The sequence below is a fragment of the Euprymna scolopes genome, chromosome 22, assembly GCF_053919585.1.
Source record: "Euprymna scolopes isolate OS-2025 chromosome 22, ASM5391958v1, whole genome shotgun sequence".
Classification (NCBI taxonomy): Eukaryota; Metazoa; Mollusca; class Cephalopoda; order Sepiida; family Sepiolidae; genus Euprymna; species Euprymna scolopes.
Window position 1 is genome coordinate 6420683 of NC_136503.1, and position 252473 is coordinate 6673155.

A 252473-nucleotide genomic window follows, 5' to 3' on the forward strand; every position below is an offset into this window, starting at 1 on the left:
CTTTTATTTTAGACAATGTTTTACACCGATTTAACCCGATTTTTTTTTTTTTTACTTTTTCCAATGATAAAAGAAAGAAAGAAATGAATTGGATATTTATTAAAGATTTAAAAAAGAAATTGAATTGTACATATTTTTGCGATATTTATTTATGTAATAATTTAGTTGTATACTGTTAATGCTTATCGAGAGAGAGAGAGAGAGAGAGAGAGAGAGAGAGAGAGAGAGAGAGAGAGAGAGAGAGAGCAAATTATTTTGTAAAATAAAATCCTCAAATTCAATTATTTAATTTAACAGTCATTGATTATTCGTGTTATCGAGTCAATTTTTAGACCTAAACACGACTTTTCAAAGAAATATTTTTATATATTTTTAAATCCCAATTTGTTTATTGTTTTAAACAGATAAAAAAATATATATAAAAAATAAAATTATCATGATAGAATCGTTTACACGGTACCTTTCCACATTAACATTACTTATTTCAAATTTTATATTTTTAAAAATTTTACTGTTTTTACTTTTTAAATCCATATTTTTTAAAAAGTAAATAACTAAATTAATTAAACTTAGTTTTGTTTCACGTTTCTTCCTTTCAGTGTTTCTAAAAAAAAAAGGCAGTATCACAAAATTTTATTTTAAAAATATTAACGAGAATACTTTTTCCAAAAGGTAAATTTAATTAGTTGTATTTGTTTGCCTGAGGTTTTTAATTAATGTGTGAAAGTGTGGCAAGTGGCCAGGGCTAAAAGAGAAGAATAGGAGAAGTTAAAGAGGGTGATTACTAAGAGTGAGAGAGGTAACCCGATAGTAAGAGAAGACGAAGCGCAAAGACAGAGGAGTGAGCGTGATAAAAAGAGAAGATAAAGCACAAAGACAGAGTGAGAGCGATAGAAAGAACAGATGAAGTACAAAGAGAGAGGGGGAAAATGGTGACGGTGAAAGTAAAGCACTGTATCGACTTCCGGTAGTTGACGCATGCGCACACTGTGCTGCCTTGCCAGACAACTCATCCACGACAGCGTCTACTACGGCTGCCAAGGCAAGAAAGAAAGAAAGAGTAAAAACAAAAAAAGGCGACAAACACACACGTACGGCGATTAATAAGTAAGAAAAATTCAGGCGATCATAGGTCCACTTTTCTGTTTTGTTTACAAAGACACGACAATCCACAGCTTCAGCCATCGGATGCATTTCTCCTTATCAAGAGACGAGAGCGGCTGTCGGGCCCTAGGAGTATCGTCAGCATCGGGCCAGGAGTAAACATTTTGGTCCCCCGATGCTGACGTTGGAGGCGAGCAAAGGAGGACTACCACTGCCACCATTATGAACGACAACACCAACTCCACTACCGTCATCATCATCGCCCCGAGTAAATAGTGCCCCCCCCTCGAGCTGCTACCATCTCATTACTCTCTCCTGTGACTGTCACCTCCCATTCGCTTCTCTATACTAATACCGACACCCTGAGTTGCCATTTGCATATACAATGACACAATAAGGGCAATACACGCATAACACCTAAAAAAAAAAAAAAAAAATTAAACAAACAAAATTAAATCCTGGCTTTTAACACCTAAAATAATTGAAACAAAATAAATAAATAAATAAATCTATCTGAATGCGAAAAAAATCTCGTTTTTGCTGTAGGTAAACTAGTTTATTATGTTTAAAACACGGAATGTGTTTTCTAAAAAAAAAAAAAAAATTACAAATAAAACATACACATGGTCATAATTAACCATCTAGGTAATAATAGATGTCTATAAATTTATATAAAACTAATAAAATTAGTCTACAGCGAAAAACAAACTAAGGCATATATCTTTGACATAACTATAGACATACATTCGAGTAATTAGGTGAAAGAAAAATCTGAAAAACAAAAGAATCATCCTAGTATATATTAAATCAACGATCTGTTGCTTTGTCTTTTATTATATCACCATTTTTTTTATATACATTTTTTCAACTTTAATTGCATCGTTTGTATTATTATAGAAAGAATAAAACTGTTCTAATCGGTTAAAAAGTCTGACTAGTCTATATGTCCACTGTAAGTTTTGACTCTGCTATTATTTATAATTGAATCTACCTCGACCACAGATGTGTCGTGTTTGATAAATAGAATTTCCTTATTTAAATTATTTATAAGAAAATATCTTTTCGTATGTGTAGTGAGTGAGTTGTTAATACTAAGTAGACATGTAAAAATTAACGAATTTAGTGATAGTCACATTGTAGTTATGGTGGGCAAAATGTTTGGAGATAATACATGTTTTAGATTAAGTACTTGGCCGGACAGATAGTGAATATATACTTTTTATAAAACATAGTTGGAATTTAAACAAAAGTGATTTTTTTTTTTTTTTTTTTTTTTTTTCTTTGTTGTAAAAGTAGGTTTTATCTAGTTTTAAGTTTGGTAGCTTTTAGGGAATCGACATATGACTAATAGTAAAACAGTTAAACACTCTTAAGTTGAGAGTACTGTCTATATAATAGTGTGTTTCGTACAGACTCTTAACTTAGCCTTATTTAGACTTTTAGAGTGAATAAAGGGTCACCATCTCTTAACTTTAACAACAACAAAAAAAGGGGACAATATTTGTGTACCATTCTGCATGTATGTTAATGTTTGTCTCTCAGTTTGTCGTGTTGTTGTTGATGACGACCATGATGATGATGATGGCCTTTGTTGACGCACGCAATAATTCAGATCTTAAACCAAAACATCCAGAAGAGAATTATCATTGGGAAGAAATAGATTTAGCCAGAGCTGTATTACTGTCCACCACCTCAACAACAACAATACCATCATCGTACCTCCAACTTTCATCATCATCATCATCATCGTTGTCACTAACATCCCAACACCAACCTGAGTTACAACCACTTGTAAACTGTTTCTCAATAAGCTTAAATCATCATCACCATCAGCAACAAGTTGGTTTTAGCACTTCCTGGACAGATGGAGGTGGAACACAAATTCGAGTGTCGTGAACAATAACACTGAATATACCGACATGCATATGATAAATACATAAAATAATGATTCCATTGCAATATCATATGAAAAAAAAACTTAACATACAATTGGTCTCTTTTGCATAGAATATTCAAATAAAAACTATTATTATAATTATTAAATCATAATTATTTTAAATAATAAAGGTTATTGTTTAAAATAGATAACCTTAAAAAGATTGCTGGAAAGAAATAGATTGACGAGGTCCAGTTCATTTGTGGAATAATACTACTTACGAAAAAAACAATAATCAGGCAGTCACTCATTAACTGCTAAACTACAATATTAGCAGATTCGTTTGTTGTTATAGGCATCTAATACAAAATATTACTAACAATTTATTTACACACACGCACACACATACACAAAACAACGTAAAATCCTTAGTAATATTATTTAAACATATAAACACTGATTAAACAAAAAGGTGTTAAAAGAGAGGCGGAGGGAAATAAGAGGAGGATGAGAAGGAAATGATTAATTTTATTTATTTTATTTTATTTTTAAATAAATTGATTTTTTTTAAATGCTAGATTGAGTCCACCCCAATCTTATCCTTCCACCCCGAATAATTTGGACACGAAAATAAACAGTGATGTTCTCGACGGCCAGTGCAGCCAACGAAAAACTCACCTACGATTTCACCTGTGATGCCAACATAGCCAAGTGGAAAAATCTTTTCACGGCTTCCTTACAAAAGGTAAGCCCCTTTTTTTTTTCTTTATTATTGACAAATGTTTTAAAAACAATTCTTTTTTTCTCTAAAAAAAAGTTATGCCTTTGCGACAGATTAACAAATATACAAAAATAGCTCAAAATGTAAATCAGCTTTAGAATAAACTGAATAAATTCAGAAATAATAATTAAGAAAAAAGTAAAAAATACATTAAGGAATTATCTAATTTAATATTTAAAAGAACGTTATTCTTATATATTTGTATTTATATTGAGATTCTTTGAGTTGACATAAGTTCATTTATTGAACCGAACTTTTTTCCCTAACCTAAAATTTTTTGGCAAAAATTTGATTCGGTTCAAATTCTGTAGAAGCAAAGCACTAGAACCAGAGATAGCCAAAGAGTTGCTATTAAATTTAACTCCCACAGAAATTGTTTCAATTACTTTCCACCTCTGTATTAAAAATATTTAGTTACTATTTTGATCGAATATTTAATGAAATAAATCGAATTAAGAAAAATCCTATTAAAAAAGGTACTCCGTGCTGAAATAATGACGTTATTATTTAAAAAGCCATTCTTAACATGGGGAGGATGTTTTGTACCTATTCTATACTTTAACCTTACAATTGAATGAAAAAACACAAAACTTTAAACTTGGAAATACGATTTAAAAAAATAGCGCGGATCAGTAAGTGCACAATTTTTAATTATTAATATTTAAGTTAAAATTGAAAAAGTCCACTCTTGGCACTTGTGCATTTTAACACCCCTGTGCAAATTTAGAAAGCCATCTTAACGAGGGAGACGCAGGAGGACGCTTTGTTAACCCTTCACTTACCACTGACGGAACTCTCTTAAAATGAAAACAACACACACCTCACCTGTCCAATTAAATAACTGGTTCAATTTACAGCTTTACAATTGATCTTGGTGTTAAAGTAGGAAGTTTTTTTTGTTTTTTTTTTTCCATTTAAATGGAGTAGTTTAATTATTGGAATTGTATGGGCATAATTTTATTGCAGTTATTGTAAGATCTTTCTGCAGAAATTTGAAAATAGTAATTTGAATTTAGTCATGCTTGGATAATTTAGGTTAATCTTTTTGTATTTTGCCAAGAAAAAAAACTATTTTTAAAAGGACAGCTTTATATACAAATTTTATTAGTTAATTTGAATAATAAATGACATACTCGAGATAAAAGTATGACAAGATGTTTTGTGAAGCAACTATTTAGAAACTCGTTTTGAAAAGAACAAAACTAGAAATGTATGAAATTTTCCGCCATCAATTTTGTGTGTATTAATATATATATATATATATATATATATATATATATATATATAATACACACAAAAATGTTTTGTAAAATACTATAATCTAGTCAGACTAATTAACTTATTTTTAGTAATAAAACTATTTTAATAAGGAAATTGATCACCCATTTACCATTTTTATAAACAACTTATTCGCTGACACGTGCTGACATTACATCTTCCTTGCTTTCAAATAATATTACTCTTTGTTACGACAGAAACACTTTCAAAATTGCATGTTCTTTCCTTCGTGAACGAATGTACCTTAGTACTTGACTTTAATTATAAATCGTGTTAATGAAAAAGTATCGGAAACCTGTTTTTTTTTTTTTTTTTTTTTTTTTTTCCCAAAAAAGTGATTTTGAAAATTTAAACTGGTGATCGAAAAGTAGTTTTTTAAAAGCACAAAAATGTTGAGTATTATTCGTGTTCTTAAAGAAAACATTAATATTCAAATGTGCACCTGCACCTCAAAGTCTTATTTTTGTACTCTTCTATTTTAACATTTCAACTTGTAAAACTATTGTCTAGATTTTACTGCTCAAGCATTTATTGCGTTGTAAAACATTGTTTTGTTTAGCTTAGGACAAATAAACCGTGATACTTTACCTATAAACTTCAATTCGAACTAGAAACTACTTTTATCTGCTAATTTAAAGGCTTCAAAATCACTAACGAATGTCGTAGATTGCTAAGTCTCCGGACATTTTCCCTCACTTATAAAATAAAAAAATAAGGTATTTTGAATCCTTTAAACTGTCAATTAAAAAAAAAGAAACGAGCAAAAATTCAAGTTTCTAGACGAAAGTCAAATATGGTTTCTCTTTTTTTCTCGTGGATTACAGAAAAATGTTATTTATTTTGGGGGCAACCAACACCACTGTATTGTATGAAAACACACACACACATAACTTTGTCAGCTTGACAGTGAATGTAATCAAGGAAGTGAAGAGCACTATTAAAGAAAGAAAAAAAGGTTCTCGATAGATGTCCGATGGAATTTTGTCCTTTTAGTCTTATACAGTTATTCTTGCATTACTTGGTACTTTATATATAAATATATATATATATATATATATATATATATATATATATATATATATATATATATAAATTTCTTTTCCATTGTTTTTATTTTTAAACTTTATCTAGAAGGAAATGGATTTTTTAATGTCGTCGTTTCTTGTTCTCTTTGCTCTTCTCATGCGTGAATGCCGAAAAATAATCACAAGATAATAAGGTTAATAGAAATGGAAAATGTCAGTTTGAAAAATATAAACAATAGCCGCACACGCTTTCACTTCAATTCTGTGGCAAACAAGAGAGAAAAAGAAACATTTTAATAACGTTTCGTTATTTACAAGACTTTCATGGAACATAAATATATTTTAATTTTTATATATATTTTTTTTTTGGTAAATTTTAATGGTAAATTTTCAGATTAGGTCCACCACCTCCACAATTTTCTCTTAAATGACGACTACGATAGGTTTTCGACTATACTGAATACGAAAATCGCATTGAAATTTTGCAGAAATAAGTAGTTATCGAGATATAAAGTTATATTATGCATTGTATTCTTTGGCGGCCATCTTCTGTACGCGCGTGCGCGCGCCATAAATAAATCTACTCATCTATGACTGACACTGCACGCGCGTAAAAAAGATGGCCGCCTAAGAATACAATGCATAATACAACTTCTTATATCCCTATAACTAATTATTTCTGCAAATTTTCAATGCGATTTTCGTATTCAGCATAACCGAAAACAATTAAAGGTGTCATTTAAAAGAAAATTGTGGAGGTGGACCTAATCTAAAAAAAAATACCAGTTTTACAGACTTTATTTTTCGCTGTCAACATTCATTTCTTGACAAAGATATGGGGTGTGCCGTTCTGCCGTAGGTTATTTCTTCGTCTACACCTGCGTTTTGATTAAAAAAAATTAATATTTTCTTGTATATTAGTCTTTCGCTATTTTTCATTTAAAGTCCGTCACGCACGCACTAGACTAAATTTGCCCTGCCCCCCAAAAAAAGAAACAACAAAAACCAGCAACTAAACATTCATACTATGATGGCGAGGTTCAAAAATTGAAAATTTAATTTTATTGCTTCCATTAACCAAATTGTTTTTAACCTAAATTAAGTTTTACATTCTATAGAAGTACCTTAATTTTTAAACACCTCCAACATTGAGTAAAAGAAATTATGTATTCTTTATATTATTTGGATTACCATTCTCATCTTTATTATTATATTCACAACGTTTCGACCGATGTAACTTCCGATCTTCAGATAATCTTTTCTTGCTAGGGAACCTGGAGTGAATTCCATCTATTTTGACATGCAAATCCCATTTGTTCTGATACTGCATCCTTTCTATAATGTGGCCAGTAAAGGAGAAATATTTTTTGACTGAGGCAATTTTAACTTTGGTTCCCATACAGAATTCCCTCTTTTGAAGGAGATGGATATTCTCCCGAAATTAAAAACCGACCTCATGTCTAACTTTACTCTCGTGGGGAGAAGTAAATATCGGGTCATAAAGATTCCCAAGTTCAACTAGAATGTTCTGTTTCCCTTGTTCGAAAAGATGCACCTGGCGAAAGTCGGTTACATCGGCTGAAACGTTCTTAATATAAAAATTAAGGAGAAAATAGTTGTTCTAATAATACAAATTCTTAATGCTTATCACCCGACAAATTGGTTCTCAGCGTCAATAATGTCGGAAGCTACGACGTAAACAGTGTTCACGGCCATTTTACTTCCCTATTATTAATAGATACAAAATGGTCGTCATTTTGTGGCTGTGCGAAATTTGAATGTGATTTGTAAACCTTTAAACTGTCAGTTCGAAACTAATTTTCTTTATAAATAAAATTTATCTACGAAAATATTATGGTTCTTGCCATCAAAGTCAAAGAAATCGTATTTTTCAACCGCGCCACAATTTTAAGCATTGCCCCCTCCCGCCTTCATTATATTGTCTAATGCCGATATTTTGTTCATTTTTAAACACAAGCGACACTTTGTCATTTGCTCTACTTTTAGTGGCTGTTATTTATTTATTGGAGTGTGTATGTGTGTGCCCCCTTTGAAATGTCATCAATCGTGAGAGGCTGACTAAGAAGGCGAAGGAGAAAGAAGAATGTGTCGTTGTTGTGTGAGAGAATGTGATGTCAGTCGTACTGACATATCTTGGATGGCTCGCGTCTCGACTGACACCAAAATGCCAAGGGACATAACTGCAACCAAATCTCGATTATCTCCCCCTGCTTTTAGTTGCACTTCTAAAAATAGATTTTATTTGAAAAAAGCTAAAAAGAAGACTTTAGCTTTTATACAGAAACTAAAAGAAAAATACTTCCTGTTTGAAATTTTTTTTTTTTTTTTTTACATTTTCATTTTTCATTTCAAAGTCTTCTGAGAATAAGAACAGTCAGAATAAGCTGCTTTATGTTAGACATGTATTGAAATGTTATCTCGTATGATGACAGGTATAATTGTTTTTGTACCACAAATATTAATGTTATTCGCAAAGCAAATTGAAACTTATTTTAAAAACGGAAAAACACTTGAAATTATGTTTACGTGATTTTTTTTTTTCAATTGGTGTTCACTTCTGGTTCGTTTATTTGGGAAGGGGTTAAATTTATGATTTAATGGCTCTGTAATCTAGACTGGAATCAAGTGGACGCCAAAGTCAAACCCTATTTTATTTTGCACCAATATTGATACCATTTGTAAAAATATGAACAGCCCTTCGCCCCTTCACGGCTTTGAATCGTGTATAATTAATCTGTTCCATTATATCTTATTTGAGTATTAAACGAGTTGAAAAGGGGTTTTGATATGTCAAACATTTTTTCTCGAAGACAATTTATGAAAATAATTAGTTATTAGATATAAAGTTTATTAACAATATTGAAAATCTATTACTAATGGAGACTCTGTATTTGTCTGAAGCTGAAACTACATCATTACTTTTTTTTTTTTAAGGCAATGTTCTTGTATTTCTGTCTGAAGTCGAAAATCTTTTCAGGAGACTAGTAGTATCTGTTCTGTCATGTGATCCTCTTCCCAAGCATAACTTCCTTGCTATTTTTTTTTTTTTTGGTGGGAGGGGGTAGTATGTCAACAAGAAATTGTCACAATCAGTTGTCCATATATATATATATATATCTACGTTTTATTTTTTATTACCATATTTTTCTGTTTACATTATTGTTTCAGCTACGCGACCGTTTTTTGACGGTCATGTAGCCTCCTCAGACTTTTACAGAAGTGTTCGTTTATGGTATAGAAGTCTGAGGAGGCTACATGACGGTCAAAAAACGGCCGCGTAGCTGAAACAATAATGTAACTAAACAGAAAAATATGGTAATAAAAAAAAAATGCATATTTGCTCTACAACAGTATTGAGCACTTTCTTCAGGTTTTTATTAATTACCATTTCTACTAAATATATATATATGCTCGGTTTTGCCCGGTCATAAAATATGCATAAATATTATATTTTAATTCTTACAGAAACTTTCACAAGAAACAATCGTCTAGCTGTAAACACTATCAATAATTCCCCCCACTCTTTATCTGTGCCTAAACCTAAATGTAGATTCCATGAACAAAGCTTCTTTCTTAGAACTGCATGCCTGTGGAATTGTCTTCCGTTTTCCTGCTTTCCGGCTGACTACAATATGGTTGTGTTCAAGTCTAAAGTAAATAAGTTCTTGATGAGCCGTTCCATATAAGTTATCAAATTTACCAAATTTTCATTACTAATGATTACTATATTGTCCAATTTCTACTGTACACCCTTTAACCCTTATCTTGAGTGGCCTCTGGGCCTTGATAATGTGGTGATGCCTATGTAAAAAAAAAAAAAAAAGATGTGTGTGAGTGAGTATTATGGTTTTTCTAAACAGTTCACTTCTTGTAAGTAAAAGAAAAAAATACTCCAGCTGAGATCAAAACCCAAACGTAAAGACAATGAGTCAAATACGATAATCATTAGACCAGCTTGACCCGATGTTTAAAAAGTGTTTTCAAACCTACTTATTCTAAACATAATGTAAACAATTCGCATTCATGAAACAGTTGACAAACATAAAAATCTGATGACTCAAAGTACCAATTTTTCAATTTTGACCCTTTAGCAGCCCTTTTTCCTGGATAAAAACCGATTAAGTTTTTCACATGTCTGAATACACTATATACCAAATTTCAAGTCTGTAGATCAGAAATTTGTTGAGTATATAGGTTGAGAAGTGTCCTCACGTACACACGCATTCTCACTTATATATATATACATACATACATACTAACAAAAATATTTAGCAGGGTGATAAGGAGTATATTTTTCTTAGTAAATATAATGTACTTACCTAGATAAAAATATTAGTATGACTTGGTTTAGCCATCAGACTGAACAACTAGTGCCTTTTTAAGGAACTGGTCCTTTGTGATTGTTCTGAGAGATTATCCAATATCATTTCTCAAATAACTTCGCCATGTAGAAGCAGAATAAAAAAAAAAATCACATCCCAAAATGTTTAATAATTTAGTTCTGAATGTATAGTTTCTGTCTATTTATGGAAATACACCCGTATAATCATATCTATTTTGAAACTGTTATCCAACATAGTTGGAGAATCTATAATGATGTTGTTAACAATGGCAAGTATGTTATTCATCTTCAGATTTTTACATCGTCTAAGGATAAGACTGATCTCTTTGCTCATCTTTTTTCTGACAATCCTTCTTTCGATCATTCTGATGATGTTCTTGATTTTATTTTGAAAACTGAAGTCTTTTGAATCTATAACCATCATTCCAAAGATGGTTGCTAGGGTTCTTTTTGATTTTGACAGTCTAACACTTCTGGTCCTGATTCAATTCCTGTTGTTCTCGGACCTTGTGCTCCTGAACAAGCGGTTCTCTGTTGTCCATCTTTAAAAATACTGGTGATCAGTTTGACCAAATTAAGTATCATCCGGTTAATCTCATCTCTCTTATATTAGCAAAGTTTTTTTTAAAGGTTAATTGATGACCAGCTTGTTGATTTATTTATTTTTTTGTTGGAAAATTTGGGACTCTTTAGTGATGTTCAGTGTGGTTTTCATTCAACTGCCGAGCTTTTAACTGTTCTGAGTGGATCTGTCGGTTTATGGATAATTCAGGTGAGGATAGAGTACTCAACATTTTGAAGTATTCAACAATGTTGCTTTCTGGTCTTCTACATAAACTTCAGGCTTATGGTATTGATAGTTAGGTTCTTGACATCATTAGGTCTTCTCTTTTCCTATCAATGTTGGTGTTCCTCAGGACTCGATTCTAGACCCAATACTGTTTCTCCTCTGTATCAATGATCTTCCAAAGAATATTATAAAAAAAAATATCTATGCTGATGATGCCACTCTTTATTCTCGTGTTGCTTCTTGTCTATCTCCCTCAGATCAGTTAAAATATGCAGCTAATTTAGAAGTTCAGTTGGTTCAGTTGTAGATTGGGGTACGAAATGGCTTGTTTCGTTTAATCCTGTTAAGACTCAACTTGTATTTCTTTTTAATTGTAGGCATGTCCTTTTTCTTCCTGAGATTCTCATGGATGCCTCTGCTCTTGAGATAAAATCGACTCTTAAACTGTTTGCTCTTTCTTTCTCATCAAATTTTTCTTGTCCATATATTAAATCCATTGCTCTTTCTGCTTCTTGTAGAATTGGTTCTTTTTATCGTTCTAAACATTTTCTCACACCTGAAGTTATTCTCTATCTCTGCAAATCTACTATCAGACAATGCATGGAGGACTGCTGTCATATTTCGGTTTGTGAATGTGTCCAATTTGAGGGTTCTTGATAAATTACAGAAACATATCTGTAATTTGATTGCCCTCCCCTCACTCTGTCTTTTTCACTGTAACCTTTCTCTTACAGATGTGATGTTGCTTACAGATGTGATGTTGCTTACAGATGTGATGTTGCTAGTTTCAGTCTTTTCTATGAATACTATCATGGCATGTGTTCTTCAAAATTGTCTGATCTATTCTCGGCTTCCTTTGTTCCAGCTCGTTTGACTTGTTGATCTAGTGGTTTTCATCAATTCACTGTTTTGATATCTCATTGTAATACACCTTCCTATTTCAGTAGCTTTTTTCCAAGAACTACAAGATTGTGAAACTCTTTTCCTGCTGACTGTTTTCTCCCTATTTTTAATCTTGGTCTTTTGAATGTCAATAGGCATCTCTTGTTTTTGCAATAATCACTTTTAAATTTTGTTCAGCCTTGTCTGTAGTAATTTCGATTAAAAACAAAAGTATATTTTGTTTTAATCAAAGATTCTTTGTTTGCCATTTATAAAAAAGACATGTTTTGATTTCAAGTTTTATTTATGACTTGAAAATTATGGAAATTAAAAAGAATGAATAGAAATGTTGATAATAGGTTTAGGGCTTGGAGCAGGAGTGCTCAGGAATCTGCATTGATTCTGGGGAAATACCAGGTGTACCTTGAGGGAGTTAACGATTATCAATTTACCAAAATTTATTTCAGCTAATGTCTTTATTTCTATCGATTTGATCAATACTGGGCCGTACAGTGTGAGGGAGGTTGCACCCCTGCGCTTGTTTTGCAAGTACTTTAATGAAATGTGCTCTCATGAATTCATAGGACTAATGACCTCTTAATGTAAATACTCCCGTCTAATCTGACAAGCAGCAAAATCTCACACCTTCACAGTTCCTACCGATGCCAGAGAGCCTTCTACTCTAAAACTTTCTTTCCTTGAACTGCTAGATTGTAGAATTCCCTCCCTGTCTCCTGCTTCCTTGACTATATTAACATGCAGAAATTTAAATGTAATGTAAACAGACATCTCTTTATCAACTTTCTACTTAGGATGACCTTGTATGCACAGCCCCTAATTCATAGTAGCTCTTTAACAAGGCAGAGGATATTACAATCACATGAATGTAGGTTAGAATAGAAAGTTGGAGAGATCAGCATAGTTTATATTCTTGTTGGTAGTAAGTTCGTCTGTTGAAATATTGTATCTTGTAAGTTAAGTCCACATGCTGATTCCAATAGCCAAAAGTTAAATGCAAGTTTTGTTTGCATACCACGAAAGAAGTTTGTACTTAAAAGTGATGATGTTTTGTTAGGCAACTTTGCCTTCTTTGTAGCTCACTGCCTGAAGTGGGTGGATAAGATTCCTTAAATTAGATTTCTGGACAGGGGCTTCACTACAAAAATGTTTCTGATTGGTTAAATTCCAATATAGAGAACCAATCGAAATCAAGTATTTGATCCAATCAGTACCAAACAATTTGCCTTGTTTGGGGTCAATGTGAGCAAACAAAAAAAAACATTGGCATTATTATATGGCATCCAACGGAATCCGAACAATTTCATTATATTCAGTTTTGCATACATGGTTTTGGATTGATTCATGACAGTTTTTAATCCTAATCCTATGTTATTTACTTGAATTTGATATCAAATTGTTTTTCCATTCAGATTGAACTTGTGAGTGACAAATGCAGAGAGCGGTGGGGAATCTGGCTGTGTGTTGTCGGTCTTGTGTGTGAGTGAAAGCAAGGAGTGCATTTTTCTTAAATAAAATCAAATATTTGGTTACTGGTAATAAATCAAAATGTGTAATTATCAAAATTAGATTGCCATAAGAAATACACGCACATACATATAATTATAAATTTATTCATATGGAAAGAAAATAAAAGGATCATCTTTGTGTTACGGGCAAATCGTGTTGTCATGCTGCAATGACTGTTCAATTGAATCATAAATATTTCTGCAAATGTAAACAAGATTGTAGTCGCTTCTACATCAACATCAGTGACTCTTTTCTAAGCTAATATTGTATAAAAGAAGTACTTATCATGACTTCATATAAAATGAAGTGATTGCTTTACCATGTATAAACAAAAAAGCAGTCAGTTGATAAGGATCTCAATATGTATGAAACTTTAAAATAACCTGATAATTGAAATATCTATAAATGCTTGAAAACCCCTCGTATGACATTCATAGTTTAAACATGTTTGTTTATTAAAACACAAAAGCCAGCTCAAATTGAGCTGTGTTTATAAATATTCTATCAAATATGACATATATTTGTCAAGATTTCTCAAATTTTTTTTTTTTGTTTTTTTTTTGTTCATCAACTCTACTTGAAGAGAAGTTTTGTTTTAACTTTTAATAAAATATTTCTACTTTTTTTATAAAGTAAAATGAGAATAAAACCTATTTAAAATTATCTCTAAATAAATAATATGTCATTATCACAAACATGAACATTTTTATCGCAAACCAGTTTAATGGGTAAATAGTGAAATTCCTTTCATGTTCAACTTGTAATATTTCATTTTGTTTTTAAATTTATAAACAAAATCAAATTTTCTTTTTTTTTAAATGTACAAATTTTTCTCGTTATTAATATTTTAAATTTTTATTTTGACTAATTGAAATTAGATCTCTCTGCCTGTTTTACAAGTATTTTAATAGGGGATGCTCCGAACTACAAGCCCTTGTAACCCCTCATAAATACCCCCGACAAACCTGACAAACAGCAAAGTCCCACTCCTACATAGTAGAGATCCCTAGATGTAAGAAAGCCTTCTACTCTAATAGTTTCTTCCCTAGAACTGCTAAACTTTGGAATTCGTTTCCGGATTCCTGCTTCCCCAACTGTATTGACATGCAGAAGTTCAAGTGTAATGTGAATTGACATCTAGTTGCTCAACTCCCTACATAGTATCTCTGCAACTTATGTCCCTGCGCCCTACACCAAAGTGGCACTGTGCCTTGTTTGAGGTGAAAATATAATTAAAAAAAGATTACTCTTTTTGGTAACAGGCAATTTATTTTTATGTAAAAAATAGTTTTCAAATTTGGTGTGCATGATATTGAGTGTCTCTGTATATAAAAAAAATCTTAAAAATCCAAATATGTCAATGTGGTGGACTTAATAACACAGCACTCGATAAGTCTCGAGCCTAACCAAAAAAAACAAACTTTTTGGACAAAATTTGACTTTATTCATCAACATAAAGTGATAGTGATTCTAACACTTCAACAATTTTGTCTTTGGCCTCAGAATACACCTCAGTTTCTAATAATACTTCTTCATTGGAGCCAAATCTTTTTCCTTGTTTTGAGGTTTTCAAATAGCCAGTAGTCAGTGGGAGTCAGATCAGGAGAATAGGGTGAGTGCGAAAGCAGTTTGAAGTGCAATTTATATAGTTTTGCAATCAAATTATGACATGGTGCATTGTCTTCGTGAAAGAGCACTTTTTTTCTTTATTTGTGGCCATTTTTGAATGATTTCTTCCTTCAAATGCACTAATAATGCTATATAATAATTGCTAATGATAGTTTGTTCTGTCTCAAGGTAATCAATGAAAATACTTTGCACATCCCAAAATATTGAAGGCAAAACCTTGCCTACTGATGTTTGCACCTTTGTTTCGAACAAATTTCTCCTGCTGCTGTCTGCTTAGCTGCCTGTTAATTTGATTACAAAGTAAATTTGTAAACTTATGTTTCATCCATTTTTATGTGTTAACGCTTAGATGAGTAGACACACCTTCCTATGAGCAGACAGGGGAAAGGAACTAGTAGGCGAGTGAAGGTGCAGGCCTCTACTGAGCAGTAGGTCTAATAGTCTTGAGAGGAGGGACTCGACGATCTTTGGGTTACCAATTCCTTCTGGCTCCTAAGAATGCGCTGCTTTCTTTTCCACAACATGAGTAGCGACGACCAAATTTCTGATGTTAACTGATGACTAGATTCCACTTAAGCTTTAACAAAATGGTATGTCCCATTCCAATATATGTATTATTATGTAGAATATTTACAAGATGACCACAGTTTCATTTGGTCCAACAGATATCCCGCTCCCCCCAAGTTGATATGAAATTTGGGAACATGACGTGGAAAAGAATGCGCTGCTGGTTACACTCTGGAACAATAGAAAAGGGTGTGAGTAATTAATATGAGGGGTACAAGTACAATACTATCTATCTCTCTCACCCACGGCAAGTTTTTTGCGGGCATGACAAAAAATTCTGAAGAAAATCTGTTTCAACTATTTACACTGTACAGGTATCAGTGAATTTTACTAGTGCTGGGAGCGCCGGCTGCGCGACCTGTTGCCTGGTTGAGTCTCAGCGATACCGGGGGCATTGTGCGATGCCAGTCGGCGTAAAGCCATGGGAGGCTTCTTGGGGGTTGTGTGTATGGCAGGTATATGAAGCTGTGGAGAGGTCGTTTGCATGGCGTCTACATTCTGCATAGGAAGACCAATATGTGTTGACTCTGCTGTATGTGCAGAGTCTCCAGCTGTCGGTGTGGCTGTGTCTACGGCTCTCTCAGGCGATGGGCCAGGGCTTGCGGGCGCGCCAAGGCACTTATCTTCCTCACCTGATGCTGATTCAGGGTTCCTTGCTGGAACGTTAATGGTAGGTTTTCCTAATCTGTTTGAGTGGATGACCGCATCCCTGATGATGGGGCTGAGGGACTCAATGATATCTTCATGTGAGGCTGCTTTAAAGGGGGTGAACTTACGAAGATGCTGGCGGTTTCGCAGAGTTAGTCTCCCAGAGCCATCTATCTTCACCACATATTGGTGGAACTGCCTGACCTCTACGATGATGCCTGTCCTTTCCTAGCGCTTTGGATGATTGCCTATCAGGTTCTGTAAGTAGACATGATCCCCGATACGAAGAGGAAGCAAGGATCGAGTGTGTTCCCTCCATTTCTCATGCTCTCGGGAGTGTCGCTTTGCAAGAGCGTTTTCTCTGTTGATAAGGGTCTCTGTCCATGTCGGATGAGGGCAGTACCGACCCATGGGGATGGGGATAGGGTCACGGATAGGTCTTCCGAAGACTATGAGAGCCGGAGATGCCTTAGTCTCCGGGTCGATTGAGTTCCGATAGATGAGCATGGCGTGCTGGAACTTGTCTACATCAATAGACCCACTTGCAGATGTATTGTCCATCAGCATGTGCTTGACAGTCTTTACACCTATCTCAGCTCTGCAGTTGGCGTGAGGGTTGGCGACTGAGGTAAGACGGTGGTGTACACCCCATGAGCGAAGGAATTCCTGCGTCTTTCCAGCTGTGAACTGGGGCCCTCCATCTGAGGTTAACTCTTCAGGTACTCCAAAAGTCACAAACACTTCCCTGAGGCGCCTGACAAGACCATCTGCACCATTTTCTGCTCTAAACGCCATTGGCCAATTGGAGTACCTGTCAACGACTACTATGTAATCGTGATTGTTGTGTGGAAAATAGTCGCAGGCGATCTTCTGGAAAGGATACTCGGGGGGCACCAAATCAGATGGTGGCTGCATGGCATTCGACTTTGCAATCCTATGGCAGCTAGCGCACTGGTCCCTGATGCGCTGGATGTCAGTGCTGATGTTTGGCCAACAGACAGTCTGTTGCCCGGGCGCACATGACACTGACTCCTTGGTGGGCTGCATGCAAAGCCTCCAGAATCTGTGAGCGCAGTGCTGTAGGAACGATGACACGGTTGCCTGTCAATACCACACCGTCTATGTTGTACAAGCTACTAGAGATGCGATGGTAAGGGCGCAATGCGGCTTTCATCTGTCTGCAGTCTGATGGAAAGCCTTCACGGATGAACTGCTGTAGCTCCTGGAGGTCCGGGTCAGAGGATGTAGCTTCCTGCAGCATGGTCCATGTGACAACATTAGTTACGCCGTACAGTGTGCTGGACATTAATGCTAAAGTGGAGGCATCTTCTCCGATATTCACTGGCTCTTCTGGTTTGTAGTTAGTGATTGGGGTGCTACGGGGTGGGTAGTGTGATGCCGCGTCAGCACCAAGGTTACGTTTTCCAGAAATGTGGATGATCTTGAACCTATAGGCAAGAGTCTTCTCTTTTAGGTTGAGCAGGCGGCGATTGTTAATCTCAGTGAGGGAACGGTCATTCAGGAGCCCAACCAGTGGCTTGTGGTCGGTAGCCACCGTCAGATCCTGACATTCCTGCGTGTAATAACGAGTTTGATGCAGGGCATGGACAACTGCAAGGGCCTCTCCCTCGATGGGTGCATAACGTGACTCAGCAGCATGTGTGAATCTGCTTCCTACCAAGCAGAGCTTCCACCCTTCCTTACAGCTTAGTGGAATTCTACCGGTGCAGTCGCAGTATTTTTGCATCATCAAGTACCCGATGCCAGTGACAGACCAATCAGTGATAAGACAGGTAGGACGGGATGGTTGAAAGAGGCGGACTCCTTCCTTAATCTCTTCAACAATCTTGGTTTTGGATTCTTCGAAGATATCATCGAGTTCTGTTGTCCACTGGAACTTATTTGATGGCTTCAGCAGATGACGGAAGGGTTGCATCCGCTTGGCCATGGAAAATGCATACGCTGTGCAATCTTCAAAAAAAGAGTCCGGTTTTAAGATCTCAGAAGGCATGTGACCTTGTCTTAGTTCTCGCGAGATTCGAGAAATTTCACTGATTTTCTTTCTCTATCTGCTGGCTCTTCCATGAGTCATGGCGTCCTTTTTCACGGATTTGCTTTTACAAGGAAACCGCAATGTGTTAACTGTCTGGAGTGAACGTTAGTCCTAGATGCTTGTCAAAGGATGGAGACTTTAAACAGTGTTGCTTGTCAAGTGTAACCAGCAGCGCATAGATGAGTAGACACACCTTCCTATGAGCAGACAGGGGAAAGGAACTAGTAGGCGAGTGAAAGTGCAGGCCTCTACTGAGCAGTAGGTCTAATAGTCTTGATAGGCGGGACTCGACGATCTTCAGGTTACTAATTCCTTCTGGCTCCTAAGAATGCGCTGCTGGTTACACTCTGGAACAATAGAAAGGGGTGTGAGTAATTAATATGAGGGGTACAAGTACAATACTATCTAACGCTAAAATTTTTTATTGCACTTGCAAACACAACATTCTGAACAAATGTGAACAAATGCGACATACACTTTGAAAACAGTTTTTTCACTGATAAATCTTCAGACAAAATGGTAAATATGCTGCCTTCTAATATGTTCAAATCCTCTATTATCTCAGAAAATTTCTATTTTACAATCAGCCAAAACGGGTTTTTCTGGATAACTGCCGAACTTGGGCAATCTGAGCATTCAGCACTATTTGTGTCTGCATGACTACATTTCAAATTAGTGTATCACCTCTTGACAGATCCGATTAATATTTATTAATAAGCCATTGCTTTGCTTGAACATTTTTTCTTATTAGAAAGCAATATTTTATCAACATATGAAATTTAGATTTTCCATTTGTTTTAAAAATTTGAAGCTGGCTTTCTTAAATAACTCTAATTTGTCAACTCAAATTTTGTTATCTTCATTAGAAGTACTTTATAAAATTAATATGGATTTTTTATTAGTAGCATCATATGTATGCTAAGTCTGGGATTTATTGAATGATGTGTTATAAGTTGTCTTTTACAAGTTGCAGACTATAGTGAATGAAATGCTAAAGAAATTTTTGACTTTTTTATCAAATTGTTCTTCCTTCCATGCATAGTCCAAATCTGATATTATTTTTTTTTTAATTAAATTATTAAAAGGATAAAAATGATCTGCTTTTAACCACGATCGGCATACCTTGTTACTTGCTATGATACAAGAGCACACAAAATCAACTAGTGTGATGAACTCTTTCCTACTTGGTGTTATTCTTATAGTTGGCAGCACCGAGTTCATATTTTGTCTTTGGAAGAAGCTGGTGTATACCTATCTATCATCTCCTGACCCTTTCCCCAGAAAATCCAAGGAAGTGTGGCCTGGTCCTTCACATCAGTAGCAACATCTACTAGTTCTCAGTGCGACAGTCTCTAGCTAAGTGGTTAATTCTATCGCATTCAAAACTCCTTATCCTGGTGTTCTTCATCTAACTTTATTTGGTTTGCACTGGCCTTACTGTTGCCATAATTAATGTGGGTCCAGGTGGATTATCTTTCAATATGGCTCTCGCTTAAGCCAGAATTTGAGAAATACTCGTTTGTTCTATTTGAGAAGAAACTCAAAGGTATAATTAGTATATTTTATATTGGAACATAATAAAAATAGATGCTTTTAAGGTAAACATTTATTTCCTTGAGATACAAGGTTTGAAAATAAATCAAAACAAACTATAAAAAACTTGTGATATCGGATAATGACTCCTTTAACCAATTAATCTTTGCATTTATGTGAGTTCATAATTTCAAGTAGGGAGTAACAGGTAATAACGATTCTATTAACATAGGAACAAGGGCATTATTATAGAGATGAGAAATTATTCGTTGTTAGAAAATGAATGCTAGAAATGAAAAAAAGTATTACATGATAAAAATGTATCATGTATATTTAAGTTTTGTGAATTCAATTATTTTATGTTTGGAAAATTAGCAACCTCTGTGAAAAGCCGAGGTGATTATTGCAAAGATCGTCGGCATTGAAAGATGGCAAATGAAATAATCTATGAAAAGCAACTTAGAGCTACAAATACTTTTGATACATTGTAGCTATATAAAAATATGCACGTTTTGAAATTCACCGAAGTTGGATGAAAATAGAAATTGGGAGCACTGTACGGGTGTAAGCTCTTAGAAAAATTGGTGTGATGCCAGAGACTCCTTTATAATGCATATTTTCTTCAATTTTGACCATAGTCCACAAATTTCATTTAGTAAAATGTCATTTTTTAGATGTGGATAAGGTATCGTTTCTGATCGAAGCAAGACTAGGTTAAACAAATCCCGTAAACAAGCAATAAAGTTGTCATCAAATCACTAAGGACTGACTGCCTTCAAAGCAGTTTTAAGATGATTTAATATCTAGATTATATTTCTCATTATTTGTTCCAATTTTTCCCTGAAACTACTGGGTCACTCTGGTTGAAATTTTGTATGGACCTTTGTTATAAGGTACATTGAACTAAATATTATGGTATCTGTTCAATACACAGTTAATATAGATTAATAGGGATTAGTATTGAATGTTAAAATAAGCAAAAAATTTAAAAATTTTCCACCATCAATTTGACATGAAGCATTTATTCTAAATCAATGGGCTATAACTTTTGCCATTAAAACCAAGCAAAAAGTCTAGCAATGTATATTTTTTAGAAAAATATTAAGTTTTATTTAAACTAAACAGCAGATCATGTACGTTATCTGTGCCATCATATGATATTTTTAATGGTAATTATTCAGTTTGTGGCAATGTTATCTGAAGGCCGTGTGCAATCTGCATTATCAAATCTCATTAAACATGTCATCTACAATTTCAAGTCGTAAAGTCTTGTCATAAACATGTTTTCTCATTTTATGTTGTTGACTGGCTTAGTTTTTGACTGATATTATTCAAAATCACCATAAATCCATTTATTTTAACTGAAAAAAAAAAAAAAAATTATTTATAAGTATTAGTGATGGGACGATTCTAATACTTTTCTCAATACAATTACTGATTCCGTACTAAATTCCTGATTCCGATTCTTTATAAATCTCTAAATATTTAAGTATGAAAGTGTTATTTTGTCCCGATTACTGTAAAAACATTCTTAAATGTGCATATATTTTCTCAGACTTAAGAACACTTGTGAGGTGATCTAAAGATTTTACTTTTACTGGAATTTTAAATCAAATATTTATTCTATTATTATCAGTAGTGGAAAATTTTTTTTCTTAAATCAAATATAAAATTTTAATGGTAAATGCTCTGATGAACTACAAGCACTTGTACCTCCTCGATGTAGATATCTCCGACATACCCGACAAGCAGCTAAGTCCCACCCCTACACAGCAGAGATCCGTAGGTGTAAGAAAGCCTTCTACTCTAATAGTTTCTTCCCCACAACTGCTAGACTGTGGAACTCCCTTCTGGGATTCTGCTTTCCCAACTGTACTGACATGCAGAAGTTCAAATGTAATGTGAACAGCTATCTTGCTACTCATCTCCCTTCATAATATCCCTTCAACTTAGGTCCCTTATAGTAGCCCCTACTTCAAAGTGGCATTGTGCCTTGTTTGAGGTGAAAATGGAATAAAAAAAAATTAAAGGAATTGTTTTTGGCATTGGAAAATAGGCACAAATATTTTCCGATATCCCCCAAAAGTCCTGATTTTTCTGATTCCTGATTCCGATTAATCATTTCAACACTAATATCTATATCCAACTTAGATTCCAAGCATTTTTTTCTTTTTTAATAAAAAGGTTTTTTGTCGGTTGATAGGTCACTCATCAAATTGAAACAATTTCATTGTGACATGCATAAATTGAATGAAATTAGTGAGGAGGAGGTTTCCCCATCAAGAATGCGGAGTCGGAAAATTCATGCATAGTAGAATTGGTAATATTTGATCAACTCTAACTGTAAAAAAAAAAAGAAAAAAAATTTTTATTAGACGACTTCTGATGCCACAAGGATTTAAAAAAAATTATTTTTGGTCAACAAAGAAGGTATTCGACCTAGTAATTCACTCCCATTCGTCTGTTTATTTGTTCACACTTTTCTCAATAACCACACAATGGATTTTTTTTTAAATTTGCACAAACATTGGTTATGGTAGAATGGATTTTCTGGGATAACTCTGGTTGCCTCTCCCAGGGAACATTATAGGGGTAAAAAAAATGTCCCAAATTGTTTGTCCATTCGTTTATTTGCACTTTTCTCAATAACCACACCTTGAATTTAAAAAAAAAAAAAAATTTGCACAAACATTAGTCGTAGTGAAAGTGAATTTTTTTTACTTGTGGTAGATAACCCCGCATGCTCATCTTGTTTAGTATAAAATCAATCATATATAAATTTTATATAAATTCTTACTACAAGATTTCTTGGATCAAAGTTGAACCTTTAAATATTTCATAACTCTGAATGGAATGTTTGAGCTTGTGACTTCACAGCCTTGATGTTTGCATGCCACAAAATCATTCCTGCATTGTTGACTACACTTGAGTTAGAAATAACATCTTAATTTCTAAATGTGCCAATATCCTATATCTTTATAAAGTCCCCATTTTTCTATGCATAGAATATTCTTATCACGTCTACGTTGGTGCACCATCCCCTCCCTCTTGGGCAGGATACAAAACAGAATTTCTAACTTAATAGGTCCCACACAGTCTGCTAAATCTGAGTTCCTGTTGTGTCCCTGTGTTTGTTCTGCAAGTACTTCTACGAAATGTGTTCCAATGAACTTGCTGTACTTTTATGCCCTCCTTCACTGTAAAGGTCTCTAGATGCAGAAAAATTCCCGACTCTAATAGCTTCCTTCTTTAGAATTTCCTATGTTTCCCCAGCCGTATTAACATGCAGAATTTAAATGTAATCTGAACAAATATTTTGCGCTCCAATCCAATTCCTCTCCTAAAAAAAAAAAACAAAAAAAAAACTGACATGTATCACAGTAGCCTATTACATTTCAACAAGATTATACTTTTGTTTGGGATTGAACAAAAGTAAAAAGAAAAAAAAAAACCCCAAAAAACCTGCACCTAAAGACTATCCATTCTTCTTAATTTGTCGTTTGATAATTTGTGAAATTATTTGAAGTTGTTTTTTAAATCATTTCAGATTATTTTTCCATCAAACGTTATTTTGTTAAAGAAAGGATAGAAATTTCCAGTTGTAAGAAATTTTAATTTTTCATTTATTTCATGAAATCGTCTAAGGCATCTGTAGAGCATCCAAGCAAATATACCATTCCCCTTGTTTATGTTGATGTAGTTAACACGGTTACCTTTTTATAAATTATTTCCTTTGTTACAAAAGAGGATTTTTTTTTTTTTTTTTAATAATTACATAAGTTTGTCAGTTGCATTAATATCCTTAAAAAATATGAATCCTCTCTTTCTTTCCTAAGTTATCAAACCATAGTATGACAATCTAGAAAGAAACCTCTTAAGATAACATTAATCTTTGAATGAAGTGCTAGTGTCTTTATTTTTATAAAGGACTTCATATTTGGATTCTTACTCTATCTACTGAGCCACGGATGCTGGTCAGTTGTAAGTTACGCTTTTCTGATGTTTGAAGGTTTAAATAACACTCCAGATGGGAACAGTAATTCAAAGAATCTAAATAATACAAATAATCAATCATTATCTTAAAACTTTAGAACCAAAGATAAGACTTATTAGAAAACTTTGCAAACTTTAAACTTTTAATGAATTCTAAACACAATTAAAACAAAAAACAAACTAAATAAAAATGAGTTTTATGTGGATTTTTTCCTTTTTTTTGAACAATGAATTTTCTACAAATTCAGTTCTGACTTTAAAACCTTGAATATATGAATGATGATTGGTTATTTTAATGGAATGTCTAAGAATATAGTTTTCCTCTTATATTTTACCAAACTTGACCATCAATAAAGTCTAACATGGCACCATCCAAGTTGACAAATAGGATTTCTCACAAATGCCTGTCTTCAAGTATCTTGGCTCTCAGAAATATCTAAGATCTACCAGATTTTTGTGGAATCTGTCATTTTCTACGGCTTGGAGTAATTTTTGACAAGTGAAGATTCACCATTATAGAAACTGAAACCTTTTGCTGAAGTTACACTGCTTGATTGCATCTGTAATGGCTATATTTGAAAGCACTACAGCATCACGCCAATCAAGCCAGAATGAGAGAATGGGTGTCAGATGGTTTGGATGTCTGCTAAGTACCATTGTGAATCTCTTTGAAATGTGGTAGTTGCTGGGAAGTGATCAAGAGGTAGATCAATAAGATGGATGGACACTCTGCACAATGATCGCCATAAAAATGCTCTTCAGTCAAACCAAACCGGTACTCGAGCCAAATGGTAATAAAAATCCATTCTTGCTGATTTCAACTAACGCAAAGAAAAAGAAGCTATTTTACCAAACTTGAAAGGTGTGTGAAATTTTATTTCCTAGTTTATAAAATGAAAGGAAAGGGCGCAAGTGATTGGTGTAATTGATACTGTTTCAGACTATGTAATCCGCTATGCAGAGTTTAAATCCTTTGTATTTATCATTTATGCACTGTAGCTTCTAAAATTTTCTCAGTTATCCTACTGTGTTGTGTCCAGAACTGCAGAACTCGATCGAACAAGTTGGCTTCCATAGGAGTAGAAGATGCATAGATCAAATTTTCTCCTTCAGGTGAATACTTGAACAGCGATAGGTCTATCAGCAATCTACTGTCACATGTGTTGTTTTCATCGTCGCTTTTGACTTGGATTGCAAAAGCTTTTGGAGCATCATGTGTCACGATAGCTTCATGGCCAAACTTTCTAAGCTCATCAAGTTTGTACTAAGCATACAGCTGAACAAGTGAGATGTTACAAGGAAGAATCTGACTTCTTCATTGTTCAAATCGGTATTCACTAAGAATGTGTACTCCCCTATCCTGTTCAACTACATCATCTAGATCCTAAAAAAACTTGGTTAGTTTTACTGGTGTTAGAGCTAGCCACTGCTTCATCACTGATTTTTGTTTTGCCGATAATGTTGCAATCCGTAGCAAGTTATATGCAGAGATCTAGCATGCATTTGACGAGATCAGTTACACGGCCAAAATGGTAGGGATAAAAATAAATGCTTCATACAAATATTCTCTCTTCAAGCTGTCCCCTCAGGGCTTTACGGACAAATTTATCTTTAGTTGACCTTTGGCAACTAAATATTTTTGTTTATTAGCCAATTAGAAAAGTCACTGGCCAAACCCATATGATTTTTGGAATATGACATCTTTGTTCTGTGACGAGTACATACATCAGAAAGATCTTTCTCTTTACTGTTTTAAATAAGTGTAATTCTAAATATGCACCAAAATTATGTTGAAATTTGAAATTATAAACATTCAAAATTCTTCAGATGTTTTTTTTTTTTTAAACAGTCTTCATTCCATAAAAAGAATATATTCTATTAAACTTTTATTGTTAAAATAATTTTCTTTGCTTGCTTTATTAAAAAAGTAAAAGTTGAAAAAACGTTTTTCACTCAGTAATGACTTTTTTTTACAAAGAAGTCACCACTTTTCAAAGTCCAGAGTGCACTCAAAGATAAGAGTTTAAGGGTTAATTAGTGTACAGTAGTCAATAGGAAAATATTGTAGCAATCGTTAGTAGTAGAAATTTGGTAAATTGAATTACTTAAAGGGATGACTCAAGAATTTGTTCCCATTTGACTTGAAGACGATCATATTGTTTGTTATCAGTTGAAAAGCAGGAAAACAGAACAGTTCTTCTAAAAAAGAAGCTTTGTTCATGAAATCTATGTTTAGGTTTAGGCACAGATAAAAAAAGAGTGGGGTAAATTATTGATAGTGGTTTCAGCTAGATGAGAGTTTTTTGTGAGTCTGACCAGAGGAGGTCAGACGAGCACTTGCCATGTAAGTAACGATAAAGCAGAGACATGCTTGCAACATTTCTTCTGAGAGAAAGAGGTTGCATGGAAGAGAAAAGGGCATGCCCCCACTAGGTTACAAAGTCTATTCTGAACTCTATCAAGGCAGGATAAGTCCTTTGTAGCAGCTTCTGTCCAGATGTGACAGCAATACTCCATCCTTGGATGTACCTGGCTCTTATATAGGTAGAGAATTGCATCAACCGGTAGATATCTACAAGATCGATAGAAGGATCCCATCATTTTTCCAGCGACCTTGGCAACATATTTAATACACGTATTCAATTTTAAATCAGGAGTAAAGATTAAGCTCAGAAGCTTGTCAAAACATAGAGCCTCCCCAAGGCGAGAGCCATTCATTTCAGTTGATGGGGATCAGAACATTAGAAAGATAAAAGCTTTGTTTTAGATGCATTAAAAGTAAGCAGCCACTTTTTTCCACCATTGTACCATATGCTCAAGATCAGAGGAGAGAGAATCAGAGAGAACTTGGTTGTTTACGGCTTTTGATGTGCTACCATAGATGGTGAGGTCCTGGATATGACCTTAAACTACATTCGATGGTAAGGCCCCAGCTTGCGGGCTTTGGGGAGTATGGAGCCACCCCTTAATTCCCATTGCTCCTAGGACCACTCTGACACAGAGTGGTAGTACCTGTTAAGATCCCAATTATGGGTTAAATAGAAACCGACTTGAAAAAAAACTAATATATTCTATTAAAAAATTTTTCTTCAAAATCATTGGATTCAACATTAAATAACCTGAAAAAGGTTGACATGCCATGAAACAAAAACAACCAACCAACCGACCAACCATAGATGGTAATGTCGTCGGCAAAAATGTCTACGAATGATCTAAGAATGTGATTTGGGAGATGATTAGTGTAGATCAGGAAAAGAGTTGGACCCAGGATGGACTCCTAAGGGACTCCAGCATTAATACTATGAGCTTTTGATTTCTGCCCATCAACCACTACTCTTATGAACCTATCAGAGAGAAATGATTTAATAATTGAAAAGACATTTCCAGCTATACAATAGCTGGAGATCTTGTGAAGTAGACCTTTATGCCATACCTTATCAAAGGCCTTTATATGTCGAGCAATTGCCCTAGAAAGGAAGTCTCTGTCAAGAGTTTCACTAATCCTATGAGAAATAACCATAAGCACATCTGCTGTTGATCTAGCGGAACAGAAACCATATTACATGTCACTAAGAAGGTTATTTTTGCTGAAATGGTTGACTACTTCTTTATATAACTCAGATTCAAATAACTTAGTCATGATGCATAGAAGACTTATTGGTCTGTACTGAAAGGGAGATGACCGATCACCTGAATTCTTAAATACAGGGCATACTGATAAGGTTTTCCAGGATGTTAGGAAGCAATTCTCCTTAAGATAACGTTTAAACAGCTTTGTAAGTATGGGCGCTAGTTCTGGTTGAAGTTTTTTGAGTACTATAATTGCAATACCGTCAGGGCCAGTTGCTTTACTGGAATCAAGGTTTTTGATTAGCTTGGCAACATCATGCACAGATATTTGTATGTCGTATATTATGTTTTCTGATACAGGAGGAAATATAGGGGGGGGGGCAGCCTTGGTCGCATAGGGTAGAATTACCTGCAAAGTTCTTGGCAAAGAGTTTGGCTTTGTCTGATACTGACGAGATTACCTCCGATCCATTGATGATAGTTAGAATAGAGCACACGCTTCTGTTCAGAATCCTGTTTGCTATTTGCCAAAACTGGTGGGAACCAAGTGTTGTTCAGCCACTTTGGACTTAACAGACTGAGCATACAACTCTCTCACATTCTTCATTACTTTTTTACAGTGGTTGCTGGCAGTCCTGAAAGCGATTTTAGTCTCAGTACATCAGTTTGATGTTATAAACAAGTGTGAGGCTCACCAAATATTTGGAAGATGTAATGTCTAGAAATGTATTTCTAAGAAAAAAGTTCATGTGGCATTTTTAAAAATCCAATTTAAATAACAAAGTTGTTTTAAATAAATAGCAAAAAACTAAAATCCGATTTAATTAGGCTTTTAAGATTATTTAATTAATTTAATGTACATTTTTATATACTTATGAGTAATATAAGAAAGGCAACCAAAAATGTTATTTCAAATGAAAGCATGAAAGACCAACAAACTGACCAACTGACCTTAAACATTTTTGGACTTCCAGGCAACCATTGAAAATATGAAAAAAATGCGTTGGTGATTTCCGACCTGTTTTAAAAGGTGACTGAGTGTGACGAGGAAAAATGCAGTGAAAGAATGTCTTTTGAAAGTTGTGTTAATATTATTCTGGTGTTGTCATAAGAGTTCAGCAAATTTAAGACCATCATGAAGATGTGCATTAGCAAGGAGTTTCTTTGTTCCTTCATTGGTTTGCTGTTTATATTTGGTGCATTTTTATTCAACTAGAATTGTTCATGTTTGGAGAATAAAAACCGATTTCAGAAAAATTTACTTTTTAACAGATTCATTACGCTTTTTCTGTTCACCAATTTTTCATCAGATTGTCAGACACTTTTTTACAAAGGTGTCACCTCTTAGCAAGGCTCAAAAGCCACTTGAGAAGAAATAATGAGGATATGGTGGTCACCAAAACAGATTGAAGCTTGGATGAGCACTTGCCATAAAAATGATAGAGCAAAAATAGGCTCGCAATGTCTCTTCTGTGGGAAAGAGGTTTCAGAGAGGAGAAACGGACGTCCCCTACTAGATTTTGAAGCTGATTTTGAACTCTGTTAAGACAGAATAGGCTGCTCAGAGCATCGCCTCCAAGATGTAGCAACAGTATTCCATTTTAGAATGTATTTAGCTCTTATACAGGTAGAGGGTTGTGTCAGAAATGAGATACCTTCTGGACTGATAGAATGATGCAACAATTTTTCCATAGACTTTGGCAATAAATTTGCAAGTTCTTTATTTCAGGTCAGGAGTGAATGTTACTCAGAAGCTTGTTGAAGTAAGATGCTTCCTCAGGACAACAGCCATTCGTGTCATTTGGGGCCAAATGGGGATCAGAGCATCGGTAGTGAAAAGATAGAAGCTTGGTTTTGGATACATTAAAATTAACTCGCTCCCCTTTTTCCTATTGCACCACATACTCAAGGTCAAACGAGAAAGACTCGGAGAGATTTTAGTTGTTACTGGCCTTAGAAGTGTTGTTATAGATGGTAGTGTTGTCTGTGTATATGTTGCTGAATAAACTCTGAATGTGATTTGGGATATCATTAATGAAGATAAGAGTTGGGCCCAGGATAGATCTTTGATGCATGCCAGTGTTGATACTTTGAGCTCCAAACTTTTACCATCGATAACTACTATCAAAGAGAAAAGATTTGATGGTAGAGAAGACATTTTCAGATATTCTATAGCTGGAAATCTTGTGAAGTAGACCTTGATGCCAAACCTTATCAAACACTTTTGATATATCAAGCTATTGCTCTAGCGAAGAATCCCCTTTTGATAAATTCACTAATTCTATATAAAATTAGTATATTAGTTGTAGATCTCACAGGGTGGAAACCATATTGCTTGTCACTAAATAGGTTGTATTTGCTGAGGTTGTTAACAATTTTTCTATTTAACATGGATTCAAGAGACTTACTATCGGAATAATTGGTCTGTACTGAGATACAGAAGACCATCAGTATTTTAAAATATTGGGCAGACTAATGAGATTTTCCAAGATGTTGGGAAGCATTTTAATTGAACAACTTTGCAAGAATGGGTGCTAATTCCAGCTGCAGCTTTTTGAATACTATAACTGGAATATTGTCAGAACTAGTTGTTTTGCTGGTATTGAGGTTCTTGATGAGTGTGACATCATGAACAGATATGTGCATGTGGCTCATATTATTTTTGATCTTGGGAAGAAGTTTGTTAGATAGATGACTTTGATCGCATAGGCTTGAGTTTGCTGTTAAAGTTCTTGGCAAAAATGGAGGTTTGTCAGATGCTGACGAAATCACCTCAGGTCCGTCACTTTTGAAATACTGACATAAAGTGCCTTAAACATTTCTAACACTCTGATGTATATGTTTGTTAAACACTTGTTGTTAACCATTCCTTGTTAAGAGTGCAAAGCTGTCCTATACCTTCATCTGAATACAGAAACCTCGTTTGTGTTCTCCGATCACTTGTGAACATTGTTAAAAGTTCAAGGGCCTCATCTAATTTTTTTTTTTTTTTTTTTTGCAAGATAAAAAGAACCATGTCTTGATCATATTGTCACAAAAAATTAGTAACAATCAAATCTGGTTGAATCATGAAGAAGTGTAACCAATATGAAAACCCTCTTTGTGTTCTGCAATTTCTTCCCATGCTTATCTGTTGATATTGGCAATTGTTCAACAAGTATTTTGATCATGTGTAAACTCTTACATGAAAAGTATACATATTTCTTTTTTCATCTTTATAAAGAACTTATCTGCTTCAAAATTTTATTAGAGAAAAATATAGAGCATTTATTAAAGAGTACACATGTTATTAAGATTTAAGATTGTGTAAACCATTGATTCGTCTTATTTGTATTATTTCGACTACTGCTCTCTTCGTGAGTGTTATTTGCATAATATTTTGCTCAGTGTAACCTTCTTCCAGTGTATCTTGTCGAACTCGAGAATCTACAGAATTTCAAACAGAACCCTTTATTTAAATTCATGGAGGTAGCATGCTCTCGTTATGTTGGCCATGACTGGGTAGAAATTCTAAGTAATTTGCAATTGTATTTTGAGTGTCATACGCACTGAAGATTCAACCTCCGACCTCCAGAAGAGTATACTGTAACTTATAACTAAATTTTACTAAGTACTTTATCCACTATGTTATGAGTCCATCCACAGCAAACAAAACCTTTGATGTCTGTTTTGTATAATAATTGCTTTCAAACATTCATTGTCAAGAGTACCAAGCCGTTCTCTACCTTCATCTTTAATGTTCTTATTACCAGGACTTTTGAAACCATCTTCATTTCATGATGTCCCCCCCCCACACACACACACTTTGTTGATATTGGCAGCTGTTCAGAAAGAATTTTGACAGTTTGAGCTCCAAAAAGAAAAATATATGCGTTCCTTGTTTTTTTTCCTCTTAGTTATTAAGGGCTGCTTATGTTTTAAAATTGAAAATGTTGGAAATTTATTGAATTGAGCTCCTCGATTATTAAGCATGCATAATTTTGCACATAATACTAGAAAAAATAACAACTTATATATAAAATTACGTTAGCATTTCTTAAGAGTGACTTGCACATTTATTTATTTATTGCTTTTATCGACATAAAAAGTACAACAATGTTGCAAAATATGAAAACTAACTTTAAAAAAAAATCCTCTTCAAAAAATAAAATTATTTAAGATTAAATACATTAGAATTCATTTCCATTAACAAGTCATTTTGATGTCTATATATATCAAAGCGCTGTCATCTTGAAGTAAAACGACCACTTATCAATATGCGCCATCTGTTTGGGGAGCTCAATAGATTTGTCACAAACTTGCTTATAAATTTTCGTTTTTTGTGAATTCTTTCCCTAGTATTCTATTGGGTCTTGCCGGGTGGGTGGGTGGGGGGTCAGTCCATAATATTTCACATATTTATTCATATTTTTTTTTATTTTTTATTTTTTTTTATTACATTTTCACCCCAAACAAGGCAAATTGCCACTTTGGTGTAGGGGGCTACTATCAGGGGCAACAACTACTGGGGTACTATGTAGGGATTTGGGCAGCAAGATGTCAGTTCACGTTACACTTGAACTTCTGCACGTCAGTACTGTTGGGGAAGCAGTGACCTGGAATGGAGTTCCAGAGTCTAGCAGTTCTGGGGAAGAAACTATTGGAGTAAAAAGATCTTTTACATCTAGGGATCACTACAGTGTGGGGGTGGGATTTAGCAGCCTGTCGGGTTTGTCGAGGCTGCTCACGTCGTAGGAGCACAAGTGATTGCAGTTCGTCAGAGCATTCACCACTAAAATACTTGTAGAAAAGGCAGAGGGATGCAACATTTCGTCGATGGGACAGAGGCTGAAGCTTAGGATGCCAGTTCAGGGCCTATCAGGTTTGCGACTCTCTTTTGAACCTTGTCAAGGAGCAAGAGACTAGTAGCAGATGCACCAGCCCAAATGTGACAGCAATACTCCATACATGGGCGAATGGTGGCCTTATAGAGGTACAGGATACTTTCGGGTGTTAGTATTCTTTTTTTTAATTTTTTTTTTATTTTTTTTTTTTATTACATTTTCACCCCAAACAAGGCACATTGCCACTTTGGTGTAGGGGGCTACTATCAGGGGATCTCTACAGTGTGGGGGTGGGATTTTGCAGCTTGTCGGGTCTCTCGAGGGTGTTTATGTCGTGGGGGCACAAGTGATTGCAGTTCATCAGAGCATTCACCATTATAATACTTGTAGAACAGGCAGAGGGATGCAACGTTTCGACGATGGGACAGAGGCTGAAGCTTAGATGCCAGTTCAGGGCCTATCAGATTTGCGACTCTCTTTTGAACCCTGTCAAGGAGCGAGAGACTAGTAGCCGATGCACCAGCCCAAATATTATGGCAATATTCCATACATGGGCGAATAGTGGCCTTGTAGAGGCACAGGATACTTTCGGGTGTTAGAAGTTTTCTAGCACGGTAGAGAGAGCCCACCTTCCTCGCAGCGGCCCTGGCAATGCTCTCGATGTAATTGTTCCAGCTCATGTTTCCTGTGAACGTTGAGCCAAGGAGCTTGAGAGACGTACTCTCAGATAAAGAGTCGTTGGCCATTGCTATAGGTGGTAGAGAAGGTTTCTTGTAATTATTGAATGGAACCAGTTTTGTCTTGGCGGCATTGAACGTGACCATCCATTTTTGTCCCCATTCCACTACTGATTGGAGGTCATCCTCTAGTGTTTCTGCCATTACTTTAGATATATGTTCATTTGTTTTTCTGTCGTGCCTGCTATAGTGTGGTGTCATCAGCATATATACCCATCTCAGAGTCAATTTTGTCAGGGAGGTCATTTATGAATATCAGGAACAGCAGAGGTCCAAGGATAGATCCCTGGGGCACTCCCGCATTTATATCATATTGTTTAGATGTACGACCGTCGAGGACAACCTGGATTTTTCTCTTATCTAAGAAGGATTTAATTATGTTAAGTATTCTACCAGTGATACCGTATGATCTAATCTTCCTGAGGAGACCCTCATGCCATACCCTGTCAAAAACCTTAGATATATCTAGAGCTACCGCTCTGCCCTCTCCCGCTTTGTCCAGTGAATGATATATGCGTTCAGAGATTACAGTGAGGATGTCTGCCGTGGAACGGGCTTGTCTAAATCCATATTGTTGGTCGGTCAGAAGTTTAGAATCTGTAAGGTGCTGGACTAGAGCATGGCTAATTAAGGTCTCAAATATTTTGGCAAAAAGTGGGAGGAGGCTAATAGGGCGATAATTTAATGGGTCAGTTCTTTCGCCAGAATTCTTGAATACTGGTACCACAGAAGCAGTTTTCCAGCAGCCCGAAAAGCAAGATTCATTAAGGCATTTGTTGTAGAGTTTGGAGAGAACTGGAGCTACTTCGGCTGAGCACTTTTTTAATAGCACAGCTGGGATGAGGTCGGGTCCACATGCTTTTTAAGTGTCAAGGTTTTTTATGATAGCATGCACCTGAGCAGGGGTGATTATTAGATCATCAAGCGTGGCGTCTGTCCGCATAGGAAATTGAGGTAGGGGGTGGTTTAGAGGGTCCAGTGTGGAGTTTGAGGCAAACCGACTGGCAAGCATGTTAGCCTTCTCGGTTGCTGAGCAAAGAATCTCGTGATTGTTGGTTAGTGGAGGAATTGTTGATTGCCCATTATTTACTACACTGTTGTAGATTTTCCAGAAGTCACGAGTTCCTAGTTTTTGTGCTTCGATGCGTTTTTTAGTGGTTTCCGTAAATTCCCTCTTAGCTGTCGCTATTTCTTTCTTAACGTTACTTCTAGCTTCTATGTACTTCTGTCTGTTTGAACTGGACTTATGTCTGTTAAACCTGCGGAATGCATGCTGCCTTTGGGCAATGGCAGTTGCGCAGGTCGAAGTAAACCATTGGGGAGAGTGAAGCTTGCTATAGAATTTCCGCATGGGAACATGCGCTTCGATTGCAGTTTTGAACCATTCAGTGGTCTCGGTTGCACACTGTTCAGCAGGAAGAGAAAAAATATTTCCCCATGGGGCGTCTCTAAGATCTCTGATTGCTTCCCAGTCAGCCTTTTTATAATATCTCGTTGTTTTGAGCACTGGCTCTTCAGTTTTGGGTCTAGAGTTTAGGGCGATTTCAACCATTATCACCGCATGATCAGCGTTCCCAAGTGGGCTGTCGGCTTTCGTTACACAGTCATCAGGAACTGTGGTCAAAAACAGATCTAATAGTGATGCGTGTTGTTCTTCCTGATCAGGGAAGCGGGTTGGAAAAGTAACAATTTGCGATAGGGAGTGAGATACAGAGAAGCTATGAGTTGCGCTGCCTGCTGCATCTGTGTAAGTAGAGAATCCAAGCCAGTTTTTATGATGAACATTAAAGTCACCAAATACATGTACTTGGGCGCTAGTGTCGAAGGAGAGTGCTGTGTCTATGCTGTCAGATACTTTGTTTATTATGGTGCAGTCTTGGGTCGAGGGAGAGCGGTAGAGAAAGTAAAAGTAGCTAATGTTGTGTTGCATGATTAGTCTAAAGCACATAAAGGCTTGATCATCTGTTTCTAGGTTTGTTTCTCTAGTCAAGGGAAGGGTGTTACAAATGTAAACTCCAAGTCCATGCATATGTCTGTCAGAGTCCTTACGGCAGAGTGGGAGATATCCAGGCATGTTAAAGTAGTTAGAGGGGATGGAGGAGTGTAGGTTAGTCTCACTTAGTGCTAAGATATCCGGGGTATTTGTTAGGAGAAATGCTTCAACATCAGCTAAATTAGTTCTAAGCCCACGGATATTTGTGAATGCAAGCCTCAAGGGAGGAGGCAAGTTGGATTTGTTTGACCCTAAGCCTGGTTTAAGCTTATTTTTAGATTGTACTGTCATCATTTTTAACAAGTTTCAGTTAGGTTAGGAGAAGCCGAGCAGGAGGTTATGCAGAATATCACATGCATCACAAGTAGACCATCAGCTGACCCTCCATCAACTAGGACTGTGGCCTCAGGAAAGCCCACCGGGGATGAGTGCAGGGTCCCTTGTCCATGCGCGCCATGGCACTGCAAACATCCCGATATTATACAACTGTTGATGGAGCAGCCGCTCTAAGCGCTACCAAAGAGTTAGGGCACCTGTACTACCAGTCGGAAACAGCAGCCAGTAACTGTCAATCCGGTACCCTCAACCCATCAGAGGAAGGTCAACCCAATCTAATTGCTCAGGCATATATGGTACTCAAGCATTCTCAAGTGCCCAGCTTTAGGGGTGGGGTGTGTCGGGAGTGGGGGAAACGGCGTTCATTGCCCTAGACAAGAAACAAGATCTACCAATGGGTGTTTCTGTCGAATCACTGTGATAGTATCTTTGCGCCTGACTAATAGACAAAGAAGGAGTATGGAAGCCGGGCGATAGGCAGGACCTATCTACTCCTTAAGCAATTTAGGTTTGCAAACCGGTAATTTGTTTGAGTCACCAGCTCTAGGAAGGTTGTCATTCAAGACTGAAGAGGCCTCCCTCCTCTTTGGTTTAGTTTCAGAGTTTTCCTTCTCCTAGATGGATGATCTGGAAAGATCTCCTGGGTCCGTCACCACTGAGAGGGTTTGCTCCGCGCCTGGGTTCTAATCCAGGTATTTCTGCGACCCTGCGTGGTTAGTTAATGTTATTGGGTTAGTTTGTAAAGGTTATATATCTGCTAAATAGTTACACTCCTCAAAGTGAATAAGGGACATTGTTATTTCATTGTTACTGGATAAAGGGGTTGAGTAGAGCTCATGCAGTGTAAGCAACTATGATTGTAAGGAGGCTTGTTAGGAGATAATGTGGTTTGAGGCTTTCTCATATATATACATTTTTTATTATTTTTCTTTATTTTTTTTATTCATGTGAGCTTGGCCTAGTATAACATTAAAGTGTGAGTAGGTGTTAAGAATTGAACTACGAGTTGTGCCCAAACTGTATTTTAGATGACAGCAGGGCATGAGATGCGAGTGCAATATAGTATGGATAAAACAGTAAGTTTTGAGTCATGTGTAATTTGGTAAATAGATATATGGGCTGGTTTTAGTAGGTGTTGAAAGGTACAAAATGAGTTTCTATTATTGAGAGATGTTTTCAGCTTTCAAGTAAGAGTTATGGACATTTAGCATAGCAAGGAGCATTGGTTCTGTTTCGTATTTGCGTTGCAAAGCTATCTAAGAGGAGACATAGTTGTGTAATGCAGTGCGGTGTGCTTTGCTTCCGAGTACATACTTTGGCTGTTAAATACCAACTGGGATAGGACTGAACTCCAATGCATGTCTAAAGGGTAGAGTTGTATAGATGTGTAGTGATGACTAGGCAGTTAGCATGTGAGGGTTAGGGGCTGGAAGTTAAAGATTCCAGTACAAAAGGTGTGAAATGTAGGAGTTAAGTGGCGGTTTGGTGGGAAGGAGCAGATTGTTAGCCTTCAAGAGACAGGGGTTATTAATTTACAAGAAACGTATCTACATTAGGATTTAGAGTGGCAGGTAAGTTTTTTTTTTTTTTTTTTTTTTTTTCCGCATGCAGGTTAGACAGGTCTTGGAGGTAAAATGTATATTGGGATTTCATAGCTAGCAGTTAGGGGTTTGTTCCAGTTACAAGAACTAGTTCATGGCGGATCGGAAAATTCGTATTTTGTATTTATAGGCAGACATTAAGGTCACGCATAGAGCATAGCATCCACTCAGGAAGAATAGCTCTAGTATCACAGCTAAGATACCGCATATTTAGGTGACGAATAGTGAGAGTTAAAATTGGGCGGCACTTTTTTTTTTTTTTTTTGCACCTTACCATGGCTGTTAATATTAAGTATTGTACTTAAATAAAGTTCTTCTGTCATCTAATTAATCTAAATAGGGATTCCCCCACCCCATTACTACGGCGATGTGACATGGTAAAAAAGATTTGTCAGGAAATTGTTGTAGTTGTCTAGCACAGTAGAAAAGAGCCCAACTTTCTTGCAGCGGCCCTGGCAATGCCTTCAATGTAATTGTTCCAACTCGTGTTTCCTGTGAACGTTAGGCCAAGGAGTTTGAAAAATGTACTCTCAGATAAAGAGTCGTTGGCCATTGCTATAGGTGGTAGAGAGGGTTTCTTGTAATTATTGAATGAAACTAGTTTAGTCTTGGCAGCATTGAACGCGACCAACCACTTTTGTCTTTGCACTTCCTATGGTCTCTTTTGTCATAGTTGGTTAAAAAATTACTGAGTACACCAAGAGAACTGGACAAGAGTGGGGTACGGTAGCTGAATTCTACTGAAAATATAAACGACTATGGTGGGATAAGTCTAAATAATGAAAGATTGCCAGAATGCACGAAAGGTATCTGAAGACAGATGGAGTACAAAAACAACTGAAACATTCTAAATATATAAACAATTGCAATAAAGATAAGATTGAATAGTGTAGGTAACACCTTGTCGTAGAAATCTTACCCTTGTTGGATCTATTAGACTCTTCTTCCCTCCTGCTATGGACAAAATAATAAATTGTCTTAATGAGTTGTTTCATCATAGATACCGTATTTCAACATCAAATGCAACATTGTTACTATATAAAACCTACAGACCAAACTGGAATCTTCTGTTACAGTTTGGTTGGTTACAAAAGAAAAAAAAAAAAAAAAAAGAGCAATTAGCAAAGATAGAATACAACAAAAACGTGACGTAATCGGTTGCCATAGCAATTCAGAAATATTGTCACCTGCTCCTCTCAATTAAAGACAATCCATAGCTAGCAAAATTGTACAATCACTAGCTTAAACATTCTGTTCTGACTCTGATTTGAGAGATCTTATTCTCCTGCCTAGTAATATATATATATATATACACACACACACACACAAACACATATCTTGTTTGAGTATTTTTTCTTTTTTTATATAAAATGAATTCTTTCTATTTTGTTGATTAAAAAAAAAAAAAAAAAATGAAAACGTGAATTGAACGTTTATATATATATATATATATATATATATATATATATATATATATATATATATATATATATATATATAACTACTTCATTTACTCACATAAAATTAATATACGAAAGTATAGATTTATGCGTAAACTTTAAGTATTTACTTCAGAAGTGCTCAATACGTAGGTAGAGCTAGTTAGTAATTTATAAAATATATATGGCGATTAAGCTACACTGAATATTCAGCGTTTCATCCACTCTAGGATTCCTCAGGCTTATGCGCCTGAGGAATCCTAAAGTGGATGAAACACCGAATATTCAGTGTAGCTTAATCGCCATATATATTTTATAAATTACTATTATATAAAAGTGAACGTCTTTTTGTGTCTGTCTGTGTACATTTTCCTACGCAATAATTCTGTCAATTTTTAGTCTACAGATTCGAAATTTGATATACAGGGTACTGAGATTTGGGAAAATCTATGTGATCGGTTTTCGGCCTAAAATTTGGCTGTTAAGGGGTCAAAGTTCAACGATTTGACCTTTGAGAACTCTACCAAATTCCTCCGACAATTTTGGGTCTAAACACTTGAAATTTTAGATATAGATTCTTTGGACATGGATCTAACTTAATAACTTGGTTTGAGCCCAAAACAATAAATTTTAATGGGTTATAATAGGTCAAAGTTAAAAAAAAGTGACTGTTTTTTTTTTCTCCGCATACACCTCCAAACACTTGGGCAACTAGTATATATATATATATATAAGTGAACGTGTCTGTATGTCTGTCCATGTACATTTTCCTACACAATAACTCTGTCAATTTTAAGTTTACAGACTCGAAATTTGATATACTGAGATTTGGGAAAATCTTTGATCGGTTTTCGGCCAGAAATTTGGCTGTTAAGGGATCAAAGTCCAACGATTTGACCTTTGAGAACTCTACCAAACTCCTCTGCCAATTTTGGGTCTAAACACTTGAAATTTTAGATATAGGTTCCTTGGACATGGATCTAACTTAATAACTTGATTTGACCCCCCAAAGCAAATGTAAAGGAGTCATAATAGGGGTCAAAGTTAAAAAAAATTGACCTCTGCTGCAGTCACTACCAAATTACTCAAACAATTTCTGGTCTAAACATTTGAAATTTTACAGAAAGGGTATTCAGAGATAGGGCAAGCTTTTTAATTGGTTTGGGTCGAATATTTTTAGTTACCAATATATGAATGTATGTATGTTTGCATCGGCCTAAAACTTTCGACAGGGGCGACAGATTTAATAAGACCAGTATCGTTTTAAAGTTTGACCTATCAGATGACAAATATCAAAAAATTGGCTAAAAACATTAATATCTTCAGCTTCAACTGGGCACTTTTCTAGGGGGGGGGGTCTTTTTTTCCCCCCCTCGATATTTTTTAAAGTCATCCTCTCCTTTCGATTGTCTAGCCTTAATTTAAACATGCTGTAACAGCAAAGATGTCAGGTTTTTCCCCGTTCTTTTCCTCCTTCGCGGTACGGGATTGAGCCTGCCTTCCTACTACCACATTTTTTTTTTTTTTTTTTTTTTTTTTTTACATACACATCCAAACACTCGGGCAACGCCGGACTGAAATGCTAGTATATAATAAAGTGTCCCAAACCAAAAAATATCAAAATTCTTTGTTATGTAACTGCACAGGCACTATATGATGGAACAAATACTTTGATATTACTTATTGGGGTAATTTTTAATCACTTATCCTTTTTATTTATTAACTTATTTTTTTTATTGACTTTGCAAATTTTCGGAGACAAGGGTTCATGTTTTTGTTATTTATTTTATTTTTTATGACTTTTGAAGGGACCAGTTCTTAGTTCCCTTTTTTTTTTTTTTTTTTTTTTTTTTTTTTTTTTTTTTCTAGACTGGATGTCAGCTGAGGTTAGAAGCCAAGTTTCCTTGTTATCTTAAACAGGTTTAGGAGGAAGTAAAAATAGTTGTGTATTCATGTCTTTTTATAAATTGCTTAACTAGGGTTTTAACTCTATTCACTAATTCATTTTTCTATGCTGTCATCAATTCAACCCATTCTTAGCAGTATTTTTCTTATATCTTGACAGAGTAGCATAGCCACTGAAATAGTGTTCATACTGCAGTAAGATTGCATAATCACACTGTATATTTCTTAATTCCAAATGACACAGCAAGCACTGTTGGGATAAGCAGAGAAGTATGGATCTATTTTGAAACTTTTTTTCTGCTAGATGACTTTTAGCCTGTTCCAGGCCATTGAGTTCAATAATGAGAAATCCATCCAGACTGAGGCTTTCCTTTTTCTTTTTGTTCCAATGTAGTGCACCCATTTTGGGAACTAGATTTTTCATTGCATTAAAAACTAATCATGTCTAACTTTGCTCTTGTAGGAATGGCAGGTAAATCGGGATAAGTTGTTCTTGAAAATCTAGTCTGCCCTATTATTTCACTTATAGTTAGGGAGGTACTTGGAATTTACAGTACATGTTATTCCTAAATGGTTATCCAGACTCCATGTTGTTTGACTTTGAGCATATGAGAACTAGTGTTTCAATGTGAAAAGCAGCTATAAAATAATTTCTCAATTTTTGGATATGATTGTTTTGAAAACATGTTTATCTGTGCAACTATGTCTACCTTTTTTTTTTATTTTTTATTTATTTTTTTTTTTTGCATAATTTTGCCTAAATTTTCAGTGTTATCGTCCTACTTTTTTTTTTTTTTTTTTTTTTTTTTTTGAAACAAGAATTGACTCAAATTTTCATCTGTTTCAAATGAATTGTTCTCAAATCAATTTTTTGTAGATTTTTTTGTTTATAATTTTACTCCTTTTACTTGTTATTTTAATGACATTTCAACTAGTGTTGGGACGATTCCTAATTTTTATACGATTCCGATTCCAGGAAAATATTGATTAAGGATTCCAGTACCAAGTACGATTCCGATTCCTAGGGAATTATTGTTTTGAAATATACCAGGTAGTTTTATACTTATGGTCGGGTAGTTCCCAAATATGTTCCCTAACTTTGGAAGAGATATTTTATGTCTACACCGTCGTGTTTTGGTTTAAATAAAATTATTATATAGTAAACTAAACGGAAAAATTAGCAAAATTTATTTTAGAGAAAATTTATTTTACTTAATTGGAATACAGAAAAAAAAACAAAGAAAATAGAATTTATCCTTCAGAGAAAAAACAAATAAAATAGAATTTATATAACAGAACAAAAACAAGAAAATTAGAGAATAAATTAACACGATTCATTATTTTGGTCCTCATAATTAACAGATTTAATGAATTAAATAAAAAAATATAGCGGAAGAGAAAGAAAATATATACTAATTAAATATAAAAAAAGATAAATATTTAATTTAATAATTTATAAATGAACGCGTGTAATGAAAAAAACAATATACCACGTGACATGGCGCTGTAGATACAAAATAACCCTTCCAAAGTTAATGACCATATTTGAGAAATACCATTAATCGAAAGTTTTTGTGTTTTATAGCAAAAGGTAGGTATAGCGAAAAGTTACAATTAAAGGAATTTCAAAAAAGATTTTTTGTTTGGCTATTGATAGTTGTATTTGTGACGGCAGTTCTTCAGACCTCCATAATTCACAAAGAGTAGTTAACACCTATTGTTTTTTCTTACTTTTTCATTGCTTTTACACGTTGTTTCTAACGTGAAGAATAAGTTTAGCCAAACTAATTTTGAAATAGGGTATATCAAAGGAACACATATAAAAATGAGGGTTTGTATTACTGTACACATAGATTCGAAAAAGTTGTCAAAAAACAAATATATAACAAATAAATGTTATCAAAGGCAAGATGAGTTACTTTTCTACCTAACTGGATATGTTTTCAGTGTTTTTATTTAATGTAACATGTTTATTCCGCTCAAAAAACATACTGTGTTTACCGATGTATTGGAAAATTCAAAATGGCGCCCGACTCTCTCTTTAAGATGGTAAGTTTGGGAAAAGGTGCTATAAATATAAAACTAGACAAAATACTGTTAGAAACTCGCTCAATATATGTTACCGTGACATAGGTTGACATATATTCGGTGGTTTTTTAATAGTATCTTGTCTAATTTATTATTTATAACACCTTTTCCCGAACTTACCGTGTTAAAGAGAGAGTTGGGCGCCATTTTGAATTTTCCAATACATCGGTAAACAATGTATGTTTTTCGATCTGAATAAACATGTTACATTGAATAAAAACACGAAAAATATATCCAGTTTGGTAGAAAAGTAACTTATCTTGCCTTACATTTATTTGTTATATATTTGTTTTTTTTTGACAACTTTTTCGAATCTATGTGTACAGTAATGCAAACCCAAAAATGATACCACTATAAAAACAAATGAAATACTAGATAAAATTGAGCAAAAATAATTACCAAAATTACAGAAAAAGATAAAAAAAACAAAACAAAAAATGGTGAAGTTTGTTGAGTGAAATGAATTATTGAAAGAAAATTAATTGAACTAATAGAAATGTTAAATAAAAAAAATGTCACATTTCAATATTTTTTTAATAATTAAATTCTCAGGGTTGTCAAAATTTTTACCTACTTATTCACTTGTGTCATTTTATCTACTTATTCACTTGTGCCATTTTTACCGAGCACCAGCACCACATTTTTGATATTGCGAGAAATACGAACCATGCTGAAATAATGTTATTATTGAAAAAGCTATTCTTTAACTGTTCTGCACTTTCACCTAACAATTTAACGAAAAAAAATACCATAAAAATTTAATTCAACTTGGAAATCCCATCTAAAATATAACACGGTACGTACACTGCACAAGCACCAAAGTAAAATCCCAATTCTCGTCGAGTGGTTCCAATATGGGATCGGTTTGCTAAACTAGCACCCCTTTCAAATGTCAAAATACTTTTGTTTGTTTTTTGTGAGATAATCTGGTAAGTGTCCAATCAATAATAATCCACTGTTCTGTTCGGTTTCTTACAGTTTTTCAAAATTGCAAAAAAACAAACAGAAAAAAATATAGACTGGGTGATGCTCGTTCGGGTATACTCCAAAAATGTATCTAATTCGGTAAAAAAAGTAACTTAGTTTGTCTTTAATAACATTTGCTTTTTTGTTTATTTATTGTTTCACCCATTTTTTTTGGCATTATTATTCTCAAAGATTATTCAAGAGAAACGTGAAGGTAGTGTGCAATTATTATAAGAAACTATCTTATTTATTCAATATATTTTTATATTTGAAAATTAAAAAGTTATTAGAACTAGAATATAATTGAAACCAAAAAAACAATTTCTTAGTTATTTCATTTGATAATTAGCATATTCATTACAAGCACAGACTAGTTAAAATTAAATTAATTTTCAATTCATGAAACACATTTTGACGGTCTTTAAAATAGTTTAAAAGTATACACTTACATTTTTATTTTGGAAAATTTACACTGTCTTTTGTGTGTCTGGTCAGTAGCTGAGAAACGTGAAAACTAAATTGTCAAAGGATATGAAAGATACCAATTAGCAGAAATAATTTCTATCTGTAGTTTGGGATTTATGGCTTTATATTTATTGCTCCGTACAGACACATGACGCCACTACGTGTTTTTGCATAAAGGTGTGAAAACTTTTAAATTCATTAATCCCTTTAATGTCCACTTTACTTTGAAATTGTTAGATTTTTTTCACTTTGTTACCATTGGCTGGCCAATACTGGCTAGGTGACCCCGGATATATATATATATATATATATATATATATATATATATATATATATATATATATATATATATATATATATATATCGTTTCTTTCTCATTTTTCCACAGTTAAAAAAATGAAATGTCATCAAATGATTTCAAAAGTACAAAAGTTTTCAATAAAAATTGGCAAAAGATTTTGCAATGATTAATTTTTTTAAGAGTTTATAATATTCTAAAAAAAGATTTTAACTTAAAAATTTCATGATAAAATTCTATTTCCGACTATTTTCGCACCTAAGCTTGGCTGAAAAATTTTTTTTGGGGGGGAGGGGTTGTCACCCCTCTGTGGCTGTCACCCGGGGCTAACCGCCCCCCCCCCCTAGCTACGCTAGTGGGTATAAGCCCCTGAACCCTCAGACTATTTTCGGCCATTTTACAGCTTTCGTTAAGGTACGCTCGAGTGCACACTAAGGCTATTCGTGTGCCATATGTGCACCCACACTCGTATTAAAGTGACAATTTTTAAAAATTGCGGATAATTTTGGAAAGGCAATTGTTTTTTTTTGTTTTTTTGTAAATGTTGATAATACACTACCACAGAACTTGCCTTTAAAATCTTAATTTTCATATAATTTCGGGTGTGTTTGGGGCCGGCAAATAGTTTTTAAAATATGGAAGGACGCATCTAACACGTGTTTTTGTTTGTTTATAAAGTTCATGGTGTTTTTTTTTGGGGGGGGGGGTACAAAAACATAGGCCCCCCATGTCTTTTTTAGAATAAGTTTTTTTTATTTTTTTGGGATAAAAAGAAAATTCGAAATAGGTATTTTATAAAGAGTTACTCGAGAATGGGGTTGCGTTTTCAGCACACCTAAATCTACTTTAAAAAATATATTTTTCTATACGAACGTGAGACGAGCCCTGAAGTAAAATAATACCAAAAATGTTATCTAATCTAAATTAAAACCAATATTTTTTTTGGGGGGGGGGGGATCTGCAAAGAAGTTCCAAAAAATATATCTAATTGCTTCATGAGCTGAATATTTTAATAGAATGTAAATTTAAAAAAAAAAAATTTGAAAATTAATTTACCCAGTAGTAGCTTAAATTAAATATAAAGCTGTATTTAAGAGATAGCAAAATAATTGTTTTTGTTTTTTCATTTTCTGAAGACCTTAACTGCAAACCACCACTTAGCATGTGTAGTTCTAATGTAATTCCAATGCTATTCTTTTTGAAACTTCAAAAGAAGCCGACTACTGTCAAAATTTTGCGAAATAATACAACGTGATCAATTTCATTTTAGAGATATTTCTTTCAAAAGTCTTCTTTTAAAAAAAGAAAAAAAGTATATTGTTCTATTAAACCTTTTACTGTTTAAATAATTTGACTTTGCTCGTTTTATTTTAAGAAAATATAAGTTGAAAAAGCATTTTCATTCACTATTAGAAGATTTGTCAGTAAAAAAAACAGTCACCAAAAAGATAAGAGTTTTTTTAAAAAAATTTTTTTACTCGCAATGTCTTGTAGTTTTGATTACAATAGATCTGAATGAATGAACCTTGTAAGGGAGGGGGCACTAAGCATTGCCCTGTTAATGAATTTCTTAGGTTTCTTTTTATAACATGCTACATTTCTCTCTTGCGGTTAGAAATATCAGGAAATTTTTTTCTTTTTTTCAACATCAGACTAAAAGAATCGGAATGAAGGAATCAGAAAATTAAGGTATTTTTTAACGATGCGATTCTGATACTTCCCAAAATACACGATTCTTACGATTAACGATTCCGATTCCGATTAATCGTCCCACCACTAATTTCAACTATAGAAAAATGTCTGGTGTTCATACTCTACTTTGAAAGTGCAAGAGGTCAGATCCCCAAATACTTTAAAGCAATCTTATTGCTGGAACAGTGTATTGAAAGACATGACTTACACAAGTGACAGCACCTCTGTCAAGTGATAGGAACAAGTAAAGAAAAACAATTTGTAGATGGCTCATTTTTATACATATGGCATTAATTTGCATATGAGGGGAGTGGTAGCTATAAAAAGAACAAAGCCGAGAGGACAGGCGAAAATTGTTACTGCCTTTATTGAGCTATTTTGCATAATCATATACATCAGACTGTCACAAAGTCTAACAATTCCAGGTTTGTTCCACATACAGCCACTGTTTCTTTGCAGCTGACATATGCGAGTTGTGAACACTCATTTCTCTTTCTCTCCACCTTGACCACATGTGACTAAAATTATGAATTTAAAGTATTCATTTTGTAGAATTAAGCTCCAATTCTTTTATTTAAAAAAAGGTCTTATCTTTTAGTCATTGCTGGTCAGCACGGATCATAATGAATGGTCTAGGACTGTGGCTTAAACCAGCCTTATCCAGTTCCACTCCAAATCTTGTCACAGCAAATCATGCCATCTTGCTGATGGTCAGCCAAGTGGGCATTTGATATTGATTGGCAGCCATTCATTCACTCTGTGTCCATTTGTCCTTCAGATAAGATGGCCAGTCCATCTCATCAACTTGTCAAATGAAACAACTCTGATCGCCACTTTGGCCACTGTCAGCAACTGCTTGTTATTTACCTAATGGGTCACGGACAACTTCTGCTTATCTTTGACTTGTAGAGTAGGGCTAGCAGCATGATGCTTTTGAATGGATTGGCCCTGATGTCTAATGTCATTTTATTTTTGTTTTGTAATAGCAGATTGATAGGTAACCCTATATCTGTGCACCAACTCACAGTTGTTGCTGTATTCTACAGTTTCAAGCTGTACTAAATACAGCTCTTGCCAATGATTCGGCACTGCATATTCTGTTAATCTTGAGCCCAATAACACTGCTCACCTGGTTGCATTTGACTAGGCACCACTGCACATTTGTTACCAAGTGGCCGATCAGCACAATGGTGACGCCCTGATTAGATGGTCTTAAAATGATCAATATTGCTGAAATTTTTAGTGTCTATTTCATTTTGTACTTTAAAAAATCTAAAGGAATGCACTTTTCAGTGAAGGGTTTTATGACCTCCCTTCCCTTTTCTCTGGGTATGATCCTCTTATATACAATCTTTATAGGTAGGTAATTACTCTTATTAAATGTCAAGTTTTTATGTCAAATAGCCTGAAAGTACTTAGTTGACACACATGCACACTTCATATTGGTATATAACTAATTACTATTTATATTATTCGTATTGTTATTCCCATTGCCATTGTTCATTTCCTCTCTCAAATTTTTTGTCTTTATTTTAAACCAACCCTGAAAAATACTTGCAAAAAATACAATATATTTCCTAACTCAGTGGCTTTCATAAAAGTTTATAACATTATGAGAAGTTGCAAGTGTACAGTCAAAATAAGTAAATTTAATACATATAGTCTCTCGATGATGACTTATGGAACTGAGACATAAATGTTCAGCCCTCCTAACTGCTTTATGCTTGACATCCTCTGATGTGAGTTTGACATCAGATTCGAATGGATTGCATACTGACACCATCAAACATAGATGGAGTGACCATGTCTCTTAGCTCAGCACAAAATAGTAAATTAGTAGATATCTCAAACCGAAATTTAATTTCCATTATATCTGAAAACTTAACCACATAAAACTTTGTAAAACATAAACAATGATACCAAATTTATTTTTGTAGCACAATTGGAAAATTTGCCATCTAGCGTGCTAGTGATCCAGAAGCCAATTTTCAGTGTGTAACAAAGAATGTAAGCTTCAAATAAATGTTATCATGTGGTAAATGATATTGAAGCACAATTTTAACTGGTTGTATAACATTCATTTCAACAGCTAACATATTGAATATGATTCATAACACAGATTAAGCTAAATTTTTTTATTCATGAATCAATATAAAGAGAAAAATCAGATTCTAGTCATATCTATGATCCCAGCATACAAGAAATCTGGTAAAAGGACTGACCCTCTCAACTATTGCTCTATAAGTCTCCTCTTCTTCTTCACTAAAATCTTCGAGACCTTAATCAATCCAGCACTAATGCACCACCTCACAAAAGCTAATCTTCTCCTTGACAAACATGATGGATTTAGGTAATGTCGTTCTACTGCAGATATTTTAACAGTCATCTCTGAATGCATATATCATGCACTGGATAAGGCTGGTGAAGCTTTGATATATCCAAGGCCTTTAACAAAGTGTGGCATGAAGGGCTGCTAATGAAAAATAAATCATACAGTACAAGTGGATGAATACTAAATATAATTAGATCGTTCTTAGACAATAGGACCATCCAGGTTGTCATTGATGTTCATCCAAACAGCATAACATTAATGCGGGAGTGCATCAGGACAACTATTATTCCTGATATTCATAAATAACCTCCCTGATAATATTGTGTCCATATGGGTATATTTGCTGGTGATGCAATGCTTTATAACATGCACGAAGGAAGAACGGATGTACATAAATCTAAGACAATGGCAGAATCGTTAGAAAAACAACCTTGAGACCAAAGTGGAATGGGCTCGTAAATGGATGGTAACATTTAATGCTAGTAAAACTAAGCTGCTCTTCTTTGACAATTACAAGAAGGCTTTCCAGCCACTAATATCCATAACAAATAGCTTCCTACCTGAGAATTCTTCCTTCAAACTCTTCGGCTTAACATTCACAAGAAATATTAACTGGAACAAATGCATTGAGGATCTTGCGAAGGCTGCTGCAAGGAAAGTGGGTTCCCACTATCAAACTACTCACACCTGAGAGTATCCTGTACCTCTACGGAGTCACCATTCGTCCATGCATGGAGTATTGTTGCCACATCTGGGCTGGTGCATCTACCACTAGTCTCTCTCTCTTGGATAGAGTACAAGAAAGAGTCTTCAATCTAATAGGTCCCACTTTGTCAACTAAGTTCCAGCCCCTGTCTCATCGCTGCAATGTTGCATCCATCCCTGTGCCTGTTTTACAAGTATTTTAATGGAATGTGGTCTGATGAACTCATTACACTTGTGCCCCCTCAACATACATATCCTGACAAAACTGCTTAGCAACAAAATCACATCCATTTACTGCTGAGGTCCTTAAATGCCAGAAAGCTTTATACTCTAATGGTTTCTTCCCTCAAACAGCTAGACTTTGGAATTCCATTCTTGCTGTCTGCTTCCCTGACTGTACTAATATGCAGAAGTTTAAATGTAATGTAAACCAACATCTTGTTAATTTTTCTTAGACATGATTCCAATTAGTAGCCCTTACATCCAATTGGCTTGTTTGGGGTGAAGGTGAATACAAAAAATCAAAACTGATGAGAACAAGTTGATAATAGGGCAGAAAGACAATTTTTATAAAACACTAAGATTAAAAGGAAATTGCCTATAACTATCTTGAAGTAACCTGGAAAAAAAATTCAGGGGTCACAACAAAGAGAGAAACTGTCAATCCTTAAGCAAACTAAGGAGCTCTGTGCTTAAGCAACCTGTTAAGGAACCAGCAGACAAACTGCCTCAACTCTATCTCGAAATGAACTCTTAACAATTCAGAAAATTCGAAATTGATTGGAAAGTGTTAATCAAGATGAAAGGTACGCCAACATTTTAAGCTGACATCCAGCTGTACAATTGTGCTCATTAGTTCATTCAAAATGCCAAAACTAAGCCCATTCTAAATTCTTCACTAAGATAAGCCACTAGGGGTGATGGAAGCAGTGGTCACTCAGAGGTCAAATCCTACCATTCATCACTTTACTTTTGCCTCTGTTACAGGGTGAGACTGAAATAATCTAGAAATATATTGCCCACTTCTAGGCTACATCCTTAAATTACAATTTTTTATGCCCCCTTTTGGAGCATGATTCATCTGAAATGTATATCAAGGACCAATTCATCAGAAGAATAACAAATGGCAAACTTCAAATAGACCTGTTGGCCAAAGCCGAAATATTTAAGTCTCTCAAACAGAATGTTTGTTATTCAGGAGCATTTAAATGAGCATTGTGAGACCAAACTTTAATGTCAAACACTTTAACCTCCAACATATCTATTGCATGGATGTCTACATACTGCAATCAGCACAAAAACATGAACCCCCCCCCCAAAAAAAAAAAAAACTATGCTCTACAAACTAAAAGAGGTAATGTTTGTACCAATAACTCCTCTAACTAAAATAATAACTTGACTGAATTGAACTTCTTTCAAGTTTGCATCAAATACTGGTAGCCACTAACATGGCACTCTGAGAACAAGCTCACACCAGTAATAGTTTCCAGCATGGTAAGACTTGCAGCACTAGTGGGAAGCTTAACCACTTTTCTGAGAATGTTGAGCAAAAAAAAAGTATTGTTTGGATTAACAAGGCTCTCATAGACCCTCTTCTTCAACCAAACAAGGGCCACATCTACGACCACAATCAAGTGATGGAAATCGATGCATATGTTATCTCGTTCTTATCAAATCTGGATTTCCAGATAAACCAAGAACATTTCTGGTGACAACAGAACCAAAGATCTTCCTCTCTCTATAAGGATGAAGGCTTCTGTTGAACATGAGGGTCACTATGAATAACCTAGTCTCATCAAGAAATGTTGTTTGGGCTTTGGATTTCATATTTTTGACATAAATATGACCTACATTTGCCATTGGAGACACTGAATTATCAGAAGTGAACTTATGACTGTATGTAAATAGTCTATCATGAGGGGTCATATTTGTAGTAGTACAGGGTAGAACATGTTCCCAACAAGAAAGCCGCATGTTATGTGATATTACTAGAATCACCTTCTATAGTTGGATGCAATTCAACTTTTCAATTTGTCCGTTACTTTAAAATATTTGTTTTTAAAATCATAATTAATACCTTTTTTGTGTAAATAAGCTTTGTCTGAATGTCAGGTGTTCTGTGTATCATATCAGACTTGCCAAATATTGCAAATAGTTGGTTCAGGCACCATGACAGTTTTGCTTGTCGTATTGGCACAGAAATGCAAAGGGAAAACGGAAATATTTGTTAATAATGGTAACTAGATAACCAGAACTCTACCAAACGCTCTACATTCAGTGTGTTACTCTATGCACCTATGAATGTGAAGCTCATGATAAACTATATAAATACAACCACAAGAATCCACTTTTGGTACTTTAATTCCTCTATGGCAAAACCAGGCCAAGAAATTATCCAGTTGAGTACAATTTCTAACATACACTTGGCCTAGTTTTGCCTACCAGAAGTGAACTCTTGGCTATATTTAAATACTCTAAAGAGTCACATAGCCAATATAATGTCATACAAGGTGATGACAGCTGGTTGAGTGTTAGTTGGGTTAGCTTCAGATAAGAAATTTTGTCATACATCTGTCTCTGTTGACATTCGTACTCTCTTTGAATCCAGTTGTTGCTAATCTCAAACTAAACTGCCTTCTTCTCTAACCTCCAACCACACATGGCTTGTTCTTGAATTCCATCAAATAGCACTCAATGTATCGCAAAAAAGAAAATAAAAATTGTCTGAAATCAGTTAACATATTTCATTCAATATATTACAAAATGACCTAACAAAGGTTATATTATTTTAATTGCTGTTCTCATCTTGAATGTTATCTCCACAACATTTTGGTTGATGTAACCTTTGACCTTCATATGAATCTTGTTAAATTCTGGAATCTGCTCAGAATTTTAAATGGAATCTTTTATCTACAGAAGTAGCATGCTTTTGTGTCATTAGCCATCATCGTCATGACGGGCTCCTTGCCTGGACCAATGTGACTCTTCCTCTCCAGAGTTTCCTGTCTTCCATCAGCTACCTCAGATCTTCAGGTTCACAGTTGGCTTAGTGTGCTATTTGCTGAATGTATGTGAATCTAGGTCGTCCTTTGCTTGTGCGTCCATAACAATACATTACTCACCAATTCATGCTTGCTCCTCAGACAATGACCAACAAATCGTAGGCATCTTTCTCTGATGGTATTAGATATGGCAGGTAGGTTGCCATAGAGTTGCTGCTTCGTGGGATGATTTTGCCAAGATATGTTTAATACTGTTCATAGCATATGGGTGTATGTGCTGTCTAGTTTTCTTTCCAATCTTTTGGTGAGTGTCCAGGTTGTAGCACCGTAAACAAGGACAGACTGGGTAGAAATCCTAAGTAATTCGTAATTGTATTTTGAGTGAGTGACACTTAGAGGATTTTTCAAAAATAGTGAAAGTTTTATGGAATTTTAGCTTGGTCCAAATTAATACATGCAGAGTAAACTTCTTTTTTTTTTAAGTTAAAAATGGCTATAGAATTTTTTGGTAATATTTTAAGTGGATAACAACTAGTGAAACGAAAGAAGCCTACAAAGTGTTGCTGAAATTTTATTTCTCAAAAGCCCTCAGACTGCTTCAGTTCACCCTGGCTGAGGAGTTTTAATTTAAGTAGCATTAGCTCTGGAAAAAAAAAAAAAGAAAAAAAAAGACATACCAAATCACTGCTGGATTAGATTCTTGGCAATTTTGTCACCTCTTTTCTCTGCTGGAGGTCAACCCAATTTTAGACAAATATGTTCAGATTGAATTGATAACAAGCATTGATAATATTTTTTTAAATGTATTAACACATTTGTATAAGAGGTTCTGTCCATAGGTCCTTATGTGAGAAAGATGAATAAAGCAGCAGAGAGTATTATTGCTATATTTTTTGGCCTAATGCAACAACAATCACTAACTTCTCCCTTTTGGACAGGGTACAAAAAAAAGAGTTGCAGCCTCTGTTGCATCGCTGTGCTTGTTTCACAACAACTTTCATGGTATTTGATAACGATGAATTTACTGCACTCGTATTCTCTCAATAAAACTACCTCTACCCAAAAATTTAAATGTAATGTAGACAAACATCTTGCTGTCCAGCTCCCCATTCAGGTTGCCCCTATAAATCTGGATTCTATCACATTCATTAGTCCTTATGCATCAGTAGCAATATGCAATGTTTAGAGCGAATAAAAGTAAAAAAACAAAACAAAAAAAAAAAAACTTAAGGATAGGTTGGTTTGAGAGTGAAGTTCTGAAAACTGTTCAACACATGTCAGCATGTAAAACACATTAAACTAAAGAATTCCCTGCTTAAATTAGAAATAGCGTTTCCTTTGGTCTGTCATGCTTAAATTTAAAAATCTTCTGGAGATGCTTGAATGCTGTCGGTTGGTTTGCCACACTTAAGTTTGGAGTATTTTTTCATTAATAAATTCTTTTTATTATTAATTTTTTCATTGATAAATTCTTTTTATTAATTTTTTTCATTAATAAATTCTTTTTATTAATTTTTTCATTAATAAATTCTTTTTATTAATTTTTTCATTGATAAATTCTTTTTAATTTTTTTCATTGATAAATTCTTTTTATTAATTTTTTCATTGATAAATTCTTTTTATTAATTTTTTTCATTAATAAATTCTTTTTATTATTAATTTTTTCATTAATAAATTCTTTTTATTATTAATTTTTTCATTAATAAATTCTTTTTATTAATTTTTTTTCATTAATAAATTCTTTTTATTATTAATTTTTTCATTAATAAATTCTTTTTATTAATTTTTTTCATTAATAAATTCTTTTTATTATTAATTTTTCCATTAATAAATTCTTTTTATTAATTTTTTCATTAATAAATTCTTTTTATTAATTTTTTCATTAATAAATTCTTTTTATTAATTTTTTCATTGATAAATTCTTTTTATTATTAATTTTTTCATTAATAAATTCTTTTTATTATTAATTTTTTCATTAATAAATTCTTTTTATTATTAATTTTTTCATTAATAAATTCTTTTTATTAATTTTTTTCATTAATAAATTCTTTTTATTAATTTTTTTCATTAATAAATTCTTTTTAATTTCTTTCATTAATAAATTCTTTTTAATTTTTTTCATTAATAAATTCTTTTTAATTTTTTTCATTAATAAATTCTTTTTAATTTTTTTCATTAATAAATTCTTTTTATTAATTTTTTTCATTAATAAATTCTTTTTATTAATTTTTTTCATTAATAAATTCTTTTTATTAATTTCTTTCATTAATAAATTCTTTTTAATTTTTTTCATTAATAAATTCTTTTTAATTTTTTTCATTAATAAATTCTTTTTAATTTTTTTCATTAATAAATTCTTTTTATTAATTTTTTTCATTAATAAATTCTTTTTATTAATTTTTTTCATTAATAAATAGGTTGAATCTTAAAAATACCTCTTCCTATTTCCTTTTTTGTGTAAACGTATTGTCTTTGAACAGAATATTTATGTATTCTTATTGCAAGTTTTTTAAATTATGTACTTTCAAATGCTATTGATTCTTTCATATGCTAAAAAAGTGCTTCATTTTGTATAAATAGTGGTCAATACCTCAACTCCTAATGTCTCCTTTTTCATCTTTAAGACTTTATGTAAAAGTTGAAATCCATTTACAGGAGATAAACCTGATTTGTTGTATCTGGCATTTGTACATAAAGGATGGATTTCCGTGTGGTATAGATGTCTCAAATGAATGAATACTCTGAGTTGCCATTTGCTCTTGTTCACAAAATATTTTTTTCATCTTTGCCCTTTGTAGTTCGATGTCATTGAGTGAATCTCTAGAAAAATTGACAAGATCCTGTCTGTTCATTCTTCTGCGAACACTCATATGTGCATAGACTATGTTCATAATGTAGAATGACTAGTTTATTCGAGTTTTGTCATTTTTCTGCCTACGATGAGCTGATTGCAAACTCATTTGAATACTTGATGCTGACTACATTTTGCAACCGTTGTTGATCTTTCCCTGACAGCTTACCCGAGATCTGTGATCATTCAGTCATTTTCATTACAATCAAATCTTAGTTCAAGAAGATCTCAAATGTCTTTTTCTATTGCAGCATGTATCAATAATAATAGGCGGATTGAAATAGTTTTAGAAAATCTCTGAAATTCTTCTACATTATATTTTAAGAAATAATGCATTCTCTGTCACCTCCAATATATTTGATTGGTTAATTACTGGTATTGAGTTTTATATCCCCCCCCTCCTCAAATTCCAATAGACTCCAAACAATCAACCATAGTACACTCCTGAGTGTGCTGCTGCATTGCTCATAGAAACCACTATTTCAATTGATTTCAATGAAATAGAAACCAAAGTTGTCTTTAAAACTGAAACTATTACCAGTGATTAGAAGAAACACAGCCCTATGTTCAATCTGTTAAATCCAGAGTTACTAACCAGAGAATTGATTCTCAAGAGTTTTTGAAGGTAGCAATATTAAAGAAATATATGAGGTGCCTTCAATAAGTTTCCAGACTTTTTTTCATATGAGTACTTTCATTGATAGTACACACATGAAACTCTAGTCTTCTTCGAAGTAATCTCCTCAGACTGTAATGCACTTGTTGTACCATTCCAATAACTTCTTGAAGGCTCCATGAAAGTCCTCTTGTGTGAGCATGTCAATGATTTTCGTCACAACCACTTTCATCTCCTCAATTGTCGACAGCCTCTAAGGTTTTCATTGAGCTAAGGTCATAAGCAAAAGTCACAAGGAGCAAGGTCTGGGAAGGTGAGGAACTGTCTTGATGTCCATCTTAGTCAAATAATCTGAAACAAGGATTGAGTTGTGGGCTGCTGCATTTGTGCAAATCTTCCATATCTTCAGTTCCTCATGAATAATTGAGTGTACAGTTCTCACATTGATATCAAACTGTGCACATTGTCTATAGACACACAACATTCTTTATCCATGAAATTCTTTATTTGGCCAATCAACTAATCAACTTTGGTATTCTGACTTCCTTAATCCTCCCACACCCCATCCCTCACAGACTCCCTGCCTTCCTTGAATCTCTTTTGCTGCTCAAAAATTGATGCTCGATTCACACAAGATGGTTACAAAATATCTTAAACATTCTATACATTTCTGTGGAATTTTTTCCAAGTTTAAAACAGAATTTTGTAGCATCTTTTTTTTTCTAAAGTGTCCTTGTATCCAGATTGTATTTTTGAAATTCACCAGCTGTGATAATCAGACTTTAGTAGGATGTATTCCAATTCCTGTTGTAACTGTTCATTTGAACCTGAAATCATAAAAATTGGTCCGTCATCTTATTAGATGGACAGCAATAACATGCTGAATTTTCAAGAGTCTACGACAATTTAAAATTCCTATACAAAAAAAAAAGTCTGGAAACTTATTGAAGGCATTTTGCAAGTGTTCTATTCCAACAATCAATTATAAACCTGAAGTGATTTCTTCAACATTTCAAAAAGCCAAACTTTTTACCAAGACCGTTACTTCAAATTCTTCTCCTTGTGATCAGGCCACTTACTCTGGGAAATTTTTCCTATGACTCAGAATATCCTAAGTGATATCCATATCTCTGTCATGTTACTAAACTTAACTTTGATGGCAGCAACATTCAAATCATTGTCCTTAATAATCAAGTTGTTTTTTCCCCCCATCATGTTGCAAAACTGTTCGTTTCCCAACGATCTAAAAATACTAGTACCTGTCTTCTGCATCTCAATACAAACCGATCGTGCATCATTGTTTAATATGTGATAAGTCGAAAAATTGTGAATTACTTTCGTAAAAGCAATCTATTTAGTCCAACAAAGCAATACGGATTTCATCCTGCAAGATTGACTGTAATATCGGTAAGGATCAGTGAATCTCTCGATGGAAGCTTTGTTTTTAAGGCAATAGCTCTTCACATCAAAGACCTTTGAAAGGCTCTGACAATGATGTCTTTGCAACTATCAAATCTTTTCTCCCTGATATACCTATCCGTATAAGGAATAGAATTTTGAAGCACTTCGTATCAATCCTGGCAATTTATTCTGGGCCCAACGCTTTTTGATCTTCCAAATCATATTGAGATTATTTATTGACATCTTGTTTTGTCTCAATAAAAATGGCTTTTTTTGTTGTTGAGAAAGCCACCCTTGTTTTGATAAACTCCTGCAGCTGACTTTTTTTTTTTTTACATTTTCACCCCAAACAAGGCACATTGCCACTTTGGTGTAGGGGGAAACAACTACTGGGGTATTATGTAGGGATTTGGGCAGCAAGATGTTGGTTCACGTTGCACTTGAACATCTGCATGTCAGTACAGTTGGGGAAGCAGTGACCTGGAATGGAATTCTAAAGTCTAGCGGTTCTGGGGAAGAAACTACCGGCATAGAAAGATCTTTTACATCTAGGGATCTCAACAGTGTGGGGGTGGGATTTTGCAGCTTGTCGGGTCTGTCGAGGGTGTTCACGTCGTGAGGGCACAAGTGCTTGCAGTTCATCAGAGCATTCACCATTAAAATACTTGTAGAACAGGCAGAGGGATGCAACGTTTCGTCGATGGGACAGAGGCTGAAGCTTAGATGCCAGTTTAGGACTTATCAGATTTGCGACTCTCTTTTGAACCCTGTCAAGGAGCGAGAGACTAGTAGCCGATGCACCAGCCCAAATATGACAGCAATACTCCATACATGGGCGAATGGTTGCCTTATAGAGGTACAGGATACTTTCGGGTGTTAGTAGTTTTCTAGCACGGTAGAGAGAGCCCACCTTCCTTGCAGCGGCCCTGGCAATGCCCTCGATGTAATTGTTCCAACTCATGTTTCCTCTGAACGTTAGACCAAGGAGCTTGAAAGACGTACTCTCAGATAAAGAGTCATTAGCTATTGCTATAGGTGGTAGAGAAGGTTTCTTGTAATTATTGAATGAAAGCAGTTTAGTCTTGGTGGCATTGAACGTGACCATCCATTTTTTTTTCCCCATTCCACTACTGATTGGAGATCATCCTCTAGTGTTTCTGCCATTACTTTAGATATGTTCATATATTTTCCTGTCGTGCCTGCTATAGAGTGTGGTGTCATCACCATATATACCCATCTCTGAGGCAATTTTGTCGGGGAGGCCATTTATGAATATTAGGAACAGTAGAGGTCCAAGGATAGATCCTTGGGGCACTCCCGCATTTATATCATATTGTTTAGATGTACGACCGTCGAGGACAACCTGGATTTTTCTCTTCTCTAAGAAGGATTTAATTATGTTAAGTATTCTACCAGTGATACCGTATGATCTAATCTTCCTGAGGAGACCCTCATGCTATACCCTGTCAAAAGCCTTAGATATATCTAGAGCTACCGCTCTGCCCTCTCCCGCTTTGTCCAGTGAATGGTATATACATTCAGAGATTACAGTGAGGATGTCAGCTGTGGAACGGGCTTGTCTAAATCCATATTGTTGGTCGGTCAGAAGTTTAGCATCTGTTTCACTCCAGATCTAAAAGGAAATTTAATTTGTGCTAAGGTTGCTGGAAAAATGGTTAATTCTACTGCTCCAAAAAGTAACCGACCCCTGCTGCAATCATCTGTATAAGAATCAAATACAGCCAAAAATAGAATACTGCTACAATATCTAGTGAAGTGTCACAGCACATTTTTTTGTTTACTTGATAAAGTACTAAATTGATTTCACAATCTAGTGGAAAATGATCTCTCTTTTTTATAACCCTTTTCTTACAGAAGAAACATTGTTAGTCTTTCTCTACTCTATTATTATTTCCATGGAAGACACTTGACGTGGCTCCAATCCATTTTCTCCTTGTAAGACATAACCAGAACTCGTCTGTTTTTACCACAACTGCAAAGAACTTTCCTTTTATCCTATAAAATCCAAGTATAATTTTTATGAACATATTTTTTTTTTTTTCAAGAACTTCTCATCTGTGAAGCATATTACCACGGTATTGTTTCCCTATGACATACAACTTAGTTGTCTTCAAATCTTATGTAAATAAATACATTTCATACATTACAATTCAAATTTTGTTTATTCTATTAATCATTTTCATTCCTCTTATAATAGTATTCATCATTCAACTGACAATCCAGTCATCTCAGCAATTATATTCAAATGGTTTTTGGCCTTGATAAATTTTAAATCATTAATAAAATAAAACAAAATAAAACTATTTCTTTATTTTATAACTTAGTTTAATTTCTTACAAATAACCTTATGTCAATTACAAATAATTTGCCAAAGCATTATAAGAATGTTAAATTGATTCCAATGACACCTATGTCTTTATTGTTGTCATAAATAATACTAATATTAAATTATGTTGTAAAAAGAAAAAAAGACAAGTTAACTTCCTTTTTTTTTCTTTTTTTTTTTTAATTTTTTTATTGAAGAGATATGCATTGTATACACTATATTATCAAATAACAGACATAGTGCACAGTTAATATGTAGACTTTTACAACTGCATTGAATTTGAAGCAAATAGATGTAAGCATATGAAAAAATTCCCTCCTTTCTCTTAACAAATTAATATTATTTTGTACTTTTAAATCACTGTTAAAGAAAATTATTACTTCATCTTTCAGTTTTCATGTTGAGGAATTGTACAGTAAATTGCGATGATGTGCGAACTGAAAATAAAGCATTCTTCATCATTCATACTCTTGTTCCTCAGTTTTGGACTCTTGCTACCATTACATATTTTTATTTTTCTGGTTTAGATAATGTGTATTTTATTGAAATAAATTACTAATTAAATATTAGACATAAGTAATTTAAATACATAAAAAATTAACTAAATATTGACAACTAGTTCCTGCTTGAAATATTTTGGTGTCAACCCCAAGATTAAGAATACAGCTGCCTGCAAGTTATGTGAAACCATCACATGAAAAGATGGCAAATCAGCAAAATCTTTTACAACTAATATTTTAAACCATCTTAAAAAGGTTCCTCCAAAAGAAGTAAAGTTTAAGATAAGAAAAAGAAATACAATGAATATTCAGGGACAGACATTCCAGGAACAAGTGGCAGCAATTAGGAGTCACCAGCAAAACACCAAACTACTATATTGGCAAAAAAGAAAGTTTGGAATACGAATAATCACAGGTCACAAGAGATCCATTATCTGATAAGAGAAATGATTGCTGTTGATATTTAACCATATTCTGTAACATCTGACATTGGATTTAATAGGCTTATTGCCAAACTTTGTTCAAATTACAGCATTCCATCAAAAAAGTACTTCACTGCAAAATAATTTTCAATATATTTACAAAACTAAAACAAAAATTCAATTACCTCTTGCTGAAATAGACAGCATTTCATGGACTACAGACATTTGGACACCTGCTACAAATAATGTCCTTTTCTAAGTTTGACAGCTCATTGGCTTTTGAATGACTTTGAACCGTACAGAGCTGTGCTTAGAGTTGTTTCATTTCCTGGTACACACACACACACACACACACACACACACACACACAAACACAATAATAAGCAAAGAATGTTCTGGATGAGTATAAAATCTTCAAAGTTTTTCAGGATTCAGGAGCAAGTATGGTTGGTTGTTTCAGGGAATGTGATTTAGAATCACTATAATGCTTCACACATATATATTGCAACTTTAAATAAATGACTCATTATTTTCCCAACAGGCTGTTAAGACAATTGTTACAAGCAATGGAAATATAGTCTCTCACTTTAATCACTCTCCATTAGCAAATTAACTGCAATACAGAATCAGCTTATTTTGGAAAAACATAAATTCATTCAAGATGTGAGCACACAGTGGAATTTAACATATGATATGCTAAAAAGAAATTTAGAACAATGAAAAGCTCTTGTAATGTGTGCTGTTGATAAGATTCCTACCTTAACAACTTACCAGTGGGGACTTGTTCAGAAATTGTCCAGTTACTGAGTCCATTTGAAGAAATCATCAAAGAAGCAAGTCACAGAACTTCAACCATATTGATGATAATACCTACAATTTTAGCTTGGAGGTTATTTCTTCCAATCTAATTCTGATATTTCTGACTTTAGTGGAATCCTTCTTACCATTGTTGAACAATTCAATGAATCAATGGAAACAAGATTTTCAACCTCTCATTGATAAAAACTTGTCTACTTTTCTAGATCCAAGATTTAAAATTAAATTTCAAAAGAATGACATGGAAAAATTGGATTCTACATCTTCTATTGATGATAATGAAGCAGAATCAGCAGGATACACTTTAAGCTCGGTTGAAAGTCAAGATCAAAGTAAAACTGTATCTCTTTCAAGCCTGTTTGGTGAATTAGCTTCAAATAAACCTACAGTACCAAATGAAAACTTAGAGCAGGTAGAAACTGAATTAAACCTGAAGACTACAACAGAAATAAAAATTTCACAACCTAAACTCAAAAGGAGTAAATCCCTTATGCTCAAAAGAACTTGATCATTATGTAGCTTTACCATGACTTGCAACAGGTGCTGATCCATTGCAGTGGTGGAAGAAGACACAGACCACTGGCTTCAAAACATTTAAGCGTATCACCTTCATCTGTGAAGAATGAGAGGTTCTTTAGTACAGGTGGTAATGTGTATGAACTTATGAGGAATAAGCTGTGACCTGAGAATGGAGAAACTAATGTTTCTACATTACATTAACACCGAAAAGTATTCAACTTTAAATACTGAGAAGACTATAAGAGCAGAAGAGACAGGAAGCAAGAATAGAAGAGGAAATAGAGCAGCAGCAGGTGCAGAACTTCAGCTAAAAGTTATTCACTTGAAGAATTAAAATTTATACTTTTTAGTTGGTATGTAATTTCTTTTCTTATCTAATTGTTTTGTAATTTTATTCAATAAAGGCAAAAAAACATAATAGTGGCCAGATACTTAACAAATGTTAAGTTAAATTAGCAGTTGCTATATTAATGTGTTAAGACTATCTGATGGGTCACATGGCCGTGATGAAATGGTTTAACTTTAATAGGAAAGAGAAAGTAATTAATCAGCAAATCAGCTGATTACCAATTACCTGGTGATTAATCACTACACCCTTAGATTTCAGTGATAAAAAAATGAATTTATTTATTCATTAATAGAGCATTGTAAATTGTATCAAATAAAAAAAAAAAATTATGTTTTCAGGAACGTTAAAAAAAAAAAAAATCCCTAAAGTCTGTATTAATGAATTCGGTATAACTCAAAAAAAATTAATTTTATTTTATTTTTTACATTTTCACCCCAAACAAGGCACATTGCCACTTTGGTGTAGGGGGCTACTATCAGGGGCAACAACTACTAGGGTACTATGTTGGGATTTGAGCAGCAAGATGTCGGTTTATGTTACACTTGAACTTCTTCATGTCAGTACAGTTGGGGAAGGAGGGACTTGGAATGGAATTCAGAGTCTAGCGGTTCTGGGGAAGAAACTACTGGAGTAAAAAGATCTTTTACATCTAAGGATCTCTACTGTGTGGGGGTGGGATTTAGCTGCCTGTTGGGTTTGTCAAGGGTGTCTACGTCATGGGGGCACAAGTGTTTGCAGTTCATCAGAGCATTCACCATTAAAATACTTGTAGAAAAGGCAGAGGGATGCAACATTTCGTCGATGGGACAGAGGCTGAAGCTTAGGTGCCAGTTCAGGACCTATCAGATTGGCGACTCTCTTTTGAACCTTGTCTAGGAGCGAGAGACTAGTAGCAGATGCACCAGCCCAAATGTGACAGCAATACCCCATACATGGGCGAATGGTGGCCTTATAGAGGTACAGGATACTTTCGGGTGTTAGTAGTTTTCTAGCACGGTAGAGAGAGCCTACCTTCTTCGCAGCGGCCCTGGCAATGCTTTCAATGTAATTGTTCCAACTCGTGTTTCCTGTGAACACTAGACCAAGCAGTTTGAAAGATGTACTCTCATATAAAGAGTCACTGGCCATTGCTATTGGTGGCAGAGAAGGTTTCTTGTAATTATTGAAGGAAACCAGTTTAGTCTTGGCAGCATTGAATGTGACCATCCATTTTTGTCCCCATTCCACTACTGATTGGAGGTCATCCTCTAGTGTTTTTGCCATTTCCTTAGATATGTGTTCATTTGTTTTCCTGTCATGGCTGTTAGAGTGTGGTGTCATCAGCCTATATACCCATCTCAGAGGCAATTTTGTCAGGGAGGTCATTAATGAATATTAGGAACAATAGAGGTCCAAGGATAGACCTTTGAGGCACTCTCACATTTATATCATTGTTTAGATGTTGAACCATCGAGGACAACCTGGATTTTTCTCTTATCTAAGAAGGATTTAATTATATTAAGTATTCTACCAGTGATACCATATGATCTAATTTTCCTGAGGAGATCTCCTGCCATACCCTGTCAAAAGCCTTAGATATATCTAGAGCTACCGCTCTGCCCTCTCCCGCTTTGTCCAGTGAATGGTATATACATTCAGAGATTACAGTGAGGATGTTTGCTGTGGAACGGGCTTGTCTAAATTCATATTGTTGGTCAGTCAGTAAGGTGATGGACTAGAGCATGATTAATCATGGTCTCAAATATTTTGGCGAAAAGTGGGAGGAGGCTAATGGGGCGATAATTTGATGGGTCAGTTCTTTCGCCAGAATTCTTGAATACTGGTACCACAGAGGCAGTTTTCCAACAACCGGGAAAGCAAGATTCATTAAGACATTTGTTGTAGAGTTTGGAGAGAACTGGAGCTACTTCAGCTGAGCACTTTTTTAATAGCACAGCTGGGATGAGATCAGGTCCACATGCTTTTGAAGTGTCAAGGTTTTTTATGATAGCATGTACCTGAGCAGGGTTGATTTTTAGATCGTCTGGCGTGGCGTCTGTCCGTAGGTAGGGGGTGATTGGAGGGTCCAGTGTGGAGTTTGAGGCTAACCGACTGGCAAGCATGTTAGCCTTGTCGGTTGCTGAGCAAACAACCTCGTGATTGTTGGTTAGTGGAGGAATTGTTGATTGCCCATTATTTACTACACTGTTGTAGATTTTCCAGAAGTCACGAGTTCCTAATTTTTGTGCTTCGATGCGGTTTTTTAGTGGTTTCAGTAAATTCTCTCTTAGCTGTCGCTATTTCTTTCTTAACGTTAATTCTAGCTTCTGTATACTTCTGTCTGTTTGAACTGGACTTGAGTCTGTTAAATCTGCGGTATGCATGCCGCCTTTGGGCAATGGCAGTTGCGCAAATTGAAGTAAATCATTGGGGAGAGTAGGGCTTGCTATAAAATTTCCGCATGGGAACATGTGCTCCAATTGCCGTTTTGAACCATTCAGTAGTCTCACTTGCGCACTGTTCAGCAGGAAGAGAAAAAATATTTCCCCATGGGGCATCTCTGACAAAATCTCTGATGGCTTCCCAGTCAGCCTTCTTACAATATCTCGTTGTTTTGAGCACTGCCTTTTCAGTTTTGGGTCTAGAGTTTAGGGTGATTTCGACCATTATCACTGCATGATCAGCGTTCTCGAGTGGGTTGTCAGCATTTTTTATACAATCATCGGGAACTGTGGTCAGAAACAGATCTAGAAGTGATGTGTGTTGTTCTTGCTGGTCAGGGAAACGGGTTGGAAACGTAACCATTTGTGATAGGGAGTGAAATATAACGAAACTGTGTTGTGCTGCCCGTTGCATCTGTGTGAGTAGAGAATCCAAGCCAGTTTTTGTGGTGGACATGAAAGTCACCAAATACATGTACTTGTGTGCTAGTGTCGAGGGAGAGTGCTGTGTCTATGCTGTCAGAGACTTTGCTTATTATGGTGCAGTCCTGGGTCGAGGGAGAGCGGTAGAGAAAATAAAAGTAGCTAATGTTGTGTTGCATGTTTAGTCTAAAGCACATAAAGGCTTGATCGTCCGATTCGAGGTTTGTTTCTCTAGTAAAGGGGAGGGTATTACGAATGTAGACTCCAAGTCCGTGCATATGTCTGTCAGAGTCCTTACAGCAGAGTGGGAGATAGCCAGGCATGTTAAAGTAGTTAGAGGGGATGGAGGAGTGTAGGTTAATCTCACTTAGTGCTAAGATATCCAGGGTATTTGTAAGGAGAAATGCTTCAACATCAGCTAAATTAGTTCTAAGCCCACGGATGTTCGTGAATGCAAGCCTGAAGGCAAGTTGGATTTGTTTGTCCCTAAGCCTGGTTTTAGCTTATTTTTGATTGTACTGTCATCATGTTTTTAAAGAGTTTCAGTTAGGTAAGGAGGAGCTGAACATTTTATTGCTCGAATGAAAGTGTAACTTTCGGCATGACAGTTTTTATATAATCTTAAAAAAAAAAATTAACTTGAAAGCAGGAACACAGAAAAATAATTAAATTAAAAAATTGTAAAAATTATACAAACGTTCACGATTGGAATGTATGGATGCACGGCTGGAGAGAAAAAGAAAACGAGTACTCTCTATCTCCTGTCATTTTCAGACAGCCTTTTGACTTTGACATTTTGATCTTCCGTAGAATTCACGCTTAGACTTTGTTTTGCTGTGCGAAGTCAGAATCTCTCGCTTTTGGGGGCTAATTAAATTTTGTTTGTACAAACAAGGTGTTTATTTTTATTTTTTTTTTTAATTCAATATCGTAATACTTTACTAATTATCTTTGAAATAGATCTAGCAAACTAATATTTATCTTGCAAAGGATTTTTACAATGAATTCATTTGACTTCAAAATTTAGCTGAACTTGTCAGTTTTCGAATGTTGCCGTGAAAATATTTTTCATTATAACTTTTTTTCACGTGTTCAAATATTTCTTTCCTTTTGGAAATTAACTGTAGTCTTTAATCTTTCAGATACAATCAAAAAGTAGTCGGAAACGTAAAAAAAAAAAAAAAAAATGCTAAACCGGCCTTCAAAACTAAGTCCCCCTATCTTTTTTCCGCCATTATTGCCCGTACCCTATAAATTATTTTTAACAAGATTTTAAAATGTTTTACGGCGTAAAGTAAAACCATTTTAAAAATCCTGTTATAAATAATTTTATATTAAGAATAAAGTTTATAGAAAATTTTACATTATTTTGATTTTAATATATTCAATCAATGTGTAATTATCGAAGTTTACGATCAAAAATAAACTTGCACACGAGAGGTGGTGGTCACACAATTGTATTTTAATGTCGAGATATGTGCGCGAATACAAGCAAAATAGGTGAACTTTTTTTTTTTTTCTTAACGTTCCGTGGAAAAGTTCTTTTACCTCTACACACACAGACTTTTAAATAAAAATGGGTTTTTGTTCACCGAATGTCGTGTTTTAGATATTAGCCAACTTTTCTAGACTTTGTTAATCGTCGACATTTTGAGGCACAGTGGTCTGGTCGGATTAAAGAAAAAACTAAGTTGTCTCTGTTAAAATAAAATGGCTACATTGTACTTGTATTGAAAGAAATATGCATTTATCAGGAAAAATGAGATAGTTTTTTTTTGTTTTTTTTTCAGCGTGCTACTAATATATATACTGGTATTTATAACGGTTATTTTCTAGAATAGTGGCGCACAAAATAAGCCCTAATATTCGATTTTGGTCTATAAATCTAAACTTTAAATCCGACCATAAAGTACTTAATAAGATCAGTTTCAAATATCCAAGTCTCTATTTACCTGCCTCCTCACAAGAGCAAAATTAAAAGCGAGGTCATTTTTTTATGTGGACGATATCCACCGAGACAATTTTGACCTCCCATAACTAAGAATATAACCGATACTAAACTTTCATCCCAGCCTGAAGAAATTTTCAAATTTACAACGGTCTTGTTTCATTTTAAAAAAATTTATATAATAATTCATAAAAAATATAAAAAGAACGTCTTCCATGTGCTGTTGTTTATGTCATAGAATTTAACGTTCAAAATTGATTTTTAGCTAAAGAAAGACTCTTCTAAAAAAAGAAAAACAAACAAACAAACAAAAAACAGCATATAAAAAAGGGACAGTAAACACTGATAAAAAAGATACTTTTATAAAATAATTAAAAAAACAAAAAACAAAGGCAATGTTGACACATATGCCCTATGCCGAAACATAGACGCCATGGCCAGCTATATACTACGCGACTTGTTTATATAAAACGCGAACTGAATAAATGTCTGAAACTGAAATGAAATAGTTCTGTGTTTTGCTTCAGTGTTGACTTTTTTTTTCGCGGGGGGGGGGGGTGACCAATACGATAGGGTCACATTTTTTTAAGTTTCGGATGCTACGCTCAAATTGTTTTTAACTTAAAAACCATAACATTTATTTATTTTTGTTTTTAAGTCGGAAAGAAAGTTGTCGAAGTTTTATTTAATAAAAACTCTAAAATTTAAGAAACATTACAAAAGAAAATGTAATCATAACAATTCTTGATAACAATGAAACCATTAAACAAACAAAAAGAAAACAATTAGTCAACATTGAAGCAAAGCGCAAAACTGTTAAAACGTTAATATATTTCGTTTCAGTTTCAGACATTTACTCAGTTCGTGTTTTATATAAACATCAGCCACGTGACCTATTGGTGGCCATGACGTCTATTTCGACGTAGGTCATCTGTTTCAACATTTCCATATTACTTCCTTAAAAAAAATTAACTTAAGCGAAAGCTTTAACGTAATTCTGGAAGGGTAAACAAAATGTCGACCATTTTTATGATGGAATGAAAATGGCCGTCATTTGTTTATTTCATGACTCTTTGATGTGGGAAAATAATTTGGAACAATTTCTTTTTAAATTGGCAAAATTTCCATCTAGAATTCAAGTTTTAGAGAAAGTCAAGTATTATGGTTTATGTGCCCCCAAACTATATAAAAGCGCCCCTGTTGTACCAAATAATCTATTTTCAATAAAAGTTATATTCTGATCGATGTAAATTTTAAAAGCTTGTAATTATATAAAACAACACTATATAAACGTGTTATGTCATGGTTAGTTATTGTTACAAACTACTCAACATAACACGGTCATTTTTGCTTGATGCCGAAAATCCAGTTACCCCAAAAGAATAGATCTCGTCGGCATTTTTCGTTGGAGACGCCTCAGGAACCAATCGTTTCTGAAAGAAGATAATGCCTGGGAGGATAGCTTTATGAAGTCGACAGGACCTCTCTCTATGACATAAGCCGAGAGCTTGTCCCCGAGTAAGTATTTAGTAGTACTAAGTAAGTACTCTCCAAGTAAAAGTTTTATTTAAAAATAAAATGGAAATATGACCTGCTCAGATTTTTTTTTCTTATTTTTTTATTTATTTATTTTTTTTTTACGTAATCTATTTAGAAAAACAAAAGTTTTTTTTTTTTTTTTTTTTTTTTTTTTTTTTTTGGTTATTTTTTTCTACGAAAAATGGTGTTCGTGTTCATGTGTATGGGAGAGTAAAGAAAAATCTATTTGGGTACACTGTAACTACAAGATAGAGAAGGGGGGCCAACTACTCCCCCCCCCCCCCAACCCATTAAGCCCCTATTTTTCGCCTCGCCCCCTCTCCTCCTTTCCCCATCTCCCCGTTTCTGTTTTGTGTCGAACAATAGCACCCCCTCCTCCTTTCGTGGCGGGCGACATCTACGTGTGTGTGTGTATATATATATATATATATATATATATTTTTATGCATGCGGATAGACCCCCCCCCCCACTCCCGGCCGATGCTTGAGCGTCACTTCTACCACTACCACCAACTTTTTAGTCGTCAGAGTACTTTACGATCGTACTGCCATAAAAAGAAAACAAACCATAAAAAGTCTTAATTTTTCTTTTGAATTTCGACCAATTTTTGGAGTTAACAATCCAATAATAGCAATTATAATAAACTGTAAGACTTTTTGCATTACAATAAGCAAACAAGTAGTTTTGTCTGTATTTCTTTGTTTTTTGTTTGTTTTGTTTTTACATAATTGTGATTGTCGCCATTTTGCCCGATTCTAATTTACTACTACTACATCAGAAAACGATATTTGTGTCGTTTCAGTACACGAATCAGCTATTTTATATAAACGAAACTCATAATTCTGTGTGCATGTGTGTACGTAGTGCAACGAAAGTAAAAAAACTACACAAGATACACTTAAACCTTCATTAACACGTTCAGTGTGACCCTAGTTTGGTTGTTGTAAACTAGAAAAATATTTATGTTCATTCCTTTGCAGAGATGGGGAATATATATATATATATATATATATATATATATATATATATATTAGTATGTTATTACTGAACCTGCACTGGAATTAGGTCAGATAGTCAGTCACCTTTGTGTTATATATAGAACAAGATGATAGATTTTTTTTTTTTTTTTTATTAAAAAGTTAGACTTTTTTTTAAATTTCTATTTTATGCCCCACCCCCTTTTCCGGTAAACGCCAGGTAACCCTGGTAGATCGAAAATAAATGAGCTTCAATCTTAATTGAAATAGATAAATATACAAACGTCAAAATAGTGAGTGTTTTGTGCTACTGTAGTTAAAAACAATTCAATATGACTAATAGTTGTCACGCAAATATAAATAAAACAAAACAACGCTAACATTATTTGTTTATATCGAAATACGAAGATACTAAGACTTTATTGCTTTCTTAAAATATTCATTTCGAAAATTGTTTTATTTAAAAACAAAAAATGATAAAGTTTTTTTTCTTTTTTTTTTTTATTGGCGGGGTGATCGTAAAGAAGCTCAAAAAAGACTTTGAAATCGTCCAAAAGACAGTCATGACCACACACACATACACATACGTGTGTGCTTGCAGTTCACGTGACTCTAGGTTTGTGATAAGAAAAGCTAAATAAAAATAACTCTTACTTAACTGACCCCCCCCCTGTTTCCCAAAGGCCAAGAAAATAGAAAGAGGAGTTAGATATGTTGTACCTTTTTTTTTTTTCACTATGTCCTCTCTAACTTCGCTTTGCCTCTCTGAATCTAATCGTCTTATGTGTCGTTGCGCCAATGTTCGACGCCTTTCTACTACGATACATACCAATATTTTCATTGTAACTCCACTTCTTACACTTAAATGAATATTTCCACTCGTGCATTGCAATGGCTACCAAATATACGGTAAAAACGAAACAAAATCGTTTCAAAATTGAATTGCGAAGTAAAATACCAATGTTTATATCATTTAAACAAAATGTTGTATTGTTCAAAATCACCGTAATTTATTTTTTCTTTCAAGCAAATACATGCTGAAGTTGTAAGACATGACGTTTTTCTCTGACAACGATCACCACAATTATTTCGACTCTTTATTAGAATAGTGTCGCCCCCCCCCGATAAATATCCCCATTCTATGGAAGCACAAATGAAGTATAATTCTTGAACCTATAAACTTACAGTCCACAATTTCTGTGAAAACAGGGAATTTTCGTTAAAATGTTGGTAATTTTCTATTATGCAGATTATTTTCGTTTTTGCTTTATCCACATCGTGACGTTTCGGTTGAATCTCCGATCGTCTTCAGGCGCATCTTTTTTTAATTGGGGAATCTAAGCGAAATGTCGAACTGAACCAAATTTCCAAAAGAGATACTTATGCAGAAAGTAGTATTTTCAAATTAAATTCAAGTTTTATGGTATCTTTTGTTTATTAAATTGTTAGATGAAAGTACAGAATAGTTACAAAAAAAAAAAAAAAAAAATCTCACCCAACCCTATGAAACAATTAGGTTATTTCAACACGTTACCGTGACGGTAACTTACCGTCTCTGCAAAAATACCCCAAAAGATACAACCAAAGAGTTGAAAGGGTGTATTTTCTAATAGACGATTTCCCATCACGAAGAAACCAGTGGCGACCAATTTCTTCTTTTTTTAAATAATACAAATACCCAACATGACGTAAACATTGTCGTACAATGTACGACTCGTACATATAATAAACTACAATAATTGGAAGTGATTTTGGGTTTGTATTACTGTACACATAGATTCGAAAAAGTTGTCAAAAAACAAATATATAACAAATAAATGTTATCAAAGGCAAGATAAGTTACTTTTCTACCAAACTGGATATATTTTTCGTGTTTTTATTAATGTAACATATTTATTCAGCTCGAAAAACATACATTGTTTACCGATGTATTGGAAAATTCAAGATGGCGTCTGATTCTCTCTTTAACACGGTAAGTTTGGGAAAAGGTGTTATAAATAAAAAAACTATACAAAATACTATTAAAAACCCGCCGAATATATGTCAACCGAATTTAGGAAAACTCGTCCCGGGAAAACTCGTCTCGGGAAAACTCGTCTCCGGAAAACTCGTCCCCTTTCGCTAGGTAGGAAAACTGGTCCCGTATTGAATAAATATCGATTGAAAACACATTTTATGATCGTTCTTGAAGGAGATATTGCTTTTTAAAATAGACTATAGTCCCCCCCCCCATAATATTTAAAAAAAATATTTTTATTTATTTAATGTTTTTTTTTGTTTTTTTTCTACCTACCTGGCTAAGTTCTTAGTGGTTTCACTTATTTTAAAGCGTTTATTATGTTCATACAAAGTTAATTAAAAAAAAAATTTGTTCTTATTTTAACGATGTTTTTTGGAGTCATAAAAACAATAATAAAAAAACAAAACAAAAAAATTAAAAATTGGGAGCGTTACTTTTTTGTTTTGGTTTTTTAATTATGATAGTTTTTTGTTGTTATGTTTTCGTTTTCTCTCATACCAAATGCAATGCACTCATGCGTTATTTAAAATTATAATTCTATCAATTATCAACATTTATTGTCTTGTCAAATTTTGCAAAAATTAACTAATAAATCAAAAGCGAAATATTTTTTTGGCGCGAGAGATGCCATGTGCTAACAATCTCTCGTTAACTCATTTTTAATTTTTTTAATTTTTACTTCAAAATTCTAAAATCAATCATTCAGAGAAAAAGTAATCACTAAATAAATTTATTAATCAATTTTATTGAAAACTCCGCTATCGTTTATCAAGAATCTTTTTAATTTCATTTTTTGTTGGTTGTTTTTCCGAGGGAGATATAACCCCCCCCCCCTCTCTAAATTATATTTCAAAAAATATTAAAATTTTGGTTTGTATTACTGTACACATAGATTCGAAAAATAATAAACTAGACAAAATACTGTTAGAAATTCGCTCAATATATATTACCGTGACATAGGTTGACATATATTCGGTGTTTTTTTTTATAGTATTTTGTCTAGTTTATTATTTATAACACCTATTCCCGAACTTACTGTGTTTAAGAGAGAGTCGGCCGCTATTTTGAATTGTCCAATACATCGGTAAACACTGTATGTTTTTCGAGCTGAATAAACATGTTACATTGAATAAAAACACGAAAAATATATCCAGTTTGGTAGGAAAGTAAGTTATCTTGCCTTTGATAACATTTATTTGTTATATATTTGTTTTTTGACAATTTTTTCGAATCTATGTGTACAGTAATACAAACCCAAATCGATTTTACCCTTTTATAACAACAGTAAATAAGTAAATTCTTTTTATATTAATATAAAAAAATATGCGGTCTCGTTTATGAACATAATAAACGCTTTAAAATAAGTGAAACCACTAAGAACTTAGCCAGTTAGGTAGAAAACGGACACTTAGAAAATCGATTTTATTTAAAAAAAAAAAAAAAACATCAAACAAGTAAAAAAAAATTTTTTTTTAATATTATGGGGGGGGGGGCTATAGTCTATTTTAAAAAAACAATTTCTCCTTCAAGAACGATCATAAAATGTGTTTTCAATCGATATTTATTCAATAAGGGACCAGTTTTCCTACCTAGCGAAAGGGGACGAGTTTTCCGGAGACGAGTTTTCCCGGGACGAGTTTTCCGGGCACCATGTCAACCTATGTCACGGTAACATATATTGAGCGAGTTTTTAACAGTATTTTATCTGGTTTTTTTTTATAACAGCTTTTCCCAAACTTACCGTGTTAAAGAGAGAATCAGACGCCATCTTGAATTTTCCAATACATCGGTAAACACTGTATGTTTTTCTAGTTGAATAAACATGTTACATTGAATAAAAACATGAAAAATATATCCATTTTGGTAGAAAAGTAACTTATCTTGCTTTTGATAACATTTATTTGTTATATATTTGTTTTTGACAACTTTTTCGAATCTGTGTACAGTAATACAAACCCGTGCTTTTATAGTCTTTAAATTGACGGATGGCGAAATTTCTGGCGAATGTTATATATTGTTCATTTTTGGTGTTTTCTGATAAACAAAATAAAAACAATTTGTTGTACGAGTCTTTATTTGACGCCTCACGTGGGCAAAATTATGCTCTTCTTTTTAGAAAATAACCAGGGTGGACCTGAACGACCGTCAACCCTATCTAATTTATTTATTTATTTCAGTGTATTATTATTGATTGAACACTAATAAACCAGATTAATGTCTTTAAGGAAATTAGGAAAACTCGTACCCGGAAAACTCGATCCCTGAAAACTTGTCCCCTTTTGCTAGGTAGGAAAACTGGTCCCTTATTGAATAAACATCGATTGAAAACACATTTTATGACCGTTCTTGAAGAAGATATTGTCTTTAAAAGAGAATACATATCCCATAATATTTTTAGAAATAATTTTAATTGTTTACTGTTGTTTTAAAAAAATGAAATTAATTTTTCGAAGTTTTCGTTTTCTACCTAGCTTTGAAAGTTTTTGGTCTTTCAACTTATTTTAAAAAGTTTATTTAGTTTAAAAAAAAAAAGGTAATGTCGAGTGTTACTTATGAACAAAAAAATGTCGGACATAAGAGGATCACGTCTTAGGAGGATAATTGCTCAAAAATAGAAAATTAAAGAAAATATTAAGGTAGTATAGTTTTAAAACGAGCCCACCCAACCAACCTCCCAAAAATAAAACAAATTTGTATATTTTTAGGTAATAATGCACTGCATTATTACCTAAAAATATACACACATTGTGCACTCACTGCATATCTCATGATATTTTTAAAACTATTTTTACATGTTTATTGTTTTAAAAAAATTAAATTTATTTTTCTAAGGTTTCGTTTTTTACCTAGCTTTGTAAGTTTTTGGTGTTTAAACTTATTTTAAAGAGTTTATTTAGTTAAAAAGAAATAACAAGTAATGTCACACTCGACATTACTTAGTAAATAATTTTTAACAAAAAAATGTCCGAAAATTAAAGAAAATACTGAGGTAGATATAGTTTTAAAACGAGCCTCCCCCACCCCCAAAAGAAAATAAATTTGTATATTTTTAAGTACTGCACAAGTGCCCCCGAAATGACTTTTAAACGATACCCTCTCCTCCCCATGTTAAGAATGGCTTTCGAAATAACGTTATTATTTCAGCGCGGTATCAAAATTACATCAGACCGTGTTTTCTGTTTTGTTGTTTTGTAATAACAAGGATTATTTAAACTGAATTAATTCTTCTGAATAAAATGATTGCTTTCTTTGATAATACGTGTTTTCTTTCTTTATTTTTGTTTCGTAATGACACAAAAAGTGTTAAAACTAGAGCATTTTTTAAAATAAATATTTGGTTTCGTTTTTCGTATCTTAACTCCGTGATCAAGTTTTTTTTTAAGCAAGAGTTAAAATTTTTTTAAAAAATATTATGGGGGTGCTCTGCATCATAGTCTCTTTTAAAAAACAATATCTCCTTCAAGAACGGTAATAAAATGTGTTTTCAATCGATATTTATTCAATAAGGGACCAGTTTTCCTACCTAGCAAAAAGGGGAGATTTTTCCGGATACGGGTTTTCCGGGCACCGTCTTTAAGTCATTATTTCGACATTTGAAAGAGGTGCTTACTTTTTAGTTATAACGTTATAGTAAATCAATCCCCCATTTTGTAAACTAGGAAAGAAATTATTGCTCTTTGTTTTTCTTGGGAGAGGGGGGGGTACTTGTGCACTTTTGCTACCGTGCTGAAATAACGTTTTTATTTACAAAGCCATTCTTAACATGGGGAGGGTGCTTTGTAACTATTCTGTGCTTTCACCTAATAATTTAATTAAAAAAAGATATCGTTAAAGTTGAATTTAATCTGAAAAAAACTTATTTAAAAATAACACAGTATCAAAAGTGCATAAACGCTGTTTTTTTTTTGTTTTTTTTTTTCTATTTTGTAAATCTCGAAGTGAGCTTTTTTCAAGTGAGCTGAAAACGTATATCACGTTTAAATTTTCCGTAGTTTTCCAGATATTAAGCAATGTAATTCTTTGTTATAAGTGATGGATGACCATTGTTTTACGTGCAAGCCAGAAATTTGGCTAAGGGGTCAAAGTTCAACGATTTTACCTTTGAGAACTCTACCAAACTCCTCCGCCAATTTTGGGTCTAAACACTTGAAATTTTAGATTTAGTTTCCTTGGACATGGATCTAACTTAATAACTTGATTTGAGCCCAAAACAATAAATGTAAAGGTGTCATAATAGGGATCAAAGTTTTAAAAAATTGACCTCTGCGGTCTCTACCAAATTACTCAGACAATTTCTGGTCTAAACATTTTAAATTTTACATAAAGGATATTCAGAGATAGAGCATGCTTTTTAATCGGTTTGGGTCGAAAATTTTTAGTTACCAATATATAAATGTATGTATGTTTGCCTAAAACTTTGACAGAGGCGACGGATTTTACCAAGATCAGTATCGGTTTGAAGTTCGACCTTTCAGACGATAAATATCGAAAAATTGGCTAAAAACACTTCACCTTCAACTGGGCACTTTTCTACGGGGGAAGGCGCTTTTTTCGCCGATAGTTTTGAAAGTCATCCTCTTCTTTAGATTGTCTAGCCTTAATTTAAACAAGTCACTTCCGGTTTAGCGGTCGTCGTAACAGCAATGACGGCAAGTTCCCCCCCCCCCCCGTTCTTTTCCTCCTTGGCGGTACGAGCTCGAGCCTGCCATTTTTTTTTTTTTTTTTTTTGCTCAATATACACATCCAAACACTCGGGCAATGCCGGGCTGAAATGCTAATAAATAAATTAACCCTTTTTCTCAATTTTTTTCTTCTCGCTAAAATAATTATTTAAATTACAAAAAAAAAAAACAATTCTAAAAAAATAGTTATTTTTAAAATGCTTTAAATATCAAATTCCAATACTCCGTGATCTGAAGTTTAAACAAAGATTTTTTTAAGAGGTGGGTGTAGTTTGCTTGAAGCATTGTATAGTATGTAGTTAAATAGAATTGTAGAAGGCGGTACAATGCAGAAGTAACGGAAAGACACAAGCATGGTAGTCACCACTTATCAAGGCTTGGAGGACACTTGGAGATAAGGGTTATTGCGTGTATAGTAATCTATGGGATAATATCGTAGTAATCGTTAGTAATGGAGATTTGATAAAGGGTCTTACTTAAGGGGGCGGTTTATCAGGAATTTGTTTATGTTGGACTTGAAGGTATCCAAATTGTAGTCAGGTGGGAAACAGGCAAACGGAAGAGTTTCATAGGCGTGCAAGAAAGAAGCGTTCATGGAATCTATGCCTTGATTTACAAAGATAGTGGGGAAATTGACAGTGGTTTCAGCTAGACTGGTGTTTTTCGTGAAAGATTGGCGAGGGGGGACCAGAGATTAGAGCTCAGACGACCACTTGTTATGAAAATAACGATAAAACAAAGACAGGCTCGCAACGTCTCTTGTGTGGGAGAGAGGTTGCAGGGAAGAGAAAAGGGCATCCCTCACTAAGCCACAAAGTCTATTTTGTACTCTGTCAAGGCAGGATAGGCTGTTTTAGCAGCTCCTGCCCAGATATGTTAGCAGTACTCCATCCTTGGACATACTTTGGTTTTATATAGAGAATTGCATCAGCAATGATATCTTCTGGAGCGGTAGAAGGATCCTATAATTTTTCCAGTGACCTTGGCAACAGACTTGATGTACGTGTTCCATTTCAGATCAGGAGTAAAGGTAAATCCCAGAAGCTTGTCAAAACATGGAGCCTCCCCAAGAGGAGAGCCATCGATTTCAATTGATGCCAGATGGGGATCAGAGTGTAAAGATAGAAGCTTGGTTTTAGATTTTTTTATAACAGGTTTCCAATATTAAAAAAATATTCATATAATAGAATATATGACTCCTGGTAATATTAAAATCGGAAATTCAACATCGGCCTTAAAAAATCGTTTTGATTTGATTATCTGAATTAATATATAACTTTATATTTTGCACCTTTTTCAAAAAAAGTATGGCGGCCACTAAGTAACATTGTCTTTATATTTGTAAGTTTCAACAGAAGACGTTAAAATTAACTTTATTTTATTAACTCTCGTCTGTAGTTCATTAAAAAAATTATTTTCTAAAAGGTCTTATATTATTTCTTATCCATTTTTTTTTCATTGTAAATTTTATTCATAAAAAACGTATAACAAGTTTATCGAGTGACGTATAAATTTTGATTTCTTTGCGGCTTTTTTTTTTTTCTTAACTGGGACTATTTCTTTTTTTTTCTTTCTTTTTTTTTTGTAATATGAGAAATTACTTTTTTTTTTATGTTACCGTGCTAAAAATAATAACGTTATTCAGAAAGCCATTCTCAACATGCGGAGGGGAGGGAGTTTTGTTACTATTTTGTACTTTTACCTAAAAATTTGGGTAAATATTACCTTACGCTGCAACAGGACACCAACCATTCTAATTTGATTTTTTTTTTTTTTTTTTTACGGGGTATTCGAGTTCACTGATGACAAATCTGATAATCAAACCCGTTGCATATTTATCGTTTGCATGGTATGAACCCCTGGATCCTAGGATTATTTACACCATTTCACCACCTTCAGTAACGTTTTCTTACATGATGCGTTTGCGTAGTGAAGTGACTTATTACATCATGGAGGAATCTTTAGCAGATATTTGAAATAACAAAGTTTTCAAAAAGAAAAATGTGGTTCATTTTTTTTGTGTGTTACATAGTTTTTAGTGCTTTTTAATTGATCCAAAAAAAAGTTTCCACTAGTTTACAAAAACATCCTGTTTTGTTTTTTTGAGGGTGTGTTCAATTATAGAACCTGTGTGGTTTAACAGGTGCTTCTGCAGTTTAGTTAACTGTTTATCCGTAAGTAACGTGCCGACATTTCACAAAAATTCTGTTTATATTAGGGGAGGTGATGGTGGTGGTTGTGACGATGGTGTAAACAGAATTTTTATGAAACGTTAAACGGTATTCTACTCTGGAAATGTCGGCACGTGACTTACGAAAAAATGGTTAATTAAACTGCAGAAGCACCTGTTAAACTACACGTTCTATAATTGAATACTCCCACTAAAAAAAAACAAAATGTTTCTGTAAACCACACATGAAAACTTAATTTTCTAGATCAATTAAAAAGCATTAAAAACTACGTAACATGCGCGCGCGCGCGCACACACACACACACACACACACACACACACACACACACACACACACACACACACACACACACAATGAACCACTTTTTAAAAAATTTTCTTGTTATTTCAAATGACTGCTAAAGATTTCTCCGCGATGTGATAAGTCACTTCACTATAAGAAAACACTACTGAAGGGAAGGCAGTGTAATGGCGCAAAATAGTCCCAGGATCTAAGGGTCCATACCATGCAAACGGTAAACTTGCGATGGGTTCAATTATCAGATTAGAGTAGTCGGTGTTCTGTTATTTTTGGATCAAAAAATATCGTAAATCTCGAATTTAACTTGAAAATACGATTTAAAAAAAAAAAAATAGCACGGTAATATAAGTACCTAAGCACCAGTTTTATTAACATCTACGAATTTGGAGCAGACTTTCTGAATAAGGACTTTCTATTTGTATAGAAATAACTTATATTAAAAAAATAAACAATATTTAAAAAAAAACTTACTGGCTTCATCGTGTTAAATTGTATTTTTTCTTTTTAATATAAGCAAACGAACAAAATAACTGATAACCTTTTATTCTTGTTCGTTTGAAATACAATTTCAATGTAATTGTTAAAAAACAAAAAAGTTTCATTTTGCAGATGATAGAATACATTTATTTATTCTATGGGGGGAAAATATAAGCCAAACGGATTAATAAATACATATATCTTAAATTATTAATTTCTGTAAATCAACATAAATATAAAAATCCGATAGCAAAAAAAAAAGTTACTTTCATTAACCATTATAGTGCCAATGACCATCCATTGACAGAAAATAATAAACACACGAAATGATGACGTTGCCGTTATTGTGTAAAACGCTGACGTTTTACACATTTCTTTGGAGATGCCTAATATGTATATATGACACTAATTTTTGACACCGTAACAAAAAATACAAGTAAAAACTAGTAAAATGAAATTGATTCATCGTAATTTTTACTCTATATTGAAAAGGAAGGATCAGTGTTTAAGTCGCATATAAGCATTCTTTATTTTACACTGAATAAAACGGACGAAATTTGATTTGAACGTCACAAAATAACTAAGATAAAACCTAAGAAATTAACATGATGTGGCAGATATATGAAGAACAGGTTTTATAAAAACTTTATAAATATAGGGAGAAAAACTGAGTTCAAATATATATCTTTTTAAAGTTTTTGTTCAAATATTCAAGTGGAATATAACAGCAAGTCTTACCTTTTCCTTGAAAAAATAAATATTTTAAACAGACAACACCTGAAACAATTAACTTCCGGTTTAATATGGAATCCGTTAACTGACAGAATTTTCTTTAATATTAATTTTCAATATCGTAATTTGTAGCCCGAAAAAAGTAATATTTAAATTATTTTTTATTAAATTTCTCTTTATTATAGGAAATATCAATTTTTAATTCTTAAAACTAAGCTTTTTTTTTCTTTCTTTTTTTTTCAATTTTTAACTAAATTAACTTTATTGGAAACTCCATACAGTACCATACAACATTTTTGTATGGACTAAATGTCACATTTTTTAACTCAACAGATCGTAAAAAATGCCGTACACAAAGAAATTTAACTCTTAAATCATAATTGTTTCAAAACCTCGATTTCCAGCTTTAGTTGGGCATAAAAAAAATTAAAAAAAAAATGCAGGAGAAAAAAAATAATACTTTATGGAACATGGCCAAATGGGCCACAACTCATAGCCAAAACAATGATTTTTCAATAATTACATATTATAAAATAAGAATGATTACTAACATATAACAATCGGCACGAATAACTTATATTTAAAAAAAAACAAAACAATATCTGGTTTCATTGTATTAAATATAGTGGGGGATTGTACATTTTTTTTTTTTTTTTTTTTTTTTAATATAAGCAAACGAACAGAATAATTGATAACCAGTTTTTTTTCTTGTTCGTTTGAAAATCAATTTCAATGCAATTGTTTAAAAAAAAATTATTAAAAATATATTATTTAATTATTGGAATTCTTTTGAGATGAGTAATTTGTATATTTTTATTTATTTGCGGACTATTATCCTCATCTGTTATAGTTTTTTTTTTTTTTTTTTTTTTTTTTTTACGACGCTTCTGCCCTTCGTCTGGTTGTTAACTGTATCTTCAATAATTACTGCCTTCCATAGTTGTCTCGCCACGTTTTGGCCAACTAATCCTCTGCTTGGATTTATAAGACCAAAAAATCCAGCCTCAAGACCTGTGGCACAGTGGATAGAGACGCTGAATCCTTACAGTTCCAGATGAACATTGTATGAAGAAAGTGGTTTCAATCTTACCTAAAGCTGGCCAGAGGATTAGTTGGACAAAAAGTGTTGAGCGGACAACAACTACTGAAGATACAGTTGAAGATTTAGCATTTCTATCCCGTCACGGTTAACCACCTGATGAATGCCAGAGGAATAGTTGGCCGAAACGTCGTTCAAAAAAAAAAAAAAAAAAAAAAAACAACTATAAAAGATGGGGATAATAGTCCGCAAATAAATAAAAATATTAACAAATAAGTTTAATTTTGCAGATGATGGAATACATTTATTTATTGTATAGGAAAAAATATAAGCCAAGCGGATTAATATATATAAAGTCATTAATTTTTTTAAAAATTAATATTATATGAAAAATCCGATAGCAAAAAAAGCGTTACTTCCATTAACCATTATAGCGCCGGTGAGCATCCATAGAATTGACAAAGAAAATAATGTACACACCAAATGATGACGTTTAAAAGGTTGCCGTTTCTACATATCTTTGGCGATGCCTACAGAAACACAAGAAAAGGTCAATACTTTTTCGGTACTTGTTAAGATAGTCGACATATCGATTTTTTAATGTGTCCTTTTAAACAAAAGCAGTTTTACTTAATTTTCATGTTGAAAATAGTAATATATCCAAAAATTACATTGAGTAGAAAATTATTTGTGGTACTTCTTGGGCATTGAATTCCATGGCGACCAGCATATTTATTTAATAGTCGCTCCCTTAGAAAAGGCTAACGCATGCGCACGTAACGTTTTATATTTAATTTACTTACGTTGACTTAGTAACTAAACCATTTAATGATAATTTCTCACTTTTACAAACATTCTTAATTTACATGCGCGGATAACTTTTTGGTAAATATTTACATTTAACCCTTATCCCCGAGTGGCTTCCGAGCCTTGATAAGTAGTGACCTCCATCTTTTACTATAAAAATCTGAAAAAAAATCTTTATAATGTACGTACTTGTCGCTGCATGAAAATGTCATATTCCAAAAATCACGTAAATCAATCAAGTAGTTTTTTTTATTATTTAAGAAAATCAAATATGAGAAATTTTATCGAAGAAAAACTTCCCACCATCTTGTTTTTGAATGATACACTGCTAGCGACACCTATTGGGAATGTTGGGAATATAAGATCGACAAACGACTATAGAAAAAAAACTTGGAAAATTAAGACATTTATAAGTTTTTGAGAATGTTGAAAACGAAAATAACGTTTAAAATTCCAGCAAACGAGTAGTTTCCAAGATATGAAGAAATGTTAGTTTAAAGAAAGTGGGGTATCACTTTTCTATAATAATTTAATGTATAATGATCGCCCAATTTATGGCCACCACTAATGTAAAACTTGAATTTAAGCCGTTGAAATACACATTTGCCGAATTTTTGTTAGAGGAGCGTCAGCGTGTGGGTGCTCAATTTACGTAAAATTCTTCATATCTTGGAAACTACTCGTTTGCTGGAATTTTAAACGTTATTTTCGTTTTCAACATTCTCAAAAACTTATAAATGTCTTAATTTTCCAAGTTTTTTTCTAGTGTGGAAAGTCGATTGTCTGCCCCCTTGCCGATCTTGTATTCCCAACAGGTGTCGCTAGCAGTGTATCATTCAAAAACAAGATGGTGGGAAGTTTTTCTTCGATAAAATTTCTCATATTTTATTTTCTTAAATAATAAAAAAAACTACTTGATCGATTTACGTGATTTTTGGAATATGACATTTTCATGCAGTGACAAGTACGTACATTATAAAGATTTTTTTCAGATTTTTATAGTAAAAAAAGATGGTACTGGTCGCGATTAGAGTTCCCTGCCGAACACCCTAAAAAACACTGACTTCTCCCCACGCATGAGCAAAAAGGACATGTTTTAGTTGCCATAGTAACTAAACGATCATGAATTTTTATCGACTTTGTTTTACTGTTTATGAATATTGAAATAAAAGACATTACTACACATTTATTAATAATATCTCACTTTTAATCACTTTTATCGACTTTTTCTTTTTTAAATGACTACGTTTTACTGTTTATGTCTCACTTTTATCGACTTTTTTTCTTTTTTTAATAGCATTTTCTTAAAATGAATATTAAAATAATTTCCCAACTTTTTTCATTTCTATGTGTTTTTAGTTTTGTGTATTGAATGAAACTTTTTTTTTTTCAAATCGAAGTAAATGAACAGGAACCAATTCCTTCCGGGCATGCGTAACCCTTCCTTACCGCAAGCCGGAATATTTGTTTCATCATTGTTGTAATGAAAAAAAAAGTTTAATTCAACACACAAAACACACATAGTAATGATAAATGATTTATTTTATTCATTAAATGAAAAAAGTTAAAAATTTAAAAAAATAATTGTTTATATGCGCATGTAAAAATGTTTGTATAAGTGGGAAATTATTTTCATATTCATTTTAAGAAAATGCTATTAAAAAATAAAAACGTAGATAAAAGTGAGATATAAACAGTAAAACGTAGTCATTTAAAAAAGAAAATGCTATTTAAAAGAAAAAGTCGATAAAAGTGAATGAATGGTGCGAAAATAACATTGATTAAACGTAAGTAAATTTATTATTCTATCACCATTTTGTGGTACTAGTGCACTTATTGATCCGTGCTGAAATAACGTTATTATTTAAAAAGCCATTCTTAACATGGGGAGGGTGCAAATTCGCCTAAAAAAGTAGAATCTCATTTTACGGAATTAGCTAAGAGTGTTAATTTACAATAACACCTATGGCACCATTGGCACTTCTGCATGTCAGTAACATGAAGCGAATGCGTGTAATTTAGTTTCAAGAACCGCCGACAGATGTCGTTTGTCAGCCAAAGAACAGGGGCCGATAACTATCGTTTAAAAAAAAAAAAAAAGTTTCATTCAATACACAAAACTAAAAACACATAGAAATGAAAAAAGTTGGGAAATTATTTTAATATTCATTTTAAGAAAATGCTATTTAATAGCAAAGCAAAGAAAAAGTCGATAAAAGTGAGACATAAACAGTAAAACGTAGTCATTTAAAAGAGAAAATGCTATTTAAAAAAGAAAAGAAAAAGTCGATAAAAGTGATTAAAAGTGAGATATTATTAATAAATGTGTAGTAATGTCTTTTATTTCAATATTCATAAACAGTAAAACAAAGTCGATAAAAATTCATGATCGTTTAGTTACTATGGCAACTAAAACATGTCCTTTGCTCATGCGTGGGGAGAAGTCAGTGTTTTTTAGGGTGTTCGGCAGGGAACTCTAATCGTGACCAGTACCAAAAAGATTACTAGTGGACCATTTATAGACTTGCACCGCCGTTCTTAACATGAGGAGGTTGGGAGGTATATTCCGAAAGCCGTTCTTAACATTTGTGGAGGTAGACCTGTAAACAAAAAAAAAAAAAACAGCTAAACCATTTACTGATAATTTATCACTTTTACAAATATTTTTAATTTGCATGTGTGGATTGTTGAATGGTTAGAAAACAAAGCATTTTTGTAATAAATATCAGGTTTGTTTTACTATACACATAGATTCGAAAAAGATGTTAAAAAACAAAAATATAACAAATGTCATCAAAGGCAAGATAAGTTACTTTTCTACCTAACTGGATAAGTTTTTTTTGTGTTTTTAATAGTTATGAAGAGTTAAGCTAAGGTAAGTAAATAAATAGATTACAAATGTTTTTAAAAGTGAGAAATTATCAATAAATTGTTTAGGTACTAAGCCAACGTAAATAAATAATGTTACGTGTGCATGCGTTAGCCTTTAATAAGGGAGCAACTATTAAATAAATATGCTGGCCGCCATGGAACTCAACGTCGAAGGAATACCTTATTTTACGGAAAATTAGGAGAAATTGCATTTTTCTAATGTTTTAAAGTAACTAATGAAGAGTTCACACACAGGGGACATAACTCAGAACGCATCTTAGGCGGCTAACATTTTAACCTATAGCGATAGACTATATTATTATTTATTATTATTATTATTATTATTATTATTATTATTATTATTATTATTATTATTATAATAAATGCAATAGCAGTTGTTCTATTCAATGAATTTTCGGATTTTTTTTTATATATGTTACTATTTTTGACAGGAAAATTAAGTAATATTTTTTTGCTTAAAAGGACATATTAAAAAAAAAATTGATCTGTTGACTAGCTTAACAAGCATCGTTTTTTCGTTAGATATCCCTCTTTCCAATACATAGACTTTCTTACCCCCTCCTCCACATCGCAAAAAATCTCCAAGAGATTGAAAATAAAAGTGCCTATACGACCTTATGTACCGCTAACTGACCCGGGAGCGGATGCTCATAATTTTATACTGGAAAGTGATTCTCCACTCAAAAAAACAAAACAAAACAAAACAAAAAAAAACAACAAAAAACACTTAACATTGCTTTTATTTTCGATATATTTTTCAGATTGTTTACATGTGATCGCCTAAAAAAAAAAAAAAAAAAAAAAAGTAGAATCTCATTTAGTTATGTTATTTAGTTTTTTTAATAGGATAGGTGTGATAATAGAAATTTATGTTCGCTCCCCCCTCCCCAAGCAATATTCATTATATATTGGGCATTCATTTGCATGTTTCAAAAAGAATGCAAAAAGGTATACGACGCCTCCATAATTATGTACATAGTTTATTTTATATGCGGCTTGTTGTGGTAGAAAGAACCAAGTCTCGTAAAATCCTGGTAAATCTTAGGACAGTATTTGTATGCGTGTTTTTATATATATATATATATATATATATATATATATATATATATATATATAGTCACTTAGAATTCGTCCTTGTACGCGATCATTCGGTGACTTCGTGAGTTTCAGGTCAGCCTGCCAACGTCGAAGGTGACGGCGTGCGGTCGGGGCGGAACTAGGAGGTTTGGGTGGGTTTACTCGAACTGCTGTTGCTATTACTATTTCTACTACTATGACTTCGTAGTATTAAAGATTTTATCAGCACTTCTCTTATAATATGAATAGTATCTTATCCATTCGGTCCGAAAAGATCATACGTCGATCGATGTATTCTCCCCACAGGAAAATGGGTCTCTTCTTTCTTGCCTGTCAACTGAGGTGCCCTCGTTTTTAAGTAAATGCCGACTGGAATACAGGCATTTTTATTCTCATCGGAGTGTGTCCATAAAAAAAAAAAGAAAAAAAAGTTATGTTTAATTTTGTTCCCGTGGGGGGGGGGGACAAGTTAATAAGGACAAACATTGTTTGACACAGGACCTCAAACTTATATCAATGGAGTATAGTTCTATTCAATCCTAAGCATGGATCCGAACAGGCATTTTCTCCTCTATCAGGAGGAGGAATCGGTGTTTCACCTAAGTTATCTCTACCTGGAAATGCCGAATTTGTCCAGTTCTGGTAAATTTGGACAAGCACCCAGTGTCCTTTATTGGGATTTACGTGTCCCTTTTCGTGGCAGTATAGCAGTATCCAATTTACCATGATTTCTTAGAACCCATAATCGATAATTCTGAGAATTCTCTTTGGTAAAGGTGTAGCATCTTCCCACTCTCAATCCTTTAAAATTACTAGTTGGTTTTCCAGGGTGCTGAAAACGAAAATAACGTTTACAATTCCAGAAAACAAGTAGTTTCCAAGATAGAAAGAAATTATAGTTTCAAAAAGTGGGGGATCACTTTTCTACATTAATTTAACTTAAAATGATAACCCACTTTATGCCAACCTTTTTGTTGGAGAGGCGGTCAACGTAAAATGAACACAATTTAACATAAAATGAACATCTACTTTCTGACCACCTTTTTTGGGGGAGGGGGGTGTAAGAACTTTTTTTTTAGGTGTTTTAGGATGTGCTGAAAACAATATTGTATTAAAATTTTCAGCAAAAGTAGTTTTCCGGATATTAGGCAATGTAATTCTTTATTATAAGTAGTGGCCAATATTATACGTGTAACTATTTACAATGCCTCCCCACGGGACAGAGTTAGACACCAGGGTCGTTTTTTAACGTGGAGAAAAGGTACAAAAATAAAAATTGTCTCAGTCGTGAAAGATTTCTCCTCCACTGAAAGAGAACGAGAAATGGAAGTGCCGCATCTGAAGAACAGATACTACACTTTGATCTTGGCTAATATTATACGTGTAAGCGCGTGCATATTTTTGTCACACGCGGCAAAAATATGCGCGTACAATAATGGCCACCACTTATATCAAAGAATTACATTGCTTGGAAAACTACTCCTTTGCAGAACATTTAAATGTGATATTCGTTTTCAGCACACTCGAAAACCTTTTAAAACAAGTTTTTGAAGGTAGGTTTTATGTTGGTCTACCAGTTCACAATTACCAAATACCCCCCATTACCAGTCCCCTCTATGTAGCCATAAAGTGGGTGCTCATTTTACGTTAAATTAATATAGAAAAGTGATACCCCACTTTTTAAACTATAAGTTCTCCATATCTTGGAAACTACTTATTTTATGAAATTTAAAATGTTATTTTCGTTTTCAGACCCCCATCCCACCTCCTTCCTACTTAGTGGTAATTTATAGGATTTTTTGAGGGTGGAAAGATACTGCACCTTTACCTTCTCTTTAAACTGCCCGCATAGGATTACACTTTTTGTTTTTATTTTGTACTTCAGTTCCATATTTTGAAATATCATTTTAAAATGAAAAATAACACAAAATAAGGGCCCGTTTTTAAAAACTGTACCGTAACTCTAAGTGTATCAGAAGCTGCCATTAAAAATGCGTGATAAAAACTTGAATAATTCAACTTACTATCTTTTGAAGCTTATAACTACTTGAAAAATGTAATTCAGACCCTAATTTTGTTTTCAATTGAAGGAGCAAAGACTAAATTAAAAAAAAATAGGTTTAATAGCAAATTATGCAATATTTTTTTTTTTTCTTTTAAATCGGTTTTCTTTAAAAAAGATTTAAAGAAAATCAACGAAATTTTACTTACTTCGATTATAAAAAAATATAACTTCCAAAAAATTACTTACCTATAAAGAATACTATTTAATGGATACTTTCATTGTTAAGAGTTTATCCATATTTATACTTATATTCCATGTCCTTTTTAAATAAAATACTTTTTTAAACAAAGATTCCAAAAACACGAACTCAGATGTTTTTCACTGTTCAAATAAAGTGAGACAAACATCTGATTTTTTTTTTTTTTTTTTTTTTTTTTTTTTTTGAGTTTATCTTCCGGTGGCTTCGAAGTGCCACAATTAATGTCTCTTTCTATTGCGTGCTGTAAACCAAAATTAGTATTAGTTACAAAATGAACACATTCATTTCTCAGTTTTTGCCTTAAAAAAACCCACTCTACTGATTTTTTTTTTTTTTTTTTTAATTCTCTTAATGAAATACATGAGTTTTTGATTAATATATTTTATTTCTTTTTTATCGAGTGATTTTTTTTTTTAATATCTAGAAAAACAAAACATTGAATGAAATAGAAAAAATTGTCGTCAGCGTCTGATATTTACTTGACAATCTAAGCATAACAAAACAAGTATATAACAAATGTTATTAAAGAAAAAATAAGTTGCTCTTCTATCTAGCTGAAAAACTACTTTAAAATCTTTTTGTTAAAAAAACAACTAATGTCTAGAGTTACGCGAGAACAAGAAAAAAATGGCCACGATTTGACTCTTGCATCTTTGAAGTCTTGACAATGGGTTAAAAACAAAACGCAATACTGTTAGAAACCTACTCAATAAATGTCATGGTAACATTTATTAGGGATTTCTAACAGTATTTTGTCTTGAACATTTCAACTCTGTTATGGCTGCTAAATATTACATATATTTAGACCTGTATAAGGGGAAAATGCAGTATTATTTTGGTCTGTTTTATCAACTTAAAATATCTTATAAATTTTGTTGATAACATTTTTTTACATAGTAATTAACAAATTATCTTTTTTCGTTTGTTTTAATTAATATTAAAAAAAAAAAACACTCAATATATAAATTTAGAAATCAGACGTGTAATAAGTGATCAATTATCACTTGTGCATAAAGTAAAATTAAAAATTTGTGAAAATAAAAAGGGAATTGATTTTTGCCCTTTCACCGGTCAAAATGTGTTACATTTCACAGTCATAACTGAGTTGAAATGTTCCAGATAATCTGGTTCTTTTGTCCATTCTGTGCCCCAAAACCGTATTAAGTCTGGTAATTGCGCATAAACCGAGACCTTAACTTTCAAACACACTAGCAGGTGGCACCCGCGTCTGTCCATTGAGGTATGGAAGTACAAAATGGATGCAATACTTCTGCCATTCTCCAAAACTGCTTACTTATATATTTGAGCAAAATTTTTTGTTTTCTATATATATTATTTTATTTTATCTTTTTCAAACATATTTACGTTATTTTTTATTTTTTGCCTGTTCAAATATAGTGTCAAGTGCCGCTTGTTATGGATTTAGCTGAATATGATATTAAAAATCACTTTATTAGCACTATGCACTTATGTTATCAGGCTGACTGGTGTTTTGCAACTATTCTGTACTTTCACTTAACAATTTGATAAACAAAAAGATATTGTAAAACTTAAATTTAACTTGGAAATACTATTTAAAATAGCATTTTTTAATACTATCTAAACACCACATATATTAGACTCGGCCAAAACGAAAGGAGAGAGTAAGTATTTTTTGATGGAGTCTCCCTTTTAAAAATCTACCAAAAATCAAGTAATTATCAAATCAATATGAAATTTTCACGGATTATTAAGTGAAGAATAAACTTTATAATGGTGTACTTTTTTTTTCATAATTGATATTTATATAGAATTTTTGCCTGTCCCTCCTTCTTTATTTGTGGGTACTAATATGCTTAAAATAATTAGCCGAAACTGAGCAAAATATATTGTATTGTGAGGATTGTAAATAAAACAAACATACAAACAACTGCTCACGTATCAGATTTTAAGGTTGAAAACCGAATTTTGAATGTTTTGTTTTTCATCTTTTGTGTTTTGAAGTGTGAAATTCATTACATTTGTTAATAATAATCTTTCAGATTAGCAAAAAAAAAAAAAAAAAACCCTGAATTTCAAACTTAATTTGAAACTATCATTAATTTTTTTTTTTTTTTTTAATTTTGCTATGCAAATCTATAGAGTGATATAAAAAGTTGGAATTATTTGAAATTCAGGTACTTTATTATATTTTTGCATATTCTTATAACAAATCATCCTAAATCTTATTTAAATAACAACAACAAAAAAAATTATTTGGTTCAAAAACCTTTTAAAAAATATTTTTTGAACCAGTCATGCCGGAGGAAACACCACGATATAGAATCTAATATACAATATAATCAATAGAGAATTGGCTGAATAATAATAATAATAATAATAATAATAATAATAATAATAATTACAAAATCTGCATAAATTAAAATATATTTAAGCATATTTTATGAATAATCAACGCTGGATAGTCTGCCAGTGTGTGTGTGTGTGTGTGTATAATATATATATATATATATATATATATATATAAAATGTGTAGTGTGTGTGTGTATGCACAAACACAGTAAATTTGATAATTTATTAATATTTTTTTATTTTAAAACTGTTTTAAATATAATAACCGTAAAATGCAATTGCTAACTGTTTCTATGTATTATTGGAACAATAAACGACTGAAAAGCTGTGAAATGGTGGAAGAATGATCCTAAAATTTGCTGCTTGATGCTTTTTAAATACCTTGATGGTCATGATTTAAGCAGAAGAATTGCATATCAGAGCCAACTACTCTCTGCCAGAGTTGAAGAAAACCCATTTCACGAAAACCAAGAAACTCTTCAACATCATCAAATACTCAGTTGAGCCAGGAAATTATGATCATGCAAGTCACTGTCTTCCAATATTCTGGTGCTTTTCAGTCGTCTATCGTCTCCATCAACAGTACGCAGAAACAGCAATCCATTAAACTTTAATGCTATCAAATACTTGAAATACTTCCAAATTAAAAGAATTAAAAAAAAAAAGTCAAATTTATCCCAAACACTTTGTATGAGTAAATTATAGATTGACACATCATTTAATGTTTTTTACATGCTGGCATATTTTAGAACTTGACTCCCAAACTAACCTATCTCTGGACAAGTCTTTATTTATCCTTTCTTTCAAATCAATTTATCACTTTTTTCCATGTTTCCTTGCCAACTAACTCTGTTACCTCAACTGTTGCACGTTTACTAATACAAGTACTCTCATCCATTCTTTTAATGTGACCAAACTAACAAAATCTCCTGTTTTGTTTTTTACTCTAAATAGTGTAGATTTAATTTTCCTTAGAAGTCATCAAATTTAAATATTTTATACACACATTGCACATGCATATCTTGTATCATTTTGCTTCATTCCACACATTTTCATTGGACAAGTTTCACTTTCCTACATCATCACCCTGCACATGCCAGATAGACTCTTCCCTTAACAACAGTAACGCTTCATTAGAAATGGCAGTTTTCTGAACTTATTACTCCATCCATTCCTAACTTTGGCTAAGGAACTGTCTTCCAATGGTATTAACAAGGTAACAAACCTTCTAAATAACCTCCAAATATGCTCTCTCTGTATTGGAGTTCTTAACTCTCTCCATTGTCTTATAATTTTGCACAACAATTGATCATCATCTCTCGACTAACCTGTAATTTCACTTGTGTACCCAAGGTTTACAAGTATCGCAAAAAAATAACAAAAAAATTGAATTTCATCCAATTCCCTTTTCATAACCAGAACAAGGGAACTATCCTTTTTCTAGAAGTTTCCCAATATTCAAAACAATAATCCTCACTGTTACTTTCCATAGGATTTCTGCAAGTCTTCAACTTTAGAATTTCCCTTGTATTACAGGCAAGCTCAAAATGATTAGCGTAAAACATCTCTAGATTGTACGAAATTGGACAATGCTTCTTAGACACAAATGAAAAGCAACCGATTCGTTACAACAAAATAGACATTTCTTACCGATTAGTAACAACGTTCAAATAAAATCATGTATAATAGAAAGGTTTGTGTGTAAATTTATATAATATCGCATAGCAAATTTATAACTGTGATATCGGCTGTAGCTGTTGTAATTCTTTTAATATACCTATATATTTTACTTATAACGTGACACAAAATGAAGGAATTACAAGTGTATTAATAGATATCATATAGATATGTGTAGTAGATGTAGTAGTAGTAAGAAAATGACAATTGTTATTTACATTTAATACTACTACTACTGGTAACAAGAACAGCTGACTAATAAATATGACTAGGAGTGGTTTTGTTGGGGAGGGGCGTTTGTTTCACGAAAGATCATGAAGATTGCTGTTGACCTACTTATTTATTTTTGTTACGTTTTAAAAGAAAAGTAAAAAGAAAAATGTTCATCGTCATTTTCTCTAATATACATCCCAAATTAGAGGATAATGATTTGTTACCTATATTTGCCAGCTGTCAGGGCTGAGATCAGATTGTAGTAACTGATAAACTAAGGGTGATAGTAGGACGGATGGGTCAAAATATGTTGAGTTAAGAATAGGATAAACAAAGGGTCATCACCAAATGCTTTTAGGGACCTTTTGCCTGGACAGTTATTTCTGTTCTAATCTAGTTCTGGTAATTTATAAAGATTGTGGGCATGCAAGAACTTGAGAAAAAACAAACTGTTTAGGTATTAAAGATAGTTTAATGTTTTCGTTATATTAAATTTTAAATGGGGAATTATTTCCATTAAAAATCTAGTTAGTATTATGCATCTAAAATTAAGAAAAGCCTGCTTGAAAAATTTCGAAGTTATGTGAAAGAAAATGAAGCAAAACAAAATGGCCACTGATTTTGAACTGATGCAGTATTTATCTAACAACAAAACTCAAATTTTAACTCTAAATAATGCCTTATTTTATATTTAATAAAATTATAAATTAATATTTAATGAAAATAGCAAATATAAAATTACTTTTAATGCATAGACAGATTTTTTTCCATGTTTTTCTCATAGGCATAATCTGTATAAATGTATAAATTACCCCAGTGTCTTTTCTTCCTAAGGTGAACCCTGCTCCCGTATCTGTAGATAAATGACAAGTGTTATAACTGTTCAATCAACAACTGGTGTGAGTAATGTTTAGAAAGAATGGTGGAAGAATGCAGAAAAGGAGGTAAACCACCAAGATAATGTGATAACGTGTCTTCCTCGACTTACAGATCAATCAGTTAGCTAAAACAATCTAGTTAAAGCCATAATAGATCTCATTCTGTTGTATGAAGAGAAAATGTTTGAAGTAAGAGATATTTGAGCTTCTTTTATATGACAGGTGCATTTGAAAATTCATGCTTACCTTTTTAGAAGAACAAAGATACTTGAAGTCTTTAAACGTTATTTCAAGCCAGAAATTATTTTCTATTAAATTATATTTTATTTCAAGAAGAGAGAATTTAAGACAAATCAATTTCATCCAAAATTTGGGTAAAATAGGTATAATACAATCAACCCTATTCGACAATTTAAAGGCCTCACAATTACTCTTGAATTTCACCCGGTCATGATCGAATACAGTAAAAAGAAAATAGGCCATTTATATCTGTATGATTAATAAATATATACACAGATATCATTGTACTTTGTGAAGGTTCAAAATTCAAAAAGTGATTTTGAACTTTTAAACTGCCAATAAAGTAATTTCTTGAATTAAAAAGGTGATTGACCAAGTATTGTTTTTTTTTAATGTTCCTAAACCAAAGGAAGAAATTAATGTTTTAAATGCGCCCCTGTTGTATCAAAGAATGTATTTTCAAACAAATCAAGTTGACATATTATTTTGATTGTTGTATTTACTTGCCTCCTCACAAAGAGAAAGATACAAGATGGAATTTTAATTTTAGGAAAATCTAACTTCTCAAAAAGGAGCACTTCGGATTGAGACTAAAACGAAACGGGTCTCAATCTCTGGTAGAACAGTTATTACAGTTTGATCCTAACTCGAAGTTCGTAAACAGAATTAAAAATTGGTTGTCATAATGTGTATTATCCCATAAAACCTTTTTTCATAAATTGTTAATAGAGGTTGGTTAATTCCAATAAGGTCATGTAAGTTATTTTGAGTGAAATGGGTTCCGGCATAGTATTACTATTGTTTTCTAGGTAGAAGACTGAAAAACATTAACTCGAGTTATCCTCCTTCCATAGCTACCCTATTAGTGACTTTGTTTATAAAGTTTTGATTATTTTTTTTCAGTTTAGTTTTATTTTTGACATTTTACATGTATGATGAAACTTGTTACCACTTAACAAAAAAATATTTATTTTCATTTTTTGGTTAAAACGTGATTTAAGTAGAAAAGTTTGTGAGTTATGTTAAAACTTATTTCATTCTATGGGACGGAAATTATAATTAGCCATTTGCGATTCAATATAAAGTGATTCTAAAGATTATTTTTCCTCATTAATTTCGAGGATGTTAGGAATTAAAAATTTAGAGTTTGTTAGTTATTAAAAAAGAGACAAAAATAAATCCCCAAACCTATTTACCTGTTTGTTAACGGGTGCCTATCTGCCTACTTATGATGTAGTAAGAGATGTTTCCATTTCAAACAAAATAATTGAAATCTCTGAAAATGAACTTAAAGCGAAACAATTGTGTGAAAATATACAAGACTGATATTACTAGCATTACAAGCGTATGCTGTATTTTCGTGGACATCGGCAATATTACATACCTAATGTGCTTCAACAAGTCATATCTTTTTTATTTGTTGGTCAGTTTTTAAAAGAATTACATTGATGGAAAGAGAATAAAATGAGCATTCCAATGATTTTAATTTATTTTTCTTTTATGCGTTCAGTGTTTTTATGCTCAAAGTTAAAAATGAAAAAACAGTAAAAAATGATGGCAGCAAAAAGGGGAAACTATTTTTTCAATGTTTACATTTTATACATTACGTTTGGATACATATGATTGGGGTTAAATTTGATTGTGTATGGCTGAAATTTTACAGGCTAATAAACAAAGAAGTCCATCTCTACTGGTGTTTGATTTTTATTTTTACGACCACAGGAAGCAAAGTTACGACCGAGCAAAGAATATTTCAAAATTGATAAGATAAATCGGCATATATCTTCCATTTTCATATAGATAATAGTTTCAGTATTATTTTCATGTATAATACGTAAATATTTGATAATTATTAATTGTGCAGAATTTTTTTTTTTTTTAAATGTTATCTTTTTATAGAAATTAACAGATAAATGGCTCGCTAAGCGCTAATGCTAACATAATGTGCTGCTGAGCTGACTAAACTATTCTCTTAAAAATCGAAAACTGTTTTTCTGCTTTCATCTTATTAGACTAGTCATTTTTTTATTCTGAGTTTGTCAATTTAAAAAAATTATTTAAAAAAAAATTCAAATTTGATTGCCAAACAATACTAAATTGAAACAGGGTTATTTATGCCATTTTTTTGCATTTGCTGTTTTTTTTTTTTTTGGGTTTTTATTTTTCAGATTTTGTTAAGTTTTAACATCATTCGTTTTGCATCACATTCGTTTTTTTTTTTTTTTTTTTTTTATTTCCCCCATCACGTTCGCGTTTTCTTTTTTGTTTATCCGATTTTAAGAAATTTTAACATTGATCATTTGCATCACGTTTGTTTTTTGTCCCCCCCCCATTTTTTTACGAAGTTTTAACATTGTTTTTTTTTATATAATATTTAAACAGTTATTACTTATTCTTTTATTTTGATTTAACCCTCCTCCCCCAACACGCACACCTCTAAACACCCGAGCAACGCCAGGTACCCCCGCTAGTAACAAATAAAAGGTACTTGTGCACTTATGCTACCATGCTGAAATAATAACGTTATTACTTAGAAACCCATTCTTAACATGAAGGTGGAAGGGTGTTTTAACTATTCTGTACTTTTACCTAACAATTAAATAAAAAGGATATCTTGAAACTTGAATTTATTTTTTAACACATTGTCAAAACCATTTTTTCGAATCTGTAAAACAAACCTGGTTTTTTTAACTGAGGATATCTAAATAATAATAATAATAATAATAATTAGGTGGTTCGATAAAGAATTTCATTGTGATGCATTTTGTAAATTTTTACCTTGTTTTCACCTTAACATTTTTCTTTAAAATGACTACTTTTTAAGGATTTTGGGTATGCTGAAAACGAATATCACATTTAAATTTTCTGCAAATAAGTAGTTTCCGGATATTATCACTCATCTGATACTGGCCAGGCTCAATGTTATTTAACTTAGGTGATCTGGTGAGAACAGGTGTGTCAACGTGATTGTGCCATACTGTTTTCTCATGTTGGTACACCATTTTGAACACATACTGTTTTCTCATGTTGGTACACCATTTTGAGGTTTTGATTTTGGAAGCTCATCAGATATTGCCCAGTACTTACGATAGTCACACAATGCTAGTGGCCAACCTCTGAGAGAACCATACCGCTTGCTCCTCTGGACAGGTACAGTCTAAAAAGACTGGTTCCTGTATATTTTCTATACAATGTCAACATTTTCCATGTTTTAGTAGCCGTATTCCTTTGTAACCAGTCACCAATTCCAAAGTTGTATGTTATCACAATCATGGCAAGTTGGTTAATGGCAGTGATTTTGTTTATTTTTTATTTATTGTGGACTATGATCCTAATATTTTTCCTAGTTGTTTCACATTTCGGCCAACTATTCCTCTGGCCTTCGTCAGGTGGTAATTGAGCATGGAACCCATTTTTTTCTTTTTTTGTGGGTTTCTAACACTACAACCACTGATCAATTTAATCTTGGAGACATTAACTCTCATAACTTTATTTTACATAGCATTCCTCCAAGTTTTTAATGAAACAAATCTTCGATTGTTTTACAGGAAGTCTCGTAAATCAACGTACAACATCTCTCTTGGGTAATGCATACATAACTCTTTAGATGATACTTCTAAGACACAAATGAAAAGCAATGGACTCGGATGTACTTCTGTTATATATTCGCTGGGACCGGTCGTCCAATATGCTTTTCAGTCTATATAATTTCTAAAAATCAACTTTTGTCACTGTCTTTATTTATACACTTGGCAGCAAAATAAAATGTACATAGTTGGGTTGGAAAATATTTTGTTCATTAGCAATGACAACCTTTTTGATTTCAGTATTCTAGTTGTGACATCAGTGAAGGTACGTGGTGGTGGGGGATGCTTGGCAATGAAGAAAAATGTATCAGTTTGTCCTTGCTCTGTGACTCTCCTCTCTCTCTCTGTTGTCTGCTGCCTCTATTTTATTGGCACAGATGATGTTAGAACATTCCACCACATATTGTCTTGAAATATTGATCAGTCCTGCTGACCTAATCTCTGGGGATTCTACGTCCCCCATTTTAATTTCTTTGACGTCATTCCCAGAGCACCAGGATCCAGGATCTGACCGACTGACATCATCTTAAAAGCTCTGAGACAGCTAACCGTCCCCTCTGCCACCTGCACCCCACTCTGTAACACTTTAACATTAAGGCTTTCACTAAATGTGCTATTTAATTTTTACTTTCTTTTTTATGAAAATCAATCCAGACGAGACATGAAGCCACTTGATGTGATCATCTAAACAGATACTATTTCAAGGTCAAAAACTAACCAATGTGTTACATGAAAACAGCAGTTCTACCCCCTTTGTCAGAAGCATTGCTCATAGAATATGAAAACTAAAGAACAAAATAGCGGAAATGAGTTACAAGTCTGACATGGTCCACTTTTATTTTCTAACACAATTTTGGGCATTACTGTACATTGCTGTGCATTACTGTACATTGCTGTACATTACTGTACATTGCTGTACATTAGTGTGCATTACTGTACATTAGTGTACATTACTGTACATTAGTATACATTGCTTAAACAACTGTCGCTGACCACTTGTTTGCCCGTAGTTTACACAACACCCACTAAACAAAATCTCTTAGCATTTTGTCAAAAGCTTTCTCTAGATTCTCACAAACAAAATACCAAGAACTTCTCTTGCATTTGTCTCTGGATAACTGTAGTGTTTATTTTGCCCAGACAAAAATCATATTTGAATTTCAAACTGCAATGCTTATCAGACTTGTTACTTGCTGCTCAATTATTTTCTTGATCACTTTCAATACCTGATCTTTCAACTTTAAGCTTCTGTAATAGAGTAAAAACTAACAGTATTCACCATAGGCAGGTTGAGCTGACTTCCCCTGAAGGAGGAAGTTTCATGGAAATATCAAATTTACAAACGATCTTCAGTCGTATGTAAACCCCCATCATGGAGAAATAACACTATTAGGTTTTTGCAGGGAGGTGTGAACATCCTCCTACATACAGCACCTGATATTTCTAAATGACCACTCATCTGGTAGCTGAGCAGACATTTTTGCTCAACTTTAGTGATCTAATCACAACTGGTGTGTCATCATGATTACTTTTTGTAACAGTTTTTTGGAATGACTTCTATTATAATTTGATTTATCAAGTCTGCAGTCATCTCAATGCCTATCTCGCTTGCAGCAATGCCCACTTCGCTTGCAGCAATGTCCATTTCACCTGCAGCAATGTCTGAGAGTCCTCCAGCCTAACCCTCCATCATACTGCTTCCTGTATCATATCTTTCTCAATTCTTGCACTGAATCTGATACGGCTCCTGCAACTTCTATCTAGTTGGTCCCCTGGCAAAGGATGGATTTGACCTAGTAATTCACTCCTGTTCATCTGTTCGCACTTTTCTCAATAACCACGCCTTGGATTTAAAAGTTTTTGCACAAATATTAGTCATGGTGAAAGTGAATTTTTCATTTGTGGCAGGGGACTCTGCATGGTCAGCTTGTTTTTTGGCTCCATAGAAACATTGTCTTCAATAATCTTTCATAATGGCATTTACAAACATCTCTCTTGTCCTGTTCGTTTTGTCACAAACATTTAATTCTCATTTTGAATGCACTTCTCTCCAACAATATCTATATTTGTCTTTGTCATCTGTTTAGCTTTCATAAATACTTCATTCTTTTCCCTTCAAAGTGTATCAGGAAATTTGACTTTCTCAGCTTCCTTCTTACATTTTGTATATTTTTCTTGCTTTCCTCTTGCCACCTGATAGATTTTCTTATCCACTTTTATCCGGTGCTTCTATCATTTTTGCTTTTCTTTCGCACAAATCTCAATTTTCTTATCAAAGTAAAAACAAAACGCTCTTAACAAAAGACAAAATGTTAAAAGAATTGTCAGAAATAAACGAGTTTTAATTTATATAAAATTGCAAATTAATCCCTCCCCCCCCCCCTCCATCGTCGATTACAATTTTTAGATGACGATTATTAAAAAGCAAATTTCCAAATTTTTATTAAAAATAATAAAATATTGATGATGTTCATCCATTGCTCGCAAAGATAACCATGATCATGCAATTGTTCTGTGAGTTCTAAGTTGCAGACCAATTTCAGCTTGGAAATATTCCCCACATATTGGACACCTGTGGGATGATTCTGTATCAGAGGTGCTGACTGTTCTGTATTTTCTAATGATACTAGCCTGGGTGCCCGGCGTTGCCTGGGTGTGTGTGATTGAGCAAAAAAAAAAAAAAAAAAAAGTTGTAGTAGGCAGACAAGCTCGAACCTGTACCGCGAAGGAGGAAAAGAAAGGGGGGGGGATGACGCATTAGCTGTTGTGCCCATCGCCAAACTGGAAGTGATATAGGTTTAAATTAAGGCTAGACAATCGAAAAGAGGCGATTACTTTTGAAAATATTGGTGAAAAAAGTGCCCCCCCCTCCCTGTAGAAACGTGCTCAGTTGAGGGTGAAGAAATTGTTTTTGACTAATTTTTCAAGGGCGCTGGAAAAATGGTGGGATCCTTCTATCGATCCAGTAGATATCTTACTGCTGACGCAATTTTCTATCTATTATAAGAGCCAGGTAAGTCCAAGGATGGAGTACTGTTGCCACATTTGGGCAGGAGCTGCTAGAAAGGACTTATCCTGCCTTGATAGAGTTCAAAATAGACTTCGTAGCCTCGTAGGAGATGTTCTTTTCTCTTCTCTGCAACCTCTATCTCACAGAAAAGATGTTGCAAGTTTGTCTCTGCTTTATCGTTATTTTCATGAAAAGTGCTCGACTGAGCTTCAATCTATGGTTCCCCCCTCGCCAAACTTTCACAAGAAACACTCGTCTAGCTGCAAACACTATCAATAATTTCCCCCACACTTTATCTGTACCTAAACGTAGATTCCATGAAAAAAAAAAAGCTTCTTTCTTAGAACTGCACGCCTGTGGAACTGTCTTCCACGATGACGATGAAAACATGCTCTTCATTAAACTTAACACTAATACTATATCTGGAATGCTGGTTGAGAATACCAGGGGTGGAGACCAAGTCTGGATTTGTCTCATGTACGGATCATACAATTAGCAAAATAACTACAATTGTACATGTCTGAAAGACACAAGAACAAAAGAGGAAAAATAAAAAAACATGATTTTCATGAACCCATTTTTATATAATCTTGTTGTTTAGTGCTTAATATTTAGTAATGAAAAAAACTTTTGAAATCTGATTAATATAGGTGGGTGTTGGGCACAGTATATCTTGCTCATCAGTTTATACTTATTAAATCTTGTGTCCATTCAAAATATGAAATGTCTTCCTAGAAGCTTCAAAAGTTCATGACATCTTAAAAATGTTTTTATTTGAAATAAATACCTATAATAATATTCAGTGTCAGAAATGTTAAGCTAAACTTCAATTTTATCTCATCTTTTTCTTTCATACAAATTGTAGATTTTTTTCAGTATTTTTTTTTTACGTTCATATAGAATTTTTTTTTACGTTCATATAGAATTTTTTTTTTCTTGCGTTCATATAGAATTTTTTTTTTCTTACGTTCATATAGAATTTTTTTTTTCTTACGTTCATATAGAATTTTTTTTTTCTTACGTTCATATAGAATTATTTTTTTTCTTACGTTCATATAGAATTTTTTTTTTTCTTACGTTCATATAGAATTTTTTTTTCTTACGTTCATATAGAATTATTTTTTTTCTTACGTTCATATAGAATTATTTTTTTTCTTACGTTCATATAGAATTATTTTTTTTCTTACGTTCATAAAGAATTTTTTTTTTTTTTTTTTACGTTCATATAGAATGCTAGAGTTAAAAAAAAAAAAGATAATCTTTTTTTGTTGTCTTTGTGACAAGAAATTCAATTTAACCACAACTGAATTCTAGCCGAAGTTCAACTGATAATTAAAAATAAAGATCTGTAGTTATTAATGACAGTCATCATGAAAATCGAAATAACGATTTTATAAAATTTAACTTTTTTTTTTCTTCACTGAAAATAGAAACAATAGAAACCTTTTGTTTTGTCCTGCAAAATTACATATTTGGAGCTATTATTTTTTTGCAAGACAGAAAATAAAGGTCCAGTTTTGTAATATTTCATATGTATGTGTGTATGTCAATTCGTACATCAAGTTTTTTTTTTTTTTTACATGTAATCACCACTTATCAAGTCTCAGAAGCCACTCGGGGAAAGGGTTATTGCGTGTACAGTAATCAATGGGATAATATCATAGTAATCGTTAGTAATGGAGATTTGATAAAGTGTCTACTTAAGGGGGCGGTTTATCAGGAATTTATGTTGGACTTGAAGACATCCAAGTTGTAGTCAGGTGGGGAACAGGCAAACGGAACAGAGTTCCATGGGTGTGCACTTCTAAGAAAGAAGCTTTGTCTAATAAATATTAATTCATACATCAAGTTTTAATATTTTCATCCATTTCTAAGTATCTAATACCTGTATGATTCCAATGCACAAAAAGGGAACAAGAACCTTTATTTTCGAAACAATAAATTAAATATAACAAATTTGAAAGGTGACTTATTTAAAATACTTAAAGACAAAATAATTTGTGCAGTGAAATCGTTTTGAATTAACTGATTCATATAAATATAAGTGATTATTTCATCAGTGAAGCCGACTCTACTATAAAGTAACGAACATCTTGGTGCTAAGTTTAATATTATTACATTAACAACATGCTAGGGAAGATAACAGAGCTTAGGGTTGATTTGAGACGGAATTAGTAACTTTGATGAATGGGGTGAAATAGTGGACCAAGTAAAGAATAGATACCCTGTAACAGACGCCGCTGCCTGGCGGTGACAAGCGCACATTTCAAGTTTTGTAAATATATTTAAAAAAAAGAAAATTGCTGGTGAATATTCGAGCATGTTTGATATTTGACGTGTTTACAAACATCCGACGCCATGTGCTTGTGCCAATGTCAAGGTCGAATCACCGGTGTTAGTTGAAATGTGCGCTTGTCACCGCCAGGCAGTGTCGTCTGCTACAGGGTATCTATTCTTTACTTGGTCTGAAATAGTTATAACACTATTTCAAGCTTGTGATTTATTCCTAGATTTCTGTTTTTATCTATGTGTCATTTTTACAATGTTTCAGTTGATATAACCTCCGACCTTCTTCAGGTGTATCTGTCAAACTCTGAAATCTGCACAGAATTTTGAATGAAACCTTTGATTTAATTCACAAGGGTAGCATGCTCTCATTCTGTCAGCTATGAATGGATAGAACTTTTAAGTAATTCGCAATTATATTTTCATTTGCCCACACTGAGGATTGAACCTTCAACTTTCAGAGGAATATCACTATTTTTAAAACCTTTTTTTTTTTTTTTTAAATTAACATTCATTATCGACTGCTTGTTTTTTTGGGGGGGGAGGAGGGGAGAAATGATTTGTTGATATTATCATTTAATATTTAAAAAATTACAAACAGGCATATATGCGAACATTTTATTAGCATGTGTGAAGAAATTTGAAAGCAGGCACGTTTGCATTGTCATTAGTGATAATTATGTTTGTAAAAGTTTTATGGGAATTTTAAAAATTGTTAAGATGCCAAATCCAAATGAAATTGACCTGCTGTTGTTGAATGGCATCAAATTTCCCCAAATGAAATGATGGGTTCGTTCAATCATGTTTTTGCTGAGGTTGAAAAGAAAACTGACTATAAGTGTATGGATGACTCTAAGTGTCAAAATATTTCAGTTTATTATGTTTAATATTTTACATATGAATGATTATGTAATGGTTTTAGAAAATATAGTAATGAGCTGTTTGCTTCATGCAAGCCATATAATAATGGTGATGAAATTTGAAAAGTTTGATAGGTTTGTTAATCGAAAATCTAAGAAGAGTTGAATGATGATGTTATAGAATATTTTAATTGCAATAATAATTTGAATGCTTTTTATAGAGGAATGTTTCTGTAATATTCAGAAGAAATATATGAATAGTCTGCTTAATTTAATAAACGTATACGTAATGATGGTGTTGTAATATTGTAGACTAATGTAAAGGTTTCAATAGGTTTATAGTAATTCTGGTCTGCAGGAAGCAGTGTTATGAAAATAATATTGGTTAAGAAAGTTCTGATAGTGAAATTTGAATAGTGAGAATACTTGATGGATAGTGTGAAAGTGCTTGCTATCGTTTTTGTGAGAACCATTTTGATTGGAAAGGAGTGTACTAGTAGTTTTGTCAAGCATGCTCTATAATGCTGTATTTGTTGTGAAAAATTTCTATGTTTGGTGTCCCATTGAAACTGTTGATGTAGAAGAAAAGAATTAAGATTACTTTATTATTTATACTCCTATAAAGTTTTTTTTCTTTTTTTTGTATTGATATATTAAACACCTTTTTTTGTCTATTTATTTAAAAAGAAAATACAACTTTGTAATATATGGGTCGTGGAATTGCATTCATCTGCAAAAGATGTATCTAATTTGCATATTTTTTAAACATTCATTTGAATTAATTACCTATTAGTTTTTTTTTTTGTTGTTTTTGGTTTTCTTATGGGATGATCATCTTTAGTTAACTATTACGTGTAATTATATTCATGCAGATATTCTACATGATTTCTATTTGTGTAATATTTGCATAAAAAGCTTATAGTAAATACAAACCTGTCTATATATATATATATATATATATATATATATATATATATATATATGCGCATATATATTTGTTTAAAAAATTTTGCCTACCAAACCCCATATGTCAGTTTTTGGTCTACAGATATGAAACTTAATATATAGGGTATTCAAACTCATGTGAAACTTTATATTTGAGTTTTAGCTGGGGAAAATCGGTGTAAAAGTGTGAAATTTAAAAAAAAAAAAATGAAATTTGCCAGGTGAAGGTTGAACGACAGCATTACGAATATGCATGCATAACATAATAGCTATTGGTTCATGTTTTAATTTTTAGCCCAACACATCAAAGGCCGTAAATGACAAAGTTCTCTCTAATTCTCTCTCCTCTGATCTTGAGCACGTGGTACAATGCGGGAAGAGGTGGCTGGTCACTTTTAATGCATCCAAAACCAAGCTTCTATCTTTACATCATCAATGCTCTGATCCCCATCTGGCATCAATTGAAATGGATGGCTCTCGTCTTGGAGAGGCTCCATGTTTTGACAAGCTTCTGGGCTTGACCTTTACTCCTGATCTGAAATAGAACACGTACATCAAATCTGTTGCCAGGGACGCTGGGAAAATGGTGGGATCCTTCTACCGCTCCAGAAGATATCTCACTACTGATGCAATTCCCTATCTGTATAAAAGCCAAGTACGTCCAAGGATGGAGTACTGCTGCCACATCTGGGCAGGAGCTGCTAAAAACAGCCTATCCTGCCTTGACAGTACAAAATAGACTGCCTTGACAGAGTACAAAATAGACTTCGTGGCTTAGTGGGGGATGCCCTTTTCTCTTCCCTGCAGCCTCTCTCCCACAGAAGAGACGTTGCGAGCCTGTCTTTGTTTTATCGCTATTTCCATGGCAGGTGCTCATCTGAGCTCCAATCCCTCATCCCCCCTCGCCAATCTTTCATGAGAAACACGCATCTGGCTGAAACTACTGTCAATAATTTTCCCCACTCTTTATCTGTGCCTAAATCCAAACGTAGATTCCATGAGCAGAGCTTCTTTCTTAGAACTGCATGCCAGTGGAACTCTCTGCCGCTTGCCTGTTTCCCACCTGACTACAACTTGGATGTCTTCAAGTCCAACATAAACAAACTCCTGACAAACCGCCCTCTTAAGACACTCTATCAAAACCCCTAATACTAATGATTACTACGATACTATCTCATTGATTACTATACACGCAGTAACCCTTATCCCTGAATGGTCTTCGGGCCTTGATAAGTGGTGACCCCCATGAAAAAAAAAAAAGAAGAAAAGCCTTGCAGCAAACATGTCTTCATAGCTCAGTCATTAACGTCAATGGTGGAAAAAGTAAATTGTAAGCTAAATGTTTTGGTTTCGATTCTCGTTGGTGGTGTACGAGTTATTTATTTTTTCCTTTAAATCATTACTATATACTGGGTTCAATATAATATAATAATAAATACGAAATCTGCATCAATCAAAATATTATATTTAAGCATGTTTTACGATTGGGCAATGTCTGGTGGCCTGCTAGTATAAGATAAGGATAGAGAAAAGATTTCATTTTTTAATATTCATTGTCAGTTAAAAATAAAATCGATTCTTACTCAACCTCCATCTAAAACGATGTTAACGAACTTTAAAACAAATTTCAAGCCAGTTTACACTCCTTTGATCACTCTTTACATGAGAAAAAAAAACAACACCTATTCCTATATACAAGCTGGATTTGCCAACTCACTTTCGCTTTGCAAAAAATTCTGAAGTATCATTTCGAAATACTTGCAACATTTTTCATAACAATATTCCTAAACAGAACTATTTGTTATATTTCAATCAAAACAATAAAACAATAACTCAATTAAAAATCAGTAACAAAGAATAGTTAATTAATAAAATGTTTTTTTTGCAAAACATTATACAAATTAAATTAAAAAAAAAAAAAAAAAAGATCGGGCATTGCTATTGCAGAATGTAACCTTGCTGTTAAATATGAGAAATGGGACAAACTTCCATATCTCCTTCTGTATACAAAGAGGCATTCCAAAAATAATGCCTCCTATTTTTTGTTCTGACTGAATGGATCAAATTGGATTGCAAATTACATTGTTATGGTAACTGAACATATGTATTCATATGTTTCTATTTCTTTTCTCATGTTCAATCTAGAAGTAATTTTCTATTTGAGGGTAGGAGTGCAAAATTTGAATGATAAACCAAAATCAACATTTAGCTTAGCTTTGCCTCTGCATATGTTTTCAAGGTCACAAATTAATTGAAGTCAAGGTGTCCCTCTTATAAGATTTGTAATTTTAAAATTTAATTGCAATTTAATATCTAATAAATTAAAAAATATTCATCATTTTTATATCAGTTTCGTTATTTAAGAACTTATTTATTTTACTAACTTTAATATAGGTAAAAAAACAACAACTCGACAATGGGAGAGAAAAAATAGGCACTTCATAAGTATCTCAAACCAAAATTTTATTTTAATTAAATCTAAAAAAATTTAACGAGAATACATAGATTTTTATAAACGTTAATAATTGTACCAAAGTTATTTTTGTAGCACAATTAGTCACCGAATTATGACGGTTTTAAAGTTTGTTTAAAATTAGAAAATTTGCTGGTTTGTGTGTTTTTTGACCAGAAGCCAAATTTCAGTGTATAACTAAAAATGCTGGCTTTGAACAAATAAAAATTCTTTGCAAATGAATCATCTTGTAGTGAATGAAAATTAATTTGAATGGAAACGCTTACTGGATCAAGCCAGCTCTAATTGTTAAAAATCTAATTACTTCATGGAAAAACATACAAAAATAATACAAAGTGTTATTTTGATCATTCATGTAAGACTCCTGTCAGCAGCTAACACATAAAATCCATCTATATCCTATAAATTCGTGTTTCTTTTATGTGCATTAATATTCATATTAAAAACCCTCTTTTCTATTTGTTTAAAAAGAAAATACAGTTTTCTTATATATGGGTCATGGAATTGAATTCATCTGCAAAAGATCTAGCTAATTTGCTTATTCTTTTAAACATTCATTTTAATTAATTCCCTATTAGTTTTTTTGGTTTCCTTATGGGATGATCATCTTTAGTTAACTATTACGTGTAATTATATTCATGCAGATATTCTACATGATTTATACTTGCATAATATTTGCGTAAAAAGTTTACAGGACACACTATTGTTTCCATATATATTTATGTATACGTATATATTTTTGTTTTATCTATCTGTCTGTCTGTCTGTCTGTCTACATTTCCCTACGCAATAACTTTGTCAATTTTAAGTCTACAGACTCGAAATTTGATATACAGGGTACTGAGATTTGGGAAAATCGATGTGATCAGTCAGCAGGAATTTGGCGATTAAGGGGTCAAAGTTCAACGATTTGACCTTTGAGAACTCTACTAAACTCCTCCGACAATTTTGGGTTTAGACACTTAAAATTTTAGATATAGGTTCCTTGGACATGGATCTAACTTGATTTGAGTCCAAAACAATAAATGTTAAGGGGTCATAATAGGGGTCAAAGTTAAAAAGATTGACTGCTTTTTTTTTTTTTTTTTTTTTTTTTTTTTCTTTTTCTTGCTCAACATACACCTCCAAATACCCGGGCAATGCCGGGCACCCATGCTAGTATATCTATAAAAGTGAACGTATCTGTGTGTGTACATTTCCCTAAGCAATAACTCTGTCAATTTTAAGTTTACAGACTCGAGATTTGATATACAGGGTACTGAGATTTGGGAAAATCTTTGATCGGTTTTCGGCTGGAAACCTGACTGTTAAGGGGTCAAAGTTCAATGATTTGACCTTTGAGAACTCTACCAAACTCCTCCGACAATTTTGGGTCTAAACACTTGAAATTCCTTGGACATGAATCTAACTTAATAACTTTATTTGAGCCCAAAACAAGAAATGTTAAGGGGTCATAATAGGGGTCAAAGTTAAAAAAAAAATGTTCGCTATTTCTTATTTATTTCTTATTTTTGTTTTTGCTCAACATAAACCTCCAAACACTCGGGCAACGCCGGGCTCCCAGGCTAGTCTTAATATAAATTATTAAATTAAAGATTACGGGTATAATCAACTTACATCTTCTGTGTTTTGTGCGTGCCTGTTACCTGAACTGGTGATGACTCAAAATAGTCCTTCATTCCCCCCCCCTCCACCTATGTATCTCCCTTATGCATGTCTTTTCTTATAATTATTGAAAATACCTTTTGCAATCTTTTTCGGTCCTGAACTATTTAGTTTATGAATGAACTAATGCCAGCGATGGAATTATACATCACCAAAACAGTAATAAGACTTATTAAATGGAACTTTGGACACTTTTAGTATAATTCAATGGGTTGCATGGCGATGACAGTGTCTTGACCATTGGGGAATGAACATTCAATGTAGAATTTTATATTTGATTTAAAAAAAAGAAAAAAAAAATCATAAAAATATTCTTATAATTTCATAAACATATATTATAAAATTGCAACTAAAGAGTTAAAAAAAATTTTTTTTTTTAAACTTTATTAAAAGTACAAACAAAGACTAATTTTATTTTTATTTGTATGATTTCCAATGTGCTTTTTTATTTATTTCAATACATCACTGCAAAAACAAATATTAAAAAAAAAAAAAAATGACTATTTGGAGTTGTCACCAGTTCCGAAAAGTTATGCGCAAAACACAGGAAGACATTAGGTGATTATTACCAAGATCAACTTAGACTTTTACTTTTAATAGGAAATCAATAAATAAGAATAATAAAACTCCTTGGAAACACAATTTGATAATAGGGCAAAAATTTTGTTCATTCAGGTTTTCAACTTGGTCATTTTTTTTAGCATTTGCGTGCCCCTCATCCCCAGTCCTTTAATTTGGGACTTTTCTATACATAAACACACAAGCTGAAAACACCAACATTAAAAATAAATCGCTTCACTGAAAAAAGGTAACCTAACTTCAAGTAACCTTATATATATGAAAGTGTCTGTGTGTGTACATTTCCCTACACAATAACTCTGTCAATTTTCAGTCTACAGGCTCGAAATTTGATATACAGGGTAATGAGATTTGGGAAAATCTTTGTAATCCATTTTTGGACAGAAATTTGGCTGTTAAGGGGTCAAAGTTCAACAATTTGACCTTTGAGAACTCTATTAAACTCCTCCGACAATTTTGTGTCTAAACACTTGAAATTTTTAGATATAGGTTCCTTGGACATGGATCTAACTTAATAATTTGATTTGAGCCCAAAACAATAAATGTTAAGGGGTCATAATAGGGATCAAAGTTTTAAAAAAATTGACCTCTGCAGTCTCTACCAAATTATTCAGACAATTTCTGCTCTAAACATTTGACATAAAGGGTATTCAGAGATAGGGCAAGCTTTTAAATCGGTTTTGATCGAAAATTTGAGCTACCAATATATAAATGTATGTATGTATGTATGTATGTATGTATGCATGTCTGCCTAAAACTTTCAACAGAGGCGACAAATTTTCACAAGAACAGTATCATTTTAAAGCTCGACCCTTCAGACGACAACTACCGAAAAATTGGCTAAAAACATTAATTTCTTCACCCTCAACTAAGCACTTTTCTACAGGGAGGGGTCGTTTTTTTTTGTTTTTTTTTCACTGATATTTTCGAAAGTCATCCTCTCTTTTCGATTGTCTAGCCTTAATTTAAACTGACGTCATTTCCGGTTTGGCGTCACGTTTTTTCCCCCGTTCTTTTCCTCTTTCGCGGTATGGGTTCGAGCCTGCCTTCCTACTACCACTTTTTTTTTTTTTTTTGTCAACACAACCTCCAAACACCTGGGCAAAACAAATAATCATATAAATGCCCCCCCCCCTTTTTTTTTTTTTGTGAGAAATAAATTTGAGACTGAAAATGAATACAACCTGAGTGGCATCTAATCAGCTAACGCACACACACATACACATCTGTGTGTGTGTGGAGGTGGAGGTGGGGGGGTGAAGGATGCGATTAAATGATGAAAGCATAGAGGTGAAACCATCCCATTAGTAGTTGTCCAGTGTGGCAGAAGAGCGTGAATATTAATTAGCTTCATTTGCTTTTGCAAGTTAGAGATCTTGAACTTTTTTTTTCTATTTTGCTTCACTATATGTTTTTTCAAATGAAATAACTTCTACCTGCTCTATGAAAGCAGGTTTTATTTTATTTATTTACTAGCGAGGGGTACCCAGCGTTGCCCGGGTGTTTGGAGGTGTGTGTGTGGGGTTTTTTTTAAAAAAAACAAAAACAAAAAAACTAAGTATGAGGATCGAACCCGAACCGTTGAGGCAAAGGTGTGAAAAAAAAAAAACGTGCACGTTAACCATTGCCCCACCGCGACATGCTTACGGAAACACGTTTGAATTTATTTAATTACTTAGATTTAGCAGGTGCTCGTTTTAATGAGTTAATGAGGTCAAGTTTGACTGCGGGATTTCATTTACTGCTGACCGCTTTTTTTCCCCCCAAGATGTTATAGGAAAAAGACTAACCCACATGCGGCGAGCGACAAATATTGAATATTTATCTTCCCGAAATCGAGCAAATTAAATAGACAGGCGAGCTTCGTTGTTAACTGTGAGATATTACGATTTATATGTGATATGAAAAGTTTTAAAAAGTTGTGAAGCGAGCGACCGTTTTTCTGAAAGAAGACTTTTGTAGACACACAGAAAAAGCGAACACACATACATACATTTTCGCTTTTATATTTATAGATTTATTTATTTTTTTTACATCCTTTCTTTGATTTGTTTGTCATTCTGGATTTTTTTTTTTTTTTTTTTTTTTTTTTTTTTGCCATCTTTAACCAAAACTGTCAAATTTCTTTAAAATATTGCTTTACTCATGTTTTCTTTTTCTGAATATTGGGAATAATTTAATGCTACCAAATACGTGTGTGTGTGTTTGAAAACTACCAAAGATACCAAACTTATTCTGATACAGGTTAGGTTAAAAAAAAAAAAACTATAACATCCATTTGTTTCAGTTTACCAAGGTACTAAATTACTGCAGAAGGAGTCTTTTATTCATCCTGGAAAATTGTTTCTGAAATTTTGAGATGAGAATTGATTATTTGAATTATCTGGACTACTGTTTTCATCTTGGATGTTATTTTCACAGCATTTCAGTCAATGTTAATCTCTGAACTTCTTCAGGTGTATCTTGTCAAATTTGGAAATCTTTTTGCTCAAATTATGAAATCTGCATAGAATTTCAAACAGAATCCTTTATTTAATCCATGGAGGATAGCATGCTCTTGTTCCATCAGCCATGACTGGGTAGAAGTCTTAAGTAATTCATAATTGTATTTTGAGTGTCGTACGCACTAGTGATCGAACTTTCAACTTCCAGAAGAGGGTAACTTTTCCAACTGAATTTTACCACATACTTTATCCTCTAGGATCCTTGACTGACGGAACAAGAGCATGCTACCTCCATGGATTAAATAAAGGTTTTGGGTTGAAATTCTGTGCAGATGAGAGCAATAGTTTAATTAATACATACTGGTAAATGTTTGAAAAATAATACTGAAACTATATTAAACAGTCAATTGCTGATGACTTTATATTTTTTATCTTGTTTTCCTTCCATCACTTTTCAAAGAATGACAAGAGTGGAGGTGTCCAGAGGATATATATATATATATATATATATATATATATTACTAACAAGGTTACTTATCATTGACCAAGAGTTCTGGTTAAGAAAATAGAAAAGTTAGAAACTTATCCTGGCACTATTACTTTTTTTTTTTTTTTTTACACAGTGATCACCACTTATCAAGGCCTGGAAGCCACTCAGGGATAAGGGTTATTGCAAGTACATTACGTTAGTCTGGAGATTTGATGAAGTGTTTACTTAAGGGGGCGGTTCATTAGGAATTTGTTAACATTGGACTTGAAGACATCCAAGTTGTAGTCTGGTGGGAAGCAGGCAGACGGAACAGAGTTTCACAGGCGTGCAGTTCTAAGAAAGAAGCTTTGTTCATGAAATCCGCGTTTTAATTTAGGCACAGATATAGAGTGGGGGAAATTTTTCGTGTTTTTTGTGAAAGATTGGTGAGGGGAGACCACAGATTGGAGTTCAGACGAGCACCTGCCATGGAAATAACGATAAAACAAGGATAGGCTCGCAACGTATCTTCTGTGGGAGAGAGGTTGCAGGGTAGAGAAAAACTGGAAATGTTTTCTCAATCATTAAATCATTTCTCTCCGATAGGCTCATAAGAGTAGTAGTAGATAGACAAAAATCGGAGGCCTGCAATATAAATGCTGGAGTCCCTCAGGGGTCAATCCTGGGCCCAATTCTCTTCCTGATCTACATCAATGACCTCCCTAAACACATACTTAAATCATTCGTTGACATCTATGCTGATGACACGACCATCTACGGCAACACATCAAAGGCTGTAAATGACAAAGTTCTCTCTGATTCTCTCTCCTCTGATCTCGAGCGAGTGGTTCAGTGGGGGAAGATGTGGCTGGTAACCTTTAATGCATCCAAAACCAAACTGCTATCCTTACATCATCAACGCTCTGATCCCCATCTGGCATCAATTGTGATGGATGGCTCTCGTCTGGGTGAGGCCCCATGTTTTGACAAGCTTCTGGGTTTGACCTTTACTCCTGATCTGAAATGGAACACATACATCAAGTCTGTTGCCAAAGTCGCTGGAAAGATGGTGGGATCCTTCTACCGCTCCAGAAGATATCTCACTACTGATGCAATTCTCTATCTATATAAAAGCCAAGTACGCCCAAGGATGGAATACTGTTGCCATATCTGGGCAGGAGCTGCTAAAAACAGCCTATCCTGCCTTGACAGAGTACAAAATAGACTTTGTGGCTTAGTGGGGGATGCCCTTTTCTCTACTCCTATTACTTTTGAAATTATTTATATATATTGATTTTAAAGTAAATAAATGTAATTTTCAAGCTTCTACAAAAATTTTTATGAATGAACTTTTAGATTTAAAATTTATTTCCAAACTAATTTTATCTCCAGCCAGATTTTTATTTATACCTCTTTCTCGCAAGTCCGCTTCCTCCCATATTGATTTTGGCCTTCTTTTGCCATCTGACTCTGCTACCTTAACTGTTTTACATTTACTGACTGAAGAACTCTCATCTGTTCTTTCAATGTGGCTGTACCAGCAAAGTCTCCTGTTCTACACACACATCTCCCTATAGTATCCAGATTTAATCTTCTAAATGATTGATCTAATCTAGCTGTATAATGTGCAAAAAGTAAATAAAATTTATTTTGGTTTTGAAATAATTCCTAAGTAGTCAGCATGTTATGCTTCTGAATTTTTGAGATGAGGATTGATTATTCGTATTAATTGAATTATTCAAACTATTATTCTCCTTGGAGTGTTATTTTCACATTTCGGTCGAGTAACCTCTGACCCTTTTTAGCTGTATCTTGTCAAACTCTGTTGAACTTGACGAATCTGCACAAAATTTTTAACGGAAACTTTTATTTAATCCATGGGAGGAGCATGCTTTTGTTCCATCATCCATGACTAGGTAGAAGTCCTAAGTCACCCAAGCATTGCCTGTAGTGAGGATTGAACCTTCAACCTCCAGAAAAGTGTAACTTACAAACTAAATTTACCAAGCACTTTATCCACTGTGCCATGAGTACTTGAAATAATTAGCATGTGTTTACATTATGGTTGATACCTATTATTTTAACCCCCCCCCCACTTCTTTTTTGTATTTTTTTTTTGCCTTTCAATAAAATAATCATTTATCTGGTCAAGTTTGTATAGAAAGAAATATGTCAAATCACTATTTAACTTTGTCTCCTTTTGTTGAATGTTTTTAACGATTTCATTCATATAACTTTTATGTAACTCGAAAGTATTTGTTTTGTGAAATTGGGATACATAGGATGGCTTTCAGTACAATTTTTATCTCTATTGTTTTTAATGAAATGCATTTAAAACCTTATTTGCTTTGGAGTGATACAGCTTTTGTCATAAGCTATTAAATCTGTTCCTATATTGCTTCATAGCAATATGTGTTACTGTTACAAGCATTTATTTATGACTAGCATGTTTATCCGATGTTGTCCGGGACATGAATAAGAGAATAGTTGAAATGAATTTATGGATAACATCTTTCTTTTAAAACTTCTATCAACATTACTTTTTGAACATACCTCTCCTTTCAATTACTTTCCACTTTTTTATACCTTGCCACAAATAGCTTTCTTAAACAAGATTACAAACTAAGAGAAATATATATGCACACATATACATACAGGGTGTCCACAAAGTCTAGCTACATTATGTAGCCAAACTTTGTGGGCACCCTGTATATATATATATATATATATATATAATTAACTTTTAGACTTAGATTTATTAACCACAAACACAAAACATACCTTACTTGTAAATAGCCAAACATTTCAATCAAACAAACCAAATTTCCATCTCCACAAGAACACAAATCAGATTTGAACTCTGATAATGTTTTCAACATATTTAAGTGTTTTGCAGACTGAGAAGAAATGTCATTTTGAAATGAAACTGATTTGTTTTTAACAGTAATTTGTGAGAAGTATGCATGAAATTTAGTGTGAACCACCTTGTATGTTGAAATGAGTGTTTTATAAGGTTGAAAAGTGTTCAGTTTTTCATAAAGGTTTGATATTCAATTTTTATCAATCAATATTTTAATTCGTGTTGCAACAATTAATTGGAATCAGGAATTAAAACATTTGGGAATATTGGAAATTTTTTTACTATTTCCAATTTCAAAAACGCTTTGATTTTTTCTTTTACTATAAATAAAAATGAAACAAATGTGATTTATTCATTGTTAGATTGTTTATAACATGATAGTAGGAGTCACAGGACTACCGGTTAGAAACCCCATTCTCAGATTTAACATTGACTGAGTTTAATTTTTCTTTTTATTGGAAAATTATGGCGAAGTAAATATTTTAGAATTCATTCACGTCTATTTCGCTTATCAAATTTTAAAAAATGTTCAAGTTTCTTTTCACGTCTATTCGCATTTAGCAAATAGATGTGTCTATATGCCACCTCTCAGTTTACAGTTGAGTATTAAAAATGCTTGCAGATAAGTTTTTTTTTTTTTTTGTTTTTTCATTAGCTTGTCCTGATTCTCACCTTGTCTGGTCATTAAGTGTATATCCTCTGAAGTAATTGTCCCCCCCCCTGTTTGAATTACATATTTCACTTTGAAATTAATTTAGTTTTCAATTTATGGAGAATATGAAAACATAACTGTTAAACTATCTCTAAAATAGCTATTTTAAACTAAATTTAGGTAAAAATGATATTGGTAATTATGGCACAAGTGAAAAATATAGACTGGATTATTGCAATGAGTTTAACAAAATTTTGAATGCATTACATAAACGAAAAACATTTAGAAGTTTGTTGAATTGAAAGAAATTATATCTACATTTATAGTATCTCTTGCTTACATAAAAAAGGAAATCCTCTTTTTTTGAGGCAATTATGTATGAATATACTGAAAAATAACCACATAATTTAGAATTTAGTGTGATGGGGATAGTTGCGCATATAAATTTAACATAAAATTATCCCTCATTTCAGAGTCACTCTAACTTTTTAGGGCAGTTAAATTTTTTACCACTGATCTTAGGTTTGATCAACGCACACAAACATTGTGTTTTTAGTTGTACAGATGTGATAAAAAGGTTTGCATTTCAACTGTTAAGAATTTAAAGTAAAGTATTTTAGGCTCCAAAATACGAGACTAATTTGTTGCTCATAAATTTTTTTGTCAAACTTATTACCCTCCTCCTCCCTATACATTTCTCTTGCTCACATACTTCACCTAGATTTGATGTTCTTTCTGAATTATTATATGTAAACTAAAAGTGACTCTTACCGACATAAAGTTGATAAGAAAATTCTTTCTAGAAAAAAGCAATGGCTTTTATATCACTCATGGACTAGCAACAAATTAGAATCCAGGAAATCGACTTGCCCATTTAAACATCATTTAACATTGAACATCCCAGCCGGCTAATAAACTAACTTTCTAAGTTTCTGTCATATTTTTCTAGTTGAGCTCAGTTAGTCAGGAAATTGAGCACTGACTACTAAATATAATAAGATATATTGACTTTTGTTTATTTTCATGTTTTTGACAGTTGTCCCCTTCGTTTCAGCTGTTGTACATTTCAACTTTCTTCAGGTGCTTTTTTCGGAACTGGTAACTTTGAGTTCAAATGAAAATGATGTAAATAACACTTAAGAAATATTCTCAAACCATTGACATGTTTATTGATGGACTTAGATTGTGACTTTTAGGAATGCTAGCTTGTGTTGAATAGTTACTCTCCATGTAGAAATGATAATCTTCATTTTTTATTTTTCATTGTCTTGTCTCGTGCTGAGGTTAGACATATTGTGAATGATTTCCAACTTATCTGTTGCCATTTTGCTTGTGTCATCCGTCAGAATCAAATCATCAACTGATCTTCATGCCTTAAATAGCATACCACATGAAATTGGAACATTTTGGATGACAGACAGCAAGCAATATGGCCATACTAGTTGTGCAACATGTTTTCTCATGGAGGCTTGTAGAGTAAAGCCAGCAATTTTCTCCATTCGATATGCTGATCATGTCGTTTTGTTGTTGATCACGTTGCGCAGCCATATAGTACACATATGTTGTATGCTGCAACTCTTCTATATGATTAGATCTTTGTGTTTCATAAAATTCTTGACAGCTGCATTAAGACTCTCCATGTGACAGAATATATGCCGTCTTATAGTTGTGGATGTTCACTCACTGGAATCATTTGTGCTAACTAGGTTAGTTTATTGAATTTTTTGACACCTGCAACAACTTCTCTTTCCATGGGAAGTTAAATTTCGACAGATGCTGCAAATAAAATTAGCTACACTTGCTACATATATCATCAGCAGGTTAATGCACCGTAAGTGATACCACTTATTGCACGTTCTGCATTTTGAGAAATTTCCAAGGTTAAACATTGCATGGGTAGTTGTCTTGTAGAACAGATATCTCTTTAGTGTCAGATATGCTTTGTCTCCGTCATATTAACCTTGAGGCTACTCCTTTCAAATGCTGTACTCTTTTCTGTCACACTCGGTGCACCAATGACAATATCATCTTCATACACAATCTCCCATAAAGCATAATTTCTGCAGGTTTTTGTCAGTTCGTCAGGAATGATTATAAACAAAAGTTGATTCCTACCATTATTTTTAAGGAGACGACTGTAGTTGATTTACAATGGATTTTGGAAACTGTATTCACTTTTCTGCTCAGAAAAAGTTTTTCATCTCTTTTGTAAAATATAGATTAATGACATGCCCAGATATAAGACAACTTAGACACGGATAAAAGATAAATAATTGTACTGTATAATTTACACATATGAAGATGGTTTGTATTAACTCCAATCTACACTGGCTACAAGTGATCTTCATATTTCCATATTGCATTGTCCACTGCACAAAATGATAACTTTTTACTCAAATCCATTTTTAAATATTGTTGAAGGGAAATAATTCTTTTTAGTCCTTCTGACACTTACATCTGGGTCATAATTATTTCAGTATTTATGCCGAAAAACTAATTAGATGCATCCATTGTAATACTATCAAACTTGCCATCCAGGGTTTTTTGTTCATAATTTTTTAATCATACACTTGCTTTTAATGTTGTTGTTATTTCTATATGATATTCTACTTGTTTCTTCATTAGTTAGTCCATATGTTATCCTTTGAAAAAAAACAAAAAAACCGGCCAATTAGAATTTTTGAAGGCTTAACTGCTTAAAAAGGAGGAGGGGCATATTCGAAATTTGGCTTTAAAGAGGTCAATCTGGCAACCCTGGACAAGAATGAGACTGACATTCCTTTGATGTAGTTTCGTTTTCAAATATCATATATGACCATTGTCGTGATGGTGTGAGAAAGGAACTCGTAATTTCGATGCGAAGTCGTATTTCACCAAAGAAATCGATGAAACGTTCTGCAGGAAAAAGGGAACATTCAATTGCTGATGACTTTATATTTTTTTTATCTTGCTTTCTTTTCATTGCTTGTGAGAGAATGACTAGAGCAGAGATGTCAAGAGGATATATATATATACATATATATATATTTATATATATATATATATTACTAGCGAAGTTACTTTTTTTTTTTTTTTAATTTTTTTTTTTTATTACATTTTCACCCCAAACAAGGCACATTGCCACTTTAATGTAGGGGGCTACTATCAGGGGAACATCTACTGGGGTACTATGTAGGGATTAGGGCAGCGAGATGTTGGTTCACGTTGCACTTGAACTTATGCATGTCAGTACAGTTGGGGAAGCAGTGACCTGGAATGGAATTCCAAAGTCTAGCAGTTCTGTGGAAGAAACTACTGGAGTAGAAAGATCTTTTACATCTACGGATCTCTACAGTGTGGGGGTGGGATTTTGTAGCTTGTCGGGTCTGTCGAGGGTGTTCACGTCGTGGGGGCACAAGTGCTTGCAGTTCTTCAGAGCATTCACCATTATAATACTTGTAGAACAGGCAGAGGGATGCAACGTTTCGACGATGGGACAGAGGCTGAAGTTTTGATGCCAGTTTAGGGCCTATCAGATTTGCGACTCTCTTTTGAACCCTGTCAAGGAGCGAGAGACTAGTAGCCGATGCACCGGCCAAAATGTGACAGCAATACTCCATACATGGGCGAATAGTGGCCTTATAGAGGTACAGGATACTTTCGGGTGTTAGAAGTTTTCTAGCACGGTAGAGAGAGCCCACCTTCCTCGCAGCGGCCCTGGCAATGCCCTCGATGTAATTGTTCCAGCTCATGTTTCCTGTGAACGTTAGGCCAAGGAGCTTGAAAGACGTACTCTCAGCTAAAGAGTTGTTGGCCATTGCTATAGATGGTAGAGAAGGTTTCTTGTAATTATTGAATGAAACCAGTTTTGTCTTGGTGGCATTGAACGTTACCATCCATTTTTGTCCCCATTCCACTACTGATTTGAGGTCATCCTCTAGTGTTTCTGCCATTACTTTAGATATATGTTCATTTGTTTTCCTGTCGTGCCTGCTATAGAGTGTGGTGTCATCAGCATATATACCCATCTCAGAGGCAATTTTGTCGGGGAGGTCATTTATGAATATCAGGAACAGCAGAGGACCAAGGATAGATCCCTGGGGCACTCCGGCATTTATATTATATTGTTTAGACGTACGACCGTCGAGGACAACCTGGATTTTTCTCTTATCTAAGAAGGATTTAATTATGTTAAGTATTCTACCAGTGATACCGTAAGATCTAATCTTCCTGAGGAGACCCTCATGCCATACCCTGTCAAAAGCCTTAGATATATCTAGAGCTACCGCTCTGCCCTCTCCCGCTTTGTCCAGTGAATGGTATATGCGTTCAGAGATTACAGTGAGGATGTCTGCCGTGGAACGGGCTTGTCTAAATCCATATTGATGGTCGGTCAGAAGTTTAGCATCTGTAAGGTGCTGGACTTATCATTGCCTAAAGGTTCTGGTTAAGAAAATAAAAAAAAGTTAGGAATTTATCCTGGCCATATTACTTTTGAAATTACTTTATATATATATATATATATATATATATATATATATCTATATATATAAAAATGTAAAGTTGGTTCGTTCTAAACGTATAAAACCATATTTCTACGTTACCAATTTATTTGAAATTTTCAGACAACCCATTTTTAGAGTCGAGGTATGTTTTTATGTTATTAAAATAAATTTACCTCGCGAATTATTAAAATTAAAATATTAAATAAAATAAATATATTTTTTTAACCGTTACTGCGAATCTGTTCTGTTGATAAAACTGAACTTCCGGTTCGATTCATTTCACAGCCACGAATTGACGAAAGATTTCATTTTCTGTTAACTCGATAAGTAAAAAAAACAAAAAAAAAAACTTACTCATGCAAAGAGTGATCCGTGCTGAAATAATAATGTTATTATTTAAAAAGCCATTCTTAACATGGGGAAGGGAGGGTGTTTTGTACCTATTCTGTACTTTAACCTTACAATTGAATAAAAACATATCATAAACTTTAATTAAACGTGGAAAACGATTTTAAAAAAAATAGCGCGGATCACTCTCTGCATTAGCGCACGCACACACACACACACACACACACACAAAAAAAAAATCCCATATTTTAAAAATTTAAATTCATTTATGTACTTACCAATTTTTTAATTTTATTTATGTTAAGGCTTTTCACTCATGAAACATTACGTTTTAATTGTTTCGTTTCTTTTCACGGCATTGTTTACATAAAAAAGTTTGTTTTAACTTTTTCTAAACTATTTCATTTTTACGACATGCCTCAACGTATCATAAACCCCCCCCCCCATGTTAAAAAAAAACAAAAAAAAACGCCCTTCCATAAACCTCGAAAGCCGTTCTTAATATGGGGAGGTTGTTCATTCCGAAAATCGTTTTAACATGGAAAGTTAGGGTGTTTATAATATGCTGGGGCGAGTCGTAAAATTAACGAAGTTGCTATCTATTATTTATTGCAAAAATTGCTTGAAATTTATTTATTTGACAAAAAAATTACATTTTGGTACTTCTTGGGCGTTGAGTTCCATGGCGACCAGTAGAAAAAAATAATAGTCGCTCCCTTAGTCTCCCACCCCACCCCGCACGTAACATATTTTATTTACTGACGTTGCCGTAACTAAACGATTATTTGTCACATTTACATTTATTTATTTATTTATTTATTTTGAAAAAAGTTTTACTTTTTATGAATATTAAAAGAAAAATGGGTACTCATACAGAGAGTGATCCATGCTGAAATTATAACGTTATTATTTAAAAAGCCATTCTTAACATGGGGAGGGGAGGGTGTTTTGTACCTATTCTGTACTTTAACCTTGCAATTGAATAAAAAAAAAACACGATTTAAAAAATAGTGCGGATCACTCTCTGCATTAGCACCGAAAAATGTTACTAAACATTTATTAATAATTTCTCACTTTTACAAACATTTGATTTTAAATTTCTTTTTAAATGACGACTTTTATCAACTTTTTTTTTTTTAAATACCCCCCCCCCCAATGGTGTTTATTCTGAAAGCCGTTCTTAACATTTGTGGAGGTGGACCTAATGTAAAAAAATAAATAAATAAATAAATTTAAAAAACAAACTAAATCATTTACTGATAACTTCTCACTTTTACAAATATTTTTTAATTTACATGCGCGGATGAACAAATTGTTGAATAGTGCGAAAACAAAACGTTTTTGTAATAAACTTCGGGATAATTTTTTGGGTAAATATTTACATTTAGGTTCACCTCTACAATTTTCTTTTTGAAATGACGACTTTTATTGATAAATAAATTTACTTCTCCGCAACTTTTATTGATAAATAAATTTACTTCTCTGCCACGGGCACTGAACCCCTCCTTTTTTGGATAACCTTTACGGAGATGGTCCCAACGTCTGCCACGTTCTGAGCTCGGGGAGAGGCCGTCTGACGTAGGCGGTGTCGTGACAGAAAATTACTCCTTCAATAAAGTGCCCAGTTGTTAACTTAAGGAGAAAAAAACCCGTTCCAATAATTAGAATTTTTATTTTTTTTATTTTAAACAGTTCAAATAATTAGAATTTTAAAAAATAAACAGTTCAAATTTTTGATAATTCAACTGTTCAAATAATTGGAATTTTACAAAATAAACAGTTCAAATAATTAGAATTTAAAAACAAAAAAACAGTCCACATGATTAGAATAGTTCCACGTGGTTAGTTAACCCTGTAAAATTCTGTGATTTGTTTCACAATATTTGTAAAAGCATCTGTCTGTGACATATCGCATATTTTAGGGTTAGGGTAATTTTCTGCCTTGACACCGCCTACGTCAAACGGCCTCTCCCCGAACTCAGAACGAGGCGGACGTCGGGACCATTTCCGTAAAGGATAACCCCCCCTTTTTTTAAATAGTATTTTCGGGTGAGTATGCTGACAGCAAATATCAGTTAAATTTGGCAAATAGCCCCCCCCCTCCAAAAGTGGTGTTTATTCCGGAAGCTTTTTAAGATGAGGAGGTTGGGGGGGGGGGTGATTATAAGGTGGACCTAATCTAAAAAAAAACAAAACAAAAAAAAAACAAGTTTTTTATGCGCACATAAGCAACTATTTTTTAATTAACTTTTTTTTTTTTTTACTTTTTTATTTAAAAATTAGTAAATTTCAATGAATAGAATAATAAATCATTTATCATTAATGTGTTCTTGGTTTTGTGTTGAATGAAACTTTTTTTTTTTCATTACAACAATAATGAACCAATTTAAATCTTCCGGCATGCGTTTAAGGGTTACGAAATTATCAATAAATCGTTTAGTTACTAAGCCAACGTCAGTAAATAAAAAAAAAAATGTTACGTGCGCATGCATTAGCCTTGACTGGGCGGGGGGGCTCAGGGAGCGACCATTAAATAATTATGCTGGTCGCCATGGAACTCAACGCCCAAGGAGTACCTCAAGTGGCACTTATGCACTTATGTTATCGTGCTATTTTTTAAAATAGTATTTTCCTGTTAAATTCAAATTTTACAATGTTTTTCTTTTATTAATTTGTTAAGTGAAAGTACAGATAACCCGGTCAGTTTCTAATGCGAGGAAAATCTAGCCCCCCCCCCCAAAAAAAAAAGGGGTACTCTGGATAATAACAAAACATTAAAATTGGCTCAGTCTAAAAAGATTTCTTCTCTACTGAACGAGGAAAAAAACGGTGAAGTGTAGTTCACCTTCTGTTTCTCTCCCCACTCTCCTTCTCTCAATCTATCTTTCTCTCTATATCACCCTCTCCATCTCTCTTTGAGCCCCTTTCTCTCTCTAACTCCCTCTATCTCTCTCCTTTCCTCTGTCTCATCCCTCTCTGTTTCTAACTCTCCCCCTCTCTCTGTTTATCTATCAATCCCTTTATCTCTCTATCTCCTTCTCTTTCTCTATTTTCCTCTCACTGTCTCTTTTCTATCTATATATCTTCCTCTCTATCTGTCCATCTCTAATCCCTCATCCTATTTTAGTCTCTTAAATTAATTACAGTGAATAAGGCATTGTCAAAACATGGATAAATCCTATTTTAGTCACCTAATTTACTGACTGTGAGAATAGAAGTTATTTGGAAATTACTGCTACCTTGAACGGCACCAGAAGTAACTGGTAAAACCTTTCTAATTAAATTGATTTTGGCAGCCATTTGGTAACAAAATGACATAGCCTTAGCCCTTGCTGCATGAGGAATACCTGCGACCTTGCTGCCAAGTAGAAGAATTATTTATTCTACTTTAAAACATTCAATTTTTAAAAAATCTCATGTTCGACATCTCCAAAACATCCAATATGGGGAAAAATATTGCAGAAATGCAAACTTATTGTTTAGGATGAATGCACAATGGTACGCAAAAAATCACTTGAGGCTCTTGGTCGATCCTTGCAAGATTTGCTTGGCAATGTCATTGCATTTGGGAATGCAGTAATATTGCTTGCAGGAGATTTCAGACAAATGTTACCTGTTATTATTCAATCAACACCAGCAGATGAAATAAATGCTTGCCTCAAATACTCTATTTTTTTGTTCCATGTGAAGGCATTAAACTTAACTCAAAATATGCATGTCCAGTTGCCGACTGTTCGATCCGCACAAAAACTTTTGCATCACTTGTGGGAAATTGGGTACGAAAAAGTGCCAGCTGATGAGAGTTAAGGGCAAAATTCTTTGACTTTTAACTTCTGTAATTTCTGTTTATTTCATCAAAAGAATAGTTAGTTTAAAATGTTTTTGCAGATATTCAAATTATAAGAATTCCATTTGACTGAGTGAATGAGCTATTCTTGCAGGTCAATACAAAGATGCCCATGAACTTAACGCTATTATTCAATGTAAAATTCCAAGTGAGGTAGTCAAATACAAATCCATCGACACTGTTGTGAAAGCAGATAAAGTGGTTAATTATCCAACAGTTATATTTGCCAGGGATGCCACCGCATATATTGCAACTAAAATTTGGTGTACTAATTATCATGTTGTGAAATATAAACCAATCCAAGCTTTGCAATGGCACATAGCTTGCAGTAAAAAAAAATTAACAAACAATATCATAGAAACAACAATCTTAACAGGACCTTTCACAGATGAATATATTTTCATTCCATGCATTCCTATGATTCCACCGGATACATCATTACACTTTAGGAAATTGAACTTTCCAATTTTATTGTCATTTGCAATAACCATCAACAAAGCACAGGGAACAATCTTTACAATTGTGGGCCTTAGAGTTACACACTGACTGTTTTTTCACATGGACAATTTATGTTACATATTCAAGAGTCACCAAACCGGAAAAGCTCTATATCAGCTAAGAAAATGGAACAACAAAAACTGTACCCATGCAAAATGGAAATTTAAACCTATAAGAAACACGCCTTTTCTCATTTTGGAACTTTTTCCATTGCGCCAATTTGAGCCACAGCAACGCGTGGCAGGGTACAGCTAGTATATATATATATATATATATATATATATATAAACTACATTTACTCACATAAAATTAATATACGAAAGTATAAATTTATGCGTAAACTTTAAGTATTTACTTCAAAAAAGCTCAATACGTAGGTAGAGCTAGTTAGTAAGTTATAAAATATATATATGGTGATTAAGCTACACTGAATATTCCGCGTTTCATCCACTCTAGGACTCTTATAAGCCTGAAGAGTCCTAGAGTGGATGAAACGCGGAATATTCAGTGTAGCTTAATCGCCATATATATTTTCTAACTTACTAATATATATATATATATATATATATATATATATATAATAATGATTTTAAAGTAAATAAATGTAATTTTCAAGCTTCTACAAGAAATTTTTATGAATGAAATTTTAGATTTAAAATTTATTTCCAAACTAATTTTATCTCCAGCCAGATTTTTATTTATACCTCTTTCTCGCAAGTCCGCTTCCTCCCATATTGATTTTGGCCTTCTTTTGCCATCTGACTCTGCTACCTTAACTGTTTTACATTTACTGACTGAAGAACTCTCATCTGTTCTTTCAATGTGGCTGTACCAGCAAAGTCTCCTGTTCTACACACACATCTCTCTATAGTATCCAGATTTAATCTTCTAAATGATTGATCTAATCTAGCTGTATAATGTGCAAAAAGTAAATAAAATTTATTTTGGTTTTGAAATAATTCCTAAGTAGTCAGCATGTTATGCTTCTGAATTTTTGAGATGAGGATTGATGATTCGTATTAATTGAATTATTCAAACTATTATTCTCCTTGGAGTGTTATTTTCACATTTCGGTCGAGTAACCTCTGACCCTTTTTAGCTATATCTTGTCAAACTCTGGAATCAGTTCGACAAGATATAGAAATCTGGAAAAGAACATTGTCTGCCAAGAGATACCGGACTGAAAGTAAATTCGAAATTCTCTTAAAATGTGATTTTATTTTTATTTGTATTTAACTATGTAGCACAATATTACTTTCTGAGTATTTATTAGTACTTATTCATTTATTTTATTTAGATCAGTTCTATAAGTTATGATAGATATTATTTTCATGGAAATTTTAAACTCCTAATTTGCTGCGTTATTGGTCTTTCTGGCAAAAAAAAAAAAAACTAATTTTTTTTGTACTATCCAGGAAAATATCAGCTTTATCAAAACATACTTAAGTTAAACGTATTTTTATTCTGTAGAATTTCCACAAGTCCTGCTAGTTATCATTATGCTAGCAGAACACGTGTTCTGCTGTTGCTTGCCAAAAAAATTAGGAAACAAAAAAACCTTGTTCCAACCTCAAATCACATATTCTTTAATAAAAAAAAAAAAAATTCTATAAGTATCAATTTTCAATTTAAAAGTAAAACATTTTTGTTTATGGATGCATTGCACAAATGGAGACCACATGATATTATATAGGTAAGGGCAAAATGAATAGCCGATGCTCAAAATTTATAAACATTTTCACCCCTCCCTTTACTTAAAAATTCGCCAAAAATCACAAAATTAACCAATTTTAATGGAATTTTCAGTATTTATTAAATAATGATCACGGAATATAATGAACCCATTATTTTTATTTAAATCTTAGTGGAAATGTATCATTTTGTTAACTAAAGTTATAGTTTTCAGTAGGTATGTACCGATTAACAAAGAGCAACAGTAGTAAAAAAAAAAAGTGAATGAATTTATTTTTACCTTTTTATGAAAATAAAGCATTGTAAATTGTAACAATAATGAAAAAGAATTTCTAGAACTAACGATATTATTAAATTCAGCATTGTTTATTTAATATTTTCATACAAAAAAATTGCAAGAAATATTTCTTTTAATTTTTTTTTTAGATTACATTTTATGCTTAATTTTTATATGTAAGATTCTAATATTTTCCTCGTCTGTATAAACATGCAACTTTCAGTGTAACCTAATTTTTATATAATCTTAAAAAATAAAAAAATTTTAATTTAAAAGCAGGAACACAGAAAAATAATTTAATTAAAAATGGTAAAAATTATACAAACGGTTATTATAGGAATGTACGGATACACAGCTGGGAATTTAAAAAAAAAAAAAAAGGAAAAAAAAAAAAAAAGAAAACCAGCACTCTCTACCTCCCTCCCAACTACCCGACGTCATTTTCAGACAGCCTTTTGACTTTCTGACATTTTGGGTTTCCATAGAATCGATGGTTAGATGACTTTTGTTTGAACGAAGTCAGAATCTCTCTTTTGGGGGCTAATTAAGCTATTTTGTTTGTACAAAACAAGGTGTTTTTTAAATTTAATATCTTAGGGCCTTACTTTACTAATTATCTTTGAAATAGACCCAGAAAACTAATATTTATCTTTTTAAAGGATTTTTACAATGAATTTATTTAACTTCAAAATTTAGCTGAACTGGTTAGTTCGCTGTGAAAACATTTTTCATAACTTTTTTTTCATGTATACAAATATTTTTTTCCTTTTGGAAATTAACTCTAGTCTTTAATCTTTCAAATACAATAAAAAAGTTGGAAGCCTACAAAAAAATTATGATAACCTGGCTTTCAAAACATGTCCCCCTATCATTTTTCCACCATTACTGCCCATATCTAATATAAAACTCCAATGGATGAAAAATTTATTATTTTGTTCAGGTAATAATTGTTTAAGAAAGCTATTTGTCGCAAGATCTATATAATCTATTAGCCTGTCTTTCTGTTTGTCAGTTCCACTTTTTCTCAGTACTTGTTATAAGGTGCAGCAGACTTAGTATTATGGTATCAGTTTGATGAACAATTATGGATTTGTAGTTAATGCAAAAATAAGCACCAATTTAACCATATTCAATCATCAATTTGGCATAAAGCAACCACTCGATGTCAATAGGCTATAACTTTTGCCTGTTAAGATTAAAAAGTCTAGTAATTGCCTTGTGGAACTTGTTTGCTTTTAGCAATCCTTCTTATTTTTTCTTTTAGTTCTCACATTCCATGTTATATTTCTGACAAAGGAGGAAGAATTGCTCTTTTCAATGATGGAATCTATCCATCTAACAAACACTCTTATCCTTGGCTAGTTTGTTACTTTAAAAAAAAATTATTTTTTTTTACCTTGGATGGCTTCATGCCTTGTCTGGAGTGATTTTCATTATATATGTCATCCCACAATGTCTCAAGTCTTGAAGAAAACAAATTTTTGCTCTCATGTGGAGGCAAGTAAACAGATTTATGAAATACACTTTTAGTTATAAACTAATTAGTTAATTCTTTCTTTTTGTTTTTATTAGTAAGTTTTTGTGTAATTTGATGATGAAATTTTGAACTTAATTTTAATATGAACCTTTTTGTTTCCAGGTTCAGCGGCAAGTGATAACAAACTTAACAACACGAGACGAAGCCTTGGAATACATTGAGAAATTATGTCTCCAACTCCTCTTTACATTATGTGCCGTGCCACTCCATACAATTCAGGATGTGGAGGAACGTGTCCAGAAGGTGATCCCTACGTCAATCAATGTGTGGACGATACGGGAAGCCCAGGGTGCCCTAGAGAAGGGCAAAAAGAATACCCTGGTGCTACCTGTAGAAAAGGTTCACAACCTCCTTGTCAAGGTGAGTACTATAATGTTTGTATTTGATTTGATCCCCTTTTTTGGTAACGTGATTGTGCTATATATACTCACAATCACATTGACACACCAGTTCTCATTAGATTGTTATAGTTAAGCAGTATTGAGTCTGATCAATAGCACATGAGTGACCTGACCATTTGTGAATACCAGGTGCTGTATGTAGGAGGATGTGGGTACTTCCCTGCAAGAACTGCAAAATAAAAAGCTAACGTCATCATCTGACCAGGATATAAATGCAACTGGAGATTGCTCGTCAATTTGATATTCCCATGATACTTCCTTCTTTGGAGAAAGCCTTAGGTGAAAGATGTTGGCTGTTATTTATTCAACATTTCCCTTGTTTAAGGGTCAAATGTTTTCTGAGACCAAACAAACTCACTCTTCAGTTCGTGCAGTTCAATGGGTCAGCTATTCCCAAATTCCACTCCTTGTGGTCTTTTGTAATCATTTGTTTCCAAGTTTTCCTTGGCCAACCAACCTTCCTGCGATTTAAGACATCCATATTTCTGCAATAGTTTATCCCATAGGATGAACATTTCACATGACAATATCAGAGTAATCAATTCATTCTGGGCAAATGTAGTGCTGTAAATCTTCTGACCTGATGTGTTGAGTTTGGTTTGTTGATGAAAATCTGTTTCTCAAACATTTCATCATATGATCGTTTTGATTTTTGTTTCACAATTTTTACATGCAAATTGAGAATTTAAATTATACTGCTGTTTTCATTTTGAGATTAAAAAAAAAAAAAAAAAAAATTTACATAGGAGTTACCACTTATCAAGGCCCAGAGGCCATTCGAGGATAAGGGTTAATGAATGTACGGTAATCAATGGGACAATATCGTAGTAATTGTTAGTTGTGGAAATTTGGTAAATTGGATTACTTAAGGAGACTGCTCAGCAAGAACTTGTTTATGTTGGACTTGAAGATGATCAAATTGTAGTCAGTCAGAAAGCAAGCAAACGCAACAGATTTCCACAGGTATGCAGTTCTAAGAAAGAAGCTTTGTGCATGGAATCTACATTTAGGTTTAGGCACAGATAAAGAGTGGGGTAAATTATTGATAGTGGTTTCAGATAGATGAGTGTTTTTTGTAAAAGTTTGGCGAGGAGAAACCATAGATTGGAGTTCAGACAACCACTTGCCATGAAAATAATGATAAAGCAGAGACAGTCTCGCAACGTTTCTTTTGTGAGAAAGAGGTTGCGAAAGGAAAGGACATCTCCCACTAGGCTACAAAGTCTATTTTGAACTCGGGTCTTTTTAGCAGCTTTTTCCCAGATGTGACATCCTGGGACATACTTGGCTCTTATTCAGGTAGAGAATTGCATCAGCAGTGAGATATCTACTGGAGCTGTAGAACAACCCTACCATTTTTCCAGCGACTTTGCCAACGGATTTGATGTATGTGTTCCATTTCAGATCAGGAGTAAAGGTCAAATCCAGAAGCTTGTCAAAACATGGAGCCTTCCAAAGATGAGTTATGAATTTTAATTGATGCCAGATGGAGATCAGAGCATTGATGATGTAAAGAAAGAAGCTTGGTTTTAACAATGCATTAAAATTAACCAGCCACTTCTTGCCCCATTGTACCACCTGCTCAAGATCAGAGGTGAGAGAATCGGAGAGAACTTGGTCATTTCAGCCTTTGAAGTGTTGCCATAGCTGGTAGTGTTGTCAGCATAAATGTCTACAAATGATCTTAGGATGTGATTTGGGAGATGATTGATGTAAATTAGGAAGAGATGTTATTCGCACAATATTCTGACTAATGTAACCTTTGTATGCATCTTGTCAAACTCTGGAATCTGTACAAAATTTGAATGAAACTCTTTATTTAATCTATGGAGGTAGATCGTCCTCATTTCATCAGCCATGACCAAGTAAATGTCTTGAGTCACTAATTATATTCTTAGTAATGCCTATACTGTTTTCTTTGAAATATCACAGAATCAAAACTAAGTTTGATTTCTAAGTAAAGGAAGAAAAGTTGCAGATTACATTTTATTAGATTAATTACTTTTCAAACAAAAATAGTCAATGTTTTTTTCGTAAATAATTAAAAAAAAAGAAAAAAAAAGTATGTTAAATCGAGTCGCAGAAATTTTTTAAAAATTTATAGTATGATAATTAATAATGGGAAATCAATAATTCTTTCCCCTATCCAACAACCATGATGTTGCTTGCATAGCAACCGATAAGGCTGAACTGCTTACCCGGCAATTCATCTCTAACTGCACTTTAGACACTGCAAACCATTCTCTTCCAAAGTTGATAGAAGCCACATTCAATGATCTGATAATCACTCCTTACCATCTCTGTGATATCATAAAAAACTTGAAAACCTCCAAGACGTGTGGGCCCGATCTTATCCTGACTATACTAATAAAGAAATGTTCAACTAAATTAGCCCGTTATCGCTAAACTAATAAATGTCTTGCCAAATCTTACTTCCCTGATAGCTGGAAAATTACTTTTATGGGACCAGAATTAAAGAATTCTTGTGAAAGAACTGACCCACTCCAGTATTACCCCATCTCTTCCTTCTCTTTGCTAAAATTTTGGAGTCATTAATCAATCAAGTCAAAGTCCACCACCTCATAAATGCTAAACTTCTTTTTGATCACAAGTATGGATTTAGGCAATCATTTTCTATGAATATTCTAACAGTTAACTCTGAATGCATACACCATGTACTGGACTAGATAGTTGAAGCTAGGACTGTAGCTCTTGATATATCCAAAACATTTGACAAGGTATGGCATGAAGGTCTTCTCATGAAAATTAAATCCTATGGTATTACTGAAGGTATACTTACTATAATCGGAGCTTTCTTAGACAAGAGAAAAATCCAGGTTGTCCTTGATGGCTGTATATCCATGCAGCATGACTTTAATGCAGGTGTGTCCTGAGCATTGATCCTTAGACCTTTTATTATTCCTGATATTCATAAATGACTTGGTGAATTTATGTGCGAATTGGCTATATTTACTGATGATGGCATGCTCTGTTCTGGACATGAATGAGCACATATCCAAGACAATGTCTAAAACTTTAGAAAACAACATCCACTATGTAGTAAAAATGCAGACGTAAATGGATAACATTTAATGCTACTAAGACAAAGCTCCTTTCCTTCAACAATTACTAAAATCTTTACCAGCCATTGATTGTCATGCATAATAACACTCAAATGGAGAGTTCATTATTCAAACTCCTCGACCTAACATTCACATGTAACATAAATTGGAACAAATATGTTGCCAAGGCTGCAAAGGTGGGTTCTCTCTGTAACGTTGTGATCCAACATGTTGTAGACTCCGTTGCAAGAAACATAAGAAAGGAAAAGGAAAAAAATTCAACTCGGGTTTTAATAAAAGAGCTTTATTCCTTTTTCTCCAGCCACACGACTTTTTGTATTGGCTGTGATGTCACTCACGTGTCTCTAACATGATCCCTGTCTGTCTCTCTAATCTCATTCTTGGTCTGTGCGCACATTCTTTTTTTTTTTATAATCTTTTTCCTTTTTTGCCATGAAGTCATTTCGCACACAGCTCGGTCATTTGCATACAGCTACCATACACGTGCCTGCACTCTGTTAGACCTCTACCATGCTAAAAAAAAATATTCACATCTAATTATATCTCTACAAATCTACCATTTGCCCATGCATGGAATATTGTTTCTACATCTGACATGGTGCATCTATCACTAGTCTTTCACTATTGCATAAATATTCCAAAAAAGAATCTCCAATCTAATAGGTTCTGCACTGTAAACCAAGTTCCAATCCGTGTTTCATCAGCATAACGTTGCATCCCTATTCTTATTTTACAAGTACCTTAATGGACTGTGCTTTGACAAACTCTTACTACTGATGCCCCTTCAATGTAAATATGCACAACTAAGCAGACAAACAGCAAAAATTCCATGCTTTCACTGTAGAGATCTCTTGATGTTAGAAATGAGAACGTTCTACCCTAATAGATTCTTCTCCTAATTTGCTAAACTTGGGAGTTTTTTTACCCGTTTCCTGCTTCCTCAACTGTACTAACATGCAGAAGTTTAAAGGTAATGTGAAGACATCTTGTTGCTCAACTCCCTGCGTAGAGTGTTCCCGTAGGCACGGTTCCTAATTTACAGCAGCTCCTTACATTTCAGTGGCAGTATGCTTTGTTTTGGGTAAATATGAGTAAGAAATAATTGTAAAATGACATTTTACTTTCAGTATTAAAATGAATGTTATTCTCTGCATTTCTGTTTCTTATGCCATAATGGAAAATTTTGAATATTGATAAAAATGATTTTTTATAAACAGACATACAAAGTGTATTTTTTTTTTTAATTTGAACCATTTTTGTAATTTGTCCAAATCTGAAGATTTTTTTTCGTGTCATTTTACAATTATTTTTTACTCAGATTTACCCTAAACAAGACATATTGCCGCTGAAATGTAAGGAGCTGCTGTAAATTAGGGAACATGCCTACGAAAACACTCTAAGCAGGGAGTTGAGCAACAAGATGTCTTCACATTACCTTTAAACTTCTGCATGTTAGAGTCGAGGAAGCAGGTAAAAATGAACCCCCACCAGAACACCTGAGGAATATCGGAATTGAAAATAATGAATTGTTTTTGAATTGAATCTAAAGACCAGAGGAGGGGGATATGGTTGTGGGTCTGTGTCATTGAAAGTGGTTGACTGTAAGGATATTTTTAAAAGACAAAACACAAACTAAGCACAAAATGAAATCCATACATTACAACTTCGAAATTGATAAAATTGACATTATCCCAAGAGCGAAAAATAAAAGAATAACTCCTGCAAAGATACTGATCAAGAAAAAAACAAGATTTAATGATGCTCTTTTTTTTCACAGAAGAAACGTTGCTAGCCTGTCTCTGCGCTACCGTGTAGTGATGGGGGTTTAGTCCAGTAGGTAACAATTTTCTATTGTTTGAGCTGCTTGATGGTTTTGTTTCATGACTTTATCCTTTTTGACAAATTCAGTCATTTTGATAGTCATTATATACCACTACATCTGTTTTCATGCTATACCCAAGACCCATCGATGCAGACAGGCAGCTCAAGGCTTATCTTAACTTTGCTATTTGAGGAACAGAAACTGGCTTCAGTGGTGCTTTTTGCAATTGAGCATCCCTTTTTGGGGGCATCGTTGCTCACCCATGTTGAGGGAGAGGGTCTAGAAAAGTGGTCGAAACCTCATTTGTTTTTCCTTTAAGCTTGTCAGCTACCTGTGGCTGTTATTCATTTTTGCAGAGGAAACAAAAGAAAAAATAAACGTTATTAATTTTTTTATGCAAAAAATATTAAATTGAATATTGCTACCTGGAAGGTAAGGACATGTCTTGATTGGAAAGGATCACTTGAAAGGTAGTACAAAGGGGGGGGGGCTTTGCTATCAGGACAAGGATCACATCCTAGTTAAAACAACCTTGTGAAATTTGTTATCAAATCATGTCACTCGGGGTACATTTACATTGTGGCCGTTGTATGTCAGTTATTTCAGTATATGGCCCTTCTTCAGATAGTAGCCAGAATGTCAAAATGGAGTTTTATCAAGATTTATCGAATTATATCAAAGAAATACGAGAAGTGGATAAGATTTTCTTACTTGGAGACATTAATGCGTAGATTGGAAATGATTACAACAACTGAGATGTTTATGAAAAATACAGTTTTGGTAATTCTTCAGTTGTTCACTGAATATAAACCTGCAGTACGCAACACTTTTTACCAACAAAAACCCATTCACAAGCTTACATGGATGCATCGTAGATCAAAACGCGGGCATACTCTAGAGTATGTCATCGTATGTAAGCATGATCTTCAGCATATGTGTACAATAAGAAATCATGAGTGATGTAAACCATGGAATTGATCACAAACTTGTATGTGCAAACCTCAAGATATTATGAAAAAAGTTCCTAGCTAATGGAGTGATGGTGTCTAAATGCATTAATGTCTCCAAATTACAAAGAACATGACACTCTCAGAATCTCATTTGACAATACCATACTTGATAAAAGAACTTGAGAGCAGTTAAAGTCACCGATATATACCAAAGGAGTTGAAGTTCTTTGTCCTAAGACTAAATGTAAGGATTGGTTTGATGAAAGCGATTCTACAATCATCAATTTTTTGGAAGAGAAAAACAAGACTCATGAGAAATTCCTGATTCTAATAGACCAATTAAAGGAACTGCAAAAAAAAAAAAATCTTTTCAAAAGTAGCATTCCCAGTTCATCAGTTGTTATTGTGCAGCATTGACAAATTTCTATGTTAATTCATTGGACTTACGATTTCTCACTTATTTTTAATTTTAAAAATATAAATATAGTTGAAAAGAAAGTTTTTTTGTAATCTGGAGTTTGTATGTGCTTTTATAATATGCATTATTCTTTTTTTTTTTACCTGGAGTTATAATGGTATTTACTTCAAGCAGTCATAAATTACAAAATATGTTTTTAGAGACTCAAATAGCACAACTTCCTGGTTGTAATTTAAGGTGTGTCCTGGTTGGTTGTACAATTTCAAAAATATTGATAAAGATTGCTTGCTTTAACTTTGAAAAACGAACTAACATATGTGTCTAAAAACAGATTACACCACAAATATGTCAACTTAGCACTGGAGGTTGTGCTGGTACATCTTTCTCATAAAACTGTTGAATCTTTGGTTAATTTAAGATGGTTTAGAATTCCATGTTTTAACAAGATGCCAATCATATAAAAGGCACTTCAATTCCTGTTGTGTATTCTTTGACATTGCACATTCATTCTACTTTCTAAAATCATGTTTTAAAACTGAAAAGATAAAGTCTGAAATAAATATGAAAAACATTAATTTCAAATTTTAACACTAATAATAATGTTTACAACCATTTTTGGTTTTTGATTAATCAAAAATTGTTGCATTTTTTAATTTATTTTTTTATTTTATTTTCATGAACCATCCTGAAACTCTTTACACCTGTAGTTATGTATCATATCTCTTTCCAGTAAAAAAGATCAGTAATTAAATGTCTGCAGCCATTTAAGTTTTGTATATAAAACATTTGGTCTTCTTTTAGAAAAGGTTTCCGGATCCCCTCAATCTCACTCACAGAGCCCCAGTGCTCTGTGGACCCTGATCTACATGGCACTCTCCAAAATCCTTACATTTTTCCCTGATGTTTTCCGTCATAGTAATTGACCTTCAGATTATGTTGAATAATTCTCTACACCTATCTCGAATACTTTTCAGGGCATCCTTAAACCTTTTCATTAGTTTGTTGTGCTCTCTTCCCTCTATATCACCTTAAAACGGCTCTTCAAAGTCTTTCATCCTCCATTCTAAACAAATGCATCTAATTTTGAATGGTTCTATTTGATTATTCAAGGACAACTTTGATGAAATATTTCTAGTAGCCAGAGATGTCTTTTTTTTATATTTTTTTTTATTTTATTTTTTTTTTTATGTTAAATTCATTCTTTGATGCATAGTCATTAGACACTAATTATGGAAGATTCCCTGAATTTTAATTTTTCTTAAAACTTAAGTTTTAGACCGTTTCTAGTATCAAAATCATGTATAAAATTTAGTAGCATCATATCTTGATTTTCATCTTCATAAGGAGACATAAAATTATTGAAAAACTTCTTGTCAGGAAATTAATTTTACATGTCCATGAATAGGTAGCCTTCTTATAAATATCTTCATGATAAAGTAAATAATATGTTTACTACATACATTATTGGTTACATATGTGCGTACATGTTTCAGTGGAATCTCAATTCAGAGATCCACCTCCTCAGGCCAAAAAAAAAAAAAAGGGAGCTCCTTATCAATGTTTGTATAACAAACATACTATGTACCTGCTATGTCCTTCATCAAACACTCTTTAATAAATTTTAATACATCAGGGATGGCTGTGGAAATCTTTTTACTCGAATACGATGTCCAGCATGTTAAAAATATACCATTTGTTGTAAAAACCCAATGGATAAACATCTGAAGAAGTTGGTGGGGACAGGATATTTTTATGGAAACATAAATCGTAAAATTGCCACTCATTAATGAAACAGCTGTAATGGAAAAATCCAGGAAATAAACGAAGGTTATAAAAAAGAAAACATGAGTCTTTGAATTTTCAACAAGACTTTGCACTATATATATATATATATATATATATATATATGATAAATTAAACTGATTATTTTTCCTCTCTCTGTGCTGGTTTCATTTGCTTTCAATAATGCATACATTTGTTCTGTCTCAACAGCTAAAAAATAGAACAATTTGTTTTTTGACCTCAAATTATGCCCGTTTCCAATATGACGTCTTAATTAGAGCCAAATATCTTTTGAAGCATTCTTTCAGTCTGTAAACAGTCAGTAGTTGCTAGGAACTACGTCTTAGAAAGGGTGGGTATGAAAGCAGTTCAAAGTGCCATTCATATAATTTTGCCAGCATTGCAATTGACTTGTAACATGGTGCATTTACTTAGGAAAGAGCATTTTTCTTCATTTGTGACTATATTTAAAAAAATAATCTCTTCCTGCAAAAGCACAAATAATGCTTTGTAATGATCACCAGTGATGATTTTGTCTTTCACAATCGATGGAAAAAAATTAGCTTGAGCATCCTAAAATATGAAGGCCAAAACTTTAACTACTGATGATTATAGTTTTGGTTGTTTTGTTGTTCACTTTTGATTCTGAATTCAATCAGTCTTCTATATATATTGACTCCGAGCATGGGTTTCCTGGCAATGTCGATTTTTTTTTTTCTTTTTTTTTTCTTTTCTTTTTCTTTTTTTTCTTTTTGCAACACATGTATGTCTCCCTAATTTATATATATAAAAAACAAATTGTTCTATTTTTTAGCTGTTGAGACAGAACAAATGTATGCATTATTGAAAGCAAACGAAACCAGCACATATATTTTTATATCATGCACCTTCTCAGGTGCATGATATAAAAAATCTTGACACTTCAAAAGCATGTGGACCTGATCTCGTCCTGGCTGTGCTATTAAAAAAATGCTCCGCTGAGGTTGCTCCAGTTCTCTCCAACAACAAATGCCTTCATGAATATTGCTTCCGTACATTCATATCTGATTTACCTCTGCACTCCATGTTTAAAAAGGAAGTGTCCTCTATAGTATCAGATCTGACCGAATGGTTAATTGTAGGCATAGACCAATTCATACCATCTAAAAAATTCCAACAAAAACCTAACAGCCAGCCATGGTTCTCCCCAGAATGTGCTGCTGCTATTGCGCACAGAAATCACTTTTTCCATAGCTACCAACGTAATAGATGCACTGAGACTAAAGCTGCTTTCAGGACTGCCAGCAACCACTGTAAAAGAGTAATAAAAAATGCAAGAGAGCTATATGTCCAGTCTGTTAAATCCAAGGTAGCTGATCAGCGGCTTGGTTCCCACCAGTTTTGGTAAATAACAAATAGGATCCTGAACAGAAGTGTGCGTTCTATCCCAACCATTATCAATGGACCAGAGGTCATCTCGTCAGCGTCAGACAAGGCCAAACTATTTGCAAAGAACTTTGCAGCTAATTCTACCCTATGCGACGAAGGCCATCAACTCCCCATATTTCCTCCTATAACACAGAACAAGCTAGGTAACATACAAATATCCGTGCATGAGGTTGCCAAGCTAATCAAGAACCTAGATTCCAGTAAAGCAACTGGCCCTGATGGCATCCCAATTATAGTGTTAAAAAAGCTTCAACAAGATCTTGCTCCCATACTTACAAAACTATTTAAGCGCTGCCTTAAGGAGAAGTGCTTTCCGACTCCCTGGAAGACCTCATCAGTTTGCCCTGTATTTAAGAATTCAGGTGATAAGTCATCTTCCTCTCAGTACAGACCAATAAGTCTCCTGTATGTTATGAGTAAGTTGCTGGAATCCATATTAAATAGAGAAATAGTCAACCACCTCAGCAGGAATAACTTTCTTAGTGACACACAATATGGTTTCCGCTCTGCAAGATCTACCACAGATGTGCTGACGGTTATATCTCACAGGATTAGTGAATCTCTTGATAAAGGCTTCCTTTCTAGGGCAATTGCTCTTGACATATCAAAGGCCTTCAACAAGGTATGGCATAAGGGTCTACTTCACAAGATTTCCAGCTACGGTATAACTGGAAATGTTTTCTCAATCATTAAATCATTTCTCTCCAATAGGCTCAGAAGAGTAGTGGTAGATGGACAAAAATCGGAGGCCTGCAATATAAATGCTGGAGTCCCTCAGGGGTCAATCCTAGGCCCAACTCTCTTCCTGATCTACATCAATGACCTCCCTAAACACATACTTAAATCATTCGTTGACATCTATGCTGATGACACGACCATCTACGGCAACACATCAAAGGCTGTAAATGACAAAGTTCTCTCTGATTCTCTCTCCTCTAATCTCGAGTGCGTGGTTCAGTGGGGGAAAATGTGGCTGGTTACCTTTTAATGCATCCAAAACCAAACTCCTATCCTTACATCATCAACGCTCTGATCCCCATCTGGCATCAATTGTGATGGATGGCTCTCATCTGGGTGAGGCCCCGTGTTTTGACAAGCTTCTGGGTTTGACCTTTATTCCTGATCTGAAATGGAACACGTACATCAAGTCTGTTGCCAAGGTCGCTGGAAAGATGGTGGGATCCTTCTACCGTTCCAGAAAATATCTCACTACTGATGCAATTCTCTATCTATATAAAAGCCAAGTACGTCCAAGGATGGAATACTGTTGCCATATCTGGGCAGGAGCTGCTAAAAGCAGCCTATCCTGCCTTGACAGAGTACAAAATAGACTTCGTGGCTTAGTGGGAGATGCCCTTTTCTCTACCCTGCAGCCTCTCTCCCACAGAAGAGACGTTGCGAGCCTATCCTTGTTTTATCGTTATTTCCATGGCAGGTGCTCGTCTGAACTCCAATCTCTATGGTCCCCCCTCGCCAATCTTTCACGAAAAACACTCGTCTAGCTGAATCCACTGTGAAAAATTTCCTCCACTCTATATCTGTGCCTAAATCAAAACGCGGATTCCATAAACAAAGCTTCTTTCTTAGAACTGCACACCTGTGGAACTCTGTTCCGTCTGCCTGCTTCCCACCGGACTACAATCTGGATGTCTTCAAGTCCAATGTTAACAAATTCCTAATGAACCGCCCCCTTAAGTAAACACTTCATCAAATCTCCACACTAACGTAATGTAGTTGCAATAACCCTTATCCCTGAGTGGCTTCCGGACCTTGATAAGTGGTGATCACTATGTAAAGAAAAAATATATATATGTATAATAATAATACATGCATATTTATTAGACAAATAATTATATATTTTACTATCCATATACTTATGTTTAATCTTCACCCAGATATACAACTGTTCTGTTAATTTTTCAACATGAAAGTGAGACACTGATAGACTGTTTTATGTTGAGTTTTTGACTTCTAGCTATTTTTTCTGTCATCCCGTTGAATTTATTTTATCCTAATAATTTATCATAAAACAACATTCCTCCTAAAAGAGATTAAACATTTCAACTAAATTTTTAATGACTTAAAATTTTACAGATCTTGCAAATTTTAATGAACTGAAATTCTACAAATCCCTAAAATGTTGATGGCCTAAAATTCTACAGATTGCACAAAATATGATGACCTTGGAGTCTACAGATCTAGCAAATTTTACTACATTCTACAGATCTTGCAAATTGTAAATTTATTGATATTGTAAATTTTAGCATATAATTCTACATATTGTGCTAATTTTTATGATCTAATTGATAATATACAATTATACATATCCCCAACATCTTGATAATCTAATTCTACTGATTCTCATTTCATAAAATTGTTCAGATTCTACGAATTTTGACAAGCTAAATTCTACAGATTTTGATGAGCTAAAATTTTAACTATTATGACAGGAAATTCCATACCTTCAATTTCCCCAGTTTTGTTAAAGCAACAATTATTTTTTAATTCCTTTGAAGTTCTTTTGGGTGCGTAAGCCGGTTTTTAGAGAAAGTAAGTACAATACTTCAAAAATAAGACTTAGTGAAAATTTTCTAACTAAAAAAAATGATAAAAGGAAAGGTAACTAGAAAAAGCTTGTATACACTCTCCCCCTTTCTTTCTATTTCTTCTCCCCCTTTCTTTCTATTTCTTCTCCCCCTTTCTTTCTATTTCTTCTCCCCCTTTCTTTCTATTTCTTCTCCCCCTTTCTTTCTATTTCCTCTCCCCCTTTCCTTATCTTTCCTCTCCCCCTTTCCTTATCTTTCCTCTCCCCCTTTCTTTCTCTTTCCTCTCCCCCTTTCTTTCTCTTTCCTCTCCCCCTTTCTTTCTCTTTCCTCTCCCCCTTTCTTTCTCTTTCCTCACCCCCTTTCTTTCTCTTTCCTCTCCCCCTTTCTTTCTCTTTCCTCTCCCCCTTTCTTTCTCTTTCCTCTCCCCCTTTCTTTCTCTTTCCTCTCCCCCTTTCTTTCTCTTTCCTCTCCCCCTTTCTTTCTCTTTCCTCTCCCCCTTTCTTTCTCTTTCCTCTCCCCCTTTCTTTCTCTTTCCTCTCCCCCTTTCTTTCTCTTTCCTCTCCCCCTTTCTTTCTCTTTCCTCTCCCCCTTTCTTTCTCTTTCCTCTCCCCCCCCCTTTCTTTCTCTTTCCTCTCCCCCCCCGTTTCTTTCTCTTTCCTCTCCCCCCCGTTTCTTTCTCCCCCCCCCCGTTTCTTTCTCTCCCCCCCCGTTTCTTTCTCTTCCCCCCCCCCCGTTTCTTTCTCCCCCCCCCCGTTTCTTTCTCTCCCCCCCCGTTTCTTTCTCTTCCCCCCCCCCGTTTCTTTCTCTTCCTCCCCGTTTCTTTCTCTTCCCCCCCGTTTCTTTCTCTTTCCTCTCCCCCCCCCGTTTCTTTCCTCTCCCCCGCGTTTCTTTCCTCTCCCCCGCGTTTCTTTCCTCTCCCCCGCGGGCAGATCTGAAATCAACTGCGTTCTTCTCCACAATCCAGACAATTCATTAATGGATGATAACTCTGTGATCACTTTCTTATAAACGAAAATAATTATTCATAAGATATTTCCAGATACACTTGTTCATGGAAAGTTAAACTATGCAGGTTCTTTTCATAGTTTTTCAATTTTGATTCCGTTCAGATGGTTCTCGTCAGAAGAGGAAGAGCTTTTCCATTTAGCTCTTTTAGGGGATTTCCAGCCCTAGGCAGGAGCGCAAAGCGAAAGTGCATGCTTCCACGGCCAGCAAGCAAGTCCTTCTCATCTGCTGAATCAAAAGGTTTTATCAGATTTGTAATTCTGATCACCATCTCTCGGAGATTAGCTCCTCCTCCTCTGTTTGGAGATTATTCCCTCTTCTATTATCTCTTCTCTTTTTTTCTTCTTCTGAATCTCTTTTCTTTTTCTCTCTCTCTTAATCCATATCTCTTAATTCTCCTTCCCTTTCTCTCTCTCCTTCGTGGAGCCTTTCTATCTCTTTCTTTCTCTCAACAAGCAATTCGACTATTTACCTCCCTGGGTGGCCCCTCATTTGATACAAGATACATGGCTTACCGTGACATCATGTACTATTTGTGACCAAAAATGTCTTTTACTTCATTGAGAAATTAATTTTTCACAACAAAAACATACCCTATCCTCCCTTTAGGCATATGAGAAATCTTTGGTCTCATGTCAACACCCTCAAGTACACCTAACCCTCATGGTTACCAGTAAGACAATCTGGTGCTGTCCAGGTGTCTCTCCCTCTTTCTCCCTGCCCCTGTCTTGTTCTAGCTTACCTCTCTACCAAATGAGTGAGAAGACTTTCTCTCCCTCTATTTCTTTATCCCACTTCATGTAAGAGATGTGATATTTCAGATTATAGTTAAAATTGATTACCATCAACTCGTTATTAAAATGTGATTTTTAACTATGAACGATCGTCAGTCCCACTCAACTTCTGTCTTGAAATTGTGTAACATAATACATTCTATGATGTCACCACACAAGCACCAAGTGTCCATTTCTGTGACCGTAACTTTGGAAATATTCCATTTGAAATGAAATAAATAAATGAAAAAAAAAAAAAAAATTAAAAATAAAATTGAATTATGACATGTAATAATAAAATTGAATTATGACATGTAATAATAAAATTGAATTATGACATGTAATAATAAAATTGAATTATGACATGTAATAATAAAAAAATTCAACATCTTCAATTAGCATTTGGCCTTATGTGTGTGTTGACATTTATAAGTGGAATCCAGGTGAAATGGGTTCATAGGGGTATGTGGGATTGTTATTAAACCCTGGTGATGGTGTAAGCTGTAATTGATGGAATTATGCTAGTTTGCGGTCCATTAATATTTGAGAATAATGGTGAACTGTCTTTACTACAACTAGTCTCCATAAGAATGTTTCCTTTTTTATTTTATTTTTTTCCTTATGTATAGAAATTAGCAGATAGAAACATGCATCTTTTAACAGTTTTTATCAAGATAATGCAACTTCATGTCTGGGGCATGTTGTCAGTTGGCATTCTATAGTTGTTGACTGACCTTAAAGATTGTTTATGAAATGCTATGGTATGTCGGGGAGGTAATATGTGTACCAGGAGCATCACCATGGTGACTTCTCCAGCATTGTCTTGACTGTCAAATATGTTGAACAGAAATGTATATTGGATGGAGACATCACTATAATAATATCTGTCTGCTATTTGCTCTCTCACCTCCAACAACCACCATCTTGCCTTTAACCGTAACGTGAAGTTGTTTTTCTTTTAAATTACTGACCAATAAGATTATATTAAGAAAAAGTATTTACTGCTATAATTTTTGGAAGATTGTTGGTTTTATCCATCGTATATTTATTAAAAAAAAACTTTTCATTTTATAAAAATAACGAATTTTGTGACTAAAACATTTCTTTAAATTTTGAAGACTTGAGTCATTTTAGATTTTTTAATGAATGAATCAATGAAGATAAATATTAGTTTATTTATTCTAATATAATTCTACCCAATTTACACCATTAATGATTACTACCACCTTACATTAACCGTTATGCTCAGATGACCTTTGGGCCTTGATAAGTGGTGACTCCATTGTAAATAAAAAAAAGTTTTACTAAATTATGAAGATTTAGTATTTTCATCAGATTTAATAAAATCCGTTTTTTCAGTCATCTATTTGTGTTATTGCTTTGTATATATTACTAGCAGAGGAGCCCCCCTCCCACACACACAGAACAGGTATTTCTGTAGATAATAATATGAAAATAATTCACTGAACAGAACATTTGCGCCACTTTTATTCCCCTTTACTAATAAAACCAAAATATATATAAATTTAAAAATTAGACAAAATACTGTTATGCAAATTTCTATTGTCTATTAATAAGATGGAAACTATTTTTTTCTACTACTTTCGGCATTATAGAATAAGTAAACAATTCCTGTGCTCAACTTTTACGTTTATCACTTACAGTTATTACTAAAGCATATTTCTATCCCACAATACATACATTTTGTCCCTCCTGTTTAATAATTAGTACATCCCGTGGGGAATAAAATATCTCGTATACGTAACCCTACTGAGAAAGTAGCAAGGTTTCACTCCTCTTCTGTAACCGAAAATCGCTGTTTACTTTTATTAATAGTTTACTTTTTTGCATATAACCAGTTTATTTAAATTTCTACATATAAATATTTATTACATAATATATTAGCTTACGAATTCATTTAACACCCCCTCCACTATTCTTAATCGTTTAATGGAATTCAGCCATTTCAGAGTACCATAGAGTATGAACTCTGAGACAAACACACACTCACACACTCAAAGTGTCTTAAATCCCTACATAGTGCCCCAGTAGTTGCTGACCCTGATAGTAGCCCCCTACACCAAAGTGGCAATGTGCCTTGTTTGGGGTGAAAATGTAATAAATAAAAAAAAAAGTTTAAACTAAATGTAGTCGTTTGGAATGCATAGTAAAATTTTTAAGAATAGCAGATCATAAAAAATAAACACTTCAACTAGCACCAACATGGTTGACTTTGCATACAAATACCATGAAAACAAACTGTTTTTATATATCAATAATAAGAATTATATTGGTTTCCTTTACTTCAATTTCAAAATGCTATTGGAATAACTTACAAATTATCCTTGTCCATATGCGTACACTAAGCCTCATAGAAGTTCTAACATTTACACACAAACCTATTTCATATTTCAGTTTTATAGTTCTAAACGAAACCTAACTATTAAACAATGACTAGTATGATAGCCCTAACAAATCCAAATAATATCTACCAGATCTCTTCACTTCTTTAAAAAAAAAAATCCAGTGATTTTTAGATGACTACAGACAACCTTACAAATTCACCATTTTATTTTCACTCATACTTTGAGGGTGTCTTTTTTTACAAGGTGGTCACCACTTATCAAGGCCCGGAAGCCACTCAGGGATAAGGGTTATTGCATGTACAGTACGTTAGTGTGGAGGTTTAATAAAGTGTCTACTTAAGGGGGGGGGGCGGTTCATCAGGAATTTGTTTATGTTGGACTTGAAGACATCCAGGTTGTAGTCAGGTGGGAAGTAGGCAGACGGAACAGTTCCACTATGTGCAGTTCTAAGAAAGAAGCTTTGTTCATTGAATCTACATTTTGATTTAAGCACAGATAAAGAGTGAGGAAAATTATTGACATTGGTTTCAGCTAGACGGGTGTTTTTCGTAAAAGATTGGTGAGGGGGGGGACCAGAGATTGGAGCGCAGACGAGCACCTGCCATGGAAATAACAATAAAACAAAGATAGGCTCGCAACGTCTCTTCTGTGAGAGAGAGGCTGCAGGGAAGAGAAAAGGGCATCCCCCACTAAGCCACAAAGTCTATTTTGTACTCTGTCAAGGTAGGATAGGCTATTTTTAGCAGCTCCTGCCCAGATATGGTAGCAGTATTCCATCCTTGGACGTACTTGACTTTTATATAGATAGAGAATTGCATCAGCAATGAGATATCTTCTGTAGCGGTAGAAGGATCCCACCATCTTTCCAGTGACTTTGGCAACAGACTTGATGCATGTGTTCCATTTCAGATCAGGAGTAAAGGTCAAGCCCAGAAGCTTGTCAAAACATGGGGCTTCTCCTAGACGAGAGCCATCTATTTCAATTGATGCCAGATGGGGATCAAAGCGTTGATGTAAAGATAGGAGTTTGGTTTTAGATGCATTAAAGGTAACCAGTCATGTCTTCCCCCACTGAACCACGCGTTCGAGATCAGAGGAGAGAGTATCAGAGAACTTTGTCATTTACAGCCTTTGATGTGTTGCCGTAGATGGTTGTCATCAGTATAGATGTCAACGAATGATTTAAGTATGTGTCTTTAATAACATAGAACAGTTAAAAACAAAACAGAAAAAAAACAACACAATTTTATTATGTTACAAGACTAAAATAGGAAATGTAGAGAATCTGGAATATGCTACTTTTTGCGATAGTATCTTCAAGTTATTTATTTATTTATTTTTTTTTTAAAGGTATTTGTGTTTATTACATCGTTAGATAAAAGTTCAGACTGTGTTTATACAGATAGTATAACATGTTACTTTCTGTCCTTGATAAGATTTTCCAATTAAATTAATTTTTTATAGTAGTTGCATTGTTAAAAATAAAATCATGTAAGGAAGAACTCGGGAAGACGTTTCTTTATTAGGAGTTAGGATTACAGTTTTTTTTACTGAAAAAATGCTTCAACATAAGTTAAAATCAAAAAATTTATTCAGGTAAGTAGGAGAGTAACATTTGGTAATATTTGTTTATTTTTTTTACCACTTTTTCATTTTGCCCCTTTGTTTCATAAATTGTTAAGTGAAAATACATATTATTTAGCAAAGGCCCCCCCTCCCCATTTTAAGAATGGTTTTCTAAATCCTAATGTTATTTCAGCATAATATGTAATAAATGAAGAAATGATTTTTTAATTTAAAGCAGAACGAAAAATAATTTTTTAACCGCTAACTGACCAAAATGTGGGTGCTCATCAAATTTATATAAGAAAGCAACCCCCATTGTAAAATCTGAAATATTTTTTTAATTCCTTATTTACCCATATTTTTTAAGGTTGTTGAAACATTATAGACTTGAAAAAAAAAAAAAGAAAAGAAAAAAAAAAAGTAGACTTTATTTTTAGTGGGGGTAAAATAGTAAAAATTTATCCTTTTTGGGGAGGATGTTCAAATAAATTTTTAACAGTAGTTGCGTTCATTAATTTGTTAGATGAAAGTACAAAATAGATAATTATACCCCACTCTCTCCATGTTCAGAATGGATAAAATGTGTTTTTTTTTTTTGTTTTTTTTATAATCATGTTCACCTCAAACATGTCACATCGCCACTTGGATGTAAGGGGATGTATTTGGGACCATGTCTAGGGGACATGAGCAAGATGTTTTATGTTACATTTAAACTTTTGCATGTCAGTACAATCAGGGAAGGAAGTAGCAGGAAGAGGAATTCAAAGTTTAGCTGTTCAAGGGAAGAAACGATTTGAGTAGAAAGCTTTCTAGCATTTACGGATTTTAACAGTGAAGGGACGTGATTTTGTTGCTAAGCGGGTTTGTCAGAGATATGTACATCAAGGGGGCACAAGTACAATGAGTTCATCAGAGCACATTCCATTAAAATACTTGTAAAACAAGCACAGAACTGAAGAAGCTTGCAGTCCTGTTCGGAGGAATGTCAGAGAAAGGCCTGGTGTGCGCATTTATTGCAGGATTGCCCGCTGGTGTGGAAGATCTGCTCCGAGCCTCATCCCAAGTAGACGAGGTAGACATCTCTGAAGTATTAGCGTGGGCGCAGGTAATACTAAAAAGGAGTCCAGAGACTGTAGACTGTGCGGCAGCCGTCACGGTGGATCTCAGGACGTGGGCACAGTTACAAGCTGCTACAAGTGTGGTGGGACCAACCATTTAGCCCGTGATTGTCTCTCGTCACTCTCACTGACTCGAAGGCTTAGTGGGCTTCAGTGCTATAAGTGTAAAAACCGGGGACACCTGGCCCGTGCCTGTCTAGGAAATGAGCAAGGGGAGGAAGCTACAGCGCCAGTCTTCCCCCCAGATTGTCACTGAACAAGGCGCTGCCTGCAGTAACTGTGTACGTTAATGGACATAAATGCCTCACTCTTGTAGACACTGGGTGCACCCAGACCCTGGTGCGCAAGGCATGTTGCGACACTTGGTACAAGGAGAGAATTCCGGTGCTAACCATGAGTGGCAGATCACTGGCCTCTTGTGGGGTGAGCGTCGTCAGCACAAGCATCGGCGACGGGCCTGCAGTAGTCGTACAAGCCCTGGTGGTGGATGAGGAACTGCTAGGATACAATCTACTTCTAGGGATGGATTTGATTACACATTTGGGTGGAATCACTGGACTGCACTGGAAAGATAGTTCTCCCGACATGAGAAACGTGTTTGCGCCGCAATTACCCTGGACGAGCTTTTCATGCAGAGTATGACGGGGAAACCAGCACGTAGACAGCATCTTGGAAGTGGGCTGGCGATCAACCACCAATATCCTTACGGAACCGACTATCAGTACCCCCCTCCTATGAGGCTCAGGGGGAAGTATGAAGAACTGCAGACTTGGATCAACAATGGCTGGCTACTTCCATACCCCGAGGATGAGCTCGAGGACTGATTCCCCTGATGTTCCGGAAGTCCCATCCAACATCACTCGTCGGAGCTTTTTTTTTTGGTTTGCGGAAACATGGTGGGCCACTTTCCTGTGTATCGTTGGCTCAGAGTGGCAGTAGCAGCCATAAAACGTCGTGCCACATCTATATCATTGGGATGGGACAATAAAGTGCATGATGCCATGCTCCTGAGCATGCTAACAGAAACTGTGGCCAGGGTGACTCGTGACGACTCTGTGCGAGGGAACTGGTGTGTTACAGGAACAAGTTCAGTGTGGGTGGACTAGCCCTTGGAGTTGCCCTTGCGGTTGATGATGGTATTATCAAAGACACCTGTTGGCTTTGTCCAGGAAATGATTCTAGGCACATAAACCTGGCCGAACTTGATGTCACATTGAAAGGAGTTACCCTGGCGCTTCAGTGGTAAGCCAAGGTACTACATATTATCACGGACTCTGCGTGCACTCCTCGGTGGATAACCGATGCATTGACTGGAAGAGCACGGCTAACCACAGCGAGGGAGATGTTGATACGAAGACGGCTCACCACCCTGGTTGATACAATCAAAGAGTACAACCTGACCGTAGACGTAACATTGATCAGGCCTGCAAGCAACAGAGCAGATGCGCTGATACGAGTACCACAATGGTGGCTGCTGGCTGATACCTAGGGAGGTTCTGAGATGATGCAACAGCCGTGTGCAGCCGTCACGTGTAATCCAGATCGTATCAGTGAGATTCATCAGCAATGCGGACACCCAGGGGTTAAGCGGACACTATATTTTTCCAAGATGGTTGACCCAGAAGTAAGAAGAACAGATGTCAAGAGAGCAGTGGAAAGTTGCGAGGTATGTCAATCAATCGACCCGACTCCGATACAATAAAAAAATGTGTGCACACTAACACACATTTTTCCTTTTATATATATATATAGATATATATATATATAAGTAACTAACGCAGTGTCGATGGGTTAATCGAAAGCACATGAAGAACTGATAATCCGATTCAAGGTGTTACTCTCTAGTCAAGGGGATGGTGCTACGAATATAGACTTCAAGTACATGCATATATCTATCAGTCCTGACAGCAGAGAGGTAGGTATTCTGTCATGTTAAGGTAGAGGAATTGAGGAGTGTAGGTTAGTTTCACTTAATGCTGAGATATCAGGGGAGTTTATCAAGTGGTAAGACTACGTCATCTAGGTTAGTTTCACTTAATGCTGAGATATCAGGGGAGTTTATCAAGTGGTAAGACTACGTCATCTAGGTTAGTTTCACTTAATGCTGAGATATCAGGGGAGTTTATCAAGTGGTAAGACTACGTCATCTAGGTTAGTTTCACTTAATGCTGAGATATCAGGGGAGTTTATCAAGTGGTAAGACTAAGTCATCTAGGTTAGTTTCACTTAATGCTGAGATATCAGGGGAGTTTATCAAGTGGTAAGACTACGTCATCTAGGTTAGTTTCACTTAATGCTGAGATATCAGGGGAGTTTATCAAGTGGTAAGACTACGTCATCTAGGTTAGTTTCACTTAATGCTGAGATATCAGGGGAGTTTATCAAGTGGTAAGACTACGTCATCTAGGTTAGTTTCACTTAATGCTGAGATATCAGGGGAGTTTATCAAGTGGTAAGACTACGTCATCTAGGTTAGTTTCACTTAATGCTGAGATATCAGGGGAGTTTATCAAGTGGTAAGACTAAGTCATCTAGGTTAGTTTCACTTAATGCTGAGATATCAGGGGAGTTTATCAAGTGGTAAGACTACGTCATCTAGGTTAGTTTCACTTAATGCTGAGATATCAGGGGAGTTTATCAAGTGGTAAGACTACGTCATCTAGGTTAGTTTCACTTAATGCTGAGATATCAGGGGAGTTTATCAAGTGGTAAGACTACGTCATCTAGGTTAGTTTCACTTAATGCTGAGATATCAGGGGAGTTTATCAAGTGGTAAGACTACATCATCTAGGTTACTTCTAAGCACACAAATATTTGTGAATGTGCGTCCCAAGAGAGGGGCAAATTTGTTTTGTTTGGGTGGTTGTCAGGTTTGATCATAAGTGAACACAAGTGGCATGCAAGTGTCTTGTGTTTAGTAAATTGTTAGGTGAAAGTATAGAATAGTTTATTCCGTCATCACCCTTATGTTAAGAACGGGTTTTTAAATGATAATATTTTTAACATGGTTCATATTCGTTATAAGCACATTTTGTTTGTTCAATATAATTTGAATTTGTTTCTATTTACTTGCTTCCCGATAAAAGCATAATGTTGGAAACATCCACCTCCCCAAAAAGGAGAGAATTCTCGGTTTGGAACAAAAATGAAAACCATTGCTTGAGTCTAGGAGGATTTTTATCTGATTGATCTTGGACACAATAGACTAAGTATAACATCAGAACATAAACTACTCTTTGTTTTTAAAAAACAAAAGCCCAGAGAAGAATATATTGATAAAATAGTATCTAGGAACTTCAGATAGAGGGTACATATATTACATATAACAAAAGCCAAGTGTTCCTGGTGAATATCATGTTTTTAATCTCAGCATTTTTAATACTGCTTCATTAACATTTCATATTTCCATTGCATGTGTGGGTTAGAGAATTTGGAAAATTATTTTTCTTTGTGAATTCATTTAATGAAATCTGAACAAAATATATTACACTCCCTTGGAATTTTAACGTTATATATGCTGAAGTAATATTTATATTATGTTTACCATGAATTCATAAATAAAAAATGCAGATGAATTCAGTATTATTGTTTTGAAAAAAAAAAAAAAAAATCTTATTAATATAATCTCTTGAACTATAAAGAAAAAAAAAATTTTTTTCAAAGATTTAGATGATTTACATTCTATTCTTCTGGAATGTTTAAGCATAGAACATTGAGAACAAGCTTCCTATATTTTCTAATTATTGACTTTACTTCCATTATTCATGTTTCATGCTTTTCCTACATCCATTTATAAACAATAATTATAAACAGCTTTGTAAAATAAGCACAAAATCATTAAAGCACCAATTTTCTGGCAAACGTTAGAAGTTCCTACTGATCACTTAATACAAATAATATAAATTCATTTATTTACGAGACTAAAATAAGAATTAGCACAGAAATAAAGCTCGTAAATTATATTTTTAAATTATATACTACATGTAAACATAAATAAATTTTAAGCATATATTCATAAAAAAATGCTTAATATTTTTTTAGTCGGGCAATGCCGAGAAATGGAGTCTGCTAGTTACAAATACTTTTTTTAATTAAAATGATGCGCATTCCAAAATACACTTAAATACAAAATATGGTTTTATGCATATTGAATTTAATGTAATTTTATTTTATTCAGATTTCTCCAAAATATGATTTAAGATTTTTGTAGCATTTCACAATTTGAAAATCTCTCTTGTCATAATCCATTAAACCATGTCCCATAGAATTTTGATTTCTTGAATTGTTGTTGCCTTTAGATCTTTTCTGATACACAGAACTCCAGGTCTTGAACTTCATATTACTATTTTTGATTTTGTAATGTCTGCAACAATTTTTAAGTTATAATAAAGTAAAATCTTGCCGTGGCTGTTATGGATGTCCAATACGAAACAAATTTTACAGTTGTTGCCAATGATTCTACAAGGAGCATTTCAAAAGTAATGCCTCCTATTTTTTATTCTATCAAAATCGATCAGAGGGGGATTGCAATTTGTATTGTTATGATGATTGAACATGGATTCATGACCTTACAGTTTCATCTCTCTGTTGCAGATATTGACGATGTGAGACTCTAAGAAAACAATCCTTGTCTTGGATGTGTATCAGAAGCAGAGATGTCATTGAACTGCTGGCAAAAGTGTATCGAGAATAGTGGTGACGATATAGAAAAATAAATTCTGATGAACAAAAGGTTGCTCCTTTTAATCTTCAGTGATTTGAGTAAAAAAAAAAAAAAGTAGAAGACTATTTTTGGAATGACCCTCGTATTTCTTTAAATTGTTAAAATATTAAAGAAAAAAAAAATTATGTTTAGATTGGACAACCTGGTATTTTTTGAAAAAAAAAAAAAAAAGGATCAAGCGAAAGTATTTAGCCATATCACATGAATGATGTATCGTATGCTCTTAGTCATCGCTATAATAGCAAACTGCACATCTAACATTCAGTCTTTGACTGGAGGCAAGTTTTATAATTGGTCAGCAGAGATGTTAACTTTTCACTCTTAATTCTCATTAAAAAAAATTATTCTGAAAGGATTCTAACCATGATCATGATTTAAGTAGAAATTCTCTTAAAAATCCCCCATTGAAATATTTGCTTTTGTTTATTTATAGTTACTTGTCGCTTCCTTTATCAGAATTTCTCAATACTTGTCAAATTTTTCAATTAGTTTATTATGGTTCTTGTTTTGTATGTAATCGCATAAGAACATCAAAATAATCTTTATAAGGAAATTTTTCCCCTTGTTTTTAACTTTAAGAAAATTCAAATATCTTTCCAGTAAAAGGTTCCAGTTTCATGATCGCCTGGCATGTTATAGGAGTGAACATGACTCAATTAAGAAATGTACAATTGTATTACTTTCCTGAATTTTTGAGATGAGGATGATTGGTTATTCATATTGCAATTCTTCTGATTATTGTTCTCATCTTAAGTATAAAAATGACACTCAAGATGAGAGCAGTAGTCTGAAAAATCCAAATAATACAAACAATAATTGTAATTCAATAAAATTTATCTTAAAACCTCAATGTATGATGGCTTAAGAGTTAGTAACAATAGAAATTATCTGGCTACTAAAAAATAAAAATGGAGGAATCATGAAAAATAACACCAAATATCATTCTTTGTTATTGAATAACAAAAGCTTTTTGAAAAAGGAGCCTTTTCTTTTTTGTTTTATTTCAACTGATTCCTTGATAATTTTTACAAGTTATTACTTGGAATAAAATTTTTTAGAACCAACCCCAGAGTTAAATAGGATTTTTTTTGCAGATGTCATCGTCATCATAATATTCGATTCAATATGCATTTTACATGCTGGCATTTGTTAGACGACTTTTAGAAATTGACTTCTAAACTAACCTATCGCCAGCCAAGTCATTATTCAAATTATATAACCTGAAATGCAACAATTTTTCTTTTCTTTTTTTTTTTTTTTTTTTTTTTTAAATTTTTTTTTTTAAAGTCATTTCCTTAGTTGATGCAAGATTTTTTCTTAGGCCGGATGTCCTTCCAGATGCCAACCCAGTGGGGTGATAGGGGCCAGTGTTTTTATCAAAACACCATCTCTAGGTGATTGCTCACTAATACTAAAGAGCATTTATCAGTCAATTTTTTTAAAACGGTCAAGCGTTTGGTCAGGTTTTTGAAAGAGAGACTCAGATGATGGAGCTCTCATTATTAAATGAAGCAAATTGAATATGCTTGGTTGTAAATGTCTTTTATATAAAAACCAATTTTGATCATTATGATTATTTTTTTTCACAGGAGGTGTTCCGCTACAAAGTAGACTTTCAAGTAACTCTGTACATAGTTGCTGTCCTAGAATATATTGCTGCTGACATTCTTAAGGTAAGAAGAAAATCAAATTCCTCATCAGGCACATTTTTTATTAATGCTGTTTTTATGTCGACTCCACACGTTAATAGACCATCAGACAGAACACTTCTCATGAAATATACCGCTTCTAAACAGTGCAGATTTTTATAATATTGTCTTTTTTTGGGGTGGTATTTTCATTTCCGTTCAAATAATTCTCAAACTTTTTGGCGATTAATCTAAGTGCTTTGATTATAACTGGTATCACCTTCGTTTTACTGCCTTGATCTGGAGTTTATCATTTTTTTTTTTTTTTTTTTTTTCAGGTCGTAATTTTTTTCACAATTTTATTCATTGATTCATTTCATATAAAATCAGATGATTCCATGATTCACCCCCACCCCGTTATCTTTCAAGAAACACATTGGATATATACAGGGGGAACCATGTGAAGATTGCTAACATCTTAAGTGAAAGCCATACTGATGCATTGACTGAAAGAGCCATATCTAGGTTGTCAGTCCGTGTCGTCAACCATTTAGCTATGGTCACCTCCCTTAACCAGCATTGACAAATAAAAAAAATCAAATTCCCAAATTTTTGAGAATGTGTTATTATGCATTTGTGCGAATATACTAATTGTGATTGCTGCATCCACGATGTAATAAATGCGTACACATGAGATGGTTCTAAAAATGACAAAAATATGAATCATCTCCATGAGAGGGTGACTCCCTTGGAGTTAATACCATCAATAAAATAAAAATAAAATAAAAATACAATATCTCCTTGAAAAAAGTTTTAGAAAAAAAAATTAATCATTTTATATAAAAAAAAAAAATAACATTATTTGGTTTTCTAATATTTTCAAATTAGCCTTATGAAACAATGTTTTCAAACATATGACCAAGTTCCTTCTAGGTAAATAGAATTATTTGCATTAATCAGACTAATCTTTATTCTTTGGTCACTGTATACATTGATCTTAGATGTTTTTTGTTATAAGTGTTAAATAAGTGTTGTTTCATGCATTTCAAATTGAATTCTTTTATGTAATCTGTTTTGGTACATTTTTTTTTTCATGACCTCTGCCTCCCGTAATATATTGTATTAGTTAATTAGCTTTTCTTTTTTTTTCTTTTTTTTTTTTTTAAACATTTTAAAGTTCCTTTGCCAACGATTGAACTCACATCTTCTACTCTAGAATGCTTTAGAATATATCTTGTAACCAATAATGGTTCCCTTGGGTGAATCATACAGATAAAACTTGTTTCTTTCTATTAAAATTGCATAACAAACTACCACCCAAATCTCCCAAATGTTGAGTAGTAAGGGTTTCAATTGTTTTTCTTTTTCTTAAGAGTCTGAGGACCTTATACTCGATCAATAAAATCTAAATGTCAAAGAACAAAAAATAAAATTTAAGACGGTTTTTAAATTTTTTTTTTTTTTTTTAGATAATATTTCAAAAATCTTTTAGGCGTTTTTTAACTTTTTTTTTAGATTGTATTAATAATAATATATTAACAAACTGAACTTGAAAAATTTTATACTTTATGAATGAAATTAGAGGGAAAAATAAGGTGTATTTCCAAATTGCAAATTTAAATAAATTTAATTAGGGGGTCAGTTTGTTAAAATTTATAAAGTGCTCAAATATTGAGCCATCTTTTTAATGTTTATGAAATACATTAGCAAATCTTAGACATGCTTTTAGTGCTTTATCTTCGTTTTCTTTTTTATATACATCAATAAAATTAAATAAATATCAATAAAATTAAAAAAATTTGATAATTTAAAAACTAAAAGTCAATTTATGTTTGATTTAAAAAATCCCATTTTTAATAGAAAAATCTAAAATCTAACTTTTTGTTAGCATTTTTATTTGAACTGCTGAAGATAAGCTATGCTATCTGAACTGCAGAAGGTACATCTTTTGTGGTTAGTTGTATCATGGTAGTTGTTTATATGTTGTGCACTGATTCATACCATGTTTGATTTGAAAATCACACATGTCAGTACAACGTTTTCCAGTTTTGGAACTTAGGCTTTATTAGTTCAAACTAAGCCATAACCAGTAAAAGCAACCGAAAGTATCTGTGGGAAAGATGTAGTTGCTCGCAGGACAGTCATTAATTTGTGACCTAAATCTGCATACCTCTTTTACTGAAAACATGAGTTACCAAAGACACCAAGGAGGGCTTGCTGAGCTCTCGGGTTTACAAGTGATTACTTATCCATTTAGACCATATTTTGAGAAGTCATCAACTCTACCTGATCAGACTGAATGGTGTTACAACAATACACTAACAAAATGGTTCAAGAAATTTGGCTTGGGTTACAGGAACCATGATAACTAGGCAAGATTATCTATTCTGAAGCCATGTTCAACTGAAAAGGGTAAATCAAGTGAATAGCACTCAGAAAATATTAGCTAATTTCTACGTCTCACAGTTCAGTGTAGTTAGTCACTTTCGTTATCTCCTTAAAAAGTAGACAAAGTTGTTGAACTATGCAAAATATTTCAAAATGTTTAGCTTGTGCCTAAATTTATGAGAAGACTACATGATACAACTTTTATTTTTGATTCATGATGTTTTTATTTTAGCTGACAGACAACTATGTGAAAAACATCAAACATGCCTGTGTGACACAGCAGGACATCAATGTGGCCATGAATGCTGACAAGGTAACAAGACAGTCCTCTCTCTTCCTTCATTTTATAATACTATCATTTTGGATTGCATTTCATTTCAACAATGCTCACCGTCATAATCTGTAGATCATTCGGGTTTATAACTTTTTAAGCTTTACATTAATTTTTGATAAAAGGTATTAAAACTTTATTGCCTCTTTATAAGCATACACCAATAAAAAAAAAAAAAAAAACTTTTTGTGTGTGTGTGAATGTATGTATGTATGTGTGTATATATATATATATATAAAAAGTTTTTGATTGTAAAAACTTCAAACGCATGTACCATTTGCTTAAAAAAGCTTTTGGTCCTCAAACACTATCTACATCTCCCCTACTCTCAAGTGATGGAATTGCCCTTATAAAGGATCCTAACAAGATTCTCCTTCGTTGGATGAGCATTATTCTGATCTCTTTGACAACCCCTCTAATGTTGATGAGGACGTCATCAATGAATTTTTATCACAACAGAAGCTTATCCATGAAATGTCTGAGTTCCCATCTGAGAATGAAATTAGAGATACAATCAAGGAAGTGAACGCGTTAGGAGGGCTCCAAGGCTTGATGGTATTCCTGTAGAAGTCCTCTTACATGGGGGGTGATAAACTTGTTCATGAAATTCTTCATCTTATCACTGATGTCTGGAAGGGTGTTCCCGTTCATCAGGATTGGGTTGATGCAATTCTTATATCACTGTACAAGGGAAAGGGGTCCAGGACCGACTGTGGAAGTTATCGTGGGATAAGTTTATTGGAAGCAGTTGGCAAAGTATTTTCCAGAGTTCTACTCAATAGATTGTTGAAGTATATTTGTCCATCCGTCATTCCAGAAAGTCAAAGTGGCTTTCGTCCGGGCAGAGGAAACATGGACATGATCTTCTCTGCTCGGCAGTTGCAGGAGAAATGTACTGAACACCGTGTTCCGCTTTATCAGGTTTTTGTTGATTTTACTAAGGCTTTTGATAAGGTGAACAGAAATGCCCTATGGATAATTCTGGGGAAGTTGGGATGCCCACCTCAATTTCTCCGATTACTCAGGGAGCGCCACACTAATATGAAGGCTTGCCTGAACTTCAATGGATGCCTTTCAGAACCCATCTCAGTTGACAATAGTGTGAAGCAGGGTTATATCCCAGCACCTACACTTTTTTCTTTATTTTGCAACTGTGTTTTCCTATGCCTTTAGGAAATGTTTTCTGGGGGTTTGTTTGCGTTTCAGAACCACAGGTAAGGTCTTTGATCTTCGTCATTTTCATGCTTCTACAAGGACCTTTCAGCACCTGGTTCGTGAATTGCTTTATGCAGATGATGCCGATCTCGTAGCCCATAGTGAGAGGGATATGCAGGGTATCATGGATCTGTTTTCAGGGGCCTGTGCGTCTTTTGGGTTTACTATTAGTCTTAAGAAGACTACGGTCATGTTCACACCTCCACCCTGTTGTTTGTATATGAAACCGAATATTTTTGTCAACAACCAGAGATTTGCCGTGTTTGACACATTCGTGTATTTGGGTAGTACACTTGCCAGAGACGGAACCCTGGATGCTGCGATCAACTATAGGATACAGCGTGCCACTAAGGTTTTTGGTGGCTTAGAGAAGCGAGTATGGTCTGACAGGGGTGTAACTCTTCATACAAAGATCAGTGTCTATCAATCTTGTATTTTACCATCCTTGCTTTACGCTTCTGAGGTCTGGACAACTTATGGTAGACACATAAAAGTCATGGAGAGAATGCACCAGAAATTCCTGAGACACATTCTGGGCATCAGGTGGAGCTCTTTTATACGTGATGTGAATGTTCTCATATGAGCTAACGTACTTTGTATCGAGAAGTTGATTATACGCAACCAGATGAGATGGGCTGGACATCGGACAAGGATGGACGATAGATTGCCAAAGTGCCTGTTCTATGTTGAAATTATACAAGGAAAGTGTCCATAACATAAACCTAGGAAACTCTTTAGGGATAACATCAAAAATATGAGCATGCAAAAATGAAGCGTGATATCCGGAAGAAAAATCTGTCAGATCTATCAGGTCTGGCAGAGACTTTCGTGCAGAACAACATCTGTGATTTATGCGGTAAAAGTACTTTATCCGGAGCTGGCCTAACTAGCTACAAGCGATCACATAGAGATGAATCTTTCTTTGATAGGGAAAACACTGCGGGGCACAGATGTTCTGTTTGCTCTGTGGTCTGTAAATCGAGTGGAGGCCTGAAGCGTCATATGAATGTCCACAGTAGAGCAGCACCAGTTGGCATCCCTCAATCTCAGCTTAAGTGTGACCTTTGCAACAGACTGTGTAAGAGCAAGGATGGTCTGAAGAGCCACCGTCGTTCCCACAGTAGATAGAAATTGATGCATCTTGATCACATCTCCACATGTATATATGTATGTGTGTATAAATGTGTATATATATAATAATAAAAAAAAAAAAAACAATATTTCAAAAGTACATGAAAATATAAACAATAAAGCAAGGGAAAGATGGTTTTCTTCTGTCAAGAAGTGACAATCACCATATATATATATATATATATATATATGAAAAATAAATTTCTCAATTTCTGAACAAAGCCAAACGAACATGGCAGATATTACACATACAAAGGTCCTAATCTGGTGCTACCCAATCAAGCTGTCTAAAGATATCGTCTTTCTGACTTAAATGCATCAAACATTGATGTTATTTTATTCCTTTCCCTTTGCAATACTAAATCATGAAACAAAAACAACAATTTTCTCTACAAAATAACCAAACTAAACACTATGAATAAATATTTAATGATATAAAAAGAAGCATAAAAACTTTTCCAAAATTACTGGATTCAACATTAAATAATAAAAAAGGGTTGATATGTCATAAGACAAAACAACACAAGACAGGTTTTGGTATCCTTTGGGATAGGATTTAATAACAATAAATTCTTAAACAAATTACTAGTACTAAACTAAAGTAGACATCTTTTCTAAAAAAAAAAACAGTGGCTCAGTATGGAAAAATAAAGCAGAAATACGGGTTCATTACAGCATTCAACAAGTGACATAGAAATCAACTTTAGAACTTTTTAACATTTTATCCAAGATGATTGTTTTTTTGTTTTTTTTTATTAAATAACTTAGAAAGTTTTAATGTTATGGACTAAAACAACTAGCTGATGTACACATATATTGTCTTGCTAATAAAATAACTTTTTGTTGTTCAGGGTCTGATGAATCTTTTCTTTCCTGATGATGATGATGATAGTTTATCCTTGATGGTGGAAGAAGAACCGAGTCGACGTGATTCCTTGTCCTATGAAGAAATTGTCAAAGATTTCATTCTTGAAGAGAACCAGTATCTTCGTGATTTGAACATGATTATTAAAGTTTTTGCGGCTTCATTTGAAGCAATTTTGGATCAAAAGGTAAGATAATAATAACAGAGTAAAATTTATGTAAAATAGTGACTCCTATCGGAGATCCTACTTGTTTTTAAGGAACAAATAAACCATTATGTTCTACTTTTATCCCCAAACTTTAATTATTTTCTATTTGCCATTTTTTTATTTATTTATTTTTTTTTTCTCTTAATTCATTCCAAACAAGGCACCTTGCCACTTGAACATTGGGATAATATCCACATGGACACTATGTAGGGAGTTGAGCATCAAGATGCTTGTTCACTTTTTTTTTTTCTGTTCATTCCAAACAAGGCCTGGTGCCACTTTGATGTAGGGGGCTACTATTTGGGACATAATTGCAAGGGTACTATGGAGAGAGTTGAGCAGCAAGATATCTGTTTACATTACACAGGAACTTCTGCATGTCAGTACAGTCGGGAAGCAGGAACTTGGGAGGGATTTCCAAAGTCTAGTTAAGAAACTATTAGAGTAAAAGGCTTTCTTACATCTAGGGATCTCTGTGTAGGGGTGGGATTTTGCTGCTTGTCGGGTGTGTCGGGGGTATTTTCGTCGAGGGGGTACAAGGGCTTGTAGTTAGTCAGAGCATATACCATTAAAATACTTGTAAAACAGGCAGAGGGATGCAATATTTCATCGGTGGGAGAGAGGCTGAAGCCACACTGACAGTTTGGGACCTATTGTGGCAACTCTCTTTTGCACCCTGTCAAGGAGTGAGAGACAAGTAGCAGATGCACCATGCCAAATGTGACAACAATACTCCATACATGGGCGAATGGTGGCCTTGTAGAGGTACAGGGTACATTCAAGCATAAGTAACTTTCTAGCATGGTAGATGGATCCCACCTTCCTTTCAGCAGCCTTGGCAATGCCCTCAATGTATCTGTTCCAACTCATGTTCCATGTGAACGTTAAGCCAAGGAGTTTGAATGAAATACTTTCAGGTAATGTCTCATCAGCCATAGCTATTTGTGGCTGAGAAGGTTTCTTATAATTATTAAAGGAAACAAGCTTAGTATTGACAGTACTGAACATGACCATCCATTTCTGTCCTCATTCCACTGCAGACTGGAGGTCTTCCATTATACTTAAATTTCTACATGCCAGTACACTTGGGGAAGGAGGGATTTCCAAAGTCTAGCAGTTAGAGAAATGAGACTATTAGAGTAGAAGGCTTTCTGGCATCTAGGGATCTCTCTGTAGGGGTGGGATTTTTGTTGCTTGTCAGGCTAATGGGGGTATTTACATTGAGGGGAACACAAGTAGTATGAGTTCGCCAGCACATTTCATTAAAATACTTGTAAAACAGGCACAGGAATGCAGCATTGTGGTGATGGGACAGGAGTTGGAGTTTGGTTGATAGTGCGAGACCTATTAGATTTGTTACCTTTGTTGGACCCTATCTCAGGAAGATTCTAATGATAGATGCACCAGATGTAGCAACAATCCTCCATGCATGGGTGAATGGTGGTTTTGTAAATGTATAGCATACTGTAAGGTGTGAGTAATTAGTATATTTAATAAAATAGATTTTAGTTTGCTTCATTCAGTAAAAGTAACATTGACAAATTTCAAGCTCCAGTTGTGCTGCAACTAGACTATTATTAAATTGAACTTTTTATAAGCTTGGAACTACAATAGAACCCCGGGATACAGTTGCCCTAGGATACATTTTTTTCCCTCCCAGGTTACGATGTGGAAAACAAGGTTTTCCAAACCCTAGTTACGGTATTTGCCCACTTTACGGTGTTATTTATAATGTTATTTGATTATATACATGTGTATTATATACTGTACTGTAATTTGTTACTAATTTTTAACGCTGTATTCCGGGATTCTACTGTAATTCAAATTCTATCAAATGCAGAATTTGTCAAAAAAAAAAATTGCTCCAAAATTCAAAAAATTCTCTGTAAAAAAAACTACTTCATATGATTAAATATTAGTTTTTGGATACAAATTCTGAAACTGTCAATCATTTAAAACTATACTTGAAAACTTCATTTTAGAAAATTTTACAATAAACATAAAATAAATTAGGCACAACGCATATTCATCAAGTTGCATGTGCCACTTGGATGTAAAAAGCTATTATTTGGACACTACATAGGGAGTTGAGCAGTAAATTGTTTATATTAAAATTTTTGCATGTTAATATAGTCAAGTTTAGGTGCTTGAGGAAAGAAACTATTAGAGTAGAAATAGGCTTTACTATTTCACATATAAACTTGTCATTCTCCTATGTCATACTGTCTCTATATTTTCTCTCCCTTTTCTGCACGTTAACAAATGTGTACAATTTCTCATAGCAACAAAATTTTGTATTCTCCACTTAATGTTTGGTTGTATTTTTTTTTTACATTTAATATTTGGTTATATTCTTTTTTTTTTTTTTCCCCCACAGCAAATGGAGATGTTGTTTAGTAATATAAAAGATATCACAGAATGTGGCGCTAATTTGTTGAGTTCAATAGAAGATCAAATGGAAATTGCTGAAGAGAATGAAGTTCCAACAGTTGGCATTTCTTTTGTGGAAATGGCTGAGGTATGTGTTATTGTGTGTACGATTGCTAACAGTTTTCAGATTAAAGATGAGCTAGGATCTGAAAGATTGATGACTTAAAAAGGAAAACTAAAATTATTTAGTATAATGTACTTTTTTAAATTCTTGTAACATGACTCAAACAACAAATTAGTGAAATCATAAGAAGTGAATCAGTTATGTCGAAACATTCGAGATCAAAGAAATTTAAGAATCTGTTTAATCATTAATTATCGTTCGTACATAGTAAACAAAATAGGGCTGCTTTTTTCATGCACCAAGTTTTGAATTTGTAAAAGAATCAAATCTCTTTTGTTTGTGCATCTTAAATAATAACCAACAGTAATGTGTTTGTGAATTTTTGAGATGAGGATTGGTTATTTATATTATTTGGATGCATCAGGCTACTGTTCTCATCTTGAGTGTCATTTTCACAACGTTTCGGTCAACGTAAGCTCCAACCTTCTTTCTTTTTGAAGACTTAATTTTAGTTTGATGAAATTACCTTCTCTTCTCAATTATTAAATTTAGCTTTCCATCATGTAAGCTAAGAACAGGCTCAAACTCTATCAAATGCAGAACTTGGAATCAGTGCTGTTGCAAAAAGTGCACTAACCTGATAGCACTACATGCAACAGATGAAGCTAATTTCATGTGCAGCTCCTGTAAGAAATCTGTCAAAAATCTAACTTCTATGGAAGGAGAAATTGTTGCAGGTGTTGTATTTTGCTGGTGCATGTGAATAGCAGACGTTGCACTAATAGACTTTGCTAAAGGAAGGGTGGGGGCACAGAACTGAGAATATCCCAGAGTGATCACTCAAGAGATATTTTTTTTTTTGTTTAAAAAATAAGTACCTCTTTGGACGGGAACATCATGCTAGGATCAGCCTTTGTGAAGCTCCATGATTGGAAACCATCTAGATATTATCTCCAATGGACATCTTGAGTGGTTAACCCCTGGACAGCTGAATAGTGACTACTAACTGCCAGAAACAACCACAGAGATAAAGATTCTAGGAGATAGGAAGAGGAGGCAGTCAGAACTGGCCCTCTAAAGGAGTGAGAGTGAGGGATGGAGTTGAACAGAGAAGTTGATTTTGTTGAGAGCTTTTGGGCAGTTCGTCTGGCGTGCCTCTCCAGGCAGGTCAGATCCTTTGTGACTCTAAGCCAAATGACTTGTGTTTCAGTATGGTTAGGCAAAGATTTGTAAGTTGACCATTCAACCTTGTGAAGGCGAGTATCACTTGTAATATAAATAGTAAAAAAAGTCATTTGTTTATAAATTTGTGGTTTTTGTTGTGTGGCTGACTGAATTGGATAACAACTTTGAACCCACAAAACAAGATAATCACGTTGGTGCAATGAACACATGAGACCATGTTCATAGTGTCTGAGATCGGCAGCATATAACACGCGTTCAATATATAATTTCTTTATAGACTGTGAAACACAGTCAATAAAGAAAGATGAAAGCGATATGATTTTGACTGCAGTGTGTCAGATGTAGAAAATGACGTATCTTGCTGTAAAGACTTGCATAAGAAATTGTGCTGCATAACAATGTTGCAATTGCTATGTCAACAGTTGTTATTCATCTGAAATGTTCAAACTGTGTCCTATGTTGATGGCCCAAGGCTGTGGTAGGGGATTAGTTGATGACAACCTCTAACAGAATTCACAACAGACTGAAGTTGAAAATCATTTACAAAACATTTAATCTTGGCATGCGACACAAAAATAAACATTCAAAATTGTAGCCATTTAGTCTTTTTCAAAAAAAAATAAAACTTTGAAAATTTTTATAAGAAAAAAAAAAAATTAACTCAAAAAGGATCCTATTTCCTTATTCAGTGATCGGTAATGTATTAGATTGATGAATGACCATATTTTTGTAATCTATATATTAATAAAATTGAGACACAACCATCTTCAAGTCCAATGCCAACAAATGTGTCTCAAGCCATTCTGGTAATCAGATTTTGTTGATTCTATTTCAATCTTCTTGTACTATTGTTCATTATCAAATTGAAATACTTGAGTGGCTTTTCATCTTAAGTGGTGACTCATTGGCATAAAAAAAAACAACTTGCAGATTCAAATTTATAAGAAAATAAATGCACAGAGTATAATAACAAGAAAAAAATTGTTTTTTAATGAATGTTACAAAAAAAGATGCCACCTAAAAAAGAAATGTCTTTTTTCTTGTTTGTTTCTTTTTTTTTTAAACGACAAAGCAATTTTACAAAGAAATAAGTGTATGTTGTTAAAAGAATGAGCACTTTCTTTCAAATCACTTCTATTTATCCATTTTATTATATAGAAAATAACTTTTCTGGATTACATGATTTCAGATTTGACAAAAAAAATTTTTTTTAATTTAATTTTTGACTGTAATATTTTGTATTTTTTTTTTTTTTTTTTTAATTTTAGGAAGAGGAATTTTTTGTATATGAAAAGTACATGACGGACATGGTTTCACCAGATGGCAGAGAATTACTGGATAAATTATTACAGCAGTCCACAGTCATAGAACACCTTAAAAACGTAATTTTTTTTTTTTTTTTAATGAATGGGAACTTTTGTATTTTCTATTTTGTTTTTGATGCATTCTCACAATCTGTATGAGAGGCTTGGTCTGTCTCTCTGGCAAGTGTACGCAGTGTGATTCATGAAAGTGAAATCTGGTTAATGCGGTGTTAATATGGCATAGAGAGAAATGATACGATGGATGTAATGCGTGTCTTTAAGTCATGCTTAGATCTGATGACCTTAGAGGAAATGAGTTAAGAATATGCGTTGCATGGAGAGAAATGATTTGAGAATGTATACAATGGATGTGTAATGTGAGTTTTTGCTTAAGTCTGATGACCTCAGAGGAAGATTAAATTTGGAGAGTATACGGAGATGTGTGTGGAAAGGGAAACTTATATGATAGGGCCATGGTGAAAAAATTTATGAAAGTACTTAGTAGATATAGAGCAGTTGAGATAGCAAGGTCAATTTAATATTATGTACAGGTTAAAAAAAAGTCTAAAAAAGAGATTGTGAATTGAATCCATTCAACATATGATCCATTGATATATTTCCATTTTCTTATGTGGAATACATGTACTTTCTTAATTCTATTTTAAATTTGCATTTGCTCATTGAATATAATATTTAATGTTTTTCTTTTTTCTCCTTTGTAGAATCATGGTTATAATTTTATAGATGTGATCAAATATGTACTTCCTAAACTTTTACTTGGACCAATTTACCACTTGCTTCATTACTTTGATGTCATGAAGGTAAGCTCATATATATCTATATGGCCCACAATGCTTTCTCAATGATATTCTGCATTTTACAAGGAAAATAACATTATTTTCTCTCTCTCTCTCTCTCTCTCTCTATATATATCTATATATATATATATATATATATATATATATATATATATATATATATATATAGTGATGTGTGCATGAAACAGTCTCTCCCAAACTACTGTCAATTTTTGGTCTACTAGGGTATTTAGACTTAAGGAACAAATTCAGTTTGATGTTTACCTAGTAAAAATAGCTGTTAAGGAGTCAAAATTGAAAAATTGGAACCTGACAGGCGTAAATCAACTTGATGTATAGTATCCATGCAAATATACATTCATATGATTAACTTGGTTAATTTGTAAAGCTTTGATATGCAGGTCACCTTGACTCAGATGGTAGTGAATAATGCTGGAAAGCTAAATATTTTGGTTTTGATTCTAGCTGATGGCACCCCAGTCATTTTTTATTTATTTTTATTTTTTTTAACTTTTAAAATCACTACTATATATTGGGTAAAATACAATAATCAATAGAGAATTGTCTCTATAAAATATGAAATCTGTATAAATTAAAGTATCATATTTAAGCATGTTTTACGATCAGGCAACGCCGGGTGGCCTGCTAGTTAAAAAAATTCTTTTTTGTTCATTTTTCTTTTACTTTTTCCTTTCTATTTTCCTTTATCTCGTTTTCTTTCATTTCTCTTTTTCAATTCTTTGTTCCTTATTTATTTTTCATTTACTTTTCGTAATTTTTTCTTTTTTTTTGTTTTTGAAATTTATTTTTGTTCAAATTAAAAGTTCTTGCTTTTATGGACTACATGGTTGCAATTTAAAAGGGACAAATAAGATTTATCTAATCGGCAAATTATTAATTGCTGCATCTACTTCAAAGAAAGTGTAATTAACAATTTCATTCATGGATTAGGAAAATATTTTTTTTTTTTTATAGAACCATCAATTATTCAAATTGAATACATTAATTTAAAATAAATCGGTTGTGAGACTTCATACAATCAGCATGACAATATAAGGTAGGCCAAAGTTTTATCTGGACCTTGTATGAAATATTCTATTTTATCTGGACATTGTATGAAATATTCTATTTTATCTGGACATTGTATGAAATATTCTATTTTATCTAGACATTGTATGAAATATTCTATTTTATCTGGACATTGTATGAAATATTCTATTTTATCTGGACATTGTATGAAATATTCTATTTTATCGGGACCTTGTATGAAATATTCTATTTTATCGGGACCTTGTATGAAATATTCTATTTTATCGGGACCTTGTATGAAATATTCTATTTTATCTGGACCTTGTATGAAATATTCTATTTTATCTGGACCTTGTATGAAATATTCAATTTTATCTGGACCTTGTATGAAATATTCAATTTTATCTGGACCTTGTATGAAATATTCAATTTTATCTGGACCTTGTATGAAATATTCAATTTTATCTGGACCTTGTATGAAATATTCAATTTTATCTGGACCTTGTATGAAATATTCAATTTTATCTGGACCTTGTATGAAATATTCAATTTTATCTGGACCTTGTATGAAATATTCAATTTTATCTGGACCTTGTATGAAATATTCAATTTTATCTGGACCTTGTATGAAATATTCAATTTTATCTGGACCTTGTATGAAATATTCAATTTTATCTGGACCTTGTATGAAATATTCAATCTTATCTGGACCTTGTATGAAATATTCTATTTTATCTGGACCTTGTATGAAATATTCTATTTTATCTGGACCTTGTATGAAATATTCTATTTTATCTGGACCTTGTATGAAATATTCTATTTTATCTGGACCTTGTATGAAATATTCTATTTTATCTGGACCTTGTATGAAATATTCTATTTTATCTGGACCTTGTATGAAATATTCTATTTTATCTGGACCTTGTATGAAATATTCTATTTTATCTGGACCTTGTATGAAATATTCTATTTTATCTGGACCTTGTATGAAATATTCTATTTTATCTGGACCTTGTATGAAATATTCTATTTTATCTGGACCTTGTATGAAATATTCTATTTTATCTGGACATTGTATGAAATATTCTGAAAATGAAATCAGTCTTCAGACGTACCTCTCCACCGTACTGTATATCGATACTCTATGGATGACTGGGAAAGCTTCCGTACATTCATATCTGACCTACCTCTGCATTCCATGTTTAAAAAGGATGTGTCCTCTATAGTATCAGACCTGACCGAATGGTTAATTGTAGGCATAGACCGATTCATACCATCCAAAAAATTCCAACAAAAACCTAACAGCCAGCCATGGTTCTCCCCTGAATGTGCTGCTGCCATCGCGCACAGAAATCACTTTTTCCATAGCTACCAACGTAATAGATGTACTGAGACTAAAGCTGCTTTCAGGACTGCCAACAACCACTGTAAAACAGTAATAAAACATGCAAGAGAGCTATATGCTCAGTCCGTAAAATCCAAAGTAGCTGAGCAGCGGCTTAGTTCCCACCAGTTCTGGCAAATAGCAAACTGGATCTTGAACAGAAGCGTGCGTTCTATCCCAACTATCATCAATGGACCGGAGGTCATCTCGTCAGCATCAGACAAGGTCAGACTATTTGCCAAGAACTTTGCAGCTAATTCTAACCTATGCGACAATGACCATCAACTCCCTGTATTTCCTCCTCTAACAGACAACACGCTATGCAACATACAAATATCTGTGCGTGAGGTCGCCAAGCTAATCAAGAACCTTGATTCCAGTAAAGCAACTGGCCCTGACAGCATTCCAGTTATAGTGCTGAAAAAGCTCCAATCAGAACTTGCCCTCATACTTACAAAACTATTTAAGCGTTGCCTTAAGGAGAAGTGCTTTCCAACACCCTGGAAAACCTCATCAGTATTCCCTGTATTTAAGAATTCAGGTGAAAAGTCATCTCCCTTTCAGTACAGACCAATAAGTCTCCTGTGTGTCATGAGTAAGCTGTTGGAATCCATATTAAATAAAATAGTCAACTACCTCAACAGAAACAACCTTCTTAGTGACATGCAATATGGTTTCCGCTCTGCAAGATCTACAGCAGATGTGCTAACGGTTATATCTCATAGGATTAGTGAATCTCTTGACAAAGGTTTCCTTTCCAGGGCAATTGCTCTTGACATATCAAAGGCCTTCGATAAGGTATGGCATAACGGCCTACTCCACAAGATTTCCAGCTACAGTATCACTGGAAATGTTTTCTCAATCATTAAATCATTTCTCTCCGATAGGTTCATAAGAGTAGTGGTTGATGAACAGAAATCAGAGGCCCACAGTATTAATCCTGGAGTCCCTAACCTTACATCATCAACGCTCTGATCCCCATCTGGCATCAATTGTGATGGATGGCTCTCGTCTGGGTGAGGCCCTGTGTTTTGACAAGCTTCTGGGTTTGACCTTTACTCCTGATCTGAAATGGAACACGTACATCAAGTCTGTTGCCAAGGACGCTGGGAAAATGGTGGGATCCTTCTACCGCTCCAGAAGATATCTCACTATTGATGCAATTCTCTATCTGTATAAAAGCCAAGTACGTCCAAAGATGGAGTACTGCTGCCACATCTGGGCAGGAGCTGCTAAAAACAGCCTATCCTACCTTGACAGAGTAGAAAATAGACTTCGTGGTTTAGTGGGGGATGTCCTTTTCTCTTCCCTGCAACTTCTCTCCCACAGAAGAGACGTTGCGAGCCTGTATTTGTTTCATCGTTATTTCCATGGCAAGTGCTTGTCTGAGCTCCAATCTCCCCCCCCCCCCCCCCCCCGCGCCAATCTTTCACGAGAAACACTTCTCTGGCTGAAACTACTGTCAATAATTTTCCCCATTCTTTATCTGTGCCTAAATCCAAACGTAGATTCCATGAGCAGAGCTTTCTCGGAAGTGCCACGATTGTGGAACTCTCTGCCGCTTGCCTGTTCCCCCACCTGACTACAACTTGGATGTCTTCAAATCCAACATAAACAAATTCCTGACAAACCGCTCCCTTAAGTAAGACACTCTATGAAATCTCCAATACTAATGATTGCTACAATACTATCTCATTGATTACTGTACACACAATAACCCTTATCCCTGAGTGGCCTCTGGGCCTTGATAAGTGGTGACCCCCATGTAAAAAAAAAAAAAAAAAAAAAAAAATGATGCCATAACTCAACAGTTATTTATCTGATGAGACTAAATTAACAATGATATTGTTAATAACATGGTACAACAATAACAAATGAATATTGTTTAGTCGGAAGTAAAGTTTTATTTGTTAGTTTAAATGCTATTTGGGTTTGATTTTGAAAATCTGACCAGATAACTTTATAGATTAAATTACATCTAATTATTTTTGTTTGTTTTTCTTTTTGAGCAGATAGAACTTTCCTAACAACCTGATTAATTATAATTCTTTTATTAAATGTATGTTTACAGAATATATATTCTAAATGTTATTTTCATTTCAAAAAGTCATGTTAACAATGGTCATTTTAAATTCCTAGGTGCTACAAGATTTCAGTCCTAATGACGAAGACAAGGAATTCCTTGGACAAGCCCTTGGATTGATGGTCAATTTGAAAGCTTCTTTGGAGAAGAAGTTTGGTAACAGTCTTTGCAAACGTCGACCATGGTAAATCTTATAGTTATGCTTTGTATATTTGATACTTCTAACTGCCTATAAAAAATAGGCATCTCATTTAAAAAAATAAAAATGAAAAAATTTACTGCTAGTTTATAGTCAACAGATGAATTTTTTAAAATTTGTTGTTTTAAGCAAAATCAACAGTACTTGTCATGTCGAAAATGGTAATATATCCAAAAATTATAAAAATTCATAGAGTAGAAAATTATAGTTAAAAGTAATTTGTACAGAAAATTGGGAGAAATAGCATTTTTTCCTTAGCTGTGAATACCCTGAAGATTGCGAATACAAGGGAATACTTATCTCCCTTTATGCAACTGTAATGGCTGACGTTTTGTTTTAGCCGTAGCGATAAACTTTTTTTTATTAAAAACATAATAACAGTTGTTCTACTCAATGAATTTTCATAATTATTGCTATTTTCAACATGACAAGTACTGTTATTTTTGCTTTAATAAAAAAAAAAAAAAAGTCTTCTTTTTTTTTTTATTAATGAATACTTCAATAGTACAATAAAATGCTTGCCCAATTGCAACACTTCAATAATTTCACTGTTATATTCTTATTCAGAAATTTCCATAAACCCTTGAATTTTGTGATAACTGATATATTAGGCCTTACATGAGCACCATTTTTCCTTTTGGACAGTTAAGCCATGCTTGTTTTCTAAAATTTTTGGAACTATTTTCTTTTTTCCTTTTTTTTTTTATCAAAAATTTCAGAAAATAATCCAGTAAATGTATTGTTTCAAAATATTGATGGACATCATTTTTATTCTTTATGCTAAAAGACTTCTTTCAGAAAAGTCAAACCCATTGTAAGCATCAGCAACGTACGTTTTTTTTGGGGTTTTTTTTTGACAAGAAATTCTTAAATATTTAATTTATTTTATTTGAATAAATATTTATTTTTATCTTATTCTCTTATTATTACAATAATTACAAGAAACCCTCTATACCACCTATAGCAATGGCCAACAACTCTTTATCTGAGAGTACATCTTTCAAACTCCTTGGCCTAATGTTCACAGGAAACATGAGTTGGAACAATTACATTGAAGGCATTGCCAGGGCCGCTGCAAAAAAGGTGGGCTCTCTCTACTGTGCTAGACAACTACTAACACCCGAAAGTATCCTGTACCTCTATAAGGCCACCATTCGCCCATGTATGGAGTATTGCTGTCACATTTGTGCTGGTGCATCTGCTACTAGTCTCTTGCTCCTTGACAAGGTTCAAAAGAGAGTGGCAAACCTGATAGGCCCTGAACTGGCATCTAAGCTTCAGCCTCTGTCCCATCAACGAAATGTTGCATCCCTCTGCCTGTTCTACAAGTATTTTAGTGGTGAATTCTCTGACAAACTGCAATCACTTGTGCCCCCACGTCGTGAGCACTCTTGACAAACCCGACAGGCTGCTAAATCCCACCCCCACACTGTAGAGATCCCTAGATGTAAAAGATCTTTCTACCTCAATAGTTTCTTCCCCAGAACCACTAGACTTTGGAATTCCATTCCAGGTCTCTGCTTCTCCCACAGTACTGACGTGCAGAAGTCCAAGTGTAACGTGAACCGACATCTTGCTGCCCAAATCCCTACATAGTACCCCAGTAGTTGTTGCCCCTGATAGTAGCCCCCTACACCAAAGTGGCAATTCGCCTTGTTTGGGGTGAAAATGTAATTAAAAAAAAAAAAAAAAAATTATATTTTGTTTTTAACCCTAAGCTTTGTTTTTGTTTTCAAATAAGATAAATCTAAATTAACCATAAAGTCATCTCAAAATTGTGTATTCTAATAGAAAAGAAAATACTCTAAACTAACCCTAAAGTAACTTAAACTTATGTTAATATTTTATTTTCAAAAATACAAAAAACAATTCACATTATCTCCCTTGAAATTTATAACTCAAAATGGTGGCAATTGCCATATATGATTAAAAGTTGAAGTTAAATAATAAAAGCAACTACTGGATTATTTTTCTGTAATTTTTGGTGTACATTAATATTTTTCCATCACAAGGAAATATTTCTGAAAGGCTTTGCTGTTATTTTAACTTTAACTAGCATAATTATCTTAAGGGGGGGGGTCGATTTAAAGATGCACTATTCGTTTTTTAATAAATAAGAATTATTCACTAGACTTTTATGCCACCACTCACTATCAAATTTCCTATTGGTAATATACCAATGAGGTTTTCTACAGTTTGTAATTATTTTCAGATTTAATATCCCTGTGAATAATCAAAAAAATTAAAGAAAATATTTACCCCCCCCCCCTCCAACTCAGAATGCATTTCTAATTGCTTCTTCTATCTAGCTTTAGTATTTGTAATGATCATCAAATGGTTTTATACAATTGTGAATGTGAAGTTTGGAAATGCAAGATTATAATAGAACATGTGTGACATTCTTAGATTTTTGCTGTTATTAAAAATGTTTGAACTGTGGGAAAAATCGATTTTATGCATTATTATTGATAAAACTTTATTTTAAACGTAAAAGTATTTTTATTTTATCAGACTTTTTGGAAATTATTTCATTTTAACACAATTGTATCAAAATTTTAAGCATTAATTTTTTTTTAAACTAGAATATTTAAAAAATACTTTGTTAATGATTAATCAACTTTTATTGTTTAAAAAATTTTTAGTTTGATTCTGCTTTTTGTTTCGTAGGGAAACCTCATTACGCCTTCAAGGTCAAAGTGGACGTCAAGCAGCATTGACAAAAATGAATGAGTTGCAAAAGAGTATTGACGGCTGGGAAGGAAAAGATATTTGGCAGAGTTGCAATGAGTTCATTATGGGTAAACTTAAAGAAATACTCATTAACACTACATTAACAACAACCTCCTCTTTAATTTTTATTTTTGTAAAAGATTTTTTTACACCATTCAATCGAAAAATTTATTATTGAAAAATAAAAAACAAAAAGAAAATATAAGAGTGGTGTGGAGATGGGTCCAACTGCTTGATCTCTTAAAATAGAGATTATGAATGTATCCATATGTGTACAACAGGTGTATTTTACCGACTGAAGAGAAGCTATTTTGGAATATTTTTAATTGATATAATATTTAAAATTGTCCAAATGGTTATTCTGGTGCTACCAGATAAGGCTGTCTGAAGATATTGGCTTCCTGTGATGAAATGCACCTAACATTGATTTTTCTTTTTGTTTTCTTTTTCCTTTTGCAAAACTTAATTATGTTCTGCAAAACTAAAAACAAAAACAGCAACCGTTTTCCCTTTTCTCTTTTTCCTTCTCCCCATTTCCCTTTTCTCTTTCTATCTCCTCCACTTCTAGACTGGTTTTCTAACTTAAAATGTACCAAACATTAATACTGTAACCGTTTTCCCTCTCCCATTGCCAAACTCGGTTAAATTTATTTTTTTCAAAAATAACTCTATTCAGCATTAAATAACCTGAAAAGGGTTGATATGCTGTAAAATAAAACAACCAAACCAAAGCAACCAAATTGTTATGAAACAATTGTAAAGGAAAGAAAACACAATATGATGTTCTCATTTTATATTTTGCTGTCTTAATTTTTAAAAAAATATTATATGCATGTTCGATTATGAAAACTGATAATCATGAAAATTAATTGATTGAATCAATTAATTTGAACTTTGATTTTATTGGTATATGAACGTTACCAGAATTTTAATATATTAAAATTTTGATTAAAAAAAAGACAAATCAATAAGGTGTGCGTATATAATATGTATAGCAAAATCAAGATAACAAAATATAAAATAAGAACATCATATGGCATGTATTAGATTTGTTTCGTAACCATTTGGACAAATTTGAAGATTATATTATTTAAAAATAGCTACTCTTCAGACACCAAATTTCATTTGTTATATATATATATATATATATATATATATATATAATCCCTATTTTAAAGGAACAAGTAGTTTGGACACCTCGTTCAGAATAATAAAAAAAAAAATAAAAAAAGAAATCAGTTACTAAAAAGTCCACGGGTTGGTCTGTGTGCAGACTCTTTACTAACTTGTTTTTGCTTGTTTTTTTTTTTTTTTTGCTTTAATTTAATATCCTGGCAAGAACAAGATGTATAAGATTCTGAAGATGGTGTATAACACCAAAATATTCATTTTAAACAAGTAAATATTTGTTTATTTTCATAATATTGCATTGTAATTTGGTTTTCAAGCATATTTCATTTTATGTGTGTGTGTATATATATATATATATATATATATATACACACACACACCCTGCTCTACTTCAGTATTGAGCACTCTTGTATTAACCTCATTAAACTTCATTAGTTACTTAACCTCAGAACATATGTGTGTAATAAATATTTAAATTGGACTTGCCTAAACATACTAGTTTCATAGCAAATCTGATTTTCACAAGTGCAGAGCTCAAACTAGCTAGAAATGAATTATCTTCACTTGCAGCTTAAAAATATTCTTAAGTACTGCCATAGTTATACTTGCGACTAAACTATTTTCCCCATTTGACTTGTCTGGTGACTAGGTTGGCTAATCATCCAGGAGGTTTAAAAGGCAAAATCTCTGGATGAACTCTCTTATCTGGTCAGCATTCATCTAACACCTAAAATAATAATGGTGGTGTGCAGAAGTCATTCAAATTAACTGTGGAAGAGTTCATCTTGTTTGTGTTTTGATATCTTTCAAATGAAGATGTTTGAGAGAAGCCTTGTCATTGACTAATAAAAACCTTAACCTGTGGGAGGGAATAACAATGAATTTGATTGGTTAGCTAGCTAGACTGAACATCACATGGATATATAAAAACACTCGGTGACATGAATTCCGTGTATTTTAATTCAACAATTCCCTGCAGGAATGAAAAACGGAAGCTTCTATGTAGCCATAAATATAGCTTCTATGTTGCCATAAATATATTTTCATAATTATAATTTATATACATGAAATTATGAGATAATCTCAATACATTTATTTTAAGTGAAGAATGCACTCTTTACACCATGAGGAATCAATTGCATGATGTGGGTGTCACATGATATACATGCTCTCAGATGTTGGGAATTTTCCTTCTAGACTAGTTTCGCTAGCAAGAAGTTTAGTCAACATCACTCTTTGACTCATAGTTAGGAGGAGGTGTAGTGGATTCATTCCTTTCTCCAAGTGTATTAGTGACTAACACAATAACCATAACAGAATTTGAACACTGCATGCTCAGTTCACTACCTCGCTTCCTGTTGCAGTATCTAATGCAAATTAAAATATTATTACACAATTCACAAATTTTTCAATTTGAGATTGTCAAATGATTACAAAATCTAAGTAAATCACATGAATTGTGAAAGTATAAAATTTGAAAACAACTTTTTGAAATAAAATATGATTCCGAAATCTGTAGATTCTTTTGATGAAAGTAACTTTGCAGTTCTGTAAGAGTAGTTCTATCAGCCCATCCTCTGTGTTATTATTGTGCTTATGGATGTCTCCCTAGAATGAAATCTTATCACTTTAGCATGGCACCACAATATCCTGTGGTAAAATAATCATATTTCAATTCTGAGCAGTGCTTATCTATTATCTTGAACCTACGCTTAAAATTCTCAAGATTTCTTATTCTTTGGAAATACTGTCATCACTAGGGGTTAGATTTGTTTTCTGTTAGGTAATTCTTTACAGCAGGCATGTCAAACTCAGTCTCCTTATGGCCATAGAAGCCGATTTGTACTGTTATGAGGGTTGCAAAAGTTGAACATAACCAGCTCAAACCGAAAGAGAAATTAATATTTTTTGACTAGCGATTTTTAAAGCTCATTACTATCTGTAAAAATGCATTTTGAGTCTTTATTTTTTTTTTAAATAACACCAACAAAGATGAAAGTTTTAATAATAAAAATGTTAAAAGAAAAATATATTTTAATTTTTTAAATGAAGGCTGTTAAAAAAAATTGAAAAAAATTTACTGAATTTTATCACTAAGTTCAAAAGTGAAGTTCAGCTTTTAAAAATCTAAATAAATTTTAAAAACTACTTAAAAATGTAAAACCTACATATTAGAATAAAGAAGTTAATTCTCATATTTTGGCACACCCATACAAAAAAAAAAATTTAGCCTAAATTATTATTTAGATGTGTTATTTTATATTAGATTTGACCTGACTGAAAATTATCTCATCTCGCTTCTATTATGCAGAAACTTATTAAACCGCATGCGAATGAATTGTGGGAGAAAGGAAGATCATTTGTGCGAGCTGCAAGTATGACCACGATGGGTCGCATGCGGCTCGCAAGCCGCACGTTTGACATGTCTGCTTTATAGGATTAGAGGAAATGTAGTGAATATGGCTCTGAGACTCCTGCCCTTGAAAAATGGAATGCTTTATAATAAATAGACAAGGCATTTTTGATTTCGGAAGATATCTTTCATTTGTTGGTTCCATTTCAAAAAACAATTCATTTGGTATGGCAAACATGGTAAGATCAATTTGTTTTGCTGGCAAGCACGGTTGCTCTCAAAGAAATTTATGCCAAAACTTTGTTCTTCCTTCTCTCTACAAAAAAAGAAGGGAACAGAAAGGATGAAATTTACCACCATGGCTGTTCCTAAACATCATCACTACTATAACCTGAACCTGTCCACTACCCTACGGTCAACAGGTCAGCACATATCACTGTTTAATCTTTTCATAAAATGTGTGGCTATCAACTGCAAACGCTTGATCATGACCTGCTGTATTCTTTTTGACATATAACAGCAAATGACTTTAATGGATTTAAAGCAATTTACATACAGTGAGAAAATCGTGCTATTTCTCCTCACTTCATGATTGATTCAAGGCTTCTTAAACAGTGGCGCTGAGTGTCCATTCTGCCACACATCTTTGGATCATGATAAAATTAGAAAAATTATTTTAATCAATAAATACACAGATTGAATGAATGTGTCTTTAAGAATTTTAACTGTTTTTTTTTTTTTAATGTCAAAACCTAACCTGAAATTTTGTCTTTTAGAGGGAATTCTTCAGAAGTATACAAGTCGCCGTCCAACTGAACGCTATGTATTCCTTTTTGATGGCCTGTTGGTGTTGTGCAAACAGAACTTACGTCGGTCATCTACGGCTGGGCCAACCCCAGATTACAAACTCAAAGAAAAACATTACCTGAGAAAAATAGAAATTGTTGATAAAGAAGATACAGAAGGTAAGGCGAAAGAAAATAATACCTGGATATATTATTATGCTTACCATACAATACTCTTTGATTTGATTTAAAAAGAATATTTAGTGCAGGATACTCAAAAAGAAATATTAAGATTCTTTTTAATCCATAATTTCAAAGAATGCATTATTTTCATCAGAGGAAAGATTTTAGCAAATAATCTGTGGATTAAGAAAATCTTAATATTTCCTTTTGAGTATCCTGTCGAAAAATAAATTATTGTAAATTATAATTTACACTCTTTAATTGTGTTCTTTACATGTATAATTTAAAACTCCAATGTCTGTCTAATCTCAAATGTGAGTGTTTTTTTACTATGTGTAAGTTTTTACAGGCTGAGGAAAGTCTCATTTCAATGAAAAAATGTTATAAATGTCATTTATGCTTAGTGGTAATAAAACAAAGGATAACTGCCTAAAACTAGATATTACCTAAAATAAATTCTGTGTTATTCAAATATACAATTTTTCCTGGCATAAACATGTTTGTATTATTAAAGAACATTTGAAAAAAAACAAACTGTCCTGCAAATTTGTAAACGTCTAGTTTTTCTTAATAATAGAAATAAAAAATGAAACTCTGGCTTTAAGGCTAGCTTCTTCCGACTGAGGAAGTTTCATGGGAGTAAAACTCACAAGCTGTTTCCAATCGCAAATATATTCCGTTAGGTTTTTGCAGTTCTTGCAGGAAAGTATCAGCATCCCCCATACAGTTTTTGGAATTCCCAAATTAGTCACCCATCTCATCAACTCACCAGGCTCAATGTTGCTTAACATTGGTGATCTAGCAAGAATTGTTGTCAACGTGATTATGCTGTACAATAATAATAGTTGCATATTTAATTTATATCAACAATTTGAATTCACAAGCTTTCATGTTTTCTATTAAGCTATTTTTTATTTTTGAAATGTGAACAATTTTTTTTTTTTTTTTTTTTTTTTTTTTTTTTTTCAAATGTTCCCATGCGTGGAAATTCTATAGCAAGCCTCACTCTCCCCAATGGTTTACTTCTACTTGTGCCACTGCCATTGTTCAAAGGCAGCATGCATACTGCAGATTTAACCGAATTAAGTTCAAATCAAACAGACAGAAGTTTATAGAAGCTGAAAGTAATTGTAAGAGAGAAATATACCGAAACCACCAGAAAAATGCATCAAAACACAGAAATTAGGAACCCATGATTTTTGGAAAATCTAAAACAGTGTAGTAAATAATGGGCAATCAACAATTCCCTATCAAACAATCATGAGGTTGTTTGCACAGCAACCGAGAAGACTAACATGCTTGCTAATCGGTTTGCCCTAAACTCCACATTGAACTCAGCAAACCACCTCCTCTCTGACTTTCCTTTGACCACACTAGATGATCTGAAAATCATCCCTTCTCAGTTGCATGATATAAAAAACCTTGACACTTCAAAAGCATGTGGACCTGATCTCGTCCTGGCTGTGCTATTAAAAAAATGCTCCGCTGAGGTTGCTCCAGTTCTCTCCAACAACAAATGCCTTCATGAATATTGCTTTCCTGACTGCTAGAAAACTACTTCTGTGGTACCAGTTTACAAGAATTCTGGCAAAAGAACTGACCTATTAAATTATTGCCCCATTAGCCTTCTCCCTCTCTTCAACAAAATATTTTGACAAGATATGGCACGATAATCTTAGGAAAATCAGATCATGTGGTATCACTGGGCGAATACTTAACAGAATTTAATCCTTCTTAAGTATCTTTAGTAAGAGTCCAGGTTGTCCTCGACGGTCGTACATCTAAACAATATGATATAAATGCAGGAGTATCTCAGGGGTTTATCCTTGGACCTTTATTATTCCTAATATTCATAAATGACCTCCTGATAGAATTATCTCTGAGATGAGTATATTTGTTGATGACACCACGCTCTTCAACAAATGAACGCATATCTAAGAAAATGGCAGAAACACTAGAGGAAGACCTCCAATCTGTGGTGGAATGGGGGCAAAAATGGATCTTCACATTCAATGCTGCCAAGACTAAGCTTGTTTCTTTCAATAATTACAAGAAACCTTCTCTACCACTAATAGCAATAGCCAAAAATACTTTATCTGAAAGTACTTCTTTTAAACTCCTCGGCCTAATGTTCACAGGGAACATGAGTTGGAACAGATGCATTGAGAGTATTGCCAAAGCTGCTACGACGAAGGTGGGCCCCATCTACTGTGCTAGAAAGCTACTTATGCCTGAAAGTATCCTATACCTCTATAAGGCCCCAATTCACCCATGTATGGAGTATTGTTGTCATATTTGGGCTGTTGCATCTACTATTAGTCTCTCACTCCTGGACAAGGTTCAAAAGAGAGTTGCATACCTGATAGGTCCTAAACTGTAATCTAAGCTTCAGCCTCTGTCCCATCGACAAAATGTTGCATCCCTCTGCCTGTTCTACAAGTATTTTAATGGTGAATGCTCTGACGAACTACAAGCACTTGTACCCCATTGACGTGACTATCCTCGATAAACCTAACAAGCAGCTAATTCCCACCCCTTCACAGCAGAAATCCCTAGGTGTAAGAAAGCATTCTTCTTCAATAGTTTCTTCTCCAGAATTGCTAGACTTTGGAACTCCCTTCCGAGATTATGCTTTCCTAACTGTACTGACATGCAGAAGTTCAAGTGTAATGTGAACAGACATCTTGCTACTCATGTCCCCACATAGTATCCCTGCAACTTATGCCCCAGATAATAGCCCCCTACATCGAAGTGGCACTGTGCCTTTTTTGGGGTGAAAGTGGAATAAAAAATTTAAATGTACACAAATTATTTTTAAAATGTTTTTTCATATTTAAATTATTCCTCCTTCTTAAAAACAGTATTTTATTAATCTTTATCTTTAAAATAAACAAACAATATTATATATATATATATATATATATATATATATATATATATATATATTAAACTACATAATTTCCTTTAATACTTAGTTATATAACTATCAGTGTTACTACAATTTTGTACACAAATCAGCCGTGTTTTGTATTTTTTAGCATCCTAAATTTTCAAGACATCATACTATATAATTATTCGGTTTTTAGTTTAAAAATTACATTACAATTTAATATGTAGTAAAATAATTCATAAAAATTTATGTAGTACTAGCAAAAATACCAACACTTTGCATGAGACTTTGTTGTATACTCGGGTATCAGCCTTGCAGGCATCCTTGCAATAAGTGGATGTTGTAAGAGCAACTATTTCTAAAGGTGTTTAAAAGTTTTTAATTACCTTCTGAAGTGACTGAAATCCGAGTATGAACTTTAAAGAAAATAGATTATATCAAAGTTGGCACTTATATTGTTACACATAAAAACTGAAACGATTAGAAAGAATCACAATGGTTAACATTTGTTTAATTAATTGAGGGGGTGGAGGAGGGTGATCGGATTTAAATTCACAAAAAAGTTGGCTGGTGCTATGGTGACGAACACCAACTTGGTGTGCACCATCCCTAGGTGAAGTAGTTTATGAAAAGCCACACTAAATATGACCTTGAAAAATGGTGTGCACCATCCCTAGGTCAGAGACCATCATCATCCATTTAAAAAAAAAATTTTTTCTTTTTTTTTTTTTGCTAAATTAAAAAAAAAATCAATGTTGTGAGAAAGTAGTTCTTTGTGTTGATCACTAGTTTCTCTTACTCCTTCTTTGTGTTAAAAAAATAAAAATTGAGTGATGATGATGTATAAAATATTTTATTAGATATTTGAAGCAGATTATTGTCGAGATATGAACAATGTCAATAATACAACAAATGTTGAAACCAGTTTAAATTGAGGATAATAGTTATTAAAACAGATGAAAGGTTTTGGATGTTTTATTTGGTTTATTAAAATTATTCTCATCCTAACCTCTAACATTCTATAGGTGTATCTTTTTCAACTTTAGAACCTGTACAGAATTTAAAACATAAACCTAAAGATTTAAACGATGAGGCTAGATTGTTCTCATTCTGTCAGCTATGACTGGTTAATTTTATGCTTTTCTAAGTTTGAAAAGATGCCCTTCACAAAGGTTGAAGGTTACATCAGTCGAAACTTTGTAAAAATAACAACCAAGATGAGAATAGTAATATTTAGTTTATCTTGAAATATTGTTCATTTTGGTATGAACAAATAATTTTTATATCACAATTTTGTCAAGTCAATCGGCAATCATATCAAATTATAGTCAAATTGTAAATTGATATTCAATGTTTATGATTTTTATTATTTAGATACATCCTTGCATCCCTGGCTGTAAGTCTGTTACATTTAAGTGTGGAATAAAATTTTCATCAGAATGAATTAGAGTATTTTCAGAAGTGATCCGTTCTGCTTAACTTGCATTGTTATTTAATGAAATCATCTTTTTTAATATCATTTTTTTAATATCATTTTTTTAATATCATTTTTTTAATATCATTTTTTTAATATCATTTATTTTAATATCATTTATTTTAATATCATTTATTTTAATATCATTTATTTTAATATCATTTATTTTCATATTTTTTTAATATCATTTATTTTAATATTTTTTTGATATCATTTATTTTAATATTTTTTTAATATCATTTATTTTAATATTTTTTTAATATCATTTATTTTAATATTTTTTTAATATCATTTATTTTAATATTTTTTTAATATCATTTATTTTAATATTTTTTTAATATCATTTATTTTAATATTTTTTTAATATCATTTATTTTAATATTTTTTTAATATCATTTATTTTAATATCATTTTAATATTTTTTTAATATCATTTTTTTTAATATCATTTTTTTTTAATATCATTTTTTTTTAATATCATTTTTTTTAATATCATTTTTTTAAATATTTTTTTTAATATCATTTCTTTAATATCATTTTTTTAAAATATCATTTTTTTTAAATATTTTTTTTGAATATCATTTTCTGTCATATAATCTTTTTCATATTTTTTTAATATCATTTTTTTTGTTTGTTTATAGAATACAGGCATGCTTTTGAAATTCAAGTGCGAGATCATCCGAGTATCATAATGATGTGTAAAAACGCTGAAGAAAAGAATAATTGGATGGCTGCCCTGATTTCGTTGCAGACGAGAAGGTGAGTTTGTGCATCATGTAAAATTGCTAATCATCAATGAGCAAAAATTAATTCGGTCAAAACAAAACTGAACATCTTTCCAAACTCAGAAGATTTAAAAATAATATGTAACTACATCAAAAAAAAAAAAATGTGTAAAATATTTTATGTATTAAGCTGTATTTGTTTTTTTATTATTCTATTACTAAACAAATGATTTATTTAGTCCACAGGACTAGATATAAACAAAGAATATCATTAAGTGAAAAATGAGACTTGCACAGGATTTTGTGATATATTTTGTTTATATCCAGTCCTATGTACTAAATAAATCATATGCAAAAATTACGCAACAGCAACAAAAAAGCAAATTGATACATAACATACTATATACTGTCAGAAATAAATTTTCAATATTAAAAACATTTTTTGAATTTCAAAATAAGAAATAGACTGATATAAAGGCACATTTCTCTCTTTCTATACATATATCTATATACATAAAATGGAATAAGTCTCTTTCTATACATATATCTATATACATAAAATGTAATAAGTCTCTTTCTATACATATATCTATATACATAAAATGGAATAAGTCTCTTTCTATACATATATCTATATACATAAAATGGAATAAGTCTCTTTCTATACATATATCTATATACATAAAATGTAATAAGTCTCTTTCTATACATATATCTATATACATAAAATGGAATAAGTCTCTTTCTATACATATATCTATATACATAAAATGGAATAAGTCTTTTCTATACATATATCTATATACATAAAATGGAATAAGTCTCTTTCTATACATATATCTATATACATAAAATGTAATAAGTCTTTTCTATACATATATCTATATACATAAAATGTAATAAGTCTTAAGACGTACCTCTTCACCGTACTGTATATCGATACTCTATGGCTGACTGGGATAACTTCCGTACATTCATATCTGACATACCTCTGCATTCCATGTTTAAAAAGGATGTGTCCTCTATAGTATCAGACCTGACCGAATGGTTAATTGTAGGCATAGACCGATTCATACCATCCAAAAAATTCCAACAAAAACCTAACAGCCAGTCATGATTCTCCCCTGAATGTGCTGCTGCCATCGCGCACAGAAATCACTTTTTCCATAGCTACCAACGTAATAGATGTACTGAAACTAAAGCTGCTTTCAGGACTACCAGTAACCACTGTAAAACAGTAATAAAACATGCAAAAGAGCTATATGCTCAGTCCGTTAAATCCAAAGTAGCTGAGCAGCGGCTTGGTTCCCACCAGTTCTGGCAAATAGCAAACTGGATCTTGAACAGAAGCGTGCGTTTTATCTCAACTATCACCAATGGACCTGAGGTCATCTCGTCAGCATCAGACAAGGCCAGACTATTTGCCAAGAACTTTGCAGCTAATTCTACCCTATGCGACAATGACCATCAACTCACTGTATTTCCTCCTATAACAGACAACACGCTATGCAACATACAAATATCTGTACGTGAGGTCGCCAAGCTAATACAAGATCCTTGATTCCAGTAAAGCAACTGGCCCTGACAGCATTCCAGTTATAGTGCTGAAAAAGCTCCAATCAGAACTTGCCCTCATACTTACCAAACTGTTTAAGCATTGTCTTAAGGAGAAGTGCTTTCCAACACCCTGGAAAACCTCATCAGTATTCCCTGTATTTAAGAATTCAGGTGAAAAGTCATCTCCCTTTCAGTACAGACCAATAAGTCTCCTGTGTGTCATGAGTAAGTTGTTGGAATCCATATTAAATAAAGAAGTAGTCAACCACCTCAACAGAAACAACCTTCTTAGTGACATGCAATATGGTTTCCGCTCTGCAAGATCTACAGCAGATGTGCTAACGGTTATATCGCATAGGATTAGTGAATCTCTTGATAAAGGTTTCTTTTCCAGGGCAATTGCTCTTGACATATCAAAGGCCTTCGATAAGGTATGGCATAAGGGTCTACTTCACAAGATTTCCAGCTACGGTATTACTGGAAATGTTTTCTCAATTATTAAATCATTTCTCTCTGATAGGTTCATAAGAGTAGTGGTTGATGGGCAGAAATCAGAGGCCCACAGTATTAATGCTGGAGTCCCCCAGGGGTCCATCCTGGGCCCAACTCTTTTCCTGATCTACATCAATAATTTCCCAAAACACATACTTAAATCATTCGTTGACATCTATGCTGATGACACGACCATCTATGGCAACACATCAAAGGCTGTAAATGACAAAGTTCTCTCTGATTCTCTCTCCTCTGATCTTGAGTGCATGGTATAGTGGGGGAAGAGGTGGCTGGCCACTTTTAATGCATCCAAAACCAAGCTTCTATCTTTACATCATCAACGCTCTGATCCCCATCTGGCATCAGTTGAAATGGATGGGTCTCGTCTTGGGGAGGCTCCATGTTTTGACAAGCTTCTAGGTTTGACCTTTACTCCTGATCTGAAATCGAACACGTACATCAAATCTATTGCCAGGGAAGCTGGGAAAATGGTGGGATCCTTCTACTGCTCCAGAAGATATCTCACTACTGATGCAATTCTCTATCTTTATAAAAATCAAGTACGTCCAAAGATGGAGTACTGCTGCCACATCTGGGCAGGAGCTGCTAAAAACAGCCTATCCTGCCTTGACAGAGTAGAAAATAGACTTCGTGGTTTAGTGGGGGGGGGGGGCTTTTCTCTTCCCTGCAGCCTCTCTCCCACAGAAGAGACGTTGCGAGCCTGTCTTTGTTTTATCGTTATTTCCATGGCAAGTGCTTGTCTGAGCTCCAATCTCTCGTCCCCCCTCGCGAGAAACACCCGTCTGGCTGAAACTACTGTCAATAATTTTCCCCACTCTTTATATGTGCCTAAATCCAAACGTAGATTCCATGAGCAGAGCTTTTTTCTCAGAAGTGCACGATTGTGGAACTGTTCCGTTCACCTGTTTCCCACCTGACTACAACTTGGATGTCTTCAAGTTCAACATAAACAAATTCCTGACAAACCGCCCCCTTAAGTAAGACACTCTATCAAATCTCCAATACTAATGATTACTACAATACTATCTCATTGATTACTGTACACGCAATAACCCTTATCCCTGAGTGGCCTCCGGGCCTTGATAAATGGTGACCCCCATGTTAAAAAAAAAAAAAAAATGTATGTATGTATATTGTAAGCAAGCAAGCAAGTATCTGTTAACCTCAGAACAAAAATTCCGGAAACTTAAGCAAATTGTTTGACTTGTCTCTATTGTGTATTTCAATGTCCATAAGAAACTGACAGCATAACTGAATGGTTTTGTTCAAAATAACTTTTACACGTTTCTGAACATGGGTAATCCTAACCGTTTACTCTAACAATTCCCCATCATTAGAAAAGTTGAAAAGACATATCCAAAGGCTCTTTGGAGAAAATCACATAAAAATGACATGTTATATTGTTGAGTAGAAAACAATGCATTGATATAAAATATAGAATAAAATTTCTTCTGCTAGATAAAAGAAGTCCATGTCAGATCGCAACACCTGGTAAGTGTTCGCATTTCAACTCGCAGCTTCAACTGATTCCAACCAGTTTCGCTCTCCATGTCGTGTATTCAAGCCATGTCACAAGATGGACAAGAGAAATGATGAAATACAGCAACAAGGTGTTATGGTCTTCTTACCTAAACCGTTTGCTAATAAACTTAAAAAAAATCACAATCTGGTTTCATAAAGAATCATGAACATTGAGGTTGATATTCACAACAGATCACTGATTTATTTGTGACAGTTGTGATGCCAAAACGTGACAATCTTCTATAATTTGCTGCAGCATTAAATCACCAAAGCATCATCTCAGAATGGTTGGATTTTAGGTTGGTTTATAGTCAGAAGTTGGAAACAATTACAATGTCCACTGGACAACCGAGAATTTAGTGTTGGCTCATCAAATAGAAAATGTGAAATTCACTCATTGTTCCAAGTTTTTTTTTTTATTACATTTTCACCCCAAACAGGGCACATTGCCACTTTATTGTAGGGACATAAGCATCAGGGGTATTGCGTAGGAATTTGGGCAGCAAGATGCCGGTTCACGTTGCACTTGAACTTCTGCATGTCAGTACAGTCAGGGAAGCAGGGACCCGGAAGGGAATTGCAAAGTCTAGCTGTTCTGGGGAAGAAACTACTGGAGTAGAAGGCTCTCTTGCATCTAGGGATTTCTACTGTGAAGGGGTGGGATTTAGCCGCTAGTCGGGTTTGTCGGCGGTATTTACGTTGAGGGAGCACAAGTGCTTGCAGTTTGTCAGAGCATTCACCGTTAAAGTACTTGTAGAACAGGCAGGGGGATGCAACATTTCGTCGATGTGATAGAGGCTGAAGTTTAGTGGACCTATCAGATTGGCGACTCTCTTTTGAACCATGTCTAGGAGAGAGAGAGACTAGTGGCAGATGCACCAGCCCAAATATGACAACAATACTCCATACATGGGCGAATGGTGGCCTTATAGAGGTATACGATACTTTCAGGCATTAATAGCTTTCTAGCACGGTAGAGAGAACCCACCTTCTTCGCAGCAGTCCTGGCAATGCTCTCAATGTAATTGTTCCAACTCATGTTTCCTGTCTTTCTGTAAAAAAAACCCAAAACAAACTCTCCAAAGTTTTAATGTAAAAAAAATTGAGCAAAAGATTTCAGTCATTATTCTACATTATAATGAACAAATATTTAATAATGTCACAAATGAAACGACAAAAGAAAATATTATTGAAGAAGACCTGATGACTGAACAAATTGAACGTTGTTAAAAATAGAACTGAATTTTACCAAGTTATGTCACAAGCTGCAAGGTGTGGCATAACTGATAAAGTACTTGGTGAAATTCAGTTGTAAGTTACTCTTCTAAACGTTGCATACAATACTTAAAACTGACAATTTCAAATTAATTAGGCTAATGGAACAAGAGCATGATACTCGCATGAACTAAACAAAATGTTTTTTTGAAATTCCATGTACATTCCTCACTCATCTTATAATTTCTCATCCTGCAACAACGAACATTCAAATGAGCAGTTTTTATTTTAAAGAACGGAATTTTCTTTTCTGGCCAATGTTCAGAAAAGCTTTGTCTATATGTTACACTAAGTTTTATAAAAAGATATTTTGTTTCTAATTTATATTGAAAAGAAATTTTTTATTTTTTTCAGTGTTTTGGAACGGACATTAGATAATATTTTAAAAGAAGAAGAAAAAAAGCATCCATTGCAGTTACCTCCGCCTTCGTTGTACAGGTAAATACAATATTTGATTGAAAACCTTGATAACATCAGTCTCTCTGTAATTTGAAAATTTTTTTTAGTTGTTGACAAAATGTGAACTAAATTGAGGATTGAAAAAAAAAAGATGTACAATTAAAAGGTTGCATCAGGAGTCTTTTAAAAAAATTCTCTTTTTTGTTTTCTTTTCTGCTTTTCTTTTTCTTTCTTTTTTTTCTTTTTTTTTTCTTTTTTGTTTTTTTCTTTTTTGTTTTTTTCTTTTTTGTTTTTTTTCTTTTTTGTTTTTTTTCTTTTTTGTTTTTTTTCTTTTTTGTTTTCTTTTTCTCTGTCATTTTTTTTCTTTTTCATTTATTTAATTTATGAACAAATAATTTAATAGATCTTGATTGATTTCTTTTTTTTTACTATTATATATGCTTACACACGCTTGAATATAGTTTCTGGAAAGACTGAAATTAGGTAAACACCAATCACCACTATGGTGCCTTCCTTTACCAGTTCCGATCTGACCTTCAAACAGAATTTGACAACTTGAACAGATTTACTAGAGACTGACTGGATACAAAGTGTCTATACAATTGCGAACAAAAGTTTTAGTCATAGGCAATAACTCTACTAAACTGAGTTGATTTTCATTGATTTTCTTAAGTTGAGAAACTGACTTACCTGGTAGCACAATCACTGACCACTTTCTTGACAATGAAATAGAATTTAGATGCAGTTTTTGCCTGTCTTAAAGATCATGTGTGGGTAAAATTAGGAACAGTGAAACAAAGATCTGTAGTACTTACCAACAAAACAAACGCCCACGTGTTTGTGCCTTGTGTTGGCATGCGCGACAACAAAACTTGGTTTTTTATAAGCGGAAGTCAACTCAGTTTAGTAGAGTTATTGCCTATGACTAAAACTTTTGTTCGCAATTGTATAGACACTTTGTATCCAGTCAGTCTCTAGTAAATCTGTTCAAGTTGTCAAATTCTGTTTGAAGGTCAGATCGGAACTGGTAAAGGAAGGCACCATAGTGGTGATTGGTGTTTACCTAATTTCAGTCTCGAGGTTGTCAGGAATATCTGGGCGCATGCGCAAGAGGAGGGATTAAGAGAGTGGTATAAAAGGCAGGTCGAGTGAGAAGGTTGTTGTTGTTGTCATTGGACGTTACAGTGATGCGTGCGTTAGCAGTTGATTAAGAAGTTGTTTTTTTTTTGTCAAGTCGTGCACCTCGGTGAAGGTCATAAGATCCGTATTCATTTTTCTTTATTTCTGTTAAATTTGACATATCCATTCACAAACAAAACTGCTAGAGCTCTTCTATCTGTGTTCTCTTTTGTCACGAGAAGTTAGCATGGAAATTTTTGCTTGGAATTAACACCTGATAATAACAGGTTTCATCCGACTGGAGAATAGCAGAATAGCCAAACAAATTCTGTATGAAAAAATTTTCCACAAAAAAATGAGAAACTTGTGATGCACAGCAGATGATCTGAACTTGTTGGCAAACACGTCTAATTTTGATAATTTTTCACTGGATTGTTTACTGTCAAAGAAGTCACTGTTACCAATAGTTGAGGCATTAATTTGAACTTTGGTTGAGCATTTGAACAGTTATAGCATTGAACACTGGCGTCTATACTCTTTGACTTTTGGATTGCAGAATCTTTAAATTATCAAATCTGGTATGCAAGTCTTTATCAAATTGATGGATGTTCACTCAATCCACATTGGGTGATACGCTCTGATCCTTATCAGGCTTCAATTGAAATGAAGGGCTCTAGTCTTGGGAAAGCACCATGCCTTTACAAGTGTCTGGGACTGACTTTCATTCCTAATCTGAAGTAGAACACATGCATCAAATCTATTGCCAAGATCGCTGAAAAAATGGATCATTCTACCACTCCAGTAGGTATTTCACTACCCATACAATCTTCTGGATAAGAGCCAAGTACATCTTAAAATTCTGTTACATCTGGATAGAAGCTGCTCGGCGCACCCTATCCAGCCTTGATAGTTCAAAACCGGCTTCAAAACCTAGTAGATGATGCCCTTTTCTGTTTCCTGCAACCTTTTCCTCCACACGAGACATTGTCAGCCTGTCTCTGTTCTATTGTTATTTTCATAGCAGGTGTTTATCTAAGCTCCAAATTATGGTTCCCCCTGACCAAACCTTCACAAAATAAACATTTGATTAATTACAACCACTACCAACAATTTCCCCCACTCTCTGACTGTGCTGAAATCTAAATGCGAATTCCACAGACAACGCTTCTTTCCTAGAACTACCTACTCGTGGAACACTGTTCCGTAAGCCTGCTTCCTGGTAAACTACAGTCTAGTAGCCTCCAAATCCAATGTAAACAAGTTTTTATTGAGCAGTCATCTTAAATAATTAAATTCTACCCAACTGACACCATTAACGACTACTACACTACATTCATTAACCCTTATCCTCGAGTGGCCTTCGGGCCTTGATAAATGATGACATCCTTGTTAAAAATAAAAAAAAAATGAGGGTATCAGCATAGAATATTAAATATGGATTTAAAGGAATGCTAAGACAAATCTGTAAAATATGCTTGCAAGGAAAAACAATGCTGAAAGAGAAGCCAGCAGAAGAAATAAGAGATAAGTATTGCAGAAAAGGTTTGAGTAAAAAAAACAAAAACAATTTAGGATGTTGTGAACATACAGGGGTAAAAAAACAAGGCTGACTGAAGTTAATTGGGTATTTTCCTATGTTCTAATGTTAAGCTTGATTATATTATCATTTAATATTATCAGATTCAGTTTAACGTCCATTTTACATGTAAGCATGTGTTGATCGTGTTTAAGAAATTGACCTCCAAACTAACCTATTTCTAGGCAGACCTTTATTTATCCCTCTTTCTATCAAATACATTTTTATCATTTCCTTCCATGTTTTTCTTGGCTTTCTCCTATGAACTGAAACTGCTACCTCAACTGTTCTACATCTACTAACACAAGAAATCTCATCCATTCTTTCAACGTGGCCATACCATCAAAGACTCCTGCTCTGCACACATCAACCTATACAGTCCAGATTTCATTTTTGACATCATCAGATCTGTGTTTTAAGGACTCGTATTACACATCCATCATATCATTCTCATATTACTCTCCATGCAACACGTCCTCAAACCACACTGGCAGAGTTATACTTCCATACATGATTACACTGATATTTACTTTTATTTAATTTTCTTTGATGAGGAACATAAATGTTATATCTTGTTTGTTAAATTAAAAAAAAAAATACTTTTGTGAAATTTTCTCCCCTGAAAAATTATTTCTTGTTTGATATCAATTTCTTTTCTTTTTTCCCCACAAGATTTGCCGTTGAAGACTCTGCTGATAACATAGTATTTGAGGAGAATCAGGAAGCAAGTGGAGAAAGTCCTCTTATCAAGGGAGGCACCCTCCTAAAACTTGTGGAACGGCTAACCTATCACATGTACGCTGACCCCAAGTTTGTGCCAACATTCCTCACCACTTACAGTTCCTTCTGTACGCCACAGAACCTTCTAGATTTGTTGATTGAAAGGTATTCATTTGCATTCCAATCTCAGTAAAATATATACATAAATCTTGCTTTATTTTGTTTTATAAGGTTGATAAACGATCTGATCATATTCCATTTTATTATTAATCTTATGAAAATATATTTATGGAAAGTAAGCTACACACACAAATGTTAATGATCTTTCATTCTCCAATGACATCTAGCTAATTGTGCAGATGGATAGCTTGTGATTGCAGTCATATATTTGTAGTATGTACTTTACCTAATTAACTATGTGAGAAGTAAAATTTCTTTTTAATTTTTCTTGTCATCATTTTAGAATTATTTTTGTAGTTTTCTTTGTTTTTTTTTTTATTATTCTAAAGCAAATTTTTTTTGTTACAAAATTATTGCTGTTCATTGTAGTATGACTATTATTATTAGTACTATTCTTATTTTCCATTATAGTGCCATAATGTATGCTCTTCAGTTTCTATTTCTAGTGAAGTGTATATGTTATATCGTCACGGGATAGTTGGGTTAAGAAAATAATGAAAATCAGCAGAATCTGTGGAAACTCCACAAAATGAGAAATAGATTTAATCAACAAATATCTTTTGATAAAGCTAATATTTTTCGACAGAGGCAACCTTTCTAGGGCAATTGCTCTTGACATATCAAAGGCCTTTGATAGGGTATGGCATAAAGGTTTACTTCGCAAGATCTCCAGCTATGGTCTAGCTGGAAATGTCTTCTCAATTATTAAATCATTTCTCTCTGATAGGTTCATAAGAGTAGTAGTTGATGGGCAAAAATCAGAAGCTCACAGTATAAATGCTGGAGTCCCTCAGGGGTCCATCCTGGGCCCAACTCTTTTCCTGATCTACATTAATGATCGTCCAAATCACATCCTTACATCATTCGTAGACATTTTTGCTGACAACACTACCATCTATGGTAGCACATCTAAGACAGTAAACGACCAAGATCTCTCCGATTCTCTCTCCTCTGATCTTGATCACGTTGTACAATGGGGAAAGGAGTGGCTGGTTACTTTTAATGCATCTAAAACCAAGCTTCTATCTTTACATCATCAACGCTCTGATCCCCATCTGGCATCAATTAAAATGAATGGCTCTTGTCTTGGAGAGGCCTCAAGTGTTAACAGGCTTCTGGACTTGACCTTTACTCCTGATGTTAAATGGAATACGTACATCAAATCTGTTGCCAAGGCCGCTGGAAAAATGGTCGGATCCTTCTATCGATCCAGTAGATATCTCACTGCTGATGCAATTCTCTATCTATATAAGAGCCAGATACGTCCAAGGATGGAATACTGTTGCCATATATGGGCAGGAGCTGCTAGAAAAGACTTGTCCTGCCTTGATAGGGTTCAAAGTAGACTTCGTGGCCTGGTGGGAGATGTCCTTTTCTCTTCGCTGCAACCTCTATCTCACAGAAGAGATGTTGCGAGTTTGTCTCTGCTTTATCGTTATTTTCATGGAAAGTGTTCGACTGAGCTTCAATCTATGGTCCCCCCCCCCTCGCCAAACTTTCACAAGAAACACTAGACTAGCTGAAAACATTATCAATAATTTTCCCCACTCTTTATCTGTGCCTAAACCTAAACATAGATTCCATGATCAAAACTTCTTTCTTAGAACTGCACGCCTGTGGAATTGTCTTCTGTTTTCCAGCTTTCCAGCTGTCTATAATATTGTGGTTCTCAAGTCCAACGTGAACAAGTTTCTGATGAGCCGTTCCACTTAAGTTAACAAATTTACCGAACTTCCATTACTATCGATTACTATATTGTCCTTTTGACTACTCTACACTCTTTAACCCTTATCCTTGAGTGACCTGTCGGCCTTGATAAGTTGTGACGCCTATGTAAAAAAATGAAATGAATTCATAAGTACTTATAAATGCTCAGAAAGTAATATCGTGCTACATATTTCAATACAAATAATGAAATTGCATTGTAAGAGACAATTTTTAATTTACTCCTTTAGTCTAGCACCACTTGACAGACAATGTTCTTTTTTCCCCTATTTCTTTTGAATGTTGCCTTTTTATGTCATGTTTTGCTGACTTTCTTCTGTGAAGAACTACAACATGTCAAAATTGCTATAAGTTTCTTTTTCACGCATCTAATTATAATAATATTTGAAAGCAATGCTGTATCAAAGTGAAGTCCTTTTCATATTTTTGTCCAGAATTGTTGGATTGGCTTTTTTGAAGATTTTGTGAATTTGGCCTCTTTTGAAGCAATTTGGCAGTAAAAAATTGTATTTTACCTTTCTCAAAATAACGAACAAGCAGAATATTTTATAGATGGATATGTTTTGTTTTTATAAAAGTTTGATTCTATGTTAATTAAAAAAAATAAGTTAAATCTAAAATAATATCAGCATTGGTTAACATTTACAAATATATAAAATAAAGATGAAATAATTCTGATTAGGATTAGTTGAAAATGTGTAATTTAATGTAATGTGCACACCAAAATGGGGTAATATCGGGAGAACCAGACTTTTCTGGTCGGAACTTAGAATGTTGTTTGAATGACAAGAATCCATTTTTTTTTTTTTTTTTTTTTTAATTATAGGCTATTTCGGCCTGAAATATAAAGTTGCTGCAACTGAGTTGAAATTTTAAAGCGTTGTCAAAGGGAAAGATTAAACGAGTTGCATCAAAATTTGGAAGCGAAAGATTAAATGAGTCACATCGAGATTTGAAAGCCTCAGGGAAGGGAAAGATTTAATGAGTCACGTCAAACTGCGAAAATTGAAAGTTTCCAAAGAATGGAAATATTAAATGGCATGCAGTGAATTTTAAAAAGTGAAAGCATTGAAAAATGGAAAGATATAAATGATTCGTGTAGACCTTTAAAAATTGAAAATGTTGAGAGAATGGAAATATTAAATGATTCGTGTCGAACTGTAAAAAATTTAAAGCATTGAGAAAGGGAAAACTAAAACGAGTTGTGGTCAGAGAGGTTAAGATTAGACAACGATGAAGTGAGTCGGACCTTTTTTGTCTTTTTTTGTTCGGTATTCCCAGTAAGATTTATTGGGTTTTCTTTTTTAATTTTTGTCATGAAATGAATGTGTTGGAATATGATACGGTTAAATGTTGGAGGCGCATTCGAAAGTCAGCATGAAAATTCGTCATGGTATGGATAATTTAAAATATCTTGAGTTGGAAGTCATGTTTAGTTTCAGAACAGTTTCCGATGGTTAGTTGTTCTATACAAGTCCTGGAGGTAACTGGTTCTCAGCAGACAGTTTTGTTAAGGTTCCTGACTTTATAATTTTGTCGCCACAGAGCAAAAGATTCTCCCCGTGTTGACACAAAGAAAACATATGCAAGGTTGCTGAAGAAAAGGTTTAATTTTTATGGGGCAATTCTGGTTTCTGATTGGTTGGTAGTAGAACGTGAATTAATTTGATTCGTCAGTTCCTAGGAGCATCATTTATAAATAGAATCTCCCAACTGTGAGGGACCATACCCCCATTATTAGTCCAAAATATTGCAACAAAATATGTGCATATTTATTTAAACGCTTAACCGGTAGTTATTTTATGAAAGTACAATTCAAGTTGGATTTTTGTTTGATTTTAGAAAAAAGTTGTCGTTTTTAAAAGAACTTAAAATGTGATTCATTCGACTTGTATGTATTAAAAAGTTGTTTTTAAATGAGGAATTGAAAATGAAATTTGGTTGTAAAGAAAAAAATTGTCGCTTTTAAATGAAAGAGTTATCCATTATATAAATCTCGCCTTAAATGTATGTTTGTATGTCTGCCTAAAACTTTCGACAGAGAGCGATGGATTTTCACGAGATCGATATCGTTTTGATCTCCATGATTGGTTGGCAAGGTTTGGGTTTTCCTACATGCTCTTTCGAACTTCTCTCAGTCTATCTTGGCTGCTTCAAAGTGCTCTGCGCCCTTGTATACAAGTGTCCTCCACTGCTTGCGATCAGATGTTAGGAACTTCCAACTGTTAACAGAACTCACCTTGATGCTATCATAAAAACGTTTTTTGGGCTTATGTCGGGCCCTTTTGCCAAGAAAGAACTTATAATAAAACAACTGTTTTAGTAGTTGATAGTCATCAAGCCGAACAAGATGACCCGCCCAATACATCTGGTTCTTAATAATAATGGTAGCAATACTGGTGGTTTTGGCTTTTTTAAGACACCTGTATCAGGGACGAAACTATCTCACTGAATGAATGTGTCTAAGGCAGTGCTGATGAAACCTCCCAAACTTTTCCACATGTGCCTGATACAGAGTCCATGTTTCAGAGGAGAAATGGCGCTACACATGTTAAATATACTGACATTTTAGTCGTCAGAGTTAGATCACCATCAGACCAGACTCTCTTGTAACCTTCTAAATTCGTCTGATGCCTTGTTGATTCTCTGTCTTATTTCCAAATAAAGAGTGCCATCACTTGATAAAGTACTACCAAGGTAGACAAAATGTTTTATTACTTCATGGTGCTTTCTAAAGACGAAGATATCAGGTTCCACATACAGATCACCACGAGGGGGAGCATACATGACCTTAGTCTTCTTAATGCTAGTTTAATATCCGTCCAAGGCAGGTACAAGCATTCGTGAAGAGGTCAAAATAAAAAAAATTGAAACTTGGCAGATATAAGTTAACTTAAAATACTCTTCTGCATGTGCATAAATATACATTTATACTCTTTGCAACATTATTTTTTTAGTTTTTGTATGTGTTTGGACATAGTACAGATGGCAACAAATAATTTTGGAGAGCTACAAGTTTTGGTTTCAATTTTAGTTAATAGAACTGAAGTCATTTTTTTTTTTTTTCACTTTTCGCTACTATATATTGAATACAATATGATAATCAATAAAGTATTTACTCTACATTAATAATAAATCTGCATGAATTAAAATATTATGTTTAAGCATATTTTTCAACGGGCTATACCAGGGAGCATGCAACTTTTTTTATCTAAAGAACACAGATTAAAAATGTATGTAAATAATTGGCTAGTCGAACACAAATATCAATTTGCCATTATTATTTAGGTCTAACATCTAAATTCCAACTAACTTAGTCATATATTTTCATTAAAAGTAAGAATGAATTATTAAAATAAGATGCCCAAAACAGTGTAATATTCAAAGAATGCTTAATAATATTGTGATGAGTATGTATGTTTAATTCTGTTGTGTATGTAAAAAGACTTTTAAAACTGAGATGATTGGTTTTGAATTACAAAGTTTCTTTATCTTTGTTTAGATTTAATATTCCTGAAGCTGACGTCAAACAGCTGAATGATGAAAATGCTTCCTCCTGTGATCCTAACACCCTCTCCTTACGTGATCTCAAACGCCTTCGGAAAGAGTATATTAAACCAGTACAGTTTCGGTAAGTATAGAAAATTTTCTAATGATAATGCTAGTTATATGTATATTTGTTTTACTAACAGTCACACTTTATCATGCCATTATTTGTTTTTAATCCAGTTGTTTTAACTAAATAGAAACACAGAACATTATTATGAAAGCTGCTTAAAAAAGATGAAAAGAGAAAAAATGTTGCGTAATTGATTCATGATATTCCATAGTATGAGTTCATTTTGTGTTGCAATCTTGTTGTACAGTTTACAAAGAAATATATAATTCTTTGAGATCTGAAAGTTATTTTACAAAGAAAATAATTATCAAAAAGATAAGAATCTATGCAGAAGAAATGTTTTATTAAATTAATGACCTTAAAAATGAGATGATCGATATGCAAGGAAGACTGAAGAGAAGACGGATTAATATTTGGAAGAGGATCTCCACCCTTTATGACTTCAGAAACAACAATTTCTGACGTTTTTGCTTATTTACGTTTTTGGACACTTTTTCTTCCATTTCCATACTTTCATCAAGAGAAATCTACTTTTACTGCCTTTCAAAATGCACCAGAACAATGTCGTTAAATAAAACAACGGCATGACCTGTAGATCATTTGACAAGATTTTTTTTTTTTTTACAAATTCAGAAAATGCCATTTTGCAAACTCAATTTTGACATCACTTCTAGAAATAGTGTCTCCTTTGCCAAAATTTCCTTTCACATGGAAAACATTCAAATGCTTCTGCAGGAATTCATCAGTGGTCAACTCTTCCAAGTTTTCCTCAGCAAGATTCTAAATGTCTCCATTGTTAACGATAATGATCTGCAATCCTTGTCCATTAACGATGCCTTAGACTTAAGCTCTACAATTTTTTTTTAATACAAAATCAGGACATAATTTCGTATACAATTCAAGATTCTCTTCAACATAACAAAACTAATCCTAATCGTATCAATTGGTAACTAGAATATACCAATTGCAACTGTGCATCATTATCATCACACATGGTTTAACATCCGTTTTACATGCTGGCCTGTGTTGAATGGCTTTTAGAAATTCACTTCCAAACTAACCAATCTCTAACTAGTTCTTTTCTTTATATTCTGCTTTCAAATCCTTTCTAATCACCATCTTCCTTCAATTATGCAACTGAAAAAATGAAGACCAACCTAAAAAAAAAAACAAACATCAGATGTAAAGAGGACTAGCAAGAAGACCTGACGTTGCTCAGGATTAAATGATGATCAACAAATATTTCACACTCTCATATTTTTACTGTTGCCGAAATCGATGAAATCGCTCATTTTTTAATCAAATCGATTGCTTGCTCTAGTTGAGGACCCACTAATGGCATAGATAGAGCTTAATGAGCTAAGAAAGAATCTTTTTAAATCAAGAAAGTTATGACTATTTTTGTGCCTTGCTCGTTCCGATATTTTCCCCTCTTTAAAACCTTATACCTTTTGTCACACTTTTTTGCACTACTTTTTCAGCAAAAATGTTATATCTTTGTTAAAATATGAAATTTGCCATATAAGTGTACTTTTGTGCAAGGAATCGAAATATGCTACTGAAAATTTCCAGAAATTAATGGTTTCCAAATAATTTACAGTCACATAAATATGCTGCAATCCCTTAAAAATGCCATATATCCATTGAAAGGAAAGAAGTTAGAGAATTCAAAGTTGAATTGTAATGCATTTTATGTACAAAAAAACTGAAATTGAAATCTAGAATGGTTTAAAAATGAATATATTTGCAATATTTCTTAGGTATTATTGTAAATTAATACCTTCCGCCCCCCCCCCCATCTGACCACCTCTCCAAAATATGTGATTCTACCTTTGAAGACAATTATGTGTGAACAACTTGAAAAACTTTAATGAAAAGATAAACAAAAATTATTTTAGAATTTAATGTAAAATGATTCCTCATTTTGAGCCATTCCAGCATTTTAGTGCAGTTAACCATTTTTTTCTATGGGAGATAAATCGTGTGCGTTTTTTTTTTTTTTTTTTTTTTTTTTTTTTTTTCTAAAGATGATTATATGTGGTTTTAAGAGGGTCTTTGTGCAATTATGGGAGAATGGGGAGATTGCCACTGACTTTTGGTTAATGATAGGGCTAAGGGAAATTGTGTGAACATCCTGAAGACTTGATAGAAACAAAACAAAAGCAATTTTAGAATTTAGAGTGGGGGTTTGGTTTCACATAAATTTAATGTATTTCACCATTTTGAGAACATTCTAGCATTTTAGAACAGTTGACCAATTTATTTTTTTATGGGAGATAAATCATGTGCACTTTTCCTTTAGGAAAGATTTGATTTTCTTTTTCTTTTTTTATGCTTATATGTAGCTTACCGAAGAATTTTGCTTGCCATTCAGACTTGGTGTTATTGTTAGGACTAAAGAAGGTTTTAGGAGGAGGCTTGCCACTCATACCTAGGTTAGAAGTAGGATTGAATGTGTTTTTTGTTTTTTTTTTAGTTAAGAGGGCATTTGACAACCATATTTACGGTTCGTGGTTCATAATTATTGGTTTTTGAAAATGTTATTGCTTAGATTTTGAACATCAAATTACTTTTAAATATGTAAGCTTAATGTAAATGAGGAGTATGAATTATGACAAACGGACAAAAATAAATTTTATTTAAAACAAGTGACGTCACTAACAGAAAACGTGATGTTTGAAAAAGTATCAAGTATTTTTTCCCCACCTATTTAAATATGAAAAAAAAAGCTTTTTGCTAAAGCTGACTTTAAAAATTGTTCATAAATTTTGAATGAATTTGGTTTATATTTTCAATTACATTTCATGTCTTTTTTCTACTGAGTTACACATTATTTCATTAAAATGAAGTTTAAGATGTTTTTATTTCTTAACTTCACTAGAAACTGACCACCTCTTACAAATACTTAAATATCGATTTTACATTTTTGTTTTGATAATCAGGTAGATTAGCGTCCATTCCATAATTATTTGCTGAAAACGTAAAAAGACTGGAAAAAAAAAAAGTATCTTTGATTATAAGAAAAATCTTACTGAAGCTTTGTTTTTTTTTTGTTTTTTTTATGTACAATCATCTTATCTGTAATATTCAAAGTTTTCATTTTTTTTTTTTTTTTGTTTTAACATTTCAAACCATTCTTTTTTCTTGTTTTAACATATTTAAACCTTTTTTCCTCCCAGTGTTTTGAATGTTTTGCGACATTGGATAGAACGCCATTTCTATGATTTTGAAAAAGACCAGAGCCTGTTGCAGAAGCTGCACAACTTTTTGGAGAGGATTCAAGGTAAAGCTATGAGGAAGATGGCCCGTTCTATCACTAAAGTGATTCACAGAAAGGTTAGTTAAATCCTTCTTTTTCAGGTTTATTTGTGTACACTCTTATGAGGGTTCCCACACGTTTTTGAAAAACTCAAATTTTCAATGTAAATTTTTGGACTAAAAACATTTCAAAATATAGTAAAAATGGAGAAGCTTCCTTTTTAAGCATTTGTTAGAACTGAAATCTGAAAAATAGGCAAAATGCTACTAGAAACCACAAATTCAGATAAAATGCAACTATAATTTTTTCAGACGAATGTAAATATAATTTTTCAGACAATATAATATAATTTTATTAAAATTAAAAATCCTTTTTTTATTTTTTTTATTTTTACTTCTAACTTTTTAGATAAAATATTCTTTTTCTGAGAGTTGTTTTACTTTAGTAAAGATTTTACCAATTTTTTTATAATTAGTCTTTTTTATTATTGAAGTATTCGTTTGATATCAGGGAACTATTTGATGAAACAGCTTACTTGTCTTCAAGGAAAAATATTTATCTTTAAAATTTAAGACAAATGTTGAAAGAAGTATGATTTTTTTTTATATAAAAAAATATATTTGCATTTTATTTTCTAGTTTCTAACAACATTTTGTCCACTTTTCAAATTTAAATCCTAACAGATGTTCAGGGATAATTTTCTATCATTTTGGAGTCCACGTAGCCCAAAATTCTCTTTACAAAAAAAATTGTTTCTTTAGACTGTTTCCTAATATCTAACAGATACTTCACTAAAGAATGGTAAAATCTTTATTGTAATGAAACTTTTCTCTTTTCTGAGGGAGGGTATTTTATCTGAAAAATTTAAGACATAAGTAAAAAAAAAAAAAAAAAAAAGAAAAGATTTTTAATAAAAATATATTTGTGGATTTTTTTCCTTATCTATTTTTCACATTTAAAATATATACACTAGCAGGCAGACCTGACGTGCCTGGGAATGAATGAGAATCAACAGATGTTTCACCCTCCCATGTTTTATTCTCATCGAAATCAGTAAAATCATCCATTTTTCAATCCTTCCTGCAGTTACTAAGTCCACAATACATTGAAGTTTACGTTGCACTGATTTTATAAAATTATTTTTATATAATGGTTTGAATTACTTTAAAATGCAAAAGTCAAGTATCATGGTTAAATTGTGCTCTAAACAGAAACATTCATTTTGAATGCACCGGTCATATTGAAGAACCTACTGTTGATTTTATATGTCGAACCTTTCTGCTTATGCGACAATAAAATTTCATTCCAATACAAAATCTATCTAAAAACACTGCCAGGCACATAAAGTACATTTGTGTGAAATTTCAAAAAAATCGACCCAGCCATTTAGAAGTCCGTAGGGAACAAACTCGGACATGCATGCACACAGTTTTTTTTAATATAATAATGTTATGATAGCAGGAAACAGAAAAAATGTTTTTGTCACCAAGAAATCCACAAGAACTGTAGTCTTCTTCAAAGGAATATGCAAAAATATGCTGCTTCTACACTATCAGAACAAAATTTTGTCGTTAATAAATGGAATTTTCAGATAAAAACAATGGTTTCTACTGATTTTTTTTTGTAAATTCTAATAAATTACAATGGTAACTTTCAAATTATGCAATCAAAATTACATGGATATTACCGAATTATTTAAAAAAAAAAAACAACTTTAATCTTGTTAGCAGGTGAAAAAAAATGTGGCCATTTTGTTTAAATCAAAATGGAAAATTACTTCCCTCTTGAACTCTCCTGTGTCTTATGATCGTTTTCATCAAATTCTATTTTTTATTTTCTTTAATAATTTTCTACCTGATCGATTTTCGTAATTTTTTTCATGTGAAATTCATTTTTACGATTTCCGAAATTTTATCCCAATAGTGTTGAAGCGCCAAAATATTTTTATATATATATATATATATATATATTAGTTAAAAGAACAAGAAAAAATAACTATCATATCATGGAGAAGCAATTACAATAATGGTCAGTGAAAAAAAAAATCACTTTGCAGGAAGCAGAAATATGAGTTCTTTGCTTTTTAGTGGATTTCCATTTCTTTGATTCAAAAAAAAAAAAAACAGATTCTGATGAAATTGCTAGAGCCCTGTAGAATTTTGGTTGAAATCAAAATCTTTTTTTTTTTTTTTTTTTTTTTTTTTTAAATAAGAAAATGTTGATTTCTGTCAAATCTCTACAACCTTTTTGTTTTTCATCACTATTTGGCTGGATTTTTTTTCCATCTCTCTTTTGTTTTATGTTTTTACTCTTTTTCTGTCTTTTATCGTGATTTGCTTTCCTTTCCCTCTCATGACAGTTCTCTCTGAAAAGTCAAAATGTTAATTTTTCTCAGAAGGTGAAGATTTTAAATAATTCATGAAAGGAGGGGAGTGTTTAGATGACCTTTTTTGTCTTCTCCCTCACCCACATGTACACATTATAATGTTCTTAAGTTGGTTTTAGTTGTTTTTTTCTCTCTCTCACGGACGTGGAGAGGAATTCATCTCAATTTTACCTTTATTTGCTTTTGGTTACTCACGTTGCTGCTGAAACAGAATTACAACTCCAAGACACAAAGTGTTATAAACTGCAATCTTAAGAGTTTAAATAATCCAAAATAGAACCAACGCAACTATTATGGAAGCTTACTTCTCTCACAAAATACATTCTCCCATCTCCATTTATCTAACAACTGCAATATTTTATACAAACTCCATAAACTCATATCAAAGAAATCATTGACTCTGATATAACTAACCTAAAACCACTTAACAGCACAAATAATCGCTACAAACTCCTCAAGTGAATAAAAATAAAATCCAGGTAGAATTGATATTGGGATATCTTAACCACATACTCAATCCTCTACTTACAAACTTCATTGGATATATTAACAACATTCAATTTCCTACTTATAAATATCCCACAATATATTAATCGCATACTCCACCCCTGCTTACACATATCCCAGAATATATTTAAGATAGCACACTATTCCCCAACAAATACACTCCCAAGTAGGTACTTTTAGTAATAAAGGAATGCCTGCGCTCTATACACAAACATCATATATTCTCTATCAGTCTGAAGTCTTGGCTGTATGTCTTTGTTAGTTTGGGCATGCAGTTCATCACCCAGAAGGTGAAATAATTTGCGATATAATAATTTTTACCACTCTGTCTGGGTGGCCCAAGTGAATCGGAGGGCAGCTGAGCACATAGGCAATAACTCTCAGAAAGGATTTGGCTGAGCTCTCAAGTTTGTAAGTGATCAATCTTATGTTTATAGTAAATATCTAAAGTATTTTTTCGTTTTTCAGGTTGAGAGTAGTAACACTGAGAGGGGAACTGTCCTGCAGCAAAACCCACCCGCCCCTGAATGGCACCTCACACAAAATAGTGACGAGTTTGATCTCATGAATGTAAGTGTCCTTTTTTTTTTTTTTTTTCAACAGAACCATATGGTATTCGTGTTTTTTCTTCTCATTCAATTGGAATTTTTATTAAAAATTAGCATATACATTCGATGTTACCCACAAATAAATGAGTCTTCTTCAACGCAAAACTACTTTATCGAAATTGTCTCCACTCACTCAACTGAAATCCAATTTACATTTGGAGATGTGAGTGTAGGAGAGTGGAAAGGACTTCTGGTTTTAACTGACCATTTGACCAAAACATTAGCGTGTCCAGTGTCGCAACCATGTAAATTTGTCTACATCAATAAAAGAATATATCTTGCTCTTCTTTATTGAACATTCTAAATAAACTTGTAAAATTCATTAGTTATCATTCTTGAATACCTCTAACCTGGTATATATATATATATATATATATATATATATATATATATATGTGTGTGTTTTTATTTGTTTTTGTTAGTGATACTCTTTGAACGAATTCAATTATTTATACGAAAGTGCATTTTTACCTAAATGTTAGTTGAGAATAATTTTCCCTTTGACCAATTTGGTACCCCCTAAATGGGGAGCGGCATATATATATTATTTTAAAAATATAATTATCCACTGACACGTATATATATATATATGTGTGTGTTTTATTTTTTTATTACCGTTTTATCTGTTTAGTTACATATGTTTCGGATGCCGGACCATGTTTACGATCTGACAGCCTCATCAGACCGTACAGAAATGGTTATTATTTGGAAGAAGGGTTTTAGAGGAAATACGAGAGAGAGATACAGGGAAAAAAAGAGAGGGTAAGAGATAATAAGGGGGAGGGAGATGGGTATCAACAATAGTTAAGTTTTGAAGGTTAAAATACATTAAATTGTAGTGGAGGGGGTAGAAGATTCAGGTAGGCATAGGTGGAAATATATGGATATAGGGAGGGGGAGAGAGACGGAGGTAAAAATATATCTCCATATATCTCCACCCATGTCTACCTGAATCTGCTACCGCCACACACACTACAATTTAATGTATTTTAACCTTCAAAACTTAAGTATTGCCGATACCCGTCTCCCTCCCCCTATTATCCCCCCCCCCTTTTCCTCTCGTATTTCCTCTAAAACCCTTCTTTCAAATAATAACAACCATTTCTGTAAAGTCTGACGAGGATGCTGGATCGTAAACATGGTCCAGCATCCAAAACATATGTAACTAAACAGATAAAACAGTAATAAAAAAATGAAACACATATTTGCTCTGCAATAGTATTGAGCACTCTCTTCAGGTTTTTACTAATTACCAATTTTACTAAATATATATTTCTATGTAATCCATGATTTTTCCAGGCTTTGCTTTGTCAACAATCCAACAAAACAAATTATTACCAACTTTTTAAATTGACTAAATAAAAAAAATCAAAAGACGTAATTAAGTAAATAAATAGTCAGCAGTCAATTTTGGTCGGTGAGCCAAGGCGAAAGGTTGATTAGCAATTGAGCACAGCGATGATGAATTGTTAGCGACAGTACAGCTAAGCGACAGATCGAGACAGCAGTGAATTATTAGCAACAGTAGTAGTTAAATTGACATAATCGTGGCGACAGGGTGAACAACACGGGCACACAACGAAAGGAGGGCAAAATATAAGAGACTATATATATATTTTAGTGTTGTCTTTGAGAATTGGGTATCCCCATTTTTCCCTACGTTAGCACTTTGCTACAACCTGAGGGAACTTTCCTTTTTTTTATATCTTGTTACGTCATCATCTCAACCATTCCCAGCCGATTTGAGGTAGTGTAACAGATTTGGTTGCTATGGTAGCCAATAGTCAGTCAGAAAAAACGTCTCTCCATTCCTTACAGATTCTGAGAACTTTTGAACATCAGTAATTTTATAATATTTTTTTTTTCAAAGTAAAGCTGAGAAGTTGACCTATGAACTGTTAAAATTTTTGAAACTTGATCGCAAAATGAGTGAGTGGTGAAGCTTTAAAGCAGTTCTAATTGAGTAAAACTAACACAACCATATATTCAAACATGGTAGTGTTTGAATGATATATCTTTTTTTATTGTAACTTAATTATAATTAATGGTTCCCGTGTTATGTTAACTATATACTAGATTTGCTTAATAGATGATCTATCTGCCATTCATTATTATTGTAAAAATAACTCAAGATGAGAACAGTAATCCGAATAATCCAAATCATATGAATAATTAATCCTCATCTAAAAAATTTAGAAACAAATTGTTTTTTTATTTAAAATTGTATCAATTTAAGTCTTTTTAAAACAAGATATTCTCTTTCTGCTGACCATAAAAACAAGTTACGTTTTCTTCAAATCAATACAACAAATGCCACTTTTTGAAATGTATTATGTGACGATCCAAGATTGTTATTACCCAAAATAGGTAAAACATTCTAATGAGGGAAGACCAGTGCCAAAAATAAAAGCAACCATTATTTTGGGCATTAGTCAGAGATTCAGTCAGTCAGTCAGTTGCTGTTAAGATCCCGTCCAGTCCAAACCTGTTGAATGATTTTGGTACTCCGTTATCAACAAGCAAGTGGCAACGTAGAAAAAAGAAGAGAAATTACGAAATTCCTTGAATAAATTGACTTTAGTGTGATTATACATCTACATTACATGAATCATCTTGAAAGAAATTATCAACTGCTTCTTTTTTTTTTATGTTGATTTACTTTGGAATTTAAATTGTTGTCGACTCGTATATATTGTATGTTTTTGGGGAATAAAAAATGGAGGATCTATATATTTAATATTTTTGTTTGTTTTTTTTTTTAACCAAAGGTGTTGGCTTTACCTTTCTCTAGTTAGACATTGTCATGCAGACTCTGTTTAAATGCACCGATAATTGACGTGACCCTTCTGAAGCTTATGGGCAGCATTTCTAAGTTAAAATTTTCATAACATATACATTATTAAAATGAATTGTTTCAAAATCAAATTATATCGCCTCGGTGACTAAAACATGGCAAGTTTAAATAATTGTTGCATCTTCCCTTCGAGTCCTATTTCTAAATATTCCAGAAAACGAGAAATAAATCAAAATTGTGATGACGTATATGTTATTAGAATTTTGACAGTGAGGGAGGTCAAAATGTCTAGCGCATGCTCCTGTCGATGACCGTCTCGACAAACAGTATTTCTAGTTTCTTAGAATATTTAGAAATAGGACTCGAAGGGAAGATGCAACAATTATTTAAACTTGCCATGTTTTAGTCACTGAGGCGATATAATTTGATTTTGAAACAATTCATTTTAAAATGAGTTGTTAGAATTGTTTACCATAGCAAGATCAGATTAATCACAAAGCATTGTCTTTGCTGAATCAGTTAAACTAAATTTTTAATGTCTGTGAAAAGTCATAGCATACTTTAGTACAGAAAAATATTTTTATCATACAAATATTTGGTTTATTCCAAACATTAAGTTTTGGCATTTATAATTTAAATACAATTTACGCGTATATGGCATAATCTAGAAGTCCAATTTTCATAATTCATATCACTTACAATTGACTGTTATGTTCTGACTATCATCACCTTTGAAGAAATATGAACCAATGGTTCCACCAGTCAAAATGCACCAGTGTCTTTTTCTGGGTGTAATGGTTTTTCAACAATTGCTTGTGGATTATCGTTGCTCCAATTTCAGCAATTCTGGTTATTGACATAGCTGTTCAACCAAAAATGTGCTTCATCATTGAAGAAAATATTGAAAGGAAATTGTGAAGGCTTCCTTCGGCCGATTCACCAAATATATAATGTGAACAATGATTGGCTTCAACTCCTGCACAAGTTGAATCATGTAAGCGTGCAAACCAAGATTGTTATACAAAGTTTTCCATAAAGTTGAGTTGCACAAGTTTAATTGTTGAGCATGTTGACGAATTGACACATTTGCAGCATCATCAACAATGTTATCGTTAAAGTGAATGTAGTTTGAAAACAATTTCTCTAATTGTTTTGATGGTCGATGCTGAGCACCATAAAACTTGCATAATGCACAATGTGTTGCTAGAACTGAACCATGATTTTCAAAATAAATTTGCACAATTTGAAAACACTTCTTGGGTGTTAGTCTCTTCATGATGAATTGCCAAACCAAGCTAAACTCAAAATAACCAATAGTTGCCAAATATGCAATTAAAGAAAATAGTCGTTAATTTAAAGTTTGCCACCTCTGACAAAACATCCTGTGTATATATATGTGTGTGCGTATATATGTGTGTGTGTGTATATATATAATATATATATATATATATATATATATATATATATATAGATAGATATGTGTGTGTGTATATGTGTGTATATATATATGTATATATATATGCTACTGGTACCATGTAACCCAGTACTACCTGCCTTATGGTCGGTCACCGGTGACTAAACTGGTTCCCCCCACCAGACTTGTTTGGTGAGGAGGGCGGCTAGTCTCCCAGAAGGATTAAAAACAAAACATTTCAAAGGGTGGATGAACCCTTTTTTGGGTCAACGGCCAACTAGCACCGTGTATATTTGTGTGTATGTATATATGTGTTGGGGTGGAGAGGGCTCCCGTAAGCTGTGGTGAGGGCAACCTTTCTAGGAGAAGCAAATCTCCGATAAAAAAAAACATAAAGCGGGAGACCAGTACCCACATTAAGCTGGTCTGAAGTTTAATTTTTTGCTGGCTATCTTGCTCTTGCTTCTTGCTGGATCTCAACATTTTGAACCGAGAGAGAGATTTAGCTGTCGTACAAAGCTAAGACTCTGTAACTTCATCTTTGTATAGATACTCCCTCAGGCATTTGGGCTCATGAATTTTAAGTGTCCGAGAGAGTGGCACTCATCCGGCAAGACGTTGCAATCATATATATATTTGGCTCTTTTTTATTGAGCACTCCTAATAACCTTGTTTTAATTCATGAGTCTTCCCTCTAGAACACCTTCAACTTGGTATATATATAAGGTTATAAATGCTATGGCCTAAAGGTTTGTTTTTTTTCCTTATTGATAAGATAACGTAATGAAGTTTTTAACTTTGAATTTTCATCTTTTATTTCTTGTAACATGAATGACATATGATTTGTGAATTTTATTTCAAATTTATGTGATACTTTTTTTATGTTGCATCATATTAATGTTTTATATTTATTTTCAAAAGAATCATTAAATAATGCCACTTGAGTATTTCATTAAACTCTGTTTTTTTTGTTTTTTTTTCTCGTCTATCAGCTTCATCCTATAGAAATTGCCCGCCAGGTGACTTTATTGGAGTTTGACCTTTATCGTGCTGTGCAGCCATCAGAGTTGGTGGGCAGTGTATGGATAAAAAAGGATAAAAACAAGACTTCACCCAACCTACTAAAGATGATCCACCATTCTACTATGGTTAGTTAACCATTTGTATATTTTGTTTTTTTATATTTAAATGTTCTTTATTTATTTAATAATTTTTCAATTTTAAAATGAAAAAAAAATTAGCTTTCACAGATGAAGTAAGTTTTTTTTGTTCTATTTTTTTACTAGCGGGCATACCCTGCGTTGTACGGGCGTGGGGGGAGGGGGGGGGGTAAAATAACAGTAGGAAGTCTGGGTGGAAAGAGGCGTAAAATAAAAATGGTAGTACCTGGGAGAAGGGGAGTTAAAACAACAGTAGACAAACCGGGTGAAGAGGGGGGGGGTAGTATAGTAAGGAACCCCGAGTAGAGAGAGGTGTTTTTTTTTTTTTTTTATAAAATTAAAAAAGTGGTAGTGGAGAGGGGGGTCAAAACAACAGTAGGCAGGCAGGCTCGAACCCGTGACATGAAGGCATGAAAGAAAATCTGACGCCTTACAGATGCTCTATGATGCGACCGGAAGTCGAAAGCGTTCAAATAAAGCATAGTCAATTGAAAAGTAAAGATGACTTGCAGAAATGGCGTTGGAAAATCTGATCCCTCCCTGCAGAAAATTGCTCAGTGAAGTCAGGTGAAGGAATTAATGTTTTTGGCCAATTTTTTGATGTTTGTCATTCGAAGGGTCGGGCTTCAAAATGATACCGATCTCGTGAGGATCTGTTGCCTCTGTTGAAAGTTTTGCGAGACATACAAACATGCACACATTTTGCCCTTTATATATATATAGATTTATATTTTGTCATTAAAAATAAAATTTTATTCGTTTTTTATTTCATTTTTTCCATTTTAAAAGGCATTTCATGTTTTAAATTTTTTTTATTTTAAGTTTTTTTTAGTTTAAAATGTTTGTTTTCATTTTTTATTTATTTTTTTTTTTTTTCAAATGTTTTTTGCTTTTACATATCATTGAGGAAATTGCTAAATACTTAGTTCAAAGCTTTTGATCATGAAGAAATACAAAATCTTGTCCGATGAGGAAAATTAGTTTTAAAGAATGCAAATTATATTGAAATAATAATGAAGCTAACAATTTTTGTCTCAAATTAAATAAATTATTTTATTACAAAATGACATTATTTATTAAATATGTTTTTATTGCCATTAAATGTGGATATATCAACGTATTTCAAAAATTTATTTAACTTTGATATTTTAAGTTTATCAGATTTTCAAAAGTCAAGCCTTAAATACAAAATTTATGAAAGAATTCACCTGGTAGTTTTTAAACTTCAAAGAATTGGTTTATCTAAGATTAATAAGGAGAATGTTCCTCTTCGACCTAATCGCTCTATGACGAGCTCAGATCAATCTGAGCTAACAAAATGGCTGGTCGAGATTCTTAACTCAGTATTTAAAAAAAAATAAAACAATTCAAGTAAAAAAAAGACTTCATCAAAACATTATTTTTGATTCTTCTAATTTATAATATACTAGATGTACTCAGCATTGTCGGTATATAACTTAAATTCCTTTAACTACAAAAATGAAGTACCCAGCATTCCTATTCCATCACGGTTAATTGCCTGAAGAAGGCCAGAGGATGAGTTGGCTGAAATGTGGTGAAACAATAACTATGAAGATGAGGATAAAAAGGCAGCAAATAAATACAGTTCACTTCTTGTAAGTAAAAATAAAAATACTCTGGCTGAGATCGAAACCAAAATCTAAAGACAGTGAGTAAAGTATGATAACCATTAGGCCAGCTTACCACAATCTTAAAGTGTTTTCAAACCTACTTATTCTTAAATAAACAGTGAAATGGACAGCATTTTAGAATTTAGAATATGGACCTTTTGTCATATATATATACTAGATGTGCCCAGCGTTGCCTGGTATTAAACGTAAAATTAAATTCTTTAAAAAAAAAAAAAGTGAAAAAAAAAAGTGGGAAGAAACTGAAACATGTGCATGCGAGTATTATGATTTTTCTAAACAGTTCACTTCTTATAAGTAAAAAAGAAAAAAAAAATATTCCAGCTGAGATCGAAACCAAAACCTAAAGACAGTGAGTTCAGTACGATAGCCATTAGGCTAGCTTATCACAATATTTAAAAAGGTGTTTTCAAGCCTACTTATTCTTAACATGAGGAATCTGTCATGTGAACGATTCGTGCATGCACATTCATGAAACAGTTGAAAAACAGATAAAAATCCAATGATCTGCAAGTCACAATTTTTCAATTTTGACCCCTTAGCAACCTTTTTTTTTCTGGATGAAAACAGATTAAAAAGTTTTCCATGTGTCTGAATACCCTACATATCAAATTTCAAGTCTGTAGATCAAAGATTCGTTGCGTATATAGGTTGAGAGTTGTCCTCTCACACACACACACACATATTCTCACTTTTATAGATATACTAGAAGATATACCCAGCATAGCCCAGTTGTAAAATACACATAAACATTAATGCAGAATTTCTATTTATTATAAACAGAAATACTGCAGGTATTAAACATAACGTTAAATTCTTTTTAAAAAAATTTTAAAAAAGGCAGAAAGAAACTGAGACATGTCCTCCCAAAACACATACTTAAATTATTCTTGACATCTATGCTGATGACACGACCATCTATGGCAACACATCAAAGGTCGTAAATGACAAAGTTCTCTCAGATTCTCTCTCCTCTGATCTTGAACACGTGGTACAGTGGGAGAGGAGGTGGCTGATTACTTTTAATGCATCTAAAACCAAGCTCCTATCGTTACATCATCAACGCTCTGATCCCCATCTGGCATCAATTGAAATGGATGGCTCTCGTCTAGGGTAAGCTCCATGTTTTGATAAGCTTCTGGACTTGACCTTTACTCCTGACCTGAAATGGAACCTGGAAAAATGGTAGGATCCTTCTACCGCTCCAGATGATATCTCACCCCTGATGCAATTCTCTATCTGTATAAAAGCCAAGTACGTCCAAGGATGGAGTACTGCTGCCACATCTGGGCAGGAGCTGCTAAAAACAGCCTATCCTGCCTTGACAGAGTACAAAATAGACTTCGTGGCCTAGTAGGTGATGCCCTTTTCTCTTCCCTGCAACCTCTCTCCCACAGAAAAGACGTTGCGAGCCTGTCTTTGTTTTATCGTTACTACCATGGCAGGTGCTCATCTGAACTCCAATCTCTGCTCCTCCCTCACCAATCTTTCACGATAAACACCCACCTAGCTGAAACCACTGTGAAAAATTTTCCCCACTCCTTATCTGTGCCAAAATCAAAACATAGATTCCATGAACAAAGCTTCTTTCTTAGAAGTGCACGCCTGTGGAACTCTGTCCCGGTTGCCTGCTTCCCACCTGACTACAACCTGGATGTCTTCAAGTCCAATGTAAACAGGTTCCTGATGAACTGCCCCCTTAAGTAAGACACTTTATCAAATCTCCAGCACTAACGTACTGTACACACAATAACCCATATCCCCGAGTGGCTTCCGGGCCTTGATAAGTTGTGACTACCTTGTCAAAAAAAAAAAATGTGCATGTGAGTATTATGATTTTTCTTAACAGTTCACTTTTTGTTAGTAAATTAAAAAAGAAATACTCAAGCTAAGATCGAAACCAAAACCTAAGAAATCATTACACGAGCTTGACATGACTTTTAAACAGTGTTTTCACACCAACTCATACTTAACATAAGGAAACACTCATATTTCATGATCATGCATGCGCAGTGGGGAAATAGTTGAACACAGATAAAAATTTGGTGGCCTCCCATGTACCAATCTTTCAATTTTTACTCCTTGGAAGCCCTTTTTTCACTCTCTGTCTGCTCACTTTCATTTTGAATAAATATTTTCAACTAGCGGGGGTACCCGGCGTTGCCCGAGTGTTTGTTTCCGGGACGGGGGGGAGTTTTAAAAAATGTTATGGTAGGTAAGTAGGAAGGATCAAACCCGGAGTCATGAGTAAAAGTAGGAAAATAAAGTGTGAAAAAAAAACAAAAAAAAAACATCTGCAACGTTAACAGTTCGGCCACCAAGAAAAGTCCATTCCAGTTGTTTAGGAAAAAAAAAAAAAAAAACGACTACGGTAGGTCGGCGCGAACGTGAAAATATAATGTGAAGTGTCCAGCACGCTAACCACTATGCCACAGAGCACTGCAGCTTAGTTTAGTGATTTTAAATAACTTCACATGAAAGAACTACGAAGCCAAACCGGTGTTCTCTTCTCAACTGTTCCTTGTGAACGATCCCCAAACGGTGTTAAGTGGTGGCAGGGGGAGGAGGAATTTATTAGAGAGAAAATATTTTACCACTTCCATTGATCTTAACCGATTTTGGCCGTGACTTCTCAGCAGAAAAAGTATAGAAATCTAAGATTATCGAGGAATTTGAGAAATAATAAGCCTATAACACACCTCAGATATTGTTCTGCCGTTTGTGCATATTATATTTGCATGAAATATCTTGATTTTTAATCCTATTAAGGTCAAAATCCGACGGGGAAAAAATGAGTTCATTTTATTTATATAGAGATTTCACATTAACTTTCCATGTTTGAAAGAATTTTATCTAATTTTTATTTTGAATAAATATTAAATGAGTTTCCTGTTCTATATTCCCTGACCTTCAGGTCACAGATTGTCTATGATCTGTTTTAATGGATGACAATGTCATAATGGATTGTCATCCCTTATGACATTATAAAAATCTTCTCACTATCTTCAACCAAGCGATGAAAGCCTATGACATTAGCTATATTAGAAGCATCTAACCAAATTAAAACTACACAAGACAAGTGAAACTGCCAGTAAAATCGTCCATTAAATTATTGGATAAATATATATTTAGACATTCAAAATTTAGCATTGAAAAAAACTTAAAAAATTTAGCTAACATTTTATAATAAACCCTTGTTTAAAATTTCAAGATTATGATGTCAAAGAAATAAAGTTCTTATGGATGTATTAATGAAAAAAAATTAGCTTAATCTGTATACAATATTGTGAATCTTGATAAGTTTCAAAGTGTTACTGAAATATAACTTACAAAAACAGAGTTGGTCTTCAAAATAGTTTCTACACAAGTTTTGTTACATCATGATTTGTTCAAACATCTAAACAATATGATATAAATGCGGGGGTGCCCCAGGGTTCTATCCTTCGACCTCTATTGTTCCTGATATTCATAAATGACCTCCCCGACAACATTGCCTCTGAGATGGGTATATATGCTGATGACACTACACTCCATGGCAGGCACGACAGGAAGACGAATGAACACATTTCTAAAGAAATGGCAGAAACACTAGAGGAAGACCTCCAATCTGTAGTGGAATGGGGACAAAAGTGGTTGGTGGCGTTCAATGCCGCCAAGACTAAAATAGTTTCATTCAATAATTACAAGAAACCCTCTCTACCACATATAGCAATGATCAACGACTCTTTATTTGAGAGTACATCTTTCAAACTCCTTGGCCTAACGTTCGCAAGAAACATGAGTTGGCACAATTACATTGAAGGCATTGCCAGGGCCGCTGCAAGAAAGGTGAGCTCTCTCCACCGTGCTAGACAACTACTAACACCCGAAAGTATCCTGTACCTCCATAAGGCCACCATTCGCCCATGTATGGAGTATTGCAGCCACATCTGGGCTGGTGCATCTGCTACTAGTCTCTCGCTCCTTGACAAGGTTCAAAAGAGTCGCAAACCTGATAGGCCCTGAACTGGCATCTAAGCTTCAGCCTCTGTGCCATCGACGAAACGTTGCATCCCTCTGCCTTTTCTACAAGTATTTTAGTGGTGAATGCTCTGACGAACTGCAATCACTTGTGCCCCCACGACATGAACACCCTCGACAAACCCGACAGGCTGCTAAATCCCACCCCCACACTGTAGAGATCCTTAGATGTAAAAGATCTTTTTACTCCAATAGTTTCTTCCCCAGAACCACTAGACTCTGGAATTCCATTCCAGGTCCTTGCTTCCCCAACAGTACTGACGTGCAGAAGTTCAAGTGTAACGTGAACCGACATCTTGCTGCCCAAATCCCTACATAGTACCCCAGTAGTTATTGCCCCTGATAGTAGCCCCCTACACCAAAGTGGCAATTTGCCTTGTTTGGGGTGAAAATGTAATAAAAAAATAAATAAATTAAAAAAAATGTTAAAGAATGGGTATATCTAAGAAGGATTAATTCCATCAATGTTATCTTTATGAACTATGACATTATAAATATATATTTTTCACTTGTTTGAAGCTTCAGTTGTAAACTGTTAAAGTTGGCATTGTATTCAGTATTACACAAAATGCCATGTCCAGCTAATTTTGAATGATCATAAACTCTAGTACTAATCGAGATATGAATATTTTATTTACATTTTTCAGCACTATGTATGCATACCTACAAAGTTTTTTTATTTTTTTTTTATATATTAAAAAAAAATCTGTTTGGGATATCTAATTAAAGTTCAACTAAGATATTTTGTTGATTCATTCAACTATATTCAGTTGGTGAAAATAAGCTTTATTAAACAGAACTTAACATTTTATACAGCACAGAAGAGGGAAGTGGATGTTAGAATGGGACGTGGCAAATGATGTCATGTCCAAGGTAGAAGCAAAAAAGATCTGTCGAACAGTCAGATTGTTGATAATGAGAGCATTAGAAAATTTATAAAATTTCATTGAAGAGGAGGAAAATAAGGAACACCATTTATACTGAAACTTAATCAATATTAATTCAAAAAGAAATGTTATTTCTGTAAACCCTTCTTTAAATAAGCATTTCATTGTTTCATGTATAAAATTCATTTATTAATTACTAGCTGTAGTAAATAAGAGAAAGGAACACAATTCGATTTATACTGAAACTGAACTTCATATAAATTTTTAAAAAGCAAACAAGAATCATGTAAAATTGTGTATGTTTGAAGTAAGAGACAATCAAATACTGCAAAAACTGAATTATGAATTTAGGGAATAAACAAATTAAAATCTAATGAAAAATTTTTTAAAATGAAAACTATTTAAATTCAAACAAATAATTTAAATACAAAGTTACTAGTGTAGAAATATTTCTTTGTAAATCAAACTTATAGAAAAATGTCTTGGGTGATTTAAGAATGTGTTTCTAAATGTTATTTTAGCATGGTCTGTATTCTGCAGGATTAAGAAAAACTTTTTAACTGAATTTTGTAAGTGTTATAAAACTTGTTGATACAAAAATATTCCAAACTATTTGGAAATAAATATATAAAATTTTAGTTTACAGTTTGAAATATGTTTATATCTTCACTTGGTTTGGAATGTAGATAAACATTACTTTTTAAAAATATTTTACAAAGATTTCTGGACAAAAAATAATAAACTTGAAACATTCCTACACACACAAAAAAAAAAACAAGTTTTAATGGAATTTATTGAATTTTTATTTATTTTATGGAAATCATTCAAAAGAAAAAGAAAGTGAAAAATTAAAACTGTTGTCTTGAGATCATGGCCAAAGCTAAACTTTTGCTAAGTTTATTGAACAATATATCCAAATTTAAAAAAATAATTTTATTTATTAAAGAATAAACTGAAAAAAATCTGATGTAAAAATTATTTAACAGGTTTGAAAAACTAAAAAAGAAAATAGTATTAGGCCTGCTTCTATTTACTTTGGTCTTGGTTGAGTACATGAGATGATGATGTAAAGCAGAGGGGAGAGTAGGACACAATTTGTTTGAAATTTTCATTTCATATTTACTCACACACACACAATGGAAATGATTTAAGATAGTGCTCGATTAACAAAAATAAGAGCATGTAATATTTGTTTATTTCAATGTTATAATATTGAAATTCACAGCCATAAGAATAAAATTCAGCAGAATCTATAAAAAAGAAAAAAGACAAGATATCGAACATGAAATCGAATGAAAAACAATTTTTTACCAATACTTTGACAGAAATTTTCTTAAAGAGATAAGAAGTTACATTTTTCATCACTTTTGTGCAAGAGAAGGATATAAGGAGAGAGAATTAATAGTCATAGGGAAGCGACAATTGATCCATGTTTCCTTTTTATAACTGGAAAGAAGAAAAAAAACGGTAATTTTCAAGTGATTTTGAAGAGTTTCACTTGATGAAAATTATTGATTTTTTTTCTTCTTGAGGATTTCTGTCTTTCTTTTGTTCTAACATTTTAATAAAAAAAAAAAAAAATTATTCTATTTAAGAATTTCTCATTTTGGGTGTGGTCCGAAAAAACAACAAAAACATTTGTGAATCACTGTTCAAATCTAATGCTGTCATTTTAAAACATTTGTATGGAAAAGTAGCGAAGACATTGTAAATGCTTTATGTTCACATACTTTGTGGGTGATTTTCTATTTTTGTTGCTTGTCTCATTTTTTTTTTCTTTTTTCATCCCAAACAAGGCATATTGTCAGTGAGACATAAGGGCTTCTGTGGTTAGAGACCAAATTTAAAGGAGACATCCTAAGTGGGGATTTTTGGTAGCAATATTACATTTAAATTTCTCAATGTTAGTACCTTTTAGGAAACAAGGAGCAAGAAAAGTCTTCCAAAAACAAGTAATTCAAGAAAAAAAAAAGTTATTATAGTAGAAAACTTTCTGGCATCTGGTGACCTTTGCAATCCAGTGGTTGGATTTTGTTGTGAATTAGGTTGGTTGGGGGAGTTATATTGAGGGAGTACATATGTATTTAGCATATTGGAACACATTCCGTGAAGTACTTTTAAAACAAACCTTCTTGGCCTTTTGGCTAGAAACAGTGTATTATCTGTTCTGATACTACACTTCTTTTTTGTCATCGGTCAGTGGAGAAATCTTTCATGACTGAGACAATTTTTGTTTTTGCTCTTACCCAGAATTCCCCTTTTTGATGAGCTGGATTTCTCCACATTAAAAACCGACCTTGTGTCTTACTCTGCCCTTGTGTGTGGGGGGGGGGGCAAGTAAATAGGAACAAGCACAGTGATGCCATGATGGGACAGGGGCTAAAGTTTGGTAGAGACGGCTGAACCTATGAGACAATTTGTTTGAAATTTTCATTTCATATTTACTCACACACACACACACACACACACAATGGAAGTGCCTTAAGATAGTGCTCAATTAAAAAAATAAGAGCATGTAATATTTGAGAGTGCTGAACATATTTTTCATCTTGTCTAATAGGGAGAGACTGGTGGTTGATGCACCAGATCTGACAACAATAGTCAAACCTGAAATCTATTTATAGAGATATAGGATACTGGTAGGTGTGATAAGTTTTCTAGCTTAGTAGAGGGAACCCACTTTCTTTGCAACAGACTTGGCAATATCTTCTTTATATACCTATTCATTTTGTCTGTAAATGTAAGACCAAGATGGTTCACTGCTTCCTTTAAATTAATATCATCAGCAGGACAGTGCCACTTGTTTTCTCAAGATATTAGTATGCAATTGTAACTGCTATGTTTTTTGTTTATCAATTACTAGTAAGGATATCCGATGTTGCCCAGGAACATGGATAACAAAATAGAAGATTTAAAAAAAAAATTGTGTGTATCACTTTCTTCGAAATTTTCTCTCGTTACACATTTTCAATCATCTTCAACCAATTTCTCTCTTGTGTAAGTAGAAACTTGTTTAATATAATAGAAAGCAAAAGAATGTCATACAGATTTGACTGTTTGACTTAGTTTCGGTGTTGTTTTAGAAACAACTACCAGTAAAAATGAAAGCAATTTTTCCTCTCCCCATTTTTACCTCCTCCTAGTGACCTAAAGAGAAAAAATATATTATTCAACTTTAACCAAAATGCATTGTTTCCAAAATCGTATATAATGTCATAAATTATATGTCAACTTCAAGTAAATAACTAGTCTGTTTATGCTGTAAAAATTATATTAAAAAAAACATGTGAATTTTTATCAAATTTAACTTTTTTAACATACACTATATTTTTTTTTTTTTCAGATTATATTTATGAAATTTATGTGCAAACAAAATTTAATCTTTTCTTTTTACTAATATCATTTTTTGTACAATTAATTTTTTTTAAAGGTTGATTTGTGTAACTATTTTAATGAAAAATCTGCTTTTTTTTAATAACAATTTTTTTTTTGCTGTTCACACTTTTAATTAATCCACTTTTAAGAATCATTCAATATCTCAAAAGGTTATTCTTCAATTTGATGGACTAAGTATAAAATTTTCATTAAAAATTTCCAAGATGGAAACTTTAGTGAACAAATGATTACAAAAATTTAATTTTAAACAGTAAGCTCTTTATATGAGTGTATAAAGCAGAGTTTGCTCAATAATAATCAATTGAATTTTATTACGCATCACAAGCAGCTAACTGGTAAACCGTACCCATGTTTACAGATTTTTATCTTTTTGAGTAAATTAACAGAAAAAGTAGAAACATTTTCATTCACTTGCAAAGTGCATGTAAACATAAGACAGCTTTCACCTTTCTCTTAGCATTATGATGATAATTGCAAAAGCAAGTTTGCTCTTTTCCACTTTCTCTCTTTCTGACAAGTATTTATACTGTGAGAAGAAACTTTTTTTAAAACATTTAAATTGTTACAATAAATAAACTTAAAACGTTTAAAAAGGAATTCACTGTTTGAAACACTCATTAACAATTTTAAGATTTAACGGTTAGAAAGAACAGACGAATGTGAAATTGCTTTTAATAAATATTGCTATTTATTAAAAATAAAATTGAATTTTTTTTTTTTTTCAAATTTTCCATTTTTTTTTTTTTTCTTCTTCGAATATTAAAGTATTCATCTTCAGGAAATTGGCCAGTTTTTTTTTGTTTGTTTTTTTTTTGTTTTTCTGCCTCTTATATGCCATGATGGTGGTGGTAATCCCTAGCATGACTTAAGATGTTTGTAGTTAACTTAAAAGTGATGTTTATATGCTTGATTATAGTAATTTGGCATCGCCAAAGTGATCATTGGTCCCCTGACAAAGGAGAGATTGGACCTGGTAATTCACTCCCGTTCATCCGTTCGCACTTTTTTCAATAACCACTCCTTGAATTTTTAAAAAAATTTTGCAGAAACATTAGTCATGATAAAGTAAATTTTTGCCAGAACAGATTTTCCGGGATAATTCATTTCCTCCAGGGGGCATTATAGGGGTAAAACTGCTCCCAAATTGTTCATTTGATTATTTTTTTTACATTTTTCTCAATAACCACACCTTGGATTTAAAAAAATTTTGCACAAACATTAGTCATGGTAAAGCTAAATTTTTCAATCTAGGAGGAGTACATAGTGTATTTTCCTTAAATATTCAACGTTTGTAAATATTTTTATTTTTCAGTTCACCTTCTGGTTAGAAAAATGTATAATTGAATCTGAAAATTTTGAAGAACGAGTAGCTGTGGTGTCTCGGATCATTGAAATCCTTCTCGTATTTCAAGAACTGAACAACTTTAACGGTGTACTAGAAATCGTGAGTGCCCTTAATTCTGCTCCTGTGTACAGGTTGGAGCATACATTTGAGGTAAGTGGTCTAATATTACCCCCACCCCCACCCACTTTCTCTCCTGCATACACACACTTTTTATTTGTTGCTCTGACATTTAATCATTAATTTCTATAAAAAAAAAAAATAAATAAAAAATTTCCGGCACATAAAAAAATCAAATATATATGAAAGTATGAATTTATAAATTACAAAGAACATGAATTTTTAATGCAAGCTCATTAATCATATTCCACCTTGTCTTCATTTCAATATATCTTTTGTTATGAACTTGTGACATGTGTGAATCACAGGTTTTAAAAAAAAGGAAAGATGGATTTTTATTTTCAGAATTCGCTCAGATATAGCACAAGAGAATTAATGAAAAGATGTAATAATGTATTCTAAGATCGGAGTATGAAAATAATCAAAATAAAATTTGACCGAGAAATGATTTCTATAAATGAAATGCAAAAGAAATGTAACAACAATCAAATGAAGATGTACTTCACTTTTTTCTCAATAATGTAGTGATTCAAAGATAATAAAAGTTCATACACATAAAGACACTGTTTTTAAGTGATGTGTTAGGTTTTGCTCATGAATTATATTCTGTAGTGTCTCTTTAGCCGCAAAGACATGTTATAACATCGTTTTGATCATTGATGGGTATTCCTGTGTCTTCTTGTCTGCTGAGGCATATTGAAATATCTATATCTTTGTTGAATAAAGATCTATTTTCTTGCAGGAATTTTGTATCATTTATTTTCCACTGAGGCATATTGAAACATGAACATCATTCATAAATACTCATTTTCTTTTTCTTCTCAGTGACTTTTTTTTTCGTTATATATTGTTATTGAACATTTTATTCGTTATATATCGTTATCGAACATTTTTTTTTCGTTATATATCGTTATTGAACATTTTATTCGTTATATATCGTTATCGAACATTTTTTTTTCGTTATATATCGTTATCGAACATTTTTTTTTGTTATATATCGTTATCGAACATTTTTTTTTTGTTATATATCGTTATCGAACATTTTTTTTTTTGTTATATATCGTTATTGAACATTTTATTTTGTTATATATCGTTATTGAACATTTTTTTTTTTGTTATATATCGTTATTGAACATTTTGTTTTTGTTATATATCGTTATTGAACATTTTTTTTTCGTTATATATCGTTATTGAAAATTTTGTTCGTTATATATCGTTATTGAACATTTTTTTTCGTTATATATCGTTATTGAACATTGTTTTTTTTTTAGAACCATACTGTCTTTGCAAAACTAAGACTTCTTCACATCTTCCTCATTCCATACAAAAGCAGGGTCGGAAAGGGTTCAAGAGTTTTCAGGGTACTACCACCAAACCCTACGTGAATTTGAAAAGACAAAAGTCTAAAAGGTGTTAAAAAGGAGGGGGGTGTTAATATCACAGGAATGGAAGTTAATATTAAGAAGAATTGGGGGGTTTTAGGTTCAAGAAGGAAAGGGTTATTCCCATTTACAATGTCATCAGTGTCTGATGACATGGTATTGGATTGATCAGGGGCAGGTATATATATATATATATATATATATATATATATATATATATATATATACTAGCAAAAGTACCCGTCGTTGACTGGGTTCAAAAACAGCCTACAGAAAACGGACTCTGATTTATGAAAGTATGATAGGTTATGAAAAGGAAGGGCTGTAAATTCGGGCTGAATTTGGGGGTATCACAACCAAAGAAAAATATGATGAAAGTAAAAATAAAAGATAAACCCCATAATTTATTATACCATACCTGTTCACACTGAAACACTTATCACAATATTCTGTGGATCTATATTAAAAAACCTTGTTAAACTTTGTGACATATTTCCATTCTATGGAGATCAGGTGCGAACGAACACCCCATAATTTTATCATACCATATTTCTTCAAACTGAAACATAATTATCAAAGTATAATTACACAGATAAATATGAAAAGTCCTTATTAAAGTTTGTGCCTATTTCCATTCTATGGAGGCCAGGCACGAACGTAGACCCCACAATTTTATTATACCATCCCTATTTAAGTTAAAACATACTTATCAAAGTATTCTTATGTACATCCATATCGAAAACACTTGTAAACGTTTTTTTTTTTTTTAATTTTTAATTTTTTATTTCCATACTTTGTGGACCAGGCGCGAACTCAGACCCCACAATTTTAATCAACCACTGTTCTGCCAGATCAAACATACCCATTCCTGTGTCTCGATACATCTTCTATCATATGTAATAAGTTTTTTAAAATAGTCAACCATATAGGAGCCTATTCGTGACCAGACACACACACACCCATACACACAGACATTCAGCTTTATATTATAGATATATTATATATAGTAAATATGTATTATATATATATTATATACATTATATCTGTTATATATATTATATGTATGTTATATATATTATGTACTAAATCAATTACCCAGACAGGAAAACATAAGATCTTTCTCAAAAGAAAATCGAAGAAAAAAAAGTGAAAAAAAAAAAAAACGCGTAGGAATATATCTGATATAAAAAGCATTACTTTACCTTGTTTCTTTTTCAAAGTATTATGGAAACGATAATAAAATTCAGACAGTCAAGTGAATAGTTGAAAAATGATTTTAAAATCGTCCGTAGGAAATAAATTTTAACCTTTTGGTAAACGTGCTCACACCTTACAATGAATCGACATTTATAGCTGAGACTTTAATGGAGGGCTAACGATTTAAAATATTTTGTCGAAAAATAAAATCATCCTTGGCCTAATTATTTTTTTTTTTTTATCAATATTTGTAACTTTTACATTTATAGAAAATAAATAATTAAAACAAATCATTTTATCATCATATCTCTCGATTTGGTTAAAAACTATATCCGTTCATAACCGGAAGTGAAATATCAGTGAAAATTACTTAAAATGTGCCAGTTTAGCAAATAGTACAAAATAACTTGAATTAAAATAATTTAAATAAATTAACTTTAAATAATACTTTTAAATAGAACAATTACATCAATTACATTACTATAATCAGTAATTTTAATTGAGCGAATTATTTAAAAAGATTTTCTTTAATATGATATGCAAATTAGATTAGTTCTATTATGTACATTGCCTTCAATATAGTGTATATATATTGATCGTGATGCTATTTATTTATATAGAAAATCTTATAGTAAATAAAATTTATATAGATAACCGTTTCCAGCAGGAAGTTTTGTATGTATTAATCAAATTGTGAACAAACAAACAAATGGACAGAATTACGGATTTATATATATAATAGATATATATATATATATATATATATACATATATAAAATTGTTTTACTGTTATGTGTATACTTATATGATAAAAAATTTTTATGTATATATTTTGTTTTAATAGTGTTCAAAGCATGTACAAAGCTTAATAATATAAAAACATTTATAGCAAATAAGTTAAACGGGGAATTTTGTTTCATTCACAAGAGAGATCATCAGACTAAATGCGTGGATTTACATACTCCGATCATTTTTATAGTTAGAAATTGGAATGGACACTGCCTAACCAATTAGTTCATTTTATTACGTCCTTACTACTTATTCATTTTTGTCGACCAATACAAATTTTTCTTTTGTTTAAAAAATGTTTTTGTTGCTCTTCATTTCTGAAAGGATTAAATAACGGATAACTTTACAGAATCCAGAGTCATTAATTACATGATTCGTTTGTTAACTATCACTATTTTTATTTTTTATTACGAAGAAAAAAAGTGGTTGCAATATTTTTCATTTTCTATATTCTTTAGTTATATCTATGATCCTTCCTCTCCTCTAACCATTGAGCAACATCTCTTTTCAGGAAATTCCCAGCAAGCTAATCAGAGCTTTTGATGAAGCAAAGGAGTTAAATTCTGACCACTTCAAAAAATATATGGAAAAATTACGATCTATCAATCCTCCATGTGTTCCCTTTCTTGGTGAGTTTATCACAACAAAAAAAGAAAATATGGCATAGAAACTTTCTATAAACAATTTCTATTGTTAGAGATTTTTTTTTAAGTGATCAACTACACACACACATTTACCAAATGTTCAGTATGTAGGAGAAATTTCAATTTCTCAAAAATGTTACACTTTCTTGAGAGAATGATAATTAAAAAAAAATATTTTCCCATATTATATATAACAATACTAAATACAATGAATTTGATTTCAAATGTGTTCAGCATTTAATTAATCCACTTCTGCTAGTTGTGCGAACCAAGAAATCGCAATAATATGTTTAACCACTTTTTTCTTTTGCAAAAGTGATTTTAATGTTATATATGTAAGGTTAGTGGAAAAAAAAACTAGCAGTGCGCTTGATTATTAAGAAAAAATTAAAAAATGAGAGCGTAATATTTGGTTTTACAGAATATTAGAACAACATCAGTACTGTCTGCTTCAAATCCTAAACAATGAGACCAGTATCTGGTGTTTATATACACATGCAATATATTAATAATGGCCACAGACCATAAAAACACTTAATATTTCAAGATTTCAAGGTAGTTCTATTAGAATAGTCATATTTTAAAAGCCAAAGCACTTTAAGTCTTCAGACTATTTTGTTCATATTCTTTGATAAATAATAATCTACATAATATATTTGAATATCTTTTAGGAAAGTAATGATAAAAATGTTAATGCTATGAAACGGCCATTTTGCGTCAACCTCAAACATATGAAGCATAAGGAACATTCCAGTCCATATCATCCAACCCGGATACCACTCCCTTCAGATCTGTTTTTTATGAGCACCTCTTAAAAACTAAGAAATTATCCCATTTTTTCAGAGGATTGGTTTCAATCCAGAAATAAGAAATCTGTGCACCGTGACACTTTATTTTCGACCATGGTTATTTGAGAAAATTTGCAATTTTTGAGGTAAAAATAATCCTCTTGAACCTAAATTTCACCCAAATATGCTTCCAAGGGTGAAGAATCCAAAAATCATAGTTAGAAAGGCACCAAATGAAAGGAAAGACCTTTATGGAAATTCATGTGTCACCACGGCACTTTTTAAAAATTGACACATTGGCACATAGCAGATCAACTAAAAGAATAACTGTGGTGCTTTTCCTGAAACAATTTTAGGATTTTTTTAAATAACCTAGGATGAAACTTCAATAAAATCAAAAAATATCTCTTGGCATTACTATTGTTGGCCAAGATCAAAGTGTAGTATCTGTTCAGATGCTGCACTTCCATTTTTTGTTTTCTTTCGGTGGAGGAGCAATCCGTCACGACTCAGATAATTTTTTTTTATTTTTGTACCTTTTCTCCATGTTAAAAAACGACCCCTGGTATCTAACTCTGTCCATAAGGAGGCATAGTAAATAGGTACCATTATTCTGATGTATTTAAACCCCGAAATTTGGTATTTTAAAAAAAAAAATTTTTCTTGATTTAAGCAGAAAATTGCGATATTTGCAACGGACTAGTAGTAGAACAAAAAACACAGAATTTGAACTCTTTGGAACTCACGTTACAATTGAATTTTGTCGTTACAGATGGACAATTATTTACACTGCACAACATCCTCTCCCTGTGTTGGGCACCAGGGTATGATAAACTGTTTTCCCGGGGAGGGGGGGTGTCTGGAATTGAGTGGGTGGGTGTTGAGGGGCATTATTGTAACTAACCCCTCTCTCCTGACAGGTATCTCCACAGAATGTAATTATGTAGAATGAGCCTATATATTTTGGAGTTTGTGCAGTCTTAATAATAATCATCTAATGATGTTAAAGTATTAAATTGAAATAAAAAAATGGGTAAAGAGATTGCTAAAAATGAAAGTATACAACTGGATTATCTCCCCTTTCTCACCAGCTGTTACATTACGCTAAAACTAAAATGGAAGGATAATAAGTCTGTGTTCAGCAGTTCCTGTTTGTACAGATACTCATTAAGACAAAGCTGGGTTTGATTGTAAGAGTTAGCATTGGGTGGAGTAAGTTCAGAAAACTGATCAGCTGAGTGTTACCATTCATCAGATGTGTGTATGCAGTGTGATATGGACATGGAATCTGGCCAGTGAAGGTTGAGAACATGCATTGCATGGAGAGGAATGATATAATGGATGATATAATCGATGTGAGTCTCAAAGTTAGGTTAACTGATAACCCCAAAGGAAAATTAAATGTGGACAGTATAGGGAGATATGTGTACAAGAGTTGATTTTGTAATATAGTAGCATTGCTACAAACAACCTCACGTTAAAAAAGCAAAAGGTTTGCTCTCTTTGCTGCCAGCATGAGAAAATCAGAAGCTGCAAGAGGTATAGCATGTTTTATGGAGGAGGACGTGAGAAGTCACATGAAATGGTGAGAGTTGCAGAACATAAATGGCCAAAATTTAAGAAAAAGAAGGTATTTTTCTCACACTTGATGAGTCCACCTTTATTAGCAAAAGACATGCATGTGTATGTAACAAAATGGTGATCAAAGAAAAAAGTCCCCGTTTCACACAGTTTTGGTGCTGTAATCCCTAATTCTCCAAACTCTACAGAATAGTTATAATCACATTGCAAGAATGGATGAAGTTCTTGAGTAGATGTCGAACAATGAAGATAGCAGCTTCAATTCACAGTTGAAGTAAAAAAAAAACAAACGATTATGATGAAATTCGTAATAGTTTTTCTTGTTCTAATCGTTTCATTTTCTCTTCTTTTTATGATGATTTCATTTTCTCTATTTTTATGATTATATTTATGATCTAATTTTTAGGGTGTGCTCATAAAAATGATGTTGAAATTGTAATGTGGTTTATAGAAAAAATGGTCTGGAACCACAGGTCTGTGTTATAAATGTCTGTATTTTCTGTATTTAAGGCATGTATCTGACCAATATTCTGCTGACCGAGGAAGGCAACCCTGATTTTTTGCCGAATCGACCGGAAGGCATCATTAATTTCAGCAAAAGGAGGAAAGTGGCCGAAATCACAAGTGAGATTCAACAGTATCAAAACCAGCCTTACTGTTTTGGAGTTTTAACCTCAATCAGGGTAATTATCTTTTTTTAAAAAAAAAAACAATTATTTTGTGAGTTTTTTTTTGTATGCTTATAAAATTTATCCATTTCATTGAATAGCTTGCTTGCAAAATAATTATTCATCCTGATTGATTCTACACTTTGATCCCAACACTGGAAATTATGTCTAAGAGAGTAAAAATGTCACAAATGACTTGAGTTTAATTCTAGATTATATAAAATAGCATTACAAGCGCATGCTGTATTTTCGTGAACTTCGGCAATATTACATATCTAATGTGCTTCAACAAGTCATATCTTTTTTTATTTGTTGGTCAATTTTTAAAAGAATTACATTGATGGAAAGAGAATAATAGAATCATGTTTATTTTTTCTTTTATGCGTTCAATGTTTTTTATGCTCCAAGTTAAAAATGAAAAAAAAAAAAAAAACGGTCAAAAATGACAACAGCAAAAAGGGAAACTGTTTTTTTCAATGTTTATATTTCATACGTTACGTTTGGACACATATGCGCGGGGTCAAATTTGATTGATATGGCTGAAATTTTACAGGCTATATAAACATGGAAGTCCATCTCCACTGGACTTTGATTTATATTTTTATGACCACAGGAAGCAAAGTTACGACTGAGCAAAGTTGACGAAGAATATTTCAAAATTGATAAGATAAATCGGCATATATTATCCATTTTCATATAGATAATAGTTTCAGAATTATTTTCATGTATAATATGTAAATATTTGATAATTATTAATTGTGCAGAAATTTCTTTAAAATGTTACCTTTTATAGAAATTCAAATCCGCTTAATGGCAAAACTGCTCTCTATACACTTTATGTGCTGAGCTGCTGACAGTCTACGCATTAACGAGTTTCATTTTTATTCTCTTAAAAATAGAAAACTGTTTTTCTGATTTCACTTTACTAGACAACTCATTTTTTATTCTGAGTTTGTGAATTTAAAAAAATTATTCAAGTTTTTCAAATTTTATTTCCAAAGAATACAGAGCCAAAACTATTTTGCTGTTTCTTTTGAACACTTTTAGTACATGTTTCTGTTATCATGGTGTTTATAACTCCTTACTTGTACTGAAGGTAGAATTGGTTTTTAGTGGTAAAAAAAAAAAAAACAAGTATATAACAAATAAAAGGTACTTGTGCACTTATGCTACCATACTGAAATGTTATTTAGAAACCCATTCTTAACATGGGGAGGGTGTTTTATTAACTATTTTGTACTTTCCCCTAACAATTTAATAAAAAAAAAAAAAAAGATATTATGAAACTTGAATTTAACTTGAAAAAATTATTTTAAAAAATAGCACGGTAACATAAGTACATAAGCACCCAAATAAATATTACCAAAGGTAAGATAAGTTACTCCTCTACCTAGTTGGATAAGTTTTTAGTGTATTTAGTTAATGTAAAATGTTTATTTCTAAAAGTAAGTAGTGTCAAACATTACACCAGTACAAGAAAAATAGCCACGTGGTATCTCATTAGGGTAGGTTGATGTTTAACTTTTTTTGGAAAATGTAAAAGACCTAGGTGGAGAAAGTTGCACCCACATGAGGGAAGTACAAATATATAAAAACTAGGTTTCTAACATCAGCCGTTAGATGAGCATTTGATTTTAAAGATCGTCTGTTTTGAAACGGAAAAATCCTTATCTGTGAAAGATTTACATGTGAAATTATTTGGTATTTTGCAGTTTTGATCATAGCAAAGAGTGGGTTTATTTATTTAAATAAACTATATAACTGGTATGGTAAATATTAAAAAATTTATAACTGCCCCCCCCCCCTTTTTTTTTTTTGGAAATGGCATATTTTACCTTACTGTGTGTTATAATTATAAAAAATTGTAAAAAGAATTGAATTTTTTGTTGTCAATAAAAAGAAGAAAAGTTTTAATTGTTTGGGAAAAAAAAAAAATTTAAACAAATCCAAAACATTTCTTACTTCTAGGGAAAAAAGTACAAAAATCAAACTATTTTTGTAACATAATGTCAAAGGTCTCTCTACAAGCCCCTTTTGAAGCAAAAAATGGCCTCATTTCATGGCATAAAATTTTAGCAATAATATGTCTATGTCTTGCTTCAAGTCCATAGACTGAATGGCAGGCTTCTGATGTCAACTTCACAGCCCTTTCAACACTTTGTGAATGAGCAGGCAAATCAGGCAAATCTGGCTTTCTACCACTCATCAAGAATTCTAGAAGTTCATTGTCTGATAAGTCTTCAGTCAAAGCTGGCTCTGACACTCCATTTTGAGAAAGGTCTATCAAATCCGACCAATGTGAAGCATTAAAATTTATATCTGAAATTTTTTTCAGACGCTTTTTCGATGGTTCCCCATTCCTGAAAAAAAAGAAATTATTATATTGAATTCAACAAATAAACACAATTTTTATTTTAATTAAATTTTTTGTTAAAATGAATGTATAAATCAGTGTAAACAATCAGTTTATATGAACAAATGTTTACTTACCTTATGGTTAAAATTCTTTTAATAGCTTCTTCTCTCACTTCCAATTCATTAGATTTTATCATTGAGAAAATAATATTTTCAGGCAAAAGGGCAAAAGCGTTGAATTTAAGGTTTTTCAATGCTATTTCTTGAATTTCTGATGGCTGCTTTTTTATTTGCCCAATTATTTTAAAAATATACAGTTGCTGGTTATGAAATTTGTTATCTAATTTAATTTCAAACCAGCAAACTGCATAGACTTGGACAATGAATTTAATCAGATTATGCATTTTTGTGGTTAATTCTGTTGCATAACTTTTTCGTGTCCATATGCACATTAATCTGATTGCCAGAGTAAGCCATCTTGACTGATTCAATGGTCCGATCCTCCAGGCTGCATACTTAAGATTTACTTTGCCCCTCGAAATTCCTACTGAATATTCTAACAGTAATCTCTGGTCACCAGATAGATCCTTATTTTCTGTTAATTTAGAGTAAATAGTCTCTAAAGGACCACTCACTTGTAAAAAGTTAACTTGGGGCAAATGATGTTGATTGCTGGCACATAATTTTCCAAGTGGGCCTGTAAAAGATGTTGGGCTTTTGCCACTTCCATCAATGGATTTAAATATTGCCCTAAAAGGGAGCTCATTCTGATGGAGGGAACATCCAATTGTGTGTAGTTTCCTTTTGATTTTATCTTCTAAGGAAGAGACTAGTCCTGATTTGCATCCTGTGTTGGTGCTAGTGTTGTCCAAAAGGACAGCCTTTAGTGTTTGAACACTTTCATATTGTTTTAACACTTGGAACACCTCATTTGCCAGAACAGCACCTGTGGCTCCAACAGTGGGGATCACTCTATGAGTAAGGTATTTGCCATTACTTCCGCATCCCATCTCTTTTGTAAAAGTCAAATGATGTTCTTCTCTTTTAGATTTTCTTTGTATTTTGTTCCCTTTATCATCAACAGTTTCTTGGTAAAATAATGTATCTTTGTCGTGTTTCCCATCGACACCAATACAGATAAGATTGCTAATTTTTTCATTATGCTTTTGATAGGCACTATTTTTTGTTCTTTCTTTTTCCCTATCAATTTTGGATTTGTCCAAAAAAATATTTTTTAAATCAATGTTTGGTTTCAGAAGGCCCACAGCCTGCAGATCTAAAAGAAAAGCATTTGCGAGACTTGCTCCTAAATTGGACGAGACATCACCCCTGATGAGTTCAATTGCATAACGCGGAATTTTTATAAGGCTGTAAATACTCTTACATTCTCCCTCTGGTTCAAAACTTTCATCTGTTTCATCACTATTTTCTGAAGGAAGAATATTTTGGCCTTGGGATGTTGAAGCAACAGGAGGGGATGAATCAACTTGCTTTTCTCTTGACACAAATAACTTTTTAGATTTTGCTACTGCTGCTTTATCAACAGGTCCCAGTTGAAAATTGCCTTTGGGTCCAATTTTATTTCTTTGGTCCTTCAAATATTCCCGATCTTCCAGAGGAACCTGAAATATACAATTTGACAAATGTTAATTCTATTCTACTCTGGTCTTAGAAATAATGCTATTTTACATATAAAAAATTGTAAGAATTTTTCTCATTTGGTTAATGTCTATATCATACATATCTTAAATTAAATGAATTTCGATACTTGTAATTAATATGATTACAAGTATCGAAATTCATTTAATTTAAGATATGTATGATATAGACATTAACCTTTTTAAAAATAAAAACAAATAATTGAAAATTAAAATAAATAAAAGTAAACTTACATTCTTTGTGATAGAACAGGTACACACTATGTGCTTTGCTTGACAATTTTCTTTTCTGCATTTAACATTTTTGTCACTACATCTTGCAAGTGGTAAATCACATGAACACGATGAAATGTCAAATAATTTGTCAAGTTTTTCGACCAGAATATTTTTAGCGACTTTTGATAAGGATTTTCTGTTTATTTGCTTAACTTTTCGAAAGCAAGTATCTTGCACTTTATATATAATCCATTTTTCAGTCAATAGGGGCAAACGGGGATTTACTGCCTTCCAAATATCCACAATTTCATTTGCCATTAATTTCGAAAAAGAAAATGCATTTAGAGTTGGCTGAGATTTCTCCATAAAGTAACTATATTTAATAACTTGACGGAAAGTAGGGGGTTCTGTAGTTTTTAATGGAGAAGGTGGGCCTGCAAATTTTGTAGAATCAGTACTATGTGTAGAAATACTTCGTTTTCGACTCATTGTTAGAAAAATATCTGCAAAAATATATTAAATGATATTGTAAGAAATAGAAAAAAGAAAATTATTAATTTAAATTAGGAAAAATAGATAAATATATATAAAACAATAATAATGGTTTTACTCACCGAAAACAGTTTAAAAACACAAGTCGATTAATTCACACACAAATAGCCTTGCGTAGAAAAATGTTATTTTTAATAACAAAAACCTGTCAAATAGCACAAAGATATAAAATATATATTTCTTTCTCTTATTAATTAAAATGTGCTTAGATATAAAATGCAAAATGTAGTTTTTGTATTTGAAATCAGTTTGTTACTAAAGAGTAAACACAACACACGTGAGCGAGCGAGAAAATGAAGCAAATTAGTAGACGGTGTTGAAGGAAAGATGAACGGGGTAAAATAAAGCCCTTGTTATAAATTTTTAAAATTTATTTTAAATGAAATCTTTAGCAGAGTTTCTTTTTTTTTCCGGCACTCATTAAGTTTTCTGAAGATAACATACATAACAAACAAATTTAAAAAATATTGCTTATACTTTCTTCATATTTTTTCTTAAAAAGAAGCGGTATTAATATGACATGCTTATTCTTTCATTTAACACCGGCATTCAGCGATGTATAGCCAGGATATTGAAAATTTTCAATCTTTAAATTCATTTGCTCAAAAAATTACGAGGTTTTGGGAAAAAATATTTTGCAGTGTTATAAATGTTATTTAGCAACTTTCTCTACCTCAGTCTTTCCGTGGTTTCAAAATCGACCTACCCTATATCTCATGTCTTTGAAATCTCGACAATGATTTAAAAATTATACAAACTACTGTTAGAAACGCAACCAATAAATGTCCTTGTGACATTTATTGGGTGGGTTTCTAACAGTATTTTGTATAATTTTTTTTTTATTTTTAACTCGTTGTTGAGACCATTTTTTTCGAATCTGTAAAACAAACTCATTTTTTTAACTGAGGATATCTAAATAATAATAACCATTTTTTCACCTTTTCATATTTTTTATATCGGAAAACTTTACGATATGAAAAAATATATCGATAAATGTTCACCAGCAGTAAAATAAGAGGAGAGAAATCACAAAAAGTGTGTTGGGGTGGGAATTAAAACTCATTGCATGAAATTCTCTATCAAACCAACTAATTTTTAGGTATCACGGAAATAAATGCATAAAAAATATGTGTCAAGGGTTAGGGTTTTAAAATAATGTTGGCCCTTCAGATGTGTTTGTTCTCGCTGTTTTTAAAATCACTTTTAATAACAAAATATTTGGTTTCCAAATATAAAACTTAGGCAGGTCGATAAAGAATTACATTGTGATACATTTTGTAAATTTTTACCTTGTTTCCACCGTAGCATTTTTCTTTAAAATGACGACCTTTTACGGTTTTCGAGTATGCTGAAAACAAATATTGCATTCAAATTTTTCGTAAATAAACTTTCCGGATATTAAGCAATGTAATTTCTTCTGTTATTGCTGGTGGCCATCTTGGTGTTTGCGGATAGTTTCTCAGGGATGCGTTCGCCCGCCTGCACGTACCAAGATGACTACCAGTGATAACATAAGAAATGATATTGCTTAATATCTGGAAAACTACTTCTTTTCAGAAAATTTAAATGCTATATTTGTTTTCAGCATCTTTTAAAACCAATAAAAGTAGTAATTTTAAAGAAAAATGTTAAGTTGCATTCGAGGATTCATATAGAGTACGATTTATGACCGCATCTCCGAAAATAGGGGTATATTTTTGGCCAGATAAAGAGGATTTACAAAATTGAAAATTGGACTGGTCCTAAAATGCATAAGTTCTGGTCGACTATATGGGAATTTCCATTTTTTACAGAAACTCAACATCTGTATGAAAAATTTTTTTAGATTTATTTCTGAGATTAATTCATGTCTACTCAATTTTTTCTTTTCTTTGAAGGGAGTAGTAAATACCGGCCATGAATGCTCTTTAGGCATTCAATGGCTACACCCCAGATTTAGCTCTCCTCTGGTGGGGAGGCATTCTCAATAAAGCTGTATTTAAATACCACTATAATACTTAGTTTTGTTCATGAATAGACACCCACTGTATGATACTATGCGCCAGTTTAAAAAAAATTGAAACTTGTACATCTTAATTTATAATTCACTGGGGGGGGGGGTACCGGGTGTGTGTGGTTTTGGGTAAATCAAAACTCGAGGGGGGGGGGTTAAAATAAAAAATAAAAGCTTTGGTAGGTGAGAATGAGGATCGAACCCGAACCCTTGAGGCAAAGTTGGAAATTAAAGTGTGAAAAAAAAAAAATGTGCAACGTTAACCATTGGGCCACCACAACATACCACGCAGACACGTTTGAATTTATTTATTTAACTATTAAAAACAGGTGTCCGCAATAAAAGTTAACTCTGCTGCTTCGATTTGACCTAATTAAGAAGGTCAAATAGAAGTCACGCAGTTAACTTTTGCTGCGAGGCAGCGTTTGGGTTTGTTTACCCAAATTTGACTTTTTTTTTTTTTTTTTTTTTTTCCTAACAGATGCTGGGGAGGGGGAAACCAGCTCCCAATTGTCCAGATTGAATAGTAATTGTCTGATATACCACATTGATCATAGCTGATTGCTTCTGGACGTTTCCCGGCGCGATGCCGAGAACACCTCCGTTGGAATTAGTTTCGCTTTTTATACGAAAAAGCCCAATCAACATGCGAGAAGCCAAAATAGCAATAATTTTGTACAAGTCGATGTAAATAAATCTAGACGCAACGCGCTTTCCCAAATCCTAGATATTATTATCTAGGGCGTATATAAATACTTGTAAGCGATCGTTACCCCCCCCCCTCAGGAACGTATGCGAGAAAACCCTTTGCGAGACATACACGAAATGGTCACACACATTTTGCCTTTTATATATATAGATAGATAGATAGCTTATGGTAAAGAGATACATCAGATTTGACTGCATAATCAGAAAGAGCACACAATTTTACATAAGAGTACCAAGTTTCATGAGAATAGCTTGAAAAATAAATAAGTGGTGACAAAATTACCAAATTTCTTGAAATGTTAAGGTCCATAATTTAGCCCACTTTTTCTAAAGAAAAATGTCCATGAAAAGCCTAAATTTTGGCACTTAAAATTCTCATAACTTTTGAACTACTGATGGTATTTGCATAATTGAAACGGTTTTAAGCATATTTTGCATAGCTCTTTTCATGCAAGTTGATAAAATAACAATTATCTAAAAAGAAAAAATCCGCTTGTAATGCTACATAAAAATATTTTTTTATTTACAGTTCAATAGTGGGGCTTGGTCTATTGATTTTTATTTATTTATTTTTTTTTTTTTAAATATCTTTCCTGGTGATCATTCACTGGAAACTGATTTGTGAAAAATGCATATTCATGCATCTTTGCTATATATGAAAAAGAGATTTATAAATGGAGAGATGAAAAATAAATGTAAATAAATTGAATCAATTACAATATTTATTTATCCGTTAAATTCAAAGAAGAAATTATAATAATGAAAAATCCTTAGTCCACGAATTTTCAAAGAAATACTATTTTCATCAGAGGATAAAAATTAGTAAAAAAAAAAAAAATGTATCACTGGTTAGCATAAAATTTTAAAATATATTTTAAAAAAATATGTATACTTTTGTGAGTAATAAACGGCATTTCCAACAGAATAAAAGTCAACAGTAATCCGTGAAGCTAAAAGAATCTGAAACTCAAGCTTAAACAATCCCAAAATCCAAAGTTTTTATCCTGCAGTTCCCACTTGTCCAAATAACATCTCTCATCAGAACAGTATTCTTTGTACATACTCTGATAAAGTAAAACATAGTCATACATGCACACACACACACACACACACACACACACACACACACACATGTATATAATACGTACTGCGACAGGATACTAAGAGTGGGAGTGGGAATAAAATGAAATATTTGTTTTATTTGGATTCTTTGAACTATTGTTCTTATCTTGAATGTTATTTTTACAATGTTTCGGTCAATTTAACCTCTGACCTTTATTAGGTGTATCTTGTTGAACTCTGAAATCTTTCTGTCGAACTGGGAATCTGCACAGAATTTCAAACGGAACATTTTATGTGATTCATTAGGGTAGCATGCTTTTGTTCTATCAGTCATGATGGGGTAGAAGTCATAAGTAATTTACAATTGTATGTTTGAGTATTGCCCTCACATAGGATTGAACCTTCAACCTCCGGAAGTGTAACTTTTTGCAATTGAATTTTACATTTTATCCACTACGCTACTGATCCAAAGAGATTCCATATAATATGAATAATCAATCTGAATCTCAAAAATAAAGAAACATAAAATAGTTGCAAAATAGGCTTCAAATCTTTAACGCCTTGTTGCTTTTTGATTGCATCATTCACTTTGGACACAGTTTTCTCATTGACAAATGTTCATGCAAAATGATGAATACACAACTTTCTAATATCATTAACTCCTCTGCTATTTTACACAACTTCAACTTACAATTGACTGAAATGACTTTGTGGATTTTTTTTTTCTGCAGAATTTGGATGACCTGAGAATTCAGTATCATTAAATTTTCTCATGAAATTAAAAAATTTTTCATTGTTTTTAAAATTTGCAATAGTAACTTCATTTAAATAACTTATTTGTAAACTAATAATTCAATTGTGCTCAAATTTTGATGCATGTCATTTGAAGGTTAGTATTTCATAAAAAACCTAGATTTATTTTATTAGTGACATCATCTATAGGTCAGGTTTGGGACATTGATTGTGTTATTGATCTTTTACTCTTTAAAAGTTTTAAATAATATTTGAGTATGATGGGTTTTAAAAAAACAGAAAAAGAATTGAATTGGTGAAAAGTTTGGTATTTGAGGGAAAATAGCGACAGCTGTAAAAATTTCCTTTCATGGAACAATGGTGGTATTTGCATTAAGATGTGAGTTTAGAGTCAAATTATTTCTTAATTTCAATTCGTAAATACTCAAATTGATTGAAGTTAAATCACAGCCAACACTAAAACCAACAAGTCAGAGAGCAACAGTATAATCACTAATGATTTTCAAACAACATCTAGGCTGGCTCGGACATACCCTAAGATTGGCTCTAAAGAGAATTGTCAACCAAGTGCTTCAATGAACCCCTTATGGAAAAAGAAGACCAAAAATAAACTGGAAGCAAACAATCAAGAAAGATTTGATTGTAATGGGAAGAAGCTACAGACGCTGTGGATCGTACTTCAGATTGAAATGGTGGTATAATTTGACCACTTCATGCATCACACGACACTGGTTTTCCTAAGTCTAAGTTACAATAAAATGAATTTCTAATTTTATTTTCCTTTCATACAAACGTTTTTCAATCATGGAAAGGAATGATGCTTTATTTTTTTGAAATGCGTATAGTATTTTTTATGAAAAAAAAAAAAAGTTTAATTAAAATATAACGAACTTTTTCAGCTTTTTTTTTTTTTTTTTTTTTTTTTTTTTTTTTTTTTTTTTTTTTTGCATTATTCATGGATTTGTGTAAAGATTCTATGCTGTTCATACATTTTTCTCCACTCTCTTCCATCCCTTCTATCTCCTTCTTTCCATCTCTTTTTTTTTTTTATTGAATAGGTTTTCAGGGAACAATATCAACACTTCCAAGTATCTTTCTTTTAATAGCTTAAAAATTAATACTTTTTACAATTATATCAAATCTAATTGTAATGATTCAAAAAATAACATCTTAGTCTCCAATTTCAGATCTTGAAAATCTTTGCAAGCAGAAATATTTACCAAATTCTCACTCATTTAGTAAACATTAGCAAGAAATTTTTTGATTTAATCAAATCTAAAATGTTTTTTTATTTTTTCAATATTAACATTTGTTCTTGTCTCGTAAATGCTCCAAAATCTCACCATCCATTCTTTTCTTCATTTCTGTTGCGTCCCAGGAATTTTTTGTAAAACTCGATCCACTCGGTGACCTCAGTGAAAAAGACTTCAGTGACTATTTATACAACAAGTCTTTGGATTTGGAACCTCGTGGAGAGAAACAACCCAAGAAATTTGTAAGGATGATTTCTTTCTTGCATTTCTTTTTTGTCCATTTTCTTATTTCATCTCGTTTAAAAAGAAAATTATGAATTTAGCTGAGGTTAGGTACATGAGTAAAAATATTTTGCATATCAAAAAAAAGAAAATATGTCAAAATAAACAATGTTATCATATAAGCTGCATCCATTTTTCTATAATTGTTTTATCTCCTACAGTCTTCTCTGGTGTTTTTAGATACTGTTAGTTGTATTTTGCGGACTATTATTCTCATCTTGAATTTTAGTCCAACAATTTTTCAATCAATGTAACCTGAGGTCTTTTTTAATTGCATCTTGTTGAAATCTCAGATCTGTACAGCTTTTCTAAAATAACCATTTGTTTTAAGTCATGTGGTAGATTGTTCTCGTTCTGTTAGCCATGACCAGCTAAAAGTCTTAACTATTATTTTTTTTTCTAATGTTGGAAAATGGAATAGTGTTTTTTTGTTTTTTTTATCTTTAGTTTTCTACCAAGATGCAGATATAAATAAAACCACACTTTGAAACCTTTTATTTGTTATTAAGCTTGATCCACCTCAAATAAATTTCACTAAATTAAATGTGTTAATATGGCAGTAAACAAAACTAAAAGTGCTTTTGATTTTAAGTGAACACTTTTTGTTGTTTTGTGTTTGTATGACCATAAACTCTTCTTTTCACTTTTTAGCCAAGGAAGACAGAATACTCACTGAAGTCTCCTGGCATTAAGCCTTTAGCCAATCGGCATAGTACATCGACTCGAAATCCTTTCCAATTTGCACCATTTATCCATTCTCGTATCAATGAAGAAGAATCGGAGACAATAGGTACGCCGCTTCCTGCAACTCCAAATACTCCCTTAACCCCACCAGCCACAGATGTCTCAGGTGAGATAATTTTCTTTTTAACGGATTATTTCATGCCAACTAATGTTACATGTTGCTTAGCAGTAATATGATTTGTCAAATGCATAAAGTCACTTTGATATGATTGAAATGGATCAATCCCAGCTTCAGCAATCACATGATACAGATCTAAATAGCAGATTGGTTAGATTTAATCATGTGACCTGGAAGGATTTGATGTTAAAACAGTTGCAGTTTAAAACTTAAAATCATTAAATCCAAACAGGGCCGTTTAAATCTCCTTTACATCTAATCTGAAAATAGCTGGAATCAAGTATAAGATTAGGAAATTGTTCTATAGTTGAGGGTAATACAGTACCTCGACTGAGCTCCAATCTCTGGTCCCTCATAAGATATTCGCAACAAGAACTCATCTTATCACAACTGCAAAGAATTTTCCTTTCTTCTGTATACTGAACATCAAATGGAATTTCTTTCTTGAACAATTTGTTTTCAAAAACATTTCCCATGTTGAAACACATTACCATGAAACTGCTTTCTTGCAGACTACAACATGGTTGTCTTAAAATCCAATGTTAACAAATATTCTTCTTAAAGCGTTTTCATAGGTAATCAAATTTTATTCAGATCTTTAATTATTTTCAATCTTTTCATAATATTCTTCATCATCCAACTGAAAATTCATCCATTTTGTTAATTATCCTCAACTCGCTTTTGGGCTTGATAATAAATGACTCATTAGTTAAAAGAACAAAAGTGATAAAAATTGAAAACTATTTCTTTGTCATCCTTCTTCCATGGATTCTAGCTGCCACAAGAAGATTATCTAAATCATGTTAACCCAACAATCTTGAGGAGTGAACAATGTCCATCACGATTGTATCGAAATGTTAATATCTAATTAATAGTATGATTATATTTAATGTTAATTAAAGCGGCCATCTTTTCAACTTCAAATGATGTAACTTTTCTGCAGTTTAAAATTTTCTTCTCTCATCTTACAATTCATTTATTGATATAGGATTGTTTATTTGGTTCCAGCTGAAATTTAAAAAAAAAAAAAATCCTTGTTTGCTGATGGCTTACTGTCATGATGTTGATGGTTAAATGGTGGTACACTAAACAATCTCTGCCTTCCATTTAATCATCAACTGCTCTTGATTATAAACAATTTCAAATGGATCATAAAGGATTTTATTTGTATGGCTAGACTGTGATCGGTTGCATTCATTTTAAATGCCATCCCATTAATGCCATGTGTATAGCAAGGGCAGATAACCCGAATTTAATGTCTGTTGACAAGACAGATAATTTCAAGGTACAAAACTAGTTATCTTCTTTTTGATTGGGATTTTTTATTTAATACAAAAACGAAAATTTATAATCTCTGAATTTAATTTCCACACTAGTTTTAGATATGTCTATATGTTTTTACAAGTCTAGGTCTGTCATACTTCAAAATAGCATTTTTATTGTTGAAAGCACACTGATAGAATAGACACATCTTGCGTTAGAAGTGTCCAATCATCTCTATAAGAGGCTCTGTCAGTCTTTCACGCTTGAGTTTTTGTTTTTGTGGGGGTGTTTGATAAGGGCTTACCTTGCTTGACATTAATCAGAACTGAAATATGAAGACGTCATTTTACAATGCATAATGCTACTCCATCTCTCCTAAATATTTTGGTAATTATTCAGAATTACGCCTATTTTAAAACTAAATCGCAGAAAAATCTTTATGATGTATAATATGCACCTCTCACAGAATGAAGATGTCATATTCCAACAATTATGTAAATTGATCAAGTAAGTTTTTGTGATTTTAATAGAAAATTGTAGCCATTACAAAGATGATTTTGATATCTCTGGTTCGAATTGAGTTGTCTTTCCCTTATTTATAAAACATGGCCAATCAAAACGTAATGTCTTGCTTTATCATAAAATTTGATTTTCTTGTTTAAAAGAAAGTACTTGATAAATTTGTGTTTTTTGGAATATAACATTTTCATTCCATGACAGTTATGTACATCATAAAGTTGTTTTTTTTTTTTTTAAAGTGTTTTCTATATTTTTGGTTTGAAGATAGGTTTAATTCTAAATAAGCAAAATTATTTATTTATTTATTTTTTTTTTAATTCGTCGCTTGATTCTGAATTACTCTAACTTTACAGATTGTGCGTTTCATCTTATATTGAAAGTGTTCCATCTTTAAGTGTAAGTGGGGGGGGGTCAGTTTTCTATGTAAGTTTAATGTAAAATGACCCCTTCACCCTCATTAGGATATCGTCCAGAATTTTTCACCCTTCTCTAAAATGTCTGCCTATAATTTCATCTTGAATTATTCTTTACTTAAATTTTTATTTTATTTTTCAGGAACTTTGAACTCTGCCTTCAGTGCTATCTCCTTAAATTCTCCTCCGGAGGTGGAAGAAGTTGTACCAACTTTATCGCCCCCTCCTTTACCCCCTCGCCAAAGAGATAGAGACTCTTTATCGTGTAGCCAGGACTCTGTGCCTGCCATGCCCAGCTCGCCAACACCTCTCGAGCCTCCTTCTCTACCTCCCAGGGACAACCGTGATAGCATCCCCCCACCCGTCCCTCCCCGTCGAGACATTGCCTATGGCTTGTTAACGCGTGCACAGAGCATGTCCTTGTCACGACCACCCAATCATACCCCGTTTAGTGCCACTCTCCCAAGGCGGAACTCTGAGCGGAATTATCCAACACCAACAGATTTCAATGTTAATGGGGACAACACAATTCCAGAATTGCCCCCCAAAACCTACAAACACATTCATACCTGGCAGCAAATCAGCTCCAACTGATACTTCCAGGTGCTGCGTTGATGATTTTTGGTGGTCAGGGGCGGGTGTGGTTTCCCTCTCCTACTTCTGCTGCCTCCTCTCCCATTCCCGTTTTTTTTTTTTTTTTTTTTTCTCAAAATTCTCAAAGATTTTCTGCTGACAGTCATGAAGAAAAACATAAAACATACAAGCACACACATTGGACAACAAAAGAGGATTTAAAAAAAAAAGACTTTAATTTTGGCGTTGGGGTGGAGATGATTATGCTGATAAATAAAATCAAACTTATTCACAAAAATTAAAATTTATGAAGATGCAAGAATGACAAAAATATTAACGATGATGGATTTATTATGGATATTTTGTTGAATAAAGTTTAAGACACAGAGATTTAAAAACCAAAAGGAATTGTGGAAAACCTACTTTTTTTCAACTGAAAGAATGAAGGCTAACCCTAACCCCTCCCCTTTCAACCGATCTTGTCGTACGCAACTGTCTTAAATGTGACAAGCCCATGATTTACTATTACTGCTCCTATTGCTTCCCATATTGTTGAGGTGCTTTTTTGTGGAGTTGGCGGCATTTTCTTTTAAATAGCTCCCATTTGCTTTAGTCTTGCTATTGCCAGCACCATTGCCACGACAACTGCTGCTGCTGATGATGATGAATGAAAAGAGTAAAATCCAGAAATCGTGAAAGAGGCTGCCAAACCAGTTCTTATCTGACTGAAACTTCTTGTCAATGTTTTTTTTTTTTTCTTTACCAGTGGCAAAGTAAAAAACGATAATAATACCAATGAGGATGATGATCGTTCATGTGAAATGATTGCGTCTGAGGTGTGGCGTTCCAGGGCTTACAACAAATGGATGTTAAAGAAATTGTTGAAAAACAAAGAGAAAAAACTCTCCCCAAGTTATCTTTACAGATATTTGGGAACAACAACAAAAAAAAAGACAGTTTTATTTTTTCAGGTAGATCTAAAAACAAAAGGTCTATAAAACGAAAAAAAAATTCCTCACAAAAACAATAACTTTTGGGGGAAATTGGTGTATCAAGAGAAAGAGAGTGAGGGAGGAAATGCAGGAATCCTATTCATGTATAATGCACTTTATTCGAAAAAGAAAAATCGGATCCATGATATTTTCCAATGTTTCCTTTTGTCTGGTTTCTGTTCTTTCTAATCTGAAAATGACTTGACTGGACAACAAAGCAGATGAGATATTCCCACCATATACGCACCAACCTTTTTATTTTGTTTCAACACTCTCCTCCCTCAGTTATCTTTGCTCTCTTGTGAAAATGAACAAAAACTTGCTGAGCAAAAAAATAAAAATTTAGTTTGGCTGTTGGGTGGTGGATTTTGCTGTTTAATTCGTGGTTCAGTGGTCAAAGTTGAAATCATAATGACTTAACAAAAAATGTGTGTGGTGGGGGAAGCACTAAGACAAAAAAACTTTTTTTTTATGAAACAAACATTTACTAATGATTAACTTTCCTTTTTTATCCCCCTCCTCCCTATTACTAGCTTTTTTTATTTTTTTCATTTTTTTTTCTGGTGGGGCTTGATGAGGATGGAGATTTTTTTTCTTCTCAATCATCAATTGGTAAACGCATGTTTGGAATATTAAAGAAAGAAAAAAAACACTGTTTGACGCCTCCCACCCCCACCTTCCTTAATTCTTCTCCCAATCAATCAATCAATATTCAAGTTCTTGCGGCAGTCCTTAAAAAATGATCATGGTACAAATTCTGTTTATGTGCGCACACACACACACACACCTGTAAAAGTAAAATACAAATGTCAGATTACCTAAACACAGAGCAGATGTAATTTTGGGTTCATTGTTTCCCCTCTCACCCCTGTTCCCATAATTTCTCTCCTTGTTAGTTTTTTTTTGTTTTTTATTCAGATGGAGTATTAAAGGTCCAGACACTTATAATGGTTCTGTAATTTTCAATAATTTCATTAGCTTTTTTTCTTTTTACAAAAAAAAAAAAACATGTATCATACTGTGAATATGCCTTATTTAAAATGTTTTAGCGTTTTTTTTTTGGTTTCTTTTTAGTATTAAGTTTTTTTTATTTAGTATTAATAATTTTTTTATTTCATATTAATAGTTCTATTTTATTTAGTATTAACCCTTTATGACCTGAATTATGATGTAGATGATTAAAAAGATATTTATTGCTAATTTTAGATGGCAGCATACTGAATATAAAGCAATGGACAGTTGAAATCTGGAAGTATCTGACATCCACCCAGATACAGAACTAATATGTACAAGGCGTGTTTGAATCAATTTCCACTTTATTTATGCCGTTATATTCATTTATTTACAACTGAATGAATCAATTCAACCAGGTCGTAAAGGGTTAATAGGTTGTTTTTTTTTAGTATTAATAGGTGTTTTGGGGGGGTTTTTTTTTTGGGTTTTTTTTTTGATGTTGTAAAAATAAGACAAAAATCCAGTTTCAGAAACCCTTGAGAACTGCCTTTTTAAAAAGGCAGAAGATATAATTCGGATGTATTTTATTAATGGGGAAAAAAAGTTGTAAGGAAATTTGATGAATTTTAATTTTTGGACACGTGAACAGTTTACCATGAAATTGGTGAAAAATACAAAAGAAAAAAAAAGAAGTTTATTCACAATTTTTTTTTTTTTGCTTTCCTGAGAATTGGTCGTGTGATTTTCTTTTTGTATTTCTCAGAAAGATTATAACCATTGTCGAAAATGTTGAATAAGTTGCATTGGCAAAAAAAAAAAAAGGTTTCTCATTTTTATTTATTTGGAGGTGAGCTGGGGGGGGGTACAGATGAGTGCAAGGTTCAGTCTAAACGTGGAGTTTATCACAAAGACAAAAAATATTTAAAAAAAAAAAAGAAAAAAAAAAGTTGTTCCCTCTTCCTTGTTCTTTTCAGCTACCATAAAACGTGCTGCTGTTTTCTGTTGACGTGCTGTGCAGGCTTAAAACCGGTGCCAACACCCTTGGCCTCACATCCCGAGACCATTGCACAAAAAAAAGAGCCTTACCCTGCTGCCGCTGCTGTTCTATTTTCTCTCCAATCACTCCATTTACACAGTAATCTCCCTTTGTGACCTCCCCCTCCCTTTTGTATAAAATTCTTTGAATCTTCCTTATGTTGTCAATGTGATGATATGACTGTCACCATTTTATTCCCATTCCTGCCCCCATTATTTGAATTTGGGTCTTCTAAGTGTTCTCTTTATTAGTCATTTATGAACAGCATCGGATTTACTTATGGATTCCCCCCCTCCTCCCCGAGGGTTCACTAGTTTTGGGGCTTTATATAAATATAATTCAACTTTTTTTTTCAGCTGTGGTGATCTATAATTGCATGGATGTATCAAGTCAGATTATTTCTTCTACTTCAAACAAGGGCAAAATGCGTAATGAAAGAGCTCCCCAAATTGTATTTGGTCCGAGGGCCAAGCTTACAATCTAAATCAGACCCTTATAATTTTTCTATTTTATTTAGCTTTTTTGAAAAGTGGAAAAGGATCTTCTCTCTCTTCCCCTTTCTCTCCCCCTTCTTTCTCTATTTTCCTCTCTCTCCAATTCCCCTCTCTCTCTCTCTCTCCTTTCCTCTCTCTTTTACTCTCTCTCACACTTCTGATTTCTTTTTTTCTTTAATTTCTCTCTCTGTTGCTTTTATTTTGTTAAGACTCTAGCTACAAAAGATAGTAGGATGCTAATTTTTGTATGAATATATAAATATAAAAAAAATAAAAATAAAATTAAAATCAGGATTTCATTTATGTTCAATCCTGAAAAAATATTTTTGTAGTCACTATCTTCACATCTGTTGCCTTATATAGAACAAAAAAAAATGCTGTATGCATGTATAATCTAATATGCATTGTTTCTCTTTCAATATCAATAAGTATAAATAGCTATTCTTTTGTGTGTTACACTAAAGTAATTCAGTATGCATTCAAATGAATGTCAGTACCAGAAGCTTACTGAATTATCGGCATTGTTTGTAATATAAACGAGACAATTTTTTTAACTGATTTTAAGTAAAAAAAAAGCTTGTAAGTTTGGAAGCAATGAAAACGTTGTGCTGTCAATTTTGACAGCATAGGACACTGGTGTGTGTGTGTATTGTGTGTGTGTATATATATATATATATATATATATATATATATATATAGCAAGCCTAAAAGATGAGCTTTATTTTATGTTTTGTGATAATTAAAAGTGCACATTGCATGCATAAAAGATGCGTTAAACCTCTGTTGCCAACAATAGAAAGAAAAGTTAAGAGATCCTGAATTGACGTCTGGAGAAAATTGAGAAGAGACCCTCTTCTTTCCCATAAGTAGATGAAGTTAGTTTCACTTTGTCTGCTTTTAAACATAGCATTGGTCTTATTTTATTGGATCAAATAAAAAGAATAGTGCTTAATGTGAGAATCACAGAGCCAAATAGTAAGGAAGCTAAAAACTGAAAAGGCAAATAACCTAATGAATTTAAAATCTAGACACTATTATCAGACATTTTTAAATGCAGGATGTGTGTGGTGAACATGAAGGCTTTTTATTTTTTTTTACAATCGAGGTAGTTGGGATATGATGTCCACTATGAAAGTATAATTACATTTTCAGTAGTTTTAGCTTTCTTTTATCATTTTTTTTTTTTTTTTTTTTTTTCCCACAGTGTTCAATACGAAAGTCAAATGTAATCACTCATTCTGGTTGGTTACACAAAATTGTCATTTGATTTTGTGTTTTCTTGTCCATCTAATGCATTCCAGATATATTAGACGGACGCTTCAAATGCAGATTTCTCAAGAAAGAATTCTTTTTTGTCAGCTAATACATAGTGTTATTTTTTTGCACAATATGTCAATAAGTTATGCTATTTCTAAAAAATTTCAGATTGTCACTTATGGTTAGGTTTTTATATTTTTAACCATGTATATTTTGTGGCATATTAGTTTCTGCAAAACAACGTCTTGTTAGAAAGCATATGTTAGCTTGAAAACTTGGCAATATAGATGTTAGCTATAAAATATTCTTGTACTTGTTCCATCTTTCATTATATAAAACACTTCAGGATTCAATATTTATAACAGACAAACTTGCTTGTATACTGAAGGTATATGTATGCACATATATATATATGCATGTGTGTGTGTGTATGTATATCAAAGGTATCAATGGAAAATCATTGTGATTTATACTGTCAATTGAAATTTTAAAAATATGCATTATTCAGCAATTTTTTTCCAACCTAAAATTATACTCACAAGCACATTATATATATAATCATACAATTATGCACTGCTTAGCCATACCCATGGTTTCAGGAGAAAATATGTTGGGAAATACCAATTACAAAAATTCCCTTCAATGTCTATTGGATTGATTTTTTTTTTTTTTTTTTTTTTAACTCCTTTTCTGCCAAAGGAAAGGCAACTATGAAAAAAAAAAAACTGTTTTCTCCAGAAACTGCCAGTATGAATGTCTAATCAGTACATAATTATCTGATATTATAAAATATATTATGCCTTTCTTTAACATAATTAAGCACTTTTATAATTTCTTACATACGTTTTGTAATATATATACACACGCACACAACGTTTATGTTTGTAAAGCTAAGCAGAACGGATTGCCAAAAATCCTTGTAAAAAAAGTATTTGTTTATAGTATTTGGTAATCGTAAACAGTCACCTATCCTCCAAATATGAACGAAGCTCAATATAATTTAACAAAGACTAGTGTATTAATGTGATTTATTTTGTTGTCCCTCCTCTTTCTTGTGATTCAGATTGGACTCTTTTTCTCTGGCGAGTTGCTTAAACCTCTTCATACACGAAGAAGAAAATGAGGGTCGTTTAATCTTAATTATTAACTTTTTAGTATGCAACTATTTTTGTTTTCTGTCGAGTGTGTGTGTGTGTTGCATCTAAGTTGGATCACATTCTCATGTGTGATAGCATCTATCTCACACAAACTTATAGTAGTTGTGTATCCTAACAAAAAAAAAAAAATCAAACTGATCTTGCTTTAAAACCCTCTGTGTCTACCACAATTAAAGTAATCAATTTGCTATCTACTTTCATATCTGGCAATAGGTGCATCTGTGGGGGTCAAATCCTATTACTCATACCTTGTAGCTCAATCTATACTCGGCTCAAAAATCATAGTTTTGCAATGTAACTCTTAACATTAGTTTTTTTATTCACCTGCAATAAGAAGTTGCATTTTTTTTTCATAATTACAAGGCAGACTTTCAGGAAAACTAATTTAAAAGAGTATTTTCAAGTTTTGTAAACAAATGTTGCTTTTTGAAACGTAGTAGTAGGAGTTACACATTTGATGCTTCTTGTTCTAACATTCCCTGATAAATGTTAAATTATAATTTTAGAAAATCTGTACTGGTTATGGTAAAAAAAAAAATCAATATCCAAATTTTATGGAAAACAATTTAGTAGTTTTTTCTTTTATTATTATTATTAAGGATATTCAATTTTTTTTATAATTTGCCAAATTTGAAATCTCAAGAAGTACCAAAAGGGTAAATCATTAACCAGTAAAACTAGAAAATAGTATCCTTACGATTACTTTGCCCCTGATCGACTGTGATAATTTAAAAAAAAATGTCGCTTCTCAAGCCATCTACTGAATTAATAGAAAAAATTTGAATATCTTTAAAAAACAAAAAAATACTGTATTATTTTTATTTATTTTTTTTTTGTTAAAAATTTGTTTTTGTCTTTTTTTATCACCATCCATAACCAACCATAGCCTTGAGCTTCTGGAGGGGCATAGGCCATCCACAACTTTGTAGATGCTTTTGTAGCGAGGAGTTCTTTTTTCGGGGTGAGGGTGCTGGCCCCACGTCCCACCTTCCTAGAAGGTACATACAGCGCCTTACCTTCCCAAATGGTCACCCATCTGGTATTGGTTAGGCTAAACGTTGCTTAACTTTGGTGATCTGGTGAGAACTGGTATGTCAACGTGATTGTGCCATACTTTTTATCACCATAGCAAGTATGAATTTTATAAAGAATAGAATTTAATTTATCATATGAGTCTTTTGTCAAGAAGCACAAATCATTTTTTACAACTCACTTTTTAAAAATGATAGCTGACGTTTGTTTTTAAAGCTAACAAGCCATTATTTAGATGAAAAAGAGAATAAAACATTAGTTTCATAAATCATTATTATTGTTGCTGCAGGAAGGAATCATTTGCAGTGAAATTTGACTCATAAAATTTTATATATTAAACAAACTCCTTTACTGAAAATGTCTGAAATGTAGTTTCTACACATGATTGAAAATGTTTTTTTTTTTTTTTTTACATGGAAGTAACCACTTATCAAGGCTCAGAAGCCACTCGGGGATAAGGGTTATTGTGTGTACAGTAATCAATGGGACAATATCGTAGTAATAGTAATCGTTAGTAATGGAGATCTGATAAAGTGTCTTAAGGGGGCGATTCATCAGGAATTTGTTTATGTTGGACTTGAAGACATCCAGATTGTAGTCAGGCGGGAAACAGACAAACAGAGGAGAGTTCCACAGGCGTGCACTTCTAAAAAAGAAGCTTTGTTCATGGAATCTACATTTTGATTTAGGCACAGATAAAGAGTAGGGAAAACTACTGACAGAGGTTTCAGCTAGATGGGTGTTTTTTGTGAAAGATTGGTAAGGGGAGACCAGAGATTGGAGCTCAGACGAGCACTTGCCATGGAAATAACGATAAAACAAAGATAGGCTCGCAATGTCCCTTCTGTGGGAGAGAGGTTGCAGGGAAGAGAAAAGGGCATCCCTCACTAGGCTACGAAGTCTATTTTGTACTCTGTGCTGTTTTTAGTAGCTCCTGCCTAGATATGGCAGCAGTACTCCATCCTTGGACATAGTTGGCTTTTATATAGTAGTGATATATCTAGTGGAGAGGTAGAAGGATACCACTATTCATCAACATTTCTCCGTTGTGAATTTTTAAGTCATGCTTGCTAACAGATTTTTTGGCACACTTTATATTTCACCTAAAATTCTGAAATAAGATTTCACATGACCGCCTTGCTAAACATAAAAAAAGTGACCTTTTTTTTTTTTTTTTTTTTTATATTCATGAAAACAGAATTAAACTTTAATTGTAGTTTTCAGTTAGTAATGCTTGTATGGAGAAATAATGTTGAGTCTATTTTGTTACTTAAATATGCGTTTTCAGTGAAAAAAAATTTCTTCAAAAACCTCCACCCACTTTCCAGTTCTTGAGTAAAATAGAACATGAGGAAAATATTTACAGTAAACATATTTCAGCATTCAAGAATCATTCACATATTATTGGATACTAACCGTATTTGTTGTGGCTATTTTAGCGCTAATATTAGTGGGAATTGTGCAAGATTTGTAGCACACCTCTCCCATGGCGTAAAACAGCAACTTTTGTTAACTTATTTTTTTCTTTTCTTTTAAATTGTCTGTATATAAAATAATATTAAAAATAGCTTACAGTCGCATAAGTCTTTCCAAAACTAAATCAGTCTCTGAAGAGTCAAGAATTGTGCTTTGGCATTAAATAACCCCCCCCCCTCCAAGTGTTGATATACTGTGGAACAAACCAAAATACGATCACTTTTTATTTTGCTTCCAGACAAACTGTTGTATTATCAGAGAGGTTCAAGCTTATTAAAATGTGTTGATCGACTCGTAAATTTAGATTTTTTGCAACGTACAGACCTAATGATGCTGGTCACAAAATTGGGGGAAACAATCAGTTGGATATTAATCCACAATTGTTGCGTGGTTTGATAATATAACTGATAATGACTGATAATATGACTGATTATTGATAATATGACTGATAATGACTCCTCATGAAATGTGTCTTGTTCCTCAAGGCTAACATAAAATCCTTCTTGCCCTAATGGCAAATGTTTATTGATGACAAGCTTGTCTGTAAATGTCATTCTTGTTATTTTGTCCGATTTTTCTCCTCTTCCTCCTTCTTTGTCTTCTCTTCTTTCTCTCCTTTTCCTCTTTCTCTGCCTATCCTTTTCCTCCTCCTCTCTTTTCCTAGTCTCCTCCTTATTATTCAGTTTCTTTTACCACTTGTTGCACTATTCTCCAATTTCTTGTATTTGCCATTGCCTACATCAAGGTCTTGAGTGTCTCCCTCGCACAACCCTTCATCATCTTTAGAGTGCCATATGTCTCTTGCACAATCCTTCCCCATTACATGTCTTCCGTCTCTCACAAACCAAACCATTTCCCATTTCTCAAGTGCCATCTGTTTCTCGCATGACCCTTTTCCATTTCTTGAGTGCAACCTGTTTCTCGCACAACTTTTCCCTTATCTCTCGTTTCATCTCTTTCTCACACAACCTTTCCCTTGTCTCTCGAGTTTCCCGTCTCTTGCACAATCCTTCCCCATCTCTCAATGTCACCTGTTTCTCGCACAACTCTCCCTTCTCATATATTTACCATTCTCTCAAGGGTCCTCTTAATCTGACATCAGCCACTATATCCTTCTTTGTGGCTCACATCTTGAGTTAACTACTTTGTTGACGAGTCTCAGGCCCCCACTCCATCCAGTAATTGCCTAAGTTTTCAGCTGTCTGAAGTAGTTTTTACCTAATACACAAGTCTTGCACTTTTTCTGTGTGAGCTCCCTCCATCTTTTTCCATAAATCTTATACTTTTTTTTTTTACCTGTGCATGGCTACGTTTTTCCTATTTTTTTTAACCTCACTATTTTGGGCCAAATTTAAATAAGAGTAAAATCTATTAAAGAGATTTGAATCTCTTCGACTCAAACATGTCTTCAACCATATACACCGATTCACACTCACACTATTTTAGACAACATTAATGTGTGTGTGTGTATATCTTTAGAGAGAGAGAATAAATGGTTAAATAGATATACCAATACTGTCAAATCATGAGATTTTTAATAGTTTGTCTTTATCAAATCTTGTTGAGAAGTTAGTATTTTTTTTATATTTACAAACAATGGCAGACATTGCTTGTAAATTTTCAAAATGAAACAGCCACTTATTCCTGAGGAATTCCTTTGATAAAAAAAAAATCTTAAAAATGTCAGCAGATAAAGATTATTTTTTATTCATCTTCATTTCGGCAGATTTTATTCAAAGTTTTTTACATAAACAAAATGTCAAAACTTGATGGAATAAACGATTAACTGAAGAAATATCAAAAACCATCTCAAATACATAAAATTCCACAGAGCCAATATTCACAAAATGAATGTTTGCAACTCTGATTTCATTGAACCAGGCTAAAGTCTGTTTTTGACTGAAAAAAAAAAAAACAAAAAAAATCTAAAGACTGAATTAAACAAGTATTGTACACACATGAGATGATATTGAATTAGCTCAGGTGAAAACAAGTCTTGTTTTGTGTATGCTTTACATTTAACTGATGAGTCTGGTTTCATGGAATTTGGCTAGTAAACCTTGGTTTAAGTGCATTATATATATATATATATATATATATATATATATATATGTGTGTGTGCACACATGGAAAGTAACTCACTATTAACAAAATAAATTCTTATAAAAAATGAATCTAAAAATGTGTATAGCGTAGGGTTTTATTTATAATTCAATGTGGGCACTAGCATTCGGCATCAGCTTTTAGAATCGCAACTGATTTCATGAGGAACTTTATTAGTTGAATGACTATGAATACTGAAGGAGTATTGAAAATCTCCACATGCCACCAACTCAAAACAAAAGCTGACTCAAAAAACAGCAAGTCCTCACATTCCATGAATAATATTTCTGACAAAGGGGGAAGAATTGCTGTCTTTACTGTCAATTAATTCATCTCATTTTTTTTTCTTTTTTGTCTTGATAAGTAGTGATTTATTAGTCAAAAAAGAAAAAATGTTCTTTGTGAAATCAGGTTATACAGCTACCAGGTAACTGGAGAAGCTTCTATGTTGAATTTCCTAAATGAAACCTCATTCATTTCTTATAAGAATTATATTTCAGCAATAAATTATTAGTTTCTAATAAGGAACTACTTTTATACACTCAAGTATATTTAGTGGCTACATATTAAATTATGTTTCAGTCCTAGATAGCAATATCTATGGCTAAAAAACAATTTCATTTTTGTAGTTACTCCACATATTTTTGTCAGTATAATAGTAATTATTATAATGCTCTTATTTGAACATTATTGAAATAAATGCTGTAAAATATCTACCCAAAATATATTCTTACAGTT

At 33.2% G+C, this 252473-nt stretch overlaps 1 protein-coding gene across 1 annotated transcript; it reads left to right on the top strand.

Moving 5' to 3' along the window:
• Window positions 1-3475: 3475 nt before the first annotated feature.
• On the top strand, window positions 3476-243269 carry LOC145243868 (son of sevenless homolog 1-like). The gene is made up of 24 exons (XM_080106937.1): window positions 3476-3725; window positions 127567-127824; window positions 153035-153118; window positions 155694-155774; window positions 158990-159190; window positions 161589-161729; window positions 164159-164272; window positions 164917-165015; window positions 169565-169692; window positions 172375-172505; window positions 176698-176886; window positions 181894-182011; window positions 187198-187281; window positions 190610-190822; window positions 196065-196193; window positions 199361-199517; window positions 202802-202903; window positions 208142-208297; window positions 219574-219756; window positions 223603-223720; window positions 226615-226787; window positions 237448-237564; window positions 238256-238454; window positions 240804-243269. The coding sequence occupies exons 1-24, from the start codon at window positions 3621-3623 to the stop codon at window positions 241253-241255; spliced, it is 3732 nt and encodes a 1243-aa protein (XP_079963063.1). The 5' UTR covers window positions 3476-3620; the 3' UTR covers window positions 241256-243269.
• The last annotated feature ends 9204 nt before the right edge of the window (window positions 243270-252473 follow it).

Coding starts and splice junctions, on each gene's coding strand:
- LOC145243868 (XM_080106937.1), top strand. CDS start 3,621: ATGTTCTCGACGGCCAGTGCAGCCAACGAAAAACTCACCTACGATTTC. Junction 165,016..169,564: donor ATTACTTTGATGTCATGAAG/GTAAGCTCATAT, acceptor TTAAATTCCTAG/GTGCTACAAGATTTCAGTCC. Junction 196,194..199,360: donor ATTAAACCAGTACAGTTTCG/GTAAGTATAGAA, acceptor TTTTCCTCCCAG/TGTTTTGAATGTTTTGCGAC.